The sequence below is a fragment of the Carassius carassius genome, chromosome 7 (assembly GCF_963082965.1).
Source record: "Carassius carassius chromosome 7, fCarCar2.1, whole genome shotgun sequence".
NCBI lineage: Eukaryota > Metazoa > Chordata > Actinopteri > Cypriniformes > Cyprinidae > Carassius > Carassius carassius.
The window spans coordinates 4,973,456-5,261,813 of NC_081761.1; the positions used below are offsets into that span (position 1 = coordinate 4,973,456).

At 36.2% G+C, this 288,358-nt stretch overlaps 3 protein-coding genes and 1 long non-coding RNA gene across 7 annotated transcripts; 3 read left to right on the forward strand and 1 right to left on the reverse strand.

Annotated features, from left to right (window-relative positions):
- Positions 1 to 639: 639 nt before the first annotated feature.
- Positions 640 to 4,139, forward strand: si:ch211-93g23.2 (uncharacterized protein LOC100005086 homolog). The gene is made up of 6 exons (XM_059553159.1): positions 640 to 808; positions 1,935 to 2,095; positions 2,925 to 3,138; positions 3,301 to 3,404; positions 3,499 to 3,636; positions 3,953 to 4,139. Exons 1-6 carry the CDS (start codon positions 698 to 700, stop codon positions 4,047 to 4,049), a joined length of 825 nt encoding a protein of 274 aa, XP_059409142.1. The 5' UTR covers positions 640 to 697; the 3' UTR covers positions 4,050 to 4,139.
- A 418-nt stretch (positions 4,140 to 4,557) lies between these two features.
- ube2f (ubiquitin-conjugating enzyme E2F (putative)) lies at positions 4,558 to 11,603 on the forward strand. The gene is made up of 10 exons (XM_059553569.1): positions 4,558 to 4,984; positions 6,488 to 6,639; positions 8,081 to 8,110; positions 8,588 to 8,653; positions 8,799 to 8,866; positions 9,426 to 9,496; positions 9,619 to 9,676; positions 10,241 to 10,273; positions 10,382 to 10,444; positions 10,656 to 11,603. The coding sequence occupies exons 2-10, from the start codon at positions 6,522 to 6,524 to the stop codon at positions 10,704 to 10,706; spliced, it is 558 nt and encodes a 185-aa protein (XP_059409552.1). The 5' UTR covers positions 4,558 to 4,984; positions 6,488 to 6,521; the 3' UTR covers positions 10,707 to 11,603.
- A 2,587-nt stretch (positions 11,604 to 14,190) lies between these two features.
- On the forward strand, positions 14,191 to 171,829 carry LOC132143395 (receptor tyrosine-protein kinase erbB-4-like). Of its 2 annotated transcripts, none has more exons than XM_059553570.1 (27): positions 14,191 to 14,604; positions 109,429 to 109,580; positions 117,739 to 117,925; positions 130,061 to 130,195; positions 130,698 to 130,763; positions 132,418 to 132,536; positions 132,760 to 132,901; positions 133,068 to 133,181; positions 134,839 to 134,965; positions 135,092 to 135,165; positions 136,794 to 136,884; positions 140,800 to 140,999; positions 143,286 to 143,418; positions 144,503 to 144,596; positions 145,685 to 145,839; positions 146,704 to 146,748; positions 147,069 to 147,201; positions 149,489 to 149,614; positions 149,710 to 149,808; positions 152,465 to 152,650; positions 161,909 to 162,064; positions 162,324 to 162,399; positions 163,228 to 163,374; positions 164,273 to 164,370; positions 164,488 to 164,658; positions 166,823 to 167,120; positions 168,748 to 171,829. In XM_059553570.1, the coding sequence occupies exons 1-27, from the start codon at positions 14,505 to 14,507 to the stop codon at positions 169,605 to 169,607; spliced, it is 4,284 nt and encodes a 1,427-aa protein (XP_059409553.1). In that variant the 5' UTR covers positions 14,191 to 14,504; the 3' UTR covers positions 169,608 to 171,829. The 2 variants fall into 2 exon arrangements, with proteins under 2 accessions (XP_059409553.1, XP_059409554.1); XM_059553571.1 differs by having other exon boundaries at positions 14,192 to 14,604; positions 149,492 to 149,614.
- LOC132142990 (uncharacterized) lies at positions 64,656 to 69,027 on the reverse strand. 3 transcript variants are annotated; one of them, XR_009434147.1, is made up of 4 exons: positions 68,711 to 69,027; positions 67,764 to 67,930; positions 65,283 to 65,667; positions 64,656 to 65,170 (listed from the first exon to the last, which is right to left on the reverse strand). It is a non-coding gene; the product is annotated as an uncharacterized LOC132142990 (long non-coding RNA). The 3 variants fall into 3 exon arrangements; XR_009434145.1 differs by lacking the exon at positions 68,711 to 69,027 and having other exon boundaries at positions 64,659 to 65,170; positions 67,764 to 68,430; XR_009434146.1 differs by lacking the exon at positions 68,711 to 69,027 and having other exon boundaries at positions 64,667 to 65,170; positions 65,283 to 65,515; positions 67,768 to 68,428.
- Positions 171,830 to 288,358: the final 116,529 nt, after the last annotated feature.

The following is a 288,358-nucleotide window of genomic DNA, read 5'->3' on the forward strand; positions in this document are numbered from 1 at the left end:
CACTTGGCAAAGGGAGAGACGTAATTTCATCATTATCTTCAGCTGGCATGCTCCCTTGACAACACAGCACGGTGTCCGTCAGCAGATGTCGCTGTTTTACTGACATAAATGTATTTGTATTGTTGTTAGCGTAATTGTTGCAAATAAATATACATTTTACATCAAAAAACTTTATATATATATATATATATATATATAAAATGTATGCCACACCTGTGAGGTGAATGGATTATCTCGGCAAAGGAGAAGTGCTCAATAACACAGATTTAGACAGATTTGTGAACAATACTTGAGAGAAATAGGCCTTTTGTTTACATAGAAAAAGTCTTAGATCTTTGAGTTCAGCTCATGAAAAATGGGGGCAAAAACAAAAGTGTTGCCTTTATCAATTTTTTCAGTGTATATATACACACACGCACACACTTCAGCATTGGATTGTAAAATAAGACATTGTTTAAAAATGTAATACTACCTTATATTCTTATGAAAATATAAGGTTTAAAAAAATAGTAATCCATCACTATGAAGCCAGCGACAAAAATATATCAATCAATCAATCAATCAATCGTTTTCTAGATTGTCAAGGAAGTAGGCTACAGGGTCAAAAGTCAAACGCATTGAAGGTGTTGTATTAATGAATAACTCATGGAGATCCAGTCAGTCTCAGGTTGGTCTGTTGCGGCTCGAGGAGAGGCAAATGGCTCAGAGGCATTTTGAGGGAAAAGAACATGCTGAATCTTATCAGCGGTACCGTGTGTCTCCACCTCAGGAACTCCTAGATGAAGTGCTGAACTTCCTTCGAAAAAGAGTAGGCTATGTGTTTAAACTTTTGTAAAAATGACTCAGCATTTTGTGCACATGACGGTGTTTTACTTGTCTTTATTGAGGCTAAACTATAGAAAACAATCAAGGAACTGAGAATCAAAGCTGTATCATTGTATGCCTTTTGAAACATTGAACCTTGAGCGACATCCCACCTTTCCCAGAAGGTCCGGGGGTCCTGACATTTTATCCTACCCTACATAATCTATCAAAGAAATCGAGCGTGCGCGAGAGAAGGGATCGATATCCTCTCGTCAAGTGCTGACGTAAGGAATGATGTTTCTGGGTCAATATTATTATTAATCAAAGCAAAAATATACAACAGTTTACAAAAATGAACATAACATGCCAGAGTGTACAAACCATTTCTTTTGTTTTTATTATTTGTATTTATCACTTTCAACGGAATAATACTAGGCTACATATATCAAAATTATTTAAATTGAATATAATATTTGTTTTCCTTCTAATTAAATTTTGCATATCCACACAGAAATTCCTTGTGTATACACAATTACAAAACAAATGGACAATAAAGTCCTTTTTCCACTGAACAAATATCACAGGAAAAATCAATATCCCAATTAAGTTTTTTTATTATTATTATTATTATTATGTTGTCATGCTTTTGTTGTGTATTATTGTGGTTTAAGTGGATAAATATAGGCTTAATATAATGTAATATTTTATTTAGGTAAATAAAACTGATGTATATTTGTACACCTTCATGTCTGAAACCTGCATGATTTTTATTTATTAAAATATTTCTTTAGTTGGGCACAAAATGCCAGATTTTTCAGATCGCATGACTTCAGAAGACAATAGAAAGTCATACAACTAAAACTAAAAGATTGACTACATATTGTACATTTGAATTGCTACAAACTTAAATTATTTCAGTAGAGCTTAACTCTAATGTATTGCATGCGAAAGAGCAACCTGGACATATTTTGAGCTATGTGAAAAGAAAGACAATATGTTTTAGAAACAAAATGAGGGTGAATAAATAATAACAGAATTTTAAGTATCCCTGCAGTCTTCAAATTCTCCTTAAAGTCATCTTTAAAGTCATAAAACACACAAGCGTTACTCTGTATTACCTCTCTGAACAGATCCAGGGCTATCTTGATCTGGCTGTGGATGTGGGCTGTGGATCAGGACAGGGCACTGAACTACTCGCCCCTCACTTTCTCACTGTGGTCGGGATAGATGTCAGTCCAGCTCAACTGGAGATAGCTAGTTCCAAAGAGCATGCAGCAAATGTGTGTTACAGGTATACAATAACCTACAAGAAAATATAAACCTGAAGAACAATTCTTCATTTCATTATCCTTAAAAACTATAACAATAGTATGGCGATAGTATCATATACGAAGGTACTGACAAGATACTTCAAAGAATATCAAGTTACTAGTTGCATATCTAGAGTCGCAATGATACCGTATTTTTATATAAAAAAATATACTTTTTAGTTAGTGAATGTTCTTGATTAAAGCTCACTATAGTGCATTCAGGTCACATTCAACCTGACATGAATGAATGAGTGATGGAATTAATAAATAAATGACTGTAAAGGACAATTAAGATTATTTTTATGGCTATATATATATATATATATATATATATATATATATATATATATATATATATACATATATATATATATATATATATATATATATAACATTTTTTTTGTTTTGCTTAATAGATTTAATATACATATATACATTTTGAAATTATCACATAAACATTACTTTAAAATAAAGTTTCTCAAAATGTTCATGCCATTTTTATTTTTACCTAATTAAAAAAATTTTTTTTACCTAATTGATTTAATATACAGAAGTGTACACAAAAAATAAATTAAGTAAAATTAATTGAGATGGCAATTCTCATGCATTGTTTCTCCACTTTAGTAAGGTTTAATCCTGAACATTTATTAACTAAAAAGTAAATATATACATACAAAATGTACAAAACAATATACATTTACAGTTTTTATGCTATATTTTTATTTGTTCTTATCCAAAAAAATCTCATTTGGTTTCCCAGTACAATTTATGGTCGCACTATTTATAACTCTGTTTATTCCGCTCCGTTAGACAGAGCCCTGCAGAGGAGTTGCCCTTTGAGGATGATGTGGCAGACTTGGTGACATCCATGGCAGCCACTCACTGGTTTGACCATCCGCGCTTCCTGCGGGAGGCAGACAGGATTCTGAGGCCAGGAGGCTGCCTCGCTCTGCTCAGCTACACCATGGATTTTGAACTGGAATATGGAGAAAGCACCTCCAAACTCAATGAAATCTGTCAAGAGGTTAAATAAACTAACAAAATGTTTTATGGGTTGTTGTTCAGGAAACCTGCATTATAAGTTCTTGATATGAGACAACACGTTTGTGACCTGCTGCTTTATTTTAATTTAATGGTATCCTTGCACTTGAGATCTTCAGTGAAAATTTTATTTTTTGATTCACAGTTCTATGCAGCCCTGCACCCTTTTCGGAAAGCTTATATAGGGTCCAGTTCTCTAGAGCTCTACAAGAAGATCTATGACTCTGTGTCATACAATGATAAAGAGTGGTAAGTGTTTTTTATTACATTTGCAATAATCCTGTAAAAAAATAAAATAAAATAATAATAATAATAAAAAAAGTAAATATATATATATTTTCAGGCATGAATGTCTGAGGTGTCGGAAGATTATGCCGCTGTCAGGGTTTATTGGCTTGGTTGAAACCTTCTCTACCTATCAAGGTTTCCTGGAGAAAGATCCTGTTGAGGCCAAGAGACTGTCTCAGACCATCACAGACCGGTAAAACACACAGACTCAGCTCATAAATCAAAAATAATGCTCTGAAAGATCATGCAATAGCCAATGGATTTGCTCCAGTGTAATGCATTAAAATCAAATCAACATACTAAAATAGATTATCAAGAGTGGTGTGATAATCTAAATAATCAAGTCAACACATTATCATTTTTATTTATTTGTTTATTTATTTTTATTAATTTACATATTTCAGTATATATAATATTGATAAAACAGCATACTGTAATTAATAATTTTTGACTGAGTTATATTTCATTATTTTATTTTAATTATTCTAAATATAATTTTTTTTTTTCAGGTTGTTGGAAGAAATGGGAGCCTCATCAACTGACACAGAAGTAACAGTTGTAGTGAAATATTTCTATATATTAGCCTCTAAACCACAGAAATCCTAAAATTATGTTTCAATCCCACAGAGCCCTATCTGTTAAAAAACTGTGTCTCAATATTTATAAAAAAAAAATAAATAAAGCATTTGTGTTTTATTCCTGTTCTGGAAATGTTTAACACTTAACATCAAACTTGCATTATTATATGTGACTCTGGAGCACAAAACCAGTCTTAAGTCGCTGGGGTTTATTTGTAGCAATAGCCAAATATACATTGTATGGGTCAAAATTATAGATTTTTCTTTAATGCCAAAAATCATTAAGTTATTAAGTAAAGATCATGTTCCATTAAGATGTTTTGTAAATTTTATACTGTAAAAATATTAAAACTAAATTTTTGTTTAGTAATATGCATTCCTAAGAACCTTAAAGGTGATTTTTTCTCTCTCTCTCTCTCTCTCTCTCTCTCTATATATATATATATAATATTATTATTATTATTATTATTATTTTTTTTTCATTTTTTTTTTTTTTTCAGATTTTAAAATAGTATCTCGGCCAAATATGGTTCTTTCCCAATAAACCATACATCAATGCTATTTATTCAGCTCTCAGATGAAGTACAAATCTCAATTTTCAAAAATTGACACTTAAGACTGGTTTTGTGGTCCAGGGTCACATATCATGAGTTTAATGTTTCTATGAAAATCTCTTATCTCAAGTAGCTTTGCACAGAAGAGCGGAAGTATTCTTTGTGGCTTTTGATTCTGTACGGACTTCTTATTGAATGAACGAAACAACTTCCGGCTTCTAAACCGCTCAAGCAGCGGAAATCATTAAACTCAGCGGAACTAATCTGCGCAGCATTCTCAATTCTGCTTTTTTAACGACATCTAACGTCTTATATTTAGACGTTATTTGGTGGGAAACTGTGTGAAATTCAGTTTGAGCTTTCTGATTATGGTGTAAACGGAGCAATTCAGTGACCCTGACAGCGGCAGGTAAGTGTACAATCGAGCGCAGCCGATTTATTTGACATTTTTAGAGTAGTTTTATCAATGTAAAGACATTTTAACCCCTGTGTTTCAGTATATAACAAGACATCCATCTCAGTCTCGATATAAACAATACACCGTGTAATGGGAATCAAGGTGTCGTTGCTAATGAACCTGTTATTCTTTTATTTCATAACACCTGTGTCTAATAACGCCCATTATATAGAAATGGTTTAAGAGTTTTAATATTTCTGGACAGGAAGAGCTGTAGCGGTACCAGATTATAGTAACAGATGATAATACTATGGTACTTTGATATATGTAGTTGTATGGACAAATTAACCTATTCCTGTACCATGGCGTTTAACGTTAAATGGGGTTCCAAGGTAACGTTAACTTACTTAAAGAATACCATGGTATTGACACAGTACATGGGTAGAAAACATGGTATTGCTTTTGTACACGTCCACAAAATGTTGTACTTTGTAAGTTAGTTCATATTAGAGGCATGATATTACAGTGAAAAACAAAACATGGTAATACCATGGTGCTTGATTCTTTCACATTAGAAAGGTATTGGTCCTTTGTGGGCAATTTAAAGTTGTGTACAGTTTGGGAATGTAGTCAAATATTTAGAAAGTCTGTTTTTCTCCCAGTATAATTTTGTTGTTGTTTAAGTGATGCAGTTCTATGTAATGGTCAGTATAATGCGAGTTCATACAAAACAACTGTCTTATGCTTCATTTGAACTCCAGTGTGGTTTGCAATTTAAATTATCTATTAAAATAGTCTAAATCAATTATGTTTATTGCTGTTGATGACATTGTTTGCATGATCTTCGCAAACTCACTTACTTATGATAATGCATTACATTAGCTGCTTGCTAACAAAAACAAGTCAACCTGAATAAATTATAATTGATGTACACACTTCGCTCCTGCTATTGTTCATTCATAGCTTGTTAAATTGTATGTTTCAAAAAAAAAAAAAAAAATGTTGCTGTATTCCATTTGACAGAATATTATTATGACAAGTTCATGCCTACTTTATGATACAACAGCAGAGGATTAAAGCTTCAATAATACAATGATTTTTCAGAATTGGAATAAAGTTTCGATAACATGGCATAAAGTAATTATACAAAGCTATTTTAATAAATGTGTTTTGAGATGCTATTATAGTTTTTATGAATAGTTTGAATTAGGTTTTACTTCTGTATTTGTTTTCTGTTATTTTAAAGTTGTACTAGTTTTTGTTTATATGTCTATATAGTTTTTATTCATTTTTTTATTTCAGTTTTACTTATTTTAGTACATCACTTTAAACTAAATGAAAGTTAAAAATGTCTTATTTGGCAACTAGCCGAAATAAAATGTTTAGCCCCCATTTTTAAAATATTTTATTTTATTGAGTTAACATTTACTTTATTTCAAGCAACAAAGAGGTTAAATTTAGTTAAGTACAGTGACCCTAGTGTTCACCATCTTTGTGTGTGTTTGTTTCTCACAGGTGTGTGTGAGAGTGTGTATGTTAGTCTGCTGGTATGCTGACGTTAGCCAGTAAGCTGAAGAGGGAGGAGGGTGTGAGAGCTGGCCGGACCCCTGCAGGCTCCAATGATGCCTCTCATAGAGTGTCCATCAGAGACCGACTGCTCATCAAAGGTACCAATCACTGAACAAAAAAACACTCCTCCTGTCTGCTGCGATCATGACACTGAAGCAGTGGTTCATGACCAGTTATTCGGACTTTTCTGATTGGGTCACGGACGAATTAGGCTTGAATGATTTTATCCACGAAAAACTTTAAAGTGATAGTCTCTATCTATCTATCTATCTATCTATCTATCTATCTATCTATCTATCTATCTGTCTGTCTGTCTGTCTGTCTGTCTGTCTGTCTGTCTGTCTGTCTGTCTGTCTGTGTCTGTCTGTCTGTCTGTCTATCTATCTGTCTATTATTTCATCTGTCTTTCTATGTCTGTCTGTCTGTCTGTCTGTCTGTCTATCTATCTATCTATCTATCTATCTATCTATCTATCTATCTATCTATCTATCTGTCTGTCTGTCTGTCTGTCTGTCTGTCTGTCTGTCTGTCTGTCTGTCTATTATTTCATCTGTCTTTCTATGTCTGTCTGTCTGTCTGATTGTCCGTCTGTCTATCAGTCTATCATTCATTAGTTATATCAGTCGTTCTATCATTCTATTGTAATGTCATCTATCTGTCTGTCTGTCACTCTATCGTTCTATCTATTGTTCTATCATTCTATTATGTTGTCTGTCTGTCATTCTATCTATCATTCTATTGTTATCTATCTTTTTATCTGTCTGTCTGCGTTCTATCATTCTATTGTCATCTGTCTTTGTATGTTTCTATCTATATGTCTGTCTGTCTGTCTGTCTGTCTGTCTGTCTATCAGTCTGTCATTCATTAGTTATATCAGTCATTCTATCATTCTGTTGTAATGTCATCTATCTATCTGTCTGTCTATCGTTCATTCGTTCTATCACTCTATTGTTCTATGTCATCTGTCTCTCTGTCATTCTATCTATCGTTCTGTGTATTGTTCTGTGTGTCTGTCACGGTTCAATACATTGTCACTGGCTCATTAATTACACTGTGCCAATCTCTTTTGAAAGAGTAGGGTGAGTCTGAATGAGTGGAGTTGTGTTGTGCGGTGACTGTCTTCAGGGAGTAAACTGGTGTAAGGTGAAGTGATTCAGGCCAGTTCAGAAGAGCAGTAGACTCTATTTATAACAGACCGAGAGGAGGAGCCTGTATGCTATTACCAGCAGCTTAAAAAGCACTTCCCATCCACAGTCAAACACTCAGGCTATTTTCTGAATCAGTGAGGCCCAAATCAACATTTAGAGATGGTATCATGAGAAAGCAGGTGGCCATATACAGTATAGCTAGACAGAGCTGTGTCTTGTATTTGTGCTCTATAGACCATAATTCCAATAATAAAACATTCAGAGAAGAATAAATAAGTATATCATTCTAAAAAAAAAAAGTGTTCACGTGAAGATTAGTAAAATCTGGTTCTGTAAGTGTCTTTGTTACCCATCAGTACTAAACAACACTCATGCTTTTATCTGTTTACAGATGTTTCAGAACTTGAGGCTAACCTTCCGAGTGAGTACATTCAGGTCATTTTTTATGCTCTTTAAGGATGCACAATATATTAATACTACTTACTATTTATTATTGATTAAAGGACAGTACAAATCTAAATGAGTAAAGACAGTATATATGTATGTATATGTTTTATTTATTGCTGTAATTTGTCTTTAAAAAATCAATAATTTCATACATTTCAACAAGAATTAAAACATATACATTTTCACACTGTACATTAGAGTGTTGTGATTATCTAAAATCACATGAAATTATTGGTTTGAATTTTTTAGTGATTCATTTTTGTGTTCTTTTAACAACATGAAAATAATTATTGGCTTATCAGTACCGCTTTGGTTTTAAAGGTGTATCCCTAACGTTATTTCTTTTTTATACATCTACAAACCTGTCTGGATGTGCCAGCTGTAATACAGATGTTAATTTCTTTTTTTTGTGTGTGTGATTAATGAACTCTTATTCTAAACATTTCTGCAGATACCTGTAAATTAACGTTCCCTGATGAAAACAAACTCTGTCACTTCCAGTTGGCCATTTCACCAGGTAATTTCACATCATATTGTTTTTTCACATTGCTCCTTTTGTAAATAGCCATTTGCTTGTCTTTTTCATTGTAAGTGTCTGTTAAATGTTAATCTGTTTTGCGAATGAAAATATAACCTTACATTTCTGCAAAACACCTCATCAGATGAAGGCTATTACCTTGGTGGAAAGTTTCAGTTTGAGATTGAAGTTCCCGAAGCCTATAATATGGTGGTAAGTGCCTGTGACATATCATGCAGTAATGAGGTAATGCCACACTTATTCACTCGCAGTGCTACGATGACTTTATTAGTCCATTTGTAAGCGGGGCTGTTATATTGATGTTTGCGGGCATTACTGGTGCTCTGCAGTGCCCACGCAAATGTACACATGTATAACAACCCATCTTTGACCTCAGAGCACCTGTAATAGCCCGGTAAAGGCTGTGCAGAGACCCTCAACCCTGGTATCTAAGTTTAGAACAAAATCATGAAATATTACTGAGGCAAAAGGCATTAAGCATAACATTTATACAGTGATTATATAGCTTAAATAAGTGACTAGATGTATTTAAAATGAAGCCTACAATTAATCTTAGAGACTATTTATTTTGTAATTGGATGCTGCTTTTAGTCTTGTTCATTTTTGTTTTACGTGTACAAAAGCAATCTGCAACATATCTTTTTTTGTTCCATTGAAGTGATTAAAATCATACAATTTTAGAATGACATTAACTTTACTTACTTTAAACTGTGAGCTGTAAGACAACTGCTTTCCTTTCTGCTTTCCACAGCCTCCTAGAGTCAAGTGCTTGACTCGAATATGGCATCCAAACATTGCAGAAACTGGGGAGATCTGTCTGAGGTATGTATCTTTATTTGTAGTTTATTCACGTTTTAATGCATCAGAAGCCAGATTGATTTTATTTTGACAGCTGTATTTGTGTTCTTTAAATGATATTATATTAATGTTAAAATCTCTAATAGTCTATTGCGAGAGCATTCAATTGATGGTACTGGATGGGCACCCACTCGTACTCTAAAGGTAATTTGTGTTTTTGTAATGCATCTTGGAAAAATTCATTAGTGTTTTCTAGGCTGAACTGTATTGAAACTGCCTCATATTCTTTCTCTATATAAAATATCCTTTCTTTCTTTCTTTCTTTCTTTCTTTCTTTCTTTTTCTTTCTTTCTTTCTTTCTAACTTTTATATGCCCTTAAATAACTAAAAATTTGTAAAAACAAATATTTCGGTTAACAGCTTTTTAAACCATATTAATGTTTTTCCAGCATTAATATTTTATATTTTCTTTAGAAACTCTCAAATATAGCAAGTATATGTAATTCAATTGGTTATCTATTACAAAAAATAGATATTTTTCTATGCGTGCGTGTTAGGGGCCATTCACACAAAACTCATTTTTGCATTCCACTAACCTGGTTTTTCGTTGTATTTCTATGTAAATGTGCTAGACCATTGTCTTAAAGGCAAATGCTTATGTCTCACATCTTTTGCTGAGTCTTGTGCATAACAATGCATTAAAAAAATGGCGCTCAAGTTAAATGTAATGGCTAATCTGTGTTTTTCCACCAATTTATTTGTCTCTAGGATGTAGTATGGGGACTGAATTCACTCTTCACTGTAAGTACACATGAAAGAATCTTTTATTATAATATATAGGCTATATATATATGTTAAAATTGTCATCCTCCAGGGGGAAGGTCAACATATGTGTTGTTTCTTTCACAGGATCTTCTTAACTTTGATGACCCACTGAATATAGATGCAGCGGAACATCATTTACGGGACAAGGTAGAGCACCAGCACACATCTAAACATGTTTACAAACTTTTATTTTTATTTATTGGTTAAAGAAAAAAACTAAATATAATCATCCTGATATTATGTGTATTGGTTATATATATAATAAATGCTTGATACATCGCTCAGCCTTATGTGCAGAGCCTTTGCACGTATGTGTTTTATCCAAACCCATCAATTTCCTTGATGCTTCCTGTTTCAGGAGGATTTCAGGAACAAAGTTCAGGACTTCATTAAAAACTATGCAAGATGATGTCTCTGTTGAGCCACACACACATGCATGTGACTTTGCAGATGTACATCAATCCAGACTACAACAGAGACAAAATCTCAAACTATTAAAACATTCTTGGGGACAGAAGAAAGTTAAAAAGCATATTGAATGACACTGTAAGTCCCTGATCAAGATTTGGGAGGGGTGGATGGGGGGTGTGGGCCTTACTTTCCATTTTCGATATCTTTTTTTATTTGTTTTTTGAAGCGGACAATCATGCAGCTTCTTCATCAAGTTTGCTATTACCCCAACCCACAAAAAAAGAAGAAAAAAAAAGAAAAGAAAAAGTACAAAGACGGTGATCATGAAAATGAGGACGTATAACCTCTCTGATGTCACCTCCTATGCTAGTGCCTCTGTTTTTTTTTGCCACATATAACTGGACACATGTTGTAAGCCAACTTCTGCGGCCTGCTTCTTCTCAAAACTTGACAACCTACAAACACTGAGATTAATTTGTTCATAAGTGATGTCATAGAAATCCCAAAGTTCCATTGGTTCATTCGCTCTGGGGGAGGAGTCCACCGATGAGGAATCACAAAAATATATAGCACTGATGTCCCACAGAATACATCAGTGTGTTTCCGAGTGGATTCTGTAAAGCCATTTCATGTAACTCGGCACCTCTCTTCATGTAAAATCACTGCACTTATCGGACTACTCAGTATCACGTGTACACGCGCAAATATCAAAATGTCTGTGGGTGCCTCTGAATGAGTCATGAAACCGTTTCAGTTCAAATATATGTTCACGGGTGAATCTCGTGATTGTCCGGGTCACATTTTTATGGAAGCCAGTTTACACAATGAAATAAAAGTAAAACATATAATTGTGACCTTCTATCTAACAATTGACTTGATATGCAAAAAAAGATGAACTCAGAATTGCGAGAAAGTCGGAATTCTGAGCAGGAAAAGTCGGAGTTCTGAATTACTTTGTTGCAATTTGGACTTTTCCTCCCAAATTCTGTTTACATCTCACAACTCTATTTGTTTTTTTTTGGCCATGGAAATAAAGAATAAACAAGGTAATTGAAAGTGAGTTTATATCTCATAATTTGGATTTTTATTCTTTGAATAAACAATTCTAAGAATAAAAGTCTGAATTACGAGGTTAAAGACTTAAGAACATAACTGTAAGAAACTCAGAATTGTGAGGAAAAAAGTTTGAATTGTAAGATAAGTCACAATGTCCTTATTATTATTATTATTATTATTATTATTATTATTATTTTAATCCTGTGGCAGAAAAGAGCGTTACTACTATTTACCCACAAATCACAGGGTAAAAACAAGAAACTCTATTTTGAATGTAATGAAGATGTGCTGATAAAGATTTTGAGCTTATAACTTAAGCATGTTTTCCCCACATTTAAACTATTTATAATTTTTCCTGCCTTGGGGCAGTGATTTTTTTTTGTCAAAAGTTAATTATCATCAAATAATACAAAAAAGCTAAATATTATTTAGTACTTTTAAGTTTGTGTGAAATCTGACCCAAACATGTTCAGGACGAATTTGTGAGATTAATTTTCATCAGTGTATACACGTTCAGCTTTACTGATGTATGCATGTATACAAGAATACCTGTATGCTTGTACTGTGTTTGTGTGAAAGTGTGTGTGTGTGTGTTTGAGCGGGAGAGACAGTGTTTTTAAGTCATGTCTGATTTGGTAGCATGCACTGGGCTACTGAACTGCTCAGCCATAAAGCCTGTTTAATTAGTAAGGATTTACTTTATTTAAATTGATTTCTTTTTCTCCTTAGAGGTGTATATCCATTTGTAAAGTATATTAAAGAAGAATTCTACCACTAAGTAAAGATTTTGAGTAATTTGTGCTTAATTCTACAGTTTGCTTATATATGTATATGTATTTTTAAGAGCTTATCATTGACTTTGTCTTAGTCTAGTAAGCCACCTATCTAGACAGCATTTTTAGGCATTGTAATACGAGAATTTGCATAAAAAAGTGCTGTCTAGGTAGTTGGCCAACTAGAGCTATAAGTGGAAAAGGGTATATAATGTGGAGCTTTGTCCCTGTATGTGTCCATTAACATTGGCTGGATCTGAACTTGGTGAGCTTCCTGCTGAAACACATTTTTGGTATTCATATAATATAAATTTGCCTGTTAACTTGGTAGGCAGCTGACTATGGCTCTGTTTGGAAAGAAATATTCATATACTGTCCTGGTTAATTAGAGCTATTTGGCTGGTTCTCAAAAAGTAATAATCTTCCTATTTAGATGCAATTTTTGGACATAATTTGCCCAAACTGCTGTCTAGGCTTGGAGCTCACTAAAGGCTGGAATACACTGCATGACTTGTCCAGATTTGCAGTTTGGAGATGTTGTGCTAGTTGCCAGAAGTCAGAAACTTGTTGAAAGTTGACCGTACATGATGGGCACAGACTCCCGATATCTTAACTTTGATCTCATCCTATCTGAGAATATCAAACAGGTTTGATATTTCAAGCCGATTGTAGGACACATTGTTATCATTTGTCATGCATCTTTTAGCAACAAGACTCATTTTTGTGTGAGTTTGTGTCTGGAGGGACTGTTTGGAGTAAAGTCAGGTAGTTATCCTCTTAACCATTTACAAAGTCAGCAAGTTTATGATATCTAGTGTTTAAAATCTGTTCAGATTTTAAAAGTTGTATGGATTCCAGTTCCAATTCAATAATAATACTTTTAAATAGTCTACCATGTTAAAACAGTTTTACACAAAATTAGTCTAATAATAATAACAATAATAATAACAATCTCTTATTGTGTCTGGTACAGTAACACTGGATATCTGCACAATCATATTACAGTAGTGTATTCACAGTAGTCCTCGGCTGTATACTTTACATTTTGGTATTCAGTGCATGCAAAAAAAAAAAAAAAATCATACTATTCATAGGAGGTATACAATATAGGGTGATTACAGATATATTGCAATCCAGAATCCACCCTTCTGCGGAGTTGGTATGAATAGTATGCTATTCCAAACGAAGGTTTTGAGCACAGCCATTGTGTTTGTTTTAATTTTTGCACCAGGTGGCGCTATTGTTTAAAAAATGGTGTTGCATATTTTGTCTGGCTTGAATATACTTAGAACATGCTGAAGGAATACTTCCATATGATCAGATATACATTACTCCTCTTCTATTTTCAAACGTAAATATATAGGATAAGCCTCAACCCTTAAAATCCTAATGGTTATGTGGAAATACCATGCCACTAAATTAATACTCTGTTCTTATGCCATGATATTTGCGGGGTTCTTCGTTTAATAGTAGGTTGTCATTGTGCATGTTCAAAAACGTTAACGTGGGTTTCAAGTATAAAAAGCATTTAAGACTTTTCTACATTATAGAAAACGATTGGAATTAAATATACATTCCGTAAAAACTACGACTCATAATGCTATAGTATAAATACCAAATTCCCAAATAATAAGGGATCTGTTTGGGGCGTGTTTTACCTTAGTTAAGTCACTCTTCCATCCAATCAGTGTTTAGATGGGCGGTGTTCAAGCGCTCGGGCTCGGAGACCGTAACTCGGTCCGGGATTCAGTGCAGAGTGATGACCGTGCCAACGCAGTCACATTTAGACAAGGAATAACTCACTTTCAGCTCTGCTATTTAATCATCTGATCCAGTTTTACTTGCAGACATAAACCCAGGCGCAAGTTCAGATCATGCGCTGTATGTGAACAGCTGCGAAAAGACGCACAGGCTGAAAGACATTTTGACAGCTCGCCAACGGGACACTGGAGTGGACATGTGAAGAAATGGATATGCAGCCTCTTCATATGACCAAAATGCGATCTGACATCATCATCGTCCTCTTCCTCACTGCTGTGATTGTTCCCCTGTGCACCTCGCAGTCAGGTGAGCGTCCAACTCCCGTGCGTAAAAGTGCTTATCCGCCCTTTTTATCAGTCTTGCTGGATAGCTTTTTGTTCTGGTATAACATTTAATTTAATGTGTGAAAACATGTCATGCATTCAACATTTTCTAATCCGTGAACTCGCAGTAATCGTGTATTCTCACTCAGGCAGCGCAAATACTTCTGTGCATCCAAAACTCCAAGTGGCCAAATTACATCAGTGCGCAATTCATGATGCAATTCAGTTTTATATGCGTGTTTAATGACAATTAGAAGTCAAGAAGGTGTAAAAAAAAATCTTCAGAGATCTATATTTATGGGAAACTGACATCAGAAATCTACTAGTAATGATAAATCACTGTTTGCACCGCCGTTGCGCGTTTGCGCACGCTGTTGTACGGATATGTCTCAGTCCGTCTCTTTTGAAAATATCTTGTTTCTTCACTGATTGTTGTTTTTCGAAGTGTGAATGAGCAATTAAAGTTATTTCGTTTCTTCTCCACACGATGGTGGCAGTCAACCGAGAAACATCAGGGCAGCTGAAGCGCGGAGCCCTGCGTTTTTACGCATCTTTCTTCACAATGTGTAATGACTGCGGAAGCGCTCTGAACCTTTAAGAATTAACAGATTGTGCATTCATAGAAAATTTCACGCTGTTCTTTTAAGAACACCCCACATTATTATTATTATTATTGATACTACATAAATTGAATACTTTTTTGCTATTCTGGCTATTTAATAAGTTTATTAACGATTTTATTTATTTTGATAATTTATATATTTTCATAAGAAAATTCTAGTTATCTAATTATTTATTAAAAAACCTAATTATTTTTCATGTAAGCTTGAGGTGACTTGTCTGATTTGTTATTCAGACATAGTTTTTTTTTTTTTTTTTTTTTACTTCATAGAGACTTTTAGTTCATTTTTTCTTCATAGAGAATGAATTTAGATTCAGCTCTTTTGGAGTAAATCTACTTTAATGCTAGATTAATAATGGGATAATGAACCAATGCAAATAATGTTAGAGGTTCTATTGGCTGCCTCTGCTCAAGGTTACTGCACCTGCAAAATATCAGAACATTGAGTATTTATAAACTAATTTAAGTGTTTTTCTCAACAATTTGAGCTATGCTGACTGTAGTGCATAATCTTTATATTTGCACAATGCTGTGGTTTGAGCTCATTTCCAAAAGTTAAGCATGCAAATTTGTTCTACATTAATTTTTCATTGTTTCATAGGTCTGGTTTTGTGGAAAATCATATTTTAAAGTGTGTCCTTTAAATGCTTCTCATTTATGCATCAGCTCACACCTCTGTCGAGAACCATATGGCACCAAATTTGACCCAGGCTTCCATCTGACATTTAAGTTTGATAGAAAATTGCTGCTGGTCGACCTGAGAATATGATCAAATTATTAATCATCTTCAACCCAAATTAAGTTTGGTTGGAGAGTTCATGCGAGCTGTGGGAGTGAGAATATTTCCTGTTAATTAATGTAGTCATTGCTCTGATGTCTAGACATGAACTTTATGTAGAACAGAAGAAGTTTCTTTCTTGGTAGAATATCCCAAGATTAAGACTATTATTATTTATAACAGCCCATAATATGGATCACATTCTTTGACCTAATCATTATCTGTACTAATACAGTAATTATTCACCCATCTGGTCTTTTGATCACAGGTATCATGATGTTTGCAGCTCTTAACGTATAATCATCTGTGTTTAAAGACACAGTTTACTCATCCTTACATTGTTCAAAACCTGTGTGGCTTTGTTTCTTTCTTTGGTGGAACACTTAAGAAGATGTTTTGGACTGACGGCCTCAGTCACTTTTGCATCTATAAACTTTATCGGATGGACAGAATGCAGCATTCAATACAAGCTAAGCTAATATATTCAACATGTTACTCAGTTTGTTAAAACAAGCTAAATCTGCTTGCACATTAATGTACTTACAATAAAAGTCTGTGTGGCAAGGTGTTCTGGAGTGTTTAAAGGCAAAAATGTTAACCTCATAATTTTGCATACGTGTTTTTATGATTTTTTAAGTGTATTTGTGTAGTACTTGGAGTTGTAAATCACCCTTTTAGCAGTTAGATTTACTTTTCTAAGATGAACAATTTGTGTGGACTTTTCATGACGTAACTAAGAAGTCACTTTCTGTTGGGTTAGTAAGTGATTTCTATCAGATTAGTTTTGTGTTACTGTACACTGCCATTCAAAAGGTTGTGGTCAGAAATATATATATAATTTTTTTTTTCCTCCAAACTGCATAGTCTCTCATAAGTCTCTTATGCCCATCAAGGCTGCATTTATTTGACCAAAATACAATAAAATGGCTACGTTATTATGAGTTTTTGTTCTGTATGAGTATATTTGAAAAACTTTTGAAAGATGTCTTTACTGTCATTTTTGTTCAGTTTAATGCTTCTTGGCCAGTAGTGTATAATGTCAGTCTTTTGGCTATTCCTTCAAAACAAAGTGTTTTTAATGTTTCTCTGTGCACTGCATTGCCTAAAAGTGCATTACTAAAGATGTGACATTATTTCTTTCCTTATTTTCTTGCATGAAAAACAAGATGATTCACTGTTGTCTGTATCTGCTGTTAGATTATTTGTTTCTTTTTTCATCAGGATTTGACTGTGCTGCCACTTGGCCCTTGACTTATGTGTGCAAAACAGCGAAACGACTTCTTTCTCTATTCAATTGAGCTCAAGCTGAGCTCAGACTCTCCGCCAAAGCAAACGGTTGACTTCTTTTTTTTTTTTTTTTTTTCAGCAACCTCTTATTGTCCCTGGCGCTTAAGAGGGAATGACATCTTCAATTTCCAGATTCTCGGTACGAAGTAAACCAATAAAGCCTGTTGTAATCCACAGACTCCCGCTTTTTTAAGAATGGTAGAAAGGCAAAAAAGCAGAGAGGATTTTCTTTTCAGTGGCTGTAGGGTTTGTTTCTCTTCCACTTGTAATTCCTCTCAGAAAACAAATGCCTTCGGGCTCTTTCTGTAGGACAGAGCTGCCAATACCCCCCTCTTCACTCTACGAGTCTTTCAGGCTCGCTTTCACCCTCCCTCTCCGTTTCTCTTTCAGCATCTTCTCCGCGCGCCTGGCTCTGTGCCCTCACAGTCAGCTGTAATGCTAGTCTTCTCCTCATCCTGTGTGTGATGCAGACCTGCATTTCTCATTGAGCTTTCGCTGCGAGCACACGATTATTGGTTTATACAGGTGTTGAAGCCCAATAAGTGGGATCATCAATGTCTTTCTGAGCATCAGGCATTAGATTTTTAAACAGAGATCAATTGTGTCCCCTAATGCCTCTGCAATAACTTACGTTTTATTATATAATTTTTTTTTCAAAAAGTGTTATACAGTGTTAATGTGCAACTGTGACTATTGTGAAACTTTGCTTTAAATGGATGTTTTTGTGACAATAAAACTGTAACTTTTACGTTTTCAGAGGAATATGTGAGCTCCTGTCGCCATTTTGGTTTGGGGGTGCTTGCCAAATTGTTGCTATAAGGTTGCTAGGGTGCTGTATTGGTTGTAAGCATTTTATAGATGGATGCTAAGGTGTTGTCAGTGGTGTTTCCTCTTCTTCTTCTTTTGCCTAAAGTTATTTACAAATTTTAGGGTTGATACAGTTGTTATTGTTTTTAAAGAAGTCTCTTATGCTCACCAAGGCTGCATTTATTGAACCAAAAATGCAATAGAAAATAGCAATACTGATAAATATTATTTGGTCTCGGTTTGGTCTGTCTTGTAGGTAAGGTTGCTGTTACCCTGACCTTAGCTCTGTGTTTCTTTTAAACCATGAGGCATTACGTCTGGGCTTTATGTTCTCAGTGGAGGGCTGGCGTACATCTCCACTGATCCATCACTCGTTCCAGAAGTAAACATCACACTCTAATTCAAGAGGAGCGTGACTGTAATTTAAAGCGACAGCGTCTTAGCAGAGAACAATAAAGCAAGACAAAAGCAGACGTCGGTAATTTTAATTTGATAAGTTCTGGTTGTGTTCCACAGATAATTATTAGGCTCAAGTCATCAATTAAAAGTTTTCTAAGAGCCTGTCATGCTATGTCTGAATTTATGTGGATTTACGTTAAAATGACTAATAATGATTATCCATTCAGAAGTTTGGGTTGGTAAGATATTTTAAAATGTTCTTAAAAGTCTCTTAAGCTCACCAAGGCTGCATTTATTGATTTAAAAGATGGTTAAAAACAGTAATATTGTTAATTATTATCACGATTATTTCTATGTGAATATATTTTAAAAACGTAATTTATTTCTGTGATGAAAAGCGGGAATTTCTGCATCATTACTCCAGTCTTTGTCACACGATCCTTCAGAAAAGTGTTCTAATATACTGATATAAAGATTTCTTATTGTTATCAATGTTGAAAACAGTTGTGCTGCTTAAGAGTTTTGTTGAAACTGTGACACTCTTTTACAGGATTTATTATTATTTTTAAATAGAAAGTTCAAAAGAACAGCATTTTATTTAAATCACTTTTTTAAATCATTACAAATGTATTTTTCACTTCGGATTAATTTAATACATTCTTGCCGAATAAAAAACTCAGTCAGCCATACCAACCCACATGGTTTTAAACGTACTGTATTATTTTCAGCCTAAAACGAAAGGAAAATTTGGAGTGCAATATAATACTTTTGTTGAATTGCATTGGCATGCTTGTAAATGACGTGCTACATTACAGTATGTATATTAGCAGTTAGCATGTTAAACCCACGTTTGAAAGTCATTGTAATGCTTGACTACATATGCTGTTCTAGTCTCTGTGTAATAGAATCTAACAATAACTGTGGCTCCTGGAATACTTCAAAATGAGGTTAAAAACTACTGTTGTGAGTTGTTTTAGTCGTGCATGAGAAAGCATCGCTAGAGCGACGTTTTCATTGTGAGAATGGCTAGGTTATGCATATTCTCACGCACACAGCTGAAAGAATCAAAGGTTTGTCACAGCTGTGTTGTGGCTTTGCAGGTTGTCTGAGCTCATGGATTCCCCAGGCAAAGATCCTAAATAAAGACATCCTGCTGGCTGACTCAAACTTTTGGCAGAGTCGCAATAGAAAGCCTTTTATTATAGCATCTGCCCATAGGTGCATTCAGTGTGTTGGCTGAAACCCATCATCAAGTCTCAGCTGGGTGACAGTGCTCTCTGCATCTCACTCAGAGACACTGAGAATTGGTCCTCTTCTTCGTTCACTGTCACTCGCAACTTATTTTCAGGGCTGGAAACATGTTGAAGTCTTTTTACTGCTGGAAAAGACTAAATCAGACAGAAAAGACATTTGCTACAGCCGGTTATTGCTGAAATCTTGCATATAGTGCACCAGTAACCACCCACATCTGCTTTGTTTCAGCTAGGAAGTATTTTTCTCCATAAGGATTTAAAAATAGTTTGGTAAAGATTTCTAAGCCTTTAACTTAAATAACCAGGTAGGAACAAGCCATTTATTCTGTAAAGCCTTGCAATTTACATAATTGACAGAAAATTGTTGGTACAATATAAAACAACTGACTAGGATTTATATATATATATATATATTAAAAAAAAAAAAAAAACATTTAATTACACGTGAGCAGCTCATAATCCTGGGTCTTCAGTATCTCGCTTCTCAACACAAATTGCATCTCTGCAAGTCCTATAACTTTCAGTCATTTCAAAAACATGTTTGTAATGAGAATTTTTCATAATATCTGTTGTCATGCGATGTGCCAATATACAGTTAAAGCACAGACATTTAGACATTTAGAAATATTTTTTAATTTTGTTGTTCAGCAAATTATTTATTGTTATTATTATTATTATTATTATTTACAGCACAGTAGTATTGCAATAGTAATATACTGTATGTCTTCATAATTATTATTATTATTAAATAGTCATATTGAACAAGGAACAAGAAGTTTCTGAGTTATTGATTACAATAACATAGAATATCTATTTAAATTAATTGCAAAATTTTCTGATATTTGTAAAAAATAAATATGTAGCTTAAGCAGAAAATACAGGGATTTTGATATATGAAGAGATTTATTATTACATCATTTGCAATTTTTCATGGGTTTGAGAGGTCACTTATGAACAATTTTGCAACATGCTCCTTTTCCATGATAGTGACTTCACTGATTGGTGGATTTGTGGTTCTAGTGAATCTATCATCATCACTGAATCACTTTTTTTTTGTCTGTAAATGTAAAGCTGCTTCGAAACCATTGTATAAAGCACTATGGAAATAAAGTTGAACCATGTAGATTGGAAATTTGATATAACACATTTAAAATCAAAAGACCCTACAGAAGTATATTCCATTGCTTAATTCTGGAGTTCATGGTAGGTCTGCATTGACAGGTGTATACTTCATTGCTAAAAAGCTATTACTCTGTGAAGAAAATAAACAGGATTTTCACTCACTAAAATGTATTGCAGTTGCAGCTCTGCTTGTGTTTTTTATTTATTTTTTGACATCTGATAATTTGCTTATGCTTATTCTTAATTTAAGCCAGATGCATATGCTAAATGGTTACATATAAATATCACATCTACTATGTTGTGTCCAGTTAGCTACAGTAAATACTCATTGCCTTTATTTGATGATCTCCAAATTCTGAAGAAATTCAAGACCGCAATCCCACACTATAGACTCCCTATATGCTTGGGTCAGCAAGCGTAATACTAATATTATATCTAATGGAGTATTCCTTCAGTCCAGATGCCACATATAATTCCTGTCATTCCTCTTCTGAGAAATTGCATGGATAAAACATTCGTGCTGTCGCATGTCGTATTAATAGGCTGCAGAATGGTTTACTCTTATCTCCATGGCTTCCCACCAGCCCAAGATAAAACTGGATAAAACCAGGTTAAAAAAAGGTTCAAATCAAGTCAAAGGCTAATGAGAGGACAAAGAATTTTGATCCGTCCAAAAACTTGTGACTGGCACATCATTTATTTTCACAATCATGCAAGCAATATTGATGTGCAGCTCTTTTCTTCAAAGGTGAATCCTACGCACTGGAAAGTCACTTGCCCTCCAGCTGCACGTGTGTCAAGTTGAAAGGAAGTCAAATAAGGCTGGACTTATTAGTCGTAAGACCTGATCAAAATCCAGCTCCTATTTGAAGTCCTACGTCTATGTTCTCAGATCACAGAATAAAATGGCCTTGGTTTTTAGATACAAGTCCACTACTTAGAAATGAGGCTGTTCATACTGCTCATACTTTAGGGTTTCTTCAAATCTGGCACTGTTTTTTTCTACCGTTTAAAAGTTTGGGGTCAGTAAGATTATTATAATTTTTTTTAATTTATTTACTTTCCAACCAAACTTAATTTGGGTTTTTTCGCTCCTCTTATGCATGCAAAGGAGTCATTTTGTTTGGCTAAAAATACAGTAAAAACAGAAAAATTGTGTTACAATTTAAAATAAATGTTTTCTTTTTGAATATATTTTACAATTTAATTTATTCCCGTGATGTAAAACAGATTTTTTCAGCATCATTACTCCAGTCTTTAGTGTCACATTGCTCACACTTTAGATCAACAAAGCAACCAGTCCACTCTACTCTACCAGAATGACACCAACATTTTGATCAGAGACATATGACTTTTCTTCAGAAAAATGCAAAAATCTAGTTTTGAGTCATTCAAAAATAGGCTTTCTAATCTATTCTTTCTTTCTTTCTTTTTTAGCACTTATTCACTGATGTACACACACACACACACACATCATGTCCTCAGAGACAAGGTGATTAATTGGCTTGACTAGGGCTTGTGAAATTTGCAATGGTGGCGCTGTACTCGAGGGGAACCAACCGTTGCCCTGTCAGCTCAAGCACTCAGACACCCCATTCCTCGTCTCCTGAACCTGACAGCTAAAATTAGTCTTTGAGCTCTCTCTGCCTCCATTTCTCCTTTGTAACCGATCCGCCATTGTTTCACCTCGCCCCGAGGGATAGTTTTTCATCTCTGCATGAGTTATTAAAGTAAGAAGAGAGGGATTTGATTTAATGTGCGTGATTATGAGAGCACTTTGACTGTTTGTTTCCTCTTGAAAAGCTTGTGATTTTTCATTAAAATGCAGCTAAATGTAATGCCTGAAGATCTAAAGACAAGTAATGAATCCTCCAAAAACGGCCATGTTTTGCAAGATAAAATGCTGTTAGTGTTGGGATGTTTGGGATGCTTATCTTACAGAATAGGGCCTAAAACACTTTTGTGTTTCACAAAGGGTCAGGGAAAGAAGGTGCATAACCTCCTAACTAACAACAATGTGAGATTTGTCTCTAGGACAAAGGCTGTCACTGGAGTGGTATCCCTTTGAAAAATGTACACCTTGACCTTTTTTACCCATATTAGTACCTTAAAAGTACACATTAGTACCTAAATGGTGTATTTTAGTACCTCTTGAAAATGTAACTGTCCCAGTGACATTTATATCTTTTTTTCTTTCTGAGAGTGATGAATGGTGTGCAAGTAGTCTTTGTCGAGCACTCAAATTTTGCACTTTTCTGGACTTTTAAAAACACACATCTAGTAATTTGGAAACTGAAAAGATAATTGCATTACATTTAAGTAAAACAATTGCATTACAATTACATTTTAACAACTCGGCTAAACTGTAAGTGCAAATGGCAACTCTAGGTGGCGCTAGATGGTTTAAGAGGCTGAACCCAAATTTGGTCATGTAACTCTGCCAAATTTCTTAACTTATTTTGTAAATGATCCTTCAGAAATCATTCTAATATCATAGTTCTAATCTTTTTATTATTCTTATATTACTTTTTCACAGTTTTTTGGGGGTGCCACAAAAATTCAACAGCAGAAGACTACTTTATAATAATTAACAGATATAGTACAATGGGTGTCAGTGTACTTTTTTTGCTTCTTGGCCCATACATTTATTCCATTGCCCTTTTTTTAACTGGTGCAATGATGCACTTCATAGTGATGCACTTTCATAGATTGCTTAGCTTCATTTAAAAGGCCTGAGATTTAAACCATTAACAGGGGATGCTGGGATATTCACAGTAATGGTTCTGCTCAAGAGCTTCTCCAGGTCATTTATTAGGACAAGCTGGGCAGGATCAAATGAATCATAAGCACTCCCGACACTTTCATGGAGGTGGTCTTTTGCGAGACACTAGAATGAACTGAGCAGCTGAGCTTGACGGAGGAAGGTCATGAAATAGTTTAATGCCCCATCCCACCAGACAACCTCTAACTGCTTAAGGTCATTAATCACATTAATATTCATTGTTTAATTCGACTGTAATTACACAAGACATCCGCATTGTATTTGAACCTAAATCTCATGAAAAACTTCACAGAAATGAAACAAACTAACCACTTTTTCATAACCAGTTATTGTTTTTGCACTGTGACATTATTTTTATGATAATAAAGCACATTTGACTCTTAAGTTCACTATCAGGGATGTGTCTGAAAAGGAAGAAAAAAATATTCTCATTAGTTTATCTTATTAGTTTAATACTGTTGAATACAGTACATTATGGCAATGAGAATTTATGTTTTTAATTGTTATAAAAGCAATGTCACAATCCTTTTTTTAACACAAAATATAATTCATGTGATTTAAAAAAAAGAATAGCTGATATAATTGTCAGCTAAAAAGATAGATAGATAGATAGATAGATAGATAGATAGATAGATAGATAGATACAGTAGATAGATAGATACTGTAGGTAGATAGATAGATAAAAAATAAGTAAATAAATAAATAAACAAACACACAAATAAATAAATGACCTTTGCTCAAGAAAGCATCAATTATTTTACAGCAATTATTTATTTTTTCCCTCTAATCCTTGGTATAAATCTGTGTTTTGGCTTTATTTCTTTTAATACTTGTGTAATATTGTAGCACTGGGGTTAGTCTTATTGCAGTTAACTTTATATAAAAACAATAGTTAGACAAAAGTCAATATTATTTCCCTTTTTAGCCAAATATACATGTATGTGTTTGTGAGTGTGTGTGGATTGAAAGAAAATGGGCAAATCAGGTCTGACACTGCAGCAACTGCAATCCAACAGAGAATTTAATTACATTCTTAATTAAGCTGTAATTCAAAGGCATCCTGTGTGTTTGTGTAAGAAACACAACGCATGTTTGATGTGCCTGCAAACTATTTGTGCCTCCTTATCAGTGCAGGTTTCATATGCACGGCCTGAACCGCCAGCGATAGAGACGCGGGGTACAGCAGGGTGAACGCAGCTGGGCTTTGCAGCTTTCATAAGACAGCATAAAACAGGCCAGTCAACATGAGCAATCTGTCAGATAAGCCCTCATATTGTCAATACTACCTAAAATGAATCAGCGCGCTGCCACCGGCAAGAACCGTCACGCCACATAAGGCCGTCTACTTATTGTTCTTTGCTGTTCTCGGGTAATTCACCTGACTAATTAGCGACATTCTTTTTTCCCCTTCATTTTTGTATTTCCCCTTAAGAAATCCACATTCAGTAATGCACATTAAGAACACAAATTATTTGTACATTAGAGGAAAGACAAATACCTTGAAGAATATTTCTCTAAATTATATTAGCACAGTCTCATGGGGAAACATTGCTGTAGTGACTTTTATCATTGCAACAGCAATATATAGTTCATTTATTTGTTTTCTCTGAAAGAAATGGATGGATTTAAATTGAACAAAAGTGAGATGAAATGTGAAAAAAACGAAACAAAATTATTGGTCCCACTTTATTTTAAGTGTCCCTAATACCCGTGCACTTACTGTACATAGTAACTAGATGTGTACATAGTATGTAACCACAGTGTAAGTACACATTGGTACATAGTATCTACAGCTGTAATGTCTATGTAACTACACACACCGAACGGTATGTGTAAGTGCAAATGTGTTATAGAACATTGGTAACAACACTTTTTGGTAATGAAAGTGTTACATTTTATATTAGATTTATCATGTAATTACATGATGATATATAGCAGTAAGTTAGGCTTTACATATAAATTGTGGTTGGTGTCCAGAATGTTACACTTTATATTGTGGACAGTTCCTGAGGAGTTACCATGTAAGTACACTGGTATTACAGTGCTGCACCAACTCCATCTCCTCCCACTTTACATATCCCTAAACCTGCCCATCTCCACCCCCTGGGTCAAATGGTTCCAATAACTCTTATACATATTGTCAGTGCTTTAAGTGGGCCGGTAAGCACCAGTACTCAGTACCGCCACTTCCAAATATAGCTCTTGAGCGTACTGCCACCTCTCTGTGCGCCCAGAACGTGCTTTTAGCGTACCAGTACACTCATTTGGACATCTGTTTTAATAGAGGTTTTAATCTTTTGCCAGCGCTGCCCCTTTTCAGAGCGCCCTTCACAATGCACGCTTCCTAATTCGTCCCACCGAGAGCAGAGACTACATTACCCATACATCCTTGAGTTTTACAAGTGAAAAGCGCATGCGTCGCTTTTGCCGCTGTCAGTAACAATTCATTGTGGCTGGAGAAGGTGTGTGAAACACGCAGACTCGGCTCGGTAAAACTTCAAATACAGTAAACAACACTTATTATGCTCTCCTGGCTTCAGACTCTGAGTACTAATACAACACGGTCAGAATCAGATGACTCGCTGCCTGACACCCCACCAAACCTGAGTGATATCGCTGCAGGTCAGACGCAAGCTAATGAAGAAATGCAGTAGCTCTTTCAGGTAGGGTGACCAGACCTTCTGAAAAATTCGGGACAGTTCCGAAATCTAAACTGTTGTCCCGAATCCCGAATTTGGCCCTAATTGTCCCAAAAATTATACTAAAGCAAAATCTTGAGTAGTTATTGTAGTTATTGTCTAATAAACATTAAAAACTGTCTGCGGAGGTTGAGTCGTCCTGCAACCAGCCCCCGCCGGCTGCTCATTGGCTGCAGCATCTTTTTTCTAAGTTCTAAAAAAATACCGTAGGCAGCTAGGCATGAATTTAGATATTCATTTATCTAATTATTCTTTATGCACAAAGACAATACGACATTTTTGTCCCCTTTTTGTTTTAAAGCTTGATGAAGAGAGCTTAAGTTGCTGCAGCTGCGAGGAGGACAGTGATGCACGCGTACAGGAGTGATTGACAGTTCGCGGCACTGTGTACAAAAAATAAGTTTAAGCTCATTAGCGTTAGCGTTACAGAAAGGTCTGATTTACACACTGTTACAGCAGTCATTGTTTTTTTTAATTTTTATAATGACAGTTGAGTTCATGATTTTAAATTGTTGTTTCTTGTGGCAGACTAAAGAGTAATGACAGACGGTTGATCTTTGAATAAAAATGTGTTTAGTTAAGGTTTGAAATTCATTATAGGCTACGAAGTCCAGAGGCGTCGTGCCCATTCAAAGTGAGGGGGCACGTGCCCCCTCAGATTTCTGAGCCAAGTGGATTTTAAATGCAGCTTCCAAACGAAAAAAAAAAAAAATTGCAGAATAATATTTTTTATATATTTGATACAATCACAGCGGTGTGATTAGACCGTTCAGTGCACAGCATCAGCTGCTAAATTCAAATCTGCGTTCGCTGGCTGGCGCTGAGCCAGAGGCAGACGCGTTCGTACATTGCTTCATGATAACCAATCATAAACTATTCTGTTGCGCTTATGGATGCAGTGGCCAATGAGAGACGTCCAGAAGAGTCATCACTGAAACGCGGTGTTTTGTTCACTTGCTCGCTGACTGAATTATTTAGCGAATTCTCTCATCAGAAACAACAAAAAGTGCAGATGTGCGTACGAATGTAAGATATTCGTTTCATAATGTAAAGTGCTTCAGTGATTTTAATGGGAGTTTTTGAGAGTGCCTGAACTCTGGCTAGACTGAATGAAAATGTTTTTTGATAATGTAAATGTTCTTTACTCTCTGTAAAATGAAAGTGTTAAAATAAGTATCTTACAATATTGTTATTAAAATTTACATTAAATGCAAATTCAGTCGTATTAAAAATATTTTATGGCATGATATGGCACTTAAGTAAAAAGTCAGGTTTTTATGTGTAGTTAATAGATTACACTACATTTCCATATATTGATCAAATAACAATCTATAAAGGTGCAAAACGCGTTTACCTACACATATTTGAGAAACGAGATATTTCCTGATCTATTAAGCATGTTTGGAATTGTTTTGAATAAAAAGGAAAAAAAAAATAAAAAAAATAAGCCTATATCAGTTATACAGTGCTTTCATAGAATGACTTATACCCCCCCCCCCCCCCAAATGTGCCCCCTCAAAAATCATGAATGCATGACGCCCCTGACGAAGTCTAATATCATAAGCCCCCCATCCCGTCACCCAAGACCGCAGACACCCCCCACCCCCCTAATAGAGTACCGGCACCTCTTTTGGGCCACTTAAAGCACTGCATATTGTTGTTAAATGTAGTTATATAATTTCTGTTATGCGAGTACTTAGTGAAGTGAAAAATAAAAAAAAAGTGTTGTTACCAATATCCTGTTACACATTTGTACTTACACAAACCATCCTGAGGGTTGTTACATGTGTGTAGATACAGAAATATTACAGCTGTAGATACTATGTACCAATGTGTGCTTACACTGTGACTACATACAGTACACATTTAGTCACTATGTAAGTACACAGGTATTAGGGACACTTTATATAAAGTGGGACCAAATTATTTATCACAGAACCCTGAAAAATCTATATATGAGTATATATATATATATATATATATATATATATATATATATATATATATATATATATATATATATATATAGATTAACCATTTTCAACAATGACAATAACAATAATTGTTTCTAGAGCAGCAAATCAGCATATCCGAGTGATTTCTGAAGGATCATGTGACACTGAAAACTGAAATTTCAGCTTTTCCATCACAGAAATAAATACAATTTTCAAACAATTCAAGTTGAAAACTATTTTAAATTGTGCCAATTTACACTTTTTTTTTTAAATTAAATGCATCCTTGGTGAGTGTATCTAATAATGCTCATAAAAAAAAAAACATGGAATTTGTGCCTCTGATCATAAAAAAAAGTAATTTGGTGACAGAAGGATTCTGTATGTTTGCAAAGTGACTGCTGCTTGCAGGTTATAATTTTGTCATGTTTTCTGTATAGGTAATGTTTGCTTTGCTATATTGAATCCCTTAAACACGTACACTTGCAGCATATTTTATATATTTATGCTTGCATTTTGAATGTTCATGCATTTCAGTTCTATCAATCTCGTTCATGCTCAAACATCTTAAACTGAAGCATTGATCTTTACTTTTAATCTGCTGCCCAGCTTGAAACACCAAATTCTTCAAAAGTGCTCTGATTTTTGCACAGCAGGAGACAAACAACATGATAATCAACTGCAGTTCTTTTAAACTCATTTATCCTATCAAAAACACTTAGTATTTCCCATGCTTACTTGTGTTTAAGTTCTGCTCACACAATTTTAACAAAGCTAAAGAGAAAAGGAATATGTTCGGAAGAATGAGGAACACAAAAAGAGAAATATTACCTATATGCCTTATTATTCTCACATCATCAGAATGTGAGCTTAACTGATTTTATATGTTTCATGTGGTAAAACAAGTTAGTGTTAAAATGTAGTGGCAACGATTCTGTAAGAGATTCTTATATCTTTTTTCGTAAAAACAGCTCAGTATGAACTCATAATATAATTTAATTTAATTTAATTTAAAACAGGTTTTGAGTTTTTTACTGTCTGAGTTGGTCTTGATGTCTATGTTGTACAAGATATACTGCATAGCACTGTATATTATGTTGTTCCCCATTCTAAACATATCTAATGTCTCATTCACTAACAACTAGTTCAATTAAACCTCTTTTAATAAATAATTCAGATTTGCAAAGGGCTTATGAATCACTTGACTATAAGGAAATGCATTGGCTATAACTCTAGAGAGATGCTGAAATTATAAACAAACAAACACCAACAACAACAAAAGAACATAATGTGTTTTTTTCAGGGTCTTCCAGGCACACTTATGAGTCATGATTCACATGAGTCTGAATCTTTTAATCTTCATTAAATTAACTGATGCAAACTAATCTGCTAAAGTGAATGAGACTTTACAAAGCTACAGAACAAACATCGAGCATGCTTTGTGCCGTATCATCAGTTCTCTGTGTTTTCTTAATATTTAGACCCTGGAGGTTTTCTCTTACTGTGTATTAGTTCTGTGCTACCTAGTTGGAGGTCTAGCATCGGCTAGTAAGAATTGAGCCCGCAGCAGACTTTACCTCCATTCTGCTTAATTGGATGTTTGTGAGTCCAGAGGAGAGTTATTGATTGTGTACTGACCTGCAGGGAGAAGATTAGAGGCTTTTGTGATTTTCCCTCATTACTAATAAACCAAAGGAGGTTTCTATGCTAACTAGATTGGTTAAAGCAGCCAGCTTTGCCATAAAAATAATAATAATAATAAAAACTTTATATAGCATTAGAAATGTGCTAACTGCATATATGAGTGTATTGATATATAATGATCACTGGCTCATGGGTATTCAGAGCTCATATTCCTGTTTGGTATTGTGTCTTTTGAATAGTACTGAACTCTGGCATCAAATACTGTAAATTCCCAAAATGCATCTTTACATTTCATCAGAACTGCATTAGCAGAAAGCAAAGATATTTATCTAATAATGTGTGCATTTTGTAAAACTAAATATCATGGTAGGCCTATATGCCTGTTTGAGTATTACAGCAGTATCATTACATTTTGATGTATGTACATCACAGAGGAGTTTAGAGAATAGTGCATCATCCGGAAAGCATTGTGCTCTGTTTTTATGTGCTGCTTCCGGCAGTGAACTTATTAACGCCATATTGCAGAGGTGTGCTATCGAGGATTTGCCTCACAATAACTCTTAAAATAAACATGCTAAAGAAATGCACGATGTTTCTATTTCATACAAATTCACTCATGCTAATTTTAGCACAAGCACATACCCAAACTCCACCGCACTATGAGCAGACTCTCTTTTCTAGTGTCTTTTTATTCTCTAGTGTCTCACTAGGACGCTTGTTCTTAGAGCCAGCGTATCAGAGAAGTGCAATGCTGTTAGCGTTAAACAGGCTCCTAATTGGACCTGTGTCGGCTAATTGTGTCCATGACGTACGGTCCCCTGGGCGGCAGGGCTGCTAATTTCAATAGGGGTAAACAAGCACTAGGTCTTTACTGACGGCTATGTTTTAATTAGAGACAGGACCAACAAATGTGCTGACATAGTGCTGCAGAGAGGGACAGGAAATCAACATTGTTAGCATGCTATCTGTTTCTGCCAAGCAGTCACAAGAGTCGTGCTATCCCCCTTTATCATGTCATTTCACAGCCGCGCCGTCTATTGAGCGAAGCAGTGCCGTTTCAATTTCACCCGCGCTGTTTGTCTAGCATCCTCATGGGGCTGTATTGCACTTTAAAAAGGGCAGCTAAACAGAACATGCTCTCTATCATTGTGATACATTGCTAACGGGAGCAGAATGAAGTATAACAGGTGAATACGTTTGGGTGAATCTCACGGAAACACGTACAGGGTGTATTTAATCTCAAATCAAATGAGGGGAAACAAGGAATTGGTTTGCCTAAACAGAATTAAGCCTGTTTTCAGCAGCATCAGTTTTCCTCACTCATGCCTTTTGAAACATAATTCATGACCTGTACGTTTCTTCGTGAGGTTCACTCTACATTTGAATGCAAGATTGATGTTATTGTGGGTTCAAATAATGTAAGGATGACATAGATGTTGATGGTGCAATCTAGCTGGTTTAGCATTAGATCTCATTATTAGCATGTTTTCATAGTGTGGATGTGTAGATTTAATCTCAGGTTTATAATCCAGCACCCACTGTCATTTAATCAGCCCAGGCTTATTGGAGAAACATGCCTGCGGCGACGTGATAATATGTTGGTAATAAGTGAAATGTCTAGTGAGTGGTGCTTAAAGAATATTCAGTTTAATATGAAACTAATGTATGTGAATCTGGTAATGTTTTTATTACTGTGTGCATATCGTGGCTTCTTGGATATGAAATGTCCGGTGAGTGGTCTAAAAGGTTAATACTTGAAAATAACATACTGTCCTGCCTACAATAACCATACCCTAAACCTAACCAATGGTGTTAACAAAAAAAACAAAACAAATGTGATATAAAAACAAAAGCAACCATGCTATTTTAGCTTGCTTCTACCAGTATTTAAGCTATTTTGTGACCTGTGACTCATGTTTCATGGGACTTATAGCGGATGCTGTACTGGGTGAGCTAACAAGCAAGTTTACTACATCAGAAAAGACATATGGAGCCGGTTATGGGATGCAAAATCAATCAAATGTTTTATTTTTCAAATCATGCACTATGGTAATAGTGTTTTGAGGTCTTAAGTCTTTATTAACTAACAATCTGTCCTGCACTTGTAAGTTGTAAGATAAGGAATAAAGGTGGTTGGTGTTTTACTGCCGCTAGTCTTCATTTCATCTGGAAACAGCAGTGAATTATATGTACAATACAGGTAGGTTTTGCAGACATGTAGGTAGAGGCACATTTTCCAATAAGGCTTGGTTGCATTTAATTAAAACTAGGGAGCAGCATTTTTATTATTATTATTATTATTGTGCTATGCCGGTGTTTAGTTCACCAGACACTGAACTGGCCATTAACCACGGTGTCAACCGCTATGAGACTCATAAATCTTTTCAGCATTTCCCAAGGAGGTGCTTTTATCCTGTTTAAGATTAATGGAGTCACAGGGCGCCAGGTGTGCACCAGGAATGCCCTCCCAAAATTGTGATGTGAAGTTTAGGGAGCCAAATGTTGAATGTGGGTACAAATGGTTACTGTAGCACTCAACAAAATAACGGGCGGTCTCATATGTTAAGAGGAATATTGTACAGTTTTTTCCCTTTTTTTTCGGGCTGTATTAAACACCTGAGCTCCAAGAAAGCAACACAATAAAAGCAAGCGCACAAATGTCCTCGCCACAGTGTGTTTGCGGATCTGGCTCAAGATTTATGGGCGTAATAATGGAGGCTCAGTGGGTTCATTGCAACACATCGACACACTCTCTCTGTCATCTGACATACTTTATGTGTCAAAGCCGGAGAGGGAAGAGAAATAAACTGTATGTATGTGTTTACACCTACTGTGTCCTGTCACTTCATCCATCCATCAATATAACATTCTCTCAGTATGTGTTTTGCTTCTGCTACGCCCAGTTAAGGCTGCTTTCGCATTGTCACAACATTTGAGACTCTTTTGAGTAACATCAAACCACCATGAGGCTCTGGTCAAACAGAGCTGATGTTTTTGTTCTGCTTGGCCTCAACTTGCCTTGTTTCTGCTTTTAATATTGTATTCTTTGTGAGTCTCTTCTTGTGAACTTCTTTTGTATCTTTTCAAGTCATTGTTATTTTAAGTCATGAAAAGCTTTAGAGACACTACCATTTTAAAGTTTGGGGTCAGTAAGAATTGTTTTAAAGAAATGTATGCTTTTATTCAGCAAGGACACATAAAAGCTTGTCTTTTTAACTTTCTAGTAATCAAAGAATCCTGAAAAACAACGTTTTCTATATTGATAATTTTAAGAAATGTTCACTGAAAAGCAAAACAGCACATTAGACTGGGTTCTAAAGGATCATGTTACACTGAAGACTGGAGTAACGCCTGCTGAAAATTCAGGGAATAAATTACATTTTGACAAGTATTAATATAGAAAACAGTTATTTTAATTTGTATTAATATTGTACAATATTATTGTTTTAGTATATTTTGGTGAGTGTAAGAGGTTTTAAAAACAAAAAACAAACTAACAAAAAAAATGTAGCAGGTTACTTTGTGGTTGCCAAACCTGCTAAACACCACTCACTTTATTTAAATTAGTAATTATTTTCTTAAAATAAATTACTCATGGTTAAATGTGAATGGTGCATTTTTACAATGATATCAATATGAAAAAAAAACACATCAAAATATTTTTAATTCAACTGAAGTTTGTTGTTATTTATTAATTTTTTTTCTCTCTGCCCCAATTAAACAATTATACTGCAAAAGTTTTATTTTAAATATTCATTTTTTTTTTACAGTTTTTTTTATTTTATTTAAGAAAACATGTTTTAAAAGGATGTGTGTTAAATTTTTATTTTTTTTAGAACTATAAACATAACAAAACTATAAAAACACTATAAACACAAATACTTATTATAGTCATCTAGCTATCATCCAAGACTCCAGCTTTGACATCAGTGATTCTAAAACCTTTGGTTTTTACAGTCACTTTGTAGAAAGTTTGCCTATGTGGAAGTGCAAATGAGATTTGAGAGCTTAATTGAACAGCATTTAAGGGTGAGTAAATGCATCCACAGCTGTTGTTGAACTGTTATCCAGACTTCCAATGACTCTTCTCCAATCGCTGACCCTGCGAAAAGTAGAAAAAGTGGGGCTTGAGTGAATTATGCAGGGTTTTCTCAGCTAATCAGGTCTCTTAGGGAGCCATGAAAGTCTCTTACTTCCTTCAGAATGATGCCAAATTCAATATTGTCAAGAGAAACAACTGTGACTGACAGTACAGAGGATTTTGTCTGCTGTGGTTAAACAACAGCCTAATGTCTCACACATCTCATTTCCTCCAATGTTTTCATTTGCCTTTTAGGACGATTTGCCATCTTTGAAAATTGTGTTTGCTTATTCAGCTCAGACTCATTTATGTAACACAATACACAGCCCAGTTAGGCAAATCAGCCTGCAATAATCCAAGCACTTGTTTTCATTCTCCTTTAATCATGTTGTGTCCGGTGACTCAACAATTTCATAGCACCCTGGAAATTTGTTACGATACAGATGCATCCCCTCCAGCTTCGAAATCTGTCCTACAGCTTTGACACGCCAACATTAAGCTAAAGCTCTTGGGTTAGAAATTATGGATTTGCTGTCAGTTGCAATACGCAAGACTGCTTAATGCAAGGGTTTCAAACTCGAATTAGCTGTGTGACGCTAGCCAGGTGGTGTTCTCCATCAGGGACAGTTGAACAATGTTTTCATAACCATGAATTATAACTAACCTATGTACCGTTACTGGGACAGTTATACGGTTATTGGTGCATGGAAAGGCCTTTTCAGAGTTGATCAACTCACATATACAGTATATATGTATATATTTGGAAATTGGAAACTTGGAGACTTGGAAAAATACAGAATGCTGTTTGATTATGTCATCAAAGACTTTTAACTTTGCAGCATTAGAGGAACAGCATTGTTTGCTCTCATTTCCTTGGAGTGGAGAATTTTGAAAGCTCTGCCTTTTTAATAAAGGCAGATTAATTAAATTAAGTTGAGCTGCAGTCCACCAAGTGAGGTTCGTTCTGTTCACACTGGGAATTTGTTGAATTAGCATCAATACTAGCAGTTTATTGAGGAAACTTGGTAAACATCCAAGTTTCCTTATTAAATTCCACTCCTTTAAAGGGATTCATTTATGCGGTGATCTAGTTAGTAACTATGAGGTTAATTCTTTAATGGATATTTAACAGTACTGTATTAACAACATTGTTTAGCCTTGTTCCAAAACTCTCTGTAGTGCATTCCAGGAATGGTTTCATGAAAGTAATTTTTCCTTAGAATTTGGCCAAAAGAAGGCTTATGCATAATTGAGTTGTTTAGCTTTTGCTACAGCCCTTATGTCAGAAGGGTAAAAGCATGGTTTATACTGTGGTATTTTGTTATAAGAGGCGATTTATGCACAGTTTATTGTAGTCAGCACACCAGTGTGAACTAACGTTATCCACAGAGGTGCATTGAAACTTTATCTTCACTCTCTTAAGCCTGTACATATAGAAAAATGGTACAATACAAACTGCAGTAGCTGTGTTTTCTCATAGGTGCTTAAGTGTAAGATGTTAGTGTGTAGTATTGATCGGTCAGTGACCTTTGAGCCTTTCTTCTGAGTAACAGAATTACCTCCCATGTGCTGTTGGGTCAGGACTCTGGAAATGTCCACCACATGCCCTGTATCACCTTAGAATCAATCCCCAGATCCCCCTCGCCTTACCTACAGAGGTAGAAGAGAGTATAAAAGCTTTAAAATATTACACAGCTTTGAAAATGGTGCACAAAGTTGAGCAGATGTGGGTGGATAAAAGAATTTCATTTTCCAAAATGAGTGTTATTAAAATAGATAAGTGTTGATCTTTCTTTTGGTTCAGACAAGCAGAATACAGAGACACCAGCCCATTTACACCTCAGAGTAAAAAATTTAAATAAGGGCAATTTAAGTTAAACATTAATAAGAAATCATAAGATATAAACTGGCAAATGTAAGAACTTTATTTATTTTTTACTTTGAAGTGGGAAAAGGCTTCCGACTGATGAAAGAGTTGAAGGAAAATTATGTTTTATAAGTGCTGTAATATTATTTGTTTTTCACCTCACAATAAAGTACTGTCAAGACGATAGCAAATATTACATTTATTTATTCTAATTTAAATTTTATTATCATTATTATTATTATTTTCATTTTCTGTGCATCTATGATTGCATTTTCCGTAAAATCTGGCAATTACTTTCAGTTCTTACTATTGAAAATAAATGTTTAAATTGCATAAGGTACAAATGATATGGTAAGCCTGCAATAATGATTTCTATTCAAAGGTGTTGGGTTCAATTTGGCAAGAAATTTCAGGCTTGTGATATTGATCGTTCATTCACATGAATGCCATTTCACATGTAGATGTGTCTTTTTGGCCAATGCATTACATCTTGCTGTTTTGTGTACCATATATATGTATGTACTGTATGTATTCGTTTGTGCTTTTATTTATTTATTTTTTCTTTTCTGAGTGTAGTAAATGCCTTTATTACAAAATCTATGTAAGAAGCAAACACATACATTTTAATAGTGATACTTTTTACATGTATTTTATATTATCGTGCTATTTATTTATTTAACATGTAATTGTGATACATTAATACATTATATTCCCCAAAGTTAAACCATTTTGAAAAAAAAGTCTGTGCATGATAGCACTAACTAACATCACAATATCTCGTTTCAATCTGTCTGCAGCAATTTTGGCTCAAAATGACAGTATCTTTTATTTAACGTCTTTGTGCTTACTCTATGAATGTTTCCTCGTGAGGTCTGAATGAGATATTCCCCCACTGTCAAAATAACTGTGACTAATACCTGTGTCCTTTCGCAAAATGTATCTGATAATTTGATGCGGCTGTTACATATTCAGTGGGCATTTTGAAGCCGTTCACATTTCCTCAGAGTGAATAATATTCATAATCTGATATTAGTCATGCAGCACACTAAGATAGGTTACCCCTGAATAAACAGATGTGCTCCATCATTGAGTAAATACCTTATAGGATAACGAATAAACCTTGAATAAGTTGATAAAGAAATGTTTTGAAGTGAGATTGGCTTGCCTTTGTGTTGTGTTTGCATTTATGAAGTAGGTGCTTTTTGCAGTCTAAAGACTTGTGCACACACACACACACACATACAGTACAAGCATATAATACAGCAATGAACTTCAATAAAGCGCTTTACAGTTTTGTTTGTAAAGATTAGACTTTTACTATCTGAACATCCTCTTTAAATGGCACCAAGTCTCTTTTGACTCCTCCAGAGAGATCGAGTGAGTGCTAAGATTAGCAAAATCTATAATGAGTCATTGGAGATAGTTGCGACATTACGACTAGGCGAACTTTCTGAAGTCTGACATTCCCACTGGGCTTTGCCTTTCACCGTACAAATCAAGAGAGTTTAGAGAAGCTTCGGATCAGGGCTCTCAACTTACCAACTAATACAATGAATTGTAACCATTATTAACAATAAAAGTTCCAAAAGGGGGGTTTTATGCCATAGAAGAACCATTTTTTGTTTCCCCAAAGAACCATTAATTAATTCATTAATCTGACGAATCTTTTTCCACCATAAAGAAACAATTTAAAATGTATCTTGGATGTTAAAGGTTCTTCGTGGGAACTATAGATGCCAATAAAGAACCTTTATTTTCAAGATTGCCATAGTAATACAGTTACTGATGCTTGGTTAGACATTTTTGCACCTGTAGCAGAATGTGAAAATTTATTTGTGGGTGGCATAAACACTTTTGGTGCTGTTATGAATCTGTTCATTAGTATGAGACCCATTGCACTAGATCTTCAGCTCATCTGGACTCAAAAAAAGGAGAGATGCAAGGTGTGATAAATGTTTTGATGTGTAGTAAAGGGGCTTTCACAGATTATTTTATTATTTTGGAAGGACAGGCACAATAAAGTGGCTGGAATCACTGTATAGTGGAGTTAATTTTGTTGATCATAATATTGAAGCAATCTAGTTTTATCACTCAGAAAAGCTGAAATGTTGTTTTGAAATGTTTATGTAGTGGAGATGTTATTCTGGACCTTATCCAGCCTTGAACCATGTTTTTCTTTAATGGATTTGTAACACGGACAAAAGAAAGAAAGAAGCACTTGAGTTGCCTGCATGGTTGTTTGGAGAGTATAAACTTAGAGGTTCTTCAGATCAGAAATGTGTTTTTAAAGCACTGGTACATACAACATTTTCTAAAGAATTAGAGAATAATAATAATAATAATAATAATAATAATAATAAAATAAGAAATCTTGATGACACTTCACATATTAGAAAAAAAAGTTTTTTTTGTTTCTCATTGGTAATAAAAAAGATTACCATTACCATTACCATTACAGTTTTTTTTTTTTTACAGTATATTGTCTACAGAAAAATAAAACCTGACCTGAAAGATTCACTATCATTATTTTCCAAGCTGTGTATCTTTCTCTTCAGTGAACATGACAAGTGAGACAGAGGTCGTGACCGTGACAAACCTTTTGATACTGTGCCTCTGTGTTACATCTGGACCTTCACATACTGCTAAAAATAATAAAGACTTTGTCTCAGGGGTTTAAGAACACACCGATCCATTGGTATGTGTCTGTCTGAACAAGATGCAATACAGCGATGCTATGATTTGATTGACTTTGTAAATAATGATCTATAATCTATACAGTCTATGTTACAAAGCCTAATATAAATCTCAATTTTTAGTAAGGAGACAATGTGAGAGCCATGATTGCTTCCATGCTAATAACACAAAAACACATAAAAATAAAATGACATAAAAGCCATTACTCCAGTGTCCAGTCTTCAGTGTCATGATCCTTCAAAAACCATTCTTATATGATGATTATATGCTTACATAATATTGCTCATTATTATCATTGTTGAAAAAAGTTGTGATGCTTATTTTCAGGATTCTTTGAAAAATAGAAAGTTCAAAAATCATTGTAGAATTGAAATATAAATCTTTGGTAACATTATAAATGTGTTATTCAGTTTTGATCAATTGAATAATCCTTATCCCAAGATATATATATATATATATATATATATGATTAAAATAAATAATAACACTCACACACACACACACATAACCGAATAAAAACATGTTAGATGAGAAGTGAGATGAAAAGTTCAAATTACCTTTTTTATTTTATTCCATAGCGGAAATGGGCTTCCATAGTAATGAGCATAAAACAAAACATACACAGCATAATAGTAATAAATATACTTGTATAAATATAATAGTAATATATATTACATAGTACTTGCCCAGTAAATGATGGATGATAAATGGGGTTTTAAAAGAAAATAGCAAGCAAAATCCTTTTATTATTATTTTTAATAAATGTGTTTCAAAGCTTCTCCCATTATTCTTGGCTAATTAATGAGCAAAGATTTCTCCTTTTCATGCTTGTAGTTTCTAATTTGCCCCTAACTACTCAGCAGAGAGTGTTTGCTGAGGATATTGACTAACTTAACCTCCTGCTGCGTGCTAATGAACCACAAACCAGCACAATGGAAGTAAGTCGATACCGGCAAGTATATGATTTTAAGAAACAAGGCTTGTTTCATGTTATTCATATTTGAGTAATGAAGGTAAATCCTACTGTACGTGCAACATGAGAGTGAGTCTTGTGATGTCTTAAGCGGTTTTGTATGCTTTTATCAAATGGTGTTGCTATGAGCTGAGGTTTTCATGGACGAAAACAGCATTCGCCCGGCTTTCCCATGTACCCCTAGTGCACAAGAGCAACTTATTGTTCCATGACAACCACAACAACACAAACAAGATATTTGATATGCAATTGAGAGAGGATATTTATATCTAGCACAATAGCGCTCAATAAATAGCCTGACCTGAAGATGAGGTATGATTGTCAAAGCAATAAAATGGAGAAGCCAGGAATGTTTGATGTGCTTCACAGCGGGCCATGAATATACATCATTGCCAGATAAATTATCCTCTAACATACCAGTAATACTAGCATCAAATTGCTCTCAACGTGATATTATGGCATGAAATGAGGAAATCACTAGGACTTCTCATTGATGGCGAAAGTGTTTATGTGACTTTGAGGAAGCAAATTTGTTTTTCTAGTTTCGGTATGCAGCAGTTACTTTGCTCATATTCAACCTCTTATTATTGTCTTGGTTATAAATATAAGCAAGTTAATTGAATATTGTTTCAGACTGCCTGTAACTCAGCAAGTGTCTTTTTAAAGTATGAGAGAAGATGTTCTCTAATGCACCGTTTTTGGATATGAAATTAGGAACAACACTTTGTCCCTGTTCTCCAAGTGTCATCTGGCTTGTCAGGCGCTCTCTTGGATGAGGCAAATATATTAGGCATGGTTAAGTATAGTGCATTCACGATGACTTGCCATTTTTATCTCACTGTGATAATACCCTTGGCCAGCCATCATGTGACATGCTTACAACTCCTGGCAACCATGTTTGTGTTTATACACAGCTCTACACACCTTTAAAAAAGGTCACATTAATCTCGATAACCATCTTAGGTTACTAGTGAAATCTTAAACCTTAAGCTCAGAGATTTTTGTGGCCAAAGCATCGGATTAGTTGTGGAAATACTGAAACATTGAAAAAGCTTGGAATTTGGAGACTTTGTCTGTAAGAGAGCTAGGATTTTTCCTTCAAAATACTGGGTTTAAACACTTTAAATTGTTAATGGGCACCATGTGAACATAAAAATAATAATAATAATAATAATTTTATGCAGTCTAAATTGTATTGTGGAATCGCATTCCATCTGAAAGTAATAACTTTCCTGTGATATATTTATATGCATTTTGTGTTTGCTTAGCAACATGCTAACACCATCATTTATCATATCTTGAAAATCTAATATATGAGTGTTTTAATGTAGAAAATTCTTGGGGCCATGTTTGGACAAGTTGTAGCCTAGTCACAACGAAGGCTAATGAAACCTTTAGTGTTAAGTGGGTAAAATGTAACTTAGACTCATTGGAAAATGTGCATACTAACTTCATTGTTGCAAAACTCCAGAAATATACATATACATACAATTCATCACAGTTTCCAGCGGAAATTAATGGTAGTTGCAATAAAACACCAACATCTTTAATTCATTTTCTACGGAGCCCCGCACATGACATGCAGAAAAAAATATTAGGCTAAATCGTGTGCACGATTTACTAATTCGTTCCTTCAATGTACTAAAACGTGCACACGATTACTATTGCGTTCCCTCGATTTACTATTTCGTTCACTGGATTTATAAATTGTGCACATGATTTACTAATTCGTTCCCTTGATTTGCTAAATCGTGCGCACGTGTAATTTTTTGAAAGTGTCAGAAATTCAGCATGATCATCGCAGAGTGTGTTTGCTGCTATGACCCAAGTTTACTGACCAGCTAATAAAAACGCAAAATGGCGCTCAAATATGAAACTGCTTACCTCAACCTCTTATCCCTTCCTCTTTCTCTGCACACATAAAAACTACAACTACTAAAGTGTGATTCATCATGCTCTTTTTGTTTACCACTAGCGCATGCTGATGACGTTTTATTCCATTATAGAAACGTACGTCATAACATATGAGTAAATAGGTGTCATCAACGTACAGTATAGTCTACATGTATGTCATACCCAAGTTTATTATATACATGTTGCACAGTGTGATTTGCAGTGATCTTATAGGATTGCTAAAATCAAGGCTTAAGACCTCAAAACACTTTACCTAAATGCATGATATAAATACGAATGCGTTTTTACATTTGTGTCACATAACCAGCTCCTTATGTATAACTTTTCTTGTACAATAAAATTTCTCTGTAGCTCACCCAGTACAGCAGTACAGTGTGACACAAAGCACTCAGGTGAAAGTCCTGACAATTGATGAAACAGCTCAAATACTTATAAAAGCAAGTTAAAATGGTTGGTTACTTCCGAAACTCACATTTGCTTTTTTAACACAGTTGGGTATGTTTTATATAGTTTGTATGTTATTTTCAAACATGACACTCACCAGATACTTCCTTTCCAAACTGCTGTGATATGTAAACAATGAAATAAAGCTTTGCTTTGATCTTTTTCAAATAAAACTGAACATGCTTTTAGTGCAATTAACTGGCCATTTCACTTTGAAAGTGTTTCAAAATGTACTAGAAGCAGCAGAATATCATTTTGCAGAAATATCTGCACAGAAAGTGGGCAAAAATGGATGTATAATTTTTGGTTAAACATTTCGATATTAGCTTAAACTACTCCTGCAATAGTCCTTATTTCCACCCCCTCTGTGCAAATAGATTAATTATCTCTTAGTTCAAGCTCAGAAAGTGAAGCTGTAATAGGGGTTAAGTGTCCTCACCGCTAGCAGCCATCCAATAATGAAGTCAAATCACTGCAGACATGCAGAACCTGAAAACTGTTGCGACTTGTGCTACACTTGTTGCATGAATAAATTCCCATTCGTTTTGTTTGATAAACTTTTGAAATGCAGATTTGGGTTTTAGAAGGAATAAATGAAACATTTTGTTTAATTATACCTAATCTTTTTAAACAAGCTCTGTTAGCCTTAAGAAATTTGGCAAGCATTGCTAAGATACTGTATGGTAGCTCGTTTTCATGCTTTTTTTTTTCTTGCATTCTGAAATGTGTCAGAACATGACTCATAATGTAATGTAAGTCTTTTAGTGTTGCCACAATGGACTTGAAAGCAGCATTAGCTTTGAATTAGAATTGTAGTTGTCTCTTTCAGGTTAAATAATGTTCAGGGAAAAATAACATTTTGAAGAAAATCATAATTACTGTGTGCAATAACAACATCTTTCATGTCAGAATGTACAATATAGAGGATAACAGTATTAGGACTAGGGCCAAGAATGACATCCATTGCGCTAGTGTTGACAAACTTTGTGGAATTTAATTTGGGAATTAATTAGTTTTTTTTTTTTTTTTTTTTTTACAAATATTTTATCATTCTGATTTATCTGTTTTGTTGTCATTTGTGGGGAGAACAATTATTATGCTTAGAAATGTCTGCATTTTAGCCATGAATAATAACACTTTTTTTGTCTTGTTTAAGGAATTGTTTGGGTAAATAATTCAGTGATTCACTTATAACACTCACTTTTGGGAACCTGCACGAAGAGTCACAAATCACTGAGATAATCAGAATGATTCAGATTAATTAACTCCCGGCCAATATCAAAGTAAACTGAATAGTACAATCATGACATGACGGCAATGCTGATTAATAGGCATTTAATGGATCCATGTACAGTAAGAAATTACAGTTAATTTCACAACAGTCCTAAAGGCTTTTTGTAGTTTCTTTGTGAATATGAATAATATTACCTAGTTCCAAATATTTTACTTTTGAGATAAAAGCTCCGCGCTCTGTGTAACCCTCCTCCGCATCTGTGGATCAGTTTTACATTACCATTCAGACTTGGCCTGGGATCAAAACTGCAGCATCTTGTATTTCATTTCATGCCTCTGAGCTCTTATGCCATGCTGGAGAGCTGAGCAATGTGTGGGAGAGACCGAGGGGCTGCTGGTCACTGATGCTCCATGTGTTCACACGCTAGTGCATTGTGGATGGTGACCAGTAGCGTGCGCCTGCACAATTGGCGTGAAGGCCTGGGCATTGGTATTCTGCTGGGATGGAACTGTAACTAATGGGTTTCTAGACTCAGTAGAACATAAAACTGAACTGAGGTGTAGGAAAATGTCATCGTGGCTTTTTTAGTGCAGGACTATCTGTTTAAAGGTGAAGTGTGCCTTTTTTATTGTGTGCAACAATCCTGCAAAGTGAAATAACATCTAATGTGCTACACATATCATGTGTTTGATTAAAAGATGTGTTGTAAATTCAATTTGATGTTTTTTTTTTATTTTTTAGGTTTGCATTAATTTTGCTCTGTGTTTGAAGTTCATTTGATGCTTTGTTAAACTGCTATGTAAAGAGCATAACATACTATAAATGTTATAACTTACCAACTTTTCATTTTCTTTGTTATTAAAGTGATGCAATTATTATTTAAATGATGCAGATTATTATCATTTTATTTAATTGCATTACATAGCAAATCAATGCAGTAACAATCATGCTTTGTGCTCATGCATCACTTCAGATTATATTATTAGCAGTAGACTGAGTAATACAAGAATGCTGCAAGTTAGTCTTAGTAAGTCTTAATAGCTCGTAAGTGTATGTTTATGACTAAACGTAATTAAGAGTAGTTTTAACTCAGTATGTACAGTATGGTTTATCTCACTACTGTATGGTTTATCTCACTACTCTATTTATCATGGTAAAAATACACATTTTTCAACATGCATTGCATTTTGTCAAAGATTTCAGTTAACGAAAATAAGATAAATCGCATGCAGTGTAAAAACATTTAAGCATTTAATGCATTGAGTTACACATGTGCAATGATTAGAATATGAAGTTAGAGCATTTCAGTAATGCGATATATATGAGAATAGTAATAACTGACAATTCTACTAAGTAAAGTTACTTAGAGATGATTTGCAGTGCAAGAAGTCAAACCATGCAAGACAGAATGCTGTTTATTTCAGAATGCAATTACTTCACAGATATTAAAGGAATCATGAATTGCAATTTTTTTTTATATTTTCTGAGGTGCATGTATAAAATTAGTATGTTAAAATTATGTAGACCTTAGCAATTGCATTAGAGATATGCTGGAAACCACCCAGAACACTTTAGTATTTTGGTGACAAGTTTTGCATGGACAAACCCAACTCAAAATGTGAACATTTAAAAGGCTAGATATTTTTGCGATTTAATTCCCTGCCGATAGTCACACAGAAATTACATCCTTCATCTTTAAGTGAGCAGCCTCTTTTGTTGGGTTTTGTATTATTGTTAAAGGCCAGATGCTGTCTGAGCGATTTGCTCCGTCTGTTTCTGAAACTATGCCTTTTTAGCAATCTTCGGCCATGATGAGATGAGTTTTCTACATCGTGTGCACCATGTCATCTGTCAACCACACAAACTGCTCCACTGCTCTGCATAACCCATCAAGACTCAGTAATTTAGTGCTGTCTGTCATACAGTGGCTATTTCATCCCTCTCTCTTCAGCTGTTTTCGTTCCCCCATCCTCCTGCTTCACCTCCATGCCCTGTACTATACTCACTGGGATTTTCAGATGTACTCTTACACAATCCAGTGGACAGGTTAACTGATGTGCCCTTTAATATGGCCTCTCGGTACCAGGGGAATGAGGCTTTTTCTCTGTCGTTCTGTGAAAGCGGGTGATGAGCTGAGCTGTAAGTCACTGCTCAGCGCTTACTGTCATCAGTGGCGTGACCATCGGTCATGGTGAAATAGAGATGTTTTGATAGGTCTTATGTCGTGTGTTCTTTACACTTTAGATAATTTTCTGATTTAATTGACTTTTCTCAGGTTATGCTGACGTGATATTTAAGGATGGAAGCAGCATTTTGGAGAGCTGTCAAAGTTTTTACTTTAAGAGATATATAGATGGCAAAAATAATAGACTATTTAGATGATTATTTGGCTACATTGTAAGAATGTTTGACAGATTTGACCTCAACAAGAAGGATTTTATTAATATTTTTCCATTAATATTCAAAAATATTTTAAGAAAATATACAGATAAATGAATTCACAAATGATTTGAAACTAATGTTTACAAATGTAACCCCACTGTAAAGAGTTACTGTGATTTTAGTACTATTTATGTACTATTGCTATTAGTATTTACAACACTGTTCCAGAACAGTTCAACCAAAATATTTAGATTTGTTCAGAGCATTTTATGGAGGAAGAGGACTGTTTCCTGATCCTGGGATAGTAGACTACAATGCCAGCTGTTCTGACTCACAGTCTGTAAGTATGTTTGAATTTTTAAAGAATTTGCCACTGATGATTCAAACACTAGTTTTGAGAGTAGTGCTAGTTGTTTTCCGTTTCTCTGATCACACATGCAGACATGGTTTTATGTTTATGCGGCGCAATGCAATGCAACGCAACACGTCATTATAATTAGTAATTATGTCATCATTGCATGCAACAAATGCCTTGTTTGTAATGGGGTTCATTGGTTTTGTCTCGTCACGCTGGGACACGGCATCACAGTATGAAAAATGGCGTAACATTTCAGTCACACGCTTGAGGCATTTGGCCAATCGTCAGCGTACACCTGGCTTTTCAGAACAATGAGCTTTGTAAAAATCGATTCGTTTCAGAAATGGCGGGGCATAGAGGAGAAACAATACTGTACAGTATTTGGAAAATAATGTTTTTTTTTAACATTTTTTAACATTTCATTACACCAAATACACAAAATAATAATTATTTTTTTTAGCAACGTCATATGACCCTTTGAACAAAAAGCATTTATAAAGCATTTATTAATTATAGTTCATGTTGAAAATGAAAAGTTGTATCTATTAATGTTATTTAGTGCACCTGATCTAACATATGGAATAACCATCAGCAGCTGTATTTTTCTTAAAGGAATATTCCACCCCAAAATGAAAATTTCATTCCAAAAAATGTAATTCCAAACCCATAAAAGCTTTGTTCAGTTTAAGATATTTTGGATGAAAACTGGGAGGATTGTGTCTGTCCCATTGACTGACAAATAAAATACTCTGTCAAGGTCCAGAAAAGTATGAAAGACATCATTCAACAATTCGTCTTCTCTGTGTCTCTCTGCATCACAATAGCACCATTTTGGAGAACATCCAACGCTATCTCATGACAAATTCGTACGTATTTTACGAGGTGGCTTATTCGTACGAATTTGTACGACCTCACTCGTACTATTTTATACGATTTGTCTAACGGTTAGGTATAGGGGAGGGGTTAGGTGTAGGTCATTCGTACAAATTCATACGAATTGTGCAACTCGTAAAATACGTACTATTTGGCAAAAATCGTATGAAATTGTACGAGTGTGGTCGTATGAATTCGTACGAATAAGCCATCTTGTAAAATATGTCCGAATTGCCGTGAGATCGGGTTGGAACATCCGCTGAATGCAAGCAGCGTACGCTCTTCTGTACATAATAAAACATAATTTGGGGACAAAAACTCTCTTTTTATCCGTTTGTTTACTGTATTTATTTGTTTGGCCAGTTTTGTTGTGGTTTTAAACATCTTGTAAACATCTTGGATGACATGGGGGTGAGTAAATTATTAGGAAATTTTAATTTGAAAGTGAACTAATCCTGCATTAAATATAGTTAAGAAAAGGAACATTATTGTGAACTGTTACCAAAATAACACTGGTAGGCCATCTTTATTGTTGAGCCCTGATTTTGTAATACAGTGCCATCCACTGCTGATTGATGTTGAAAAGTAATCATTTATTTTTTGGTTGTTGTTATTATTATTCATATACAGGGTTTTGTGCAATTTACAATATATAAATAATCACCATGTTCAGCACTATATTCATAAATATAGCTGCAGTGCATTAGCTGAAAGAAATGAAACATTCAGAGTGTTGTTTCAATGAAACAAAAGGCTTTTAATGACTTGAAAGGAATCTGTTGGGTTTTGTTTGAAAAGTTTGTTTTAATGTGCAATGTCACCACAGAGCTCTAGTTGTAGGCACTTGTATTTTTAAGGTCGATAACACAACCATTGAACATAAAAGAGTTTTGAGACAGCTGTGAGATGGGAAGATGTTCTTTTCCCCCCGAAAATCTCATTGCAAACTGCCTGCAGCATTGACACAGATGCACTTACCAGTTGGTTTTCACCCCATGACAGCTGCCTTCCATCTTACGTTGCCCAGTATGAACCCGTTTCTTGTATTCCAGCACTATGGTCCATTAAAAGTCTTGCTCAGCATGAGTCTGGACAAATTATCAAATGACTGGTTCACTTTTCCATTACCTGCCGATGGCACAGAATATACACAAAGGAGCCCATGCCAGTAGCTTTAGAAAGGTCAGGACAATATAGTCGCATGGTGAGTCCTGAGTCTGTCAGAGGGATAAAGAGATAATGCTGCGGGACTTTCTTGCTCTTTTTCTATGCCACCTTTGACTCTCTCTGTCACATGTGGCTTTATGGGCAGGGAAAGGTAAGTTATGCCGACCAGGACCCAAAATCTCAATTACAGTACAGCAGTAGAGCTGTTCAGCCATGGGTTTTGGAGCAGTGGGTTTCCTCAAGGGTTTCCAGTGAAGCAGTCTTTGAAATACACCTGCTGGAAGTTTAAAAACTTAACAAATTGAGAAACCATTCTAGTGAACTCTAACTTATATGCCACTTAAAGTATGTGAAATCACTTTAAGATTCATGTTTGGGGTATGACTTTGCATAACTTTGGCTGTAAAGAAAAACACAGATTGTTTTCTAAGAATGTTAACCATATGTTTTTTTTTTTTCAACTCATGAAGTTGAAAACTGCTATTGTATATCCCACTGGAATGTTTGTGGATCTTAATTGTAAAGATTCAGGATGACATGTTCTAATCATAATCTTATCCAATGGGCATACTATATGCATATTTTTATTTTTTATTTGATAACATAAGCAATGCTTTATAGGATGAGTAGTTCATTGTGTCATATTTATTAATAAAAACTTTTTTTTAATGGCATTACAAAAAATACTGACCTTTTAGATAAGGTTCTGGGTCATGTGTCCAGAAGTGGCATTTCAGATAGACGTGGTGCTGCTGATGTCTCTGGCCTTTTTACATAATAGTACACACTCTGAAAAGAGTATTTATTGAAAAAAAAGGATGATGGACACAACTAAAAAGAAAGGATAGAGGAAGGAAAGCAGTTTTCAAAGACTTTGTAAATAAAAACTCTGACTGACTCAGTGAAATCCCCCAAATACACTGTGCTCTAGGATTCAGAAGAAGTCTTGCTTTTAATGATGCCTTGAGAGTTGTGTAAGTGTGAAGCAGTTGAAGTGCACCTTTCAGGCTGGTCAAACGGCAACAGCCTCCTCCATTTGTTCAGCGCGAGCGTGTTTGATCCTGTTCTCCCAGACTTCTATTCTGATGGTTCTTTTGATTCAGCTCTTTCAGCGCTCCTTTGAGACATAGCAAAGATTTGAGAGTATCTGTGTCTGATCTCAACCTGTATCATGGGCCAAGCCAACTGATGTCCTCATTGGTTTGAAAAACGGAGCAGCTAAACCCGAGGCTTTACCTTAAAGTGCATCTGGACTGCAAATAGATATGGATATATAGTTTGATATCGAACAGAATCCGAGTCTTTTGTGGTCTGTTGTTCTATCTCTGTACTCCTCTTTTTCTTTTCTCTATTGAATTCCCATCTGTTTCTCTTGCCTTTCTTGGCTTCTTGTACTTTCATCCTCCCTCAGTGCTTACTCTTGTACACAGACTCTTTTCCTAAACTTGTATCCTTGTCGGTACATCATGCCCAGTGGTGTGGGCACCAATCATTATAAGTTTGTCTCATAGACTTCTATTGTAAGTGTATGGGGTTAAAAATATGACCACAATTGGACAGATATTGCATATTTGACAACTTTTTTACAATGCCTTTGAATGCCTCGAGCCAAGAGCAGATCAACGGTTACGTAACTGGAACTTTGCAAAAGGCACAACAACCACCATTAAAACCATTCGGTTGAAGGTCATGTGTGTGACTGTCGACTCCATTGGGGAGAGAGGCTAATCCTCCTTAACGATCAGCTACAAATGCTTGACTGGAGGAAACTGCACAAGGCATTAAGATGGTGAATGTGAGCGCTACTGACACATTGTGTGGGCTTGTAATCTATACGATGAGTGACAGAGAGGGATTGTACTGATTAACAAAAGTCATAGTGATGGTCACCTTCAGTTACAAAGGCCAGATGGAGAAAGAAACAAGTCAGTCATGAGATATCTTATACAAAAAGGTTGTGCGAATTCAGATTTGAACTGTGGATTCCTTTTAAATTCCCAATCAATTCTCAGTTTTGAATTTGATTCAGTTAGCAAGCAGGGGGAACTGAAGTAGCAATCAACATTATAATTGCAATTAAAATAAGTAGAATTTTTTTTTTATGTTTTCACTAGAAAAGTCAAGACTCTGGGTGGATCGATGGATGGATGGATGAATGGATAAATTCCTAGATGGACGGATGGATGCATGTACTGTATGGATAAATTGGTAGATTGATGGATGGATGTATGGAACAGTAAATTGGTGGATGGATGGATGATTGGAACAGTAAATTGGTAGAAGGATGGATAGAATAATAACTTGGTGGATGGATGGAAGAACAAATGATAGACAGACAGAGATAGATAGATAGATAAATAGATACTGTAGATAGATAGATAGATAGATAGATACAGCAGATAGATAGAGCAGATAGATAGATAGATAGATAGATAGATAGATAGAGCAGACAGCTATTGCACACATAATACTTTTTTTTTTATAAATCTATGTAGTCAGTGTCATTAATATTGAATCATATTGCATATTCCCGTCATGTGAAGTTAGTGAACTACAGAGGTTCAACTTTGTAGGCAGGTCTTCAATATGTAAAAGTTGATCTTCTCACTGCTTTGATATTCAACAGCTTTCAAATCAGACCATAAGGAGTCCAAACAGCCGAGTGTAACTGCAGTATAGACGTAGATCTCTTCGCCTGTAGCTTAATGAAGCACAGCGGGGAAACTCAGCATACACAAGCACACATATGGCTTCCAGCCACACACGTACATGCAACCGCAAACAAACTGACCTTTTGAGCCTGAAACAGAAGCACTTGATATGAGAGCAGACCATCAAATATCACACAGCCAACATCTGTACTGGCTGAATGCGCAGTTGTTCCTCTCATGCTGGTGAACCGAGGCTTGACGCTGATGTAGTTTGCAGCTGAGTGTGTTTTTAGAGGACATTGCTCTGGTTATTGTGCGTGTATCACTTGTGAAGATGCTATCTTTAAATTGCTATTGTCTTATGGATCGGATGAGAATGGATGATGGAGGTTTTTACCCACATGGTTAGTCATCTATGCCAGGATGGGGAACCTCCGCAGAACTCGCAAGCCTTTGTTTATCTGCTGATAGGTTTAGGCTGAGCAACAAAAGGAGTCGGTTACCTCTCTTCATTCCTTCAATACATGTGAAAGAACATTGATAGAGATCTTAATGGTCTTCTGACATCACAAGAAAGCATTTTCTTTTGTAGAGCCTTGCCTGTTATTCAGTGTAGAATTTACATACATTTGTTAGCTTCTTTAGTGTTTCTCAACTCCAGTCCTCGGGACCCACTGCTATGCACATTTTGTATATTTCTGAATGTGACACTCTACTCAGTTCATGGATCTCTCTCATACTGAGCTGATGATCTGAATCAGGTGCATTAAAAATAAGGGAGAAATACAAAATATGCAGAGCTGTGGTTCCCGAGGACTGGAATTGAGAACTACTGTATGCCATTACTCAATAAGATTAGTAGTAACTTAGAGCTAGTGATTTAAAATTTTAACCCAGTATTTTGGTGCATAACTCATCCATGCCATATCTATAGACCGGATTTTAGCACGGTTTGAAGAAAAACCCATAAACATGTCTTAGGTAAAAAGCACATGGATCCGATATTCTCAAATCAGTTTCAGACCTTATTCATATATCTGATATGAAACAGACATGTGCATTGGCGTCTTCCATTTAAGCGGATAGATTGGAGATCACAATAAAGATCACTTTATTGTCATCAATGATGCATTTAGAATTTTCACAGTAAAATAATTATGCTGGTTAAAAGATGGTTTATTTGCACATCTTTTATTTAAATTATTAAATAACTCCTGTACAAATTGAAAAATTATATGTTTATACCAAAAATTAATTTAATTTAATTTAATTTAATTTAATTTAATTTAATTTAATTTAATTTAATTTAATTTAATTTAATTTAATTTAATTTAATTTAATTATTTTTTTGATGTTCACAGTGTTCAGCCTCATTCAGGTGAGAGATAAATAATATATAAACAATAACAATACAATAAACAATAACATTTTTAAATATCAATAAATAAATAGTAAAACATATAAAACAATAACTTTTTGTTATATAAATAAAGGATATGAATAATATTAAATTATAAAAAAACATTTTTTGATAATATAATGTAAGAATCTATATATTTTTGTTGATGTTGCTGGAAATTGGATTTTCATTTCAAATATTTTTTAGAAATACCAAATCTAGATAACATTGAGCTAAAATACAATCTTCTTGAGTACTGACACTGTGCTGTTATTAAAGGAAACCTACCATGAACCTAGACGGAGGATATGTTTTTCATTTTCATACTTGTTCAAAATATGGGTTATCTCTGCCGAGATGCTAATATTTCTTTTGTCACTGTCACACGGGTAGTATTTTGTCATGAGCGTGGCTTTCAGTCTTTTTAGTTCAGAAAACAGGCTTTTGTTCAGTCATTTTCATTTTGCACCTCTGCTTATCTGTTTAATAAAACACTGCACCATTTCTTTTTTTGGTGACAAGAGGCTAGCTTGGTGACTTTTGTATGACTGCGTAGTTTCCCCCCCAGTTCTTAAAACAAGGAGGGTTTGAAGAGCCATTGACATTGATTTCTGGCAATAAAGTGTCTCCCATTGTCAAGGCCAAGAAAGTAATCATAAATGGTTCTTTACCATTGAAATTCAGATCCATTCAAAGGACTGACTGTTAGCAGTATTGTGAGCTTCATTGACTGACTCGGATATTATTGACCGATCAATGTTCTGTAATGAACTGTTTTAAACAGCTTAAGTATTGAAGAGGGCCGAACCCTCAGAGTGATGTGCCCTCCGGGGCTTTAGTAGGGCTAAAAAAACGACGGCCATTCCCAGAGATTTATGTACACACTGGGTAGCTGCCAGGTGCTGGCGCTCGGCAGTAAATTTTTTTATAGGTGGGCATTCAACTAAAGCCTCTGGTAATTCAGCCTCAGTTCATCACATCAATGGAAAGCATGTTGAACTGTGATTTAGTCCACTAATTAGAGATGCTAATTGTTTTCGTCCCTCAGGATTTGCTGATGGGTGTCTGTGGAGTTCTCAGAGGATACTGCATTGGCTCCAGGAGAAAGAGATCTCCTTCAAATGTGGGCTGGAGATTTTATGTGCTGCTTTGGATGGAGTACCTTTCTGCAAGTGTCAGAACAGTTTTTTTTGTTGTTTTTTTTAAAAATCAGGTTTGCAATTATGCTTTACTTTGATAAATAAGTTAGAACATTTAAACAATTATTGTACAGAAACTCATTACGGTAAGCTTATTTAGCAAGGGTTATTCAGATCAGAAGTAAAAGTAAAGACATTTAAAATGTTACAGAAGATTTAAAAAAATACTGTTCTTTTGAACTTTTCAATAAACCTTGAAAAAAATATATCAGTTTCCACAAAATAAATTAGCAGCACAACTATTTTCATCATTGATAATAAGATAATAAAATTGATTTTTTTTTGCAGAATAATAATAATAATAATAATAATAATAATTCCTCACATTTATATATCGCTTTTCTACGCACTCAAAGCGGTTTACATGAAAGGCGGTATTGTGACATTGAAGACTGAATGATGCTGAAAATTCAGCTTTATCATCATATCAATTTTTTAAATTTTAAACTATATAAAAATAGGAAAGAGTTGTTTTAAATTGTAAAAAAAATATTTTACAATACTGCCTTGATGAGTACTCAAATGGTAGGGAGTTTATAGGCTATTCTTAAAAAATAAAAACAAAAAAAGGTTCTTTACATCACTGCCTGTACAGTATATGGCTGACCTTTTGGCTTTTATCACAGCAAACAATACTGAATGAAATGGAACCAGCACTCCGAGTTCATGTTGTAATTGAACTCTTTATCGTTTAATAACACTGAGAAAGGCCAGTAAGGGTCCATTTCATGGTTCGGTGCCTTGACTTAGAGTGACATTGAACCCAAGTGATGACAAAGTCCTATTAATCTATAGTCTGTGTAAGGAATATCACAGCATGTCCTAACATTTCCAAAGCCACTGTTTTTCTGTCTACACTGACAATGCAATTCAAGTATTATGATCGTACATACATGTTGCTTCTGCATCTTGCATGAAAGATGATTAGATATTCTTTTAGTTATTTTAGAGAGCTCTAAAACATTTACTAAAGACAAACATGCCATTTTATTCCTAATGCGGTCTTCATGAGTGTATTCCTTTTTTGATTGATTATCATGTCTAGATATTTGCATATTACGTACTTGCACATGATGTTCCCAGAATGCCCATCAGGAATGGCGAGGAAGATCAGAGGAAAGCCAAGGTTGTTTGATGAAAGCTTCATTAGCAATTCTCACTGGTGAATGCCAAACAAAGCTTACAGGAACATATACTGCAAGGTAGACTTTGAAAACTTGAAACTAAATGATAAACCTCTCCAGGCCGTTTAGCTTAGTCCTATATGTCTTAGCTAATTTCCAGTGAAGGCCATTCCTGAAATAGCTTGTGTTCAGCCTTGAATAAATTATTCAATTTCATTTTTCTTAATACATAAAGATTTCAGCTCTGCAAATGATTGAGGGCTGATTTAATAATTCAGAAATATGGGAGAATCATGCCAACTGGACTAGGAATTAAAAGAGACAAAAGAAGGACTGACAGAAGGAAGAAAGAATATGCTGAAAGCTCTCATAACATTTAAAATGTTTGACTGGCAAATGGACAAAATAATTTGTTCTTGTCTTTTCTGTTCATGATAGAATAACTCTGCCAATGCATGTTACAAGTGTGTGTGTGTGTGTGTGTGTTAGGATCTTTAGCTATGGGAGGTAAATATGTAAGAGATGATACATACGACCCATTGAGATCTCAGAAGCTTTATTATAATTAAAGCATTTAAGTCTTAAAAGGAAATGTATGGCACACTCTATAGAATTACCTAGTTAATGGCTAATGAGTCTTCATGGCTCGTTAATTTTATTTTTCCATATAACAATTATCCCCGATGACATAAGATGCATACTGCTTGTTTCTGTGTATGCTCACTGCTCAAAATTCAAGCAAATGGAGAGCAAGCCAACTGTAAATGAGCCTCTGCATAGCCCAGATGATTTTTCACATGGTTTACCGCATCTACCATTTGTATTCCATCTTAAGCACTTTAGATGCAATGCACGGGTAAAACAGATCACACGCACTTTCCCCACTGTCATGGTATCAGAGCTGAGGAGCATTCTGGCCCCCTTCCACACGTTTCCACCAAAAAAAAAAAAATGGTTGTGTGGTGTGAAATTTGTGTTTGCAGCTAACAGGGAATGTTCTGGTTTGGTTATTGTTCTATCTAATGTTATGAACAGTCATTCTTCCTGTTCTAATTTATTTGGAGTTCTCAAAATATTTTCTGAGAACATTAAAATATAACATTTTCATAGCTTATTGGGAATCTTCGCAAAACATTCTCAGAACATATTTTTTGTTGGCCTGGTTTACACCAGCCTATTAACCTGTATTAGTTTTGAATCAGTAAAATTTTGTTCATTATATATTCAATAGCATTGTCAGTTGAATTTCAGTTTTAATCAATTGCATAATATGCTGATCGTTTACTAAATTTTCACTGCATACAGTGAATTGTATATAAAGACTTTAAGACATTGTCAGATTTTTCAGTAGACATGAAAAAGTCATTATAATGTTTGTTTTGTTTTCAATAAAAAAAAGTAATTTCAAGCATTGCTACATATGGGTCAAGGGGCTTGATTATTTCACATGCATTTTTTTTTTTTAATTCTACATGAACGTTAAGTTGCTGAAGAATATGCCCTCAAAACCACAAGACTAAACAAAGTTGTCAATTTTAAAATCTGCTTGTTTTGGTCATTTATGCATAGTGTGTTGTCAGTTTAAATGCAAACCATTCTGCGAGATCCATTACCAGTTTCTTTGGAAAACGATCTGCAAACCACTGTTTTATATCCTTGTTTAGAGGAGTAAAATCCTGAAATGTGATATGATATCAGGGTCACATATAAAGTCTGTTTAGCAGGGAATACGAAGTTAATAACTATCATTAGTCTAGGTAAGCAGCAATAGATCTGGGAGTGTTGTGTGTAACAGCAGTGTGTGCAAACATGGTTTACAGATCCATGAACACCTGTATTTTCTTATAGATTTCTGCGTGGGTTTGTGTTTGAAGTATAATCGCTGCACTTTTCAGATACGGAAACCCTGACTGTGTTAATCACAGCGACTCAGAGCTGACATCAAACATTTTCATCAGTTCACCTGGCGAGCCCCTGCAGACTGAAGCCCATTGTGAGGGCCTGAGGACACACACACACACACACACACACACACACACACACACACACACACACACACACACACATACATCCCAAGGGCACTTTCCCCAGCATGCTCGCGCTAAACTCCCACACTTGCAGTGCCATGTATATACTACTGAGTACACTAAGGTGCCTTACAGCTTACAGTAGACTGCAAGTTCCTTTCAATACAGTCATTCCAGGAAGCAGTATTTTTTTTCAACAACATTTGATGGATTGCACTAAACAATTTTTTTCTTTTACATACACATTTATATTAAATACATTTTCCTTATGATTCTAAACTTATTTTGTTAAAAAAAATAAATCACATAATAGTTACTGTTTGTATTTAGCTATAGTCATAGTGGTTTAATTTAAAATAAATATTAAAATATGTCCTATAATAAAATGCAAATATGGTTGCATATAAACTATGATTATATAATGTATCTGTTATGATTTTAATTCCCCACTGTTTTACTACTTATTTACCTCAAAATAATAGTGAACTGTCACATTACATTCTGAAATAAACAATAACAAATAAAAAAAAAATCTCTGTTGATGAGCTCATCAAGCAAAATTTTGAACAACTAGGTTAAGGAAATAAATAAATACATAAATAAATGTAATTTTATTTTCTCGCAATTCTGATGGGGGAAAAAAATGCATCACATAAACTCCTTTTAATGCCAAGTTTTTCATCTCAGAATTCACAATTCAGATTTCTTTTTTCCCTGTGTGAAATAGGAAAGGTAATTGCCACTTCTAATCTCGACTTAATATTTTGCAAATCAGACTTATATATCGTAATTCACAAGTTTCTTTGTGAAAAAAAGAATTGTGAGAGAAAATATTGCAAAAAAAACCCTTTTTTCATGGTGGAAACAAGGTTTAGCTTGAGAATCAGTGTTTACTGAAAGTAAAGTGATTAATAATAATAATTAAAAAAAAAAAATAATATTATTATTTAAAAAAATAATAACATTTAAAAAATCTTTTGATGAAATTGTTGAATAAAAGTTTTTAAGAAAAAAAAATTGATAAAAGTTTCTCAAACCATGTATTACTGTGTGCTTGACTTTTTTTCTGTTCCTGAATTTAAAATGTAATTTTATTTGTATTGTTTTGCACAAAAAGCAGAGGCTTTTTGTTGACTCTTGATTGGTAATGACAGCCATTATAACAAGTTTAGTGCAATTTAATAAGACATTTTTTCCCCAAGGGAATATTTTAAAAGACAAAAAGTTTCATTATTTTGTTAAGGTGTTTTTATAGTGCACTCGTTTAATAGAGTGACGAGCGCTCCCTACAGCTTCCTTTATGACTCTTAGGAAAAAAAAAAACAAGACACTATCGAGTGCTCTTCTACCATTTTCCATCTGAATGGCGTCACCCCATAATACAGATATCCAGTAGTGAACTCTTAAAACATCCAGCTTGCACTTCGTTCTCAACTGAACATGTCCATTATGCTAATAACAGCCCTTAGCTATGCACACGGAGAATTCGGCTCACATTTCCTTTATTCGTCTTCCCCACAGTTCTGGCTTATCTCAGTTCTCACAATTACGACTAATTCAGCGATAAGGCTCGCCACTGAGATCCACAGTAATTATGCTTGGAGGGCATTTCTCCTGCTCTTCTTAGTAATCGCGCTAGTCCACTCTCCTCTGGGAGGAGGGAAGAGGTTCTCAGATGATGCCCCTAAGGGAGCTGTTTGGAGGACAGAAACGCGTCCTCGCTGGTGAAGCTGAACTGGATGATGAGGTCTCAAGGGTGTTCCTACAGCTAGCAAGGTTAAACCGAGGCGTTAGCTTTGCCAAACTGCAGTCTATTTTTCACCACACAACGCTAATCCTATAAACCTAGCATTATTCTCCGCAGACAGCCTGTAATGCGCTTCTCTGGAGGGGCGTTTGAACCGTTTTCATCTTTGCACAGGTTGTTATTTTGTGCGTGACCATTGTGTAGCAGCGTTAAAGTATCGCAGCCAAGATCAAAATCTAGATCTGTGTTGTTCCGTATGGTTTCGCAAAATTGTCTCTGTTTATTCATTATGAGCTGACATTTTCACTGTTTAAAAAAAAAAAAAAAAAAAAACAATCTCTCAAAGTGCACAAGCTCATCTCCATCTGCTTAGCACCATTATGCATGCACAGACACTATTGTGTTTTAATATGCAAATGTGTCTGGCTTCTTGGTGAGACAACACTCTCTGCTTTTGCTCTCATATCCTCGCTCTTAATGCACACGCACACTGAGCTGAAAATAGCTGAAGGTCATGTTCATTCGGGGCCTAATCTACTCAAATCACATTTTTTATATGAGGCCTTTAATTAACCTGCTAGCACATGTGCTTCATCGAGTTGCAGTTTCATTGTATTTTATTTTACTTTTTGTTACAATGTTCTTTATTTTTACTATTTTTATCTCATTGTGAATCTAAAATTTGCTTCTATAAGATTCCATTATGAATATTAGAATGACAATCGGCAGATAATTATTGCAACATTTAAGATTTTGAATTTATTTTAGCAAATTAAATTTTAGGATTTATTTGATATGTCAGTTTGATTTATTGCACACAACAGTTTTATTTTAGTGTTATTTCTAATATAAATTTGTTGTAATTGTAGTACTTCAACAAACTTATTTAGTTGACAATTTTAAGATTACTACTATTATTTTTTTTAAGTTATTACATTTTTAATTCAATCACCCAAAATTATTTTTAATAGTTAGTTTTAGTTAAAAATAATATCACTGGCGGACAGTTTAATTGGTTATTCTAAATAAGTGTTTATGATAGTCTATTTGTATATAAATAAATACATAAATAAATCATAATAATTGTTATTTTATTAGCTTTTAATATTTCTATCTATTTTTAATTTAAATTTTAGTTTTAGTAATTTTATTACTACAGCTTAAACTTATTTTCAATTGATAAAAAACTAAATAGATAAATAAATAACCACACTGATGGACAGTTAATTGGTTATTTCAAATAAATGTTTTTTTAATTACATAAAATAATTAAAAAAAAATTTAAAACCATATTTCTGTATAGATTTTTTATTTATTTTACAGTTTTAGTAATTTAAGCATGTAAACTTCTAGTATGCCAAATTTGATTAAAAAACAAACAAACAAACAAACAAAACAACAAAAAAAACTTTCCTTTTTGTCTGAAATAACAAATAAATAAATTTTTGAAAAAACTTTTCTCCAACCCCCTAGCTGGAATAGTATGTCAATGTTTACATGATAAAATCAGTTTCCACTGTTCCTTTTTTTGCATTTCAATCTGAAATACACCACAGAATTGGGTCACAGATCTTTCATATTGACTTTAGCATGAATGTGATGCTTCCCACTTAAATTCTTATTGGGAAGTTACAATGCCAAACATTTACATGCCAGAAAATGAGCATGATCTCCGATCATTGGCTAAAAGTGCTTTCTGTGTATGCGGGCCGGCTCATGACTTGAGCTCAGTTGGTTAGGCTCATGAACGCCACATCTATTTCTGTGGGTGCGTCTTGGCAGCTGTGTATCAGTCCCATTTGCATCCATAATTCCCTGGCAGTCTGTCGCATCACTCTTCGCTGTGGTTGTCCCCTTTATGCTTTCGAGCCAGATCCCAGATGTAGCAATTCCTAAGCAGTAATTTGTTTGGGAAAGGGAGTTAATTAGTCTTGGTCTGCAAGTCATGTTGTCCTTGTGTGTCATTTGTTTATTTGTGTGTGTCTGTTTTTGTGAGAGGTTGCAAACAACCATCGGGGGAAAAAAGTAAGTCAAGTCTTACATTATCCAAAAAAACTCCCAAAACAAATGATAGGATTTTTAAGAGCTGCTCCAAGTTGGGCCCCTCGGGATGTTTTTAATGATCATATGTTTAGATTTCAGTTGGAAATTGAAACAGAGGTAAACTCAGCCCTTGGCTAAGTATTAAGCTAAATGCACCTGTGCTAGCAGCTATGTAGGGATTTGGTTTTCATCAGGTATATTTCAAATAAAAGACAAGACAAATTTCATGAGAGCCAATAATGATTTTGTCTGAGCTATGAACAAAATATAACAATTAAAGGTTTCACATTTTCTCATGTTATTTGTATTATCTCATTATTTTAGTCGTTAGAATAAGTAAGTTTTGGTCTAAATTAATTATTTAAGCCCCATATCCTCGCAGGCTGTGAATGACTCTCAACTTGAGAGGACTCTCTTTTCGTTATTTTCCCACTTTAACAGGTTAACAGTTCATATATATATATATATATATATATATATATATATATATATATATATATATATATATATGAACCCGCTAATAAAAATGTAGTGGACTGAGCCATTTCTGTCTGAATTGGACAGGTGATGGCCTTGAGTGTGGCGTGTGATGCAGTATTCAGTTTAAGCACGTATGCAAGCCTTAAGATTCACCCTCGGCTTGTGACAGTTGAAGTGGATCTTGTGAAATGTGCGATTGCATCGCTGATTACTCTTGGGAAACTTAAAGATGAAGGTCAAATATCCAAACTTTTTCAGACTACTGCAGTTTGCACTCGCGCTGCCCATTAGTTCGGCTACATCAGAAACATTTTCTTTGGGGCCATTTCCACGACAAAGGTTTCAGACAAAAACAGGAAACTTTCTATGCATTTTGTGTGTTCATTTACATGACAATGGCATTTTGAGGACTGAAATTGCATAAATTTGGAAATGGGTTTCTAAGTGAAAGTTTTTGAAAATGCCACCGGTATCGTTTCCGTGTAAACACCCAAGTTGAGTCTTTAAAAAAACAGTGATTTTATGCGTGTGCGTAGTGCGTTATTTATTTTTATTTATCTATTTATTTATTTTTTGTAGTATGTAGGTGTGTAGAAATGCGCGGTACGTGTCCATGTTAAGGTACCAACAAGGTGACAGCATAACTACTGGCCTGGCATATGTAATACAGCATTTTTGTCTGTTTTCGCAGATGTGTGTAAACGTGAATCATTTAGAAAATGTTGTCGTTTATACGTGAAGCTTTTAAAAAATGCAAGGGGAAAATATTTCAGTTTTTGACTACACCGTTGTTGTGTAAACTCAGTTATGAGGAGAGTCTGGCTCCGATTTTCAGTGGCACAGGACAGATTCTCAGATCTTTCTTTACTGCACATATAGAGAACTATTTGACTGAAAAACTCAGAAGAGAGTTTTTCTTTCTTTCTTTTAATAAGTAAAGACAGACAGACAGATAGATAGATAGATAGATAGATAGATAGATAGATAGATAAAAAAACATAGTGATATCTGTGGTATAGTTCTGTTTTCTTAAGCCTACATGAGACTGCTTGTGTGACCAGCAATTTAATTTCAGTCAAAACAAAGTTAATCCACTTTTCCATTATTTAGGGTGTCTAGGTTAAGCACCAGCTATCAGAGCGGCCAGATTGCTGCCCTTAGTCACAATATTTATGCTGTGACTGACCGCGGGAGAACTATTCATCTCAAACACGTCTGGCTTCTCCCCTGGAGAGGTGTTTAAAACTGACCTCTGTTTCCCCAGAGTCCGATCTGAATTAATTACAGACTGAAACACTGTAACCTCATCGCTCTCTCACTGGATTAATCGACTAATTATGAAATCATCTGAACTGCATGGAAACGGAAGAGTTCTTACTGGCTGACAATGTTAATGGAAGAGGTTGCTTTAAATTAAAAGCTTATTTGCTGGCATCGGAGACATTGGTTCTCCTCCCTGCTATGAACTGCTCAAGAAATTTATGGAATGTGACAAACTGAAGAAAATTACAGAGAACTGTTGGAGTAAGATGATCCAGGCCAATCCAGGTCAAAACAAAACATCGTAAATAACACAAAAAAATGAAAGCTAAAAAAAAAAAAGTAGCTGAAACACCTAAGGGCTTCATTTATAAACAGCACAGTCAAGTTTAATGCTAAATGTCATTTGATCCTTTGAAATGTGAAACATAATAATTATACAGATCTGAATACAAACCATTTTTCACTTCTAGCCCTCATTAACAATTATATATCACTTATAAATGATTATATACAAAAAAAGTACTTAAGGTTAATATGGTTTAGAATTGGTGACGCTAAAGGGAAAAAAAAAATCATCTGTTCCTAATAATATAAAGCTCCTCATCTTCACATATCTGTTTGAAATACCTGTGGTGATATTACATGTAAATGTCAACAGGACATCAAGTGAGCTTCCTTCAGCTTCTGAAGGGGAGAAGTGCATTAGGCTTCATAATTGCTGGCTTTTTCCTCTTGTGATGTAGATGGTGCTGTTGAACGCATGTGTATTAAATAGCACACATTCTCCTCTACATCATTGTCTTGACTTTTAGACTGGAATACCAGAATGCGAATTGCTGTGGAAATCAGCTCTCAACTACAGCCACACACAATGGCTTTGATCCAAAACCTAGTGAGCTGCCTACATAGACAGCGAGGCGTCACAGGCACACTCCTGACGGTTTGAAACAGCAAGATCCCTTGTTTAGGCCAAATTGCAAGTCGGAATCAAACAGATCCTTGGTGGTTAAGACAATTCCAGCATGCATTGCAGCAAGCTCTGTAAAAAACATACTGTCATGTATCAGTAGAAAATAATTCCATCTCATTAAATTGCTAGTATTTGTGTAGAATATTTGTTTCTGGGTGTAACATTTTTACATTTTGCACAGGCTTGATTCGGCTTGATTCAGCATTTTTTTTTTAAGTTTAACCCATGATGCATCTGAATGCATCAGCAACTAGGCTACCGCCATATAAAAGAGTTTCAAACTACATATATGTAGTCTTATATTTTCATATTTTATTTTCAATCTTTAATTTTCTTTCTGCCTTCTGTCTACCACAAGTTTGTTTCACCACAAACTCTAGTAATTCATTCAGCAAAAAGAGCTCATAGTTTTGCTCTTCAGCTTTGAAAATTATCCCCTGCTGGTAACAGTTGTAACTAAATATAAATACAACATCAAATATTTCATAAGATTGTAGTAAATGCTTTACCAGTGATTTTATTTTATTTTATTTTTTTACTTTACCCTATACTTTTGCAGCTCATTCAACCAGAGAGGGTGAAATTTTTGGAAATTTTATTTGTACCTCATATATTTTATTTTATGTATTTAACTATTTATTTGTAATTTTTTTAAATGTATTAATTTATTTATTTTTTACTTTACCCTATACTTTTGCAGCTCATTCAACCAGAGAGGAGCAGAGAGGGTGAAGATTTGGGAAATTTGATTTGTACCTTACAGAGCCCCGCACATGATGGGAAAAAATAAATAAATTGTGCGCACAATTTACTAATTCGTTCCCTCAATTTACTAAAACGTGGACACAATTACTATTGCGTTCCCTCGATTTGCTTTTGCTTTCGCTCGATTTGCTAAATCGTGCGCACAATTTAGCACGATTTTTAAGGAAAGGTTATGGACTAGAAATTCTTGTGGTGTCATCAGCTAATTAGTGTTGTCAGGGTATCATTCTTTCTGAAGCTGTGGAGAAATTAGTGACATGACATTTATAGCTGGTGATTTTTTTTCTTGAGGTTTGTTTGAAGAAACCTGATTAATCTTGGAGATCATACAGGCAGCATCTTTATGTTTAAATTGTGAAGTATTTTAAACCTCTGTTTATTCCTGACTTAAAAAAAGTACAAATTAGCCTTCATTGAGTAGTTATAATGATATATTTTGTTTAATCATTCAATTTTAGAAATCAAAGTTGAACAAAGTTAGTGATCTCAAAAGGCTTTCCTCTCAAATGATTTTAGTTTTACAGTTTTAGCAATGGATCTGTAACATTACACCATGAACAATTAAAACACAATCTGCTGCAAATCTCAAGAAATCTTCAGAAAGAAGCTTTTAGTGTTTAAGTGCTGGAAGGTATTTTATGTTACGCAGTGCCAGTGTCACTGAGTTGGATATGATTGGAGTGGGTGTTTATATATTTTTATTTCCCCCTGTGTTTGTGCCTGTGGGGAGGCCAGTCAGATAATGAAAAAAATAACTGAGCTCTTTTTGTAAACCACAGGCACAAGTGTATCAGGGCCACCTCGTCTTCAGCCCTACAGCTGATGTCTTAAAAGCTAATGCTCTGGAGACTCTTCCTTTAGTCAGCAGTCTATAATAATGTGACTTCATTTAACATCACTAGAGAAATGTCTCTGTGGCTTCAAATAAGGTATTTCATCTGTAAATCAAACTCTTGTCAGACCAGGCTAAAAAAAACAACACTGTAAAAAAATATATGCCTCTCCAACATAAAAATTTCTAGTGACCCGTTGCACCTAAAATTTTTAGTTGGCGCAATTTAAGTTGCGGAAACCAACTTTTTTGTGTTGTGCTGACTACCCCTGCATGTAGACTGAACTTGAAATAGAATGTTGTGTCAATTAAATATTTTCTGTTGATTAAACATAGCTTGTTGGGCCAACAAGCAGACTCAAATTGAATAAAATGTTGTATTAAATATTTAATGTTGGTCAAAATAGTCTATTTTTCATTATTTCAAATAAATTACACACTATGCTTTGATAAAGAACATTTTATGTATTTATTTAAAAACATATGAACTTGCCTGTTAGGCTCAAGTAAAATATTACACAAGTATTCAACCAGTGCCGAAACAAGCATCATGAGGGCATTTGTGAAGTCTCCCAGATTGTCCATGACAACTTCCTCCTCCAGTACTACAGCCACATTGACCACTGTGGGATATGGTCCTGAGTTGGTAGAACTGTCAGTCACTTCCAGGAATCCCATTTTCATGGCCTGTGTGTGTGGCCCCAGTGCCTCAGTATCCTGTGAAACACAATAAATGACTTTTAGTGTCAGACTGAAAGCATAATGTCTTATGCAATCACTACTGCATCACAAACAGTAATACCATAATAAAGATATTCAAATTAATTACCTTAATAGTCTTTGAAATTGAAGCTGGCTCTCTCAAGTACAGGGGAAGACCACGAAGAACAACAGACCTTCTATAAGTAGTTAGATCTGTGGTATGCCAAAAAGACCATCAATAAGACATTATTAAGTCACTTAATTAACAAAGAGGTTACACATATACTCTACCAACAGTTTAGGATCACCTACTCTTTTCACCATTGGGCATCATTTCAACCAACTTCACGAAATAGTTACCTGAAATACATTAAGATTACAATCTGCGGGGGATAATCAGCTAACAAGTGCAGCAAGTCTACAGAGCCCTTAAAGAGATACTCCACCGAAAAATGAAAGTTCTGTCATCATATACTCACCCTCATGTTGTTTCAAACCTGTATGAATTTCTGCTGAAAGGAAGATATTTAGAAGAATGTCAGTGGGGTATCCCTTTAAGACTGTTGGAATAACATTCCCAGAGTCTACTTAGGTTAGATACGGAGAGTGGTATTCTAACAGTCCTAAAATAGATATCAAACATACTGTGCGCTCGTTGGCTGTTTTTTGTTCAGTCATATTGACCAAAAGCATGTCAGGTGACTTTCATGAGGCTGGTCAAGATTAACCAATGGTGAAATGAGTCAATTTTGCACAGTATGTAGGTGCTGATCAAACGGAGCTATATGATAGGAGAAAAACAGCTTAATACTACACCAAAATATTTCTCTCTAATGCATACATGTTGATCCCAATCAGGGAAGTTGACTGCTTTGCCCATTTTGTTATCCATACCAATTGAAACAATAAAATAGCACCATAATCAAAATCTCACTGAGGTTCCATGTACACTCCATGTAAATAAGATAACTTAAACAATACGTGTGACATCCCACAAGCAAAAAATAATCCATCATCTCCGAATGCCATTTATGGCATACATTATATTATGTATTTGTGGGATTTGTACATTGTAACGATAAAAAAACCTTTGTATTCATCCGGAAGAAGGAGGCGGGAACCGGCGGACAATCAAAAACATTTTAATAACAAAATAAACACAAAACAGCGCACCAGCCCCTCACGGACGACTGGTGCGCATAAAATAAAAACCAAAACACAACTAAAAGCCCAGGCCTGGTCCTCTCTCGTCCTTCACTGTCGTCGCTCCAGTTTTATATCCTTCCATCTCCTCCATGGGCCTCGAGACCGGTGGGACGAACAGGTGTAGTTCATCTCCAATCACTCCCCCGGCCTCGCTCCCATGTCCCTCGGCCCCGCCCCACTCGTCACATACCCCCATCGCCCCTCGCAGGCCGGGGGGTACTCCCGAGACTGCGCTCTACTCCCCCCCCCCCCCCCCCCGGGGGGGGCCGCTCACGGGGACCTGCTGGAACCTGGGGGTAGGACAGGCGAGGCGAGAGAAAAGGAGATGGAAGGAGGAGCGACAGAGACGAGAGAGGGGAGAGAGGGAAAAAAAAAAAAAATTCCGGTTCCCAGACGCACCGCTGCTCGGCCCTCCACCAGCTGGGTGATCTCCTCCGCGGTGCCTGGCGGTGGCACTGGACGGCCCTCGGCGGACGGCACGACACTCCTCCGCCGCCCGGTGGACGGCGACAGCTCCTCCGGTTTTGGGCAGCCGGCAGGAGTCCCCCGTTCCCTGCTCCTCCCCGTTCCGGCGGATGGCAGCAGGCTCCGGCCACCTGGCGAACGGCGCCGACTCCTCCGCTCCCTCACGGACGGCAGCCGTCTCTCCACATCGTGGGCGGCCGGTAGCGAGCTCGCCCGTCCCCGGCAACTCGCTCCAGCCCACCGCCTCGAGCGTCCATGGCGGCACACTCCTCGCCAGCTCGTTGGCACCGCGGATTCACCACAGCGGCGAGGGATCTTCAGCAGCGCGTCCCTCCTTCTCCCGGGCTTCGGCACCACTGTAACGATAAAAAAACCTTTGTATTCATCCGGAAGAAGGAGGCGGGAACCGGCGGACAATCAAAAACATTTTAATAACAAAATAAACACAAAACAGCGCACCAGCCCCTCACGGACGACTGGTGCGCATAAAATAAAAACCAAAACACAACTAAAAGCCCAGGCCTGGTCCTCTCTCGTCCTTCACTGTCGTCGCTCCAGTTTTATATCCTTCCATCTCCTCCGTGGGCCTCGAGACCGGTGGGACGAACAGGTGTAGTTCATCTCCAATCACTCCCCCGGCCTCGCTCCCATGTCCCTCGGCCCCGCCCCACTCGTCACATACATGTATTGTAGATCATCAACATCAAGTATACATTGAACCTTTTTGACAAATTCTGATCATATAATGTAATTCTATTGCTCACATAATGAGCAATGGATAAATGTCACAAGACAAAGTATCAACTCAACATGAAATTAAAATGTTGAGTTTTGCAGTTAAGTTTTAGTTTCTTCTCTTAAACAGGTATCAGTAAATTATGTTACACTGTTTAACACTGTTATATTTTATACAAAGAAATGATTAAAAGAAATGAACATACCTGGGCATCAAGTTGTTCCAGAAGTTCATCCAAGTTGTTCCACCTTCCCTGTCTTGCTTTGGCTCTGTACATCTTTAGCAACCCCTGGGTGTGATTGTCCAGCGATGTCAGGAATGGTTGACTTCAGGTCAATATGGTAGATGCGGAAGAATTCAGCACAAACCTGTGAGTAATGAAAGATTCAGAAGCAAACAATTAAAAGCAAAGCAAATTATTTCCTAGCCTAAATTATCAGTCACTCTGTGATAGCAAAAGCACAAGTAGTCAAGACTAACTGTCTGTTACAGTCAATTATCATATATATCATAAGCCAAAGTGCAAATGGAATTTGAAAATATTGACCATTAAAAATATTAAACGGAAACATGTAACCGTTGGCAAACTGATAACGTTAAACAGCTTACAATTCTGGTAACATTAGCAGCTATTCGTTTTCGTGTTAGCACAACTTTTTATTTATTTCTTTATTTTTATCGGACTGAAATGTTATTTCACTCTTGCAAAAGGAGGCTTTCTGCAAAGTACTAGCTGCTAACTCGAAGGCACATGTGCTTTGAATGCCAGCTAACTGTTAGAACTAACGTTAGCCTAAATTATCAGTCACTCTGTAATAGCAAAAGCGCAAGTTGTCAAGACTAGCTGTCTGTTACAGTCAATTATCATACATATCATAAGCCAAACTGCAAATGGAATTTGAAAATATTGACCATTAAAAATGTTAAATGGGAACATGTCATGCTTAAAGCTTGCTTAGACTTGCTTAGACTTTAAATCACATGCCAGTTGGAAAGGAATGCTAAGCTTTATGAGTTAAACATGTTATTTTCCAGCACTGCTAATCACTGTAGGTACTCACAATAAAGCTATTTCAAACTTTGTTGATAGACAATAGATATATTCTTAACCTAAATTTGCTCATTACCTCGTAGCACAAAGCACTCACCACTGCAATATCGTGACTCGTGGTGGGGGAAATTCCAACCTGCCGCCTGCTAGAATTCCTTTGCGCATGCTCAGACGATTGACGCTGTTACCTCTTGCTCGGCCAACATAATATTTTTGTGCAACGTTAAAAGTTCTCTCAACACAATTATTTATTTTCTCTTGATGAACATTTTGTGGTATAATCATGGAAATCATGCAATCATTGACCAAACATATTTTTCTTTTTTGACACAACCATTATGTTGAGCCAACATGTATTTCCTCATTTGTACAACTTTTTGCATCAGTAATTTTTTACAGTTAAGGTCTTGTGTTGTTTGATACAGTCTTACACACTGAATGTATGGTATACCATCTATCTATCTAGTTTTATAATTAATCAATCAAATTAAACATGTTAAATGGGAACCTTGATTATTATACATTTGAATACTGTCAATGTAAATACTTAATATTGTACATGTCATATTGCTAATATAGTACAGCTATCAGAACGTTTTATTTTCTCCTTTTTCCCACCTTCAATTATTCTGTTTTTATTTTGATGCCTTACTTTGAAATCTTTTATCGTTTATGAATTATTTTTACTTTTTTTTTTTAATATATTACTTTGAGTGTGTGGGAACTATACCTGACATTCTTTGTAAGATAAATTTAATATTTATTACATTTATTCATCACATTTATTTATTTATTTATTCATGTTTTTTTTATTTCATCTTATCTATAATATTTGAAATAATGTCTGGATTTAATTTGACCTTAGATTTGAGCTTAAATGATAGATACAATATTTACCTATAATTCACAGTGCTGCACATGATGGTTTGGTAAGGTTTTATTTATTTATTTATTCTTTTGGATGAAGATGCCAGCTGCACTGAGATTGTGTTTGTTTTTCCATGTCATTCCTCCCCAGGGCTGGACTGGGACAAAAAAATCGGCCCGGGCATTTTTGCCCAGACCGGCCCACTATATGATCATAAACACCACCCATCTTTGCACGCCCTTAATTATATGCATACCAACTCCTATTCATTAAAACCACTAATGCCATGTAATGAGTGAGTATAGGAACGAGTGAGAGTTAACAGATGAAATAAGTCAAAATTTTATATTTATAAATACAGTTGAACTATACTCCACAGCGGTGAATCCTAAAACAAGCTATAAGTGGCTCTGGCATAGCAATACTAGTGTTTCTTACAGGATTTTTGTTAAAACTATGGTGGTGTGTCCTCTGTCCTTCTAGGGGAGTTCGGGGGCATGCCCCCCCCCCCCCCCCCGTGAGAAAATTTTGTGCATTTTAATGTTAAAGTCATTAAACTGGTGCACTTTGAGAGTTCAAAATTAAAAGCTCCAACCCATATTCAGTGTGCAAATTAAACAAAGAAAAATTCAAACCTCTTTTAGTTACAGTGTCTATTTACATTACACCTATACATAATAATAGTTATAATATTAATCCAATGACAGTAATAGCCATATTTTGTAAAACAAATGCACAAAAAAATAAAGGAAACTTTCTTAATTAGTTGTACCAATTTCTATACTTGAAAGAGATAAGCAAATGATCTTTGATTTTGACGCAAACTGCAACAAGCTTTTATTTTGGCGGAAAACATGGTTTACAAACGCCTCTTATTAAATTTCTAGTGAATTGCGGTAATCGTCAACTATGCAGATGTGGAAACAATCTACACTCATGACATGGCCTAAGTGTTTTGAAAGTAGTTATGCTTACCGCAGGCTCTACACTTTCCCATCTCTCTCCTGATCCTCCGACCTCACTATCATCATCTGCCACAGGAGCTGATGAAGGTCAGAAAACATATATTTTGACACAGTTTACAGTGTCTGCTTTAAGGGCCTGGTTCTATTTTTTCACGCTATTTATCTGCACATTCCTTGCATTTCTTCTCCATCTTTTTTCACAGATACACACTGCCACTGCTGCCACTCGCTCACTCGTTTAAAGTTGTGAATGGGCCAGCCCAGTGTCAATCAAGAAAAGAGCCAATGGGCCGCTGATCTACGTGTTTCATGGGCTGGTCTGTCAGAAAAAAAAACTAACACTGACTTTGACCAATGCATTACACCGGCACAAACCCAGCGCCGCCAATTAAGCAAAACAAAACAAAACGAATGGGCCGCCGATGTACAAATTTTATGGGCCGTAAAAAAAAAAAAAAAAAAGTATGAGTATGAGATATCGGCCCAAAAAGCACGTCGGCCCACTGGGCAAATGCCCGGTATGCCCAATAGCCAGTCCAGCCATGTTCCTCCCCATTGAGTTAGTGACTAATTAACACAATTTTAGCTGCAAACTCATTCATTCACAGTTTTACCCCGGGTACGACTGTGCTGTTATTTCCCTACTGCTTTTGGCACCATGTCGTCAGAGCGTGCCCTCACAGATTTTACTCTCTTCAATATGTCCATCTACTGTAGGTTGTGAAAGAGTTGTCGCTGTGAAAGGCCTCTGTCCTCGCACATAACAGATGCATGCATGCATAGGCGCCGATACCGTGGGTGCTCCGGGGCTCGAGCACCCACGGAAAATACCGAGCACCCACGGAAAATGAGCACCCACGTGTGCCAGTGCCAGACTGCCAGTAGGCTACATTTATTTAAAATTAAACATTGCAGTTGGCGCTATGAAGCGTCTGCCACACTGTGATTGGTTATGCATGTTTCATATCCTATCCACCAATCACAGCGTTTCTGAAAATGTCCCATCCCCCACTATACAGTGCCGTGCGAGTATGTAATCATTTACTGCTTTCCGTAATCACTAATCATTAATCAGTCTAAAATGGACAGATTTGTTATAAAAAACTGCACTGAAGATTTCGGTTTATTTTCTACATTTTGCTTTTGTTAGATTAGGTTTAGATTAAGGATTGTTTTCTTATATTTTGTTCTTTCCTTTGGCGCCGCTTTCATTCTTTTCCCATTTTATTGTTTGTTTGTTTACATTTTCACCTTGTACATAGCGCACATTATTATTGTTATTTTACTGGATCTAGTGGCTTTGGCTTTATGTGAATAAACGTCCAGTATTTTTTCTCTTTCAGGGTCCTCCCCAGGGCTGGACTGGGACAAAAAATCGGCCCGGGCATTTTTGCCCAGACCGGCCCACTATATGATCATAAACACCACCCATCTTTGCACGCCCTTAATTATATGCATACCAACTCCTATTCATTAAAACCACTAATGCCATGTAATGAGTGAGTATAGGAACGAGTGAGAGTTAACAGATGAAATAAGTCAAAATTTTATATTTATAAATACAGTTGAACTATACTCCACAGCGGTGAATCCTAAAACAAGCTATAAGCGGCTCTGGCATAGCAATACCAGTGTTTCTTACAGGATTTTTGTTAAAACTATGGTGGTGTGTCCTCTGTCCTTCTAGGGGAGCCCTTGAGCACCCACTGAGAAAAACATAAATCGGCGCCTATGCATGCATGTATCATTAACTGTTGCAGCAGAAACTCTGAGATAAACATAGAGGTTTCACCTCCGTAGTTCTCCGTTATAAAGCATGTCCTCTAAGCGCTTTATGGATTTCACACTGTAGAGTTTTCTCACAGTTTGGGCTCATCCGTCTCCTGTCACTGGGGTTGAGTGCTGCTGAGGGGAAGAAAAGGGTTTTTTCTGCATCATTTGAACTGCATGGCAGCCCCGTAAGCAGCACAAGCTCTCTTTTTATTGCTCTCCTTTTGTGTGTGCATGTATGCGTGGTGAATGATCATTAAAATGAAGTGGATTTGAAAAGTGGGCGGGGTTTAGTGGGCTGTTTTCTCTAATTGGTCAGGTGAAATGGGACTCAGCTGCATGCATTTTTGAGTGTGTGATGTATAAACATGTATAAACACAATACTAATAAAAATGTTAAAAAGCACAACAAAATTAATTTAAAAAACGTCACTAAAATTCAAATATATAATCATTATATTTAATAAAAACTATAATATTATCTCAGTGATAATACTGATTTCTGTAACAGATTTCGCTAAGATTTATTTATTTATTTATCTTTAACATTTCTTTTTAAACTCTACCTAAAAAGTTACCAATTGTTTAAGAATAAACTAATTCATTTTAGAGATTGGTGGAAAAATGTTTTTCATCTCCCAAACTTTAATACTTTAGATTTAAACAACTATTATTTCTCTGTGTGTACAAATGTATCTAATTAATTATTTATTTCTGGAGATTTGAATGCTGCTCAATGAAGCAAACAGAAATTAGTTACCAATAATGGCCACCTAATGGAGCATAAACCAACACATAAAATAAGTTCACGTTTAGCTCTGTAGGAGCGTGTCATGACAGACAGAGACTAATAATGTGCAATGGTCAAGAAGCCATAATTTGACTGACAGTAACATTTTAAAACATCCTTATGGACCAGAGCTAAATCTCAGAGCAGCCATGCGTCTCTTTACCAGAAGAGATGGAAATGATTGACAGCTTCTAGTGTGACACAGTAAGAGCTCATGCACGTGTCACTTCCTTCATAAGCGGGTTCCTCTGAGAGAAACCACCAGCACACACACTCCCTAATTAGCACAAAGCTATTGCTCAGACAGACAGAATGATGTGTGGTCGTTCTTGAGGTCCCTCTTTAAAACCCTATTTTTTTCTCAGGTACTTTGAATCATTTAACTTCTCAAGCATTTAACTCCTTATTGATCCCAGAGGACTAGGGCTCTGCTCCAAACTCTAGTGAGCTGCTGAACTGTTTACTGCCTATATGGGCAATTTTCTAATGCAGCACAACGGAAATGAAACTTCACAACTGACTTAGAATAGCCTTCATGTGAAACAACAGTGTTGATTGGATCACCTTGAAGTGTGTGTGTGTGTTTATTTTATTATTATTATTATTATTATTATTAATTTGCTAAAGAAGTTATTTTTGTCAGACTTTATTTGTGATCTGAAAGTTAGCTTAACAGTGTTTTTTTATTTGTATTAATCTATTTTGTTTTATTTATTTATTTATTTATTTATTTTTTATTCAGGCAGATAGGACATTTTCTTGCTATATCTAAGTACATCATTTGTTGTGTTGCTAAGATTGTGTATGCATTAATAGACATTGAAATCACATTAGCATTCTGGTGGGTTATCAGCTCAATACTCTAATAAACCCAAAATGCCTTGGGGAAATTGGTGTATTTAATTTAGATTTTATTTTAAATATATTCTGTTTAGAATTTTTGGTACTACATATTATATGTAAAACCATTGAAAAATTTGGGGTCAGTAAGATTTTTCGGCTGCAGTTGTTTGATCAAAAATATGATAAAAGAGCATATATTATTATTTGTCGTATATATTATATTAAGTGTTACAAGTAAAAAATAACTGTTTTCTATTTTAATTTGTAAAATATATATTAAATATATGTTTAAACATATATTAGAAACTGTTGTGCAGCTAAACAGTTCAAAAGAACATAATTTATCTGAAATATATTTTTTTTACATTATAAATGTCTTTCCTTGGCATTATCGATCAATTGAATGTGTCCTTGCTGAATAAAAGTATTAATGTTTTTCAAAAATTATAAAACTGTTAATTTGATCTTAATATCTTTGGCTGATACTATTTATTATTATTATTATTATTAAGATCAAGAGTCTGACCTTGTAGAAAGAGATACTAGTCTGTAGACTTTCAGTAGCTGAAGCTCGATGGCACTACTGACACCAAGGTCCTAAGTTCGCTTTCTAGGGACCATACATGGCAAATGCATAATTAAAGGCCATCTTTCAATTTAACTGTATAACTTAATTTATACGGAATATTGTATGAAAATGATAATTTAAAAAAAATACATAAGAATACATATGTTTTACAACACCCACGGGCAGAAATTAAGAAAAAAGTGTACCTATTCTAAGCTATGCTCCAAGAAACCACCTTTTCCCAGAGAACGTGTCATATGACGTAACGACAGGCAAACATGGGCGCTGCTGCCCTGGTTCTCAGTGTGGGTTTAGGTCATGGGTGCCCAACCCTGCTCCTGGCGATCGACTGTCCTGCAAAGTTTAGCTCCAATCCTAATCAAACACACCTGCCTTTAATTTTTAAGTGAGCCTGAAGACCTTAATTAGTTGCTTCAGGTGTGTTTGATTAGGATTGGAGCTGAACTTTGCAAGACAGTCGATCGCCAGGAGTAGTGTTGAGCACCCCGGGTTTACGCAGTCTGGGAGGTGGTAACCGAAAAGAGAGTTTGTCGTTATTGTTATTATAGTAGGTTTTTTTTAACAATGACTGTATTTACATGAACAGCATATTCCCGTCCTAACCGGAACACTAACTGCTTTCATAAACGTACTCCGCAGTACATGCGAGCTAATGTCCGTCGGAAATACTAAGAGGGGGGTAGTATAACAGCCGGCTAAGTTCAGAATTCCAGCTGGCCGGTTATGTTGTTCAGATATACGGCCCAAACGCTTGACATCTACAGAAGCAAAACATGCGGATACCTAGGTCTGAAAGCCGTTACTGATTAAAAATCAGCTAGCAATTTCTAAATTTCACGATAAACTATGTTGTGCAGAAATGCACAGCATTTCCATCCCTATCCAGACTAGCTGACCGTCACAGATGTAAGCTATAGCCTACAGCATTCATTTAAAATCTGGGATCTAAATTAAACACTTTAAGACACATGTTGCTGGCATAGATGGTGACGATCTACATGGATGCTTGAAAAACAACTAAGTCGACAGCAATATTGCTAAATATGATTTATTAAAGATACTGCAATGTGATAAACATGGAGACAACGTTAGCCACAATTAGCTATAGCCTGTGGTCACTCCACCGATTCTCCTCACACCACATCTCTCTCCTCTGTCCATTTACCCTTCCCCTTAACTCTGCCTGACCCCTCTCTCGCCTAGGCGGCTCATAATTATACGGCAATGGCCCATCGTAAGAGTTGACATTTACCCCTACTGCAACCTCTTCACTGTCTGACTCCATTACGAAGAGATGATATTTACCGGCCGTTGCGTCACTTCCGATCAGAGCGTTTTTCACGGCGGAAGTAATTTTACTCACAATTTCTTTTAAAAAACTTTTTTAATGCATATTTATGATTAGTTTCTTCACGCAAATCGAGTTCCTACACTATTTATCCACACGTTCATTCACAGGGATCTTCAACTTGAAAGATGGGCTTTAAAATGCAAAGCAAGTCACTTTGGATAAAAAATACCTGCCAATGAGTAAATCTAATGTTGTTAAATGAAGTAGCATCCCTAGTGCATGCCATAATGACAGCATTGTTGATGAGCAATTTAGCTGTGTGCTATTTTCTAACACACATGTGATTAATCGCGTTGCATCAGTGATTCAGTCACACATTGGGCAGGGATTTCCTAGACTCTGCCCATATTCATAGTGAGAAGACAGCATGGCGCTGGGTAACAGGGTCTGGCAGGGCTGGATACAATTTGGGCATATAGTGCGCCCACAGATGGTTGGACAGCACAAGCCCCACAGAATTGGCATGTATAAGATCTCCATGTTTTGAGGCTTGTCAGAAGACAATAACAACCCAGTCTCCCCTCAATTTAAGTATTGGATCCTCTGCAGGGCTTAATATTAAGCTTTGACAGGTAGAGTGCGATTGTTTATTTGTCTGAAAGCTAAAGTCCGTTTTCCTGAACGATTCAGCATCACTATGTTACAGTTATTAGCACTGTGGGAAAAGGTTTCGAAGACATGATGTCAAGCATACTGTATAGTGATGCATAAATTGAGCACAACTCGGACAACATGACTTTGACTGCCATGTGGGAAATAAGGTTGTTTCCAGCTCAGATTAATGTTCCTCTGTGCTTATTCTTTATTACAGGGAAAGGGTTAGTAATGATTATACTATAGGGCCTTCACCTTTTTCAAGCTAAAGACCCTTTGGTGTATAGAGAGAAGGAGCAGTGAGCCCCTCTTTAAATATGATGTATAATGAAGCACATTTTCATCTTAGCCTAATCCAATGTGTGCTGTATATTACCATATTATTGTATTTTGGATATTTTATTATGACAGTTACAAAGGCATTAAAATAATCATCAATGATGAGTAGAGTCAAATGCTTGTAGATTATATTTTCAAGTTGAGGAAGGAAAAAAATAAGTATATATATATATATATATATATATATATATATATATACTGTATATAATAGGCCTATAGGTAATAGCTTATGATTTATTGATGGTTTGTATTTATTTGTTTATTTACTTATACAGAAAATGTTAATCAAAAATAAATGAACAACCATACGAGTGTTCTTTGACTTTATTGAATTTATTTAGTAAATATTTTTTTTTTTTGTCATGGTGGCAGTGATGATGTGATAAAATGATAAGGATCCTATTCCAGTGGGGATATTCAAGTTTAACTAAGCTTAGCAACATCAGCATCACAGTAGCTTACTGATTTTACAAACAGTGAAATCAAAAAGTAGTTGTGTACTGTCAGCTTTACAGACGAGTGAGCTGAGTAAATAATCGAACACAAGCTAAATGTTCATGTCTGTTATATGTAGCATTCGAGTACTAGTGAGTTTTTGTATATCATCACTGTGGTTTGCATAACTGTTGTGCTCACTGATGCGTCACCATCAGTTGTATTTTGGCTGTGTGGCAAATGATCTGGTAGGTTCTGTCTTGGCTTTGCCGGCCCACACAGGCTGTGTGTAGCTGAGACTCTGTGTGCCAGTCGTGCTCAGAGAAGGGAGAAATGAATGGCAGGTGGACACGTTTACTCCCAGCATGCATGTTGCTGGCAAAGGATTGATACAGTCTCCCTACTGTTGCCCAAGCTGCTCTTGTTCCTCTAAAATGGTTTATCTGAACCTTTGTTTTTTTTACCTTAAATAAATTAATCAAAACATTTACCTGTTTTCTTAAGCTATTTTTTTTTAAGTTGACAGTGCAAAACGTAATCAAACCCACTTAATCACTGTAAAATAACTGTATTGAGTATATTTTAATGAAGACTCATCAGTCTGCATTAAATAATTACATTTATTGACAGCAGTAATTTTTTTCAACTTATGCTCACTGGATAATATATATATATATATATATATATATATATATATATATATATATATATATATATATATATTTGTGTGTGTGATTCCTTGCACAATACATCAGAACACTTTTACCATAGTGCAGTGCATAATTTGTAAACTAATATATTTTTTATGTTTTCATTATATAACCAGCTCCATATATATTGCATTTCCAACAAAGTACACTTGCTCTGTACAGTATGTCACCCGGTGCAGCATTGCACTTCTGATATGATATGAACAGGTACGAGTCCCGTGAGATGAGTCAATTTGTATAATTTTGCATTTTGAATAAAACTCAACACTCTTTCAATGCTGGGCATTTCACTTTGCACAAGAAACAATGTAATATAATTTTGCAGATATTTTACCTTGTACTTTGGGTTGTGATTTTAACACTTGGTGGTTGCAAGAGCATTGCAGAAAGCTACTAATGTTTTTGGTGGTTCCAAAGAGTGATATTCTGGTCCTCATTTTGTACAGTTTGTAGCAGTTTGCTCCTTAATAAATTGAACTTACAGTAACTTATCCAGTCAGATTTTAAAACAACAATTTAAAAATACATTTTACTGAAGGGCTTTGATGGAGGTAAAACATTTTAGCTTGATATTTCTTAAGCTTTTTCTAGAGATATTTTAGTTCTGAGGTCAGTATTTGACTGTTTGGAAGATGTCCGTCAGAAGAGCTGGATCTTATAAGACTGAGACCATCAACCAATTTTCAGAACAAGCAGATGGATATCATTACAAACTCTATCCTCTGAAGTTGTCAGCACTTGATTGTTGTATGATGACTAAAGACATATCTACTTAAGTGTACAGATGGTAAATCTTAATTTCCTGCTGTTGGCGTTGTTGGTGCTGGAAGGTTGATCAGATAAGTTTTTTTTTTTTTTTTTTTCAAGGGCTGTTGGGTGAATCTGTCATCCACCAGGTGACTGAATATTTGCACCTGTTTATCCCTTGGTAAAAATCAAGGGAGGTCTTGGCTAAACTCTGGCTTAGTGAGATTATGAGAAGCTTACACCTTCTTGCTGCGTTCTCTTGCTTGATTGGTCAACAAATCGCTGTGTTTTGGGATGATATGCTGGAATATGCTGATTCCTTGGTGTGCAAGTCTTCATGCACAATCATGGTGTGGGGCAAGCTTCCAACTAGGGGCTTTGCATTCATTTCTGGCTTGAAGCTCACACTGATAATCCTGCACAGAAATGATTAGACTATGTGGTTCTCAGGCAGTGTGCTGTTAAACACAATAAACTGCATTTGTGGGATATTGCTGATATATATATATATATATATATATATATATATATATATATAACGAATGGAATTAGAGTTTTGTGGATTTTTTCATGTCTGTTAACTTTTGGCTTTATGACAGTGTTGTTATTGTAAAATAAAATGACAAAATGCAAATACATGCACAAATCAATAACATATGCAATTCAGTAAGAAAATATTCCAATCCATCATGGCAATGATGGGTCCATAGGTTATTTTCAAACTTTATACAAGGTTTAGTTATTAAAAATATATACAAATTTATGTCAAATACAAATAATAAAAAATACAAATAATAAAAAATAATAAAAAATAATAAGTATACAACTCAGTGTTGTTGTGTATTGCAATAAGATGTAAATGTTAAATGAAATCTTAATGAGAATTAAAAATATTAACTTGGCAAACAACTGAAATAAGCTTAAGTTGAAGCACTAAAATGGAAATAAAAATAAATGAAAGCTATTTCAAAATGAAAAACTATTAAAAAAAAGACAAAATTACTGTAAATACAAAAATAAAACTAATTAAATGTTTTTTAAATACTGTTATATATAAATAATATGAAATAAATTCCACTGCCCCTCTAACAACATCTACCTCTGATTAGTAATATTATGTAGAAAATCATTGCTCAAAATTATGCATAAACTAACCAGTATTTGTTAACAAAGTGACAAATAAATAAATAAATAACTTAAAACCGTTACACTGCACGGACACTATTGGGTGAGACCTGGAGTGAGCTGAACGATGGCATCACTGCTTTATAAATGAATTAAACTCATTTCAGAACTGATGAACAATTCTGCATCAGTGAATCATTACTTTCTCATTTAACAAAGCTGTTTTAAAACAATCTGTATTGTATAAAGTGAAATATAAATAAAGGTGACTTGACACGACTTGATAAAAACAAAGGGACAACCCTTTCAAGCTGCTGACATTTTTTAAACAGGAAATATGTAAACAGACTTGCCAGTATTTCAAGGAGCATTTAATGATGTTAAAAAGCTCTTATTTAATAATGTGAAGTGGTTTATAATTGTCAACTGGCACGGTTGTGCCAGCAAATACAGAAATGTAGAGATCAGTTCAGCACTTCCGAGTTAATGCTTTGCAAATTATGGGCTGATGATGTTGGCCAGCGCAGGCTTGTCATGCTGTGTTGCTGCTGCTACAAGCTATCAGTGTGTATGGTTGTAAGACTCATTATGCTGCTGAGATGCCTTTGGCTGCACTTTATTCTCTCTTCAGAGCTCAGCTCTTCTTCTAATGCTGAGCTTTGACAGAGAAAGGGCTCAAAAGACCTCATGAAATTAAAATAGGGCTTTTGTGGATTTTTCTGTTAGAGGCTGTGTAAATGCAAGTGTATTCCTAATAGCAATGGCTATGACAACTACAGTGGCAAATCTAGTATTATGGCTTTGATGTAAACTAATGGTACGTTAAGTTCCATTTGTATTTGGATATTGGAAACTCTGAGTTTTCAGAAGGAACTTATAACTGGAACACCCCCTCAACTCAGAGTTACGACTCGGAAAGTCAGAGGAACCAAATCATTGACTTCCAAATTCCAAAATGACTGCTCAACGTATCGTATACGTAACGTTATACAGTATATTGTTTATTAGCACTTCTCTTTGTGTGTCAGTGTTGCTCACAATACTATCCAACCTCTATCCCTGGACATATTTCAGTGTTATCAGTGCAAAATCGTTATTTCTGAATGTTCTCTAAACGTTCAAAAAATATGCTTCTAAAACTTTTTTTTTCTTGGTTTTGCAAACATTCAATTTAACACTCCATTTTAACACTAAATGGTGACATTACTTTAGAATATTCACAACACAAAAGAAGATATTGTGATGTTGATAACCAAAGAACTGATGGTAGCCATTGACTTCAATAGTATGGAAAAACAAAACAAAACAAAACAAAACAAAAAACAAAAGAAACAAAAAACAAAAAACAGTGGGCAATTGGTTATCCACATTCTTCAAAATATCATTTTTTTTAGAAAAAAAGACATGCGTACAGGTTTGGAACAATTGAGAGCTTGTAAATTATTTCTTTCATATTTATTTATTTATTTATTTTTATTCTGGGTGAACTATTCATTTAAACTCAAGTCATGTGACAGAGGCATAAGCGGATGGATCGGGGTCAGATGGCTGCATCAGGTACAGATGTGATGATGGTTGCTTTATCTTTCTGACACTACAGATGGCATATGTACTCTGCCTGTACACACTTTTCCTCAACTGTTAATTAGCTGCTTAATTACGAGAGATGTGAAATGCAGAATAAATACAATCAATGTATTCAGTGTTATAATATATTCATTGAGCTAATAAAAAATAAACACAAACAGGAGGCTATTCATGCTAATAGGCTAAATTACCATCTCGAAGTATACCCACACATAAACATCTTTACATACCTAGCAAATGGCACATTTACATGCACATGCAAATTATATTTCCCTCAAGCCTTTCAGTGTAAATTATTTCCATGAAAGCTGTTTCCACCTCATAATACAAATTTGAAATAGGTAATTCTGAATTTATATCGCACAATTGTAACTTTATATCTTATTTTTGTTATTTCATTTATCACTATTGTGATTTTTATATCTCACAATGTGACTTTTCATATTTCACTCAGCTTGAGTTTATAGATTACAGCTTGTGCATGACAGCTCCTCTTGTGGGTTTTGTTTGACATTGTGCATTAGCTTCATCAGAATTCAATGTCATTGTTTTAGTCTCTGCTTTGGCCTGAGAGCCAAAATGCCATTAGTTCACTTAATAATGGAATCAGGAGAGGAAAGTAAAATGGTGTGATATGGGATGACACAATGCATGATATGTGTCCTAATTTAACTCATTAATGCATGGATGCGTCTAGAACCAGAATGGAGAAGGACACGAGAAAATCTTTTGAGAGGTTCTGGCAACAAAACACATGGCTCACCTTCTCAGAGTCATCTGGGCATTTTTGTTTACATCCTACATCCGACTTCATAGGATGAAGGGCTGTGCTCCATGACACTGCCTACACGGGTTCGAATTGGATCTGCATGTATTTGAAAATGCACTTTTTATTATTACAATTTAAAATAACTGAATATATTTTAAAATGTAATTTATTCCTGTAATAAAAAAGCTGACATTTCAGCAGCCATTATTCCAATCTTAAATGGTTTCTGAAAGATCATGTGACACTTAAAATGCCCTAACTGTCACTTTTGATCAATTTAATCAATTTATTTATTTAATTATCTATCTATTTTTTTAAGCAGATCTCAGCGCTGCCTGTTTGTAGTACATTCAGTTTTAGATTTTAAAATCATGATGCAATAATGTACTTTTTCTACAGGCCCAACATCTGACTCTCACTGCCATGTTCATTCTCCATTCATTCATACTGGCTGGTCAGCAGCCTGCTGGGATGAATCCAACATGAATCTGTCTGTTAATCCTAATCTGTGTTGACAGGTTTGTTCAGTCACTTGGCCTGGTGTTGGTGCCAATGGTGCTTTGCCAGCCTCTCAACCGTGGCTGCTATATGTGGCATATGGGACTTCAACTGGCCAAGTTTGTTACTGAACCCAACATGAATCCAAAACAAAAACCAGATTAAAGGTCATAGAGGTCAAAATTACACAGCAATTGCCACTTTCATGGTTTTACATTTACATTTACATTTATTCATTCACAGATGAGGAAAGTGGAAGCAATCAAAAACAACAAACAGAGCAATGATATATAAGTGCTATAACAAGTCTCAGTTAGGTTAACACAGTACACGTAGCATAAACACAAACCTTCAGAAGATATTGTTAAAAATCTAGAGGCTATAACATTCCTTGTACTTTTTCTTATATGTTAGTCCAGTCCAATAATAAGTAGTAATAGTAATATTGTTGTACTGCTCCATGTTTTTTAATTAAGATGTAGGATTATTGTTAGTACTGTATAGTAGTATGAAATATTGTTAAGGTATTGTTAAAATGTAATTGCTGCCACATTTTTTAATAATACTAATAGTATACCTCTACCACAGATAGAGGTAGCTAGAGGATAGAGGATAAGAATAATAATAAACATAATAAAAATGAAAATATAAAAAATATTCATGACCATTGTTAGTAAAATAAAAATTTTCTGCCATTTTTAATACTACTACAATGACAACTACTACTCCCGATAACAATAATAATAATTAGTAACGCTAATTTTGTTGGCCCCTCCATGTTTTTTTTTCTTTTTCTTTCATTAAGATGCAGGATTTTTGTTAGTATACTATTATACAATATATTGAAAAGTTATTATTTAAATATACAGTAATTTCTGCCACTTTTTATATTAACAATACTACTCCTACTCCTCCTCCTCCTCCTACCACTAATAATAAGAATTAGTAACAGTAATATTGTTGTACCTTTTAATTATTATTATTATTTAAGATACACGATTATTGATAGTATACTAGTAATCAATATATTGTTAGGTTATTGTTAAAATATCATTGTTACCACCTTTTGTAATAATAATAATAATAATAATAATAATAATAATAATAATAATAATAATAATTGCATTTTATTTTTTATTAAAAAGCTTTAAAATGGCATTTTTTCTCTTTTCTTTTTCTTTTTGGTCAATAGTAATGCAGTATTGCTTATAAAATTGGGTTATTTTGATGCAGCAAAACAACAAAAACGCCATTTCACATATTTGTTTTCTGAACTTTTTGGACCTCTGCTAATTATTCGCCTTCCCCCTCCACAGAACAAAAAAAATTACTACTTGGGAAATTACTTCTTTCAAATAGTCAATTAGCCATTTTTATCCCAATAAACAGATCATTTAAGGATGCTGTCTTTGAGGACGCTTTCAAGGTAATGTTTCACATTTGCAGACCTCCCAGCTCTTCTTTGATGTTTGCTCCTCCTCGCTGGAAAAAGGGGACGCATCAAACAGTTCCTGAGTATCGGGACCCAGCCTTGATCTTGTTTGTGGAGTATTCTGTCAGAGATTTCTCTACAGAGAAGGGGAGGATTGCTGTGTCAACATCCACTAGCTGCTTCTTAGCCACTCTACAAAACGTGACATTTTAAGCCTCATTTTTCAAACGATAGTCTTTGTAGCAGCTATCGAAACAAGTGTTTCTTCTTTCTTGACAGTCAGACCATTTGAAGATTTAAATCAAACCCAATCTGATGAATTAAATGGGAAACTAAGTCTGTAGGCCAGTGCCACACACTCAATGTGCATTGATTGGAAGAAGCTTTTTCTGCCACTGAGAAATTTTTGGAGGGGTTGAGGGGAATGAGGGGGATTGAATTTTGATTCTTGAGTCTTGATTCTTATTACATTTAAATCAAAGCAACTTGCATTCAAGGTAAACATTTACATTTTTGATCAGTTCTTGCTTTCCCTAAGAATGAAATCTATGACCTTGTCTCTGCTAGCGCCACTGTTTGAGCTACATGATTGTGCGATTGCTCGTATTTCTTGAACTTGCACTATGAACTGTTTTTGTGTTTCACTATAAGGGTAGTACATAATTTATTTTATGTGTTGATTTTCATTCACAGGAGCCAGGAACACAACTGAGCACCGTGACATTGACAGTGCTAAATCAGCAGCTCACACCCAAATACTTGCTCCTAAACTTGCCTTAAACTTTTACACAATTCTTGTTCTGCCTTGCAAGCACTGCTGTTTCCGAATCTGCTTTTTAAATGATCCACTCAAGGCCTGCAAACCTGACAAGTGTACATGTCACAAGGTGACGATCTTTAGGGGCGGAACCAAAATTCGGGAAGTTTGGTTCCGCCCGGAAGTGTTTCCGCCCGGACCGGAAAAACAGAACACCGGAACTTCCGGTAGCGCCGTAAGAAGGAAAATCAGGGAATTCGATGCACCTGTGCCTAGTTAGGGACAGCGGTTGGTGATTGGAGGATACGCTGGACAAGGCAGTACTTAAGGCCAAGTTATTTCACAGTCTAGGAAGCTCTCTTTGGTGTGTGTGAAGCACTGGGTTGTGCCCGTCTTGGTACGCTGCTGGTAGCTGTCTAACTCTCTCTCTCCCTCAGGCTGGAATTGTATGATTGTGAAGACATCGCGAACCTTAAAGGTTGAGAAGTGAACAGATTATACGGCGAACTGAGACGACGTGAAAAAGGGGATTGGAAGTGGCATTGATGTGAGTACTAAGAGCCAGTCGAAAGTGCCTTGTATATTGACCTGGCGTTGTGTAGATCTCTCCAGGAGGAGGAGGGTGGCCCTACCCCTAATATAGTGTGGTGGGAGAGCCGAAGGAATACTTATTGAAGTAGTCGCAACGACGACATCACTAGCTAGGCCGCATATTCCATCGCCAGATCCGAACCAAGCGAAGTGAAGGAAGACGGGTGTCCTTTCCGTACACTGAGTGTGGTGGGTGAGTCTTCGTGCTGTGAAAACCTATAATTTTGACGTGGTGTTGTATATTGCTGTGGGCTGCTGTGTATTGCTGTGTGTCCTGTCAGATAAACCCCCGCCTTCACGCACTTCGGCGTGGGAGGACAAGGAGATTGCTGGCCCTAGCCTAGTTCAGTACAGTATATGTTGTGAGCGTGCTTCAGATCTCCGGAGATAGCACGGTACGCTGTGTCCAGCCCAGAGGTGAAAGCCATCCAAAGCAGAGTAACTGTGTTTTGTGTCCAAGTTGATACCTGTGGAGAGGAAAGGAAAGAGAGTGAGTAACACAAGGAGAAACAGAGGAAACCTGTACTTACTGTACGCTGTGTTCAGCCCAGAGGTGAGAGCCATTCAAAGCAAACTAACGGTGCTATTGTGCCCAAGTTGATATCTGTGGAGAGAAAAGGAGAGAGAGGTGAATAACACGAGGAGGAATAGAGCGAACCCTGTACTTACAGTACGCTGTGTCCAGCCCAGAGGTGAGAGCCATTCAAAGCAAACTAACTGTGCTATTGTGCCCAAGTTGATACCTGTGGAGAGAAGAGGAGAGAGAGAGTGAATAACACGAGGAGGAATAGAGCGAACCCTGTACTCACAGTACGCTGTGTCCAGCCCAGAGGTGAGAGCCATTCAAAGCAAACTAACTGTGCTATTGTGCCCAAGTTGATACCTGTGGAGAGAAAAGGAGAGAGAGAGTGAATAACACGAGGAGGAATAGAGCGAACCCTGTACTTACAGTACGCTGTGTCCAGCCCAGAGGTGAGAGCCATTCAAAGCAAACTAACTGTGCTATTGTGCCCAAGTTGATACCTGTGGAGAGAAAAGGAGAGAGAGAGTGAATAACACGAGGAGGAATAGAGCGAACCCTGTACTTACAGTACGCTGTGTCCAGCCCAGAGGTGAGAGCCATTCAAAGCAAACTAACTGTGCTATTGTGCCCAAGTTGATACCTGTGGAGAGAAAAGGGGAGAGAGAGTGAATAACACGAGGAGGAATAGAGCGAACCCTGTACTTACAGTACGCTGTGTCCAGCCCAGAGGTGAGAGCCATTCGAAGCAAACTAACTGTGCTATTGTGCCCAAGTTGATACCTGTGGAGAGAAAAGGAGAGAGAGTGGGTAACACGAGGAGAGACTGAGGAAACCTGTACTTACGCCGCTGCCTGTGGAGAAAGAGAAAGCGAGTGAGCACCCAAGGAACGAACTGTGTGAACCAGTACTTACTGTGAGCTGTAATCAGCGAGGAGGTGAGAGCAAAACCAAGCTGAACTAACTGTGCCTGTGTGTCCCAGCCGCTGCCTGTGGAGAAAGAGAAAGCGAGTGAGCACCCAAGGAACGAACTGTGTGAACCAGTACTTACTGTGAGCTGTAATCAGCGAAGAGGTGAGAGCAAAACCAAGCTGAACTAACTGTGCCTGTGTGTCCCAGCCGTTGCCTGTGGAGAAAGAGAAAGAGCGTGAGCACCCAAGGAACGAACTGGGTGAATCAGTACTTACTGTGAGCTGTAATCAGCGAAGAGCCGTTGCCTGTGGAGGAAGAGAAAGAGAGTGGGCACCTCGAGAACGAACTGTGTGAACCAGTACTTACCGTGAGCTGTATTCAGCGAAGAGGAGGAAGAAGGAGGGCGCTACGGATACCTAAGACTCAGGCCGGGGCCCGAGCCCCACGCCCCGGATCCCCGTGGCCCCCTTGCTCCCTGACCTCTTCCCGGCCATAGCCCATCTGGAGGGCCGAGTCAGAGTTTAGTTTTAATTGCCCTTTCCCTATTCCCTAAGCTATTTTTAAATATTTAAATAAAGATTGTTTTATCACTTACTTGTTCTCGTGTTGTTTGGCCATTGGGTCGGGTTTGGGGACCTCCTCGAGGTGGAAGTTGAGAAGGGGTGTGGCTTAGTTAAAGCATAGCCAGCCCCTGGGTGTGACAGATTTGGCGTAGTCGGCAGGGTTTCCACCTCGAGTTGAGTAACCAAGGTCGTCCAATGACCGACAACGCGGGGCTTTCAGCCCAACCCCGTGCCATGCCCGTTTTTATGGGGAGCCCCTGGATTCAAAAATATGGGGGGACAGAATCCGAGGTACGATTGTCTGAATGGAAGGCTCAACTAGAGTACTTGGCCGACCTACAGGGCCTTAGTGCAGCCCAGCGGCTTCAATTTGTGTTAAACTCCCTGGATGGAGAAGCGCGGCGAGAGGTGCATGCCGCCCCCGAAGCCGTTAGAGCCAACGCCCAAACCGTGTTCCAGTTCCTCACTGAACAGTATGGTGACCACACCCCCGTAGCTGTCCTTCGCTCCCAGTTCTTCAATTGTAAGCAGGGCCCCCGCCAACCGATTAGAGCTTTCGCCCTGAGGTTGCGAGAGCAATTCGCCCGACTACAGACCCGTCGGGACCACGGGTTGGGAGATGGAGAGACTCTATTGCGGGACCAGTTTCTTCTGGGGTTGAAGGAGGGTCCGGTGAGACAGAGCCTACGTATCCAGTTTCGAAGGGACCCGGGTCTTACGTTCGAAGATCTGAAGAAAGAGGCACTGGCCCTGGAAGGTGATGAGACTGAGGTGAGTGGTTCCCCAGTGTGTGCGGTTGTCAGTGAAGTAGCACCAGCACAACCCGGAGACATTGAAGCAGGAGCTGCTACAGGCCCCTATCTTGGCATACGCAGATTTCACAAAACCATTCCTTTTGTATACAGATGCCAGCAATCTCGGGCTGGGAGCGGTGTTGGCTCAACGGCAGGACGGAGTTGAGAGGGTCATCGCGTACGCCAGCCGGAGCCTCCACCCAGCCGAGAGGAACGATGCGAACTATAGTTCTTTCAAATTGGAGCTGCTGGCGTTGAAGTGGGCCCTAAGTGAGAAATTTAAAGACTACCTCTGGGGTGCCAAGGTGACGATCATTACAGACAATAACCCATTAGTACACTTACAGACGGCGAAGCTGGGAGCCGTGGAGCAGCGGTGGGTGGCCCAACTGGCCAACTTTGACTATCAACTACAGTACCGACCAGGGCGTGAACACATGAACGCGGACGTCCTCTCAAGGCTACCCGAAGCGGAAAGCCCCGGAGGGGCCAGCCCGGAGGAGGGCTATATGGTAGGAGCAGTAGAGGCACCAGGCAGCAGACAAGAGGCCGTGCCTGAGAACTGGGGATGGGATCCCCGTCGGTGGAGGGAGAGACAGGCCAGGGATCAAGATGTGCGGCTGGTAAGAGAATGGCTGGAACAGGGCCGACGGCTGACGCCAGCGGAGAGGTTAGCCCAGACGGATACTGGGAGGAGGCTGCTGGGGCAATGGGACAGGCTGGAGCTGAGAGATGGCGTTTTGTGCAGAAGGGTCAGTGACCCGAAGTTGGGCGAAGAAGTACGCCAGATCGTGGTACCCGCAGATGAGGTAACGGCTTTAGTTTCGGCGTACCACAACCAGTTGGGGCATCAGGGACAGGAGAGGACCGTGTCCCTGCTTAGGAGATTCTTCTTTTGGCCCGGGCTAGAGGCATCGGTGCACGCCCTAATTCAAGCTTGCCCGAGATGCATATTGTTTAAGTCCAGACGGGAGGTCCGAGCGCCAATGGTACCCATCCATGCGAAGGCCCCCCTTCATATCATGGCTATGGACTTCTTGACACTGGGCCGACCACGAGATCGCTACCAGAACATCTTGGTAATAACGGATTTGTTCACAAAGTACGCTTGGGCTATCCCCACCCTCGACCAGACTGCAACCACCACCGCTACAGTTTTATGGCGGGCCGTCTTCCAGACGTTCGGATGCCCGGAGTTTCTGCACTCCGATCAAGGAGCCAACTTTGAGTCCAGGGTAATTAGAGAACTATGCCAGTTGTACGGTTGCACGAAAACTCACACCACTTCGTATCATCCTCAGGGGAACGGCGGCTGTGAGAGATTCAATCAGACCCTATTGGGGCTGCTGGGGACCTTGGACCAACAACGGCAGGACGATTGGGTGAGTGCCTTGCCAAACCTCCTACAGGCCTATAACAACAGTATACATAGTACTACGGGTTACGCTCCCACTTACCTGATGTTTGGCAGACACATACGAATGCCTACTGACCTGGTCCTAGGAGTGATAGCCGACCAAGAGGAAGCAAGTGTAACGGAGTGGGTGGGGCGCCATCACCAGCGCTTGCATTTCGCCTACGAGCAGGTGTCGAAAAGGATACAGACGGCAGGAGAGAAAAGTAAGCGGTTGTATGATCGGACTGCTAGAGAAGCCCCTCTACTGCCAGGAGAGAGGGTGTTGGTGAGAGATAATCGGCGGCAGGGGAAGGGGAAACTGAGTGACCGTTGGGAGGCCACCCCTTATGTAGTCTGCCGGCAGCAGAGGCCGGGGCAGCCGGTCTATACCATCCGGCCAGAAGGGAAGTCAGGCCCCGACCGTGTGGTGCACCGGAACATGATTCGCCCATGCCCTAACTACCCTGAAGCCGTGGAAGAAGTCCCCACGGAACCTGTACCAGCGGCCCCCTGGATTGAAGGTTGGGCTGTGGTACCAGGGAGACCCGTGGTGGCACCACCCCCGATCGCCCCGAGAGAACCAGAAGCAGCCCCTGAACAAGCTGAGCCCGATTCACCAGTGAGACGATCCCAGCGAGAGAACCGAGGCCGACCCCCTGCCCGCTATGGGGAGTGGACAGCCCGAGGACGTTCTAGGGACTAGAACGGATTGGCGGGGGAGGATGTCACAAGGTGACGATCTTTAGGGGCGGAACCAAAATTCGGGAAGTTTGGTTCCGCCCGGAAGTGTTTCCGCCCGGACCGGAAAAACAGAACACCGGAACTTCCGGTAGCGCCGTAAGAAGGAAAATCAGGGAATTCGATGCACCTGTGCCTAGTTAGGGACAGCGGTTGGTGATTGGAGGATACGCTGGACAAGGCAGTACTTAAGGCCAAGTTATTTCACAGTCTAGGAAGCTCTCTTTGGTGTGTGTGAAGCACTGGGTTGTGCCCGTCTTGGTACGCTGCTGGTAGCTGTCTAACTCTCTCTCTCCCTCAGGCTGGAATTGTATGATTGTGAAGACATCGCGAACCTTAAAGGTTGAGAAGTGAACAGATTATACGGCGAACTGAGACGACGTGAAAAAGGGGATTGGAAGTGGCATTGATGTGAGTACTAAGAGCCAGTCGAAAGTGCCTTGTATATTGACCTGGCGTTGTGTAGATCTCTCCAGGAGGAGGAGGGTGGCCCTACCCCTAATATAGTGTGGTGGGAGAGCCGAAGGAATACTTATTGAAGTAGTCGCAACGACGACATCACTAGCTAGGCCGCATATTCCATCGCCAGATCCGAACCAAGCGAAGTGAAGGAAGACGGGTGTCCTTTCCGTACACTGAGTGTGGTGGGTGAGTCTTCGTGCTGTGAAAACCTATAATTTTGACGTGGTGTTGTATATTGCTGTGGGCTGCTGTGTATTGCTGTGTGTCCTGTCAGATAAACCCCCGCCTTCACGCACTTCGGCGTGGGAGGACAAGGAGATTGCTGGCCCTAGCCTAGTTCAGTACAGTATATGTTGTGAGCGTGCTTCAGATCTCCGGAGATAGCACGGTACGCTGTGTCCAGCCCAGAGGTGAAAGCCATCCAAAGCAGAGTAACTGTGTTTTGTGTCCAAGTTGATACCTGTGGAGAGGAAAGGAAAGAGAGTGAGTAACACAAGGAGAAACAGAGGAAACCTGTACTTACTGTACGCTGTGTTCAGCCCAGAGGTGAGAGCCATTCAAAGCAAACTAACGGTGCTATTGTGCCCAAGTTGATATCTGTGGAGAGAAAAGGAGAGAGAGGTGAATAACACGAGGAGGAATAGAGCGAACCCTGTACTTACAGTACGCTGTGTCCAGCCCAGAGGTGAGAGCCATTCAAAGCAAACTAACTGTGCTATTGTGCCCAAGTTGATACCTGTGGAGAGAAGAGGAGAGAGAGAGTGAATAACACGAGGAGGAATAGAGCGAACCCTGTACTCACAGTACGCTGTGTCCAGCCCAGAGGTGAGAGCCATTCAAAGCAAACTAACTGTGCTATTGTGCCCAAGTTGATACCTGTGGAGAGAAAAGGAGAGAGAGAGTGAATAACACGAGGAGGAATAGAGCGAACCCTGTACTTACAGTACGCTGTGTCCAGCCCAGAGGTGAGAGCCATTCAAAGCAAACTAACTGTGCTATTGTGCCCAAGTTGATACCTGTGGAGAGAAAAGGAGAGAGAGAGTGAATAACACGAGGAGGAATAGAGCGAACCCTGTACTTACAGTACGCTGTGTCCAGCCCAGAGGTGAGAGCCATTCAAAGCAAACTAACTGTGCTATTGTGCCCAAGTTGATACCTGTGGAGAGAAAAGGGGAGAGAGAGTGAATAACACGAGGAGGAATAGAGCGAACCCTGTACTTACAGTACGCTGTGTCCAGCCCAGAGGTGAGAGCCATTCGAAGCAAACTAACTGTGCTATTGTGCCCAAGTTGATACCTGTGGAGAGAAAAGGAGAGAGAGTGGGTAACACGAGGAGAGACTGAGGAAACCTGTACTTACGCCGCTGCCTGTGGAGAAAGCGAGTGAGCACCCAAGGAACGAACTGTGTGAACCAGTACTTACTGTGAGCTGTAATCAGCGAGGAGGTGAGAGCAAAACCAAGCTGAACTAACTGTGCCTGTGTGTCCCAGCCGCTGCCTGTGGAGAAAGAGAAAGCGAGTGAGCACCCAAGGAACGAACTGTGTGAACCAGTACTTACTGTGAGCTGTAATCAGCGAAGAGGTGAGAGCAAAACCAAGCTGAACTAACTGTGCCTGTGTGTCCCAGCCGTTGCCTGTGGAGAAAGAGAAAGAGCGTGAGCACCCAAGGAACGAACTGGGTGAATCAGTACTTACTGTGAGCTGTAATCAGCGAAGAGCCGTTGCCTGTGGAGGAAGAGAAAGAGAGTGGGCACCTCGAGAACGAACTGTGTGAACCAGTACTTACCGTGAGCTGTATTCAGCGAAGAGGAGGAAGAAGGAGGGCGCTACGGATACCTAAGACTCAGGCCGGGGCCCGAGCCCCACGCCCCGGATCCCCGTGGCCCCCTTGCTCCCTGACCTCTTCCCGGCCATAGCCCATCTGGAGGGCCGAGTCAGAGTTTAGTTTTAATTGCCCTTTCCCTATTCCCTAAGCTATTTTTAAATATTTAAATAAAGATTGTTTTATCACTTACTTGTTCTCGTGTTGTTTGGCCATTGGGTCGGGTTTGGGGACCTCCTCGAGGTGGAAGTTGAGAAGGGGTGTGGCTTAGTTAAAGCATAGCCAGCCCCTGGGTGTGACATACATTTCACTCACGAGCATTGAATGGTGACAGAAACAACATACTTGTCTTGACATAGTTATTCTCTCAGCCCCAACCCTGTTAAATGATTCACTTTGCTGAATCATTATTATTAACAATATTTGGATGTGTTGATCATCGGCCGAGGTTCAGTAGTCTTTCGCTCTCGTTGCTCTGAACGAGCCAAACAACAACAACTTCAATAACAACAATGACAACAACAACAACAACTTTATTTCTGTTTTCGAAGATTTCTTTTTTCCACCAAGCCCACACACACTTGGTAGGTAGTCCCCGAGGGAGTGTTGTAGTGCTCTGGCAGAAGATATGTATCCAAGGTCAGAGGCAGAGCCATGTTCTCTGGGGAGTTATTACTGCAGTCTGTCTGCTGTGGGGGCAAGATGAATGGAGCTGTGCTCAGTGTACTCAGCCTCACCTTCATCACCAATACATCAAGGCCTTCTCTATCAGCACTCATCTGTGTCTGTCAACACATATCTCCTTATGGCTCCCTTTTGTTTATACAGCCTTTTTAGGAAATGCTCATGGGATAGTGGCAAGTTTTCCATACTATTTCTACACTACTTCTTCTCAGGTGAAAATATAGTTGTAATTGATGCTCCAGGCACTGTGTGGCTTGCGAGATGAGTTCCTGGCTGGAAGAACCTTGCTTGACTAGAACTTGTAGTTGACAAAACATTCCTACAGTTTGGTGGATTGTATATCAATATCAATAAGATATTGACATACATATTGACATACATATATTAAAATATATTTTATATTTTAAGGTGTCATTTATGTTAAAGGTTATGTGATAAATACTTTGACTAATGCATAGCCTACTTTGTTCTTGAAGTTGCTTTCCCTCTAAGGAAATGATGACACTTCTAACAAAGTCATGTGATTTAGGTCATACACCAAAGATTTTAAATGGCAAGTAGCACCAATGTAACAGGGTGGACTGGAGTTTGATAGACTAATTTAATGATTATACACATTTTACAATGGTATTACAAAAATATGTATAACAACTGATGGTTTTTTACATCTACGTACAAATAGATGTAATTCATACATTTGCTAATTTAAAAATATATATGTAACATTTTTCAACGTGAAGTTGAGAAAACATGATTAGGGACATGGGAATTTGTCTTTGAAGTGCTTCAAGTGCTTTATTATTATGAATTTGTGATAATGGGGTACATCCATGCATGGAAAACTATGTGGCATAAAATTTATGCAAAATATGCAGTATTGTTTCATGGGGACATACAATCCACCAAACTGTAGGAATGACCCAGGCGTGCTTAAGTGTTTCTTCATTCTGTTGGCCCTTCATTACTGTGAACAGGAGGATTATGGCTATAGAAGACAAGAAGAGTGATGAGCTGCCATGCAGACTTTGGGTGGCAAAGACTGGTCACTACACTTCTCTTATCTCATATAAATGATTACCCTTCTATTTTCATCAATGCTGCCATTTATCTGAGAGATGAGAGATGTTTTTAGAGAGAATGCATTTCTAGGGAAGCACAGAATGATACGCAAATTTAGAATGACAAAGTATAAAACACAACAGGATTAAACCCTGCGGTTTAAAGGGTCGCTTACACATGCAAAGTGGGTCAGATAACCGGATGTTGTGCTTTACTCAATTTATCATGTTATCTTAATATGTGCACCTGAGAAAACAAACCAGAAATGAGCAATCAAAAATGTCTGCTTTGTGTTTTGCTGCTGGAAGTAGAGTAACATAAATTAACTGGCATATTCTGTATAATAGTTTCAGAATGGAAATGTGCCTGATGTAGCATCTTGGAAAGTTCCATAAAGGGAACGTTTAAGGCCTGTTTAAATTGAAGTATTTAAAGATTTCATCTTTGTAACATCCTCAGGCATCCATTTTCCAGACATGCAAGTACAGCTTCTTTTTTATATTTAAATAGGGGCAGACTGAAATCCCCATTTGTTTAGCAAATAACTAAATAAATATGACAGCAACTGGAATGCAGATTTTGCCCAAATAGAGCAAAATTAGATGCCTTTTGTCCATCAGAATTGAACTGGCACAGGAATAACTCATCTGAGCTCACATTTTCACTTGCTCTCATTTTGCTATCCTTCACTTGATTTAAAACGTTACATTTTAAGCTGCATGAAAAGTAAGACAGGTTTAACATTTATTTCATATTTTGAGTTTTAATTTTAAGTTTAAGATTTCAGTTTAAATGCTAGTATTTTTATGTGTTAGTTTTAGCATTTTTTTAATGCTTTATTGTAATATATACATGCTAGTTCAAAAATGGGCCTGTTTAATACTGCAGTCTTTGAGATTTCAACTTTGTAACACCTCCAGGCAGCCATTTTTTAGACATTCAAGTACAGATCCTATCTATTTAAGTTGCCACTGACTAAATTCCCCAAGCATATTCATTTTGGCAAACCACTAATTAAACATGACAGCAATTGCATCACAAATTTAGCTCCTTTAGCTCAAAATTTGGCTAAACAGAAATATATATTTCTTGGCAAATGTGATCAGACAAATATTAGATTGTGAAAGGAAAATAAAATGCATGCATAAAGCAAAACAAAGCTCATCTTCCCTCAAAATTGAAGTGGCACAAGAATAACTCATCTGCGCTCACACTTCAGGCATCACCTCCATTCCCCACCCAATGTAATGCATGATGGCTCTCAGAATATCCATTATGTGATATCCATCCAGTTTCCTAAAACCTCAAGCATAGAGAGGCAGAGAAAGTTTGATCAGAACTGAATGGTAATGTGTTTTGTGACATGATGTGTAATTGATTCTGACTGTGGAAAGTTTTCGATGGGATGTTGGCTTTTCTGTATGACTCTATGAGATTCAATGCGTGATGCCTGTTTACTCAATGTGTTTGTGAGGAGATCTAGGATTCTAATCATATGAAGCCATCGTACCTTGACATATGCTATTATGAAATAGGATTACACATGTGCAATAAAATTACTCACATATGGCATGAAGGGCAATACACAAACACATAACCAAAAAAAAATTCCTATGACAGTTTAATGCATGCAAACATCTGTCAGTGCCACATCTGGAACAGGTGGTGTTACCAAAGACATTTTTTTTTTTTACTCTGATAAACAACCTGGGTGTACTTTTTTGTGTTGTTACTGTAGATAACATATGCAGGATCTCTCCAGACATCTTTTCTAGCCAGACCTTCTCAAACCCAAACTACAAAGTCTTTTAGACGTCTTTTATTCATGACCTTTAAAGCCTCCATGAAATCGGAATGAGAATTTTGTGCGGCTTTTAGTCCATGTCTGTGAGCTTTAAGGACATTTATGCTGGTACACATTTCACAAAACCAACCTTTAGCAGTTTTGCAGTTTTAAAAATATATATTTTTAATCTAGGGCAAATATACAGTACACTTTACTGGAAATTAAAATATCTATCTATCTATCTATCTATCTATCTATCTATCTATCTATCTATCTATCTATCTATCTATCTATCTATCTATCTATCTATCTATCTATCTATCTATCTATCTATCTATCTATCTATCTATCTATCGTTCTGTTAGATTTATTATTCTCTCTGTCTGCAAGTCCTAAGCGTTCAAACTCTAAGGTTTTTAAATCTTTCAAATATTTCAAGCAAGGCTTTATGGAGTCAACATCCAAAGTTTGTCTTCTTAAATATGAAAAATAATAAGTCCGCAAAGGAAATGAATTTATTTCAAACCATTTGATGAGGTCTTTATGTTTTGGTGTGCTGAAATATGCTGTAAGGAGAAGGAGACCATCTGTGTTGCCCAAATGCTTTTATACACGAGTTCCATTTAAATAATTCTGTTTTTCTAACCTAATGTAAGCTGTGATAAGTGTGATCTAGACAGGTGCCACATAATTTTCCTTACTATTGCAATTGTTGTGCTCAGAACTAGGCTACATGTGAGCACATACTAACAGGTGTCATAAACCCTAGATTCAGTTGCATGGCCACACAAAATGTGTGGACAGCTGTCAACCCTTTAATCAGCACAAACCAACTCTGCTACCATCACTTCACCACACATAAACAAGCACACACTCACCCAGAGACACCCGCTTTCCCCCAAGTCCCCTACAGAGCATCTGACAGCTCTGCCTTGAGCTTGTAATCCATCTCTGGGAGCCACAACACCCAGTGCAATTATTCTTTCTTGCTGACTTTACCTGAAAAACATAATTGAAAGAAGCTGTTTTTATTCGTACCACTTAAGGTAAATCTTTAAAGAAGAAAAATGGAGACCCAAACAAGCCAGTTTCTTGATGTTATAATGACACAAGAAATTAATAGACTGTCAAGGGAACTTCAGTGGGTAACCGGGCAACTTTGTTGCTTACTCTTTACAAACTCACTAGAATAAACTTCTGTGATGAAAAAATAATGGGCCAATTAACTTGGCTGCAAAAAGACGGGATTGTGTGTTTTGGTAACCATACATTTGTGGGTGATATACTTTATGAATGCCCCCAATGTGACCTCAAGGCACTTAACCTAAAAGATTGTTACAGTGTGCATGTACACCTTAAGAAGTCATTTACTAATGATAACACTATAATAATATGGATCCATATAATTAAAGTTAAGGCTTGAAAACTAGTTCTACTTTAGTTTTGCTCCAGATTTTATTTTATTTTATTTTATTTTATTTCGAATCAAATTTAATTGAACTGAACTAAACTGAATTGAACTGAATTTGGAGTTATACACCAAACAAAATTATAAATGCAACACTTTTGTTTTTGCCCCCATTTTTCATGAGCTGAACTCAAAGATTTTACACTTTTTCTACAAAAAAGGCCTATTTCTCTCAGTTATTGTTCACAAATCTGTCTAAATCTGTCTTAGTGAGCACTTCTCCTTTGCCGAGATAATCCATCCACCGCACAGGTGTGGCATATCAAGATGCTGATTAGACAGCATGATTATTGCACAGGTGTGCCTTAGGCTGACCACAATAAAAGGCCTCTCTAAAATGTGCAGTTTTATCACACAGCACAATGCCACAGATGTTGCAAGTTTTGAGGGAGCGTGCAATTGGCATGCTGACTGCATGAATGTCGTCCAGAGCTTTTGCCCGTGAATTGAATACTCTTTTTTCTACCATAAGATGTCTCCAAAGGCGGTTCAGAGAATTTGGCAGTATATCCAACCGGCCTCACAACCACAGACCATGTGTAACCACACCAGCCCAGGAACTCCACATCCAGCATCTTCACCTCCAAGATCGTCTGAGACCAGTCACCCGGACAGCTGCTGCAACAATCGGGTTGCCTAAATAACCAAATAATTTCTGCACAAACTGTCAGAAACCATCTCAGGGAAGCTCATCTGCATGCTCGTCTTCCTCACCGGTGTCTCGACCTGACTGCAGTTTGTCATCGTAACCGACTTAAGTGGGCAAATGCTCACATTCGATGACATCTGGCACTGTGGAGAGGTGTTCTCTTCATGGATGAATCCCAGTTTTCACTGTACAGGGCAGATGGCAGACAGCGTGTATGGCGTTGTCTGTGTGAGTGGTTTGCTGATGTCAACGTTGTGGATCGAGTGGCCCATGGTGGCAGTGGGGTTATGGTATGGGCAGGCATATGTTATGGACAACGAACACAGGTGCATTTTATTGATGGCATTTTGAATGCACAGAGATACCGTGACAAGATCCTAAGGGCCATTGTTGTGCTATTCATCCACGACCATCACCTCATGTTGCAGCATGATAATGCACAGCCCCATGTTGCAAGGATCTGTACACAATTCCTGGAAGCTGAAAACATCCCAGTTCTTGCATGGCCAGCATACTCACCGGACATGTCACCCATTGAGCATGTTTGGGATGCCCTGGATTGGCGTATATGACAGCATGTTCCAGTTCCTGCCAATATCCAGAAACTTTGCACAGCCATTGAAGAGGAGTGGAGCAACATTACACAGGCTACAATCAACAACCTGATCAACTCTATGCAAAGGAGATGTGTTGCACTGTGTGAGGCAAATGGTGGTCACACCAAATACTGACTGGTTTTCGGACCTGCCACCTCGGACCCCCCACTACAGTAAAACTGCACATTTTAGAGAGGCCTTTTAGTGTGGCCAGCCTAAGGCACACCTGTGCAATAATCATGCTGTCTAATCAGCATCTTGATATGCCACACCTCTGAGGTGGATGGATTATCTCGGCAAAGGAGAAGTGCTCACTGACACATATTTAGAAAGATTTGTGAACAATATATGATAGAAATAGGCCTTTTGTGTACATAGAAAAAGTCTTAGATCTTTGAGTTCAGCTCATGAAATATGGGTGCAAAACAAAAGTGTTGCCTTTATAATTTTGTTCAGTGTATATAAGTTGCGCATTCCATTAGCTCCATGTTGTCCTTTCAAAGTCCCTAGCTTGAGAAATCCTCTGCTGAACCTTTCAGTTAGGTCTATTTCTTTTCATTTTCATCAGTTTATCTTTTTTCCTTCATTCTTGTCCTTATATCTGTGGCAACCTTTCTTTGTGCTGCCTTTTTTCGTCCACAGAGGTTTGAAGCCCTTTAAAGGGTCAGTCAGATTTGGAGGGGCAGCCATTAAACAGTTTCCCTCTCTCTTTTTTCTGTGTGACAGTACTAGTGTGTGATGTTGTCCCAGGATGCCTCCATTGTGCCTTATTGACAAAGTTTCTGTCAGTCATTGGTAAGCCTAGATGAACAGAGGAACCGAAGAGTGAGTACCAGAAACAGTAATGAAGACACGCTCTGCAGTCACATTCTTAATCCTGTGTGTAAACAACTGACGGGGTATTTGATGATTGTGATATTTCACTATATTGTAGAAACTTTTTTTCTGAGGTAACCTAAAAATGGGTCATAGGGTATCTAAATGATCTGGTTCAATGCAAGTCTAAGTCATTAATGTTGCTAGATTTATTATTGCTCGTACTTGGAATAAGGGGCAAATTTTATTTTATTTTATTTTATTAAAAAAACCTGACTTCATGAGGTTACAGAAATGTGCCATTTTTAAGAGTCAGAAAAGAGAGAGAGACGCACAACAACTCTTGAACATTTACTGCGTAACTTCTCATTGTGTAACAGTAAATTTTATGACATTAATCCAAAGCATTTTTGCAAATGTCAAAGTAATTTGTGGGGTGTAAAGATGGAGCATTATGCCTGAGACAAGCGAGGACGTGGTATATATGTATAGAAGAAAGCAGCTTTAAATTGCTGGCACACTCAGACGTATCAAATGGTTCCAACCCAAGTGATTGTTTAGGATTAATGGTGCAGTGTTCAGTGTATGCTTTCTATGGAAACTCAAGTAGTTGGAGACAGGCCCTTGTGTGCGGCTGTTAGTACATTAGACAGGAACACCAGAGCAGGGTGATGAATGGCCCAGCGCTGGCTCCAAATCTGTTCTGACAGCGACTCACATCGACTGTGTTAGTCATCTAGGATGCATGTGTATGTGTGTATGAATCAGAGATATTAAGACTGTGAATACCAAAGGTTTCAAGCACACCTGCCTCCAGCTTTTGGTTAATGACTGGCCATGTGTGGCACAGAGTGGTACATTTCAAACTTTGCCACACAGAAAATAGATAGATAAAGAGACAGTGCACCCAAAATAAAAATTATGTCATCATTTACTCACAAAAAACAAACAAACAAGTAATTGCGTCTTTTTATCTCACAACTAAAATCAGAATTGTGAGATATAAAGTCAGAAATATGAGATGTTAGGGAGAAAAAAGGGAGAGAACTGTTTGATATGATCTCATGTTTTCAAGAAAAATTATATATATATATATATATATATATATATTTTTTTTTTGTACTATAGTTGAAACTCACTTCCATACCCTTGTGTCAAGATATGATACTTTCTTTTTCATTGGACACAAAGGACAAAATTGTTCCAAGTCTTTTAAAGTTTTTATTTTTAATTATTTTATTTGAGGAGAAGCCCGAAATTTTCACTTCACAAAAAACATCAATCTCTTTGGCAAGTTCAGAGAAGTAGCAATATCTGATGTGTGAATAAATTGTTCTTTTGAGTCCAAAATGCAGACGAATCATTGATCCAGTTCACAACACCTGTCTGAATGATTAATTTGTAAATCTAACAAATCCAACTCATGATTCTCAGTTGTTAACCTCTCATTCGAAGTGATGATTCAGAAAACTTGGAATAAAGAGCATAATTCATATGACCAGCTTTATGTACCTTTCTTAAGCTTAAATTAGAATTTTACTTTTTGTGTTCCTCGTAGAAATTTGGAACAACATTAGATTGAATAAACTGATTGTAATAATTAAATGTTTTGTTGAACAGCTCCATTAACTTTATGTTAATAGCAAAATGCTATTAACATATTCCCTCTTAAGAAGGGCATGAACACGCTCGCTCAGTGACTCATCTGTCACACTCTTCTTCAGGTTGCTGGGTAAAGAATCCCACCCACTATTACAGCTGTCTGCTCTGCATGTCACACACAGGGCTGAATACAGCTGACAGAGAGACAAACAATTCATGCTGATATTCAGTTCGAATGTCAACAGAGTTAGTATCACTATCATATCGGTGACTCCTACATTTACATCTAAACCCCAGTAGTTGGCAACAAGTGACTCTCTGTATGAAAGAACGAGTGATTGAATCATTCAACTCATTTGTTCAAAAACACTGATTTGTCAAAGAGCAAAACAAGTGCCTGTTTTATAAATGAATCATTTACTCATCCTATTCCTTAACAAACACTGATTAATTTATGCTCAAAACAAATGACTACCTTAAGTGTCTTTATGAGTTAGTGAATGTGTGACTGAATAATTCATTCATTCAACCTGATTCAATCAGGAAAAAAAAAAAAGTGATTTGCTGAGTACAGAACCACTTACTAGCATACCACTCTTACTGTTTTTTTTAATATCTGTCTATGGAAGAGTATGCTATTCAGTGTTGGGCAGTAGCGTCGCTACAAGCAGCGAAGCTACTAGTTTAACTACATTCCTCAGTAGCGTGGTCGTAGCTTCGCTGCTTTCTGAATCGAATAGCTTTTCTATAGCAATCACAAACTAAGCACTTTTTAGCTATATTTTTTCTATCTGTTGGTAGAAAAGAAGCGTTTTCCCTTGTTAAGAAAATCACATTTCAGACATTTCAGGGGAAAATAGCACATGCCCTCGTGCTAAATTAAGAATTTGTGAATTTAAAAACCCCATTAAAGTTTGATTTAAATCACTGATATGATTATATTATTTAATTATAATTTAAATGTAATCAAGATTATATTTTCACATAATGTTCTTTAGGATGATTTAATGTAGAAAACAGTAAATCAGAAAATAAATCAATTTAGCTGGGTTTCCAAAGACATTTACATTGCATTTTGTTCTGCAAAGGCCTATATTAAGCATGCCCATGCAAACAGATGTGTACACATACTTGTGTGTACATTATTACGTGAATTACATGTATTTTGATTGTTTTTGTTGCCAAATTGATAAGGAACACAATACACAATTGAACTAAACAATTACACCTGCCTATCTGTTTGACTGACAGTTTTGAGCACTGAGAAAGCATTGACTTGTAATAAAAAGTGTTCAACATAAAAAAAGAATTTTAAAAGTAGCTTCGATGTAGCAAGCTACTGTTGATGTAGCTAAGCTTGCTACATTTCCCAGTGGGTAGCTTCAGTGTAGTGAAGCTTCATTTACTGTAGAGTAACTGGTAGCTTAGCTCACTACATTTTCCAAGTAGCTTGCCCAACACTGATGCTATTATGCTGCTCCAAATCCAACAATTGGCTTCATGAGTGAATCACTGAATCATTCATCTAGTCGATTTGTTCAAAACACCAATTCACTTTGAGACTCGCAATGATTTATGTTCTGCCATGTCTTTGTTTGAAACTATCTTCATTGGTGGATCAAAAATAGATAAAGTAACTACCAATATTGTGTCTGAAATGTGAGTTATTCATATTGTATACATATTGTTTACTGAACTATTGTGTAAAAACAATATAGCTTAAATTCAGCACAGAAGTTATATTACTTTTACATGCTTTTGCAGTTGGGCAAATTCAGTCACTAAGAATTGTTGTTGTATGGAAAATATCTGTGTGATTCGTTGAGAGAATAAATAATGACAGTATTTTCATTTCATTCTATTTCTAAAAATGTGCAGGTTTTGACTTTGTTTTCCCATTGTTTCCATACTTGCTGTAGGTAATGACTGAAAAAAGTAGTTTGACCATAACATGCAGGCATTGTGCATAATCAGCCGATCGCAGCATCTGGGAAGGTGTGATCTACTGAGAAAATCAAAGCAATGCAAATGCATGTTCTTACAATGTATGATGATTGTAGAGAGCATCTCAATAAGAAAACACAGCCAAAACCTGGACATTTAATTAAATCCCGGCCAGGACATATCTGGGAAAAACAGGACGTATGGTCACGCTATCTAACTCTCATCTGTGATTCATATTGCAGTATGTTAAGCAATCTGTAGTTACTTGCCCTGTGCTAAAACAGCAGGGTGTGAAGAGTGTTGACGATTAACACTTGGCGTTTAATGAGTTCGCTGATGTGTAAGTTATGTGTCAAAGAGTTAAGTATAAACCGATGTACACAACATGTAGTGCATAATGGATTCTGAACCACTGACATATTGATGATTATTCAGCTGTTTAACAGAATGACTGACAACACTCATTACTAATTTTGTTGCTAAATGCCATCATCTAATATTTTCAACCATCATCTTTGAAAATTAAATATAATGGGTATAAGAATTCCATAGACTAACATTAAAGGAGGGTCCAAAGTCATAAGTGTCACTTGACAGAGACAGACAAATAGATATGTGGACTCTATTGACTTGGCCTAGTAAAGAATGACTTAGCAACAGCCTAGAACACTTGTTTTGTAGCATGTTTTATGATGTTGTTGTATGCAAAAAAAAAAAAAAGTGATGTAATTTCTGGCCTCCATAGCAATTACATAACCTTTCTCCCGCCCATATATCATAGATAGGTTGGTTGGCGATTGCAAGCAGATCCGGAGAAAAAACAACAGTAGTGTTCCTGTGGCATGCTGTGCGTGAAGAAGAACAGTGTGACCAGTGTGTTGTTGCATGTGCCATTAACGTTATGGTGCATCATTATGTTGTACAGCTCACATCTTGCACACAATCATATGCATATTCCGGAGGAACATATTTGCATTAATTAAAAAAACTGCATAATTACACTAATGAAAGCAAGGTATATTACACTTCTAAACCGATATTTTTGTGTCACACCATTGCTTTAAATGTGATTACATTTTTTATTGCAAAACTCAGTGCAACAATTTCCTATTTAACATTAGGTTTTGCAATAGCCTGAATCCACTATCAAATATTAGATTATCAGAGAACAGAATCCAAAAACATTAGATAAAATTAGATATATTGTGAGATAAAAGATATATTGGTAAAATACAACATTACACAAAAGCGCCAGAGCCAAAGGAAGTAACTCAGTCAGCATGCTGACACAAAATCTGCTCATGTCCAGATGGTTTTGTCCACAGAAACCAGACCGCTTGGTTAAAATGGAGTGATTTTAATGTACATTACTGCAGGAAATGTGCCAGCTATGATGTAACCTTGACCCCTGAATGGAACTGCTACAGGTCTGGCTCTGGAAAATGAGCTCATATGTGAACAACAGGAATTTAACTCATTATATATGTACATTTAATATTCTAAATAAGGTTTTAACCTCTGTTACTAAATAATTCACACTATTGGATCATGCATTATCTACTCAATAAAGGAGATTTAGAGATTGAAGACCTGGCTTGCATTCTTAAATATGGCATGTGGCAGAGTTCAATTTGTCCTATAGGATAATTTAAAGGAACAATTCTCCCTATATCCTTCTCACTAATGGATCCTCTCCAGTGAATGGGTGCCATCAGAATGAGAGTCCAAACAGCTGTTAAAAACATCACGACAATCCACATGACTTAAGTCCATTAATTAACATCTTGTGAACCGAAAAGATGCTTGTTTGTTTGTAAGAAACAAATCCATCTTTGAGACATTGTCAACTCCGAATTGTTAGAAATTAGAGAAATTCATTGTTGATTTTTGCCCATTATCCCGATTTTGTCTTGTGATCATGCCTATTTATGTTTGGACATCAAAACATTACAATTTCAAAAACATGTCATGATTTTTCTTGCATTTCTGGATTTTTATAATGATCTGAATTTTAATGGTAAAGTTTTGTTGTACATGTAAACACACATAAAAGCCCACTGAAACCAATAATTGGCAGCATCTAAAAGTTTTAAGACATCATTTATTACGACTATCCAACTATTAATAATCTAATAAATTAATATACTGTAGCTAAATCAGCCTGACTACATTAGTCTAGACCAGTGGTTCCCGATCCTGTTCCTGGAGAACCCTCAACACTGCACGTTTTTGGTGTCTCCCTTATCTGACACACACATTTGAGGTCTTGGAGTCTTCACTAATGAGCTGATGAGTTGAATCAGGTGTGTTTGAATAGGGAGACATCTCAAATGTGCAGTGTTGGGGGTTCTCTAGGAACCACTGTTAACCACTGGTGTAGACCAACGAGTGAGAGTTTTTATTTAATGTAAATCAGCCTTTATTACTTTTGATTAAATTAATACATTTTTCTTTTAATCAGATCAGTAGAAATCACACCTTCCATTGAATATTTCAGAGTACTTGTCCCTTGGATGTGATTTAAATTAGTATTAACCAACAAATTTTAATTAAACTTTGTAGTGTGCTAGTAATCATTATATTTATAAAGGGCATTATGAAAAGGACTTGCTTGGTAATGTCCCAATTCAAAAAAAATATTAAAATGATAATCACATGCAAATAGTAGAAATAAAATAGCCATAACAAAACACTTAATGACTAGTATATAGACTTTATGAATGTTAAGCATTTTTGAAAAACAATTTATTGAACCATATTTCTGCACCAGAATGTATCTTATAAACTTGTACTTGAAGTATTGTTCTAAAAACTCATGGCTGCAATTGTATCTACAATACTCAGATATGAGAGCCGGGGATGTGTCTTCTTTCAGTGCTTCACAGGCTGATTCATGTTATTGCACTTGACAGAGTTCATTTCCAAGAGGAAACCATCAAACTTCCTGCTCATCGCTAGGGATATTACGGTCAATTTTGATATGAACCGCCTAACTGCAATGGGAACACATTACATTCGGAAGCCTGGAATGCAGATGCATGATTATATCTATTACAAACATCAATTTCCATCACATTATTCAACCGAATGTTCCGTGTCATGTGCACAGCACTGCCATACCTCCCTGCGCTTCTTTGTAGATTTGTTGCTTCATATACTTCTTCCCAGAAGCAAAATGCTATTGGTAAATCCCAAGTTTGACAGAACGGGAACATAATTCCACCCCCCAACATGATTTCTATGCTTCAGTGACCTACTACAATAGCCGACCACCTGAGATATGTCTTTAACTATATTACATTCAGCAACTGTGACTCTTAATATGGATTACTGCATGAATCTGATTTATAGTCACCTGATTATATTCTGGCCAACCGCATCATGTAATGTCCAGTTCATGTCAGATTTCTGCTATTTACACCTTTCTTTTTGCAGTTTAAGCAAATTACTATTGATTCAGAATGTGAGAACTGAGGCTAATTTTAATCTCATTAAAAAGGCTGCACATATTCTACAGCACGTCTTCAGAATGTTCTCATGTATCTCAGCCTCTTATAATTAAATAATTGTTCATATTGTGAATTTACCCCATTCAAGACTGCAATATCCTTTTGCCAGAATGTCATGTACTGTAAATAAATGTTGTTCTTAAAAGACTTGAAATAATAACAAATTTACTGATTTAGGTATTGATTGATTTATTTGTTTACAATAGGGTAACAAACGCTAATTTACAATAAAACATGATAAGAACCTGGATGAAAACATGAAAGCTGTCCAAACTTGGGGACCTGAAAAGTGTGGATATCTCAATCAAATGTAATGAACAGATTTGTTGCACATCAGCACCCCAGGAGCTTGGGTTTACAGAGTCAAAAATGATGAGTGTGTGAAATAGCGGGATGAGTGTTAATGTGGTCTGTTACTCCATTGATCCTGCCTGGATCCCATATCCTGAAGTTCTGATGTGGGCTTTTTAAGTCTCTAAAGCTAAGGGCTCAGTTTCTGTCGACAAACACCATTGAAGTATGGAAAGGAATCCCTTAGCATCAGAAACGATCATGGATTATTGGGTCATTGTGGTCACGGTGCAAAAGGACACATTCTCATTTTTAATTCTTCGATTTTGAGCACATCAGTCACCGTTATATTGAACATTTCATTTGAAACCCTTTTGCTTCTAAACCATAGTAAAGCAAAAGCTCAGAGCACTAAAAGTTAAAGGACAGATAAGATTTTTGAGGCGAATTCTGTAGCATGCTTCATAACGTAGCCATTCTCACAAATTGCCAAATGTGTGTAAAAATTTTGTAAATAAATAACACTAGTTATCACACCAGTTATCTGGTGAATTTGCAGCATAATTACAATTGTAACATTTTTATATTTGATTTATTATTATTATTATTATTATTATTATTATCCTGAATTTATTGTGATTTTACTGTATGTGTTATGGCATCCTTTTGTCATTTTTTTTTTTCAATATTTCTATTTAGCTTTCATTCATAATTCAGTTTTAGTAATTTTAGTACTATTGAGTTATTCCAGAGGGTTAAAGACATGCAAACCATTGACTCACACTTCTTACTTTTATATCTCATGATGTAACTATGTATCTCACACGCACAACTTTATATCTCAAAATCATCATTATTTCTTGTAAATTTGACTTTCTGTCTCTCAACTGAAACGTCATATCTTCCAGTAGTGCATATTTATAGTGAATAGTTTCATAATTGCAATTTTAGATATTATTGTAACTGTATATAAAAAAGAGTAATGTTTATTTTACTCTAATTTGCTCTTATTTACTTTTTTCTTTTCTTTTTTTTTCCTCTTTTTTTTTACTCTGAAGCAAAAACATGCTTCCATATATAACAGCTTTTATCTTCTCTCTGTGTTCACCATGGCACCGCCATGTCCTCTGGGACTACCTAACTGTGACAGTGAATGAATTTAGTGGGGAAGATTGTAATTTGTCCACAGCAATAATATGGAGTGGTCCGCTCTGCAGGTGGCGGGCCGTAATATAGCTTGCTGTAATGTAGAGAAACAGTCACCCTCCGGGGTTCAATAACTGCTTATTACTCCTGCCTCCACTTCAGAAGCATCACCATCACCATCAGCCCAGTGGCCTCCCACATTATAACTCTACTGTACTATCGACTGGAGTTTCTGTTATTCGCTAAGCCTGTTGAGCAAAATACCCTGTTTGTGGTCATGGTTCCACAGGTCCATGATCTAAAAGATGATGTCAGGGAATTGTCCTCGCTAGCTCTCATTTGTCTTCATATAGAGGTAAGAGCCGAGCTTGTCAGCTTTCAGCAACAGGTTAAAATGACATCTTGATGAAACCAGCTTCAGAACTTCTTTATGTGTGTTACAGTATATATATATATATATATATATATATATATATATATATATATATATATATATATATATATATATATATTGCTCTGAAATGTATATATTTTTTACCATCAAATTCATGTCCCAGTCACATATTCTTGATTAAAAAAACATTACCTATATTATCAGAAAAAGAAACAGTGAGAAATAAATAAATAAATAATATTATTTATTTTTACACTGTTACTAATATTCTATTTATTAAATCCAAGTATGAATCTCATCAATTTAGTGTTTAAACAATTGACATATATTTCAAAATAATAACTCAAGGCTGTAACAATTTATACAATAGATTTTATTTGTGAAATTATATTATTTGTAATAGTTAACGTTTAACTACTTTTGAATTTGTTGGGTCATCTTTCATATTGTAAATATAGATTGGTAAATACTGGTCACAGACACAGATGTTAATTTTAAATTTATCCAAGCTGATTACGCACTAAAACTCCCACAGATCATGTTTTCAGTCCATTCCAAGTCTTATTTTTACAGGATTTATTGCATGAACCAATCACTGCTGAACATAACCAGTCATATCCAATCATATTGCGATGACCTTTCTCATTCATTCTCAGTTACCCCCCACCAAACCCTCAGCACGCTTTATGGGTTCTGTTAAAACTGAATTGGCTTAGAAGCAAAGCAGATGCCAACTCCCGATGTGACAGTGTTTCTTTAGAAAAACAAGTGATTTATACTTTTTAATGTCATATTTTGTAATATTTATATAGTCTTGTGGATTTATTTTCACTTAATGAACCTCTGGTTCAAAACTGCCTAATCACAGTCTGATCTATTTATTTGTCTCTTTTTCTCCTCTATAGTGTGTCCTGGCACTGATAACAAGCTCAGCACGCTGTCAGATTTGGACCAGCAGTACAAAACTCTTCGCAAGTTCTATGAAAACTGTGAGGTGGTCATGGGTAATCTGGAGATCACCAGTATTGAAAGAAACCGCAATCTGTCTTTTCTTAAGGTGAGTACACAGACAGACAGACAGACATAGATAGATAGATAGATAGATAGATAGATAGATCGATAGATAGATAGATAGATAGATAGATAGATAGATAGATAGATAGATAGATAGATAGATAGATAGATAGTGTTATGAATTCAGCTTTGTGCCTTTTATTAAAATAACAGAAATAAGCAAACTATTATTATGCATGACTAACAGAATACTATGTAAATATATAAAAAGCAGAAGACTGTTTGCTCCCAATATTAACACTCCAGTGGCATGACATTAGAGAGCAAGTCATCATGTTTTTCTGGATTTCAAAGGCAGTTGGAGCTTTTAGCAGTCTTTTGTACGGGTGCTGCAATTACTGGTAACACTGATGGTTAAATAGCTCTTTTACATTTGCATTAATGGATGTTACTCTGGTTCCACGCTTGGTATAACTGCAGAAATAGAGCAAAAAGGCTTTATGAGGCTGCCTTGTTTAAAACCAGGTGTATTACTTATCTACAGAGAAATCACATGGGACCTGAGTCTTAATAAATTAATGGTTAGGGCTATAAGCTAATAGTGGACTGAGGAAATCTAAATAAATCTATTTTGTGATAACAAGGAGCTGATTGTTTTTGTTGTAGAATACGATAGGGGATATATTCACATGTTATAGAAACGAAAATGATGGTGTATAAAATTGATCTTAAGATGAAAAAATAGACGAAAAATAATTAACTTGATAGAGCTCAAACTCAAAACAAGCGACAGCAACAAACAGGACAAGTGTCTTTGTCATCAGACTTTGATTTGTAAAGGTGGTCTAGGTTATGGTTCACATATTTACAGAAGTAAACTGACATTTTCATATAGTAATTTATATGCGTCTCCTCTACATTTTATTGAGACACTTCCCTCTTTTTTGCCACACATTGCGCACAAAAACAATTGAACAAACGAATCTGTGTTTGAAAGGTCTCTTGTTGTAGCCCTGATGTTTTCCAATCAATCTACCAGCATCCAGGATCCAGGTGTGGTGACAGGTGGTGTCACTTTGCTGTCAGGTTTTATCCTGGTCAAGGCCTGAGCGTTCCAGCAGAAGCTAATGATGTTACAGAGTTTGACTGACTCTTCATTAAGGTCTGATCAATCAGGCTGCTGGCTCCCTCCATGCCAGCTTTGTGGGAATACCAGAGTGGCTAAATGTCTGAGCTGCCAACTCGTGTTAACATCAGGAACTGCCACAGACAATCACCTCTTTGCATATATATATATATATATATATATATATATATACATACATATATACATGCAGTACATGTGGAGAGACAGATCTATGCAGTGGTAGAACATCTCTCAGCTCATGTTTTCTCCTTCCCTGTTAAAATCCTTCTCACATTTCAATATGAGTTAAAAAAACACACTCTCTATGGGTCTCTCTACCCTTTATCTCTGACCAGCAGAGACCCATTGGCAAGAAAGCACAGGTTTTGGAGTGACCTGATTATGGTTGAATAGCAAAGGTGTAGAAGCACCTCTCTCTGGTTGTAAGGCTACAATACAATTTCTGATTGATTGATTTGAATGTTGTTCCAGGATCAGAAAACACGTTCACCCATACGATACATACATGTATGTATTAATAAAAACTGGAACGTTTCTGTGTAAAATAGTTTTAGATTTGTTGCATAAACCACTTATTTCTAATAAATCAGTTTTATGTAACACAATAAATAATTCATGTAAAATTGTATTTATGCATTTCTATATTATTTATGTATTCCAGGTACTACACATTTGTTGCATATGCTTTTTGAATGGAAATCCGAGTCTGTGACCTTCAATGCAATTCATTTTGGGTGACAAGGCATGTAGAGGAGAACATTACAGATACTCACAGTGACAGCATAACCAGCAACTAACTGACTCAACATAGAGAGAAAGTGACACAGACAGACAGAGTATTGGGCATTTTCCACCATGTAAACAGACATTGTACGCAAATGAACCTATCTGTTACAGAGCTCTCTCTATTTCTAACTATTTTCTTTTCAGCAAGAGTTCAGAAGTCAAGAAAGCTTGTAAAAAAATCTCCATTATATGAAAAATTGTCATAGTTTTGACCTAGAAAAAATAATATTCAAGGCTTTAGCCACAACAGTCCAGAAATGATGATACTGTTAAAAGTGGATTTATACCTTACTGTTTTATGCATGCAAAAATTGTAGTGATGATGTGTTTTGCTACAAATCCCATACAGTTATGCTTGTATTAATATTATTTTTACAGTTTTGTTTCCGTATGCTTCCTCCTAGGGAATGAGTTTAGTAAGTCTAGCTATGCGATTACTAAAACGCTCTCCCTCTATACCCATTTCCCTCTTAAGCTCCATGAAATCCATTTGCTTTCCTTTTTAATTAGGTTGTAATCAGAAACTGGGCCTGTCATTAATCAAAGCCACCCAAATGAGAGGGGATTGTCCAGCTCACTAGCCTCATTACAGGTTTGTGTGTGGGGGGTTTCTCTACTAATATTTCAAGGCTGAAGCCTTTTGCAAACCCAGAAACCAGTAAGTCAGTCCTATTGGAGTCCTTCTGCAGGTTAAATCCTTAGGCCAGTAGGTGGTAGCAAGGGAGTCACTTTATGAACTACTGTAGTTATTCAATCTTTTGCTGTTTCAGATTTACCCAATACGTCTGTGTATTTAGAATATCTATCAAAGTTGTATGTCCATTTCCTCCTCATAGCTGTTATTTCATCCACTAAATGTGTGCTGCTGTATGGGCATGTCCTTTTCCAAGCGGTAAATGAACCAGGATGTAATTTTACTAGATATGATGCTACTTGACTTCTGAACCTCTCATTTACAGATGTAGAATTTCACTACCTCCTCGCTATCACTAAACCCTCTAAAATCACTTCAGCCTGACATAATGTGCCCAGTGAGAAAGAGGAAGGGTTCAAGAGGGCTTATGGGAGAAAATGGTAATTGTGTCTGTGGGCTAATAGCACTGTCTCATTATCCCACTGCACTTTCACTGTAACATTGTTGAAGGAGAGAGTTTGAGCGCAGCCGCAAGCTCACTAACATTAGTGTAATTATATCTTCTTCTTTTTTTCATTGGAAATTAACACATTTTTAGATTAAGTGTCTCTTCACCTTCTCAAAATTACTATCACAAGCTCATAGCATATTAGTGTTTACTAATTACACATTTAAATTTATGCTTGAAATGCCATGAAATAAAGGCCATATTCATGGCTCTGTGGACATACAATATGTTCAACTTATTTTCTTGCTGTAACTTTTTTAGTGAGGAGTCTGAGGACTGCATCAGATATCAGTTTAGATATCAGATCAATAAAATTATCAGATGACTTTAAACCGACAATGTATGACATGCACACAGAGATTATTGGAGTTTGATTTACTAGAAAATACTTTATTTATGAATACATTTTTTTTAATGAGTTTTTAGTTTTAGTTAAGAAAAAACAACAATCATACAAAATGTGTCCGTTCAGTTTATACATGGCTATCTAAGTCTCATTACATTCAGCAGTGTTATGAAATGATCTCTGAGGTTAAATGAATTCCTCACAGCAATTATAGACACCTGGAAATTATTACAGCTACACGAAAAGCACTGACAATAAAAATGACCATAATTGAATGCACAGCATTCACATGAATGATGATTGAACTGTGTATCTTAATCTGTCATATTAGACAATATTGACCCTGGCATAGACGAAGCTGAAGTGTAATTAATTCTAAATCAATTACACAGAATCTTTTTCTGAAAGCTTCTTGCCTGCAGATTGAATTTAGTCAGTGCAGTAAAGCCATTTCTTGGTTTACAAAAAAAGTTCTTCTATGAATCACATTCAGTGTAATGCATTTAAGATTCATAGCAATTTTCCAAAATGTAGTTATGGTTTATCATTCACAATATGCCAGCTCTCTTCTCCAGTGGTTGAGTGATTGCTGTTGTTTGTAGTCATGGTCATGATTGCTATTTAAATGACGGTAATGATCGTCTTGAGATGCCGAGCGCTAAAGGAAGTCCCATTATTTGAGTTATGGAAGACCAAACTTTGCTTACAACATGCATTGTTATTAAAATGAGTCTTCAATGTTGCTTAATTTAGCCCTTCAATTTGATTTCCTTTATGGATTTTTAATATTTGCCAGTGAGAGCTAGTTTCAGGCAAATATGTGCAGTGTCATGTAGCTTGCCACATGGAGTGGAACAAACAGATTGCATTTAACAATAGTGTTGACATTTATATTGTGTTTGAATATAGAACAGACATTGCCTGCTCATAAAGACGCCTTCGCCACATTCTGTCATGTAAAAATGGATGATTGTGACCCTGAAACTCTTCCCACTTCTCACTGCGGGGTTCTGTCAACTACCCTCCTCATTCGCCGTCTCATATCTCTCACGCAGAATGATCTCCTGGCACTTTCTCGCTTGTAACTGGAGTTGTTTTGTTTGTTCTGAATATTCTCGTTACTTCATTGTCATCTTGCTCAAAAAAAAAAAAAAAAAAAAAAAAAAACTTTTCTCAATAAAGATGTCAGCAAACTTTCATCATGCATTCACCAAAGACAGTCAAGTATTTGTAACAAGACAATGACATGTAGGGTATAAAGTCATTAGAACTCCAAATATTTATTATTTGCTGAAGATGTTTTACTGGCAATTTCTGAAAAAGGTTTTTTTTTTTTTTTTGTATTTTGGAAGACTTACATTTTGGTTCTCTTACATCAATCTTGTCCTTGATATTATTGAATAATAATTGAAATAATTGTGGACAAAGTAGAAGTATAAAGTGAATGTGAATAGCAGATATTTCTTTTGAAATTTCAGAGTTTTGCAAAATATCTTGACAAATCTGTTCACCGTTTCAGATATCGTTAAGAAATATCCAGAAATTGAATGCAAGATTACTGGGGAAGCTAGAGACTTATTTGACATTATTTATTAAATCTCATTGCTATCTAGGAGAAAAAAAAAGTGATTAAAGAGCTTAAAAAGCTATTACAATAAGACTTTTTAACTAGTTTATTATAGTACTTTTTATATAATATAAAGTTATCTGAAATAAAGATAAACTCTAAAAAGATGAAAAAACAACAAAAACGGACTAAAGGATTTATATACTAAGATTACTAAAATGAACACGAAAGCAGAAAAATATAAAAATAAAATATTAACAAAAACTATAATAGTACCTTACTGATACTAAAATAAACAATTGCATCCAATTAATATACATGTATATACTTATTTATATATTAAACATTATAACTTTCAATATAATAGTTTAAAAATACATAGTTTTGAGCCCACTCCTAGACATAATAATGCTGACCACAGTATTATTGCTCCTTTACGGCTAATAAGTTTGTGATGCATGATATTGGACAGCCTTGTGTGATATCAGTATTCATGTGGTCAAATAGTGTGTGTGTGTGTGTGTGTGTGTCCTTTATAGATCACTGCATTTACATTTACTGTGCTTTGCATGCGTTCCTGTGACTTTTCTCCTGTGGAGTGCATAGACAGAATAGAGTCATTATAGTGTGAGAAGGAACAGTTAGAATAGTGAATACTTTCCCAGATCTCAGAGCATTTCTAGATCTCTAAACATATAGCTGAAACATTTATAATGACTGAGATGCTGCTATAGAAACATGACCCTTAATCTGGACAGAATTGGTATGTTGTACAGTATTGTTTTATTTAACGGTAGCACCAAACCTCTTATATCAATATTAGTATTTTTTTCTTTTGATTAGTGTTTTTTTGTTTTTGTTTTGGTGCCTTTGTTGTTGTGGATCCCCTTATGAAAATCTACCACAGTTCATATCGCAAATTTTAATCTCACTGTTGAACTTTCATAAGAGTTTTTGTTATCCTTGAAAACAAGACTATGCAAACTAAACCCAACAAAAGTAATTTACCGTATTAACAATACTCACAGCTGCTGTGTTTATGCTTAACATTTAGCTAAAGAGGTGTTAGCATGCAGTTCACTGTGATCTGACATTATTCAGAGTTATGCAAAGCTCCTGTTTAAAAGAGCAAAACCTTCACAGGCATATTAAACAGCTTAAACCTCATTTAGCAATAAATTGTTTATTGTTTACTGCTTGCTAAATTAGCTTGACTCAGTTATGAATTGTGTCACTGAACTGTAATTGCAATTGTATTAGCCTGTGTTTTTAAGAAAGTCTGTTAATAAAAATCAAAAAATAAGATTTTTTTTTCCTTTTCTTTTTTTTTTCTTGGCAGCTAAATCACTGGTCCAGTGAATTTTTAATACCAAAGGGGCAAAAAAACTAATTAGTGTCAAAGTAAACAGTGTTATTTGAGAAGGTTGTGAAAAGCAAAGTAATCCTTTAATTAAATAAGGTGAATTAGAACCAAATTAAAAATTCTGCCCATGTCCTGAAGGCCTGTGTAAGGTTTTGGAGGAGAGTTTTGGTTTGTTGCTAGGTAACAGAAACTGCTGATGACAATAACATAGGTTGCAGATTTAGTAGTGATACTCGCTAATGCCAGAATCACCATTGACAATATGTATAATTAGGGTTAGTTATTTGGACAAGAATAAGTTTATAAGTTACCAAACCACAATAATGTGTCATGAGATCTTACAATTTAAAATACCATATAAAAATCTACTCAGCTCCACAGACTCTTAAGTGTCATTCACAAAAAAAAAAAAAGGACACGGAAGAAGAAAATTTACTATTAATGTACCTATTATCAGGCCGTCCAAGATGTGGATGAGTTTATTTCTTCATTTGAACAGAATTGGAGAAATGTACCATAACATCACTTGCTCACCAGTGGATCTTCTGCAGTAAATGGGTGCCGTCAGAATGAGCGTCCAAATATCTGTTAAACCCTTACAATAATCCAAATGTAATCCACACCACTCCAGTCCATCAATTAATGACTAAAGTAAAAATCTGTGTGTTTGTAAGAAACACGTGTATCATTAAGACATTTTAACTGCAAACCATTGTTTAAAGCTAACATACAAGTCCTTAGTGAAAAAGTTCTCATCTTAAACAGGAGACAAATATGCACCATTTATAAGCGAAACCAGTCCAAAACAGTTTTTAGATAAATAAGTTGGTGGATTTTGATGTAAGAGGAAAGGGAGTGTTATTATAGATTATGGGTGCACATTGGCCAGAACATGCGGTTTAATGTTAAAATGTCTCAATTAATTTCTTTCTTACAAACATCATAACAAACAGCTTTTCGCTTTTCAAGACATTTCCTGATGGGCTGGGGTGGTGTGGATTACTTGTGGATTGTTGCAATGTTTTTAATGTTTGGACTCTCATTCTGACGGCACCCATTCACTGCAGGAGATCCATTGGTATGCAAGTGATCTACTGTAATTCTAAATTTCTTCAAATCTTTTCCGATGAAGAAACAAACTCAGTCTGAATCTTGGATGTCCCGAGTGTTAGTAACATTCAGGATTTTATTTTATTTTCTGGTGAACTATTCCTTTCATTTAATCAATATGTGATTGGTTGTGTAAGTGTTTTGCATATGTGATTTATCTGAGTAAAACCCTCAGTAGAATCCTCAAAAACATATATTCAAAACATATTAAAATTCATATCACAATTCTTACACCCAGCTATGGCCATTGAAGTTCTGTCTGAAATTTGACATCATAATGATCTTTAGCAGTGTGTCTCTGCACTTCCAGTGATCCTGACTGGCAGTTGACAGCTGTCGGCGTCTGCTTGGTCAGCTCTTCAGATGGATTTCCATGACTATAGTTTCAGAGAGTGTGTGTGTGTCCGATCAGTACAGCTATATCAAATTCACTTCTTCAGCATGAAATAGACCTGTCCTCTGTGCCTGCTAATGATATGCAGTATGAAACAGTGATTGGATGTCAACATGATTGATGTGGGTGTGGAGAGGGAGGGTCCAGTGCTCTCTTGGGCCATTATCTCTTCAAATTATATCAAGGCTGACTGATGAATCGACTAATAGACTTGATGAAGAAGTTTTGGTAAAGCCTTGACTAAAGGACAAACTACATCCTTGAACTACCTAAAGCAAGTGGCTCATGGGAATCACCTGAGACTGTAGAATGCATTTGTTTAGTGAATTTCTTTTTATCTCTGCAGTCCATCCGTGAGGTGACGGGTTACGTGTTGGTGGCTCTGAATCAGTTCGACTATCTTCCTCTGGAGAACCTGCGGATCATCCGAGGCACTAAACTGTATGAAGGACGATACGCCCTGTCCATCTTTCTCAACTACAGACGAGATGGCTCCTTCGGCCTCAGACAACTCGGCCTCAAGAACCTGACAGGTATATTCTGTTATTTATTACTGTTCTAACCTATTTCTCTAGATTCTAATCTGACAATATTAACCTAAAATAACTATCCAAAAAGTTTAAAACATGTGGCACAATTTCTTTGCTCAAATAAATCTAGAATGCTGCAGAATGTCAAAGAAGGAAGAAGTTTTTAAAATTTTTAATTTCCTCTTAAAATGCTAAGATGTTTTCTATATAACATGTTTTAATACTACCGCACTTGGTGTCCGTAAGATTATTGTGACGAGTGGGGTGGGCCCGAGGGATGTGGGAACACGAGCGAGGCCGGTGGAGTGATTGGGAAATCAGCGACACCTGCGACCCACCACCGGTCTCGAGTCCCACATAGGAGATGGAAGGATATATTCACGACAGTGAAGGACGAGAGAGGACCAGGCCTGGGCTTTATTTTAGGTTTTGATTTTATTTTGTGCGCATCAGTCGTCCGTGAGGGGCTGGTGCGCTGTTTTGTGTTTATTTTGTTATTAAAGTCTTTCATATGATTGTCCGCCGGTTCCCGCCTCCTTCTTCCCGATGATTAGGAAGTTTTAATGCATTACAATTATATATATATATATATATATATATATATATATATATATATATATATATATATATATATATATATATATATTCCTGAAAATACACTATTCTTACTTTTATTCAGCAGGGATGCATTTAATTGATCAGAAGTAACTGCAAAAACATTTATAGTCCTACAATTAATTTATATTTAAAAATAAATATTTGTAACTTTCTATTCAACAAAGAATCCTAAAAAAATGTAGCACAGTTTCCACAAACAAATATTAAGAAGCACAACTGTTTTCAAAACTGGTACAGTTGAACAGTAGTGTGTATGCAATTACTGGATAGAAAAAAAATTAAGATCTGTTAATTAATTTTCCATATTGTGATTTGGCCAGTGTTGGTGCAGAATGTTTGTCTAGTCAGTATACTAAAGTTTATGTTTGTACTCTTTTAATGTCTGACTGAGGTCTGTGTATGTTGTGCTCTTCGTCTTAATGAGCATACCAGGGACTTGTGTATTCGAACACATGTCTGATAAGATTGGCTCTAATAATGTCTTTCATGCTGTGCAGAGCGCAGCTATGATAATCATGTACATCACAAGATGTCTCTCATACAAATTAGCCACTCTTCATTATGTGATTGCATTTGTATCTTATCAGTGTATTGTATCTCAGTTGAGCATGTTTTACAGATGAGGTTTTTATTTATTTATTTTTTAAAGCTTTTCTTGGTTGCCACGTAGGGCGACTTTCTTTTACATTCTATACCATGCAATATAGAAACTCATCTTAGAACTATATTTCCAGATCCCTGTTGGGAAGCAAAACAATATGGAGGGAAACAGAAACAGATCAAGGAGCCAAACAACCAACAGACAAATAGAAGAAGCTGGTGGCACCTCACAGCAAAACAGCCAGAGGCGTGATAATGCTTGTCTGACTTCTGATGACTCATGGACGGGCAATAGAAGCCCAGAGGAGTCCGACAGGTGGTACAGGGTCACATTAGGTGAGGGAAAGAATATTAAGACAACCACTGACATGTCCAGTAGGCATCTTGCATAATCATGTAGTTTTAATCTCAAATATGGCTTTAGAACTTTAATGGTTTATTAAATAATATATTGGTGTAGAGATAAATAGAGCACTGACAGTCCGGGTCAGCCACTGCCTTCTTGTCTTTTTTCCTTAGTGTCTTCAAATATAACTCTTTGGTTTTATTGCTGCTCTCTTGATTGTGATGAGGTGTCAGATGGCGTTTTTGAATGACTGGGGTGTGAGGTTACTTGTCTTTGAGTACTTCAGGATTCAAGAATCCACACAATTAACTGCCACAAATCATTTTGTCAGGCTTAAAGGAGCATTGCGTAGGTTCTGAAATTTCTAACCGTTACTGACATCAGTGGCTGTTAGAGGAACTGCAGCCAGTCTCATGCTCGTTCTCAGTGCGCACGCTCTTTTTTTTTTTACTTACGAGGAGTGTCCGTGGGTGTCTGAATTGTGCTGGAGGCTGGTCGCTTCTTTCCATCCGCAGAGTCAATTTGAAAACACTATTGACGCTGCTTACTATAATGGCTGGCGTGCCGTACGGTTGTAAGCCCAAGTAGACGAGAACGCGCATGACGTCACAGTTTGTGAATTTTCGCACCAATTCGGGCCCGACTCCTCCACACACAATTGAGCCTACAGGCTGATAGAGGCAACCGTGGTTGACAGTTGAGGTGTCATTCTTTTTTTTTACATCATGGTTGGCTCATACATGTACAAATGAAAACTCTATCTTAAAGATTTTTTTTTTTAAGTAAAAACCTCCACATAGCTCCTTTAAAGGGATAGTCCACCCAAAAATGAAAATTCTGTCAATGTTGTGTAATGTAATGTGACAATTTTCTTTTTGGGGTGAATTAACACTTTTAATGAGCAATACAAGTATAAGACATGATATCCAGTATGAACTGGATACTGGCATACATGCATTGGTGGATTTTCGGGTTTTTGCATCCTTTATGGTTTAGAATATTAGAAAAAAATAAAAAAGTGTTTACAGTAATGCACTCACAATGGATGTCTAAGAAGCAAAGCATTGCTCTATGATATACATCAAGTGCACATTGATTCAAAAGAATGATTGTCTTTAAATCATGTTAACATATGAATAATATTACCTTTTTATGGTGCAAATGCAAAGTTATATTTAATCAAATCCTGTCACGCCCATGAAAAGGACAACAAACCTGATAACCTTTGTATGGTATGCTAAAAAATGCATTTAGATTATATATGAATATACAGTATATATTATGTCTTACTGCAGACTTTAAGTGCATCACTTTAATCACTATTTTTGCTTATTTTTCATTTACATTTTTTATTTACAATCTGAAGGGCAAGTCTATATTATTTAATTCCAATGATGCTGTCAATAGTGGAGCATTCATTTAAATTAGTTAGTGACTGTTTACAACCACAGTTAGAAATGTGCACTAGAATCTGAATAACTTTTATTCTGAGCCTAAAAGCTTGAAAACACAATGTTCCAGTACAGTGTTGCAGAAAGATGCACACTGTTTATGATACTACAACAGAGCCCTTTCATAAAAGACAGTGCTGTATATCATAAGCAAGAAAATGCAGCAAAGGTTGGCAGGGTTGAGAGATGGGAAGAGCAGCACATTTGAGGTAACGGTCGTCTTTTTTGAATTCCTCGCTAAAGTCTTTGAATAATTTTTTAGGATTACATTTTTCTATTCCTGCAGTATTGCTGGCAAAGTCTGATTCTTGAGGCAATGATAGCCATGTTTCTGCAATTTTCAAAATGAGTTTTAAGAGATGAAAGTTGTTCTTCAGCCCCTTGAGATATTCAGCACATTGATGATGAATGACTCCTTTGATTACAGCCATGTGCTCCTCTCTCATGGCTCCTGTACACGGCTCTGCAGCATGATCAATAGCTTTCATAAGCAACTTATGATACAATGATGGCTGCAACCTTATTTTCGGTGGTCCTTCGATCAAATGTTCTTCATTTTTTTACTATGTCCTCCTTGATGACCTCTATAACCATCAGCTACGTTAAGTGCGGTTTCATCAACCTTTTCGAATCTCAGATGATAGGATTTCATGCAGTGTGTTGTCAGGAAATAGTTCAATAACTGAGTGGGCAGATCCCTGTATGTAAATATTTCTTCATCTTTCACCACATGTGGCCAAAGCTTATTGAATAAGAAAAATTCAAGGATCATGTGCAATACTTTCAAGAACTTGTTCAAAAATCAAGGCTTACATTATATGTTGCTCATAGACAGTAGATTCTTTAATTACACACCAGGAACAAGCCAAGAAGTCTCATTGTGCACCATGCAAAGCAATTAGACCATTATGCATACAAATTAAAAAGCATTATTTAAATGATTCGTTCATCTTGAATTAAAAATAACATTTCTGTATACAGTATATCTGATTTATCTGCTTATGTTTTTGTCTTATTTAGCTGCATTAGATGCCACTATTACTATAAAGTACTGTCAGTGCAGCAGAGATTACAACATCGTTTCAGTATATATAATGCATGCTTTTCCAATAAAAACATTGTCATATGAAAACCTGCAATAGTCATTTTAATGTAAAAACTATGCATTATCTTTCTTATGAAAATCCCCCCAAATTAATTTTCACTGAACTGTTCCTTTTTGAACAGCCATTTTTTTCCCCTTTAAGAAACAAAATCTTGAATTCTCTCCTAATAAAAATCTGTATTTACTTTACTAAAATCGTTAAATTGAAATCAAAACTTGGTTGTTTTCTGAAGGGTTGAGAGTTGATTTTGGTTGTGTTTAACATTTATCAAAACTGTTTATACCTTCTCTAAATGTTATTCTGATAAAATACAGTATGGTTTGGAAACCAGTCTGAAATGTAGATTATAAAAATTTAAATGCAAACGTTCCACTTGATTGCATTTTTTTTTAATTATTATTATTTATTTGATTTTTTTTTATACAGTATGTTGAATCCTATTGATTTATTCTCTAAAGCTTTGCCATTAAGTCTAAGCCATGTTTGCTGACTTCACAATTCCACCTTGTCTAATTATTCATTATGTTAGACAAATCTCCATGCAACTTAACACTTTGTGCCCTCATATGTATGCTTGTGCACATCCCCGGCGGTGTATTAATGCAATAGCCTTGATGTGAAGCATGCTCGCCGCCCACCCCCACAGAGGCTCTTGGGCTAGCATGTCCAGTCCTCTGCTCTCCTCCACACAGCCTTGGCTGCTCAGTTAGTAAACAATTTCTTGCTTCTGAGCTTCTGTCCATGAACCCAAGGCTAGGCCTTCATTGTGTTGACTTTTCTGATCCAGCTGGGCTCCTGTATTGTTCAGCTTCTTTGCAGACTCTCTAGATAACAATCTTGTAGACGAGTTTCAATGATTTTGTGAACAGATTTTTTTTTAGATCTACCTTTGTTTACAAGGTCACTTATACAGTGTCGTTAACTGTAACGTTATGTTGTGCAAAGTGGGTTGTGATTTCATGTGTCATTTCATGCTGACTTCCAAAAGAGAAACAGCTTGATTAAAGTTTCAATGAAACATACGGTAAGTAGTGACAGGTCTGTTACTGTATATAAAAAGAAAGAAAAATATGTTGGGCACTTGGTTCCATGCATTGGTTGTCAGTTGGATTTTGAGATGTTGGTGCTGCACTCAAAAATGGAGGCAGGTAAATGTGAGATTCAAGAGATGGGAACTAAATGACCGGAAGATCTGATTATGGCATTTTGATTATTTATTTATGGAACATATGAATAGTTAGCAATGAGATCTATAACATGCACTGGGAAAATAGGATACATTTTTATGTCATGCTGTCTTTAACAATGAATCTTGTTATCTTACTAATTAGAGAAGTTGGGTAGAGTTTGAGTCAGTGACTGTTTAAAGTAAATACATCAAAAAAGAAAAAGAAAATGCATTATACATGCCATATATGACTTTCTTATGTGGAATATAATGTGGAATATTTTTTTTGATTCTAAACAGTGAAAGCTAATGTGGTTCAGTGTTTTCACCTCCAATTGATTTCCATTTTATGCTGCATAAATAAATAAATAGTTGATACATTGATAATTGATAGTCTGTTGTCTCTGCTGATTTGACAAAACTGTTTTTTTTTTATGTATGATCTATAACATGCATTTCGATTGATTTTATGACATTTTCTTTAAGTCTTAACAGTGGAAGCAAATGAGGTTAATTGTTTTTCCGCAGTGGATTGCAATTGTATGCAAAACAGACAAACAGACAATAACAAACAAACAAACAAATAAATAGGATTAATATTAATATAACTGTCTAACTAATTGGGTAGAATTATAACAGTCATTAGGTGTGTTTACATTGACACCTTTTGCTTCCATTGTAATAAATTCATTCTGATTGACGAATCCAACCGTAGTGTTCACATGAACGCTGAATAAAGTGATCAGGTTGATATGCGCGTTTATATGTCACAAGCTTCTGATCGAATTTACTCTTTTGACATGTGCACACTGCATAAATATATACAGTTTTCTGCTGTTGTTGCATACTGTTTTAAAAAGCACACATTATATTTATCTATTTTGGGTCCTCATTAGGCTAAAAAAAGGTTGTAAAAGTGCCCCTTACCGGCACCTTTAGTTTCAGAACTATTCGTCTGTTCATGAGAGTCTTCAACAAGGACTAGTGGACATTTTCCTGCTCCACTTCACAGACCCTGAGTCAAAGGGGAGTTTTATAATGACAGGACACTTATTTATGACACTTTATTTGCCAGGAAGAACAGCTCGTTCCACACGTCATACGTCATTACGCTGTTTCTATGTCACTGCGTACGCGCAGTTCTTTCCTGTTTCAGTTTTCAGTCCGATCAAGTGTTAACATGTCCTCTCACTCGGATTACAAAAGGAATAAACCACCCTTTATAATTGGATTGATATTTTAGTCAGATCTGGCCAATTCAATCTGATTGACGTGTTTACATGTTACTTTTTTATTCTGATTGTGCGTCTAGTCCTGTTATGATCGGATTAGTAGGGTCCATGTAAATGCAGCTATTGATCTAGGTAGGTAAATGAATCAAAACAGAAGGAGAAAGGAAAATGCATTAGTGTGGCATTTAACATTTCTGTTCTATTTTTAATCAAACACTGTACAATAAACAGCCACCATTTTGGTCTTTAGCTGCTGTCTTAGCATAGCTATACTTTGCTTAGCCGAAATAAGATGCGAACATCCAGTATATTAGCTTTCTAAAGCTGCTACCTCTCTACCTTAAAGAATGATAGTTATAAGTGCTTTGATTTTATTTCCAAAGCTATTGTAATAGTATTACTTCTTGAATATGAAATTATGTCAGCAAATTCTGTTTTTCCAACCATCAGTCAAGAACAAAGTGGGGAGAGAAAGAGCGCTTTGTGGGTAATAATTGGTTTGCCTCTGAATCTCTCAAAAAACAAAGCCCGTTCATTGCAGCTGAATGTGATTAAAACAGCTCTCTGAGGACTTCCTGCGGTGGGGATATAAAGAGAGATCTCCTGACTCAATTCTGTTGGCAAATTGTGTTCTGGGTGTTCCTTCTCTCAGCGGCCCTTCCTTGTTTTTTAATGCCCTATGCAAAGCTCCACCATTAAGTATTTAACTCATCGTCCCTGTGAAGTGCAGTCAGAGCATTTCATGTCAAACGTAATTGCAGATAGTTCATAAAGTAGTCTGAGGTCTGTTAATTTTAGGCATTTTTGGCATCAGCAATTTGTCTTTGCCAGGGGAAGAGGTAATTGCAATAGACTGACGTTATTTTGGGTCGTTTGGGTGCTTGAGATTTGTTAAGGTGACCTTTGTTCTGTTCTGTTGTAAATAATCCCCTCAACTTTCTTAAAATTAATAGAATGAGCAAGTCTTATGTGGCCACCCACTGCCCGTTAAAAGACTTTCTAATGTGTACTGCACACAAAAAATGGCAGAGCTAGTTGAAGATTGGCATTTCCAATCTGATAGGCTTCAGGGAGTAGGGATGCGCCAGTCTTTCTGGAAACTAGGAGTTGTATTTGTAAAATACCAGGTTGACAATGATTTGCTGGATTTACTGGATTCATATCTTTCCAAGATACACCAGTGAGAAGTAAAAGTGATGGCCATGATCAGTCTGTGTATAATCTATACATACACTGTAACTTTTGGGCAGACATAAATTGCAATTAAATTTCAGTTTTTAAATTTATATATATATATATATATATATATATATATATTATTCCTTTAAAGCCTTCTATGAACTAAGATTATATGCAATAATGATGCAACCTAGTGTGGTTGGAGGAAAATATCTGCATACTGCAGTGCTTCCTAATGTACCGTAATCTACTGTGACAACAACTAATTGCGTATTCCATGAGGTTGCCAGATTGTTTCACCAAAGGGGTTTGTGTGTTAGTGGTTTGACATTGAGAAATGTCTTATTGGATACTGTGAGACTGAATGCCTGCATTGTAAGTGTAAATCAGTTTGCTTTAAACTCTTCAGGGTCTCCGTAATCGAGATGGCATTCATTGTATCAAACTGTATGTAGCGTAATGGATAAAGCAAGCCACCTCATGTCCCGCATTCATTATCAGCATAATGCCATTCACTGGAGAGCAGCAGTGTCAATATCCTAGTTGATCTTTGTCTTCTCTTTGTGAAGGTACCCAGTTTCAAAGGTACCTGCTCGTGAGATCAAATCCACCTTTCACTAAACATAAAAAGAATAGGTGAGAAATGTGAGGTGCACTAGCGAGCTCGGTGTTGCAAAATGGTCTGTGAGGTTTCAGTCGTATCATGGCTCTACCAACCCTCCCAGCCTGGCCTCCTGAGACCCTGCTGCTGGCTGTGATTTCTGGGATGCTCTGCTATCTCCACCAGCCAAACTCTCCTCCCTGTGTGGCTGAATAATGAGAGGCATCGTGAATGTGGACGGGTGGAGGGCGGAGGCGACGGAGGGCCGTGGATCATGATGCTAGTCTGAAGAGGATATTAGTGGAAGTGGCACTAAGCGACGGCAAGATGGAACTGGAAATTTCATTAGCATTTATTTGATATAAATAGTGTGACTCGGCACATATCTCATTTTAATAGAGCCGTGTTTTCTTCAGCAACCATTTCTGACTCTATAGATGTTAGGGAAATGTAATAAGCAGTTGCAAAATGACTTGATGATATTGGCAAGTCAGTCGAGCACTTTAAAGCAGTGCTTCTTAATGTTTTTGTCTCAAAGTCCCCCAGTTGTTCAAAACATTATTCAAAGGCTCTCCAATATAGGCTATTTCTGGTGTGTCTTTTGTAATTATGACAAAGATTATTGTTTTCAGTCTCTTTTTAAAATGTAAATTGGAGGTATAGCTATATTAAATTAATTAACCACAATTCAATGATTTCAGAAGTTTTAAGAACTGTTATTGATGGGGAAAATGCACCATATACAATAAAATAAGAAATAGGATTTGTTTTAGTATTTTTAATAAATTATTTAATTATATAATATTCATTTATGTATTTGTATTGTATTATAATACATTTATGTTTTTATTTTTTTATTTTTAATTTAGAGTTATAGTTTTTTTTATATTAATAATAATTATATTATTAGTAATTTAATTATATGTAGTCATCTCGAGATTTTTTTTCTGAGGCCCCAACTGCTGTTATACCGAAGACTGGAATAATCATGTTGAAAATTCAGTTTTGCAACACAGGAATAAATGACATTTTAAATATTTTAAAAGAGAAAATTTATTTGCACCAAATTGTAGTGATGTTTCACAATATTAATTTTTTAAGCAAAGTCGGTTTGGTGAGAATACAATACTTTTTTCTTTTTCTTTTTTTCTTCTCAAAAGACAAAACCCAAACTTTTGAACTGTAATGTATTTCATAGTACTATAATATTATGATCTGATACCATTACTGGACCATGGTATTCCAGCCGTACTTGTTTGCAAAGGATAAACAGTATAATTACAGTATATGCCATTTATCATCTGTTTTGTCCAAAAAAATAAAAATAAAAATAAATAATAATAATGTGTGTGCTACTCCAACATGCTGCTCACCTTATTGAATTACCACCATTTGCAAAACTTGGATTTACAGTAGATGCATTTTCCATAATGAGCTCCACATGTTGTTGTATCTTTTGATTTATGGCCTATGATTTATTTGACCATTCGCTCCAAGTTTTCACGCCAGCAAAAACAAAAATCTGGAAGATACTGAGCTGCCAGTTGAAAAGACAGCAAAAACAAAGCAAAGCAATCTTTTAGAAAGTTTTAACAGCTGTTATTTATTTCTTTTGCCTTGCATATTATTTCAGTTATCAGGACAATGCATCACATTTGTCACACTGATTCACTGTGAAGCAATAACATTTAAGATGGCTGAAATTTAATCAGGAGGCTTCAACACAATTATGGATATCCATGAGGAGGCCCTCCTCCACACAGTATACACTCTCAGATAAGCTCACATTTTTCATGCAAAACAATCTTTCCGCTGCTGTCAAAGAAACTAATGGAAAACACTGGCGTTTCTTTTAGAGTTTTATGTAGTGACAAATTTTTGCTCTTTTAGCCAAAGAAGGATATTTTCTGAGGGTAAACTGGATTTATTGTTTATATTCTGTATAATCTGTCAAACAATGCTTAGGTTTTCACACTCTGTGCATACATTATGAACAAAAAGTGGGATCAGTAAATCAAATTTAGATAAAAATATATTTTTTAGCGAAGCTCTTAATTTTTTTAAGTGTATTTATTTATTTACTTACTATTAAAAGGTTAATTCACTTTGAAATGAAAATTCTGTCATCATTTACTCATTTACATTACCTACATTTACCCTCAAATTGTTTCAAAATGTCAATGATATGTCAAAAAGACGTACACTATAATGTGACGATGTTATGTCAATAAATGTATTTCTATCCTTTGACACTTGATCAGTCCTTTTAATTTACAGTAGCTCTCATTGTCAAAAAGGAGATTTGTCTATGTACTTTAACAGAGATCTTTATTAGTTGAGTGCTGCTTCATTTTGTACTCAAAGATGTTTGTCTGGTTTCAAGTACGCCAGTATGACTGCTAAGTGCATTTCTTGAAGCTTAACACGCAAGGTCTCTGTGCTAAATAAGATAACTGAATTTAAAATATGAATAAGTAGTTTGAGGTTTGTGATTTAGTTTTTTTTTAACTAACAGACCATATAATGCGCAAAAAAAGTCAAAAAATGTAGAATGAAAAAACAAAACAAAAGGAGCCTGTGCCAAAAAGAGACTTAGAACATTGCTAGTGTGTGTTGGCTTGGATGAGCACCAAGTCTGATTTCCTTCCAGACTCATTCATTGTGTTTGGAAAGCACAGTACAATACGATCAGCCAAGCATGCACGGTGTCTGATACACCTTTTCACACTCTCAGAAGGGAGCCAGGCAGATATGGACCACAGACTGATCTTGATAAAGACTGAAAGAGTTTATGGTCATTTACAGATAGGGGACGTCAAAATGAGTTGCCAAAAACAGATTTTTATTCTTAATCATTGTAATTACACACTGAGAATGAGACGGATAAATTGAACTGTCTGGCCACTTATCTCTGCTCATCAAACCCGCACATGCTCACCACAACCAGCGTGATGCTTTCCACTCATCTGAATGCTTCATGGAACCGTGAGAGACACTTTTCAGAATAACAGAAACTTTGGAGATTAGAAATGTATGCTGCTTATGGAGAAAAGCTGGAATCACTGAATGATACACAAAGACAGTATCAGTATGGATGGCTTCCATTGTAATAGCCTTGCCAGCATATGACTGGAGTACACATATGGTTGTGTTTATGCCAGTGTTATTTTAGTATTATTTTATACAGTTACTGTATTTCCTAATATCTTGAGCTGTCTTTTATTTTTATATTTGTATGTTTCATTTTATTTTTAATTTAAGTTTTTTATTAAATTGTGGGTTAAAATGTCATTATGATAAAATAAATATCATGTTTATGTTATTTTAGAATTATTTACTGCATATAATGTTATAGTATTTGTTAATATTTTAAGTTAGCTTTTATGTTTTATTTTTGTATTTTAGTAATTTGTAATGGGCTATATAAATATATGTAATATATAATCATATATATTTTTTTAATATATACATGCATGTGTGCATATTTATATGTACTGTACATAATAAATATATACAGCAGTACAAACACCTATATAAAATGATTATTAATAGTTTTAGTTTTAGCCAACAAATTAAGAAGTTTTTATAGCTGGACCTAATAATTTCTCATCTACTGCTACTGTCAGACTGGACACTTAAGTGACATTTTATATATTTATAAAAGTTATTGTTCATAAATAATATCAAAACCAGTGTCTTTTATTTTTGGGGGAAAAATAGCACTAGTACATGCACAATACTTACATTTCCAAATATAATTTGGAGCCACTGTATTTGAGTGTTGATCCTTCAGCTAATATTCTTATTTTAACAAGCTAATATGATGTTTTGAACCAGAAATCCTGAATGGAGGTGTGTATGTGGATCAGAACAAGTTATTGTGTCACGCTGACACCATCCACTGGAACGACATCATCAAGAACCCACGTTCTGAACTTCTGGTGGTTCCTTCCAACAACAGTGGCAACTTATGTGAGTACTTCATTAAGCAGATTTGACCGATTTTTAATTACCCTGTTTGTATTCATTTATTTGTAAATTATGTGGAATACTGTTCTTCGCATCAGAACAGATTTGCTAAATCTCATGGCCTTTTTGCAAAATCATTAAAAAAACTTTTTTGGAACTAATAGTTAATGTTCCATTAATTTATCCTTTGAATGCTAAGCCAGGTTCTTCAAACTCAATTCAAAAGCCATTACATCTACAATAGGGAACTACTCTGTGCAGAACAAGAAAAGAAAAGAAAGGAACTCCCTGTCAGTAGAACATTTCTAAGGCTGAGTGAATACATTTTTTCTACCAGTAGAATACGAGATGTGGTATAAATGTTACAGACAAATACAAATCCACATCTAGTGTCTGAACTAAATCTAAGTGATCTTTTGTTGATACATTTGAATGGATCATTTCAGTTCTGTTAATATATTGAGTACACAATGTCATGCTTGATTATTCTGGCTTCTTTCTGCAGGCAGACGATGTCACAGATCTTGTAATGGACGCTGCTGGGGTCACCAGGAAGACCAGTGCCAAAGCTGTGAGTTTTAAAGGGATAGTTCACCCAAAAAGTCAAATTCTGTTATCATTCACTCACCTTCATGTCGCTTCAAACCTGTATTAGTTGCTTTCTTATGTTGAACGTAAAAGAAGATATCTTGAAGCTTGCTGGTAATCAAACAGTTTGTGGTTGCCATTGACTTCAGTAGTAGTTACTGCCAACCACCAACTGTTTGATTACCAGCAATTTTAAAATATCTTATTTTATGTGCAACATAAGAAAGCAACTCATACATGTTTGGAACGACATGAGGGTGATCAAATGATGACAAATTTATTTATTCATTTATTTATTTTTAAATTTTTAATTCATCTTTCTTCATATACAATATACCTTAACTTTATTATTGTCTATTCCAGTTTTAAGCTCTGTAATAGCCTTCTTTTAAACTTCATCTTATGTTTTCTTAAAATGTACAAATCAAATTTAGCTGGAAATAAAATTAAAAGTATCATAATAATAGATATGAATGCATTGTAAATATACACTGGGTTTGTGCATGTCAAACAGACTCAAAAATAAATCACCTTTTTTTGTTGAACTAGAAAAAAACAACCGAGAAGTATCAAATAATAAGATTTTGAACATTAGAAGCACTTTTGAATGCTAATTGTATAATATGCTTATTTGATAGTTGTTCCAGACATATTTTCGTATTCAACATTTATTATTTTTTCTTTCTTTTTCTTTGTTTTTCAATGTGCTTTTGAAGTTAGTGATTTTCATTTCTGACATCATTTCTAATAAAAGGCAAAAAGTAGGCTGTCTGGTATTGTCAGTTTGAGCCTCTGGGTCGGTAGCAGTGATAATTAACTGGTAGGAGGGTTATCAGAGTATCTCTACTGTCTGTAACCTGCTGGTGATACGGCCCATAGTGTGGGTGTTAATTAGAGCAAAATAAAAGAGTGAAAGAAAGAAGGACAGAGAGAGACAGTGATCATAATCTCTTCTTGAGCTCTGGGCGTCAGATCGATGCACTTTAACTCCATGAGACATTTTAGACCGCTGGAGACGGCATGAAGTATTTCAAGTCATGGAGTCTACTGTCTGATGAGACAGAGTGACAAACTTGTTATTTGACAGTGTCTGTTTTGGTTTTGCACACTGCTTCACTTAACTAATTTAGCTGTCGAAAGAGTACATTTGTATTCAGGCTGTAAAGCCGTATATCAACCAAACCTCTAAGTCAAGCATGACATTATCTTCTAGAAACTGTTAATTGCAGATATTTGGCTATTTTGAGATTATCATCATCGGCCAAAATCATATCCACTTTGCCAAATTGTGTCAGTTCCAACATCTACAAAGATTTATTTATTTATTTATAGCAATGGATAATGCACATTAGTTTATGTAATTATTTAAATATAAATTTTCCAGTATTTTCAGGAATGTATTTGTCAAATATATTTAATTTTTATTTTGTGTGTGCGTGCATGTGTTTGAGTTTTGAATTAAAATGAATCAGTTTTGTATGTTGAATCAGGAATTGCCATTATTTGAGGAAAAATAAAGAATTCATAGCACATACAGTATGTATTGCCACTTGGAATAGAAAAAATATTATTTATTTTTTTATAAACTTTTTTCCCCCTCTCTCTTTCTGTCTCCATCTATATTCATAATCATACAGTGACAAAGACGGTGTGTGCAGAGCAGTGTGATGGACGCTGTTTTGGTCCGTATGTCAGTAACTGCTGTCACCGTGAATGTGCAGGAGGATGTTTTGGACCTAAAGACACAGATTGCTTTGTATGTCAACATCTTGTTTCATTTTTAACTCATTCTGCATGATTTTAAAATGTACTAGAGGCATTGACTAATGCCTGCTTACTTTATTTTTTAAGTAGTTTTATGGTGATGCTGTACTGTAATGTGTGTTGAAAACACTGAAATCTCTGCAGAAGAGTTTCTCTATCATAGTCATGTTTTGTTGATTGACCACATACTTACATGCCTGTTTTTTTGTTCTCAGGCTTGTACCAACTTTAATGACAGCGGGGCCTGTGTGACACAATGTCCTCAGCCATTCGTCTACAATCCAACAACCTTCCAGCTCGAGCACAATCCCAACGCCAAATACACCTATGGAGCTTTCTGTGTCAAGAAATGCCCACGTAAGTAAGGTTTCTTGGAAAACGAGATTACTAATTTAACAAACAATCACTTTCTCATTGTCACTACTCTTAAAAAAAAATAAAAGGAAATGTTCTTTCCTCACCTCAGACAATCATTGCACAGCTGTCTCATTAATACTCAAATATTCTGCTGTCTGGATCTCAGATAACTTTGTGGTAGATCACAGCTCTTGTGTCAGAGCCTGTCCGAGCAACAAGATGGAGGTGGAGGAAAATCACATCAAGATGTGCATCCCATGCACTGACATCTGTCCTAAAGGTCAGTGATTTTCACAAAGGTTGTTTAGTTATTTTATTTACTTTAGTGTGACGATGATATATAGATCCAGAAAGTCCCTTTAAGTTCATATGTCAGCCATGCAGGTTTTTGTAAAATGGTACATTTTCCTGTTCTAGTGCAAATAATACTACATAATGTGCACTATCATTCAGGATTTTTAATGTGGTTGAAAGAGGTATCACCAAGGCTGCATTTATTTGATAAAAAAAAAAAAATATAATAAATAAATAAATAAAATAAAATAAAAAACATCAAAAGTGCAATATTGTCAATTATTATTTCATTTAAAAAAATACAGTATATGTATATGTTTGTATATGTATATGTTTGTGAAAACTGTGATACAGTAAAAAAAAAAAATCAGGATTATTTGATGAATAAAAAGTTCAGCGGTTATTTGAAATAGAAAACTTTTGTAACATTATAATTGTCTTTACTGTTACTTCTGATCAACTCAATGCATCCTTGCTGAATATAAAATGATTGATTGATTGATTTTTTCAAAGGATATGTACTGCATAAAAAGAAATGAAATGTGTATTTTTCAAGCTGATCCAGCTAATGCATATATCATATTTGAGAGTAAACAAAGATGATCAAAAAAGCAGTTGACTATTTAAATAAAAGGCAGGACTTTTATTCCTTCATCCACCAAATTAAGCATTATGCTTTCCTCCATTAATTTTCCTTTCATTAGTTCCATCTGCCCTTCTTGGTCTGTCTCTGAAATGAAAAGACCAGCATATTTTGTGTTTTGGATGCTGGTCATTAGCATGGTATGCTGGTGTTCTGGTGTCTCGAACAGACTTCATGTTAACCAACAAAAGACTACCTTGATCATCCAGAAATACCATTTTAGTCTATTCATAAACCAGCCAAACCAACACTAACCAGCCATGAAAAATTCTTGTTAGTTTCAGATGGTCTAAGAAGCAGAGGAATCGTATACCTGCAATGCACGTGAAATTGTGTAGTATGTAAAGAGTAAACACATTATTGGTCTCCTCTGTCATGATTGCAACAAAAGTTTGTTGTTTTTCAATATAGATTAATGAGGGGTGACCACAAAATAAGCAGAAGTGATAATGGGCCAAGGCACCAAACTGGGTCATATTAGTTATTTTCAATATACCTCGCATTTGATCATAATTAGGCTCACAATGAGGGGGAAATTGACTCGCTTGATGTCTGAATAACTCTTTTTCTTCATTGAAATATGATCAAGCTGTTTCAACATGTCTTTGAGAATCTGTTAAAGGGTACATCGGATGAAATTGTTAAATTTTTTAGCTTTTTTTTTTAGCTTTTTTTTTTTTTTTGTCTGCCAGCTGAGAAAAGCTGAAAAAAAGAAACAAAAGAAAGAAAAATCCTTCCAGCCAGTTTGTTTTGGGTTGTTTGAGTCTGAAATTGCAGTTTCAATTTGCAGCTGGTTTCTACTTTAGTTAATTTCCAAGGCAACAATTTATTTTTAATATTTATCTGTGATTTTATTTCAATTAATGAAAATTTGTATTAGTTTTTAGTTTTAGTCAACATTAACAACACCTGAGAATAAGCTTTTAGAATTATAAAACAAAGGATTGACAAAAAAAAGTTTTGTTGTATAAATGATAAATTTGTTGTTTGTGGTGTTCAGTGTGTGATGGTATAGGTACTGGCAGTCTTCAAACGGCTCAAACTGTAGATTCCAGCAACATTGAGAAGTTTGTCAATTGTACCAAAATCAATGGGAACCTCATCTTCCTCATCACAGGCATTAAAGGGTGAGTCCAATCTATATATCTGTTTGTAGCCTATATATACTCAGCTTTGGCTAGCATATATATCCTATACATGGTCTAACTTTTATAACTGTTTTTCTGGCTTGTTTTGTGTTTTATTTATAACAGGGACATGTTTCATGGCATAAAAGCTCTGGACCCTGATCGGCTAAATGTATTCCGCACAGTCAGAGAGATCACAGGTGAGCGACAGTCAGCATCCGTTACAAGACAGCCCATTAAACCTGTGTAGCCTTGCATAAAACCATCAACTTTCTTTATTTCTTCATACATTAAAGGGATAGTACACACAAAAATTTAAATTTGATGTTTATCTGCTTACCCCAAGGGCATCCAAGATGTAGGTGACTTTGTTTCTTCAGCAGAACACAAACAAAGATTTTTTTATTCAAACTGTTGCAGTATGTCAGTCTTATAATGGTGGTGAATGGGAATCACAGCTAAAACATACAATAAAACTAAAATAATTAAATATATACACAAACAAAAACAAATTAAACCCTGCAGCTCATGACGATACCTTTATGTGTAAAGAGACAAAACGATCGGCCTGTGCAAGAAACTTAACAGTATTTATATAGTTTTTTGAAATTTTTATCTTTGATTCACGTAGTGTCTGAACTATTAGAACTCTCCTAAGCGCGTCCTCCTGAGTGCATTCTCAGCAGCAGGCACATGAAATGTCTTCTTCTTCTTCTAGCTTTATGGCGGATTGCAGACTTATACAGTAAGTGCATTACCACCACCTATCTCTCAAATGGACAATCGACACTCCTAATTGAGATTATTCATAGAGTGTACATGTAAATGGTCAGTTTGAGCGATAGGTGGCAGTAATGCACTTATAAGTCTGTGATCCGCCATAAAGCATGAAGTAGAAGACGCCTCATGTGAGTGCTGCTGAGAATGCTCTCAGGTGAGTTCTAACAGTTCAGACATTGCGTGAATCAGAGGTAAAAAAACTATATAAATACTGTTCAGTTTCATGCACAGACCGATCCTATTTTGTCTTTACAAATCAATGTAAAGTCACAAGCCACAGGGTTTAATTTGGATTTGTTTAAGTATGTTTTTTTTAATTATTATTATTATTGTAGTTTTAATCCATAATTCCCATTCACATCCATTATAAGACTAACAGTCTGCAACGGTCTGTGTTAAAAATCTCCATTTGTGTTCTAGTGAAGAAACAAAGTCACCTACATCTTGGATGCCCTGGGGGTAAGCAGATAAACATAAAATTTTAATTTTGGGGTGAACTATCCCTTTAAATGTTATCCTTTGAGTTGGGATTCTCTGACACAAATCCTTATCTTTATCCAGTACACAATATTTATTTGTTTATAAATCCTCTAAGGAATGAAATATGACTCATGCTAAAAGCATTTTGTCACTTTCAACTTATTCTTATGATTGTGCCAAATAGCTAATGGAGCGAAGCAGCAAAGCAACATTTCTAAATGAAACTCAGAAACTGTTCTCTTGTGCGCCATTGGTGTACCCTCAGTTTAGACAAATTTCACCCAATACAAGACAACAAACTGCTAATTAAAACAATGTGCATCTGAAGAAATGATACTCTGTGGTAATGGAACTCGTTCTTTTAATTAATGCAATCATTTCCCTTAATATACTTCCATTTCAATGTAATGGGGTCGTTTTATACTGTCTGACTGGCTGTAAATAATATTGCACTCACTGGACCTGTGGCAATATCCTGAGCCGATGTCTGCTGTCATAGTAACAAACTTGTTTATTTGTTTCATTCTCAGGGTATTATGGGTATTTTTTATTTGTTCCTTTTTCATAGGTTTCTTGAACATTCAGTCTTGGCCAGAAAACATGACAGATCTTGGCGTTTTCTCGAACCTTGCCACCATTGGAGGACGCTCTCTTTATAGGTAAATTATCACAAAATTGTAGCTGAAGGTCATCATATCATCATCATCATCATCACCAGATTCACAACAGTTGTGTACATTCAATCATTTGTTCATCCATTTGGTTTTAATGTTGATAAAATTAACATGATGCTTATGATTGCACACAACTGATAGCTATTGAAAACAGTCAATTAAAATATCGCCCCACTTTATATTAAGTGGCCTTTACTACTATGTACTTACATTTAAATTAATAATTTAATTAGTGTTGTCAAAAGACACGGTACTTCGGTACCAAGTCGCTACTAAAAAAATGAAAATGTGACGGTACCAGGTTTCTTTAAGTACCAGTGGTAACGAGGACCTGGTCAACCCGGTTCTTGACGCATACAGCGCTATGATTTATGCGAAGCAGAAAACCCGGACGGAATCTCAAAATCCAGTCATGAAAATTAAACTTTTCATGGATTTTAATATGGACAGTCAAGGAATTTGTCAAAATTAGCATAAATTAATCAAATCAAATCTCCATATGGACCAGTATCTGTAAATGTTAAGCCACAAAAGTTGGTTGAAATATGAATCCTGCATGTTCTGCGCGTCTCTGTGTGAATTAAAGAAATGGTCTGTTTACTACATAGACTGAAACGCGTGACGCTAGCAGTAATTTCATCATCTGCCGTTTATGAGGACATAAATTCATAAACAACATCACCAGAACTGATCTGAGTCACTTCACAAGCATTTTACCGTTTCATTTGAGTAAAACCAGTATCAGTTTAAAGGTATTAACGGCAACCCGTCAAATAAGTAAATTTTTAAATAAAGGCATATTACTATTATTTAGTAGAATGTACAGTATGTGATACTGCTACTACTGTTGAAAAAATTAATACAATTTTTAAAGAAATAAATCACATAATATGTCTTCCATTTTTTAATTTTAATAACAAATCCCCTTTATTTACCAAAAAATAAAATGTGTTTACGTTTAATTAATTAAAAGACAAATTAAATGTGGGTGAAACTTGTTTACAGTTTTTCTTAATTATATTACTTGTAGAAAAACTTTAAACATAATAGTAAATAAGTATAAAGAATGGCATTGTTTTTTTTTGTGATAAAACGTTTTTTTTTTTTTTTTTAGCATATTTATGTGTTTTGCTTTGGTACCGAAATTGGTACCGAGAACCGTGGATTTTCATTGGTATTGGTACCGAATACTGAAATTTTGGTACCGTGACAACACTACATTTAATACAATGCACTTATTGTGTACATACATGTTTTACATTGCACATTTACATTGGAATTTTTCTCTAATTCCATTTATAATTACACTGTTGACCCACCCTTAAACCTACCCATACCGACAAACCTGTCCCTAACCTTACCTGAATCCCACTTCAATAGCAGAAAAAGTGTTTTGCTATAAATTATGTACATAATAAGTCCACAAATATATATATATATATATATATATATATATATATGTGTGTGTGTGTGTGTATTTTCTTTCTTTCTTTCTTTCTTTCTTTCTTTCTTTCTTTCTTTCTTTCTTTCTTTCTTTCTTTCTTTCTTTCTTTCTTTCTTTCTGTTGGTACATAGTAGTTAAGACCACTTAATATAATTCAATATAATAATATAATATAATTTCTCTTTCACTGTGATTGTTTATAAAAAGTATTAATGTTATTATTTTAATAATTTCAGTTAATTAATTTTGATATTATTAGTATTGCTATAATTGCTGATGTTATTATATATGTATGATGTTTTGTAATTAAATTTGATATATCATCATCACCGTTTTAATGAATTACATTTTAAAGGATTATTAATTAAATGATGTGCTATTACTAATACTAATACTATTATTTTAATAATTTTAATTAAATTTGTTAATATTAACAACAGCAACGGTAACAAAAATGGCAACAACAACAAAAACAATAATAATAATAAAAGTGTTTGATATGTTTAATTAAATGTTCGAAAATTCATTCAGAACATTGTCTCACAGATTTGTGACTGAACTTAGTGATGGTGGATTGATGAATCCCATGAGTAAAGCCTGTTTTCCAAAATGTCCAAAATTCACTGCTGGACTAGTTTAGTGAAATCCAATAGTTCTTTGTACTTTCAGAGGATTGGCAAACGTATGTTGTTGTCCCAAGTGTACTTTCCCTGTCTCATGCTTATACTCTTTTGCTCATACTTTAAATGATTTAAATATTCTTTCAGTAATATATTCAGAAATGTCCTCATTAACTACTACTAAGAATTCCCTTGTTTCATATTAGATTCAAGTGAAAATGTTCACCCCCTTTGGATGTGACACTTAAAATAGTTCCTGTAGCGCTGTTGTCATTTATCAGAGAAATCCTCAGTAACACTTTCTATGAAACGCGTATTTATAATACATTATTAGGGTATTCTTAAGGCATTAAAATGAATGCATAATGCATTATAAAAAAAAAAAAAATCTTATAATATGTTATTTCAACTCATGAATAATCAACAACAACAATTATAATACATCATAATACTTATGTATTTGTGGTTATAAGTTTAAGAGTATGATTATTTATAACACACAATGAACACCATATTAAATCTACTTAATAAACTTAATTTTATTTTGATGGTCCCCTTAATCAATCGACTATAAACAACTTTGCAACTACATGCCATTTAACTCTCATTAGAGTATAAGTATGCTCAAGAATGATAGAATCTAGCATGGTAGAATTAGCTGAAGTATAGCAGAGACAGTTTATAAGAGACATGCCACTTCCTCAATCCTCAATAGAACTATATAAGGAAAACCCATAACGGCAAAGATAGCAGTTGTGTGTACATGTCCCGCCTCACCCGCTGGAAAGCCAATCATCTGCTTTTAACAGTCAAGCCGGGAAACATTTAAGCCAATCGTCTGGTTCCACTGACGTATGCGCACAGTTGAGGAACCCTTACGCATACGTAGTAAAGGTATAACCTGTGGGGAAAAAGGCGTTTTAAACCTTATTTTGGGGCAAAGTCATCAAAAATTTTCAGCGATTTTTATCATATTTCACTGCTGTTTCTATACATGCTGTTTTTATGTCCCGGTGACCAGTGAAAGTGCAGTTCTGACTCTCTGCCCATTCATTTAGATAGGAGCTGGTCTTGTTATTCTGAAAAAGCTGCCCGGAGGCGTTGCCAAGTTGGTGGCCGAGTGGCACGACTTGCCTGAAAGGACTTTGAGTATAGTCAGTTTATCTGTTGGTTGACCATCAAAATAAAGTGTTAGCATATATGTACAGTAGCAGACATACTAATACTCCAATGAACACTAGTTGACATGTAGTTGCAGAGTTACTTATCAACAGCTGTCTAAAGGGTACCATCAAAATAATCAAACTAATATTACAGTAAAATTGTTCAAAGCAAATGTGTCATATTACACATGACAACTGATCTGATATCAGATCTTATGGTTGTTTGAGATATTTTTTGTTTGTTTGTTTGTTGTTAATATTATTATTATTATTACTACTAATTCCACTAAAAAGTGGTCTTTGACTGCTTTAAGGAAAGTAGCATCAGAAATATTGCAAGATATGAGACTTATAATACATTATAACTATGAGAAGTATAATCCATTGTAAAAGTTGATGCAATGTGTTCATTGTGTTATAAATCATCATACTCTTAAAAGCTATAACCACAAATAAGTATATATATAGTAATATATTAAAACTGTTCTTATGAATATTCTTGAGATGATACAACATATTATAATTTTTTTTATAATGCATTATGCATTCATTAATTAATGTCTCAAGAATACCCTTATAATGTATTATAAATACGGGCTTCATACAATTATATCATGCATTAATGTGCAGAAAAGTGAAGCTGAATTAGCTGTCTGGGTCTCTGTTTTCTCAGTGGTATTTCTCTGCTGATCCTGAAGCAGCGCTGGATCTCTTCGCTCAAGTTCCAGTCTCTGAAAGAGATCAGCGCTGGTAACGTCTACATGACCAACAACAGCCAGCTCTGCTTCTACAACACGGTGAACTGGACCAGTCTGTTCCGCACCAGCACCCAGAGAGCTCTGATCAAGAACAACAGGGACCCCAGAGAGTGTAGTGAGTGTCGTTCAATCTCAGCTCTCATCTACACTTCCATCTGTTCAGTAACTGTGATTTCCTCTAAATAAGATGTCATGTTTGATGCAAGAATAAAACTTGGCAGCCTATAGAGATACATTTGCTTGAAAAGCTTCCATATCAGACGTGTGAGTTTTTAAATAGACTTTAATTAGACTGAAAATTGAGGATCAGATTCTGTAATTTAGTTACTACTAGAAGTACAACAAATGAAATTGCATGTTATGATGTCTTAGTAAATCTGATACTGATACAAGGGAACAAAGAATCATAAACAGTTCTGCTCAAGCCACAAGGAAATACAATATTACATTATTTTGTTATTCATTATTGCCATATTGTTTTATCCCCCCCCCCCCATGTGTTTTGCTCCAAAAACTGCAGTTCATTTTAAAACAGGTGATTTTGCTATTGCAACTTATTATGTCATAGTATATTTATTCGAGTTAAGCTAATAACATCATATATAATTTAATATAGAATTTTTAAAAAATGTATTACAACTTATTTGATATATTTAATATTGTTTTCCGGTGAATATTGACTGTATGAGTTATCATACAGTAGACACATTATTTAGATAGGACTTATATGGACCACATACAGTGTAGTAAATATAATTGATATACACTATACTGTTTTGTATCAGTATTTATATTTTTATTTTTTGAAGGAATTAATACTTTTATTCCTCAAGGAAGCATTACATTGATCAAAAATGACAGTAAAGACATTTATAACGTTACAAAACATTTCTATTTCAAATGCTGTTCTTTGGAAATTTATTATTAAACAAAATAAAAACAAATAAGCAGTACATGATCATGTGACACTGGAGTAATGATGCTGAAAATTCAGCTTTTTCCATCACAAGAATATATTGTATTTTAAAATACATTAAATGGAAAACAGTTATTTTAAATTGTAATACTTTTCAAAATATTATTGTATTTTTCCTCAAGTAAATGCAGCATTGATAAGCGTAAAAAAACTGAAAAAAAAACTATATTTTCCCTGCTGTAGTACAAAAAAAGTTTTTTGTTTTTGTTTTTTTTTCTTCTCATCATATACAGACTCATGAAGTTTTAATATTGGGACAAATGTCTATGCCACAAATTAAGTCTATCCTCAAAGTAAAACTGGAATTAGGCCACTGAAGTAAGATGTAACTTGTGAAAGTTAAACTTGTGGGGCTAATGAAGATGTTAACAGACGGCGAGCCATTTCCAGTGCACACCACCATGCTGGATGTAATTAGTGTGATAATCAGTCTGTAACGTGAGGGATCAATGGCTCTGTTAGCCGACTCATTCATTAGCCTCTTTTCCACTTCATCGATCAAAGCAGACTGATCTACACAACTGACCAACAGCCCAGACAGATGTCCACAGTGTGTTTATCCATAAAGAACAATGCTTTTGCAAACTCTATTGAGGAGCAAGGATCTATGTCTTATATGTCTGGGGAATTTGAAATGTAGACTGTATAGAAGGTACAGTGACACTGTCACACAAGTACTAACAGAATGATAAAATTATGGCTGAACATTGATACAATATTTGATTATTTAAAGATTACTGACAAGGCATTTAAACAATCCCCGTTCAGTTATTCAAAGTATAGCACATTTATTTATGCACAAATTAAACGATTTGCCATTAAGCTTGAATTCAAATATAGTTATTAAATTAATTAAATATAATTATACTTTTGAACAATAACTTTTGAACAATAACTTTTGAACATGATTGATTGATTGATTGATTGATTGACTGATTTATTGATTGACTGATTGATTGATTTATTGATTGATTGATTGATTGATTGACCGATTGATTGATTGATTGATTGATTGATTGTTTGATTGTTTGATTGATTGATTGATTGATTGATCGATTGATCGATTGACTGATGTGGTCCCTGATCTCTAAATATCAGCTTAAAACATGAACATTTCATTCAACTTTAATTCACTTCAATAGATACACTATTTACTTCTTACAAAAACATTACCTGTCAATAATTAATGGTTTTAATTAGTAGTAATAGAAATAAAGTAATAGCTATTGTAATTTACAGCTAAAATAGTACCCTTTTAAAGCATCTCAAGGAACATGACAAGCTTTCTGAAGGGAATTTGTGTAATAAATATTTCATGAATATCAACAATTCACAGCCATATTTATGGGTTGGAGTTCCAAATGAATGAACTAATTGCAGTGTTTTCTTTGTTTCTGTTCATGTGCATCTGTGTATTTTTTCCAGCTAAAGAGCAGATGGTTTGTGATCCGTTGTGTTCGGAGGAAGGATGCTGGGGTCCTGGTCCAGACCAGTGTCTCTCGTGCAAATACTTCAGCCGAGGAAAGACATGTGTCAAGTCCTGTAACTTATATTATGGGTGAGTACTGTATGTGTGCAAACAAATCATTTGTGGTGTCACTGTGCTCATGTAAAGAACTTGTTTTTTCTTCAAAGTTCTTATTTTTAATAAATAAATCAATCAAATCTTAAACTACTTTTACTTGCTGATGCCTCAATATGAATGTGTTTTTCAAATGCAGATTTGTTCAGATGGGCCACTGGCTCCAAAGATATATCTGCAGTATGATCAGACTTTCAAGATCAAGGGATCAAAATGCTTTTAATGCTATTTATAACTCAAAGGAATAGACAGACTCCCTTGCTTTTCTGGCAGGCCGAAATAAAAATTTAAATAAAATGGAGACATGGATACAGGCTTTGAAAGGAACGGCCAAAATGTCCAATGCTAGGCTTTTGTTTGCAAATGTGTTTGTGTCATTTAAGATTGAGTTAAGAATTTAAGAACTACTTGGGTGATGAAAATATAGATTGTATCCATGGCACATTTTAATTATTCATAACCTCTAATGTCAGATAATAAAATCAAAAAAATAAATAAGAGAAAGATAAATAAATACAATACAATTTTTTTTTTAATTTTGAATTTTTTTTAATTCAGGATTACAAATATCAAAACATCAGATGAAAACATTATATATACTGTACAGTTATGTAACTTTTTTTATTTTATTTTGGAATGTTTTTTTTTTTTTTTTTTTGAGTCATCATACCTTTGGCACTCATTCACTGGAGTTTAGATTTCATTACATCTTAAATATTGCTTCCAGGACTTCATCAATAAGCTTTCTTTCTTTGCTCATTGGAAACTCTTTTTGAATACTCTCAATGAATCTATCGACAGCAGAAACAGCTGAGAGTAGTACTGACAGCTCCTTAAGCTGTTTCCATTTGTATTGCTTTTCTTGAATGTCTGTTTAGTTAGTTGACCTAGATTTGGATTTAATCACAGCAGCCCCTGGTCACTGAGTATAAAGCCCTTCAATGTTATGCAAACTGTGTATATTTGTCAAACAGTACATTTCGCTATATACATGCTTTTGTAGAATGTACCACAGTATACAATAATTGGCTTATAACACATTGCTCTCTATCTGTTCTAGGGATGTTCGAGAGTACACCAATGGCTCAGTTTGTGTTGAGTGTGACAGCCAGTGTGAAAAAGCTGGAGAGAAAAGTTTGACGTGCCATGGTCCGGTACGAGCCTAAAAGCCATCTGAGACTATATTAGTTACTGGATTTTGTTTTTGCTTTAATTAAAACTTCACAACCTTGACATCAAACAACAGAAAAAGCGCCATCATCTCATCATAGCTCCAGTCTGCATATAGCATGAAACAGAGTGGTATTAATAAGAAACAAATTAAACTATCCACTTACAGTCTCAAATTTAAATCCTGTCTGTAGCCTCATTCAGAATGTATTGTCAAACCGTATTAGATGATGCAAGGCTTGGCTAACCATGCTGTATCACGCAGTTGAATATTATTGATGCAAAGAGGTTGTTTATTAGTGGTGCTTGCATTTAATATGTATGTTATACTTACATTGGGATAAATCCCTTTAAACAAATAATTAAACCATGGTGTATAACATGTTCCAATTGTTCTGCATCTCTGATATTAATATCTAAATTATAAGAATGTTTACTTTATTTATTTATTTATTTTAGTGCTTTTACTTGCTTTTCCAAATGAGCTTTAGATTTTTGTTTGTTGGACAATAAAACAGGTGAAATTACATAGATTTACACTGCTGTTCAAGGTTTTGTTTTTTCTTTTTTTTTTTTTGCTAAATTTTGAGATACGTTTATTTATTCTGCAAGGATGCATAAACAACTTTTACATGATACAAAATAGTTTTATTTGAATACTTAGTCAAAAAAAAAAAAAAAAACTATAAATAAATATATATAATTTCCACAAAAAATATTATGCAGAACCACTGTTTTCAATATAATACGATAATAATATGGTAATAATACCTTTTTTTTCTTTGTATCCGGCATATTAGAATAATTAATGAAAGATCATGTTATATATACATGGGGGGTGGGGGGGGGTTGTTCAGGGTTGGGTCTGAGTATCTAAAGACCAGAAAATCATTTATAACTTCAAAATATATTATGTTTTTGTGGTTGAATGTGTCAGGTGTTAGGAAAATGATATTACACGACTGTGTTTATTTCATTAAATGTTTCCTTTCCCCGTTTAAAACAATGCTTCGGTCTATTGAGACACTTTTCATTTCTTAATCTTAAATCTTTCTCTCTTCTCCCATTACAGGGTCCAGATCACTGTGTGAAGTGCTTGCATCTCAAAGACGGTCCCAACTGTGTGGAGAAATGCCCTGATGGTCTGCAGGGAGCAAACAGCTTCATCTTCAAATATGCTGAGACCAACAACGAGTGCCATCCCTGCCACCCCAACTGCACCCAGGGGTATGACTGTTTGCTTGTGTTTGCACTTACATCTATTTGTAAGCTTCTTTCCTTCCTTCAACTACATCAAGCACAATATGCCTAGAGCTCTAACCTAATTGACCATGTGGATAAAGCCGTTGTGGTTACCGCATATAGTTAGACGCATGGGCCTGGGGGATTTGAGAGCAGAAAAACTAGTTCCTGAATACCTAGATCAATGGTTCTTGAATAGTTTGCTGCAGGACCTAGATTTAGCGCTGGACTTGTGTGACGATCCATCAGTGATAAGATTGTTTATTGGACAACAACGTCTTTAACATTGAACACTGAAATGCATAGGAGTTACATGAATGGCCTAAACCCAGGAATATGCACAATTATTAACATGTATTGAGTGTTTAATTTGTAATAGTCACATTAAGCATTTCATGCCTTTATTGGCTGATAATTCTCTGCTTAAAACTTTTATTTAATTATATATTTTTACCTGGATGAGCGAATCTTACAAAAACAAAAACAAAAACAGGTCACATGTCTGATCAGAGGAAAATATAAGAAATTATATTTTCCATGAAGAAAATGAAGGGAAATTTTTTTTAACATCTTTTATTTTTTTATTTTTTTTACATTTTCAAGATAGTTAAGCACATTTTTATCTTATATTAACATAACTGTAATGTATCATATATTAGTATGATGATAATTGTTTTTTATAGTTTTTTTTTTTCAGGCAACTGATTTTGTTCTTTTTTTACAGGACAGTATAAGAAATGGAAACCATGGTGAATAATAATTTAATAATACTGGTAAAATCTACCAGTCTGTTGCAATGCAACTCAAGTTTATTAATTATTCATTGTTATATATTTTTCTGTGTTGTAGTTGTACTGGACCCAGAGTACAAGACTGCATTGGCATGTTGGACAGGTAAGATATTTCACAAGTGCAGCTTTGACAAAGGACAAATTACAGTAAAATAGCAAATAAAATATTTTATGCACAGAAATAATATTTGGGAAAATAAAATAAAATAAAATAAAATAAAATAAAATAAAATAAAATAAAATAAAATAAAATAAAATAAAATAAAATAAAATAAAATAAAATAAAATAAAATAAAATAAAATTAAATTAAATTAAATTAAATTAAATTAAATTAAATTAAATTAAATTAAAATCATAGGGAGGGTTTTTGCTTTACTGGTTTATGGAAAAATCAACTTGTTTATTATCCTATGATCTTTCAGGACTCCTCTGATTGCAGCTGGGTTAATTGGGGGTCTCTTTGTGATGGTGATCATAGCTCTGGGTGTGGCCGTTTACATCCGTCGAAAGAGCATTAAGAAAAAGAGAGCTTTACGTCGTTTCCTAGAGACTGAGGTGAGAGTGGCCTGTTCTCATAAAAGTTTGATTAAATCAGTAAGCACTGACTACAACAGAAACATTCCATACATTGTGCATTATTTCTTGTGTCTCTTCTGTCTGTCACTTTGCATCAAAATCCTTCCCTGTCCACAGCTTTTTCATTCATTTAGTTTTGTTTCTTGGTGAGCTGCATGCTTAAAAATTCCACAACACACAGCCCATAAAGTATTCAGCGGAGGGCCTTCCTTAAACGTGTGGCAGGTTTGCTGGGTTAATGCATAGCCCTGTTGCCCTGGATGACTGTGCAGCCTATTAAAAAACATGGCCTGTCTATGCTGGTTTGGATAATTTGCAGGTGGAGCATCAGTGTTATAGACAGCTGTCAGCCTGAGAAGATGCCCTCTATCCAAAAGCTGACAGAGACACTCACGCACTAGAATCCTGAAATCCGTTTTAGCAAACCTGAGGCCTCTGTTCAAGTAGAAAGTGGTGTGTTTTTGTGAGGTCGAGGCGAGGTCTAGAACACCCAGTGTGTATATATATATAAAGAATATGCACATTTCTGTTTTAAACTCTTTTGAATTCCCCTCCCTGCATTTCCAGTATATGTGCATTACTCTCCCTGCATTCCAGAGTATGTGCATTACTCTTTTCTTGCATAAACAGAGGGAATGTTGAACCTGAAACATTCATTTATTCATCACGTTTCTCTTTCAGCACCACATATCTGGACAGCTCCCTCTAATGCTCAGTCTGAATGCTGGGTTTCAGCACCACATAGTGAAAGTGAAGTGAAAGTGACATTCAGCCAAGTATGGTAACCCATACTCAGAATTCGTGCTCTGCTTTTAACCCATCCAAAGTGCACATAGACAGCAGTGAACACACACACACACACCGTGAACACACACCCGGAGCAGTTGGCAGCCATTTATGCTGCGGCGCCCGGGGAGCAGTTGGGGGTTCAGTGCCTTGCTCAAGGGCACTTAAGTCGTGGTATTGAGGGTGGAGAGAGCACTGTACATGCTCAGAGTTGTACAGTTCCCACCTACAATTCCTGCCGGCCCGAGACTCAAACTCACAACCCTTCAATTGCAAGTGCCGACTCTCTAACCACTAGGCCACGACTTCCCACATAGATGGACAGTTCTACATTGTGTGTTCAGTCTGTACTTTCATAAATCAAAGTGGCATCCCTCCAGTCTGTGCTGTGATTGGTTGCACAAAGTAACAGTTAACCCCATGAATAATGGATAACCAAATTTACACATTTATAGATTGTTAAAATGTCACTATAAAAATGTATTTTCCATTATCTAAGATTGAAAGTGCTGAGTGGACTGTTTGTATAGGGTGTGCTGGGAGTTTCCTCTTTCTTTTCACATAAATAAGAACAGTGCATCCAGGGACTAAATATAATTATTTTAGCTGCTATTTAGCTGTCAAGGGTTTAATTTCTCAATTCAGAAAAACAGTAACTAAGTTGTCATTTAGCGAATACTTGTTTATGTGGTGGACAAAAGGCAAAATTCCCCTGGTGAAACCTGGTGTTAAAGGAATAGTTCACACCAAAATAATAATTCATTTAACTCCTTAATTGTTCCAAATCCATACAACTTTCTTTGTTTGTGGAGCAGAGTGTTCACACTGCTAATATATATATATATATATATATATATATATATATATATATATATATATATATATATATATATATATATATATATATATATATATATATATATATATATATATATATATATATATATATATATATATATATATATTCAATGATGGTATAACTTCTGGATGAAACTTTTAGGGCTTTGGAGTCTTTTGGTTTCAGTAATATCCTACACCACTATATTAATAATATTTAGATTTTACATTTCTAGTGCTCATATAAGCTGAAAAACACTGGCTTTTTCTTATTCAGGTCTGAAGTCTGTTTATTATGAAGTCATGCTATTAAACATGTCTGACACACACACACACACACACACACACACACACACACAGACACACAGCTCCAGCCCTAATGAAACTACAAACGCCACTTTATATTTAGCAATTATGTCTCTGTACATACTTTTCAACCTCACCTCTTCTCTACCCCTCTCATCTTCACTCTGTAAATATCTAGTAACGTCTTTCTTTTCCCTCCTGTGGTGTAATGACTGCTGCATAAACAAGCTTAATACCAACAAAAAATATGGTTAAGAGTAATAAAAAAAGAGCTTGTTTTGGAGAGCTCTTGTTTTTGTGCGTTCAGTAGTTGTGACTGAAGACTTGGTTGTTTAAGCAGTTGGTGGAGCCGTTGACACCCAGTGGTACAGCACCAAACCAAGCTCTGCTGCGAATACTGAAGGAAACTGAGCTCAAGAGAGTCAAGATTCTGGGAAATGGAGCCTTTGGCATGGTCTATAAGGTAGCACTTCTACGTTTAATGTGTGTACCTGTTAGCATTTGTTGTGTTATATGATTTGAAGGGTTGTTGACTGATTCTGATGTCTTATTTATAAGGGAATCTGGGTTCCAGAAGGAGAAACTGTGAAGATTCCTGTCGCTATAAAGATACTCAATGAAAGTACAGGACCTAAAGCCAATGTGGAGTTTATGGATGTGAGTTAATTACTTTGATTCTTATAATACCACTATAAAGTGTTGTTTGAATGTCAGTTCAGCTATAAAGGTAGACATAAAGTCAAACACAATCCCATTTACTTTCTTTCCTGGTCTTAATATCACATAATATTGTGCACATTATTCTAATAAAAAGTTTATCCTAGTTAAATAAGAAATCTAGCTTCCTTATATTACCATTTAAAACAATATTTTTTAGCAAGAAATTAATTATTTTATTCAGCAAGGAGGCATTAAATTAATATTAAATATTACAAAGGATTCCACAAAATTTTATAATAAATGTTTCTTTTGCACCATATCAGCATATTAAAATGATTTCTGAAGGATCATGTGATTTTAAAGACTGAAAAATCAGCTTTGATCACTGTAATAAATTATATCCAAAATATATATTAAAATAGAAACTAGTTATTTTAAAATGTAATATGTCACAATATTTTGTATCTGGTTTATTGGATTATTGATTTAATAAATGCAGCTTTTGTGAGCATTTTTTTTTAAATAAAACACACACGCACACACACACACACACACACACACACACACACACACACACACACACACACACACACACACACACACACACACACACACACACACACACACACACACACACACACACACACGTATATTCAGAGAGAGAGAGAGAGAGACGTTTTGAACAATGAAACCTTTAAAAGTATTAGTAATAATAAATAAATGCTAATAAATATGGAAGTGTCAATTAATATTATCATTATAAATGTTATGGCAATAGTATTTTAATTAAGTAATTACAGCCCAATAACACACATAAAATGAGCTCAATTTATTGTCAAGGTAAATGTAGTAAAGAAATGCTATAACAGGAAGCCATGATCTGTGGACAGAAGAGTCCAATAACTGCAAGAAATCACATACTACAGTATATCACGTCTCCTTTTTTTCTTGTCACTCTTTTTTTCAGTCTCTTTCTTGCTCTCCCGAGATTCAGGGAGAGGTCAGGCTACTTTAAAAAGCCATCAAAACGCAGCCTCATGTGCTGCGGCTGACTGTGATTGCCAGGGAATTTCTTTGTGTGTGTGCGCGTTTTTGTGTATTCTGTTATCTGTGCACATACATAAGCAGGCAAGATGATTCAGACCTACTCATGAAAGATCTGTATTCATCCTTGTCTTCGTTGTAACACATACATATTTATATACTATATGTGCTTTTTTGAAGGACCTTTTTCCTTTTGAAACATATAGCTAATTAAGTGAGACAGGCCAGCAGTGGCTGGCGAGGTCAGGCTCACTAATGGAGGTTATCTTCACTGTAGGAGGCAAGAGTACAATAGTATTTGCAGAGAGACTTGTTATGCTTTGTGTATGATTTATGCTTATAGAGCTGTTATGTGCTTCAAATAAAGCTAAAAATGTAAAGGGGTCATATTATTTATTTATTTTTTTGGCATTGTTTTGTGTAATGATAATGATAAGTTTTAGCCGCCACGAGTTGTTCTTGACCTTCTCTCCAACCCTTTGAATTAAATGAGCTGTTTATTTGCTATTTGTACATGAAGACTTCTGTTTAAACAGCACTATGAAATGAAGATTTGTTGTCAGCTCCAGTCAAGTTTGAACAATTCTGTCCTTAATAAATAACAACCTTTTCGCAAAGCTGCATTACATAGACATGTTCACAAGACAAATAATACATTCAAGTATGTCTGTGTTTACATTAGTGTGGTGCAGTGAGCAAATTCAACATCATAAGGAGAATTAAATGGAAAAAGAAACTATGCACCAATTTTTTTTTTTTTTTTTTTTTATAATGGCAACAGACAGATTTAAAAGTGATGAAGGGGGCAAAATTTCAGTATCCTGTACTTTGATAATCACTGTCTCAATGAATTTTTTTATATGCATTTTGCATTTTGCTAATTATATTATAGATTTTATATTATATTTTGTATAATTTGTATAATCTTCTGGCTTTCAATTCAACTAACTTCTGGCTTCAACTAATTTATTTTATTAATTATTTTAAATATTTCATAATGTAATCATAAAGAGTGCTGTAAAAATAAAGAGTACAGATTAAAGTACCTAAACTAATAATACATTTAAACAATATAAATTGCAGTCAGGTGTTTTTTGTATTTTTTAATATATAATTTTTTAATAATTTTTTTAATAAATAGCTTCAGAAAATACAAATAATGAAGAACAAAGAAAGTCATTAGTAATACAATTTCAGAAAGCAGCAATAATTAAGTTTTGATGTATCACTCTGTTCTGTCTTGGAATCTGTCTTGGGATCTCGGGGATTGTAAACAGAAGTGACAAAACATACATTTCACATTATACAAGCATTTCAATATATATATATATATATATTTTTACGCAAAGTTGGATACTTTGAAGATGTGTCTTAAAATTAATGTTTTAAAAGTTAAAACATTTCATTAGAACAGCACATTAAAATGCACACACATACGTGAGATGCTGCAAAAGATGTGAACAAAAACGATGTCTGTATAGCATGTTTGTGAAGTACTATTCTAACGTTCTTTATGAGACATTTCGGTTGTTGATGGGAAAACATCTCCAGAGAAATATTTTTATAGTGTGACTTCAACACCCTATTTTTTTCTGTTTTTGTCTTCTAGGAGGCACTGATCATGGCCAGCATGGATCATCCTCATCTAGTGCGTCTTTTGGGGGTCTGCTTGAGTCCCACTATTCAGCTGGTAACTCAGCTGATGCCCCACGGCTGCCTGCTGGACTACGTACATGAACACCAGGAGAACATCGGCTCCCAGCTGCTGCTCAACTGGTGTGTGCAGATCGCAAAGGTAAGAAGCATTTCACATGTTTGTGCAACCAGTCAGACAGTATCCCTGTAAATACTGCAGAATTTTGACTTTTGACTTCATTCTGATTCTTGATTCTGAAACCGTTATTCAATTTTTCTCTGTGTCAGATTTAAAGTAGTTGTCAGGTTTAAAGTACTTTTTACCTTTATGGACAAATATTGCAGTTCAAACATCAGTGACAGCTTTAAATTTGCGTCGCTTCTTTGCCTCAACTCCATGCATTAAAAATAATTTTATGCACACCTACACTACCTCAACACTACCTTTGCAATTAAACTCAAAAAACTTAATTAAATGACATTTGAATAAGATCTCCTGTGGCAAAGATCTTTTGAGAGTAGTTTTCCCATCTTCCAGTAATCGGACGAGCATATACTTTGGCCATGTTCAGGGCAATGCTGTCATTTCAGATCGCTCAAACAAACAGAGTGTTGTTTTAATAGCACCACAGTATTTTCAAAGTAATATCAGTCTTTCAACGTTTGGTATGTACTGCACATCAAGCAGAAGTAGGATAAAGTATTTTAGTACACACACACACACACACACACACACACATTTGTGCTTGTATTTTCCTTTATTCACTAAGATCATGTTAATTAAAAAAAAAAATGTTTCTAGTGTACAAATTCTTTTGTTGGTCTGCTGCGTAATATTATATTAAAGGTGCTGGGTAAATGAAGGCAACATGTATTTTAAAGGCATTCATCAGTCTTCATTTCAGCTTTTAATTGAAAAAAACTGACCATCTGTGACTTTTCAACTGAGTTGTTGAACACTTTATAGCTGTGTATTTTTTTTTTTTTTTTACAAATACTGAAGCAACACTGCCTTATAATTAAGGTCATGAAATTATAAAAATATTTCAATATATGGACATAATGGACTGCGATATTTGGTTCTTAATATAGCACTGAAGCACAGAACTTTCTGCAACATTAGTCCTTATATAATTTTTTTGTTTAATTTACTTTTTAAATAATTGCTGGAGAAGTCATGTAAAAGTCAATGGAGATTCTCTGAGTTGTATTTCACAGCTTTCCTGTTTAAGTTACCTCTGTTCCACTGCCGTAGAGCTGGTCATTTAATCTGTCTGTTGTAAATGGATTGGCTGAGTTCAAGAGATGTGTGCTGGTTTGTTGTAACTCAGGGCTTTGGGCTTTACCTTAATGGCACCTATTAATCAGGTTGTAGGTTGAGCAAACTGCTCGACAACCTTGCCTATTCCTGCCTTGGAATTCTGCTGGTGACTCAGACACGCTGCTAGAGGTTTTCCCGGTCACGCTGTGAAAAGTTTAAATGCTGTTGCCGGCCAAATTCTCATTGAGCTGCCAAACTGCTCCAGCACACAGTGAAATAATGACCTCGGCATGAGGATGAGATTACACTCATTATGAGATGATGTATTTAAAGCAGGTTACGTGCTTCAGTTTTTAACTGAAATGTTAACAAGTGTGAATCCACATCACATTGGTAGGTTCAATCTTCCAAGCAATAGCAAGTGCAACAAACTAGCTCTTCTTGATCATAAGACATTTCAGTTGACCAATCAGAAGTGGCGTTAACCCCCTGTGCACTACAGTTATGACAATGGGCAGACATCCAACACACAAGCACCTTTTCCATCAGCAGCTCAGTACTGCGCCTACAGTTGTTCTTTTATCTTACAAGAGGCAGTTTAAATGATGCAAATGTTATAATTGATATTTTCCACCCTCAGTATTACAGAGCTATTCATAATTTTCCAAAAACATCATTTTTCTTATGCACAATAAGGCATTTTCTGTAATTTTGTTTCTTTTTGTCTGCCATCATGAGTGCTTTCTTTGAAAAGTGTTTCACCAGTTAGGAACCCCATAGAAATTTCCCATTGTGCCAAAGGGATCTTCTTCCAAGATTCACTCTTTTGCATACTCTGTGTGTTCTCCTGAGATGCAGGATTGGTAAACCGGAGTATATTGTGAATACCTCAGTGTAATTTCCCTGCACAGTTGGCTTTCTCTTGCTTCAGGCGTATCTCCTTTGGCCTCATTAAAGAGCTTCAGGTCCCAGAGACCTCTTATTCATTCCATCTTTCATTCATCTAATGCCTTTCTGTGGAGAATCCAAATGAGAAGCTTATCTTGGTTTCTATGACACATTTGCATACAGGTAAACCTACTGTTGTTGATTTTTTATATTGCAGAGCAGTACCTACTTATGGCTTTCCAGACTGACTCCTATATAAAAACTCTGCTAGATGGGCTATCGACATATATTTTCCATATTTAATCACAAAAGGGACTTTTTCTGTTTTTTCCACATAATAAGATGATTAACGATATTAACTGTGTTCCGGTATGTTTAGGTTTCAAATGGTTTTACATATGTTTGCTTCACATTTCTGCATGAATCTATGTTTAATTTCGAAGTATCATTTTAACAGTCACTATGAGATATTTTTGAGCTTTAGACTTATAAATAATTTAGTAATGTTGATTTTTGTACAAAAAAGTTAGAAAACTGTCAACATTTTCTTTCTTTCTTTCTTTCTTTCTTTCTTTCTTAATATACTTACTAGCACATTTATTTATTGTAATTTCCTCGTTGCAATGTTGAAACAGTGACATGGATTTAAACTTAACAAAAGGTATCTGTACACTTTATATATACAGTAAATACCTACTAATACCAATGATATTATGTTGGTTAGAGGGACACAGGAGCAAATACACCAGTGGATTCTGCTCAGCTGAAGTATCATACAGGTAATGTGGTTTCTAACAGATTAGAGGAACTGCTAAACGAAATTTTTCATGAGCCTCTTAGAAGGACTCCACACATGAGTGTGTAAATATCCGTTTGTCTGTTACAATGTAGGATTTCATCTGTAGAGTTTGGGGTTGTGTAAGCTGTTGACACCACTAGTGACACTGGGCTTAATTTGTAGATAATTGCAGTTTGTAATTGGAACGAAAAGCCAAGGCCATGTCAGCCAGAGTGTCACTGAAATTGTAGCCATTACCAGAAACGAAACATGGAAATTAATGGCATTCTGGTTTAATTTGCACCTTCATCTTTTCAGGGCATTTAATCTTAGCCTCTCCTTCTCTTGGGACTCAAAGAAATGTGAGAGAGGTTCTAGAACCTTTCCTTACAGCCCACAATTACTCTCTCTAACATTTCTCAAAACCAAACGGTAATCATTTCTAACCTCCTTTTGTGTACCTTTTGGTAATGAACTCAGAGAATGCAACTATTTTCTTTTATTTTTTTACTCTCCATGGTTTTAGATTGAGTTAACTGTAATAACCATGAGCCAAAGCCGAACTCTGAAGTTTTGGTATTGTAATATTAATAACCACATTTTCTCTTTCCTTTTTTATTTGTTTCTACCTTCTCAAAAAATCAGGGTTACTCCGTGATATTTACTCTTCTAAATATCAAAAAGATTTATTGTTTTATTACCTGAGTGGTGACATTTCAGAAGATGCCATGAGAGGGGGCAGTGGGACGCTTTGGGAATAGAGGAGCTCACCTCTGCTCTTCAGATCTGGACATTCTCTTTTTTTTTGTTCAAAATCTGCCCAGACATAATCCTGAAAACCTTGTTTAAATGGATACTGACTTACGTGATTCTCTTTTTCTATGCTCTGTCCCATTCTTTTCACTTATTCATTTTTGTGTTTTACATTGGAGAACTACATTAATGTTGTCAGTCTTTTCCTGTTTTTTTTTTCTTTATTTCATCGTAAGCTGCATCATTGCCAGTGAGTCTATTTCTCTCAAAACCTATTGTACTGTTAGATAAGTGCCCTATTTTGCATCTGAAACAGTGTGTTCCTGTACAGTATAGGTGTCATTTGAGACCCATCCAGATGATGGACAGTCTCACTGCTGTGCTCTTGTCAGTCCACAGGTTTAGGGTAAAGACAAAACTCACAATGTCTCTGGAAAACAGTGTTATGCTTCAGGAGACTTTTATATTTGTATTACCAGTGCACAGTATGTAGTATGTTTCAGTATGTAGAGTTTATTAGTGCAGTTCCTGTATTATTCATGCATGTTTAGGGGATACAATTGCTCTAAGTGCAGTCCTTTTGGTTTTGATATATACAAACATGTTTATTTGTGAGTGATAGCAAATGGATAACTCGAACAAAACAAGCACTCAGTCATGCACACAGAATGATTTCAGCGATTTCAAATTTGTTTATTTCTTGTAGTTGACCACTGCATGTACCATATGGTTACGTATAACTTGTGTTTCTTAAACATGCTTTTGTTTATTGTGTATTTTATATTGTCAATAGTGTAGCAATGTACTGTATAGTATGGAGCACAGCTCACACAGAAGACACATTCAAACCAAGCCACTGCTTCCTGTTGGCCAGTGTGATGAATCTGCAGGACCATATGGTTAATGTGGTTAATGTGACTGCAGCTTTAAAAGCATGTCATCTGTATTTTTTGCATATTTGGTAAGTTTTGGTCCGATGTAGTTTGATGCCAAAAATACTTTGTCTCATATAGCTGATATAGCTTACATGAGTGCATTACCATTACATTTCCTTTGTGAGAATTGTAAATAGATTGGCATCGATTTATATGATCAGAAAGATTAGGAGTTGTTTATTAGTTTAAAGCATGTAGCATTAGCACAGAAATAAGCTAGCCTTTTGAAGGGATATTTCACCCCAAAATGAAGATTTCACCCCATGATTTACTCACTCTCAAGCCATCCTAGGTGTATAATGTTCTTCTTTCAGGCAAATACTATCAAAATTATATATATATATATATATATATATATATATATATATATATATTGACAGTGAAAGATGGTTGAAATTTTGAAGCCCTAAAAAAGAGCATCCATCATCCATCATAAAAAGTACTCCACATGGCTTCTGAAATGAATCAATGTGTTTGTTTAAGAAAAATATCCATATTGAAAATGTTATAAACTCTAGTCTCTAGCTTCCGCTTACTGTCATACGCTCATTCACGAGAGAGAGGTGTTTCAGCAGTTAATGTAGGATTTAGGTGTAGCATAAGCCCTGGTGAGAAGTAATGAAGTTAGAAGGGCAGAGGAGAGAAAAACAAACACCGGTTACGAATTAGAAGTACAAATTTCTATAAAGAAAAAAAAAACTTTGTTCTAATAAAACTAGCATATTCTCACCGGAGCCTATGCTATGCTATATTTCCTCTGTCATCTGCTTGGGTACCAGTCTCTCATGAATGCTTGTACATCACACTTACACAAACGTATTGCTTCACTTCAGAAGGCCTTTATTACCCGAGTCGTGTGGAGTACTTATTAAGGTGGATGGGTGCACTTTTTTTGGGTTTCAAAATCTGAATCCCCATTCACTGCCATTATAAAGCTTAGAAGAGGCAGGAATATATATATATATATATATATATATATATATATATATATATATATATATATATATATATATATATATATATATATATATATATATATATATATATATATATATATATATATATATATATATATATATATATATTATATTTTATATATATAACTCTGATTGTATTTATCTGAAAAAAGAAAGATGTAAGATCGCTTGAGGATGGGTAAATCTTGGGGTAATTTGAATTATCCCTTTAAGAGTAAAAATGAATGATAAAATAAATGTTAAAATAAATGTATATATATATAAAATAAATAATAATTTAATAATGACTGATTCACTTTGAATTTGCAAGAGTTCTAAGTCTGTAAATATCTAAGTTCATAAAATAAACATCTAATTATTTGGAGCAATATTGGAGCAATTTTTTTCTTCCCATTTTGGAGTTTCATTATTTTCCCTAAATAGAGAGATGCTGCCTTCAAGGCATTTCAGAATGATTGCATTTTTGAGATGAGCACACACAAATACAACAGAATCTACTGTAAATGTATTTTTGAATGAAGTCTTTTTGAATCTGAGGATTTTCATTAAAAAATGGTGGATGGCAATTCCTTTTGATCAATTAATTTTGTATACTGTATTTCTTCTGTGTGTTCTTGTAGAATAGTAATATAGTTGACAGTCCATATTACCCATCTTTTTTGGGTCAATATCATAGGTTTCTATGTGTCCTTGCGGTATGTTTTATGCCAGTCCTCTCTGTCACTTTCCGTTCCCATTGTGATGCTGAGTATGGCTTCTCTCTCGTTCCAGCCCACTTCCTCTTTCCACCCTTGTCAGCATTATTGTCTGCAGAATTAAGCATGCTTTCACCATAGTGCCTGTGTTTTTTTTTTCACTCTCTAATTAGTTTCAAATAATCAAGTGAGTCTAATTTTGTTATTTGTCTATTCAGAGGTGAGAATATGTTGTAATAGGGCACTGAGGGACCCTCTTCCCTTCCGTTCCACAGAAACTTTAACCTTTATTAATGCACACATAAAAGCTGGTGCATAAAAGAGTGAGATGAGGAGTCGCTCTATGAATGCCCCCGAATGCACCTCATGCCAGCACTAAGTCTCGCTCCCTGGATTGGCATGCAGATGGCTTGTTATGCTAAATGCAGGCGGCGTTTTGATTAGGTTACTCGTACTTTCATCTGGGTGCTCTCAAACAGTGGACACAAAGGACTGCTCTTTGCTGCCTGTTTTATCCATGCGGTCTCTTTCTCTCTGTTTTCAAGTGAAGTTAAAGCTCTGAATATACAAAAAAGCTTGAGCCTCCTAAAAGCAATGGATGCTCCTAAAAATGCATTACAACATCCAAGGAAGCATATTATAAATGGAGAAATTTCTTCATTAGCATTTCCATGCGCATAACCATCTAAACCTTGAAACCTTGGCAACAACCACAGTAGTAATTAATATAATATAAAATAATAATATAACACAGTAAATGACTTATTGCCCCTGTATTCTTATCTGATTGTGTTTACTTATCAACCTTCACTCCTGTCCATTCAAAATTACTTTATTTACAGTATTAATACATGTTTCTGATCTCTTATGCAAAATTAGAGAAATGTTTCATTACCTCTGCAGTTAATGGGTGCCGTCAGAATGAGGGTCCAAATAGCTGATAAAAACATCACAACAATCCCCAAAATCACTCCAGTCCATCAGTTACCGCCTTGTAAAGTGACAACCTACAGCATGTGTTTGTAAGAAACAAATCCTTCATCAAGACGTTTAGCCAACATAACTGTATAGCCATCATTATGTATTAACAGATGTCAGTAATAAATTACAAATGTTTCAGACCAATCAGCCAAAACAGTACAAGTAACAGCAATTTTATTACATGTATTTATTTGGCTACTTCAGGAGAGCCAGCATGGAGCTACGCCAATGCAATTACAGTGCAGTGAAATGAAAGTGTATTTAAAACAGATTACTTCTGGGACTTGACAGTCAACCAATGGAAATGCTGAATACTACAATCCTCAGCATACCTGAGCCAAGTAGTATTCATTCTGTCCTGTATCTGTTTAAAAGAATTAGAAATCCATGGAGCGTGTAAGACATTAAACACTTGATCCTTTAGTACTAAAGCAATGGTCATGGCGAAAGGGAAGAGCGGAACAAGCCTGAGGGAATTAATTTCAGTTTAATGGTTAATAAAAAATAAACGGATGGTTTGTAAGTCTATGGAAAGATGCTGCTCATCTAGAATAGTGCTGTGTAATTTGTCATATGAGAGATGCTGGGCTTGCACTGCTGTTGACACAGTTATGATTTGGAGTGGGTAAGTTTTATTGCTGTTAAGTGACTGGAGAATGTGCATATTATACATGCTAAATTAGAGAATAAACTGTAAGAAATGGGGATAGGGACATCTGAAGCCAAGTTCTCCATTTACAGTAAATATTGTTCTATCTGTAAAAGAGTGACAAAAAGAACCATATTCATAATAAATGAATCAATAAATCTAGATATCTTTCATTATTAAACTTAGCTTAATCTACTAATTAAACCTACTTCTTTATTTTCATTTTTTTTCTGTTGCATAGTTGTAAAATATATTAAAACAGAAAACAGCTGTTTTAAACTGTAATGATATTTCACAATATTTGCGTTTCAGAGGGTAGTGTACACTTAACGCATATTTCTTTGTAAACAAGTTTGAAAATGTATCAAGATATGTAAAAATATATCCTGATATTTAATGTTGACCTGTTAGGTTGTATACAGATAGTAATAAAACGTTTCTAATACAGTACAGTACACTTTTTATTAATACAGTAATTGAAAAGCGTCAGTTGGAAAAACTTTTGCACTGTTTCATACTGTGGCCTTGGTGTGTGTGTGTGTGTGTGTGTGTGTGTGTGTGGCTGGTGATCGATCGGTCCATGATTCACTCTCTCAGTGTCAGGTGTCTGCTCCTTGGTTCAATTCTCACATTTGTCTGTAATGTTGAAAAGTTTCAGGGCAAAATGCATTGTAGTACAATGTGCTTACTTTTGTCTGCCTTCTTTTCTGTTGCTGCTGTCTAAATAATTGTGAGCAGCACTTAGGCAAAAAAAAAGAGATAGACATATTGTCTATGAAACGGTGGGCAATGTGGCAAATGGAACAGTCTATTACAGAGAACTGTTTCTCACTTTTCAGACATTTACTGTTTTGAACACAGCCTGATGGTCACTGATATCTTCAATTTAATTTTGTGTTCATAATAAAAACATTGGAAATATTCAGACCAGTTCTACCATCATGATTCTCATCTTTTTTTTTTTCTCAATACAAATGGACACTTGAAACGTTTTTGTTGTCCCTTGGGGTGTATTATTGAACTTTTCTTGGTGAAATATTACTGAGTGAAATGAAAGCAATTTTATATCACTGTGCCTTTCAATATTTTTCACAGTAAATATGAGCAGCAAAAGAAACACAACTTGCAAGGGACAATTGCTGTCTTCAGAATTTCAAACATGTCAATTTGTTTGCTACACAATGTTATACGTTTTAATGCTTCTATTTCTGGTAAAAAAAAAAAAAAAAAAAATCTGTTGTTTTAAGTGCAATATTTCTGAAACATCACTGTCACAATTTGGGTATAGACAAGTAAGGATGTTTGTAAAGATCTGAAAAATATTGTTTTACCAGAAAAAAAAAAATTGTTTTTACTTCAAATGCAGCTAATTTAGTTTTCAGTTTTTGTGAGATGAATATTCTTAACAGACTTCTGCTCTTCTGAATGTACTGATTCATAGTTGTTTTTGTGATAATCATAGTTTTTTTGGTTAGAAGTCCTTAGATCTCCTCTTTGGCAGGGTATGATGTATCTGGAGGAGAGGCGGCTGGTGCACAGGGACCTCGCAGCACGTAATGTCCTGGTGAAATCTCCAAACCACATCAAGATCACTGATTTTGGACTTGCTCGACTGCTGGATGCTGATGAAAAGGAGTATAATTCAGATGGAGGGAAGGTAAGAGTTTAAAACCCGAGACACACTGATTTGAAATCATTGAACTTTACATTTTTATTATTTAATTTGATTTAATGTGATTTTGTAATTCATATGGTGGATTGGATACCAAACCATTAATCAATGTTAATCTATGAGAATGGTAGTTACTTGATTGTAATTCTAATTTCTACTTATACTGCAGTGCATTTTTTTTCTAATGCATGATTGCATTATTATATAGCTGATCACATCCTAATGAGAATTCTCTCTTATGCAGATGCCTATCAAGTGGATGGCCCTGGAGTGCATTCATTACAGAAAGTTCACACATCAGAGTGATATATGGAGTTACGGTGAGTAAAACACTTTTAGAGTGTCCTATTTTATTATTATTATTATTATTATTATTTAGTTTTGTTTGTTTGTTTGTTTGAAAGAGCTCAATACTTTTATTCAGCAAAGATGCAGTAATTGATTAAAAGTGACAACAAAGACGTGTAATCTTTCTGTTTACAGAAATAAATGTACCGCGGTTTCCACAAAAAATATTAAGTAGCTCTACTTAACTGTTTCTTGAGCAGCAAATCAGCATATTAAAATGATTTCTGACTGATCATGTGACACTTAAGACTGGAGGAATGATGCTGAAAATTCTACTTTGAATCACAGGAATAAACTTACGTTTTTAAAGTTAATTAAAATAAAATAAAAAGCTTTGGTGAGCATAAAATACTTTTTTTCAATACCGACCCCAAACTTTAACACTCTGTTGGTATCTGGGTAATCTGAATATGACATAATATTGTCCATAGAATATAAATAAATTTCAAATTATGCATTATTTTACAGATTTCAGGTTTTAAAATTGCAGATTTGCTGTACATTGTGTAATATTTTATATAATGCAATATTTTAAATTAAATTAATTGTTATATATTATTATATTTATTTTTCTATATTTTTATTTTAATAAAACTATTTTGATAGTATAGTATTGACAATTGATAGATAAAACGTTATAAAAGCACATTAAAATAAGATACAATTACAAAATATAAATACTATTTTTTATATATAATAATAGAAAAATAAAATGCATTTGGTGCATGTGGCATAGCTTAATTTTATTTATTTTTTTATATATAGAACATGATGTGTTGACTTTATATATTGTCATTCAGGGGTGACTATCTGGGAGCTGATGACGTTTGGAGGAAAGCCCTACGATGGGATTCCCACACGTGATATTCCAGACATCTTGGAGAAGGGCGAGCGTTTGCCCCAGCCGCCCATCTGCACCATAGACGTCTACATGGTGATGGTCAAATGTGAGTGTCACGCAGAACCCTGAATGTGATCAGCAGCTCAAATGCTTCAGAATGACACTAGCACGCTAGCACACAAATGTCTTATATTCAAATAGTACACTTGTCTGGTGTACCATTTGATTGATACTGAAAGGCAATTGAATTCTAACCTATGACAATAACTTTATTGCCCACAAAACAGAATTACCATGATTTTTCCATGCTATAGTTTTTCTGCTAACACAGTGATATTTTATTTAGCTCAAGATACATGCAGTCATGTGGTTTTTAGCCCAGTCGCTCACCATGTTTTGCCAGCCAGTCTTGGGGACTGTGGAAATAAGCAGCTGGGTGAGCGCTGGGGTTTCTCAGCTGGTTCAATCAAATAAACCAGAGAGATGAAATGAGACGCAGATTGAACCCATTAATTCTAATTACATTTTGACTGTAAGCTGTTGTTTGTGATTCTGCTCCCTGTGACATCTGTAACCCCACGGACAATGAAATGCAAAATATTGATGGAGATGAAACGTGGTGTGATTGCGTGAGTAATTGCTGCTCATTTGGATAATGTGTTGGAGTGTGAAAACTGACAGGAAATTAATTGGGAGGAAATAAGGAGCAGGCTGCTGCAAGGTGAGGGCATGTTACTTCCTGTCAGACGCATATTAGAACTTTCAGTAATTTGGTGAAAATTCTAACTCTGATATGAAAAATCTATCTATCTATCTATCTATCTATCTATCTATCTATCTATCTATCTATCTATCTATCTATCTATCTATCTATCTATCTATCTATCTATCTATCTATCTATCTAAAAAAATGAATTTGTGCAACTGCATTACACTATCCATAAAAACTGTGTATATGACAAATGCAGTTACTACTTGGCATTTCTTACTGTCTTCACCTCCAGGCTGGATGATTGATGCTGATAGTCGGCCTCGGTTTAAAGAACTCGCTGCAGAGTTCAGCCGCATGGCACGAGACCCTCAGAGATACCTCGTCATACAGGTGAGAATACGACTATTTTTGTATTACATGTCACCTTGAAAATCAATACTTTTGTCCTACACCACCCATTTAACTCAAGGTGATCGCAGAGTATGATGGTGTCATTTTTGCTCTCAGGGGGACGATCGCATGAAGCTGCCCAGCCCCAATCACAGTAAGTTCTTCCAGAGTCTTCTAGATGAGGAGGAGCTGGATGACTTGATGGATGCTGAGGAGTACTTGGTTCCTCAGACCTTCAATATCGCTACTTCTTCTCACACATCAAGACCACCAATGGATACCAGTAAGGTAAGAATAGCTTTTTGCTTCCTTTACAGTTCTCTTGATGAAGTGATCAAATGTATACCTTAAATGAAGTGCAATTCATTTAAAATAAATAAAATATTTTACGGTGTGGCTTTTTTTTTTTTTTTCTTTAATCATTTTATTGTACACTACATGTCCGAACTTTGTAATAGTTATGATTTTCTTTTTTTTTTTTGAAAAAAGTATCTTATGTTCACCAAGGCTGCATTTATTTAATCAAAAATACAAATATAAATTGTAATATTGTGAAATAACTTTTTACAATTGAAAACACATCTTCTGTTTGAATATATTTTAGAATGTAATTTAGTTCTGTGATGCAATGCTGATTTTTCAGCATCATTACTCCAGTCTTCAGTGTCACATGATCCTTAAGAAATCAGTACAAAATATGTAAGCAATAAGGTACGAGAGGCCATGCTTTATAGTGAATAAGTCATGACTGAAGGGCATTGTTAAGCACAACATGAAGCAAAAAAAAAAAAAAAAAAAAAAAAAATATATATATATATATATATATATATATATATATATATATATATATATATATATTTGCTTCATGTTGTGCTTAACAATGCCCTTCAGCCATGACTTATTCACTATAAGTAAGTAAATTCATTAAATGCAGTCCTGCTACAAAAAAAAAATAAAAAAAAATAAAAAAATAGTTCCTGACAACAATAATAAATGGCAAGAAACTATTCCGGTGTAACATGCCTTATCTTATACAGTTCAAATAAAGACATAGAATAGGTACAGTTCTCAACTGCTGTGTGATTTTTTAATTTTTTTTATGCCATATATGATATTTTTGCACACATTCATCTGCTTATCTCTCAGCATGATAACATTTCTGTTTTCTGTCATTTAGTTTAAAACAAACCAATTTGTGGCACAGTGTGAGTTTGCAAACATCATTATGGTGTAAATTAATGGACATACAGTACCATACTTGTAACAGAAAAAAAGCTTTATCTTGCTGAAATACTTTATACATAGAATAGTTTTGACGCTGTATTGATTGCTGCTAAGGATGTGATACATAGAACCCTTGGGGGAAGTGGTCATAGTTGTGTTTTAATATAATTGAACCACAGCTGTTGACCAATCAAAATGAAGGACTGGAACTACAGTAGATACAAAGACTGTGAGTCTACGGTTAGGATTATCTGTTTAACAGCAGTTTAATAAGGAATTAACTAGTTTGTCCAATTAAAGACAGCTGGGGAAGAAGAGGGGGTAGTAGTATTTGGAAAACCTGTTTTGAAGCAAAAATATCTATACTTAACTATCCAGAAGCATTCCCATTCATGTCAATGGAAGTTGTTTAGTCAGTTATCTTTGCTTATGGGAACACAATTGGGCAGGCAGAAAAGGACAATTTGCCGAAAATGTACTCAGCCTCAGGCCATACAAGAGAAAGAAGAGTTTGTTTCTTCATTGAAACTGGGTTAGAGAAATTTAGCATCACATCATTTGCTCACCAATGAATACTCTACAGTGAATGGGTGCCGTCAGAATGAGAGCTCAAACAGCTGATAAAAACATCACAATAATCAACTTATTTATTAAGAAGTTTATTGGTGAAAACATTACAAAACACTTTTATACAAATATGTTGGTGGAGAGGACAACAAGGGATTGACGTTTATTCACTTGAGGAAGTGTTAGTTTGCATTATGTACTCATATTTTGGCCAGAAGCAACAGTAAAAAAAAAATCTGTTCATGATGAAGAAACTCATCTACATCTTGGATGACCTGAGAGCGAGTAAACTTTCAGAAGATTTAGGCTAAATTATTCCTATAAGAAAAATGTATAATGTAAAAAGTATATATATATATAAATATATATATATATATATATATATATATATATATATATATATAATTTTGTTATCCTGGATCATCATCACATGCATTTGGACAGCATTAGAGAGACAAAAACACATCTTTCCACATGCACTCTTAGTTTTAGTACAAAATTTTATTTTCTAGCAGTGACACCCCCTACAATTTTCAACCACCCTTTTATTTGTGATTGAGCACTATCATTATAAAAGTAAAGATTTAGACATCTAAATGATTGCTAAATCATTGAGGAAGGTGGATGATCCATCTAAACTTTATTTTTGTTCCCCATATAGCCGCAGCTGAAGTGTCGTGAAAGAGTTTTTAGTCCAGAAGACGGGATTGGAGCTTGTTCTCATGATTCTTCTGGTACAGCGAGTGGCATCTTCATTCCCTTAAGCACACAAGGTGCAGGTCTCGATGCGCTTGAGGAACAACACTGTAACGGGAGCTTGAAAAAACAGCCCATGTCTGCTGGAGATGACTGTGATGGCCAGCGCTACAGCGCAGACCCAACTGTCTTTTTCGGAGAAAGGAATCCGAAGGCCACTGGTGAAGATGGTTACATGAGTCCTATGAACAAATCAGCCTCAGGTAAAATAAAAAAGAGAGCAATTCGAAATATCCAGTGTCCTTTTTGAGGAGTTGCATTCAAAATATGTTAGCAAAAATATGTGTGGGAATGTGCATGTCGCTTTTGGGTATTACTGGGAATTAGTTTGGTGTAAATCAGCTCTGAAAGTCTTTTATTACACATTCTCTGGTCGATAATATTGCGGCCATTCCATTTAAACCTCAGATAGTTTAAAACAAAAGGGTGTCTGGAGTAAAACATTAATCCAGTGTGGTGGGTTGAGTAGGATGATAAATCAATAGATTCTGAGTTCCTCCATTACAAATTTTGGCAGCAGTTAATGGTCTCATCCTTCACCTCAAGAGGCCTCAAACTAAGGAGTGCCAATGAATTGTGGGTGGTTAACTACAACAGTTAGGCTACTCACAGTTTTTATGCTAGTATCAGTAGTTAAACTACAGCCAGTAGCTAACTGTAGCTATTTAAGGATACTTAAATTTGAAGGCCATTCAAAAGTTTGGGGTCAATAAAATGTTTTATGCTCACCAATGCTGCATTTAATAAAAATCAGTCAAAACAGTAATATTGTAAAAATAATATATATATATTAAAAGCTACTTTATTTTAAAAACTGAAAAAGATAGATAAGTAAGTAGTGTTGCTACTTTTGGTGACCATATTTACATCATAAACAATAAATGTTCATGTTCTTTTTTAAGCCTTTACTCTGATGATGTCCACATGCTCCACAGCTGAATGAATATTTCTGTACACATGTAATCAGCATATTTGAAATAAACTAACACTGATGTTCTCTTCTGGAAATACTAGAGACATTGCTTATTTATTATGCGAACAGTAATTTAATCAGCTCATTAATTCTCATTCATTTCCTGAACAATAGCACACAAGAATGCAATGAATTGTAAAATGTAGGTCATGAAATTTGTTCAAATGTATCGTGTTCCTTTTAATGTTTGTAAAATATCTGTCTCCTTTTCTCTTCAAAAAAAAAAAAACAGTGTTTCGTCAATAGTTCTGTCTGCATCAGTCACTCAGAATTATATTTCTTTGTATTTTCACCAATTCACGAGTGCTCGATTTATGAGGTGATTTATGCATAATATTGTTTACAAGATCCAAAATTCTGATTAATACAATCATATATCTGTTTAGATTTATGAAAGCTGGAAATTGGTCTTAATCTAGTTCATTTGTTTACATGACTTTTTGATTAAGGTAAAAATTAATCTTACCTACTATCTGACTTATACCAGTGTTGCTAACTCTATTGCTAAGTCATTTTAAAAATGTAATAAAATAAAATAAAATAGATATATTGTAAAAGCTAACATCAGAAATGCTGCCTTGGCATATATCTGAAGTAAATAGGTTGCTAAAATGAGTAAAACTTAAAATGAAAAAAAAAAGATTAATACAAATTGTGTATATATATATATATATATAAATAATGATAATAATAATAAAAAGCATTTAAAACAATTGCTAGAAATTAAAATGTAAATGAAACTGAATATAGACAGACCGACAAGATTGATTGATTGATTGATTAGTGGCAATGTTTCTTCTGTATATAAAGTATGGAGCTTTTGTCATTATGTTTTAATTTACTTTTGTTGTCTACAGCCCATTTAAGTCCTGTCGAGGAGAATCCTTTTGTAAACCAGCGGAAAAATGGAAATATTACTGCACTGGACAACCCTGGTTACCACAGCACCCCTGATAGGAAACCCAAAGGTGAGGATGAGTACATCAATGAACCCCTTTACCTCAACACATACAACAACACTAGTGGGACGAACCAGGAGATTATGAGGAAAAATGGAGCTTCCATCCCGCCACAGATGACGACAGCAGCCAACACCGCAAGTAGCCACGTTATCCTCTCAACACAAACTGGGAAAGCCCACCACCATGGCCAGGGAACACATGTTCATTTCGCTGTTCCACCTGTTCAGCCCCCCCAGACAAGATTGATGAGCCAAAATGACCAGCATTCCCAGTTGCCACACAGTGCAGATTCTAATTCCTCCAGCATGTCTGGCAATCCCTCGTTATTAACCCAAATCTCCTTCGTCAGCCAACAGATCCAACCTGGTCTGACGAATCATTCGGGCCCTTCAACTCATCCGGCTCAAGTGGCGAAATCTGCAGTCACTAGTAAAAGTATATCCGGCCTTCCCGGCCACCTTGTCTATCCAGGTAATATGCTTCAAACAGGTCATTCTGGGACCGTAGTGGTTGACAGGAAGTCAAAGAAGAATTTTGATAATCCTGACTACTGGCAGCATAGTCTACCGCCCAAGGTGACCCAACCAAACCCTCAAGATCCAACTCAAGTGTGCAAAAGCAAACATCTCTACAGGCACAGCATCCGAAGTCGCATCACAGTGGCTGACAACCCTGAGTATCTTTCCGAGTTTAACAGGAGACCGGTAACGGTTCTTCCACCTCCACCTTACCGGCACAGGAATACGGTAGTGTAAAGCCCGTGGTTCTAGAGAGCCAGATTCTTTTACCAGCACCATATGCTAAATTGGAATTACTGAGGAACAGGAAAGCTCCCAGCTTCAGGAATTACTGAAGGAGACTTGTCAGACTTTAAAGGGAAAACCGATTAACCGAAGTGCCTCTAAACTATTCCAAAAGCTATTCCATCTTTTCTATTCCAACAAATCGAATTTAATCAGATCTACTGTACATCCTTTAAAGGGGAAGTGTAAACCAAAAATGGACATTCTGTCATCATTTATTCTCCCTTATGTCACTCCAAACCTAAAATACTTTCAAACACAAATAAAGATACTGTATTTTTTTAATGAAGTCTGAGTGATTTATGTCCCTCCACTGAAAGACCATTGTACTAAAAAACTAACAAACAAACAAACAAAGTCAAATTTATTCAGTTTTTTTTAAACCATATATTTGTGGTTTGTTAAAACCTTACATTTTGATTCAATATTAATGAAAAATTTGACCAAAGATCAAAAATTTACATTCGTATCAAGTAAAAGGTCTTTACATAAATGACAGTTATTTACCTTTTTTTTCCACTTTCTTTTAGTGTTCAACAAAACTTTCAAAACGTTCATAAAGATATCGTAAAATAAATGCATATGAATTGCTTGTTCTCTTGTGTCAAGCAAGTACGGTTGAGCATACATTTACCATATTTGATAGCTGAGCTCTATGTATGTACATTGATCAGTGTTTATGAATAAAAGCCTAAATTAAATCATAACATTAAGCAATCGTGTCTCTGCAGAAGATTTAGATTAAACCTCTATATATTAATTTCTTTTGCAATATCTTTAAGTTTTGGTGATGGGACAGAAATATCTCAGATATCTTTTAAAATATCAAAATAACAATATATTTTGTTTTTCAAATATAAAGTCTTATGTGCTTTCATGGGTTAAATGATGAAAGAATATTCATTTTTGTGCAAACAAACCCTTTAAATCTCACCTCTGACTGATTCTCCTACAGTTAGGTGCAATGTAACATTGTGGACACTGGGTAAGGAATTTAAAGAAAAACAAGAAATCACACATTCTCATGTTTTTTTTTTTACTATTCTTTTTTTTAAAGGAAATGGACTTTACTATTGTTTCTTTGTGGTTTAGATCAGCTGTCTTTTTGACCACTTTCCTTCCATCTTGTATTGTTGCTGTTGATGCCGTAAGCTATATTCTCTTCCATTTTCTTGACTGAAGGACACAGATGCATTGCGAATCTAGGATCGCCCTCAAGAAAACCGGTGTACCGTAACTCTTATGTGAATGAGACAATGATGTGGATTGTAAATTGGTGCATCTTCTTGTACTTTAGTGGATTTATTAATGGACTACACTGCTATTTTGCTATTTTCAGTCATTCCGTTCTTCTTCGTGTTAAAGATCTTACCAATTTCCCCCAGTTTTGTACTCGTATATAGGAATTATTAACAAATCTGATATACAGGCAGAGAAAGAGCACATGGGCAGCCATACAGCTTCTTGAGCTAATGGGAAATAAGTGCCTTTCTCAATGGCACAAAAGCATCGGTGGACGTGACAATGGAGTGATTTGACCTGGAATCTTTAACTGCTGTAAATATATGTGAAACCAATTTGAATATTTACTACTACTGAGCCACCCATGTGCAAATAGACTCACTCAGAGCCAGGAACCATGTATTGAAAATATGTTGTTGTATTTAATTCATCTAGTAATGAATTTAACGGCAAGATCCATATATTCTGGAAGGCAATATTACAGGTGATGGAGGGCACAATACATACTCAAACTACTGATCTCCAATGGAGAATTTTACAATGTACTGTGACAGAAAATAGTTTTGTCGGAAATGTATCCTGCTCTCAGTGAGAGTGTGACTGTATTGTGGCCAGGGAGAAACTGTTCATATGTTTTATAAACTGTAATGGGCTTTTGTCATTAATTATGTCAGAGTGTCATAGCAGATAAGAAGTTGTGACTGTGCAAATTTAGTCCTAAACATACCATGCTGAAATTATGAGACTTTGATTTGCTTTCGACTGAACAGCCATGGGAGATGTAGCAAGATTTTTTTGGCTTTTCTGTTTATAATCTATTCTTTGCCTTGTACTGTTGTTTGTTTTGGGGCTATTCCAAAAGATGCATCTCATCCCTGTTGTAATTCTGTTTGATGGAATGACACAATAAAGGTCTTGTTTGAGATTTTGAACTTGTTCTTAAATTCCTACAGTCTGAGATGTGAGGGTCTTTTGTTGTTGCATGGTACGAGCACCAGCTTGTTCACAACACTTTTCAGTTGAAATCCATCATGTCTGAACTTGCCCTTACAAACACGTACCATGGTGCTATCGAATCAGATTTGCCAGCAAGTTAGATTAATATTTTTGCTGCTTCAGCTACTTTTTATCTATCTATTTATTTATTTTAATTACTATTCTTTGAACTGACAATTAGTGAGCTATTGGAATGGAAAATAATATTTAATTAAAGGAAAAGTTCATTCAAAAAGAATACCCAAGGATGTAGATGAGTTTTTTTTTTCTTCATCAGAACAGATTTTAAGACAATTAGTAATGCATTACTTGCTCACCGATGGATCATCTGCAGTGAATGGGTGCCGTCAGAATGATAATCCAAACAGCTGATAAAATCACAGTAATTCACACCACTCCAGTCCATCAATTGACATCTTGCAAAGTGAGAAGCTGTGTGTTTGTAAGAAACAAACGTGTCCATCAAAAGTGATGTGAGCTGTTTTGACAGCACCCATTCACAGCAGAGGATCAATTGGCGAGAAAGTGATGTAATGCTACATTTATCTTTTCCAATAAAGCCTGGATCAGACTACAAAATTTGTACCTGATTTTGAGCACGATCTGCTTGATGTAGAGGATTCATAAACAACAATGGTGTGTCATAGTGGAAGACAACCAGTGCCAGGAATTGTCAGGTAGCAATGTGTAGTCTGAAATGTTTCTTGTTCAAGACAAGATTTAGGAATCAAAATCGCATAATCTGTAACCGACAAAAAAAATCATGTATTTTGAACTCATGTACATCTTGGATGACCTAAGGGTGATTAAGCTTTCAACAAATCTTCATTTTGGGTGCATTATTATTATTATTATTATTATTATTATTATTATTATTATTATTATTATTATTATTATTATTATAATTATTATTATTATTATCATTATTATTTGAAACACCCCAAACCGCCAATAAGTGTTTATTTTCATTTTATTATTATTTTTTTTTATCACAGGACCATGCTAATAAAAATCCTTTTCCATGAAGGCAGCATTATAAATAACAGATTATGTCTCAGTTTTCCTCAGTCTGGCTTATATTTTTAAAAACATTATGGTCTGTCTCCCAGACTGCAGTAGCGTCTCTCTCTTTTGTTCATAAGACAAAGAACTAGTGTGAAGGAGGTAGAGTATTTTAGCTCACTGATCTCTGCATGGAGGCTTTACTCCAGTTAGGCAGAGGCAGTAAATGAATCAAACTGTCAGCACATGGAGGTTTACCTCAACCCATGTTGTTCCTAAATGCCTTTGGATGTTTCTCTTTGTCCTCTCTATTCCAGCATCACAACACTGCACTATACTATATAGTTTCAACCAAAATGTTATTGCTACAGTGATTTCCCGTGAAGACAAATGCCGCTGTTATTATTGCTCATAAGCAAGGTTCAAGGTCTAAGCGCTCCATAACTTGTCCTGTGCTCCACTCATGTATGTTTATTTGACAGGATCAGTTAGTGAGACATTCCTGTCTCGCTCGGTACATTGGGTATGATGATCTTCATGCGCAGTGCCAGCATTGTCCTTTTGAATGTCTCCTTTTGTGTTGGTGACCTGTAATAAATGAGTGTGTGTTTAAAGTGGCAGCTGTTTGAAGTGATTAGGGAGAGAGGGAATTCTAGAGGAATGAGCAACACCAAAACTATGGAGCTTTTCCAAAACCTAGTGCATGGCCTATCTAGGATGTTTAGGCGTCGCTTGCATGCTCCTAATGCATCAAAATAATGGCAACTTATAAAATAATCTATTTTTGACCAAATTTTGAAGAAGAAGTGCGTGGTAATGAGACTAAAGCAAGTCCAAAACGCACTGTTATTTTTTTTTTATTATTGTACTATAATATTATAGTGTTTATTAATATTTAGATTTATTTTTCCATATTTTATTATTATTTTATTTACTTTTGTATTTTAAATTTTAATGTAGTTTTAAGTATATCAGTTTTCATTTTTATTTTTATTTGAGTAATTTTGTCATGTGCTTTTGTCATTTTAAATATTTCTGTTTAACTTTCTTTTATTTCAGCACAATTATACTATTTATTCATTTTTTTTCATTATTTATTTTTTATATTTTTCTATTTAATTTACTTTATGTTTAGTTTGAATATTGTAATTTTAAGTTTAGTTTTAATATTTCAGTTTTCATATTTAGTTTGGTTTTAAGAATTTTATCGTGCTTTTGTCATTTTAAATATTTCTGTTTAGCTTTCTTTTATTTCAGCATACTTATAATTATACTATTTATTTTTTTTAATTATTTATTTTACATACTTTCATTTTATTTACTTTGTTTTTAATTTTGACATTTTAAGTTTAGTTTTAATATTTCCATTTTCATTTTTATTTTTGTTTTAGTAATTTCACCATGGTCTTTTGTCATTTTTATTTCTTTATTTTTTTATTTATTTTTAGCATTCCTGTTTATTCAAGAAAACCTACCTGCAACGCATCTTGGAGACGTCACCACAGTTCTTCTGTATTTAGTCGACAGCAAAAGATAGAAATAACTGACTTAAAACCATTTTTTTTTTAGCTGGAGAAAATACTAGTGTTCTAATAAATTTGGCCACCACTGTAAATATACCAAAATCAAGTATTTTATGTGGAAAGCATTGTCATGTAGTTTTCTTATTTGAATATTTGAATGGTAAATGTGTTAAATCCCCATACCCTTACTGGGCTTTGGAGCAGAGCTTGTGTTTGTGTGTAAAAACGTGCGCTTCGTGTATGTGACAGTAAGAGCAAAGCAGTCACTTTTCAGCAGAAATATAGCTGCTGTTTCCCCGAGTTTAAAGGCACATAAAGCTCTGTGTGAGGAGGTGGGGGTGATGATGTGTGACCTTGGATTACTGGCTCTTCAAAAGGAGGTTCTGAGAAACCATCATGACTGTGCTTTATGCCCTCAGTAGGGAGTTTGATGTGCTATTCACTCACAATAGTAAGAAATTGGATTAGAGGGGAGAGCAGACGGGAATGTGTTTTAGTGAAGGAGGAGTTCAAGCAACTGAGACATTGCGTGCCGTTCAGAATAAAAGCTCGGCGTAAGCCCAAAAATAGACATTTTGTTAACTTTATTTCTCTACAAAATCCATTCACACTAAAAGTGGGGTTTCAGTGCACATACAACTCAGAGCCCCAGTGTGAACAATGTTGAGCTGGATCTGTTGGATCTGTTTTAGGGCCTGTTTACACCGTATCAAGATGCGCTAGATATATACAATGCTAAATAGAAGTGTAAATGGGATCTTTTTTTAATGCACATCTGAAGATGGTTGGAATTGCATAAGACTGCACTGCATGCATACAGCAAATGCTTATGCAGTTAAATGTACTTAAACAGCACCAAAGGACTGTCTGTTCACCAGTCAATCAAGCACTGTGATAAAACAAGTTTTTAAATCATTAAGTCCAGCTTTAAATAATCATCTAATTAAAAAAGATGATTCTAAGTTCATAGTTCGTACATATAGACATAGGTGACGCAAATTATTATTATTATTAAAATGAAAATTAGTTTCGTATTTCAGATTTAAGAAACTTCAAACAAACAAACAACATAATATTAATTTTATTGATTGATTGATTGATTTGGATAATTATTTAATATTATTTAAGTTTTCATATTTAAAATAACAATTATTGAAGTGGACCAAATTTATGAAACATCAAATAAATAAACTACAAATTAAACTTTCCACTAAATATCTTATTTTGTGTTTCACAGAAAAAAAATAAAAAAAAAGAGGAAAGTTAGTTAGAAGAAGGCATGAGTAAATGTTGACAGAATATTTGTTTTTGGTGAACTGTGGTCCATTATTACTAATTGCTAATTATAGAATGCTGGCTGAAAGGTCCATGCAAAATGTATGACTTCGCCATATGAAATTACACTACCTAAATATTATAAGAGAAGTAAACCTGTAGTGACATTGTCGGCTGGTGCTTTGGAGAACATGTCTGTGTCCTCACACTCAAATGCAAACACATTTCTGTTCCCATGTGTCTTCCTTTAGCACCACCCATTGTGATGAAACACTTTCCTCCTGGCAAGGTGAATCTGTGCTGAACTGTATTATTAATGAGAGACGGTGAGAGACTCTCACAGTGGAGTCCAGGAAATGTTTGAAGCGAGCTGTTTTCTTGTGTGGAAGTGTGTGTGTGTGTGTGTGTGTGATAGTCAGTTGTGTGGTCAGTGCTGCTTCTCCCTGGTGAGCCACAGCCACAACAACATTTCCAAACCCAGTCAGACCAATTAATCAGATTCATTCTCTATGGATCTGTGTGTGCATGTGTGTGTGTGTGGAAAGAACAAGATACTACCACACATCTCTTCCACTGAGACTCTTACCAGCAGATATCAAGACACATTCAAGGTCAACAATAACAGAACCACCACTTCTGTTCAAACAAATCGGGGTCCAAAAGTGAACTCATGTATGAATAATAATAATGACAACAACAGTAATGATGATGATGATGATAATTATTATTAAATTAGTTGAGTCTTGGCTCAGAGAGCCTTAAAGAAAATCAAGCAGCCTTTATATCACCACATGTTGTTTGGGAGGGAAAATTCTCTCAAGAAAAATCATCCTCGCTCTTCCACAAACAAACTCCAGCGTATTTAGTTGTCAGACACAACTGGAACTTCAAATGACACTGGCTTCTATGGTCAGATGAAGAAAAAAAAACTTTTTTACTGCAAACCCACCAGATGGGTTTAGTACAAACAGGGATAAGAAGTACCCCATTCCCATGGTTAAAAATGTTGCTGGATCTTTAATGTTGTGGGCCTGTTTTTCTGTCGGAGGTCCTGGACATCTTTTTCAGATGCATAACATCATGGATTCAATCAAATATTGGACCACCTTGAACTTAAAAGGCTGAAGAGCTAGATACCAACGAGTGATCCGTGCGTTGGTATCCTTCATGCGGTGGAGCCACTGCAGCGGAGCGTGGTCCGAACAGAGGGTGAACTCCCGTCCCAGGAGATAATAGCGGAGGGTGAGGACAGCCCATCTGATGGCAAGGCACTCTTTCTCTATGGTGCTGTACTTAGCCTCTCTCTTCGAGAGCTTCCGGCTAATGTACAGCACCGGCCGTTCCTCCCCCTCTATCTCCTGGGACAGGACTGCCCCCAGCCCCCTGTCCGACGCGTCTGTCTGCAACAGAAAAGGGAGAGAAAAATCAGGAGAGTGTAACAACGGCCCGCCACACAGAACAGCCTTGACCTGGGTAAAGGCCTGCTGACACGGCTCCGTCCACTGGACCGTATCTGGCACCTCCTTTTTAGTAAGGTCAGTCAAAGGGCTGGTGAGGTCCGAATAATTAGGAATAAACCGTCTATAATATCCTGCCAGCCCCAAGAACTGCCTTACCTCCTTTTTGGTCTTGGGACGTGGGCAGGTCGCAATAGCGGCTGTCTTATCAATTTGGGGACGCACCTGTCCATGACCCAAGTGGAAGCCCAGATACCTTACCTCCACACGCCCAATCGCACACTTCTTTGGGTTGGCCGTGAGCCCCGCTCCCCTCAGCGACCTCAGGACAGCCCTCAGATGCTGCATATGCCGCTGCCAATCATTACTAAATATAAAGATATCATCCAGGTAGGCAGCCACATATGCAGCATGAGGCCGCAGAATCTTATCCATGAGGCGCTGAAAGGTAGCAGGTGCCCCGAACAAGCCAAACGGAAGGGTAACAAATTGGTGTAATCCAAACGACGTTGTGAAAGCTGTCTTTTCTCTGGATAATGGAGACAAGGGGATCTGCCAATAGCCTTTTGTTAAGTCCAATGTCGAATAAAAATGAGCCGTGCCTAGCCGTTCAAGCAACTCGTCAACCCGCGGCATTGGATACGCGTCGAATTTCGACACAGCATTCACCTTGCGATAATCCACACAGAACCGGACTGAGCCGTCAGTTTTCAGACCTAAAACTATCGGGCTCGCCCAGTTACTGTTGGATTCTTCTATTACCCCCATGTTAAGCATAGCGCCTAATTCAGCCTGAACTACTTTTTTCTTGTGCTCAGGTAAGCGATACGGCCGGCTGGCGAAAACTACCACACCCGGCTCGGTCTCGATATGGTGCTGAATCAGGTTAGTACGACCCGGTAGGGGCGAGAAGACGTCGGCAAACTCTGCCTGTAATTTCGTTAAATCAGTGAGTTGGGACGGCGAGAGGTGATCTCCACCTGGAGCCTGGGTGAGGGATTGTGGTTTGATATTCGCCTCTGGTCCGAGATCATCCTCCCCCCCTATCACCGTTGCCAACATCACTGATTCTGCCTCATTCCATTTTTTAAGGAGGTTGAGGTGGTAGATCTGACGGGACCTGTTCCTATCGGACCGTATTACTTCATAATTGAGATCTCCGACTTGTCGTGCGACCTCAAACGGTCCCTGCCACCTAGCCATTAATTTAGAGCTCGACGTTGGGAGTAATACAAGTACTTTCTCTCCCGGTGCAAATTTGAGTAACCTAGTTCCCCTGTTATACAGCTGGCTCTGGCGGTCCTGGGCTTGTAACAAATTCTCCATTGATAGCCGCCTCAATGTGTGGAGTTTTGTTCTCAAGTCCAGCACATACTGAATTTCGTTTTTGCCCTGAGATGGACCCTCCTCCCAAGTTTCTCTCAGTACGTTGAGCACCCCCCGGGGCTGGCGTCCATAGAGAAGCTCGAAGGGGGAAAACCCAGTGGAGGCTTGTGGGACCTCTCGCACAGCGAATAACAAGGGCTCTAGCCACCTATCCCAATTTTTGGCGTCTTCCTGAACGAATAATCAACTTCGTGTTGCATAATCAACTATGACTAATGCAAAGCGATGTCCTCGTGCCGATCGCTCTAATGGCCCGATGTGGTCCATACCAATTCTCTCGAAGGGGACCTGCATTAAGGGAAGAGGGTGCAAAGGCGCTTTTGGGGTGGCCGGTGGGTTCACCAACTGATATTCCGGACAAGACGCGCACCACCTGCGCACGTTGTCATGAATGCCCGGCCAAAAGAAACGGGTCATGAGGCGATTTAATGTTGCTGCCTGTTAGGGTTAGAATGAGCCACATGGAAAAGCATTTCCCTGCGGCTCTTCGGAATTAACCATTGGGTTGTATTCACTTTTGTCTGAGCGTCTTGGGTCACTCGATACAACCGGTCTTTTAAAATGGCAAAATACGGATAGGTAAGCGGGAGGGTAGGTTGGAGAGGCTGGCCATCGATGGAGCGGACCTGTTGAAATGCATGCTTTAATGTCTCATCCTGAGACTGCTCCAGAGGAAAGTCATCACGCTCTGAGAGAATCAGTCTCCCGATTTCGTTAGGTTCCCCTGAAGCAGACCCCAGCGGTCCTGGCTCAGTTTCTCCCACCTGTACCCGTGCGGTCTCCTTCCGTGCCTTGCTTCCCCAAGAGGCATCTGCACATAACGACCCCAATAAAACCGTAAACGCAGGCCAATTCGTTCCCAAAATTATCGGATGCCGGAGGTGGGGACTAACCGCCACCTCTACACTATGCTTTTGTCCCCGGAATTGAATAATAATTGGGATGACCGGATACTCCACCACATGACCCGTGTACGCACCGCACCTTAACCACGCGGCTTGTATCCAATGCCCCCGGATGAATCAGGCTTTGATGGATTGAGGTTTGGTTGCATCCTGAATCCACCAAGGCCGGATATGTACCCCCCTTGATACTCACTGGTATTTGGTACTCGCCAGCCTGACCCGGGGTTACCTGTGTGACGTCCGGGACCCGGATCACCGTCCCGGAGCTGTTGGGCCATCGCGAAGGGCCGACCAGCTTCGCCCAAGTCCAGGGACCGGAAACGCTGGCGATGTTGCTCGGGCGACCGGCCGACCCGCTGGATGACGGCCCTCTTTAGGTCGTCGAAGACCGGGAGGTTCGCCACCGGAAGTTGTTGGGCGGCCACCTGGGCCTCTCTGGAGAGCAGGGGAATGAGGCGGACCGGCCACTGCTCCCGGGGCCCCCGGATCGTCCTGTGGCCCCATCTTGTGCAGCGGTAGATGCATGGGCGCTGTGGGCGGCCCGGTGGCCTCGGCACGAACCTCCCGATCGATCCAGCTCCTGAACCTCTCGCGGTCCTCCTGCTGGGCCTGGACAATGGCCTGGAAACGCCTCTCCTGATCAGTCCTCAGGTCCAGCAGGGCCTGGTGTTGTTCGCGGTGAAGGACCGCGAGGGAGGCGATGATATCCGCAAGGCCGGACTTTGCATGGCGGCGGCGACTGTCCTTCTTCCTCCCGGGTTTCGGCACCAGTGTAGCAAAGTTTGTGGGATGAAAGGAAGAGGACAAAGGGGTCGGCTGGACTGCTGACAGGTTTATTACTAACAAAAATAACTAAAAAGTTACAAACACCCAAACGGTGACTTTTATTCTGACACGGTCGTCTAATACTTTCGGTTTACTCCTTCCGGTTTCCGTTTCCAGCTTGGGTCAGCAGTCCATCTCTCTCTCGCTTGCTTCCGTCTCTCCTGGCGTTTTATACTCTCTCCACGCCAATTACTGGAACAAGAAACAGGTGATGATAATTTTTGCCCAAACCACTCACTTACCGCTCGTCTCCTGATTCTCTCTCCCGCTGCAGACTTCGCTAAACCACGCCCCCCCTGCCACAAATATCAACAGATAAAAAATGTAAACCTGACTGGCTCTGTTAGAAATCTTCTAATGGGCCGTGGTTGGATATTCCATCAGGACAATAATCCAAATAAAACGTCAGAATCAACACAAAATGGGTGATAGCACAAAGTTGAGCCTTTGGGCTTCATTTTCTGAAGACCAAAGGAATGGTCTCTGATCTCTTATCAGTTACTCTCCAAACTCTTCAGGCATTATAGAAGAAAATAACTCATAACTGTGGCCAACATGAATGAGAGAAAGCATTAATTTCACAATGAGATTTCAGTTGTTTTACTTCAATGATGGGTTAGAATTCAAGAGTGCCAATATTAGTGGAGGGCACTGTATATATTAAATAATAATAAAATTATTAACTAATTAATAATAATGGTAACACTTCTGAATAAGGAACACTTGTTCACTATTAACTACGACTTTTCCCTCGTTAGTTATTAAGTTTATGCATTACTATGTGCTTAATTAAAACTAATAAACTGATAATATGCATGTTAATAAGCAACTAGTTAAGAGACCCTAAAATAATGTGTTAACATAATTATCATTATCATCAATTATATGTTTTTATATTTTATCTATTTAGTTTTTGTTGGTAGTGGTAAGAATTAATATATGTTATATATTGTTTTAATGGACTATATTTCTAAAAGAAAACTATCTCTCTCTCTCTCTCTCTCTCTCTCTCTCTGTGTGTGTGTGTGTGTGTGTGTGTGATTATCAATTAATAATAATAATAATAATTTAAGCATCAATAATACATTGAATATTTAAATACTAGCAGCTAGGCTAGTTTCTTAATGGTTCTTAGAGTTGTACAGATCAACATCTACAGGTGCAAAAACAGATTTGAAGATGGAAAATGAAAGGTGTATGTCTTCCACGTCAACACTATGGTGATGGGCGAATAGTCTGTAATTCTTTAAGAATGAATTGATAGCTAACCTATAAACATGTTATAAGCCAATTTGACATTATTGCTTCAAATCTGTCATCCTTTATGACATCTTAATGATGGGGATATATATGCAATCAGTGCTAACGTCCTGAGGAACAAGGACTGGCGAAGGGCTAGAGATGAATACAGTGACTTCTGCATGGCTCTTGTCACTAATTAATTCTGGCGATGAGAGGAACTGGCATGAATAGACACCATCAGGTGCTCAGCATAGAAACCCTGAGCTTCACACACCGGCTCATTTTATTAAAAGTTAATGCCTCTGGTGACCTGAAGTGACACGACAAATCATCGCCATCTGCAGAGAAATGGAATCTTGGTTGGAAATAGAATGTTTACTAGCATTCAACTGCTGTTTTAAGAAATCATTTCTTTACAATAATAACTGCGTCTAAAATGGAACATTTTACTCTGAGATTAAAAAAACTATTTCTTTAACATTTAACTGAATTTTTTTTGTATTTATTATTAATAGCAAACATACACAACTGTCCAAATGTCTGAGGTAAGTATTTTTTTAAAGATATAAAATAAAAACAATAGTTTTGCTCAGCAAGACAATTGTCACACTATGCTGCCAGAAGGAACACAGAGCAGAGTATAATCAGAACAGTCTTTATTAATCCAACACAGGCGTAAATCCAACATGGAAAACAGGAGGAAGACACACATACATTACTAGTAGATCCAACAAAACTGAACAGAAAGGACATGGGCTTATAAAGGCAGGATAACAAGGAACAGACAGGTGCAGGGAGTCAATTATAATCAAACTATACAAGGACAGGAAACAGACCAAATAAGGAAAAACAGGAACTGACACACATGATAACAGCTCTAATCCTGACAGCAATACATTCATTGCAATTCAGTCAAAACATTTACAATTACTTACAGAATATCTCAAATAAATTTAGTTATTTTGAACTTTTTTACTTATCAAACCTGAAAAACTTGTATCACAATTTCTAAAAAAAAAAAGAAGAGAGAAAAAAAAAGTTAAGTGTTTAATTTCAACATTTACAATAATCATAAATGTTTCTTGAGCACCAAAACAGCATTTTATTATGATTTCTGAAGAATCAGGTGACACTGAAAATATAACATGATGTCAAATGCAGAAGGAAAAAAAAGGTGTAACATACTGGTTAATCTTAAAATTCAAATATCACAACAGATTTAATGTATGTATGTTCATTTTCATTGTTTTCTTTTCTTGCACATACATTGCTCCTTCTTTCTGTTCTTCCAGTACATCCATTCTCACAGCTTTTGAATTTCAGCTTAATTAAGAACATAACGAAACTCTCTGATGTGCTGCAGCCGCCGCTGTGACAGCTCTGATGTGCCCATGTTCTGCGGATATAAAACCCCAGTCAATGAACACAAATCCAGTTGAACAGTGAATATTAAAGTGATTAATGGTTTTTAAAGGCAGGCTGGTGTCTTACATCCTGGTTTATGACACATGTGGTGTCTGATTTGTCTCCTGTGACCTCAGTCTGAAGTGAAGTCTGGCTGCTGACCCTCCAGTACTTGATGTGATGTTCAGTGCATCTGTTGCCGCCATTCCAGTTAATTGAATGCTAATTAACTGAATTTGCTAAGGCAAAATGTTGCTTATAGGGTTAGGGATTTTTAACAAATACAGTAGCCAGAGCCATAGATATATACACAGAAGCCTCATTAGCAGCTTTTTCAATGGGCTGCTATATAAAAGTCATCAAGCATAATGGAATTGTCAAAGCAGGTCCAGGAACCCTCAAAAACCAGTTGACTCTACATCTGCAAATTTGGTTATACACATGCTTGGATAATTATATCTGTAACAGACTTTGGGAGACGATTTTGATGAACTAATAAAACTAGATGAAGGCGTTAGCTAACACAACATTAAAAAGTTATCATTCTTAAAATAATTTACAAATCTAGTTTCATACCTACGTTATGAAACTGCATTCTGTTTGAGAGAAATCTTGAGGTCCTTGGCCAAAAATACATTTTGTGAAATCTGTTGGGGTGTAGAAGATCCAGTTGATTGTATTTTATTTACGACTGCTTGAATGTAAATATTCTCAACTTTTGAAAAGTTTGTGGTAAATGCATGGAAATTTATAAAGATTTTTAGTAATTAAAGACATTCAATTTATCAAAAGAGATCTAAAATTTTCCAATAGATTCCTGAGCTGCAGAACAGCATATTAAAATGATTAGAATGATTCCAGAAGGATCATGGAGACTGGAATATGATGAAAATTCAACATTGCATCACAGGAATAAATTACATTAATGCAATGTATTCAAATTGAAAACAGCTATTTAAAATGTTAATACTATTTCACAATATTACTGTATTAACTGTATTTTTTATCAAATAAATGCAGCATAAGACCCTTCTTTTAAAAACATTAAAAATATTTCCATTCCAAACTTTTAAACCTTTTTTTAAACATGCTGGCTGAGCGAGCAGAGATCTTACAAAATCAAAATGTATCCATTGTTTTTCATTTATTAGAGCTTATTTACATTTTAATAGGTTTATTGAACTATAGCTGATTTAATTCTAACTAATATGTGTTGGTTTTGAAAGTTTATAAATTCAGAATGAAAACCGAACAAAAGAAAGAAAGGTAGATTATACTGCATCGTTCTAAACTGCCTTGAAATTTCATAGGGTTGGCTTTCAAACACCATGAGACCGATGGGCTTTTCACTTTGACGGGACATCTGAAGTACTTTTAAAAAGCAGGGATGGAACAGGCTGATCGGAATGCAAAGCAGCAACTTTTGTTTGGGACGACTTGATTGCTCGCTGTGCCAGTGTAACTTGATAGCTTTAGAATTATATTTTCCAAAATGTACTTGTGTTGGATAATTATGCTTCTGACAGGAAGTCCCATGGAGGGCTGGGGCAGCTAATTTCAATAAGGGTACACGATTGCTGGCACCTCTTTGACGGCCGTGTTTTAATTAGAGGCAAATCCAACACATGCACTGATATTACTTTGGAGAAGGACGAGAAAATGAAAGCCTGCCTGAGGTTATTTATGACTACCAGTTGGCACAAACACACGCACACAAACCGGTCTGTCTAGATATTGGTTTTGATGCATTATTTGTGCGTATACAGTGTCAGTCTCAGTGTCTAGCTTGGATTAAGAACTCCATAGCAGATGTGTTTTTGCTTAATTGATATAATGATGTCTAGATTAGCAGATTATCTGCAGTAGTTGGCATGTAAAATGAGATAAAGGAACAAATTCACTGATAAATATCTTGTATGGATGTTAACTCATATGATTCTTTATTCTTTCTTAAGAAGATGATTTGCTCCTACATTAGCCATTTTTAAAAGTTTAAAAATCCACTTCCTCTCTATAGCCTTTGCGAGTGTAGAAGGTTGAGTTTTGTTGCTTTTATGGTTTTATGTTGTTGTTTTATGATGTGATTTTTCCCTTACCAAAATGTTTTATTAATGTCTCTATAGCACTTTGGTGCAACTCCTTGTTGTTTGAATAAAACTTTAGAAATAAATGAAATGAAATGACAAAAAGAGATGTTTAGCAGATTGTTTATACTGCCCCTTTTTCTATAATAAAAATAAATAAACTGAAAGTAGTTTACATGACTTGTGTGTTATATTCTTCTATAAATCTTCTAGAATCATATGGTAGCTTTGTGTTATGAATGGACTTATGGATTTATGTTAAAATAATTGTAATTGTATTTCTGATAAGTCTGTTTCTTTTTCTATAAACTATTTGTGTTTGAATTATTAAAACTAAGTTACTAGGCATACAAGAAAGTATGATTTTATATATATATATATATTTTTTTTTTTTTTTGTCAATTGCTAAACTGAATATTGTATTTTGAAACAGGTTACTTCATTTTTAATTAATTTACACACACACACACACACACACACACACACACACACACACACACACACACACACACATATAGTGTATTGGATTTAATCATACATTTACTGTACATCCTTCCGTGGTCATTGTTCATTGTTCAGTCAGTGTGCCCTGTATATTTTCCTGTCTGCTGTCTCTAAAGATGAAGATAGATCTCTCCATCTCTTTTTTTATTATAAAGACAGGTTAATTCTCAGTGTCATTGACTAACGCCCTCTTTCAGATATTAGGTGAGAGAAAAGAGCAGGGTAAGGAAGGATGAGTGCTTCTCATCTTCTGCTAGCCAGCTCCTGAATTAATCATTAAATAGCGTATGTTTTTACATATTTAGATATGCTTTGCTCTCTTCTTTTCCTATCACTCTGCTCTTTTTGCCTCCTGTTTACTCAAGCATGACAACTATAAAGGGCCATGCACCCAGCCTCTTTAGCACTTATTATGTCAGATAATGCCTGTTTGGGGCTTCATATTCCATTCCACTTTGAATATCAACATTTCAAACTGCACTACAATAGTGTCTGATTTAACTTGGAGGTCTGTGACCTGTTCATGGTGTAAAGGTTATTCTTGGTAGAGTCAAATCACAATTCAAATAATACAATACAGTAAAAAAATTTTTTTTTATAAGAACAGCGTTTAACAATGTACTGTATGTAACAGCCTTTACTGTTACATTTGATCATTTTAATGTGTCCTTATACTAAATTAAAATATTCATTTCTTTTCATGAATAAATCCATCAATCAATCTTACTGACCCCAAACCTTTGAACCACATTGTGCATACTTGAGACATATGATATGATATTTGTTGTGATGATTGTTTTATACTGTCTTGTGCTTCATCTGTTCGCGGTCCTATTCTTTCTGTCCTCCTTCAACATCTGATGAAAAGTTTCTTTCACACAGATCCCTCCTGCATTATGAAGCATCCCTCAGACCATCTCTCTCACTCTCTTTCCTCTCTTTCCTCTCTCACCTCTCTTATGTTTAACACACTAGTGACTGTATGAGATAAGATCTGCCAACTACTGACCATCCTCAGATAATCTATATGTCTGCAACCATATACAGTATAATGAAAAGCAATCTTCCTTCCAACTAAATGCATTTAAAATCTGTCTTCAAATCTTGTTATTGTATTTTTTTTAATAATGGTTTTGAGTTGGTTTCATCTTTGGAGTTACTGAAATACATTATTTTATTAATGAGGATGCATTTATTTATTTATTTTTTCGTCTGAAAGTCATATACACCTGGGATGACTTGCAGGTAAGTAAATCATGGGGTAATTTTCATTTTGGGGTTTAAGAAGCATTACATTATTATGTTACATTTTGCATTATTTCTAGGTCACTAATCAAAAAGCAAATTTGTGACATTGACCAAATTTAATTAGAAAATTTGTATGAATAAATCACATTTATTACATTGGCTTATTCTATTAACCAATTTATGAAAAATATGTAATCCAGCAGCAAATCATGGGAGAGTGAAAAAGATGAAGTGCTTTATAATGAACAGAGGAGGTGCTTCTATTCTTTAGTGTCTTTGAAGTTCATTTTCTGCATCATTCCATGTTTATGAGGATGATTATGACACTACGGAGGAGGTTTAATTTAATTCACGTTAACTAGGCCTGCTGTGCTGCACAGTTAGTGCTGTGCTGAATTAGCATCCACATTAGCGCCGTGAGAACACTTAGCAGGGCGTTCATGGCCAGAATAGATGTTTCTCAGGAGAGGTCCTTTCAGATTAAAGACAGGCATTTAGCAGTTTCTCACATTTATTCTGTGCACCATATATCACACTATATATATATCACAGTAGGTTTCAGTGGTTGGTTTGCAAACTCGATTGCTGTGGCCTGTAGGTCTCTCCGTGTTTAATGAAGGAAATGTAACAAAAACTATATTTACTTATAAAGACACTTCTAATGTCTTTATAAGTAATGTCTGTTTAGTGATTTATGGCTCATCTGCCACAATAATTTAGGCTAACGTTTTTGAATTATCTTCATTTGTGGGAATTTCTCAGATAATATTGTTATATGCAATTATTCAGTTAATTAATCGGCATGTCATGTATTTAATTTGATCACATTTTTTAAATAGATTGACAGCCCTGCTTATTATGCATCATTTCTCATTCTCTTTTGCAAATTTTCCATGACTGTTAACTCCTCTGTCCAGGAAATGAAAACAATTTTTAATTGATACAGTAAGACAAAGCAGGAGGACATTGCTGTGAATTATGAGAATTTAACAGCATTTATTTTGTGTGTGAGGAAATTCCATCCCAAAATGCACAGAAGTATTGTACATGTTGAATAAAATTTAGAATAATAATAAAAAAAAAGAAAAAAAAAAGAAGAAAGGAGTCTTTTAAACCTATTGGCATACAGTATGTAAAAGCAATTACTGTCAGTTTCGATAAACAATTTAACACATTCTTTAAAAAAACAGAATCCAAATGTCATGTTAGAATTCAGTGTAACATTTGGAAACTTATTTAAAAAAAAATATATATATATATATTTTAAATTTCGAAATTTTGGTATTCCTTACAGGCTAATAATAAAAGCACAAACCGTTTTTATGCTTCCTGTAAGTGAACATTTATATAATGTTAGTTCAGATTGTGTTGTCTTTAACCTTAGGGTGAGGTCATGCCCCACAGCCAGTCTATGTTGACATCTGCCTAATTAGCTTCTAGCAGATGAATTTGAGCCTGAATGCTAGTTAAAATGGATAAAAAAACAGAAAATGAGGTAAGATTTTCCCCCTTTTAAAACCAACCAGTGACTCATTTTTGAGTCACGACGCATAATTTTTATGAATCACTGGGTGAGAATACAGTACATAATCCTCTTCACATCAGGGAAAAATAATATATTTTTTTCTTCTTCTTACAACTGATAATTGTCATTGATTTAACACTTCATATTGTCAGTAAGTGGGAAATCTTTGCTCACACTTCAAATAGTTTGTGAATATGGTTAATTAATAATATGTGAATATGGAGTTTGTTTGTGTTTGTGTTTGTGTGTGTGAAGAGGTCACAGTCGCCGTGATTCTCCAGCCTGCGGATTGTCCACTGGTTATTTGCTAAAAGAAGCTGATGAAATGAAGGGAAATGTCTGAGTTTGCTGCAGTGCATGATGCATTTAGGAAGTAACATCCTGTTATTCCTTAAAAAAATGTACTGCACACATTTTCTGTATTTTACTGTAGTTTCACATTATAGTGTACTGTTACTCATGCATGGTATGAAATCCAAATTAAGGAACTATGAAGGGCAAAGCTATCCTTTTACATAAAGAAATCTCCACAGGAAAAATATTAATAAAAAATAAGACCCCCTTTTTTTTTTTTTTTAATGGGATTAACTGTAGAATAGGTCACCTCAAAATTTTAATTTTCTCATCATTTCACTCAACCTCAAGCTGTTCCAAACCTATATTTTATTTCTTCTGCTGAACACAAAAGTAAAGTAAGTATATATATATATATATATATATATATATATATATATATATATATATATACAACCCGAATTCCGGAAAAGTTGGGACGTTTTATAAATTTTAATAAAATGAAAACTAAAAGACTTTCAAATCACATGAGCCAATATTTTATTCACAATAGAACATTGATAACATAGCAAATGTTTAAACTTAAAAAGTTTACAATTTTATGCACAAAATGAGCTCATTTCAATTTTGATTTCTGCTACAGGTCTCAAAATAGTTGGGACGGGGCATGTTTACCATGGTGTAGCATCTCCTTTTCTTTTCAAAACAGTTTGAAGACGTCTGGGCATTGAGGCTATGAGTTGCTGGAGTTTTGCTGTTGGAATTTGGTCCCATTCTTGCCTTATATAGATTTCCAGCTGCTGAAGAGTTCGTGGTCGTCTTTGACGTATTTTTCGTTTAATGATGCGCCAAATGTTCTCTATAGGTGAAAGATCTGGAATGCAGGCAGGCCAGGTTAGCACCCAGACTCTTCTACGACGAAGCCATGCTGTTGTTATAGCTGCAGTATGTGGTTTTGCATTGTCCTGCTGAAATAAACAAGGCCTTCCCTGAAATAGACGTTGTTTGGAGGGAAGCATATGTTGCTCTAAAACCTTTATATACCTTTCAGCATTCACAGAGCCTTCCAAAACATGCAAGCTGCCCATACCGTATGCACTTATGCACCCCCATACCATCAGAGATGCTGGCTTTTGAACTGAATGCTGATAACATGCTGGAAGGTCTCCCTCCTCTTTAGCCCGGAGGACACGGCGTCTGTGATTTCCAACAAGAATGTCAAATTTGGACTCGTCTGACCATAAAACACTATTCCACTTTGAAATAGTCCATTTTAAATGAGCCTTGGCCCACAGGACACGACGGCGCTTCTGGACCATGTTCACATATGGCTTCCTTTTTGCATGATAGAGCTTTAGTTGGCATCTGCTGATGGCACGGCGGATTGTGTTTACCGACAGTGGTTTCTGAAAGTATTCCTGGGCCCATTTAGTAATGTCATTGAAACAATCATGCCGATGAGTGATGCAGTGTCGTCTGAGAGCCCGAAGACCACGGGCATCCAATAAAGGTCTCCGGCCTTGTCCCTTACGCACAGAGATTTCTCCAGTTTCTCTGAATCTTTTGATGATGTTATGCACTGTAGATGATGAGATTTGCAAAGCCTTTGCAATTTGACGTTGAGGAACATTGTTTTTAAAGTTTTCCACAATTTTTTTACGCAGTCTTTCACAGATTGGAGAGCCTCTGCCCATCTTTACTTCTGAGAGACTCTGCTTCTCTAAGACAAAGCTTTTATAGCTAATCATGTTACAGACCTGATATCAATTAACTTAATTAATCACTAGATGTTCTCCCAGCTGAATCTTTTCAAAACTGCTTGCTTTTTTAGCCATTTGTTGCCCCCGTGCCAACTTTTTTGAGACCTGTAGCAGGCATTACATTTTAAATGAGCTAATTAAGTGGATAAAAGTGTAAAATTTCTCAGTTTAAATATTTGCTACGTTATCTATGTTCTATTGTGAATAAAATATTGGCTCATGTGATTTGAAATTCCTTTAGTTTTCATTTTATTAAAATTTAAAAAACGTCCCAACTTTTCCGGAATTCGGGTTGTATATATACTTACTTTACTTTATGTATATATATATATATATATATATATATATATATATATATATATATATATATATATATATAAGATATTAAGATTTTATACAAGTAGGTTGGTAACCGAAAAGTTGATGGTAGCCATTAACTTCAATATTTTTTTTTTTTTTCCTCCATACTATGACCAGCTATTACTATGACTATTACCAGCATTCTTTAAAATAGCTTCTTTTGTGTTAAAAAAATAAAATAAAATAAAATAAAATAAAATAAGAAATGATGAGAAAATGTTACTTTTTGGGTGATCTATCTCTTTAAGTTTCCTATTTCTCAGATATGTCTTCTCAGAAATGGGAATTAATAAACCCTAAAAAACATATCATTTTCTCACATTGTTTTAAGAATTGCCAAGCTACCAAAGTCTGTAATCAAATGTCAGCGATCTCATGTACTCAAACTCAAACATTTATCGTTATTTTTTTTATTTTTATTTTATTTTTATTTATTTTCAGCATCAAATTATCTTAATTATTTGTATTCATTATATATATATATATATATATATATATATATATATATAATATCTATAATATATATAATGTATATAATATAATATATTATATTATGTTTTTTAGTTTTTTTTTTGCTTAAGAGATTACTCTAACTTTTGAAACAAAATATGAAAAATAAACCTCTGGCCAATAAAATCTTCCTCTACTTCATCATAATTGGGATGCATGTGAAAACATGATATTGTTAGTGTTTGATGAATGTCAGAGAGATTTTTTGACCTGTCAGTGTTTACAATACACCAGGATTTGATATCCAACATTTAGCACAAAAACATTTCTTTCTATGACTGTCTCTATCTCCCTCTGTAGATTGTGTCCCTGTTGTTTTCACCTCACTGTCAGACTCTGGAATAACAAATGAGAGTGGAATTGTGTCTTTCTAGCACCTCCTGATAGTCTCACATTTCCTCAGAAGTGTTTTCTTCTTCCAATAGACTGGGTTTGCAAACCTAGTAAGCTGCCTTTCTAGACTGCATTTCTGCTCAGACATGTTTGAAGGTTTCAACTGAACACTTATGTTTTTATAAAATGCTGACTAAGTAGGTAGAAAACCTATTGCTCAGGGGTTGCTCTTTCAGCTTACAGTAGGTGTCTTTTCCATTATGTTTCATTTAATTATAAATTCTGTTTCTATATAAATTCTGTTCTGTTGTATATAAATAATATACACAATAAAATGTCCTACACAATAAAATGTCCTATTGTGTCATAAAAACATGTTCAGATATTTGTGTTCATACAGTAGTAGACTATTAAGATATTTAAAATAATTTATTCTTATAAAATTATGTGAAATGTGAGTTTATATTGAAATCTGACTTTTTTAATTGCAAACTTTGGTACAGTAGTTGTACTTTTTGTAAATATTGTAATCAGAATTTTTTCACTGTTTTTAAAAATCTGTCTACATAAGGTTAACTCTAGTTTGTTGCAACTAGCTGAAATAAAATACGTTTTTATTTTATTATTCTTTACTTCAAGAAACATTTTTTTATATAGTTTTATTTTTAACTTAGTTATAATAATCCAACACAGCACTGAAATTTGTTATTTCATTTTATATAAATTTTTCATTTTAGTAATACCAATTATTTTACTCTGTGACAGATTTGGGCCATAATAGTTTGATTAGATTCATTACATTTGACATCAGTAACAAAGATTATCTTTTTCTATTAACCCTCAATTTCCAATTGGGAAAAATTTGGGCCAAAAATAATAATAATTGGTTGAAATCTTTTTTTTTTTTTTTTTTTTTTTCAAATATTTCCCAAATGGAAATTGAGGGTTAAAAGAAAAAGAAAATACACTTTCATCATCTTTGTTATTGATGTCAAATGTCATGATTCACAGCTGAGACTTTCATGCCCAAATTTGTCCATGCAGAACAAATTAAGGTCTGCTATAAAATAGATTATTGAGGGTTGATGTAGATAAGCTTTTTGCTAACTACAGTATGCATAATCACATGCTTAGTTTAGTTTTATTTGAATTTGTATTGTTTTATCCCTCAAAAAAGATCTGCAACACAACTGAATATGTCTTGTTTTCTAGGGTCTTAGTTATATTCACTGTATGCAATTAGCATTAGCATTTGAGTTTAATCTCCTTGACTAATTAAGCCTGAGCATGTTGTTTTACATGTGTCTTAAACGTGTAAGCCATGTAAGGCCATTCAGAGATAGTATTTGTTTTATTGTTGTAGTTCTGAAATGTTCTTCAAAGCTTCTCTGAATAACACATTCAGGGATAATTACCGTAATCAGACTTTTCTGATACATGAGAAGCTTTTGAGTAAAGTACTACTACATTATCATTGTTTCAGAGTTTCAACTCTTATCTAATTATAAAGCATGGTGGTGCCAGGGGGTGGTGCTGGCCAAATGGATGTCATCATGAACTTGGGAATAATGCCTTGCACTTAACCCCAGATTGTTCCTGGAGGACATTTTCTGCAATTAAACTTTGGATAGCAGTGCTACATGGCCAATAAGCAAAAAGAAATTAAAGCAGCAGTTGATACTTAAATGGTAATCAGGCATCAATTGAATTCTAGTGGAGTCCATTTGGAGCATGTGTGGGGGTGCTTGAAAATTTTATTGCCGGATCAGTCATTCAGTACATGTTGTAGTAGCTAGTTTCACATGGGGAGCATGGAGAGGATGGGAGGAATGTTATATCTCAGCACTGTTTGAAATTTTGAATCAAAAGTCCAATTGAATGAATGCTTGTTCCCTTTCAGTCGGTCACGTTCGAATGGGATCTCGCCCGAGAGCCCAATCACCTTCGAGTGGTACAAAACGAGCCAATGGTACACAAAGTACCTTGGTCTGCGGGATTTGCATCGCGAGCTCCGCCCCGCATAGCGGGTATATAAGGAGCAATGCGAGCAACTCGCATTCAAGCTTTCGCTTCGGAGCCGAGCACATTGTGTGCTTCTTTCACCGGAGTGCTACAAGCAAGAGTCACTGGTGATCCAGCGGTTCGTTTGGGTTTCTTGCGACAGCTCCCGCCTTCCCCTGAGCGCTTCAACACCTCTGAAAGAGCAAATTTCTTTCACAAAAGAGACACGGGCTGATTTGCGTCTTTTTAAAGATGTCATTTAAAGAGCTGTGGGCCAGGCCGCTTCTGCCCTGCATGCCATGGCCTCACTTCAGGTCTATCAGGCCAAGCTGCTCTGGGAGCTGCATGAGGGTAATGCTGACCCAGGGGTTTTGCAAGAGGCACGCACTGCTACCGACCTCGCTCTCCGGGAGACGAAGGTCACTGCGCGCTCCTTGGGTCAGGTGATGTCCATTTTGGTGGTCCAGGAGTGCCACCTATGGCTGAACCTGGCAGACATGAGGGAGTCTGATCGGGCTCAGCTCCTCAACTCCCCGGTCTCCCAGGATGGCCTCTTTGGTGACGCGGTAGAGAGCTTTGCCCAGCAGTTCATTGCCGCCCAGAAGCAGTCTGAGGCCATCAGACACATCCTGCCCCGGCAGCCCACTGCTGCCTCCACCCCGCCGCTGGCACAGCCGCCTCAGCCTGCTCGTCGCAGAGGGCACCCCCCTGCGGCCTCCTCCACTCCAGCTCGGCCAAAGCAGCAGCCTTCACCCCGGCCGCAGCGAGGAGATGGCCGCAGAAGGGCGGCGCAACCCTCTACCTCCTCCGGCCATGAACGACATGCTTCCTCGACGCTCTCGTTCTCCTCTCCCCTTGCCAGTTTCCATGCAATGCCGACTCAAGAACGCTTCGCCTTCTCATGCCCCCTTTGCTACTTGGAGTCAGATGAGTTCCCGCACTCCGCCCCCGCTAAGGGACGCTATGCCTCCCATGCCGGGGCTGTCTGCTCCACCACGCTGCCCCACTGTGGGTATGCCTGTAGTCCCCTTGACCCCGCTGGTTTGGTTCCTGGGAGCCTGGCTAGAGCTCCCCAGGCCTTCCCGCTGGCTCATCCGGACGCTCAGGCTTGGCTACGCGATTCAGTTCGCCCGGCGTCCCCCCAGGTTTCGGGGTGTCCATGCGACGATGGTGGGCAAAGATGCGCGATAGAGCCGGTCCCTCCAGCCGACATGAAGTCCGGCTTTTACTTCGTAGTACCCAAGAAGACCGGTGGGTTACGGCCAATCCTGGACTTGCGTGCCTTGAACCGAGCTCTGCACAGACTCCTGTTCAAGATGCTAATGCCCAAGCACATTTTCGAATGCATTCGTCCGATGGATTGGATTGCAGCGATCGACCTGAAGGACGCGTACTTTCATGTCTCCATTCTTCCTCGACACAGACCGTTTCTTCAGTTTGCTTTTGAGGGGCAGGCATATCAGTACAAGGTTCTCCCATTCGGGTTGGCCCTGTCTCCCCACATCTTTACGAAGGTCGCGGAGGGAGCCCTGGCTCCTCTCAGGGAACAAGGTGTCCGTATCCTCAACTACCTCGACGACTGGTTGTTCCTAGCTCACTCTCGAGAGCGGTTGTGCGAGCACAGGGATCTGGTGCTCAGACACCTTGCCCGACTGGGTCTTCAGGTCAACTGGGAAAGAGCAAGCTCTCCCCGGTGCAGAGGATCTCTTTTCTCGGTATGGAAATAGACTCGGTCGCCATGTTCACACAGCTTACGAATGAACGCGCGCAGAAACTTAAAAAATACAAAAACTCTGCACCTACGTGGACAGAACTCAGTGCATCTGGACCTCAGACCAGCTCTTTGTCTGTTACGGAGGCCAGAAGAAGGGAAATGCTGTCTCCAAGCAGAGGTTATCCCACTGGATAGTGGATGCTATTGTCCTGGTTTATCAGGCTCAAGACCTGCCATGCCCCCTAGGGGTGAGAGCTCACTCAACTTGGAGTGTAGCTTCCTCCTGGGCGCTGACGCATGGCGCCTCGCTAACAGACATCTGTAGAGCTGCGGGCTGGGCGACACCTAACACATTCGCGAGATTTTATAATCTCCGTGTAGAGCCCGTGTCCTCCCGGGTACTCGCCCCTTCGGGCCAGTAAGGACCTACTCGGTGTCAATCCGCTTGCTGTGCCATTCCACTCCGCGGACTGGATGCATGTGCTATTCACCTCAGGTGAGTTCCTCAGTCAGAACCCTGGGTTCCTCCAGCACTGTTAATGTCCAACACTTGTGTACATGCTCCTTGGTCAGCCCTGTGTGGGACTAGGTGCCTCCATGTGGTGTGATTCCCCTTTCTGGGCAATCCCACGTGTGTATGTCCACAGTAAGTCTCTCCGCAGCATGTTTCTTTCCCTTGGCAAGCCCCTTGCCAGCTCTGTCGTTGAAACTTCCACCCTGCGGGCTGGGTACCTCAGAGTTCTTATGTATCACCACCTGGGTGGATACTTGCCTTCTGTAAGTTCTCCCACGGGCAGGCAGCCTGCTAGCATACGTCCAGCTGGAATATGCTACCCAGTGTATTCTGTGTAAGTTATGAGCCCTCACTCGTGCTGGCCTCGCGACAGGGTGCTATCACTCACGCGGGTCGCTGGAAGACAGCCATGTGGCGTTTTGTAAGGGACCCCATTTGTAACGTCGAACGTGTCCGACTGAAAGGGAACGTCTTGGTTACGTATGTAACCCTCGTTCCCTGAAGGAGGGAACGGAGACGTTACGTCCCCTTGCCACATAGCTGTTCCGCTACGGCCGGGTCACTGGCTCGGCTCCTCAGCGAAGACTTGAACGCGAGTTGCTCGCATTGCTCCTTATATACTCGCTCTGCGGGGCAGAGCTCGCGATGCAAATCCCGCAGACCAAGGTACTTTGTGTACCATTGGCTCGTTTTGTACCACTCTAAGGTGATTGTCTCCGTTCCCTCCTTCAGGGAATGAGGGTTACATTCATAACCAAGACGTTTTCTGAAATAGTTGTTTTTCAAGAAATACTTGACCTAAAAATTTTAACTTGCTGAAAGTATACTCACCCTCAGACCGATGTAGATATAAAAGAGTTTGCTATTACATTAGAACATATTTGGAAAAATGTATCGTTACATTATTTGTTCACTTTTGGATCCTCTTCAGTGAATGGGTGCCATCAGAAAGAGAGTCCAAATGGTTGAAAAAACTACATCTTGACCTGAAGGTGAGTAACTTATGAGTATGAATGTGCTGTCTTTGCCTCAGAAGCATTGGCTTTCTGAATGCCTAAAATAATGAATTTTTATTACAGTCAATCTTGATGAAACGGGTTCTCCTTGTAGTTTATGCATAACTTCCCCACATCCATCCTGTGCAAAGACTATCATCAGGATGCATAATTTCTGTCAGCAAAAAAATGCCTTTACCCTTTTCCCCTCTGTTGCTCTGTTTATTATTTTCTTCTCATTCTCTCAGTGCTCCCTTAGCCCTCATATATAGTCTGACACCAATCCAGTGGACAGGTTAACTGACTAGCCCTTTTATAGCTGTTGCAGTGCCTGGGGAAATCGCCTTTACACCACCACTGTGAAAGAGCTAATGCACCTAGCACTGCTCACCGAGGCACCACATTAGTCTACCTGAGCAATAGAACTCTTTATATAAAAGGATACAGTGTTGCTTTCATTTTCTATCAAATAAATGAATAAATAAATAAATAAAAACTTGTATTCACCAGGGCAGTCAGTATATATAAAGTCAGAACATAATTAAAAAGTTTGGGATCAGTAAGATTTTTTATGTTTTTATTTTTTATTTTTATGGAGTCTCTTGTGCTCATCAAGGCTGTATTTATTTGATCAAGCAAATAATTTCTATTAAATAATTAATATTGTGTGATATTATTTTAATTTCTAATATTGTATTCCTGTTTTAATAAACTGTAAAATACAATGTTTCCAACACTGATAATAAATAGGCATATTATAATCATTTCAAAGGATCATGTGGCACTGAAGACTGGAGTAATGATGCTGAAAATTCAGCTTTGCATCACAAAAATACATTATATTTTAAAGTACATTAAAATAGAAACTGATATTTTAAACTGCAATAATATTTGATAACACAACAGTGTTTTTTCCTGTATTTTTGATCAAATAAATACAACCTTAATGAGCACAAAAACTTTGGTAAAAAAATATTAAAATCTTACTCATCCCAAACTTTTGAACAATAGTATATGTATATCAACATAAACTATGTTGTTCAGATATTTGGGCTCAGTAAATTGTTTTTAAATAAAGTAATTATTTGACTAAGTAAGGACGTACTTGATTATTTAGTTTTATTCAGAAATTGTTCTGTTTAAACTGACTTCCGTTCTTTTGAAGATTTGTTTTGAATCCTGCAGAAAATAAATAAATAAATGAATCAGTTTCCACCATTCAACACTGATAATAATAAGAAATGTTTAATGAAAAAATGTATAAATAAATAAATATAAGAAACGTGATTAATGGCTGTTGAAAATTCAGTTTTACCATCACATGTATACTGTAGCATGGTTGTTATATTAATTTGATGAACTTCTAAGATTCATTTATTATATTTCATGCTGCAGAAATTGTGATAAATGTCTTGTGTTTAGACAATTTATTTGGATTTGAGTTATCAATAATTTATAAGACATCATGGAAGTTTTTCTTCATCATGTTCTAATAAATGAAAGTGTGGCTGCAGGATTGGTGTGTCTGTATATCGAATGGTTTTGTGAAGTTCAGATTATTTTTACTCATTTGTAGAACACAGACAGTACATGTCTTTGTTTTTAGCACACAACTTCTGTAAAAGAGCCAATTACCTCTTCAAATATTTCCCCCCTTAACATATGTAATTGATCTCAAAGGTGAGGATATTAACTTTGGCAGCTCTAATTTTCACACTAAACATTTTTAATTAACCAGAGATTCAGTCTGTGGTGAGTTAGAGAGCTTTAATGATGGCACACATTTCTCTGGCAGTGGCATAGGTGCACACAAAAGAGCCCATGCCAGGGCTTGGGTGTCCCCATTGGTTGCCATGGTAACATAAAGATGGGGAGAATAGAGCGTCACAATGAACGCTGAGTCTGCTAAAGAGATAATGGAATAATGATGAACGGGTCTGGCTGCTTATATTTGACTCTCTCTCTCTTTCATTCCACCTGGGCCATTATTTTCTCTTTCTAATTGTACTAGAACAGCTACAAAATTCAGATCTTACAGTAAAGCTAGTCAGTGATAATTAATTAGAAGAGAAAAAAAATATTTCATCAAATGCCAACCACATGCTTACATCATTAAACTGAGTGTTGTAAATCAATGGTGCTGTACAACTCAGTGTTCATCATAAAATTAATAAAATACTTTTAATCTTATTAAATCAAATTATTTATTTATTTATTTAATTATTTTGGAAGGACCAAATTGACAGGACCTTGATTATCATTCACTTGCATTGAGTAGAAAGAAGGAGCATGAACATTGTGTCTTTGTGCCATGATCATCTCCTTTTGTGTGTGTAATGGAGGAGACTAAACATGGGTTCAGAACAGCTTGAGGGTGAGTAAATAATGGCAAAATTTAACATTTTGGTTGGAATTTTAACTAATCAAGAATGTTCCCACTAACCTTTTGCCATATCCTATTGTCAAAGTAACAAATGCTAAAAGCTTTTTTTCTCAGTTTTGTCCTAATAAACCAGAATTGTGTCAAGTATCAACACAATCGATCAATCTTTTGATTTCTGTTTATATAGCCCCACCTACTGTTACATTTCATTGGTTAAAAATCCTGCTTTATATCAAAGATTAAATACATGCTAATGTATCACACTGAGTTACAGCAGTTCAGTGCGGACAGACATCTAATCACTGGAAACTGTATTTAGTTTAGGAAACATATTTAGCCAGAGCCTTAACTATATGCAGTTTGCAAACTCATCATATAATAACATTTGCTTACAGTATAAGACATATTTAAAAGATGGCAGATTGTAAAAAAAAAAGTGCTTCTGAGAAAAAGTAAAGTGTATTTTTGTTTATTTATTTATTTATTTATTTATTTTTTTAAGTTTGCAAGCCTGAAAGGTCAGGGGCCAGATTTACTAACAGCTAAAAGCAAACCAACTTTCATACACAAACTTTATAGGAGGAGAGTATTTAAATGAATCGCGCAATTTGATTTACTAATGTTTGCGATCGTTAAATTATTGGTATTTGTGCCATTATTTAATGCTGTAAAAAAGTAGTCCTGCCCAAACTTAATGCAAGATTGAGCCAGGATTCTCAGATCATATTATATTTGTTTAAAAAAAAAAGCCTTGCCAATATGTTGATACTTTTTGGTACTATGTGTTTACTAATATTAAGTAATCAATAAGATACAAGGGGCCACGACATGCACAATACAAATTTCAAAGGCAAAAATATATGTATTAAAGGATTAGTTCACCAAAATATGAAAATTCGTCCATGCTTTACTCAACCTTGAAGCATCCTGGGTTTATATGGCTTTCTTCTTTCAGACGATTCCAGTCGGAGTTACATAAAGAATTCTCCTTGCTCTTCCAAGACTTTCAATGGGACTAAGCGGGTGTTTGTTGTCAACAGTTCAGATGACATGAAGTAAAGTGTCTGTAATAAAACATCCCTCACATGGTTTCGGGGATGAATAAAGGCCCCCAGTAGTGAATCCATGCGTTTTTGTAAGATAAATATCCAGATTTCAAACATAATAAACACTTAGTTTTCTCACATCTGCTGACTGTGGCACGCAGAAGACGTGCAGGTGGAAGACATATGTGTCTTGTGTGCCTCTGGGAAATGTAGGAACAAAGGAAACAAAGTTCCCTTACTTTAGCAAAGGACAACCAGTCTCCTCTTGCTTATATTGAAATCTTTCAACGTTTTTCTTTACAAATCCTTGTTTTGTGCTTCTAATTCTTGACCGGCGTACTGTTTTGTTCTCTCTTTGTGCTCGTCACTAACCACGCAGCGCTGACGTACTACATCATCCGCCTGCATGCCTTCTGTGTCCCACTGTTAGCTGAAGTGAGAAAAAAAGTGTTTATTATGTAGGATGCTTCAAGGGTGAGTAGAAGATGGACAAATTTTCATTTTTGGTTGAACTAACCCTTAATATGTAATTTCTCAATTAAAATAATTAAATGCCACCCTTCCGCTAACAGAGACTAGGAACTGTTCTTTTTAATTGTGTCATTTACTTTTATTTAACACAGTTTGTAAAGTATTGTCTATGCGAGTTTCAAGGATATTGCTGGGATGGTTCCACTTTGTTTTATTTTAGTTTTTTTTAGTTTTTTTTCTCTGAATTATGCTTCTGAAGTATTATTAAATTATTAGCTTACATCTCGATGAAACTGTAATAACAAAATATGAAACAACAGGTTCCCTTGATTTAATTTCGTTTCCTCAAAAAATAATGCAAAAGTGTGTAAATTTAACAAGCTTTCATGCTGAATAAACTGAAGTATGCATTAGACATAGTTGATAATCCTTAACAGTCTAATTTACAAGACTACATCTGAAGAAGATAGCAGAATTAAAGCTATTTATTTGTGATGCATTGTTAGGAATGAAAACACACACACACACACGCACGCACACACACACACACACACACACACACACACACACAATTGCATAATAAATGAAAAGAAAATATAATACAGAAAGACTGGAAAGGTAGTTAGATATTTTTTAAAGAATAGAATTAGAATAGTGAGTTTTAAAGTTAGAGGGTCAAATAAAGATGGAAGAGATGGGTTTTAAGCCGATTCTTGAAGATTGCTAAGGACTCAGCTGCTCGGATTGAGTTGGGGAGGTCATTCCACCAGGAGGGAACATTTAATTTAAAAGTCCGTAAAAGTGACTTTGTGCTTCTTTGGGATGATACAATCAAGTGACGTTCACTTGCAGAATGCAAGCTTCTAGAGGGCATATAAGTCTGAAGTAAAAAATTTAGGTAAACGGGTGCAGAGCCAGTGGTAGTTTTGTAGGAAATTTTATACGAGCAGCTACTGGAAGCCAGTGCAAATTGATTAACAGAGGTGTGACGTGTATTCTTTTTGGCTCATTAAAAACTAATCTTGCTGACGCATTCTGAATTAATTGTAAAGGTTTGATAGAACTGGCTGGAAGACCTGCAAAGAGAGCATTGCAATAGTCCAGCTTGGACAGAACAAGAGCTTGAACAAGGAGCTGATCATCAATCATAACTCCAAGGCTTCTAGCTGTTTTTGAAGGACTTATGGTTGATGTGCCTAACTTGATGGTGAAATTGTGATGAAACGATGGGTTTGCTGGAATCACAAGCAGTTCTGTCTTGGTAAGGTTGAGTTGAAGTTGATGGTCCATCATCCAGCAAGAAATGTCTGTTAGACAAGCTGAGATGCGAATAGCTACCGTCGGATCATCAGGATGGAATGAGAGGTAGAGTTGAGTGTCATCAGCATAGCAGTGGTATGAAAAGCCATGTTTCTGAATGACAGAACCTAATGATGCCATGTAGACAGAGAAGAGAAGTGGTCCAAGAACTGATCCCTGAGGCACCCCAGTAGTTAGATGTTGTGACTTGGATACCTTACCTTTCCAAGATACTTTGAAGGACCTACAGTATCTGATAGGTTAGACTCAAACCATTGAAGTGTGGTTCCTGAGATGCCCTTTGCCAGTAGGGTTGACAGGAGGATCTGGTGGTTAACCGTGTCAAAAGCAGTGGACAGATCAAGCAGGATAAGTACTGAAGATTTGGATTCCACTCTTGCCAGTCTTAGAGCTTCAACAACTGAGAGCAAGGCAGTCTCAGTTGAATGTCATATATACATACACACACACACACACACACACACACACACACACACACACACACACACACATATATATATATATATATATATATATATATATACCTTTTATATATAGATAGATATATATGCATGCAGATTCAGACCTTAAACCCGTGAAGCCCAACTCTGTTGATAGGATATCCACGAAAACCACAAAAGGAGAGAGAAAAAAAAATAGATGGAGTGATAAAGAGGAAGAGGTTGACCTGTAAAAAAGGGGAAAAAAGAGCCTCAATTCTCAGAAATTCCCTCGATGAGCTTAGGCTTTTTGAAAGCATCACTTTCTGCTGACACTTACTTCAAAAGGTTGGTGGGATGTGTCGCTGTGTTTGTAGGAACGGGGCAAGACTGAGTGTGTGTTATAAAGTAGGTGAATTGCACCTTCCGGGCTGGTCAAATAGTGGAAGCCTCTTCTATTTCAGTAAGACCCGTGTTTGATTGTGCTTTCCCAGAACTCTTCCCTGCAGGATCTTTTGATTCTGTCTTTTCAAGATTCCTCAGAGACTCGTGCAGATCTTTGTGTGATCAGGCATTCTGATATGCTCATCTATTCCAAGTCCAAACTTACAGCAGCTTCAGCTTAAGTTCACTCGTATGAAGTGGATCACCATTTTTTTTTAAACACTTAAATTTCAGTTTTACTTTTGTCTTTTTTTTATTTATTCATTCATTCGTTCTTCAGAAAAAGGATTATTCAAGCCCTATTCTAAAGTAATTAATTCTAATTAAGCTTACTTATAAAATATATTTTTTGCAACATTACATGTGTGTCTATAAGTCTATAAAATAAAATGTTTAAAATGTTACCAGACTGAGCACTCGAGAGTAAGCAACTAATCACTGAGTTTGCCAAATTTTCTTAAACTGGATTCCTATCTTTGAAAAATACTGTTTTGTCTGATGTTCTTGGTAGAAAAAACAACAAACTAATGTCACAAACTGAAGTTTAATTTGCTTTATTTTGATCATTTTCTTTTTTGATTCATTTTATTATTATTATTATTATTTATTTATTTATTTATTTCATTTAGTTTTTTGTAGAAACATTTGCAGAGACTGTGGTGCCAATGATATTTTCATTGCTATTTCAGATTTACCCTAAATTGCATTTGAAAACAACACAAACTGTTGTTGCTAATTTTACATGCCATTGTAGACCAGAATAAGCAGAATTTATGTGGATTAGAATTTATGGCTAGTGAACAGTTATGATGTCAAACTGCACTGGAATCCAATGTGCATCTTAAATCAATCACTTAGGATGCTGTATTTCAGTTAGGAAGCTGCTTAGTAGACAGACAATGAAACATCTTATACATCATCTAGTGTACATCATCTATACATCTCTCTCTCTCTCTCTCTCTCTCTCTCTCTCTCTCTCTCTCTCTACAGTCACGATCCCCCTGAGTAAGCATTTACTCCATCAGCAGAGGGTTTCACTTGAAGATCCACATTCAGTGTAGCTAAATAGGGCAAAATGTCAGGATTTACAACACCTTGAATTAGGCACCTAAAAGGTAAAGCAAACCTTATAGTTCCCACCTCTTGAATGATGCCATATTATTGGCTATCAAACTGCTTTGTGAGGTCCTAAAAGTCCCTCTTTTGAAACAAAATACATTCTTATCCCTTTCCTTATCCTTTGCTGATGGCAGATGAGCCATGTGCTCTATGGCTACAAAACAGCAATGGCTGCTGTTTTCAGTTTGGTTTTGATTATTATGTGAAATCTTTATCTTAATTTTTGGAGTTATTAAAATCAAAGTTGGTGGATCATTAGAAATTAAGCTCCAGCCACAGCATTTGTGGCATTGTTACTATAGAAAATAACTTAACTTGAATTGAACCAATATTTTCTTTCATATCTAGACTTAAGACATCTGCAGCTTGAGAGCAATTAGTCGATCTTTTTTACTCTTAAATAAATAGCAAAACAGCCTTTTGTTCACCCCTACTCTGTCCTATAACATATAGAGGCTTCCTAGACATCAGTAGAACCCATCCAGCATATTTTGTGCCAAAGCAGCATTGAGAGTTTTGAAAGCTAATAGATACTAATCTTCCAAAATTAAATGCTTTTCACAGAAATAATAATATATTTACCTGATCTTAACGGATTTCTCATCTTTTATTGCCTCATCAGTGCTGTAAAACCTCATTGATCATTATTACCTAATCAGATTGCATAAATCCTATTAGAGAGGTCTGGTTTAGAATATGACTGTGGCCCACATATTGTGAAGATATATTTATCCGATGAGTAGCTTCAGTGTTGTTAGCCCTTTGCTGTAAACTCTTTTATGATCGGTTGTGCAACTACAGCTCCTCAAAACTCAGATGGGCATCTCTTGGTGATTTAAAGTGGTTAGAGGTGGCCGTACTTTATCATTACACAATACTTTTGGTCATTTGTACCATTCTCATATATGCTTTATGATTGTCTGGGGCAAATGTACAGCCAGGTTTCTAATGGTGAGGGAGGGTTATCGCTTGCGTTTGCAATTTTGAAGAACATTCTTGTTTCATTTAGTTTCTAGCTGTGATGGATTTCTTTGCAAGTGGACCACAGAGATTTGTGTTTAGTGCTCGGCAAAGCATTAAGAAGAGTCATGCATTAATTTGGTCTTTTCTCCCATCAAGCCCACTAGCTGATGCTTCCTATCGTGTTTATGAAATGCAAAGGTAATGCAAGGTTTAGCAGAACTGGTCCCCATCCTATTGTGGGTGCACCTTCTTTGTGGTAGGGGCAATAGCCGATGGCAATCACAGTGAAAGGCAACATTTCATGCTCTGGTGGCCTGAGTGGGACAAATGAGGGTGACATTGAACCCCACCGGTTTCAAAGCCTCATTAAGCTGAAATGTGTGTTCTGAATCCTAGACCCTGCATTCCCTCATCCAATAGCCTATACAATATTCCATTATAATTCCAATCTGATGTACAGCAATCTTTTTTTCACCTTTAACATTGGCAATCAGTCACAGTGCCCCTTCTTAACTGCCATTTTATGCTTTGATTGCAAAGTGAATTACAATACCAAATCATTAGAGTGTCCAGACCATGTACTGTAGTAGATTGTGAACAACGGGTTTTTCAGCAAAGTTCTGGTCATATTTGGTCAAAGTGATACAGGGTAGGCTTAATAAACTGGGAAACTTAGGGAAATTTGATAAATTTGCTTTTCAGCTTTAATGGTGCATTGAAGTCCTCGACAGCCTCCGGTCAATGTTTTTATGAGGAAAGTCAGAAATGCAGGTTTGAATGACATGATGCTGAGAAAAAGATCACAGTAAAATCCCTTTTATGGCAATTCAAAGGATGGCTGTTGGTGTTCATACAATATAAGCCTTTTGAAATATTTACTGTGTTCCACTCTTCAAATTCTGTGATAGTTGTGCTGCTAATGGAACACTCTGAAAACATATTATTGACAAATATTTAGTAATTATCAATTATCAAACTGGCCGCTAGACGTTTGTTCTCAGTTGCTTTGCTCTGGTCTGCTGAATGAAAATGAATAAAAATGAAAGTGTGAGGCTGTGTTCTGACGCCCCTGGCACAGTGATTCCATTTGTTTCTATTCTCTCCAAATGCTGTCAGCATTTCACTGTTAATGTGAATGGAGTGAAAGACTCTTAATGATGATGCTGTTTTCTGTTTTGCAGCATGTAATTCATAGTGTGCATTGGAGTTATTAGCATCTAGATGTATGAATTAACAAAAGAGCACTTCATTCAGACATTATCATTACTGTCATTACAAATGATTACATGAGGAATTCACTTTAATAAAGTCTTTAGTTTCAGCTGTGTCTAAATGTTTAGCTTTATAATTTAAATATTAAAATATATTAAATTATATAAATGATATTGCATTAAATGTTTAAAGAGATTTGGCGGGGTGGGGGTAAATTAATTAAATATTAAAGTGTAGAGAGATGCAATGCAGTTACGCTAAAGTAAATTTTGCAAATGTTATTTATTTTAAACCTCTTTAAATGTGCCTTATTCAAACAATTTTCAGAATTGTACAACCTTTATTTATTTTTTACATTTTTTTAAATAAAGTGTTTCTTCTATTATGGTGCTCAATGTAATGTTTAGGGGGCATTTCTCCATCAGCGTGAATCTGCACTCCACTGTTACGGGTTCCTGAGGGAGACGTTTGGAGGACAATGATTGGTCATGCTTTCAAAACCAACAGGGAACGAGGTCTCTTGGCTACTCTTTTACTGATAAACTGCCTACGGGTCTTTGTGGAGGGGACTGAGACATAAGAAAAGGATGTGAGACAGGGGATCTGCATCTGTATGCTAGTATAGTGGTTCCCAACCTTTTTCAGCTCGCAGCCCACACAACCACACACGTATGTTTGCGCGGCCCACTTCAAAATTAACTGACCCCGCTATTGTTGGGTTAATAACTAAGTACTCAGAAGCTAGATTGTTAACTGTATTTATTGAATGAACTAGGGCTGTGCGATATGGACAAAAAAAATAAAAAACATCGGCGATTTCTTTGATCAATTTTGCTACTGTGACACACACCGATATGCTTTTACAGTCATAAATGCATTCAGGATTAATTTGAAACATATTTCCAAAAGAAAACCAATTAGAGCTTTATCAAAAAATTGTAACGTCTCTAGAACAGACATGAGTCAAAATTATCACTATAGTAAAGATGTAACAAAATATATAGACTTATGGCAAAAAAAAAAAATCCTGTGTCCAGGGACTTTTTTTTTCTTTTTTGCCATGCATTGTTCATAGAGCTCATTAATTGTAGCAGTGCCTCAGGTGTTTGCAGTGTGTATACAGTATGTGTATGCGGTCAGCAGCGAGAGCGCATAAATATAACGCGAAAGCACATTAAAATAATGCACGAGCGCGAATCTCTCTGTTCGCACGCAGATTTCCTTTGCGCTGTCACAAAACCAGACGTACTTGCTCAGATACAAGCTGCTCTGCACGGAGAGAGTGTGCGCACTTAAAACGTGTCTCCTTGTGTCCTGTGCACTCACAACTCTCTCTATGCTCATGTGTTAGATATTAATTATTTTCGCACGTTTTTATTTCTAGTCTTTTAACACGTGCAGTGTGAACGCTCTGATCCGTGAACATGGGCTCAGAAAAAAGGCGCATCACAGACAGTGTGTGAACCTGGAGTTACAGGCATATGCACAGTCTGTTCTGTTCTCGCGCTAGGCGCAATGCATTCTGATTGGATCGGATAGCATACTGCGGGAGGTCAGGGCCGCGGAAAATTGTGCTATAAAGCGATTTAGAAATCGCGCACGATGAAATCGTGATTTTATGATGATTTCTATTAATCGCACAGCCCTAGAATGGACTGGAAATGAACAGAAAATAACTCTGGCTGGCACCGCTCAGCAAAACGAGAAAACCAGATCCAGGCAGAGCTCGGCAGCGGGTAGACAGTCAGCGGAGCAAGCAGTCAGGAGGAAACACAACAGCCATTTATGCATGTTTTGAATTTGTTTTTCTGTAGCATATGCAGCAAAAATATCTAAGATAAATTGGTGGTTTATTCTTAAACCAATCAGCGAGTTCGAATAGTGGAAGCATAGTAACAGTTTAATATTTTTTTTTTGTTATTTAATTATATATACGAAATGATGTTATGTTATGACTTAGACATTTTGACATATATTAACAATATTATTTCTTTTAATAGTAATTAAAACACTGTACAATGTGCCCACCTGCAATACCACCGCGACCCACTAGGGGGCCGCGGACCACAGGTTGAAAACCACTGTGCTAGTATATAATGTAACTAAAACAGACATTATAGGAATTAATCAGACGCTAAAGTAAGGTCTTTTTGAACCAGTGAGATTGCTTTTGGGATCTTAATGGAGACCCAATATCAAGGACCGACTGAAGTGATGAACTGTAAGAGCTCTGTTCACAAACAGATAGGCTGAGTAATATTTTTCTGAGTAAAAGTCTTAAAACATAAAGATATAGAAAGATATAGGTCTGAACTGAAACTCTCATGCACATTGTACAGTGTTTATGAATGTCCTTACCTTTTGTTTCATCCGTGTCCTCTTTTTCACTGGAGTCATTCTGACATTATGCAGGTAACAATGACAAATGCCACGTGCTCACCTCTCTGTGTCAGGTCTTCAGACATGGCCATTAAATGAGGGCAGAAACAGGCCTGTGGAGAGAGTTCACATTCTCCCACTGAGAGCAAAGTGCATTCACACGGTGATGATTTGTTAGTCACAACAGGACAGAAAGCAGCCTGTTAAGCTCAGACAGCAGGGCCTCTGTTTGGATCTGGAAAATCTGGAAATTAACTGAATTGAGCTGAATAATGACACCTTGTGTTCTGTAGAGCTGCTTTATATCTGATCTTAATTTGTTTCGCAATTGATAAACTTGCAACACTGACATTTAGTAAATTAAAATAAACTTTGGACATACTGTTATAAATCATAGTTTATACATACTGTTATAAAATTGACACATCATAGTATGGTTACCATCCATACTGTTTAATCAACAGCAGGCATCAGTGATGCTTTAAATTATTCAGGACCTTGTAAAAGTCTCCACTGGCCACTCTCTAAGGTTTGTACTCACAAGCTCATTGACTAAACTACAGTATTTAGTTACAGTGATTGTTTGGACCGCGAGCCAGTGCTGGATTTCTGCCCGCCTTCTCCAAAGGAGAGCTACTTCAGACTGATTTCTGCTATTCGCACACTTGATAGTCTAATGACAGTCATTATAACCAGAGCTAGGACAAATAGAAAAGAAATATATTCACTTCAACATGCTGTTTGCACTAAGGAAATAAAGGTGACCAAATGTAATTGGATTAGACACGACTGTTTTTAAACCATAGATATAATATCTGATGAAATTTAACTGTTGGCATTCCCATTCATCTCAATAGCATTTTTTTTGCACACATTTAATATTCATTCTGCATTAAATATTAAAGAATACATCAATTGCAAGTGTAAATGTAGCTTATTTGTACATGCATGTATTAGAAATGGAAAATTTCAAACCTAATTTAAATCATTTTTTCTGTCATTTGACTTTTTTTTTTTTTGACAGAAGGCTGTGCTCAATGGGAGAAATTAATGTTGCTTTAAGAAATAGTAGTCTGATAAAGAAGAACAAGTGGTGCTAAGGAGGAAATTAAAATAACATTTCAGGAAACACTTAAATGGATTACTCTTCAGGGTCTGACTCAACATGGCTGGAATGGCGGATAAGCTTGGTGCAGATGTGACTTAACATGCAGACAAAGTCCAAGGATTATTTGAATAATATGCACAGGTTTGAGGTATATTTTTCAGTAGAGCATCCAGCTCAATGTCAAAGCAGTCCCTCTTGTTTTATCGCTATGGTTACGCTGACCAGTGGCCAATCAATTAGTTTAACACAACAAAAAACATTTGCAATCAGCCAGAGCCAGATTCAGTGAGTACTGGCTGTTGAACTGAGAGATGGAAGAATTCAGAGGAAGAGAGAGCTTGGGGACTGCAGTCGTCTTCTCTGCCTGCTTGTCTTTTTTCGTCTCTTTCATTCTCTCTGTTCTGCGTGTTTTCTTTCCCCCAGGCCACCTCCTCTTCCTCCCTTCTACTGATGTCTTTAAAGTCAATTCATGACAGGTTCACTCTTGGTTCATTTAGCAAGTCCTTGCTATCACAGATTCTGTTTAACTGAACTGACTTGTTCAGTAAATGCACTTGATGTACTATATACAGTATATATATCTATATCTATCTATATATATGAATGCTGTCAAATGATTAATCATAATTAATCACATCCTGCATAATATGTTTGTAGTATACTGTGTATATTTATTATTTATATGTAAATACACACACATGCACTTATTCATGCATCTCAGTTTAATGCATTAAAATTCAATTACATGAAATAAATGAGGTTTTAATCACAGGTTTGCATTATACAACTTTAAATTAGCATTCTCACCATCTAGATTTGCCGGTATTTGCATTAAGCATGCTATCCACGCTTACAGCACGTGAGTCCGTGTGCCTTTAGCAATGGAACCTACACCTCCCAGGCACCAAGGGGCTTTAGTTTGATTGACAGCTGCTAGAGCTACACAGCCAGAGATGGGATCTCGACACTGCTGCGCTTGTTCTTGGGTAAATGGGCAATACAGCAGGAGTTTCTTTCATTAGGCGACTCCTATGAGAGAGACCCACACACAAGCCCTCATTAATTAGTGCAAGCCCATCACTAGCATCAGCCACTGAATGACAACTAGCTCTGGTTAGCCCAAAGAACCAAAGTCCCTCCTGAACTTCGAATCTTTTTTATCATAAACACATTAAATTAGTTATTTGCTTTTTCATGCAGAAAATCTTCTTCTTTTTCTTTTTCTTTTTTTTTTTTGCCTTAGTCTACATGTTTTGTAATACCAAGTATTACATTTTGGTGTGTAAGCCAGCCTGCTGTACATGAATCGTGGTTTCTTGGGGAGAGGTGTCCTATTAAAGAAACGTATATATTTTACATCATGGACAATAAAATAACAAAGAGATGCCACAATGTGTATTTGAGATTATCTATCTAATAATCTATTCAATAATCTATTCAACAAGAATTATAATTATTGATCAAGTAGATTATAATTATTTTTTTTCTTTTGTATTCGCAGGAATAAATTACATTTATACTAATTACATATTACATACATTTATACAAATTACATATTAGTTCCGAATATGACTTTTTTACTCTATTTTATCAAATAAATGCAAAAGACTTTCAAAAACATAAAAACAAATTCTGAAAAAAAATCTTCTGTTCAGACAACAACAGAAGATTTTAATAAAACATATTTTAAATATGAAATCGTTGAAGCAAAACAAATGCATAAACAGAAAACTGGATAATAATTCTTCTTGAAGCAAGCTAAAGCACATTGGTTCTTTTTTTTGTTGTTGTTGGATGTTATTCCAGTGATGCCAACAGGGATGACTTCATTGCCATGTTCTCGTAGAGAAGGCAACGTGCTTCTGTGGCAGACCCAGGCATGATTTGGGTGCTCAGCATGTCCACAGATGGCTGGGAAGAGAGCGGAGAGGGTGACCATGTGTATGGCCTATGGAGTTGGCACAAAGCGGGACTTACGTATTTCCATTGATGTCCATGTAAGACTACATATGGGCAACTAGTGGTTCTCGTGGACTTTTTGTTCCTCTGTGTTGTTTACATTCAACACTCCGTACCCCCAAGAGATATTCAAGACCGAGGCTGTCACACTCACAGCGTTCTCCTCATTAGTGCTCAGGCTGTATAACGATGTGGCTTGATAAGCACTGACTCTTGCCTTTGGTGGTCCTGTTGTTGAGATTCGGTTTTGTCTGTGTTGCAATAGAGGGACAAAAATGAATGGCAGGTGGACATGTTTATTCCCAGCATGCCTGTTGATGGCACACGGCTGAATCAGTCTCCCTACTGCTGTCCAAGCTGCTCGACTTTCTCAGACATGGTGAAAGAGTGACAGAGGAAAGTTTTTTCTACCCTTAACAAGACGCTGAGGTCATATTCAGTCAAATAATAGAGTGCAACAGCAGGGCTCTGGAGGTTCATTTCTCATTCATTTTCTCCACAGAACAAAATATTTTTAGTTAATGTACAAACCTTTCAAGACCTACTATGAGGGTTTTTTACAAGGTTTTTGTATTGATTTATGCTGCTGTAAATGCAACCATAGTGTGTAATCAGCTGTGTTATTTTTCTATTACTGACATACGTATAATAGTTTTTGTTAATATAACTAATTAGATTTTGTTTTCACACTGCAATAATGATTTTGCCCCCCTTACTTACTTTCTAATTTTTGTCTTGTCCTCCAGTACAAATATCTAAACATTCTTAAATCAACATACATTTTTTAAAGTATGCTGATTAATTATGTATATGTATATATATATATATACATTTATTTATTTATTTATTTTAATATATATTTTTATTTTACTTTTTTTTATTTTTTGGTTCCGGAAAACAAGAAAAAAAATAATAAATAAGGATTTATTTATTTATTTATTTGCATTGCAATTTCATTTAAGTTTTAGTAATTTTCCTGTGTGCTTTTGTCATTTATATTAGTTTTAGTTATTTTAGTACTTCAGCTAAAATATGTAAGCGCTCCGAAATAAAAATGAGTTTAAGGTTAATGTTATTTCAGCTATTGTCTATTGTATTGCAAGTAAATAACTTTGTCAATAAAATAATGTCAAACTCATCCCATTTAGAAATAATTAAAAAAAATAAATAAATAAAGAGAGAGAGAGAGAGCAGAGAAGTCCTATTCCTGAGATTTGGGCTCATAATTGTCTTATAAAAACTTAGAGCTCTTGGTGGTCTTGTGGTTTGTCAGGGGTCACTTAGGGCAAATGATAATGTAGAACATGGCATTTCATTATGCAAGTTGGCTTTGTCTAACTGTCACTGGACTCATAGTTCACTCAAACAGATGGCCTGCACTAACACTGCTGCTCTGTGAAACCGTTAGTCCTGCTGTTCAGACAAAAATTAATAACCGTACACTGCAACATTACTACCCTAGTATGCAGATGGGTAATATTTAGCTTGACTAGTTAAGTCAGCTAAAGGAGTCATGTAAGATGATTATTGAGATGGTAATTGTATTGTATTGTATGCAGGGACATTAAACCTGGAAGTGAACTGTTGAGATCATGTGACATTTGAGCCACTTCAGAGGTCATACACTACTGTTTAAAGGGATCATCGGATGCCCATTTTCAACAAGTTGATAGGATTCTTTAGGGTCTTGATGAAAAGTCTATAAAATACTTTGGTTTAAATTCTCAATCATAGTGTAAAACAACACCCTTTTTACCCTGTCAAAAACAGCTCTTTTCAGAGCAAGCTATTTTCTTGCATGCCAATAGGCCTATGTTAGTGCTGGCTCTCTATATAATCAAATAGATCACACATTAAACCATCAGCTTCACAATAGGAATGGCTTGCGCAAATCTCATCACACTTCTCGAGTGCGCTGGTGAATGCGTACAGAGTATAGGGTGATTTACGTACCCCTCATGATAAATCCCAAAGTAACCCCCCCCCCCCCAACAAACTAGGCCCCAGTGCTTAAGAAACATTTTTCTTCTTCTTCCAGGATTTTCCAGAATAAAAAGAAAGTTCAAAGGAACTGTCTGAAACCGTGATACACACTAAACGTAAGCTTACACTGTGCTAGGTTCGAAAGGAGCTGAGTGATATAAACTGTACCCATAAAAGGAAATATCAGACCAGGTAAGTAGTAACCAGTAACTTTTACTCACATTAAGTTGCAAATAACAGTTGAAACACAATTGCATAACATGTATATGTGAAAAAAATGGGCCCTTTAAAATAAATGAGTCTCTGATTTTGTCCTTTTGTAGTTGTTAAAGTCTGTTTTGTGATCACTTTCTGTATTAAACAATCCTGTCAATAGTTCGGTGTCAAAAGTGTGTGTCACCAGTTCTGTGACAGTTCCTCCTTTTAAAAGGAAGTTTGCACTTGGATGAAAGTGGGTACCAGCTCAGGCGACTGATACTTTCCTACCACCAGGGGAAACATTCAATGAGTTGGTCTGCGTCTCTTCACGATCACACTGGGAGGCTCGCCATTGATAGAGAAGGATCTTCCAAGTAGTTTTCACTCTGTTCATAAGACCTGACCTGTTTATTTCAAACAATTTAAAATAATGTTCTATATATGTTGTAAAACAGTCATACTACAGCATAACAACCATGTAACATTAAGAATCCCATGCTGCATAATACTAAATGATCACATGTTCAGGGCTATTTATCACACTTTAGATCAACTTCAAATCTCAACTCAATTTCTAGAATATGACATATACAACCTTATACTTAATTAATAACAGCTGATAATAAATCAACAAAAATGGCATACTCTTATATCCCTGGATTAGAGAAAAACTGTAAACAATACAGGCTCTACATAAGTTAAGTTGCAACACATAGCTGTAGTTGCAATATTAATACTCTAATTTGAGTACCCTTTTCAAAACAAAATGTTTTTTCTACTCAAAGCAGAATTTAAAAATTAAAGTTTAACATTTCCACTCACAACATTAAAATAAAATCATCATAGAAACCATATAGTATTTTTTATAACATTCACTTCAATAGAAATGTTGTGTAATTCACTCAGCTATTTCTTAAAACAAAACAAATGAACATAAAAACAGCTGTGTTCAGGTAACTTAAATATCAGCTTACTATTTCAGTACTCTTTGTAAACTTTGTATCACAGTTAGCAAGCAATATTAACATCATGCAGTTCACTAGCTTACTGAGACAAGTACAGGTGGAAAACGGAGTTTTCCAAACTCTCGGTTGCTCCTCCTTATTCTGTCTTCTGTGTTGGTTCTTTAGCTTGCTAATACACTCACTTTTATCACTCGGTTAACTTTATATCTGTGAATTTCCTCTCGTTTCCCATCGCCATCCATCGTGTTCGTCTTCTCTCTTTCTCTCACATACTCGCGCGCATGGTTGAATCACGCAATTTTCCTCGTGTCCTGTCAATCATGTTCCGCTAGGGGAGGAACTATCGCTCCTGATTGGCTGATTTCTTCTTAAGGGATATTACACTATTTTGGCTGTTTTTTTTTTCTTAAAGGGATATTAAGCTATTTTGGCAGATTTTTTTTCTAAAGAGATATTGCACTATTTTAATACAATTTTAAAGTAATTTTAACCCTGTATCGCCACTGGGTTACACACTCCCCTCACATGAGTCCCTTCATGTACTCTTTTTCCAATGATTACTTTCAAACGTTTCAACTAAAGCTTGATTAAATCCCTCTAGAATGGTCTGGGCAAAAGAAATCAAGGGACTGCCAAGTTCAGGGTAAGTAAATTTCCTAGGTGCTCTTCTGGAACGTTCTGACCTACTAGGAGGTTCACTGGTTATCTCATTGCTGTCATTGTCTATTTCAACAGTAGAACTTGGGTCACTGGTTATATCTGTTTGGGGGCTATTCTTTTGAGACTGACATTGCGAATCCTCTCTTCCCATTGCAAGTTGCTCATGTAGGTACTCCTCTAGATGTTGTACTGATAGTTCCTTTTCCATTTGGGATGTGTTGATCTCATTTACTCTCTCTGTTTCCATATCTCCATCCATTTTTTCAGTTCTTTCCTCAGGTTCAACTGCAACAGGTAAGTTTTCCTCGGGTTGCACTGCAACAGGTAAGTTTTCCTCAGGCTCCAAATACATGGAACTTCTCTCCACAGAATTAGGACCGTTTCCAGCAGAGGACACGTCAGGTAAGGTTCCAGGTAAGCTTTGTTGTTCCATGCCAGGTAGGGTTTCAGAATCAACAGGTAAGTATTCAGCTCCAGCCCGTGTGCTTCTCCTGCAAGCTGCCTCACCATTTTCCTAAGGCATATCCATGACTTTAACCCTCTGGAGTCTAAGGGTATTTTTGGGGCCTGGAGAAGTTTTGTCATGCCCTGACATTTGTGCTTTTTTCAGTTTCTTATAAACATCTAAATGGGTAAAGTCTAATCTCACTGTAATCAGCATAGTGTTGTCTCTACTTCAGAAACTTTGATGGGGTAAAATTGAGGATCCATATCATCATCAACCTTTTGGCTCGACAACTTCTTCCTCTTCTTCAGAAAGGAAACCACAAGGTAGGAGCAGATCACGATGTAATGTGCGAGTTGGCCCATCCTGACCTTCAGGACACACCACATAGACGGGTAAGTCTCCTGCTCTCTTTTTCCCAATATAGACTTTTGACTCCCACCAGTCAGCCAGTTTGTGCTTTTGGCGAAGTCGAAGATTTGTCTCCTGCCTCAAGTGTGGATTCTCTTACTCGCACATCAAACCTCTTTTTGTTCTTATCAGCCACTTTTTCCGCATTTTTAGTTGCAAGCTGATAGCTTTCCCTCAATTGAGACTTGAGTTTTCACATACTGGGAATGTGAAGTAGATGAACTGTCTTTGACTGGTAACCCAAATGCGATGTCTATGGGTAATCTGGGCTGCCGCCCAAACATCAATTCATACGGTGAAAACCCTGTGGCATCGTTTCTCGTGCAATTGTATGCATGAGTGAGTGGTTTGACATGCTCACGCCACTTTGTCTTCTCCTTTTCCTGCAAGGTTCCCAGCATGCTCAGTAATGTGCGATTAAATCACTCCACTGGATTTCCTCTGGGATGATATGGACTTGTCCTCACTTTACGGATGCCGGCCAAAACACAGAGCTCTTTGATGGTTAGCGACTCAAAATTGTGCCCCTGATCACTATGGAGACGTTCTGGGAACCCATAGTGACTGAGGAACTGCTCCCATAGAAATTTGGCGACTGTGCTGGCCTTTTGATCTCTAGTTGGAATGGCTACTGCATACCGTGTAAAGTGGTTGGTGATGACCAGGATATCTTTGGTGTTATGACTATCCGGTTCCAAAGACAAAAAGTCCATACAAACCAGTTCTATTGGCCTGCAGGTATGGATATTGACCAGAGGTGCAGCTTTCTCTGGCTGACTTTTCCTCTTGACACATCTCTCACAGTTCTTGATCTTTGTCTCAATATCAGAAGCCATTTTTGGCCAATAGAACCTTGACCTAACCAGCTCAAGAATACGTTCAATACCCATATGTCCCATCTGGTTATGGAGACTGGTAAGTACTGATGACCTTAACACATGTGGCAGAACAAGTTGGAAAACTGGTCTATTGTCACACTGTCGTCTCCTGTACAATAGGTCATCCTTCAATTCAAGACGACTCCTCTCCCTGAGCATCAGCTGAAACTCTGGTGACTCAGTCTTGCAACTGGTAGGTACAGGTTCTTGGGACTGAAAACATTCTATGATGTTTATGATAACTGGGTCTGCTCTTTGTAGTTTTGCTAGCTCATCTGTGCTGTACTTTGGAACTGTAAGAAGACTTGGGAATCCTTCCTCCTCAAACTCAGTAGGGACGGCCTTTGGATGTATAGCTAGAGACTCTACTAAGCAAGGATTAGTGAAGTCTTCCTCACCACAAACAAGAATATGGCACTGATAGGCCGCCCTGACTGTTTCTTTGCAGCAGAAATCATTGCTCTCAGGATTCAGATGGTGAGAAGTGAACTCATGTATCCTCTGACTTTCGCCCTGAGACTGGTTGTCATTTATTAAATCAGCATGAGGCCTCCTTGACAACCCGTCAGCATCCTGGTTCTGCTTGCCTGCCCGATATGTGATGTCAAACGTAAAAGTGGACAGTGAAGCTAGCCAACGATAGCTAGTGCCATCTAGTTTAGCAGTGGTAAGTATATACCTCAGCGGGTTATTGTCAGTGACAACTTGGAAGTAGTTACCATACAAGTAGTTGTGGAATTTTTCAGTGATGGCCCACTTTAAGGCTGAAAATTCCAACTTATGCGCAGGTATCTTGCCTCACTGCGTGATAATCCTCTACTGGCGTAGGCAATGACATGGCTCTGTCCATCCTGTTCCTGATACATTGCCGCTCCAAGTCCAGTCGTACTGGCATCTGTGTGAAGGGTATATGGTAATTTAGGATTTGCAAATCCTAACACAGGGGACGATGTGAGCTTGTCTATGATGTTCTTGAAAGCCTGCTGACAAGCAGAGGTCCATCTTTCCGCAAAAGGCTCCTTGGGGTGAAAGTATTTGCCAGGTGGTTGGGTTGGCTTGCCTCTCCTTTGAGTTTGGTGGATAACCAGCAGTCAGGTTGGTCAAAGGCTTCACAATCTTGGCATAATCTTGTAAAAATCTCCGATAGTAACCAGAGAAACCCAGGAAGGATTTTTATTTTTCAGGGTCTGAGGTCTCGGCCAGGTCTTGAGTGCTTTAACCTTTTCTGGATCCGTCTCAAATCCGTTCCTTGATACAATGTGCCCTAAGTAACGTACTGATGTTTGGAAGAAACAGCACTTTTCTGGTGATAGCTTAAGGCCACTATCTCTTAGTCGGTTCAAGACACTGATCAGTCATTTTTCATGTTCTTCCAAAGACTTTGAGAAAACAATCAAGTCATCAAGGAAAACGAGCACTTCCCTCAGATGCATATCACCCATGCACTTCTCCATCAACCGCTGGAATGTGGAGGGTGCATTCGTTATCCCTTGTGGCATGCGGTTCCATTTCCAAAACCCTAGAGGGCAGACAAAGGCAGTTTTTTGTTTGTTGCTTTCCTCCATTTTGATCTGGTAGTATTCAGATTTTAGATCCATTACAGAAAACCATTGAGACCCACTGAGTGCAGAAAACGACTCCTCTAAATTAGGTAGAGCATATGAGCATAGAGCATAGAGTAAACCATACCCTGATGGTTTGGAGGTTTAGCTTTAGGGGGTTTAAAGGGGGACTCAGATTCCCTGATAACTCCAGCATCAAGAAGGGTTTTGAGATGGCGGCGCACTGCTTCAAAATCTTGTGGATGTATTGGGCGAGGTCGCTGTTTGAATGGCGTTTCATCTTTCAGACGAATGTGATGTTTGACTTTTGTTGTGTGACCGAAGTCAAGGTCATGATGAGGTCTTCTCGATTATTCTTGTCTTCCACTCCTCAGAAAGTGGTGAATCGCCAAAGTCAAGCTCCAGTTTTTATTCTTGTCGACTAGAGGTGGCTGCTTCTCGCTGATTATCAGAAGGATATGATTCTTCAACTGGGTTAATAGGTTTTTCAAAAGGATGAGTATCTTGCAAAATGTCTTGAACTACTGCTAGCTCAGCAATGATACAGTTAGTTGGTAGTGTTATATCATGTTCCGTTTCGTTTCTCAGTATTGCAGGTACCTTGTAAGGATGTTGAGTTGGCATGGTGATAAGACAACAGTCTGTGAAGATTCCACCAGTGTTAGGGAAACAGGTCAATCTAGCTCAAAGGGAATCATTTAAGATTTTAAAGGGAATTTGAACAGAATCACTGTTTCACGGCTGATCACTGAGACGCCCTGCGATTCACTGAACGAGCCGTTAAACATCAAATCTGCGCAGGATATTAATATCCAAACTATAGTGAAAACACTATCAATTAGCACAGTAACAAGATCGCCAGTTTAAGACATTAACTTGTAAGCACAAAACACAAGATACTTCTCTTTTCAATATGAATAAGGTTTGATTAGATAAATCTAAGACATATAAACTAATCTAACACATAAATGCACGCACGCACACATTCACAAAAGTTGCAGGAAGATCGAAAGTTAGGGAAAAATGAGTTTAAGAGAATGGAAATGAGGAATCCCAAGTTTACAGCAATACGTTAAATTGCATAGAAATGAACAACCATCAATCACTTAATTAACCCTCGAATTGAGTTCCTCAATGAGGTTAAAATTATATTAGATACACCAGTCCAGTACAAATTTCTGAAGGTACATTGCCTGAGTTAAGGTGTCCCTTTGTTGTCGCTGGTTGGCTGGAAGTTCAGTAGTCATTGAAGTGACGTCTTGAGAAGCCGTGGTGGGGCGTTGGCTGAAGATGCAGAGAGTTGTGTGTAGCTGGCTGAAGTTGAACTCGACGTTACAAAACTTAACTCAGAACACGAAACTCTCATACGGAAAAGAAAAGAAGTAAAGTTTGGCGAGACTAGGTGGTGTTCCTTCTCATCGTGGCTAAGTAGCAGCAGGCGTGCAGGCTGAAGCACGCTGGAACCACGCTCAAAGAAAAATGATGACAAACAGCATGGCTAAAAGCTAAAGCTAAGAAGCAAAGCTAAAAGCTGGCATGACTGATAGCAATAGCAAGGCTAGAACTCAAAGCAGACATGACTAATAGCAGAAGCATAGCTAGAGACTAAAAGCAGACATGACTAATAGCAGAAGCATAGCTAGAGACTAAAAGTTAGATTTTATGGTGTCCTGAGTATTTAAACTGGCCTGTTGGCCACACCTCAAATGTTGTCATGACCAATCAGATATTGTCTCGGCACGGGGGTATCATAAATCATATGTTTATCTTACCAAGCATGGGGTCCGAATTTTCCCGCTCTTGCAGGGTCTAATTTTGGACATGATTCCTATAACAAGAATATGATACATTTGACAAATAATTGATTGTCAGGACTATTTCAAGCAAGCAGATTCGATTACATAGATACTAGACATGAATATGTATCCTTAAGCTATCCCATAGTTATTAAAATACATACACTATAATTGATTGTAACATGATAGTCAAATGTGTGGGTTACATACAAATGAATATGGAGTTAAGCGATGGACTGATATTCATTTAGAAGTCATTTTGGAGTTCATTTTGGTCCATATATATATGTACAAAAGACAGTTTATTTGTCATTCTCTTGACAAAGATGTCTGTGGAGACCAGAGGTTCAAAGCCCCTCCCCCCTTAGGAATTTCAGTCTGGTTCTGCTTGGTGGGGGAAGTCAAGGGATCTAGTGTATAACTCTTATGGGTTTACATATGATGTCCGACGTTGCTTATCAATTACGAACAACAAATTTGACAAATCTCTTCTCCGAATTGAAATTGTCAATAATTGTTCTAGTGGTGTTAATGTTGAAAGCTGTTCTGTGAAAGTGTTGGTTGGTTGGTTTTCTTGCTTGGGACTTGTGGCATAGAATGTTTCATGACTTGCTGTTGCCTTACTGAGGAATTCAGTTCGTGTTTCAGCCACAGCCCTGATCGACTCTTTAATTTGTCTGGTTCGAGTCATTTCTGCCACACCAGGTAAGGATGACATCGATGGAGGCTCCAACAACACCCATGACTCATTGGTAACGGTTCTTGCACCAGCAACTCCTTGTAGTATGACCTTCTCACCAGCAGGGATTGTGGCAGGTGTACTGCCTCTGAGTTTTACTAGTCCAAGTCTACCACCGAATCGTTGCTGGTGTCGTAGCTGCAGGGTTCTGAGTACTTGGGCATAACCAGAAAATGTGGTAGATCTGAGAGGGTTGTCATCACAGTACTCCTCATAGAGAGGGTCCAGAGTGTTCGTCCCAATGAGTACTGGTATACTGCTGTTTGAGCGAGTGTCTGGTACTATCAAAGCTAGAGTTTCTACTTCTGGTTCTGAAGTGATAAACTCTTTAGGAAACTTCAGACTTATCGCCACATATCCAGCGTAAGGGACAGGTTCGCCATTAGCTCCTTCAACCTCTAATATGTCACTCACAGGTTTGATTATGTACTCTAACTCTCTATCATCCAACAAGTCCTTTTGGGACACACCTGGCTTGTTTTACTTTCTGTTCTTTCAATATTGCTTTGGTCTTAAGCTTTTCTTGAGGACTTTTCTGTTTTTCGGTTCCTGATCGTCCTTCCACTGGAACCGCTTCTAGTTTAAAGTGGAGGGGTTGCTTGACGCAGTCTTCTCATCCCAAGCCTGTTGCTTTTCTTTTAGCTCTTTTCTTTTAGCTCTTTTCTTTTAGCGTCAACCAGCACAGGATTAGCAGGGTTACTGCAGCTGCTAATTATGTGACCATCTTCCCTTCATTTAAAACAGTACCAAGGCCGTGGTCTCCTAGTGGTCACAAACTGAGCTGAGGACTGCTTCTGAGACACAAAGCTGGCTCTCTTTTGGCTTAGCCCTCTGAGCATTAGGCACTTTATTTCTCACTGCTTTCTCTCCCTTGGAAACTGTGAAAGCAGCAATCTGAGCTTGGAGGTCAGCTATCTGTTTTTGAATCTGTTTCATGGTCGAAGGTATACTGTTATCTTGGATTTTCATGTCATAATCAGGGATTCCATCGACACACACAGCTTGTGCATTAGCCTGGGCTTTTGTTTTTGTGAATCCGAGGTGCTGCTTCATTCGACTTGCCTTGGCTGCTCAATTGTCCCAACACCCTCTACAGAACTGTTTGAGAAGCTGTCTGTCTGCATCACTGGCACTTACAGCCCTCCTTTTCACAACGGCACTCAAGGATGACTGCAGTCTATGAAGGTAGGTAGATGGTTCCTCACCTGAATTCTGGTGAGTGTTAAGAAATTTTGCAAATAACTCATCACCATCCTCTACAGTTGCATATGCAGAGTCAAGCAAACTCAGGTAATATTGTGGAGTAGCATGACGATCTAAAGGCTTCACTACATTAGCAGCAGGGGGTAAAAGGCTATCAACAATTCTTCTCACCAACTGTGAATGAGAAACAGTGGGATCAGTCAAGTAGAAGTCAACACTGGTTCGCCAGGTTTCATAATCCACCTCATAGTTCGGGCAAGGGACTTTTCCTGAGTAAATCCTCAATTTGGCCGGTGAGTGCAATTGAGATGAAATTTCTGCACTTTTCACAATGTGTTCCACCACTACCCGCTGAACTTCAGGTGTGCTGAGGTGATCAGGAGATAAGTTAAAGTTAGGCATGGGATCCTTCATAACAGATGGAGTGAAAGTAGCTGTTGGTTCAATGTAAGACTGTCTTTCACCAACAGTTTGATTTAAATCACCAGTGTAGTGAGGGTTAAGTGGAGTTTCAGTGGAGTTATGATGTTGTCCCAGTTGAGCTGGTGTGGGTCTGGGCTGAGCTCGAGTCGTAGGTAAGATGGGCTCTATCATTTCACTCACTGGCGGAGTTGGCTCATGAACTGTCTCTACTTCTTCCACTGGGGCCTGTGCTCCAATAGTTTCTGTAATCCTTGTCAACTCCCCTCGCAACATGTCCTCACATGACACACCACTTAATCTGGCTATGTTTCTAAGTTCAGACAGAAAAGTGTTAGTGACTTCAGTGTCTAGTTTGCTGCTGTGAACACTAGCTAGTTTTTTTTACGTGGTGTATGACATTGGAGTCCTCAGAACTGGGTCTATCTAGCGGCAGTATAGTTTCAAGTGACTGCAGTGTTGCACCTGATTTAAACTCAATGATGGCTTGTTTGTGATATTCAGACTCAGGATTCTCAATCTTAAAGATCCTACTGATTGACCCCCATTGCTTTAAGTAATCGAAAATCTCCTCATCTACAGGGGTATAGGATAACCCACTTACTATGGCTGAATTTGGTACTTTGATATTTTCGTTCTCAACAATCTCCATTTTACAGGTGTAACACTCAACCCTGAAATTTTAAAACTTTTAACTAAAAAAAAAAAATGCAATTCAAAGTGTTATCTGCAGGTGGCACTCTAACTGGCTTTCCTGTATGGCAACAGTCTACTCACAAAGCTCCTGGCTGGCTCGCCAAGTTTATGTAACCGTGATACACACCCCTCCTTGAACTGCCACCTTAACGTGGTGGAGGGGTTTGAGTACCCGAATGACCCTAGGAGCTATGTTGTCCGGGGCTATATGCCCCTGGTAGGGTCTCCCAAGGCAAACAGGTCCTAGGCGACGGGTCAGACTAAGGGCAGTTCAGAAACCCCTTATGAAGAGATTGCATCAAAGGACCGTGATGTCGCCCGGTATGGCGCAGCTGGGGCCCCACCCTGGAGCCAGGCCTGGGGTTGGGGCTCGTATGCGAGCGCCTGGTGGCCGGGCCTCCCCCCACGGGGTCCGGCCGGGCTCAGCCCAAAGGAGCAACGTGGGGCCGCCTTCCCGTGGGCTCACCACCTACAGGAGGGACCGTAAGGGGCTGGTGCTTAGAGAATCAGGCGGCAGTCGAAGGCGGGGGCCTCGACAGCCCGATCCCTGGACACGGAAACTAGCTCTAGGGACGTGGAACGTCACCTCACTGGTGGGGAAGGAGCCCGAGATTGTGCGTGAGGTTGAGAGGTTCCGACTAGCGATAGTCGGGCTCACCTCTACGCACAGCTTGGGGTCTGGAACCACACTCCTCGAGAGAGGATGGACTCTTCACCACTCTGGAGTTGCCCATGGTGAGAGGTGGCGGGCTGGTGTGGGTTTGCTTATAGCCCCCCAGCTCAGCTGCCATGTGTTGGAGTTTACCCCGGTGAACGAGAGGGTCGCTTCCCTGCGCCTTCGGGTCGGGGATAGGTCTCTCACTGTCGTTTGTGCCTACTGGCCGAACGGCAGTGCAGAGTACCCGGCCTTCTTGGAGTCTCTGGGAGGGGTGCTGGAAAGTGCTCTGACTGGGGACTCCGTCGTTTTACTGGGGGACTTCAACGCCCACGTGGGCAACGACAGTGACACCTGGAGGGGCGTGATTGGGAGGAACGGCCCCCCTGATCTGAACCCGAGCGGTGTTCAGTTATTGGACTTCTGTGCTAGTTACAGCTTGTCCATAACGAACACCATGTTCAAGCATAAGGGTGTCCATCAGTACACGTGGCACCAGGACACCCTAGGCCGTAGGTCGATGATCAACTTTGTGGTCGTTTCATCCGACCTCCGGCCGTATGTCTTGGACACTCGGGTAAAGAGAGGGGCGGAGCTGTCAACTGATCACCACCTGGTGGTGAGTTGGATCCAATGGCGGGGGAGGAAGCTGGACAGACTCGGCAGACCCAAACGTACTGTGAGGGTCTGCTGGGAACGTTTGGCCGAGTCTCTTGTCAGAGATATCTTCAACTCCCACCTCCGGCAGAGCTTCGACCAGATCCCGAGGGAGGCTGGAGATATTGAGTCCGAGTGGACCATGTTCTCCACCTCCATTGTCGAAGCGGCCGCTGGAAGAAGATGGATGGATGGATGGATGGATACACACTAAACGTAAGCTTACACTGTGCTAGGTTCGAAAGGAGCTAAGTGATATAAACTGTACCCATTAAAGGAAATATCAGACCAGGTAAGTAGTAACCAGTAACTTTTACTCACATTAAGTTGCAAATAACAGTTGAAACACAATTGCATAACATGTATATGAAAAAATAAATAAATAAAAAAATGGGCCCTTTAAAATAAATGAGTCTCTGATTTTGTCCTTTTGTAGTCGTTAAAGTCTGTTTTGTGATCACTTTCTGTATTAATCAATCCTGTCAATAGTAACATCATGCAGTTCACTAGCTTACCGAGACAAATACAGGTGGAAAACGGAGTTTTCCAAACTCTCGGTTGCTCCTCCTTATTCTGTCTTCAGTGTTGGTTCTTTAGCTTGCTAATACACTCACTTTTATCACTCTGTTAACTTTATATCTGTAAATTTCCTCTCGTTTCCCGTCGCCATCAATCGTGTACGTCTTCTCTCTTTCTCTCACATACTCGCGCGCATGGTTGAATCACGCAATTTTTCCTTGTGTCCTGTCAAACATGTTCAGCTAGGGGAGGAACTATCACTCCTGATTGGCTGATTTCTTCTTAAGGGATATTACACTATTTTGGCTGTTTGTTTGTTTTTTCTTAAAGGGATATTAAGCTATTTTGGCAGATTTTTTTCTAAAGAGATATTACACTATTTTAATACAATTTTAAAGTAATTTTAACCCTGTATTGCCACTGGGTTACAGAAATCTTTTGTTACAGTCTCTTTACAGTCTCTTTTGATCAATTTAATGCACCTCTGCTGGATTAAAATAAAATAAAATAAAATAAAATAAAATAAAATAAAATAAAATAAAATAAAATAAAATAAAATAAAATAAAATAAAAAAGTTGCACAACATTTCAAGAAATAAGTTTAATCAGTATTTTGAGCAGTTTGGAAATCAGGTTTGGGTCAGATTGAATTTAATTAAATACATTACATGCATTGCACTGTACATTTATTTTTGCTAAATGGTAACTGATAAATGGGTAACACTGTAAAATGACTGGTTCTCGCTTTAAGTTTGACAGAATCTTCTGTTAAGATATAAGATATGAGCAAAAGCGTAGGGTAATTAAATGCCATTCAAATGAGTAACTGCTAAGCTTGTCATACTCATACTGTCATATAATCTTTTGAGTGATTTTAATATATAAGAAAGATTTCTGCTAAATCAGTTATTTAGATCATTTAGACATTTAAGAGATATTTGCAGGGCATGACCAGTGCATAAAATGAGAGCATGAGTGAATAGATCAGGCTGCTGTCAGGTGAATTAGCTCTTCTTAGCTCTCTATTCTGTCCACAAACATCCACATTTTTAATATAGACTGCAACAAGAAGACAATGAATAAATTAAATGGGTTTATTTTGATCCACATACCCACTGAAATTATATATTTTGGCACCCATGCAGAAGCGTAAAAAAGGGTAATGGAATCCACTTCAAGGTTCACTGAACATTATACACTCATAAGGCATATCATTTATTGCTATTTACTGAGCATAACTAAGCCACTGATTTCAATTGACAAACATATGTTTAAGGGAGTCAAAGAGAAGGAGCTCAGTTTATCCACGCTGGATGTACATACAGTATACCTCAGAGATCTGGGAGCACATGTGGTTATTTACATATGGAAATGACTGAACTTATTTATTTACAGTACATATGGAACTGATAATTATTCAGTGCTCAAGTATACATACTGCTTATGCTACCAGTGTACAGTCAACCCCCGCGAGCTCCATGGCAGAATTTTAGCATATATTGCATATAGTTCTGCAGTTGATGAGTCTCAGTGTTACTATGTGACATGCTGAACATGTACAGTAGTTCTGAGGGAGGCACATCCAGGACTAATAATAATAATAATAAACAAAAACCAGGAAACCAGGATTAGACTCAAAGATTAGTTTTGTTTAGATTAGTTTGGTTTTCTTTGCTTTTTTGAAGGTTCATATAATTAGGAGCAGCATATGTTGCTGCTGAAATGTGCTTTATTGTATTTTTGTAGTTGTCATGATTAGCCAAGATTTTGAACTTTAGAATGAGTTCCTGTTCAGGTCATGAGTGAATTTATTTTAAATGGGCCAAACCACACAGGAAATTGAGTTGAGATTTTAAGTAAGTAAATTTCAAGCCAGCTCTCAAAATTTGACAAACTTTTTTTATGTTAAAATGTAAACTTATTTATTTATTTTTGTATAAATGAATTTAAATATCTGTTAACTTAAATGCATGCTTACAATTAAGTTTTAACTTATATTCTAGTTCCACTTTGCAGCCTAAATTAAATTTATTATAAATTCAGGAAAACATTTTTTCAGTTATGAATGGTACACAACCATGTACTGTATACAGTATATACACAGGGAGAACAGAAAGACGCGATTGTTACTAAGCAGAAAAAAAGTTATTTAGTTATAAGTGTTATGTTAGAGCAGTAATCCTAATGATAAGCCAAATTTAGAAGATACACTTGAGATACTTTATTTAAACCTTAAAAAAATGTTCTAGTGTGTCTGCTTTTTAACTTTCAATACAAACATCTCTGCTTTTACTTTTGTAGCTATTTTGCCAAGTCAGATCCCGACGCGATGACATTCACTGTACGCGCAAATCCAAAGCGTCGCCTCTCGTGGTCTTTTAAACTCGTAATAAAGCAGTGAATGATCTGTACGACAGAAATGATGCTCGACAGAACAAGTTTATATTTAGAAAACATTGCAATCTCTCCAAAATAGATTACAACAATTCACACACCATTAAGAGCTGTACTTCTTTGCGTGCCTATTTATCTGTTTGAGCAGCTAGAAGTCGGACCACCTTTGAAACTGCAACATCAATTGGGTTAATTGCAGATGAGTGACAATTGAACTATATCCAGTGAACAATGAGGCTAGTATTTCTGCCCGTCTTTACTGGTGGACTGGCGTATGGGGGATGTCACAGTTATGAAGGCCCCTCCTCAAAGCCCGAGGCTCTAGGCAATCGCCTGCTCTGCCTAGACCTACGCAGACATAAAGTTAGGATTTTCTTCCTTCCACATGATATTCATGCCATTATTTCCATATTAGCATAATCATAGAGCTAAATTTGTACTGCCTGAACTCTGGCAGCAGTATTGTTGTATTCAGTTTAAAAAGTATACTATACCAGATCAGTTCTGCATGTGTCTACATTTCTATATTTATAGCATTGAAAGGCTGCATTATATTCCTCTGGCTTTCTTTTTCATTTCAAGCTCATGTCATCAAAACCTTTAGGGCTATGTTTGCTGTTTTGCAAGCACTAGTATTTGCTAGAGAAAGTGAGAATTTCAACTGTAATATATACCGATACAGATTTGAAAATCACAGAGACAGGAGTCACCAGAAGATAGCAGAGATTTAAATGACAGATGTATAAATCATATAGACACACACGTGTGGTAGGGACATCCACAGAGGTGTTGACATGATGAATGTCATGTTTGCAGATAAACAGACAGATGGTGAGAGACATGGGGGAATATTAAAAGTGTGTGACTGTGCTGTCATGTCCGACTTGTCCAACTTCTCAAGGGCGTTTTGATTAAGGACTGTTTTACAATCAATTCTAAATGACGTGCCTTATATAATAGCGCTATCTTTCTATGGATATCCTTGTTGCATAGGGAATTTAAGATCAATGTAATTACACTTTTGGTTCACTGACATGCTTTGACTGCTTCAGGAAATCAGACGTTACTGTAGTTTGCTAAATAAGAAATGTCGCCTTGATCTTTTATTTATTAGCCTTAATATTGCAGTCAACCTTGCCAGAGTGTGGTAGTGCGAATCCAGAATACAACTGTTTGTTAATCCACATCTGTGTTGACAGGTGTGCTCAGATACGCTTCCCTGACCTCGCTGATGCTTTCTTGGTGCCAGATTGCCACCCTTGGCAGACAGACGTCGTGCGAGGGAGCACGGGGCCTGATCCGCACCAGGTTTGTTGGCGAAACCCACATGGTTTAATCTAAAAAAATATCCAGTCTTAAGCTCAGAGCATCTGACCACAAAATTCACCCACCACCAACAGAACAATAGCACTAATTGCGCTTGTTAGGTGGGCGTGGTGTTAAAAAAAGTTTCCGCTGGCATGTCTATCAGTGTTCTGTCTCATTTAATTGAGCATTACAAGCTTATAATTATCTTACAAAGTGATAAAAGGCAGGCTGTACACTTTTTCTCCATCTTTGTAGCCGTGAATTTAACCGCTGAAGAGAAATTACTGGCAATAATTAGCACTTAAGTGATTGATTAATGCATCTGGGCATATAATCAGTTATCGAAGAGGAATTATGGAAGAGTTAACTTGGATTTGAAGGTAATATATTAGAAAATTGAGGAGATATTATTTTTATTGTATTCATAAAAGGTGGCAGTGTGAAATACTATGTTGTTCGTAAATGAAGAAACATATTAACACGACCTCGGAGAACATTTCACATTTAATTCAATTTGGCAAAAAATCTGATATTTTAGATTGATATATAGATTCAAATGTTTTTGCACCATGACTTTTGGGTTTGTACAGAGGAAGCTGAATTCAAGTTTTGCGAGGCAGAAAAAGGTCCTACTGATCCCTGGGTCCCTTTAGTCCCTGAAAATCAGGACTCTGGCTTGATGTTGTTTATTGAGTATTCTGTCAGGGATTCTGGAGAAAAAAGAAGAAAATAGCTTCTGCATCATCACTGCTTGCTCCTCTTAGACTCTCTAAAGAACTTTTCCCACTGGTAACTTTTCAAACGGGTTGTAATGGGCTTTGAACCAGCCATCAAAAACTAGGGAGTCTTTTTTGTTAGCCTGAATATTTTATGTGGACCAAGTCTTTGTCCTCCTGAAACTAGGGCTTGTTCTCTCAGACACAATACCCACACTAGGACAAAGTCAATGATGACCAAATGTGTCTGTTGTACACTAATAACTCTTTTCCACCAAAATGGTGCTGGTTCTCATGCTGCAGTCGGTACTCAGCTTATGAAAAATTCATATCAATCAGTTTGTTTATACAAGCAAAACGTGGAAGTGCTGGTTTGGATGAGTTTGAATAGGAGGGGTTCAACTTGTCACTGAAGTACACTCTTAAGGGTGTTTCTGCAGTGAACCATTTTGGGATCCATAAACCATGTTGAACAAAACAAAACAAATTCAATATCACTACTCATCATAAATACTTCAGCCTGGCCGCTACGGGAGACGTTCAAACTAATAGCATGTAATTTACATCTCTATGATGATTGGTTGATATACCAGAAGGGAGGCTAGCTTCCTCTATGATGTTCCTTTTCTCAACACTCCTCAGCGCTGAAAGTGAAATAATATATAGAAATATAATAGAAATATATACATTCTGAGACATGAACTGAAATGAATTGTGAATTTTATTAACATTAAATCGTCCTCATTTTCACCCTTAAAACTTTGTGGAAGCTGTGCCTCCCCTGCCTCCCCCGACGAGCATGAAGTGATTAATGACATTTTTGTTTTGGGGTGGAGCCTCCCTTTAAGCTTAATGCCACCAATTATTTGCTTAAAAAAACACTGATTTGTTCATGCAGTATATCTGAGAGAGAATTTATTTTATTTTATTTTATTTTATTTATTTATTTATTTTTTTTTATTTTTTTTTTTTTTGCCACAATGTGTTATTAGCCTTTTCTTTATTGTTACAAAATGTTATAAAAGTGTATAACCATGTAATAGGGAACAGCGTAGAATTCAATTCAGAGTAGAATTTTACCCTTTTTTTTGCATTATGCTTTTGAGAGTAGTCATTTTAACTGCAGGGAAAGTGTATTTTGAGATTGGACATGAGCCTTTGAAATAACAGGTACTGTATAGGAAACAGATTTGGAAAGCTGTTCCACAGAGGGTCAAATGTAGGGCAAAAGCCACAGAATTATTATTATTTTTTTCTTAACAGCTTGAGTCAGTCTTACACTTGGCAGAAAGATTTTTTTTCAGTCTCTGAAGCAGCCCTGATATTCTTCAACACAAGACAGATGGCATTGGAACCATCCCTTTTGCTTTTTCTTTGCCACTGAATGACAAACAATTTTAAAAGCTTCCTGGAAGCCACAAAAGAAGAAGGAAAAAAAACTATATCTGAGCAAAGCAGCATATTAAAATGTTACCTCAGGGTTGAAAAAAAATGTGCATCTATGGTTAATTGCCAAACTCAAATTACAAAACCCAAGTCAGTATATCATTTGCACTGAGCTAATTATATGATAGTATAAATGGTAGTATATAATGATAGTATAAGTGAGTGCAAATACTGTATGGATTTTGTTTTATGCCAGAAATATTTTAAATGAATCATTCTTTTTGATTGAGTTCACTAAAAAAGATTGAAATGTTCACAATCAACACTGACAACGCAGGTCTATTTTTTTTACCTGCAATTCTGGACACTTATGGGGTTTTATCAAGGAATTAAAAAAAAATAAAATATTAATTTTACTTTACTGAATTTTTAGGATCATTATCACATGATCCTTTAGAAATTATTCTAATATGATGATTCATTATCAAAGTTGGAAACAGTTCTGCTGCTTAATATTTTTTCAGAACATGTGATAGGATTTTTTAGGATACTTTGATGAATAAAAAGTAAAAAAAAAAAGAAGCTATGTTTTTAAAATATAAATATTTTGTAATAACAATATACACTACTGGGCCCGGTTCCCCAAAACGTTCTTATCGCTAAGTAGTTCTTAACCTATTCCTTAACCTCTCTCTTAACCTTATGGAACGGTTCCCGACACGTTCGTACGCTAAGTATATCTTCTGTAAGTCACACTTTCGTAAGGTTGGTCTGGACCATTCGTAGCTCTCTCTTAGCGTTATTTGAGCTCATGACGCTACTGTACAGCAGTCTTTAGAAACCAGCGCAGCGAAGTACAAGTCAAACCATGGTACGTTGACAATTTTGTGGCTCAACAATGATTTTCTGTTATTTTTTAAGACTCATAATAAATTATGTTCGCAATGGATACAGGCCTATTTATGAAGTTGACTTTATGTGGTTACAGAATAAGGTGGTAATTAGCCTAGTCTTTTTCGTAATGTAATTAAAGCGAATTGACAATCAATTTTTTGATAATTAAATTTGGCAAACAATATGGCTCTAAATGGCTAAGATCTATAAATGGGTAATCATGGTGGTGTCCAGTAAGCGACCAACTATAGCAGCGATCCAATGTGTCCTTGTATTGAATCAAAGACGGAGCCGGACGCGGAGCCGTTTAGCCCATGTCAATTTTTTTTATTCGGCAAAACTTAAGCCCTTTCGACATTTTGCCTGACGTGGCTATATTAAAAAAAATTCGCCTCCCAAGACAGCTCATTATGGAGCTGCTGGACCTTCTCAGACCTGCACTTGCCAGGCTAAAGCAGCGGAATTTTGCTTTAAGTCCTGAAGCCCAGCGCTACTTTTTTTTTTTTCTTTTTCTTTTTTGCTACAGAGAGATTCATCGAGGTCGTGGGAGAGGGCTACGGCCTAATCAAGACCTCGGTGTGGAGGTGCGTCCACACTATCTCCAACACCCTTCTGCGCCGTGCCGGGGATTGCATCCTGGTGGATGGCACACTCATCCCTATCGCCAATCCGTCAGTGATTGATCAGGCGTAGGCTACTCATCGCGAAAGGGAGATGCGGCCATAAACGTGCAGGTTATAGTGGACCATAGGGGTGTGATATCTGACCTGGTAGTCAGCAAAACTTCAAGTTCCTCTGACGAGAGGCTTTGTGCCCTTTTTTTACGTTGCTTTCCCAGCATAATCTGTATCTAACTCTCTCTCTCTCTCTCTCTCTCTCTCTCTCTCTCTATGTTCATTGTAGATAGGTTGCTTTTTATTAAAAACATAAACCAATTGCAATCAATACCGCATTAAACAGAAGTAACTGCAGCTGCTTGCCAATCAATTCTGATTGTAAAGTACCTTACCATTAATATAAAAGTGTATTATATAATTTTTATAAGTCGTTAAACCCATGTCAAGAAGCGGCACAAGGGGCACAACGGGATAAGGAGGGTGGATGATTAGCGAGGGATACCCCGTTCGTCTAACCGTCACAACATATCGTGTGAACATATTACTGACCATTTGATAATTTAAGTTATAGTCTATATTTTACTGATAACTTAAACTACGTTAAAATAAATGTTACTGTAATAATTTGAGTAATGTTTCATTTGCATAGAACGTGTTGTCTTTCTTAACGCTGTATTGCACCTTCGTGTGAAGTGGAAAATCGATTCCTGAGCAATCGATGCCAACTCATTCAGCACCCTGACTTTGGACAGCGCTCTTGTAACGTCGGACGTAAGAGGCAGCGTGCCAAGAAGCTTCCTAAGGGACACTTCGGGGAACACACTTGGAAACATCAACAACTTTGGTAAGATATATCTTTCGATGTCTTCTTAGCGCGCTAAGAGTGAACATTATCGGGGAACCGGGCCCAGGTCAGTAATTTTTCTTTCTTTTTTTATAAAATCAATACTTTTATTCAGCAAGGATGTGTTAAATTGATAAAAAGTGATAGTAAAGAAAATATATTATTAGAATATATATTATTAGAATTTTTTATATTTTTATTTTGAATAAATGCAGTTCTTTTTAACCTTTCATTAATCAAAAATATTAGACAGCAGAACTGTTTCCAACACTCATAATAAATCAAAATATTAGAATGATTTCTAAATGAGCATGTGATAGACTGGATGTTACATGTGACACTGAAGGCTGGAGTAATGATGCTGAAAATTCAGCTTTGCATCACAGGAATAAATATTCTTTTTAAGTATACTTAAATAGAAAACTATTATTTTAATTTGTAATAATATTTCACAATATTACTGTTTTTTCTGTATTTTTGATCAAATAAATGCAGGCTTGATGAGCAGAAGAAACTTCTTTCAAAAACATTAAAGTTTCCAAACTTTTGGTCTGTACTGTATATATAGGCTATAATAGAGTACCGGCACCTCTTTTGGGCCACTTGAAGCACTGCCCTCCACGACACCACTGCGTGTACGGGACTCGGCACACTTGCCTGGAAAATTATATTATATTATATATATATATAATTATTTTCATAATTGAATCAGTTTACATATTAATAAATTATTCATTATAAAATACACTGTATGGAAGTGAATGATTAATTCAGTTAAATCAGTTTCTTAGCTTTATTTTGAAACTTTGATTTGTTCATTTAGTATATCTGAGAGAGAACATATAATTTCTATTCTTTCATTTTTTTGCCGTAGACAGTGTGACCTTAGCCTTTATTCTGTTACAAAATGTAATAATTCTTGTAAAGATACAACTGAAGACTCCAATGTTGAACTGTGGAAGGTCAAAATGAGCACTACAGGCACTTGAAAAGCTGCAACCAATAAAGACGACTGAATGGTCAGGTAGAGGGTTGATTTTAGATGTGTTGTAAATTCTGGGCTTTAGTATTGAGGAATCTGTCAGTGTCAGTCACATAAATTGACCCTCACTTTCCTGAACATATGCTGTAGGAAAGAGGAATCGCTCCATTAAATTAACAAATGTGAATGGACCAGTAAATCCTGATGGGAATGGATGATAAATCGGACAGAAAGGGTACGTCCACCCACAGGTAAGAATTCGGAGATACTTTTTAAAAAGTAAAGTACTAAACCAATCCAAAACCTTAATCAACCAACACATCAGCTCTAAGGAAGCACAAACCACGTTCTAGTCTAGCCAGTGGGTTTGTTTATTATTTTTGTTGAGTAGGTTTACAAGTTCAATTTTAATTTTGTAACCCTAACTGAAATCTGGAATGGAAAATATTTTTAGGAAAAAAGTTATAACATCAAATTAATGTAAGATTCTTCCCTTTGTCTGTATATTTACAAATCTGTCCTAGGTCTTGAATCAAGTAAATGTTGATAATAATAATGTAATTTAAAATGTGGGAAATAATATGAACTGTCATTCCCCTCTTTTTGAAAATAGACATTAAAATCTGAACTTTTAAATGGTTATAATTGGAATGCTTTAAAATAGTACCAAAGGTTGGTCTATTTTTAAAGAAGACAGTCAGCAGATTATTGCTAAAGTGAAAGCATAAAACAAAGTTAAATGGTATAGACGTTTAAGTTTACTGCAAACATATATATATATATATATATATATATATATATATATATATTAGGGGTGTAACGATACGCGTATTCGTATTGAACCGTTCGGTACGAGGCTTTTGGTTCGGTACGCGGTACGCATTATGGACCGAACGGTTCGTTGGACTAATTAATTATATTTGGAAAATAAAAAAAATTGTGAAATATAATGATATGCGTTCAACAAGGTAGCCCAATAACCCAAACGCCTTAGCGGGCAACGCCCCTGACACCCCCGAAGAAGAAAAAAACACCAACTTATATGTTTATGTTAGGCTACTCAGTCAGGCGCTCGCTCACTCAGTACGCGCTGAAGGCTCGTTGCAAAATGGCCAATGCGTTTAACAGACCAGAAATAGAAGATCCTCCAATAACCAACAGGTCTGGTGTTTGGGTGCACTTTGGATTCCCTGTAAGCTATAATGGTGATGGCAAGAGAGTGGTGGATAAAAAAACAACGATATGTCGCGTCTAGGGTACACCAGGAAAAAAAAAAAAAAACACCAGCGGGAATACTTGAAACATGTCAACTCATTTATGCCGACATCACCTTAGTGTGTCAGTATCTGGGAAAAGACGGAAAAAAGGAGAAAACATACACACAACTAACTATCCCCGCAGCATTTAGACAGACATTTCCAACGGATTCAAACAGGGCAAAAGACATCACCACAGCGATTGGTAGGCTACATTTATGTTATAGCCGCGGATATGAGACCTTACTATTTACCATTGATTCTATCATCACCATTATAGCTTACAGGGAATCCAAAGTGCATCCAAACACCAGACCTGTTGGTTATTGGAGGATCTTCTATTTCTGGTCTGTTAAACGCATTAGCCATTTTGCAACGAGCCTTCAGCGCATACTGAGTGAGCGAGCGCCTTACTCTGTAGTGGAAAACGTAGGTTTTAAGAACATGCTTAATGTAATTGAGCCCCGTTACAATATTCCTTCACGAGCCCATTTCAGACAGACCGTAATTCCTGCTTTGTTCCAAAAAACATTAGCCCTATAGAGAACCAATTGAGTAAAAACACACTCAATATAGAGAGTTATAGAGTTCCATATAAAAAGTTACATCTTTGTATTTGTTCATAACTAATATAACATTTTCATTTTTTTTTTTTAATAAGGAGCTGGTTTTGTTTTATACAGTAGTATGCTGCTAAGAAAACACCATAGAAGATGGGTAAAGAAAAGCTCCATCATTGTTCAATGTAAAAAAAAAAAAACATACTTTGTTAGTTTTAATAAATAAAACATTTTTAAAAAATCAAGGAAATTTATCTGCCAATTTTTTCTTTTTGCTGTATCTAAAACATACCGAACCGTACCGAACCGAACCGTGACACCAGTGTATTGTATCGAACCGAAACGTGAATTTTGTGAACCGTTACACCCCTAATATATATAAATATATATATATAAAATATGTAACAAACATTTTGTAATCTAAAATGGCTATAAAATCAAAGTCACATGTCTAACTAAAGTATGTTTCAAATTTGAAGTTGATATCACAAAAATTGAGGTTCCTGTAATATTTTGCTTAGGCACTATGCCACAAATAGCCTCCAGGTGACACCCAAACTCCATTATATATATAAATTTATTTAACGATAAGATATTCAAGTAAATTTTGAGATATGACACTTGACACCACCCAGGAGGAGCCAGCTTAAAGTATTTAATGTAGAGAAAGTTCATTCAAGTATGCATTTTTCAGACATTTCTTTATCCAATGTATCTGGAAACATCTCTGTCATAGCTCTATATAAATGATGCATGAGTTTCACATATTAATTATATTTCAACCGGCTATTAATGCATCATTTTCAACTAAATCGCCTCGAATCAAACTCTGGGCCTTTGACCAGGACTACGGTTTGCTTCTACGTTTGCATTCAGCGTTGGGTCTATTTGTGAATGTGTAAAGACGACTGCAGTCAGCACCAATGAAGCTCTCTTTCCATGGTTAATGAGAGGCAAGCTTTTCTGTGCACAAGCAGCTCACTGAAAAAAAGATGACGTTGGGGAGAAGGGCAAATTTAAATGTGCAGCACATAGAATATTAACTACTAGGAGCGCCTGTGAACAAACAGCGACTTATTTAAACATAAAGTCAGGATAAGCTCACAGTATCTATATCTTATTCAACAGCAAACAAGAATTTTCATGAATCCCTGGTGGTAAGATTACAGTTTACACAAAGCTTTAATATGAGTTTGTGATGGCCCATAAATAGCTTTGCAATAAGGTAGATATTCTACCAGTAATGTATTTATTTATTTTTGTCAAACATAATTTCTGATTCATATTTAAGAAACTGCTTTGTTTCTCATTATATATATATATATATATATATATATATATATATATATATATATTATTGTTGTTATTATTATTATTATAATTATTATATTTTTTGTCATCATATTAAAAAGATGCAAAATGACTAAAAGCATGAAAAAGTACACTCACTGCAATTTGGAATCTGGTTTTATATTATATTATATTATATTATATTATATTATATTATATTATATTATATTATATTATATTATATTATATTATATTGATTAAAAATAATTTAGATAATTTAAGATAATTTCTTTTTGTAACTATTTGCTGTGCTTTTTAGATTTAAAGTTTAGTTATTTTGTTGACAGTAGTGTTGTGGCACAGTTAGCTTTTATTAACTGACCTCACTGCAGTGCATTCTGGGATTGCCTATATGGAATACATGTGAAAAAATACAAAATAAATATGTAACACTTAAAAAAATTTGTTAGACTGTTGATCTGATGACTTCACATGCACATTAATTCAACAAATCCTGTTCAGTCGTCATATTGTAAATAAATATAATTATAATTTTATATATATATATATATATATATATATTTTTTTTTTTGTATAAAACCCATTATGGAAGTTAGGAATGTAATTTTAAAAGAAATAGCTGTTTTTCTCTTGCATTTTGGGATGCAGTCATTCACCTCTCCTTACCTTCTGCCTTTTAAATAAATTACTAATGCTGTTTTATACTCCCCTGCATCTTTCTTTTTTTATCAGCTGCCATCTTCTAGGTCTACACACTTGACAGCCTGCCCCTGAAATTCAATGTCCTCACTCAAATATCTTCTCTGAGACAGGTAAGCAGTAACACATAGAGTCATCCGTCACCTGTGTACGGCTGTAGGAAAGCGTGAATCCCACCCACTGCCACTGCTGATTCTGGCGTCTGTATCGCTCACTGAATGTAGGACAGCTCATATTAGCTCACTCAGCACAGAAACAAATGATGATAAAAAGACAACGTCTCTCTTAAGTTTCTTTCAGCCATTTTAACAACTGTCCTCATTCAACTTGCACTGGTTCATCATTCTAAATGAGATTTTGTAGTTCTTCAGGCATTGGCCATTTTTCACTGGATATAGTTGAGTCCTATTCTAAGAGATAAATCAGATTTAGCCTATATGTCTCTGTGTATGTCTATTCTTTCTCAAGGGTTTTGCACTCTAACATAAAAAAAAACATGATGGCAGAAAGGAAAAATTGTTGATCAATTGATGTTACTGAAATTAAAGGTTTTATATATACTGTATATATATATACTTACACTGTATATACCCCACTTGATGTATATTGTAAAACATATATTTTATTTTAATATTAAAAGATTAACGCTAAATATGTTCCTTTTTTTATACTTTAAGAGCCTGTTTTTGTCATATCATCATAATGGAAACTGAATGACATGATAATATCTGACTCCAAAATTATACTTGCATAGTTATTGACCCTGGATTTTGAATTCATGATGATTTTATTACATTGCTACAAATGATAGATTAAAAAGTCTTTTATAATTGTTTGCAGTTGATCAGGATAAATTATAATCTTGTAGCTTTTACATATAAAATAACTAAAATTACATTAAACTAGACTACATATTATATACTTTAGCTTGTCATATTCAACAGCGTTTCTCTCATGAGGACATCTTTCTTTCTTTCTTTCTTTCTTTCTTTCTTTCTTTCTTTCTTTCTTTCTATTAAAATAATCCGTTCTTGATTCTTTCAATTCAGTGCTCAGCAATACAAATATTAACTGAAATCCTATGCAAATATGAAATAAAACATCTAAAAAAAAAGTCTGATATCAACAGTATTGTGAGCTTGTTTGAGGTTATGTGTGCCAAATAATATATATATACAGTAATATATTTCATTCATATACCAGGATTTATAAAAAAAGGTACATGCTGTTTGTTCTGCTGTATATACATATTACATGGCTTTTCAAAATGTGTAATATTGAGATGTACTGCAAAATGTATGCTTTTCCAAGGTTTATCACTGTTAAAGTTTAAAAAATAAAACATTTTGTCTTGATGATAGCTTTAGTTTGCTGCTATTTCTTTCTTATGTCATCCCAAAGCTGTAGTAAGGAAGAAAGTATTAAGAAAGTAGTAATAAGTTTCAACAATATTACTATCACAGAGGAGAGTCCTGCAATAAATGCAGTCCTCTGTGTGGCTTCAGCTCCCACAAGATGTTTATGAGAAATCATATTTTTTAAAGAAATGTTTGCTAATAAGAAAGTCTAAACCAGTTATTGTTCTAGTTTGTTAGCAGCTGTGTTGTTGGTTGGGTGCTCTGAAAACTGAGATGCAGTGAAAATTATAATGTGTAATTTCTTTTGATAATCAATTAATGATCTGTCTTGTCAGTATTTAAAAGCAGGGGTATATATTCATCTAATTGGAAGAAAGAAAAAAATAATGGTAAAAAATGGTGAAAGATTACAGTTTTTCTGAATAGCTAAAACACATTTCTTGAAACCATCACTAATGTTATCAAAACCTTTAACAAAAATCCAGATACTCAAACTTAATTCACAAAACCTCTGACTCTTCCATCAAAATCAAACAATAACTGCACTAGTGTTTTGGCAATTCAGAAACACTGTAATACTAACAAATATTTTGCAACAAAAAGATGCAAAATGTCACACAGTGCCTCTTGACAGCTCATGTAAATCAAAAGGTACACTCATGTAAATCAATTAGACAATTTGTGATTCACTACAATGAATCACAGATCCACTGATTAATTTGATGTCCTGCACAGAAGCTCTTTGCATGAACCATCCAAATGCTAAAACTGACTATTTCAATCTTCCTGGCTTTTGCACAGTAGATGCACTCATTGGGTCAAATTGATTAATTAAGTATTTATCTTCAGAATATATATATATATATATCCATGTTGAGAGGTCGGTGCATGTAGAGGGTGAAGGACAATTTAGCCAGGATTTCCTTTCATGGCGTTCAGAAGCCACTGAACTGTTCAAGGCTTTTGACTCAAAATAATTGTTTAAGTAATATTTTAATATTTTAATAAATAATTAAATATATAAATATGAAACTTGTGTATTACATACATTCAATGCACACAGACGCAAGTAGTTTTAGTCTTTGGTTCTTTTAATTGTGATGACTTTGGCTCAAATTCAACAAAAACCCACCAATTCAGTCTCAGCAAATTAGAATATGGTGACATGCCAATCAGCTAATCAACTCAAAACACCTGCAAAGGTTTCCTGAGCCTTCAATATGGTCTCTCAGTTTGGTTCACTAGGCTACACAATAATGGGAAAGACTGCTGATCTGACAGTTGTCCAGAAGACAATCATTGACACCCTTCACAAGGAAGGTATGCCACAAACATCCATTGCCAAAGAAGCTGGCTGTTCACAGAGTGCTGTATCCAAGCATGTTAACAGAAAGTTGAGTGGAAGAAAAAGATGCACAACCTGCTGAACCGCAGCCTTATGAGGACAGTCAAGCAAACTCGATTCAAGAATTCGAGTGAACTTTACAAGGAATGGACTGAGGCTGGGGTCAGGTCATACAGACCTGTCAAGGAATTTGGCTACAGTTGTCGTATTCCTCTTGTTAAGCCACTCCTGAACCACTGACAACATCAAAGGCATCTTACCTGGGCTAAGGAGAAGAAGAACTGGACTGTTGCTCAGTCGTCCAAATACCTCTTTTCAGATGAGAGCAAGTTTTGTATTTCATTTGGAAACCAAGGTCCAATAGTCTGGAGGAAGGGTGGAGAAGCACATAGCCCAAGTTGCTTGAAGTCCAGTCTTAAGTTTACACAGTCTGTGATGATTTGGGTGCAGTGTCATTTGCTGGTGTTGGTCTACTATGTTTTTTGAAAACCAAAGTCAATGCACACATTTACCAAGAAATTTTGGAGCACTTCATGCTTCCTTCTGCTGACCAGCTTTTTGAAGATGCTGATTTCATTTTCCAGCAGGATTTGGCACCTGCCCACTTTGCCAAAAGCACAAAAAGCTGGTTAAATGGCCATGGTGTTGGTGTGCTTGACTGGCCAGCAAACTCACCAGACCTGAACCCCATAGAGAATCTATGAGGTATTGTCAAGAGGAAAATGAGAAACAAGAGACCAAAAAAAAAAAATGCAGAAGAGCAGAAGGCCACTGTCAAAGAAACCCAGGCTTCCATACCACCTCAGCAGTGCCACAAACTGACCACCTCCATGCAATGCCGAGTTGAGGCAGTAATTAAAGCAAAAGGAGCCCCTACCAAGTATTAAATAGATGACAGTAAATGAACATACTTTTCATAAGGCCTACAATTCACTAAAAATATTTTTTTTTTGGTCTTATGAAGTATTCTAATTTGTTGGTAAAACAACCAAAGACTTAAACTGCTTCAGCCTGTGTGCATTGAATTTATTTATTACACAAGTTTCACAATTTGAGTTCAACTACTGAAACAAATTAACTTTTCCACGGCATTCTAATTTATTGAGATGAAATGTGTGTGTGTGTGTATACATACATATATATATATATCTGTGGAAAATTCTCTTATTTTTATTAATTTAAAATATAGTTAATAAGCAGTTGATTACTTGTTCTTGATTACCATATTGCTATGTTTTATGCATTTAAATGTGTCTGGTGATCTTGAAGTTAGAACATGGGCAGAATCAGGTTACATGAGTTTGAGTCATTTTCCTATAAAATGATGCCAGTGTAATAATATTTGAAGCACAAATTCATGGGGTTACACCACTAAGTTTGGGTCAGTAGATCAGATCCTTAACCCTGCGAGGAACAGAAAAACCAGTAAGCAGGGTAATTCCTCAGCAGGATATCAAACACATCTAAATTTGTGCCTGTAGAAAAAGGTCGGCTTTGTCTTTCTGAATATGTGCCTTATTGTGTTTTATTGCTAGTGGTTTGTAATATGTTGTTGGCCACTCTGAGGGCAATAGGCTGTGCTCTGTTTTGTAGAATATGGAGTTCCCTTCAGGGTTTCATATAGTTCCCTTCAGGGTTTCAATAACATCTTATTACCACTGCTTTCCCTTCAGCACCATCAGCTCATACATTATAACTATACAGCAAATAAACAGACTAGGCTATAGATCAACTGTTGAGCCAAACAAATGGAGCCTCCTTGAAAATCCTCTCAGTCCAATTTTAAAGCCCCACAGACACAATTTGATCATGGATTTTTTTGTGGAAACAAATTCAGCATTTATCTTCATAATTATGAACTTTTTACTGTGTCTCTGTTCACTTGTTGCATCTAAAATCATACAAGAAACAGAGCAGTTGTTTACAGACACCACACTATTATGATCACATAGTTGAGGACATATTTGCAGTGTTTAGCATGCAGAATTTTCAGGTTGAGTATTTTGTGATCACATTACTTTTGACAAATGCAAATGAAGTAATGCAAATTATTATTGTATTTACTCTACACTCATCAGCCACTTTATTAGGTACACCTGTTCAATTGCTTGGTAACACAAATTGCTAATCAGCCAATCAAATGGCAGCAACTCAATGGATTTAGGCATGTAGATGTGGTGCAGACGATTTGCTAAAGTTTAAACAGAGCATCAGAATGGGGAATAAAGGGAATTTAAGTGACTTTGAACGTGGAATGGTTGTTGGTGCCAGATGGGCTGAGTATTTAAAAAACTGCTGATCTACTGGGATTTTCATGCACAACCATCTCTAGGGTTTAAAGAGAATGGTCTGAAAAAGATAAATTATCCATTGATCGGCAGTTATTTGGACAAAAATGCCTTCTTTATGTCAGAGGTCAGAAGAGAATGGGCAGACTGGTTAGCGGTGATAGAAAGGGAACAGTGACTCAAATAGCCACTCTTTACAACCAATGCCACAACCTACCTGAGTATTGTTGATGACCATGTCCATCCCTTTGTGACTACAGTGTATCCATCTTCTTCTACTTCCAGCAGGATAATGCACCATGTCACAAGCTCAAATCATCTCAGAGTGGTTTCTTGATAATGACAATGAGTTCACTTTACTCAGATTGCCACCACAGTCACTAGAACTCAATACAATAGACTACCTTTGGGATGTGGTGGAATGGGAGATTAACATCACGGATGTGTAGCCAACAAATCTGCAGCAACTGTGTGATGCTTTCATGTCAATATGGAACTAAATCTCTGAGGAATGTTTTCAACACCTCGTTGAATCTATGCCACGAAGAATTAAGGCAGTTCTGAAGGCAAAAGGGGGTCCAACCTGGTACTAGCAATGTGTACCTAATAAAGGGAATGTATAATTTACATGAACAAAACCTGTATACTCCCTTTATTGGAAACCTGTCTTAAAATTGCACTATTGGTAGAATAGAATGGTCTCATGGACACTTTAACCTTCACCACACTGTCACTAGAACTGACCGTCTCTGGGATTGATTTCAGTAACTTTTTTGCTAAAGATCTCTACTACTCTCTACTTACTTGCTCTCTCTGTCATTCTGTCTGATCTAACAGTGCATTAGTATTAATGTGCAGTACTAATCTCGTGTGCTGCCGTCCCTTAGGATGTTACACTGAAGTGAACCTGTCTGACTGAACACACTGATCTTTACACTCCCTGATGCCAGTTTGCTGTAATGGGGCCATCACAGATCAAAGAGCAAGTGTGTTTCTGCATTTCTGATTCACCAACTGTCTACATTGAAAAAGCTGAGGAATATCTCAATTCAAAACTGAGTAATATTCTACATTTTATATGTTAGTTATTGAAAATTATGCAGCAGTCAGTTACACTCCTCTAATCTGGGTTGAGTTTCCCAAAAGCTTCGTAAGCCTAAGAAGTTCGTAAAAACGATCGTGCGACTGATCTTAATATTACGGTCTCTTCTCTTACGAGAGTTCTCTCGTACTGCGTCTTAACTAAGACGCTACGGGAAAAGTCTCTTTTCACGAAAAATTCTGAAGCAAAAAATTATCCTTAATTTTGAATTTTTGTAAAGCGCATTTGCAGCAGTACACAGCCATAGGCGAGACGGCTCGCTCGCTCATTGGCTGCTCTGCAGCAAGTGCAGAGCCTATCGAGCGCAGGCTGATGCAATATCAGACCAATAAGGGCGCTTCGCGCCCATCACGCCACTTCCCGCCAAAACGGGTGTGGCCCAACCCTATAAAAGGAGCTCGAAAAGGCTGACTCACCTGATTTTTCATCTCTTCAGCGAAGCTCACGCATCGCTGGATCACGAAGTAAGCAAGCGCCGTCTGATAGGCATCTCAGCGGGACGAGCCATTCTGAAGCTGCTGGCCTTCGCTGCCTTCCACTGCCGTTCCTGCTGCGCTCTCCGGCGCCTATAACCTTTTATATATCCTTGTGTGTGTTCGCCCTGCGACGCACACTCGTAAAAGAGCTGCGTCTTTTTAAAGATGCCCTCGTACGGCTCGTGCAGAGCCCCGCTCAGCGAAGGAGACCGTCACGTCATCTGTGTCTCCTGCCTGGGGGGGGGGGGCATTCACCCCTTAGTTGTGAGGTGACAGAGGTTCTCTCCTTCCTACAGGAGCTGTTGGATAAGGGCAGAGCCCCCTCCATGCTCAAAGTTTACGTGGCGGCTATCGCAGCGTTTTCTGAGACTTCCTTAGAGGAGCTAGGAGGCTGAATCCTCCCAGACCTCCCTCAGTCCCTGTATGGGACCTCTCGACGGTTTTGGAGGCCATGAAAGGTTCCCCTTTCGAGCCTATCTGAACGATTAGCCTCAAACATCTGTCATTTAAGACAGTGTTCCTGTTGGCTCTCGCTTCAGTGAAGCGTGTGGGTGACCTGCACGCGCTCTCGGTGAGCCCGACGTGCTTGGAGTTTGGGCCTAATGACTCAAGAGTCATACTCAAACCTAGGCACGGTTATGTGCCGAAATCCCTCAACACACCGTTTCGGGCTCAGGTTATTTCCCTGTCTGCCCTGTCGGTGTCAGAAGAGGATGGAGACTCAAGTCTTCTTTGACCCATTAGGGTTTTAAGAACTTAACGTGTCTCGCTCTGCTGTCTTCAGACAGACTGAGCAGCTGTTTGTCTCGTTTAGTGGACGTTCCAAGGGAATGGCTGTTTCGAAACAGAGCCTATCCAGATGGATAGTTGAAGCTATAGCGCTAGCTTACACTTCCAGGGGCCTTCAGTGCCCACTGGGTGTCAGAGCACACTCCACAAGAGGTGTCGCCTCATCGTGGGCGTGGTCTAGTGGGATTTCCTTACAGGATATATGTATGGCGGCAGGATGGGCCTAGCCGTCTACATTTATCAGGTTCTATAACCTAGAGGTTCCCGCTCTGCAAGCAAAGCTGTTGTCGGTATAGTTGAATCAGTGTCCTGATTGGAACTCTGAGATCGCAAGCGCGATGCGCTGCCGACTGTTATATGGGCAGTATTGCGTAAGACCCTCATTCCCACATTGGTCAGGCCTTGCCTTGATTATGTGATGTCATATTGCCGCGTCTACGGACGCTGCTAGATATGGGACGGAGGGTTTCCCCCTCCTGTTCTAGGACTCTCTGTGAGTTCCTCTGGTGATTGTGCACTGTAAATCCTGGGCGTCGCTTCCAGGTTTATTGGTGTGTGATCTCTGCACGCATGGCGTTTTACATTGGGTTCCCGTAGCATCTTAGCTAAGACGCAGTACGAGAGAACTCTCGTAAGAGAACGTACTCGGTTACTAAATGTAACCTCGGTTCTCTCTAGAAGAGGGAACGAGTACTGCGTTCTCTGCCGTGCGTACGATTCACTCTGGTTCGCTTCGGCGATGAAATAAATCAGGTGAGTCAACCTTTTCGAGCTCCCTTTATAGGGCTAGGCCACACCCGTTTCGGCGGGAAGTGGCATGGATGTTGCATCAGCCTGCGCTCGATAGGCTTATGCAGTTGCCGCAGAGCAGCCAATGAGCGAGCGAGCCGTCTCGCCTATGGCTGTGTGCTGCTGCAAATGCGCTTTACAATAATTCAAAATTAAGGATAATTTTTTGCTTCAGTGTATCGTGAAAAGAGACTTTTCCGTAGTGTCTTAGCTAAGACGCAGTACTCGTTCCCTCTTCTAGAGAGAACCGAGGTTACATTTAGTAACAGAGTACGTTTTATGATGTGTATGAATGACTAGATGATGTGGAGGTTGTACAAGTAGTTTTGAGAATTTCATTTCTGATTTGAGAAATGCACCAAAGTGACTGAGAAAAAACTGTAAAGTACAGCTACATGCGATTGCTTTACGTGCATTGTTGGGAAACACATGTGAAACAATAACGAACGATCGTAAAATTACTCGTAGAAAACGTTCTTAAGCTCTAAGATCAATCTTTATCGGGAAACCCGGCCCTGTATAGTATATTTTATATACTTTTTAAACTACTTTACATATAAATGTATTACAGTTTTTTTCAATTGCTTGAAACAGTCTTAACATTCTCTAAACTGTGAGTGCAAATGTCACAACTGTTTGCAGGAACTTCACAACTTTATAGCATGTCTGCAAAATGTAGTTAATCACCCAAAACATTTAATTCATGCTTCAAAACCTAGTTACTGTTTCAATAATTTGGCCAAGGCCACCAAAATCTAAAGTATTTTTGTCATTTTGTGACCCACACTGGTCAAAATGTTTAGTTGTTTTTTCACCACAACAGTCAACCATGAAAATTAAGGTTTTAAACAAAAACCTCATTTGTTGAGAAAAGTCAATAGTATGTAGAAAAAAAAAAGTCTATGAACATTTGTATTTTTACAGTGTTTATTTTTGTACTTCATGTGTTTATACACAATACAAGTGTATTTACTGTACATGTAAAGCAACTGACAAGAGTAACAAGATTTCACTTTACATTTCATATTTGTGTATTAGGCCTACCACAAATACACAAACAACAAATAACATTCATGGGGAAAAACAAACAAACAAATTATTCTTGGTGGACATTTTGTCGCTCACGTTGGTCAGGCCAAAGATTTTCATCAACATCACATCTGATATGATGCAACGCCTTGACTCTTTCACTGTTCCTCTCAAATGGCACCTTATAGAGCTGTTTCATAGTCATCTGATGTCTTTTTAAAACTCTGTCTATGGTGGAAATGCTGACAGAATTTATATTTGCAAAGACATTATTGTCATTTATGATTGCACTTTGGATCTCTCTTAGCCTGATGGAATTGTTGGCTATGACCATGTTGCAAATTTCTTGTAGTTGGTTAAATACTGCTGCTCTGCCACCAGCGCGAGGTTGTCATGCAATTCTATAGAATAAACAAATAGACTTGCATTTATCTTTACAATATTGTTGTTTATACTGTAAAAATACTTTACATACTGTAAAAAAAAAAACATATTTACCTGTTTTCCCTACGAAAGGTTTGCACAATTGATGACACTGTGGACCTGTTTACATTAGGCTGTACTCTTCGACCAGCCTCTTCCATTGTAAAACCATGATATATGACATGATCCACAAGTGTGGCTCTGATTTCATCAGAGACTCTGACTCTTCTATTTCCACCTCTTCCTCGATTTGTAATTAAATCTTTTTGTAATTAGATTGCGAATGCAATTAGAGGTCATGTGCCAATTTAGCAGACATTACAAATAATGTCAATGTCAGATATATTTTAGAATATACATTCATGTATACTAATTATGATAATTGAATAGATCGTTTTGAATGTGATGGCTTACACAATAAAACATGTCTGAGAAGTTCTAAAGTGTTTGACAGTGTAAGTGAGAATCGAGTCATCAGTTTTGATCAACAAGCCATATGCAATTATTTGTTGTCCAAACTGCAGACAGTTGTATGTACTCTTTGCACACATGTGCCAAAGCATTTTCAATTTGATCAAATCAATAAGAAATTACAATCTGATGTGAAAAAGAAGCAAATTGTTCAGATATCTGAACTTAATGTTTTGGGAAATAAAAAAAAATCATTTGAGAACTGTGCCAAAGCAATTGAGAAAAACTGTAAAGCAACCATTAAAAAGTGTTATCTATTTAATCATTTAGCTGGAATGTTCATAACATAACAAAAATAATAAAGTGTATTTATTACTTTTTTTATTATTATTATTATTATTTTACCTTTAATAATTTAAAATCACTAACATCTATCAATCTATCTATTTATCTATCTATCGGATCAATAGATAGATAGATAGATAGATAGATAGATAGATAGATAGATAGATAGATACACACATAAAGTGTTAAAAAAGGCCCCATCATCAGTTGAAGAGATGGTAATGTGAAGATTCTGACCAGGAGAGTTTCAGAAACTGCTGCTGTCAACCGCTGAAAGGCCTCTCATCGGAGAGTTCGATTTTTTGCCCAGATCTAAGTAATGGAATATTAGCTGCTTCAGTATCCTGACAAGCCTGCTCATTTGGGCTTGCCTGACTCCCATATCAAAGGCACATCTCATGGAATTGATTTTTGATGACCAAAGAAATGCAGGTTAAAAGAGTGAAGCTTAAACACTCTGTGAGCACAGAATGTTCATCCCTGGGATTTATCTGCATTAAAATATCGAGTTTATGTTAGTGTTCAGTTCTTGAACATGACCTCAGTCATCTCCGCTCCTTAGCTGCCTTACCCTGAAGAGTGCAACCAGACTATTGGTGGACCAACCTTTTGCATGCCCCAAGAGCACTATAAGACAATGTACTGTTTATAGAGATCATTTGTGCCAATCTACCATCTACTTAAGCTAACAATGCCTTTGGGAAATGCATCAGGTGTCACAGTTTGGCTGCTTATAACCCTGTTAACCCCTGCTGGTGGATGTTGTCAGAACTACAACATTTGACTGTAAAAAGCATTCAAAAGTGCTGAAAAATAATTTTATGTTGGTGTTTTTTTTTTTTTTTTTTTTTTTTGCGAGCAACATGTAAATGACCCATCTTATAACAGTATAATTTAGTACAGTGTTATATATATATATATATATATATATATATATATATATATATATATATATATATATATATATATATATATATATATATATATATATATATATATATATATATATATATATAATTACCTCTGGACATTTTTATGTACTGAATATAGATAAGATGGTCTGTGGGTGGTGTGTTGTCTGAGGCTACATGAAATGGAAAAAATTCAAAACATAAGCCTGAGATAGAATGAAATATGTATTCTGATAATAAAAAAAAAATGCAGTTTATATTGTATGGATGTAAAATATTAAATGAAATAATACTAATACTAATACTAATTCAAGTCCTCTTCTAAAATTGTTGCTTGAAATTAAGCAGGTCATTGATCAAAACTGCTCAGATTCAGAAGAAATTCAGCTTTAAACAGCTTGTTCAAATTTGACAGTAAACAAAGTTAAAATAAATAAATAAATATATAAATAAATAAATGCTGTTCTTTTAAATTTTATATTCATCAGATAATACTGAAAAAAAGCAGTTTCACAAAAAAAACAAAAAAAAAGCATCACAATTGTTTTCAAAATTAGAAGAATTTTTTCTTAAGACGCATATCAGGATATTACAATGATTTCTGAAAGAACACATTTAAAATATATTAAAATAGAAAAGAGTTATTTAAAATATTACTTTTATTTCATGGTATTACTGTATGGTTTTTATTTTATTTCTGAGAAATGCAGCCTTGGTGAACATAATAGACTTCTTTAAGACATGTAATTAATAATGTCCTCAAATTAAGTGCTATATACATAAGTTTCAATAAACCAATGTATCCATCATCCAACACATTCATACTCCTCAAAGCACTACCAGGATCACTGATGAACTGTGAAGTCAGAACTTCTTCTAGGTGTGACTCATCACACTGTGCTGGTTCAGTTGTATCAATACTTTGACGTAATGCAGATCATTGTTGATTAGAATATTGCTCTGTGTTTTTAGTTATTCATAGCTATGTTTAAACATTTCTGCAAAATATAAAGACTGAAACCTAGACAAGTGACTGAAAAGATTTAGAAACAAAGATCCTCAGGAATATTTTAGAACAATCAAATAATTGATCTCTTATCAGAAGTGGAGCTCATGAAATTACATTTTTCTGATAGACGACATAGTCCAAAATGAGTACCATTACACCCCTGAAAACACAAGAAGTCTGAAAATATCTTTGACAGAAAATGAATCTTTGTTGAAAATATATTTGGATGAAGTGACCTAGAGATGGAATCGTTAATGGCCTCATTTAAACTATGACTGTCTATTTCCAGAGAAACATAAGGCTTATTTTAAGCCTGATATAGATGCAGTTATAAAAAGTAGGAACTAGAACAATGTTGTTCGCTCTTTTTAATGCTTTAATGTCAAAGTAACTGAAAGATTTTACAAATTAATTTTGGTTGGTCAGAATTGGTACAAAACTCTTAAGCTGAGACTTGAGAATGTCAAACTCTCATCATCGTTCTCATCTTTCAGGTAACATAAATTCAGTATTCTATTATTCACTAACTAAGTGACTTCATTAGAATATACATGGGCAAATAATGCCAAATTAATAATTCATGAAATTAGACATCAAGTGCAAAATGGACCTGTTGACATTATGAGCAGTGATTGGCACTTCACAGCTGTTTTGAAAATTCTCCAGGCGCTCATTCAAACCGTTGACATAAAACTCCATTAAAAGATTCAAGAGCACACTCATAAAACAAGGTTTTATGCTTCATTAGTTATGTAAACATTCAGTTTAGGAGTTGTGTAGGTTGTGATTACATGCTAGAGGCAGATTATATATTTTCATACATTATTGGTGAACTTTCTATTAAGAACTGTTTTAATCCAAATGGCATTTTTAATGCTTGAGATGCTGAAAACCAACATACAGTATACCCACAGCTCTGAGACATTCTAAAAGACTCAAAGCAAATTCGATTTTTCCAAGTACTTTAACTTTTTGAGTGAGTCTCACGATAAAAAAGATGCAGTGGTTTTTCTTCTGAGTTGGTACTCCCAATTACAAGCCCCTTTGCTGTGTCCTTGAGTAAAACACTCGACCAAGGGATGCTACAGAGGCACAGTTGTTGTAATGAGGCTCCTGCAAGTCACTTTGAATGAAATGGTATCAGATTCGAATTTGTTTCTTAGGTCTCTTAGGATTTAATTCTCTGCTATATTTTCCAAAATCCTCTGGGAGTGTGACATAATGACTAAAGCTCGAACCTGGTTCGAACCCCATTAGGAGCAAACCAAGAGGCACCACCATTGAGCCCTCGAGTGAGGCACTTAACTCCATCTTGCTCCAGGGGATAGTCCTTATAAATTGTGTACTGAAAGTCACTTTGGATGAAAGCATCTGCTAAATGAATGCTAACAACACCTTTGCTGGAGAACACAAAGATTTGTTCATTCACATGAAGCAGCCAAAGATAAATCAGCAAAAGGACAAACCTGCTGAAGTAAAAACATATCCAAACAAATGAATAAATAAATAAATAAATAAATAAAATGAGTATTTATACAAAACAATTCATTATGTATAAATATTCATAAAAAATAATGGTTTACAAAATAATAAGTAATAATTGTACAGTACCATTCCACCTTACTATTAAATAAAAGTATTACATTCGGAAGCACAGATGTTGTTTTTAAATGATTAATCTTAAATTAGAATAAATATAAAAATGAAAACATTATCAATCTGCTTTGTTATTCAGTAATTTAACAGTAGCATGCTTATATGTATACACTTATATTCTTACACATACAGTATAAGCTACTCACACATTAACATTTGTTAGTATTGCACAATTACTGTTATGCATATTTTTTATACTCATATATATATTATCAACTGACAATTGAATTATTTTGGCAGAATAGACATTATGCAGAAAACTAATGTGAAATTACAGCAGTGTGACCGAAAGTCTTAAAAATCAAAGAAGCTCATAATTATATTACAACTTTTTATTATTATTATTATTATTATTATTATTATTATTATTATTATTTTAAAACAGCATACTCATATTTACATATTTTATTGATGAGCTGGAAAATCTAAATATTGACATCTTTTTAAATATTGCAGAACTTGCCTATATAACAAAAAAAGCAAATAGGCCCAAAGCCTCAATATTACATGATTGATATCCCAACATTTCTCTTAAATTATCCAGCCGAACCATCTATAATTGGAATTTAAGTTGCACAGATGGGCTAGTCTTTGAAGAAAACATGGTTCCTAGTAACATTAGCAATGTTGCAATGGCTTCATTCAGGAACCAGCTGCTTTTTTCAACGCTGAAAAAATAATGTCTGATTTGGCCCAGCAGCGACAAAAGCACATCTGTTCTTATCTAGCACCAGTAATTTATTCTCTATCCACTTATTGTACCAGTTTTAGGGGAAAATCTGAAATTGGCCATTTTACCTTGCTTACAAAAAGACCACAATACAAACCATTATGTCTTTGTAAAAAAAAATGGATGATTTCAAATCTAATTAATGAGTGCTCACCAATATTGTTTTTAATGTAAAATTAATAATACATGGAATAAAGAATGAAAACAGATGCGTTTAATGATTTTTCCTAGTGCAAAATGCATCAATGATTATAATGAGAGCAATACAGTATCATCATCTTGCAGCTTTCATTTGCAGTCCATACGCAGCGTACGTTTACGTAACGACGTGACAGCTATTATGTATACCTCCGTCAGCTCCTCATATAAATGTACTGATTTGACCCGATCAGTGATCAACAAAGTAATGCCGCAGTGCTTTCCTCCACCAAACTGTCCTTACAGACGACTAATTAACACAGACATTGAGACAGGAAGTGGATGACAGTGTGATTGATGAGGGCAGCGGCTCTCTCTGCCCATTATCCTCTCAAAAGAAATGAAAGCTGACTGATTAGTCATGCATCTTTCCAGTGTCTTTCAGTCTCTGCTGATCACAGAGAAATGTTTTGATGGTGTAAATATAGGGCAAATTCATTTTAAAAGATCTTAACTACATTTAAAAAAAAAAAGATTCTGCTGTTCTTTAGCATGCAATTTATGTTTTTTTTTTCTTTTTCTTTTTTTATTTTTTTTATTTTTTATTGTGTGCATGTGCAAAGTGGATGTTAAAGGAATAGTTCATCAAAAGGCTATCCCCCGATTGAAGTTAAACGCATCTTAATCATGAATGGATTTGTTTATTATAAGCATGCAGTTTGTGTATTACTTGTAGTCCATGTGGATTATTGTGATGTCTTTATCAGCTGTTTGGACTCTCATTCTGACGGCACCCATTCACTGCAGAGGATCCATTGGTGAGCAAGTGATGTGATGCTAAATTTCTCCAAATTTGTTCTGATGAAGAAATAAACTACATCTACATCTAATCTACATCTTTTAGAGTTACTCTAAAATAAATAAAAAAATAAAAAACAAATGAGGTCTTGCAGAATAAAATATTATGCACTTTTTAAATAATAATAAACAGCCAATATCCCAGTAATACTCATGCTAATAACCAACTATAATAGTAAGAATTTTATACTAACGTGTTACCAATATTCTTATTAACCCACCAAAGTATTAAAAGTATTTAAAGGGTACATAAAAAGCACAGATTTTAATGTTAGACATAAAATTTTATTGTTAAATTCAATGTTGTAATGTATATAAATGTTTTACATTCTATACTCAGTTTCACGTTCAATTACATAAGAAGTAACTAATTAAATTACAGAAAAAAAGAGTAATCCCTTACTTTACTTTTTCAAGGGAAAAGTGTTTAAATGACAGTAATTAATTACTTAGTAACTAGTTATACCCAACACTGATCTTGGATTACCATGAAAGGGAAATTTTAATTTTGGGGTGAAATATTTCTTTGCACATTGGACCAACATTAAATATTCAGATTTGTTGCATTATTTGAACAAAAGGAGCCAAGTTTGATATTTGCTGATTTGAAATATGTTCTTGAAATGCCTTTGTCTGTGTTTAGCGTGTCATACCAGAACATCCTGTCCAAGCCTTAAAAAGAAACTTCTCTGTCTCTGTTGCTACGTGCTATGGCCTTCATGTTGTGTTTTTACTTAATACTGAGAAAGATGAGAGAAGCTGCATTAAATCCCTTGAGAGAAATGCTGCAGACAGAAGACTCATGAGTGGTTTCAGGTTTCCAGGTGACATTAATTTATTCACACCCACACATGAGCTTTTTTCACTTTAGTGTATTTGAACATCACATACAAGCTGTCATTGCATTGTACACATTTTAAAATGGTGCCATCACACAGCAGAATTTTATCCTCATGTTTTCTTGGTAAAACTTTATAATAACATTCTGTCTGTCAGCATAAACTAATGAGTAAGAACTAAGTAGCAGTAAACAACACTTTAAGTTTGGATTCAGTAGGGTTTTTCTTTTAAATGTCTGCTCAGCAAGGCTGCATTTATTTGATTAAAAATGCAGTAAAACAGTATTATTGTGTATAGTATTACAACCTAATATAACTATTTTCTATTTTAATATATTTTAAAATATAATTTATGTGTGTGATGTAAAGCAACATTTTCAGCAGCTATTATTCTTTTCAATTCATATGATTCAATTCATTTACATAATGGGAAAAATGTGTTTCAAAATGCATGTTTACAAAATGATGTCGCCAACTAATGGCATGGCATGAATAATACATTGTGTTTAACCATTTTTTTGTGGTAAGCAAAAACGTGAAGGAAAAATGTTTTTAGTACATTGTTATCACGTAACTGTATATGGAGTCACATGATTGTTTAGTTGTATGTCCTTTGAGATACATCTATCTTTCCAGCTCATTGTTAAACAATCTTGTCCAAACTCATTACAGTGCTTGTATCACTACCACATGGAGTTATAGAACTGCTACTTATGAAACCTATGGTTAATAATAGGCTTAATATTTCATTCTTTGTATAAATAGTTAAGCCAACATTTACTCAATATTCGTTCTGGCCTTCAAACTAGGTTTACATTAAGCACCATCCACAGACCAAAGGGATTCTAAATTACGTTAATGACCCGCGCTCATTGACATGGGTTTCTTTTTCCATTGTGGTGAACTGTGAAGATTTACTCGCTTCAAGAGTGAATGCAACCCACACACCAAGCTTCATTCTTTTCCATCATGTTTCCATTCAACACAAAAAGAAGACTGTAATTTTCCCTTTAGAAGTGATCATCTTTGGTATGTTGGAGAATCAATGGATCCTCAGTTGAGAGTCATTAACCCCTCCAACCCCTGCTGCTTGGACTAATTGTTCACAAAGTCAAGATTTCACTTTGACACCTTTCACCTTGTAATCAAACTCACACATTCACCAGTTTCATCATTCTTTCCTTCAGGGTTTGTAAATATGTGCATTTAAAAAAAAATAACCTTGTGACTGTTTGAAAATAAATAAATGTGCAGTGACATATGAAAGAATAAAGAAAGTAGGCGTTGACTCATATAATTAACCACTAAGTACTTTACTGCTGTCTGGGAAAACATTGTCCATGTAGGCCTTAAGTTTGTACAGTGAACTTTTTTCTGCCTGGAGGTTTTCATTGTTGTTGGTGATTAAAGCGCTGGTTTGATGGACGTGGGTAAGTTGGAGGATTATCTGTATTAGTGACTGAATGCCTTTGGGAGGTCCATGACCTCTAACACAATCTTGATTAGTCTCAGGAGCGCATGCTTTTCTTCACAAAATGCCATAGTTTAGAAAAGAAAGGTCTTTCCATTGGTAGAATTTGGATGTCAGACCTCCACAGGGCTTATTGCTGCGTTGTTGTGTATGTTCTTGTCTATGGGTTGCTTCCAATTCAGCACAGTTGGAAAAACACTATCTATAAAAAATAATATGAAAAGCATATGTCCCACAAAAATATCTGAACATTTACATTTCTTGGCTGTGATCCCTAAAATGTCACATAAAGGTCACTTTCTGTGGTTCTGTTACTTTTTTAAATGTTCAAATTCACACACACACACACACACACACACACACACACGCACACACACACACACACACACACACACACACACACACACATATATAACATTCTTGCAAGTTTTAGGAACATTTAATTTTACCTTTTTGCAAACATTATGAAGAATTTTTTTTCCAAAAAAAATAAACATTAACTAAATGATACAGTGAAATCTCCATAAATGAATCTCCTATTTATTTATTTTTTTCTTCAATGCTATGTTGATTGGTTTCTACAAATATCCATTTGACATTTAAAATAAATACATTAAACAGTTTAACATTGATTTAAGACTTTAAAGTGGGTTAGCATACATGTGAACACCTTAATAAAGGTTAAGTTAGGCCTACTTAACCTTTTAGTCATTACATATTTAAAAAAAACTTCCATTTGTATATTTTTGGTGACTTTACTGCCTACATTGTGGAAAATAGTAATACAAAATAAGTAGACATATACAAACTTTTGAGTCATAGTATACTTGACTTGGATCTGAACTGTCCTTGGTTTTCATAGTGTAATGGAAATAATGCATCCTACTGTTAAACTGGTTACCTAGATGCACTTTATTTATTTACTTCAGAAAAATTGCTGCAAATTACATTTAACAAAGAAATCAATCAATTTACATTGGTACATGGTTCTGTCAGATATTTTCGAAAGCTACAATAACCAGAAATGTTTTCAAACCTAATGGAGATTGCATCAAAAGCCAAGTGCATGTTCAGTTTCAGCTGCAATTATTTATTTATTTGACCCTCTTTACATTTTAATATTGTTCTAATTTCCCAATGGCAAACTTTCAAATACTAGAGCAGGACCTCTGAGCTTTGTAGTCCAAAAAACTAATTTGTCCTGGAATTCAGAGAGCGCAGCTGATATGACATTTGACATATGGAGCAGCAGTTTATAGTGCTGAGCTTGTTCTTTCCAGAACATGGTGGACATCGAGCAAGGCTATGACAACTGACACATTAGGTTGTTATGCAGAAAGATTGTCAGATCTCATTTCATTTGTGACTTTTCCTTGTTGTTTTGGGAGGCTGAGAATTTCGACCTTCATTCCACAAGCTTGACACACAACTCTCCAGAGAATGCCATTACTCTATCAGTGTAAAATATACACATCTCTCACCGCCAGACTGAACACGTACTCTGTACTGCACACCAATGGGCACAGAGAAAAAAATCACTTACCGAGAAATTTAACAAGTTTCCGAAAGTAAAACAAAATACTCTACTTAAAATTAACAAAAAATACAATTTAGATAAGAAACAGGATTGCCAAATTAAATATTTCCTATTTATGCATGTATACCTGTGTGTTTAAGCATGTATATATATATATATATATATATATATATATATATATATAGTCACGGGAGGAGCACAAGACAGACACAGTGGGCGTGGCGTCAGGCCTCGGAGAGGCTTTTATTAACAGAAATCAAATGAAACAAGGGATAAAAGGTGGCCAAAGGGGAAGAGTGTCCAAAGCAACAGGGAATCTGGTGTCCTCGTCTTGCTGCGGGGTTCGTGTGGGTCGGGCAGTGTTCGTGGAGGAAGGGTCCAGGTAAGGGGCGGAGTCCGGCGGCCGCACGCGCTCCCCTCCTCGGTCCGGGGCGCGAGGGGCGGCGGCTTCCTCTAGCTGCCGCATCTCTCTCGTTGGCCGCGGCGCTGGTAGGGGATGGACGGCCCGGCATCCTGGCCCGTCGGCCGTGCAAACAGGTGCGGTTCCAATCCGGATCGCGGGTCTGGCAGCTCACATCTCCAGTGGCGCGGGAGTCCCTCACCGCACCCTTCCTGGACCCACGAGGACACCAGTGTGCATGCACGGGGAAGTGACAATTAGGGAGGAGGCAGCTGACTCGTCACAATATATATATATATATATATATATATATATATATATATATATATATATATATATATATATATATATATATATATATATATATAACCAATACATATTTTAAATAATATTAATTATATAATAATAATTAATTAATTAATTAATTAATGAAAATAAAATAAAAGCTGTATTAAGACACTCAGTAGGGAATGTTTTGACTAAATGCAGTTTGATGAATGAATAAACATTTACGAATAAGAGTTTATATTATTATTAAATTATAGTTTTATAAAAGTATTTTTGATCACTTTTTATTTAACTTCTGTTACATAGTCAACACTGCAATTTTGAAAAGGTAATGATTATTTACTTCCCACCACTGCTGTAAATAAAGGTGCAAATTATGTCACTTCCTTTGTGATCAAATTCAATGAATTATATGCTCAGAGTATATTACTAAGCATATATATATATATATATATATACATCTATTCAATGAATTTGTATGATACCCATCCATTGAGTCAACAGACATTGCAGTATTTGTTTTCCCTTTGTAGACGACATTCATTAGTCTGATAAAGACAAACATAATACACAGAAACGAACTATGTGTCATTGTTAAAAGCTTTTTGTCACTGCAAACACTGGCTCGTGATTGTGGCAAATAGCTAATGGGGTGAAGCAGCATTTTCATAATGAAAACCCAAAGCAATAAGGAAGAGAAATGGCTGTGTTCATGAGGCCTCTGTCTGCAACTTCCATTTAAAGCCACATTTGACACACACCCCAAACACAATGTATTGCTCATTAAGAGACTTGCAACTGGAGCAACCCTACTTGTTGATATTGAAACACATTCATTGAACTGACTTTGTTTTGTCCCTTTATGCCCATTTCTCTAAGGACTCTTTTTTAGCATAGGAAAGTTATAAATGAACTTCATATGAACTCCAACTCCAGTAGCTCTAATATCAAGCTCTCATGAGCTGCAATGTATCTTGTTGTTTGATGCATGTAATTATGTGTTTGTGTATTTATTTATTCACACTACAGCAGCTATTTTGCCCCATAAATAATGATTTATTTATATTGTTATTGTCAATATCACTAATCCTTTACAGTAAGCACTCATTTAAGCATATTTATTTAAAATGACACATTTACTATTTTGGGGGTAAATGTTGCCAATATTTCTCATGGAGAACCCTGGGTTCAAATGTTTATCAGTCCAGTAGTCTCACACAACCAAATGTTTGACTATCAGCATAATGTCTGATTCACTTTACGATCAAGAATGACCCAATTAGACAGGAAGAGTTCTTCTGAGACCAGTGTCAGAAATGTCTGAGATTCACCGGATTTATATATATATATATATATATATATATATACACATTTTTTTTTTTTGGGGGGGGGGGGGGGGGGTATACCTCTGTAATATATAATGACATTGCACTTATTTGCATTTCTTGTCTCCTCTAAATCGGGGATTTTCAAGCTGGGGTTCATAGTTCACCCCAAGTTGGCTATAAAAACACACAGGAAGTGCTTTGAAAATACCAGGAAAGTAAAAAATAAATAAATAAAAATAAATTAAATTAAATTAAATGATGCTTTGAGCCAAAGTATATTGTTAATTAAAGATGCTACTTGTATTATTAAAACGTTTTTTTGTTTTTTTGATAGACCACAAATAATGGTATATATATATATATATATATATATATATATATATATATATATATATATATATATATATATATATATATACCATTATTTGTGGTCTATAAAAAAAACCAAAAAAACGTTTTAATTATATATATATATATATATATATATATATATATATGTGTGTGTGTGTGTGTGTGGATGTAAACTGTGTCATTACTTTCCTCCAATGTAATTTCATAAACAGATTAACATCAAGCTTTTCCCTCTCAAAATTAAGAAACTATATTTTGTTTATCTCTCTGCTAAAATTATTCTAATAAATTCTTAATGACTTTCAGTTGGTTACATGAGCACTTCTCCTTTATAGCCAGGGAATGATAAGTTTATCTAATTATTAGTACAGTATGTGGTTTAAGATGTTCAGTGGTTTGGACTTTTAGGCAATATTCACTCCAAGATTAAACTTTTGTTTGTATTTACATTATTCTGTGAAACACTCAATTAAATTTAATTCAGAATATCCAAACTTGAGTGTTTCCATGCAAATGAGTGCCAGTTAACACAGCCAAGCCAAAGGGATGAAACAAAGCAAGAAAAGTATAAACTATACCTGTCCACTTTCTCTGTTTTGCCAGTTTAGTCTCCTACTTACATTACTATTTCCAGATGCTAAAGATGATTTTGTATTCGTTTGTAAAAAAAAAATCTACATTAGGAAAAATGTCTTGAGCCGGCTCATTTATTAGCGTCTTTTCCACACTGCTGATCACAGTAGACTGACAGAGTGAGCACTGGGCATCAGGATGCCATAACTGAAGAAGCCATTTGAATGAGTGGTGGTATTGTTGTATTTTCCACAACAGTAAGTATAAAAATTTATAAAATTTACCTGGCATAATTTAAGAAAGAACCTTACTAGACAACCTAATAGCCAAATAAATACTGTATGTCGTAGCAAACAAAGCAATGGTAAACCAGATAAGCAAGTTCACCATAAAGATAATGGATACTGTAAGAAGCCTTTTTTCCAGCAATTATCAACAAATAAGTTAACAAAATAAAGTAGCACAAAATACACATAAAATGAATGAATGAATATGGATATTCAAAATGAAAAGTTTGGGTTAATAATATATTTTTTTCTTTCTGTCTTTTAAGGATGCATTAAATTAATCAGACTGACAGTAAAAAAAAAAAAACTTACATTGTCACAAAATAAAGAGGGAACATAAGTAAGTAAATTAATAAATAAATAATAAAAAAGATCACAATTTCCACAACATATTAGGCAGCACAACTGTTTTCAACATATGTATCCCAGAACATTTTGCATTTGTACAAATCACTATAAATACTAATGATATCATGTTGGATATCTATGACTTACAGTTATTTTCTTTGTTGACTGCAATTTGTATATGTTACCTTCAGAGCAACACACAAGTCAAAATTCTGGTGCAAGTTGCAAATAAACGCTTGTGATTCTGATTAAAAAAAGGGGATGTAAAATCAACTGAGCAGCAAATTAACAAACTCAAATCCAGATAATTCTTTCCCTGCTCCTCCTAAATGAACCAATATGTGAATCAGATCAGTGAGTAGAAACCGCTTGCCTCTGGCTACACTTGACTAAACCAGGAAGAAACATTAGGAAGAAAAAAAAAAGAAAGAAAAAGAAGAAATGCTGTAAGGCATGCTCTCAAACTTGGCTATTTTATGATGCATTATGCTGTATGTGACGTATGGGAATAAAATATACTAATAAAAAGCTGCTGTAGCCAAATATTGTTCTGTAATGGTTCAAAAATGCACACAAATAAAGTTGAGTGAAGAAACTTAAAAAAAAGACTACTTCTTAATCACAGCTTCTGAATGATGCTACATGAGTCTGATATTTAATCTCATCTCATCAGGTGTTTCCGGGCAGAATATTACTTCAGTCATCATAGCATGTTTGAAAATAAACATTAATCTAAACTTGAATGTTAAGTTTCATGCTTAATGCCCAGCATGATATTGATTTGGGGAACTGAGGAACCTAAAAAGTGCAAAGCATTCTAAAATCACTCAGATAAACAACCATTAATTTTTAAACGCTTCGTTTTAATCAAAAAGTAATGTTGCCTTAACATACCCATGGCTTGATCTTTTTTTTATAATCATGATATTATTTTGTATCAAACTGATCTTTGCACACCAACTATGTGCTTCGTAAGTTCTTCTCAAGGTATCTCCTGAGAGCATTATAATGTGGTCATCTCAACACAACTTATAGACTGAGTTGAGCAGAACTAGTAGGTTTCGTAATGTACTATTAAATTCATAAATTAAGTTCTTAAGATCGTTTTGGTTCCTCAAGTCTCATTGATCATGAATTTGTTATTAGCAAAACTCCAACCAGAGATTTTCATTCAGTACTCCCTTTTGGAAATGTCTCTGACTTTACTCTCAGATGTCTTAGTAATACCGGTTTGGTCTGGCACATAGGTTTTATTTGTTCAATGTATATATGTTCATAAGAAAGTGGGCAAAAGTGTTGTTTTATTGTGTGTTTTCTATCTGTACACGGATCAGATTCTGAGTCTTCTGGTGCCACCAGAATCAAAGCTCTTATGGCGCTCTAACACAGGAGACCCCATCACTTCATCTTCTGGGTGACTGACATTGCCGCTGGTTACTGTCATGTGACCACTGATCCCTTTGCTATATACTCTGTGATTGTCATCAGAGCAACATCTACAACACAATGAATTCTTCTTTCTCAAACGTCTAGATGTGCAATGTCAAGTCATAGGTAACACTGTTAGAGGGAAGAAGCTTTTAAGCTTTAAGTGTGTCAAATATTCTCCATCAGCAATCTGACTTTAAAGTTAGATTGAAGCTACATCTAAAGAATTTGTGACAACATGTTGATTATGACATCATAATTTCCAAATGTCTTTCATGTCTTTGTATGTATGTATGTATGTATATACACACAAATCAAATGTACAGACTTTACTGTGTGTGTGTGTGTGTGGGGGGGGGGGGGGGGGGGTCTGGCTCAGTGTAGGTTGAAAAAAAGGTTATAAAGAGGTAGCTATAGATGCAAATTCAAAAGATAAAAATTCAATCAAATAAACACTTAAATATGCAACAATTCTGGATGTTTTCTTTCCAATAGTCTGAAACAAGACTTTCAAGTTGTTATGGAAGCAAAATAGCCCAACATCTCAAAAACTGACCAGTGCATGAAAAAGCAATATTTTTTTGCTCATATTGTTTTGCCTTAAAGTGAATAAAATATGTAGAATATTTCAGAATAGGCACATTTTCCCCTGTTGCTATACTTTGGCCCATTTAAGCAGAACATTTATCATGTCCTGCTGTATCTGTCTGAGCTGTGTATCTCTAATTATTAAATTGCGGCCTAAAGATTGTCATTTAGTTCAAAGCTGTGCTCTCATGCAGGCTTTCTGAATTTCCTTAATACTGAACCACCCATTAAACAATGACTTGTCCAGGCTGGTTTGGATAATTTGCGTGTGGGACATTAGTGTTATAGACAGCTGTCAACCTGGAAGGATGGCCTGTGCCCAAAAACTGACACAGAACAGCACACACTTGAATCCTGACATCCATTTCAACAAACCTAAGACCTTTGTTTTGAAATAGTCTTGTTGACTATTGACTATTGAAAAAGTTTGTGTATGTGTGTAACAAAAAGAGCATAGCCAGTTAATATATCATATCCATTCTGAAGCTGTTATACTGTAAAATTTATATTTGAAGTATGATTGGTTTTAATTTAGTTTACGGGTCAGAAAAGTTGAATACAATTAATAATAAAACAATTCATGAAGGAGATCATAGTGTTTATTTTCTCAGATTTTTTTCTTTCTTTCTTTACATGTATGGAAGCACATGGGTAGTGATATTCAATTTGCAATGTAATATGCAAAATGACAATGCAATATGTAAAATGGCAATGCATTTCTGTGTTTACATTTTCATTTTCCAATACATTTGTGCAACGTTTGGTGCAAAATGAAAATTAAATTACATAATTTTCATTTGCCATTTCAAACACCAGTTTTAATATGTAAAATAAAAACTAATTTTAACGCTTTATAAGTTGCAAAATTAAAATGAAAATGTATTACAGAAATTATTAGATATGTATAACATGTTCAAGCAAAAACTGTGGCAAAATTATCATTTAAATGCTATTTTTCTTAAATGCATTAACACTCACAGTCAAGACACTTACGATTGCATTTTCATTCAGTGTCCCGCAATGAATGTAGCAAAATTCACTGTCCACATTGAAAATGCATTCCGAGCCGATCACGGGTCCGCCCCCTCGCGCCATGTCAATCACTGCGTGAACACGGCGGGGCTTGTAGAAGGTCAGAGACTCAAATCTCAAGAAGAGGATTCAAGTGAGAGAACATGGACAAGACAGTTGGTCCGTGTACGTTTTGATAATTTCGGTTTATGGCTTCAATATTTCATTCGCACTTGTGGGCGGCGCTGAAACGCTGCTTTCATCTGATTGGTCGAATCGCTCCACCTTCAACTCGGTCTTTCCATTCTTTCAGTCAGAATAAGAGTCAGTGCGAGTGAAGCACTGTAATGTCTGAAACTACACTCACTGTTAATTAGCATAATATTTGAATCAGATGTAGCTAGGCACATAATTCGTGCTGCTGGGACCTGCAAATTATTTCTAGGTTGTAGTATTGTATAAATATTGTCCCACTGATAAATACAGTGCAAATAGTTCTGTCTCTTTGGAAAAAAAGTGAAGTGGAAATAAAAATCAATAATAGACTGAACAGTTCCATGTCTATAACATTTACCACTCTCATCTTTTAAGTCATAAGGCACTAGGTATGTGTATGTGACATTAATAAATAATTGTAAAAATTAATATAGTTACATTTCTAAAAAAAAAATATTAAAATTAGCTCTATGCTGCTCAGTGCTCCTGTAGCCTACCCCAGAGCGCCCTCTCGCGGCTGTAGACGGTAATGTTTTCTCTTGGTTCTGAATAAATGCGACTTATATATGTTTTTTTCCTCATCATGACGTGTTTTTGGACTGATGCAACTTATACCGAAAAATACGGGTAACATTATTATTATTATTTATTATGAGAGTAACTGACACAGACTAGAACTTTAATGTTTCACCAAATTCAGCTCAGATCTTCAGACTCGTCTGACTCGTGTTGCTGTATAACTGGCCAGACTTACCTTCCCAAAAAATCCTATTTAATTTTATTTCATAAATTTAACTATATTTATTTCCACTTCACTGTTATCCAAGGAGACAGAACTATTTGCACTGTTTTTATCAGCGGGACAATATTTATACAATACTATAACCTAGAAATAATTTAACGGGGTCTCTTGCAAGTCGCAGCAGCACGAATTATGTGCCCAGCTACATCTGATTCAAATATTATGCTAATTAACAGTGAGCGGTAATTTCAGACATTACAGTGCTTCACTCGCACTGACTCTTATTCTGCCTGAAAGAATGGAAAGACCGAGTTGAAGGTGGAGCGATTCGACCAATCAGATGAAAGGAGCATTTCAGCGCCGCCCACAAGTGCGAATGTAATATTGAAGCCATAAACCGAAATGATCAAAACGTACACGGACCAACTGTCTTGTCCATGTTCTCTCACTTGAATCCTCTTCTTGAGATTTGAGTCTCTGACCTTCTGCAAGCCCCGCCTTGTTCACGCAGTGATTTACATGGCGAGAGGGGGCGGACACGTGATCGGCTCGGAATGCATTTTCAATGTGGACATTGAATTTTGCTACATTCATTGCGGGACATTGAATGAAAATGCAATCGTAAGTGTTTTGACTGTGAGTGTTAATGCATTTAAGAAAAATAGCATTTAAATGATAATTTTGCCACAGTTTTTGCTTGAACATGTTATACATATCTAATCATTTCTGTAATACATTTTCATTTTAATTTTTCAACTTATAAAGCGTTAAAATTAGTATTCATTTTACATATTAAAACTGGTGTATGAAATGCCAAATGAAAATTATGTAATTTAATTTTCATTTTCATTTTGCACCAAACGTTGCACAAATGTATTGGAAAATGTAAATGTAAATACAGAAATGCATTGCCATTTTACATATTGCATTGTCATTTTGCATATTACATTGCAAATTGAATATCGCTACCCATGTGCTTCCATATACATGAAGCTACAAACTAGTAATGGCTTTTTTTTCAGTCCAGCACTGTAAGATTCTGAGTATTATGATTTAAATGTATTGAGCATAATATTCATAAACTGTGAATGCTGCTGTCTGGCTGTGATGGTGAATTGTTCCAAAGCTAGTTACAAAAATTATTTGAGTTCTAGGGTGTAATTTTGGCTATTTTCAAGATAATTATGCTGTGAGAAAATTGATGTCCAGCCAGCATGTTAATGTTAATTATATACATCACTGAGCAAAGACACAAATGAAAACCCACAGAGAATAAAGAGAGGGAGAGCATTATCACACTGGCTAAATCTCTCATTTGGTGTACATACAGCACTCAACACAGAACATAAATGTTTTCTAAATTAAATAATATAGCGATAAAAATGATGTGTCTTACCCTCATGTTGTTCCAAACCCTAAGACCTGTGTTCATCTTGGGAACACAAATTAAGATATTTTTAATCAAATCTGAAAGCTCTCTGACCCTCCATAAACAGCAATGATATTACCATGATCAACGCATGTAATGTAGCAAGGACATCGGAAAAAAAAACCCATGTGACATCAAGGGTTTGACCATAATTTTACGAAGCTATGAGAATACGTCTTGTGTACAAAAAAAAAAAAAAAAAGCATATGTCTACTGAACGTTACAAATGCTGATTGTATTCAGCGAAAGCGCATGCATGCTGAGTATTGTTTTCTTTGCACACAAAATATATTCTCGTAGCTTCGTAAAATTACAGTTGAACCCCTGATGACACATGGATAATTTTACCCATGTCCTTGCTATGTTTCTGTGCGCTGATCGTGACTGAATTTTCATTTTTGTATAAATTAACCCATCAATTTTAACAATGGACCCTGTGAAATGCATTGCTGAATAATTTTTTAAAAAGTGCTTTTAAAAAGAAGCTAAACAGTTAACAAACTCAACTTGTCTGAAAGGGTTTTAAAATGCTGCCTTTTAGCATAGCAAGCAAAGCAGACTTCCAGCATAATAAAACATTGCATCTTTATTTAAAATTACTTATGAAAAATAATAATTATCTAACTGACAATCTAACTGGTAGTAGGGACACTAGTTGACCATTTTTACTTCTATCTAATTTTCACATAAGACTGCAAAGAACCATATTGGATTTGTGGGAAGGCAAAAAAACATTCACAAAGTTAGTTAATACAAAAATGCATGGCATGGCTCTTTATGATTTCACTGTAATGTGATTTCACCCCCTCGGAGGGGCCTCATTTAGACCAAAATCTCGAACAATTGATCTTGTTGAATATACACACGTGTATTTTGTGTTTTCACATTTCGACTATAGGCGTTGTTTTGTAAAAGCCATTTTGCACCGCAGGTAGAAATGTGCTAATATTAATAAGCCATGAAGACAAAGGCACAGAAAAGGATATTGCTTTAAAGCCATTATGTGCTAAGCTTTTTCTTTTATTCTTTTTTCCCCTCACACTACACACAAATGTGTTTAATGAAAAAAAAAAAAAAAAAAAAAACACCTGGCAGTCACAGTCATCTTTCATCTGCTTTTAAATCTGCTGGTGCACAGATGCAACACATAATGCAATATGCAAAATTTGAGGGAGAAAAAGGGAACATATTAGGAAAAGCACTAATTTGAGAATAGACTGAAAGAATCAAAATCCGCCCCTCTTCCCTATCTTGCCTCCATGTAGCCCAGTATGGAGTCCAGCCAACGCAATTACAGTAGAATAAGGGAAGACCTGATGTGGGCGCTACTGAGAGTGTACTTAAAATAGATTACTTTGGGAGCCTGGGCAGTCGATCAATAGGGGTGTTGATTACAATAAGCCCCCAGACACTCAGACCACACATTATTTATCCTCTGTGTCTGCTTAAAAAGAATTAGAAATCTATGGTGCATACAGCCCATTAATGCATTTTATCCTTTTGTGAAAATAGGGAGCAACATAAAACGGGAAATCCTGTCTGAGCTTTTGAGCAAATTAATGTTCTTTTGATGGGCATTAAAAGATTACATGCAATGAAATAATTAGTTAAAGTACATGAACATGAATGAAATGTGGAACAATTTAGCATGTGGAAGTTCAGGAATTAATATATTGTCAATAAATCTTAATAACAGGTCAATATTAGGAATACTGAGACTGCTTAGGAACACGAGTCGGTCAAAAGCTTGGAGCAAGATGGAACAAAACTAGGGCTGCACAATATTCAAATTCTGGCAGACACAGATAATCCATTTATTATTATTATTTATTTTTTTATTATGGCCGATAACTAATAAATGGTTAGTAAAATTACATTTAAAGTCCAGAAAAATTTAAGATAAAATAAAATAAAATAAAATAAAATAAAATAAAATAAAATAAAATAAAATAAAATAAAATAAAATAAAATAAATGCTAAGAGTAAATGTAGGAATCACAAAAGGTGCATCGTGAGAAATGGATTTTCATTTTGGGATTTGATAATAATTACTTTTAACAGTGTCATTGGATTATTAGTGTTTTAAACAAACATTAGGTCATTAAAAAACTAAATGATCATGCACAATTTAATATCTTATATTTAAAAGTAGGTACAAAAAATTGGCAGATGACCAAAATTGTAGAGATATATTGTATTGTGCATCCTGATCGAAGTTTTTTAAGAGTGCAGCATTGTGCAGGTTCACAGAGCACACAAGAATTTTTTACTGAGACAAGAACTGCTTCCCGACCAAAAAAAAAAAAACCCTGGTCAAAAACCTGGTTAGAACTGGCAAGGACCTGTTGGGCTGCAGTTCAAACTAAAGCTTGGAAAAGCTTGAATGTGTTTTTTATCAACAGCATTTTCCTCTCAGTGAACAATCTCACACCAAAAGAGAAAGTCAAACAGGAATAATTGTAAATTAAATGAGCAGAAGAGTTAATATCCCAGCTGTACGTTTTATTATATGAACTGACATTTATCTAAAGCTTTCATAGTTAAGGCTGACCAATTTTGGACCCAAATGTCAAAATATCTTCCAGATCTAGGGAATAAGATAGACCTCCCATTATTTCTCTGCTTCCTTATAATCTCTTTTCCACACATCATATGAAATGTCAGCACTCTGGCAGCAAAACATTTCCTCTTGCAGGAACTATAAAATGAAATACCAATAATTATATATCTGGTGAGAAATTGTGAAAAATTAGGAGAAAGGAAAGGGAAAAAGTAGCATCGAGCTTTTCCTCTTCACCAGTGGATTCAATAGTAACCCAAAAACTCAAAGAGCAACAAAAATGTATGTTTCAGACTTGAAAAAAAATAGCAGTTGAAACAAGTGTTTCAAATTAAACCAACCAGAGGGGATTTTTTAATATGAATCAACAGAGATCCAAGAGCAAAGGTGTCATAGCACAACTACAAAATTTCAGTATTAATGTTAAGTGTTAGTTCATCCAAAAATGAAAATTATGTCATCAATTACCTCCATTCATCTTTGTAACACAAATTAAGATATTTTTGATGAAATCTGAGAGCTTTCTGACCCTCCATAGACAGCAATGCAACTATCACGTTCAAGGCCCAGTAAGGTAGTAAGGACATCGTTAAAATAGTACATGTGACTTCAATGGTTCATCCATAATTTTATGCTACATGAATACTTCTTGTGTGCAAAGAAAGCAAAAATAACAACTTTATTCAATTATTTCTTCTCTTCTGGGCCATTATTTTTTATTATTATTATTTTTTTTTTACCACAAAAAGTGTTCTTGTAGTGTTGGAACATTACAGTTGAACCTCTGATGTCACATGGACTACTACTACCTTTCTGTGCCTTGAACATGTAGTTGTGTTGCTGTCTATGGAGGGGTCAGCTCTCGGATTTCATCAAATATTCCATCTTAATTTGTGTTCTGAAGATAAACAAATGTCTTACAGGTTTGGAACGACATGAGGTATATTGATGACAAAATTTTCATTTCTGGGTGAATTAACCCTTTCTAAACGTTCACAATTAAAAAAAACTGTAGAACATGATTCAGATGATACAGTTGAACTTTCTGTAGCAATGTTAGACATCATCTGTAAAAATAGCTTTAGACGATTTATAGTATCCAGTGAAACTAATTAAATAAATGACTGAAACAAAAGTCACAGATTTCCTTAAATTCTTATATTTTCAGTCATCCAAAAATAAACCTCACATCAAATCATTCATGACTCCCAAGGTCTGTGAAGCTCTGAGAAAATCAGATTGTTTTACTGCTCCTTCTTACTGTAATTAGACTGTGAGCATCAGTTTGTGTAAATCAGATTGGGTTTTGCTAAGTACAAAAAAAAAATCCCAAATTCCTGCATTTATACATCAAATAGTGCAGTGACATTTTCACGCATGATCAGGTGGTTCTGGGGTGGAATAAAGATCACGTTGGTCTGCAGATAACTTTGTTGTAAATATCTGTTGGGATCAATTGTTGTGGCAGAATTACATTTCACTTTGTCTCTGAAGCCTCTTCTAACAGGTTCCTTTGATCAACAGAATTATATTACATTCTAAATTTTTCCTATTCCTGTACCTAAGCATTGAACACATTAAAAAGCATTGAACTTGCTTATCCAATTTGAGCTAGGACTAAACCTTCACAGGTCTTAATTTCTCCATTTAATAACACCCCAGGAAATTCTTGCTGTATCTGCACCACATAGTTAATTTGGGTAATATGGATTTTGGTATGGAGTGCTATAGCTGCCAAGTATTCTTGACTGGATCATGGCTCACGGAGTTTGGTTAACTTGAATGACTCGTGCTTGAGATAAAGTGGCACAATTCAGTTTGTGTTGTGTTACTTGGTCTCCTAATTCTCACTAATAGCTCCTCTAGCTACTGAATCAGAGCCAATAACAGCAGGTGATTGGAACCCCAAGCCGTCCAATTATTCTGTTGCCCAAGTTTCTATAAAAGTCTCCAAAGTTCAATGAGTCTAAACCACTTAAATAGATATAAGTAATACAATGTAGAAACTTGTTTTAGGGAACTAAACTTTCCGAATAAATGTGTCGTTTTTTCCCCCCTTCAGTCTTATAGCATCCACTGTGCTTTGATCAAATGTTGAGTCTAGTTTAAATTAAAAAATATCCATGTCTTTGATTGATGCACTATTGTCCATCTCCACCGTGTCTATATATATACTATTATGTAATGAGATCCTCTAGCTCAGCTGGCAGAAGGAGAAAACACCTTTAATTGTGGTCATGGGTTCAATTCTCAGAGAGCACATGGCAATAAATACACATTGAGTGAGAATGAGAAACATCTGCAAAGTCATTGAAACCTACATTTCATCTACTCTGTCGACATAAATGATAATAAAAATTTAAGTGGCCCCAAATCTCATCATGAGAGCTCTGCAAACGAACAGATGGGTCAAGTGCTGTATTGTGTTGCATTGTTGACAAATGTATCTCAGTCATAGAATGAATGACAGCCGATTTAGATCAGCCACATTAATTCTAATTACATGTACACTCCGGGCTGTTTGAGATTCAGCCCTTTGAAATATTAGCATCCCATAAAGAGTGAAATATCAGTTGAGATTAAATGCTCTTTGATTGCCTGTGCAATTATGAGTCATTTAGATGATGCACTGTAGTGTGAACAAAGGGTGAAAATTAGTTGTGTGGAAATGAGACGCAAAGCAAAGTGAGGCCTGATGCCTGTCAGGAACATCAGGACATTTCCACTATGCTGTCACAAGGACAGTGATGCATGGTAAACTGTCTCGAGAGCTGGAGACCAACACGTTTTATCATTCTTTTCTCTGTTACTGTACATTATAATTCATGTTGTGTACGTTTAGCATAAGGTAATTAACAGACGCCAAAGTTATTCACTACATTACATTCTTTCACATTCATTTATTTATCTTTTTTTTTATTCAAAGTGACATACAAGTTAATAAAAAATATTTATCTTAAAGGTAGCAACACTTACATCAGTGTCTAATTACATCATATTTTCAGTAATACACCAGAAAAGGAGATCTTCTGAAATTGTGTAAGTACAATGTTTTGATGCACCAAACATAATTTTAGTGTTTTTGAGTTGTTTTTAGTTTCTAAGTCCAAATTTGTTCACATTTTTCAATTGTATCTCCTTCTAGAATTGTTAAAAATTGCATCTGTTATACTTGCCGCATTCCTTTAAAAAGTCCAAGAATTCAAACTGGCTTAAAGATGCAAACTCTTCAAACTTTAATATCTCTCTTTTTACTTAATTAGTAAATAAATATATATAATATATATAAATAAATAAGCTTAAAGGTAAAAGAATTCACCCTTGCTAGTTTAATGAACCAAATGGACATCACTCTTCACACATATCACCTTTACTTTTTCCCCTTACCTTTACCCCTCCTCTTCCCTTGAGGCTGAATGAATGATTCTGACAGTAAGTCCAGATTTATTGAACATGCTTCAGGATTTGAGGAATGACAACAGAGTGCTTGAGACCTATGGAAATCCCTAAAATATATAACCCGTTTTATCTAGAATGGATGGAATGAATTCCATCTGTTATAAATCCATGGGAAAATGTTTATTAAAAATGAGATTCACCACAATCAAGCCTTTTCATTTGTATAGGCAGAAGATTATCTACGACGTGGCACAGATATTCCTCAGAAATTCATGACAAGGCATTGATATTCCTTTCTTTTCCCTATGGTGTTCCATATTATATTATCTTTCATCGCAGGCATTCATCACATCTACAAGCGGTTATCGCATCAATAATCTTGCTTCATGACAACGATATTTCTTATGAACTACTTCAGATGCAAATACAACTCCTGGAGACAGAATAAATGTAAAAGGCTGAATGGTGTTGGAGGCATCGTACCTCAGTTTGACCCAAGTGGGCTCATCCATTCACGTCCTATGAGGGAGCAATTCTGTAAAGTGTGCCTCAGTGTCACATTCACATTCAAATATTGCTTCTGAAAAGTACCATCAAGATCATAAAATGGATAATATCATACATTGCTCATGCTTGATTGACTTCCCATGACAATTTCTGATGATTGTATTGTCACATTACAGTAATTGTCACGTTTACAGAAAGGTCCCTAATTATATTTTTGAACAGAATTACTTTTATTCTTATTTGTGGATTCACTTCTGAACAATCGACGGTTGCTGTTGACTGTTTATCTTGACGGCAAACATCCACCTTTTATTATTTGATCACAGAAGCAATGTCAAAAGCAGACTCCTCTGTAACTCGTGTGAAGAGAAATGAAAAATGACTCCTGAACACTGTATACAGTTTTGCCCTTGGCCCTAGTTTCATTACAGCTGCCTCAGATCGCAAATAGCAGGTTCTCCACCAAGAAAAGGTTGCCGTTAGTTTAAAGACAAAGAGTCAGAATGGCTATTTACTCTGTTCTGAGTGACACTAGGCCTGCTCATGGTTGTGCATCTTTTATTTATCTCCTGCTCATACAACATGCTCGGTTCCAGGATGCTGTGGCTTCACGCTGAAGGGGAGGATGTGAGGTGAATTACAATGGGACCCCCCCTTATGGTTTTTAAATGGGCTAGTACACCCCCCCCCAAATAATAATAATAATAATAAAAAAAAAAAAAACTTTACATGCATATAATCAAAGAGTGATTTTCTAAAATGGATTGTTCAGACTCTGAAATGAAAGTTGATTTAAAATAGCACCATTCACACCAACTGAATTCTATATTATTGCACCAAACCATCAATCCTAAAATATAACTACATATGCTAAAGAACTGTTTGACAACCAGTGACAACACTCAAGCCTGTTCATGATAACTTACACACTGACTTAACTGGTTAACAAAATCATACAAAGGAGCAGATATATTTGAGCAAAACACAGAGTCCACACACACAAGCTTATAGATTCTTCAATGTTGAGAGGTTCAGTCTAGAATCATGAAACTCTTTTCCTCCTGGCAAGGTGAAGTTATGCTGATAGTGTGCTGCTGGATCATTTACCAAAGGAGAGAGACTGTGAGAGAGAGACAGAAAGAAAGAAGAAAAACAGGTTATTAGGCTTTTCGTGATAGAGCTAGTCTAGGAGCATGCTGAAGTCTAATGTTCAGCTACACCTGTCTGTATGTGTGATCTGTGTGACTAATTTGACAGGACACTTCCTGAGCACCCCAGGATGCTGTGGGTTCCATCACAACATTCACTAGCTGCAGACAGGCCCATCTAATCACAAAAAAAATATGTTTCTGAAAACCACAACCAGGCTCTCAATCATGTACTCATATTCTCTGAAAAATAACTTGTATTACCGTGTCATGTTCTCTATCTTTTTTGACCAACAGCTCTTTTTTCCCATTTCTAGTAATGTTATCTTCAGATGAATGAGCTGCTGTACCAATGAATGAACATTTTTGACACCGTTTGCATTGAGTTTCATCATAAAAAAAAGACAGATTTTAGTTTCATCGTTTGAAAATACAGGCAACATTTTAGGGGATCATACTGTAGGCGACATGGATGTTTCAAAAGGTAGGCAAAAATCTGCATGATAGTATATATAATCAAAAAATATTTATCTTCCTTTTTATGCTTTTATGTTGTTGAGAATTGAACACGTTTTTGAATTTTGCATTTGCAATTTGCATACCATTTTCAAAATGTTGCAAAAGATGCAAACTACGAGCACAATGGTCACTTACATCCGTACACTGCCTGTATAGAAAAAACAATAGTATATATGCTTCACAAAGAAAACAATACCGTAAAGCATTTAAAAAAAAAAAATCCAAGTTGGTGGACGAAGGTACCAACATGAAATCACAGATGTAAATTATAATAGACAATTGCAATATAATGTATCAATGCCCCCCCCCCCCAAAAAAAGCTAGTTAAATTATTAAAAGTTTACAATTTACAACCAAGTAATCCATTTGCAATTGGATTGACAACTCAATCAGACTGAAAAGAGTTCATGTAAACACCTTAATCGATCCGATTGAGCAGATTGAAGGGGGTGGTTTATTCCTCTTCTAATATGATTGAGAGTGCATGTAAACTCCATCGGATTGAACCCCGAAACTGAAAGGACTGCGCATGTGCAATCATGCAGAATGAGCGTAATGACGTATGACGTGTGGAACGAGTGGCTCTTCCTGTTGAATAAAGTGTTGTATAAAAGCATGTCCTATCATTATAAAACTCTCCTTTCACTTGGTAGCTGTGATGTGGAGCAGGAAAACCTTTTTTGGATACTCATCCACAGGCAACCCGTTTTGAGCGCAGTGAGGGGCTTTAATTTTTTTTTTCATGATAAATATATGCAACATTAATTCTGCTGTTAAAAACACATAAATAAACCATGTAGGAGAGTGGTTATTATGTGCAAACAGTGAATCTATTCTGATTTGAAGTTTGTGAAATATACATGTGCACATAAACTCGATCACTTCATTTCGTGTTCATGTAAACACTACAGTCAGATTCAACAATTCAAATTAATTCAGTCCAATTAAACCAAAAATTGTGCATGTAAATGTAGCCTATGTAGTGCACCCCAAATCAGGCACTTATCCCTGTAGTCAATAGATAGCAAGGCAACTCACTATGTTTTTAAACGGAGCCATTGTGGTAATCATACATCACTGCATTAATATTCTGCTGTCTGATCTCATCCCTCTCCATTAAAGAAAAATCAGTAATATATCATTATCAATAAAGCATTGTATCTAAGGGTTTCATTTTCACTTCTCTTGATAAACCTTCTCAACTATATCGTGCTGATTGTGACATTTGCAGATTGTGACATCACTGTACTGATTTATCACAGCAACTCTTGTGGCAAGAAAGCAGTAGCCAGGTACAGGAATGGTTGGTTTCACCTGTCAGGGTGTCTAGCGACAGCTACAGCAGAACATGTTGTGTGGGGGTGTATAGTCATGACGGCGGCTCATGTCTCTGGGAGACTTCAGTGGCTTGGACATGTCTAGGCGCTATCATTCTGTTCCCATGCACAGACTCTTGTCACTAATGCCTTTCATATCTGGTGCATCCTTCTTTGTTTGGGTTCTATGGGCTTGTCAGTTTCTGAACAGTGTTTTAAAGAAAGCCGTTGTTCAATTATTGGTGAGAAGTACATCAGTTCTGAATAAACAGAGGACGACAGAAAATCCTGTAAAACCACTGATGGAAAATCCAGTTAAACTGGTATATGATTTTGAATGTAGTTGGTTTCTGGGGTCTAAATTGGTCATTAGTTGGTAGACTTTCTTGAACACCCACAAACCAGCTAATGGCATCAACTGGAGCTGAAGCTTGAGGGTTTGAACAATTAAAATCATCCAGCAAATATATATATATATATATTTCTTAAAGTAACACAACCACAACCACATCAGATTATATAGCATGGTTTCATGTGTACACATTTCTAGCCTCAGATGCATAATTTTTATGTGATAAGTTGATTTTTGTTTTTTAGGTTAAAAACAGCCCTAGCAACTTTCACATGCTATAATTTAACATTGAATTTAATGTGACAAAACTAAAGTTGCGTGTACATACTCTACGTGTGCAATAACAGAACATATAAAGGATCTTTAAAAACAAGATATCACTTAAAGCTTCCTAAATGGATGAATTAGCCCTCAATCTCAAGGCAAAATGAACTGATTGTTGTGTTATGAACCGTGGTGGCCTCCTCTCATTTGCATTACAGCACATGTTGGCAGCTCATTATAATGTGTTGTGACAGTGCTCTGCCCGACTGGCCCTGAGCGGCCAATCCGCACAATGGGATGTTGAACCGGTAGCAAATTCACACCATGTTGTCGTCCCCTACGAACATTTGTACACAATTAGGTTCTTCCGGCTGAGTCGTCAGGTTTTCATTGACTCATCTGATTATTTTTACCCAAAACTAAAGTAACAGCTATTTGGTAGCACCTTGTTCACAAGGTCCTTAAAGGGTATCATCTCTGAATCTTAAATGTCCTGGCCAGTGATGGCTGGTGCTCGCTGTGCTGTCCATTACAGTGGCTGGCAGCAGACCTCCCTCTTTGTTAAATGGAGGTGTCCAGCTGGATGTGATGTCCCATTCATCAGCCCCAGCCAAGCCAGGATTGATAAATGACCTGAGGCTTTCTGACTCACACACACATGTGAACAGCCCAGAGTAAGAGTCCTCTAGTGCTAGTTTCAGACGTCCCAAATTAAAAACCCTTAAAAATATTTTAGAACAAATATGAGGATTATTGGACAAACAAACCTCAAGAAAAATTGACAATCGACAAATGTAAAAATGTGAGGTTTTAACGTCACAACAAAGCAAATAACTAACTTTAATGACAGAACAACAAAGTTTAAAATAAAAGTTCAGACAACTTGACTAGTTATGACAACTATTTTGGGGAATTCTGTTCGTTCTAGAGTTTTCCATTTATGTATGTATGTATGTATGTATGTATGCATATATGTATGTATTTATTTATTTAAAGCTCACAATAAGTTTTCCATATGTGAACCTGGACCACAAAACCAGTCTTAAGTCACTGGCAACTATTTGTAGCAATAGCCAAAAAAAAAAAAAAAAAAAAACCTAGAATGGGTAAAATTTATATATTTTTCTTTTATGCCAAAAATCATTAGGATATTAAATAAAGAACAAATTCCATGAAGATATTTTGTAAATTTCCTACCGTAAATATACGCATTGATAAGAGCTCATTTGGACAACTTTTTGATTTTTGATTTCTCCGATTCCAAATTTTTAAATAGTTGTATCTCGGCAAAACATTATCATATCCAAACCATGCATCAATGGAAAGCTTATTTATTCAGCTTTCAGGTGATGTATAAATCTTAATTTAGAAAATTTGACACTTAAGACTGGTTTTGTGGTCCAGGGTCACATCTGTACTATTCTGTAATTCTTAAGTTATACTGTCTAATAATTTTAATAAATCTTCACTACAGCTTTTATATACTGATTTACATGTGGCATCAAACATTGCAGGTCAAATCTTGAGGAACTATTTTTGTTATATTGAATGTGAATTTTGAGATTTGAGAGAAGAACATTTATAAGTGAATGATTGATAAATACATAGTAAAGCATTTTGTCGTATAGTATTTTAACATCACCCATAATTTTTTTTAAATAAAATAAAATGATTGCCACTTTAGTCAACAACATAAATGTGATAAATGATGATAATCTTCTATTTTTTTAGGTGAACACTCTGCTTAAATTGAATTTCCTGACTGCAAAAAATATATTATATATATATATATAAAATAAAAAAGATATAAATAATAATAATAATAATAATTATTATTATTATTATTATTATTATTATAAATAAATACATAGCTGTTATTGCATTTCACAGAAAGGGATTTGCTATGAACAAAATGCTTTTGATGGCAGGTTAGTATAAAAATCAGTCATCCTCAAAAATCAAGATTTACCTAAGATAGCTTCATTTTTTTTTTCTTTCATGCAGTTTGCACTAGGGCTTGATTTGACACATTTGAACTTTGCCTTAAATACCATCATCTTCCACTGCCACTGACCTTGGTTTGTGTGATATTTGAACTGGATGTAGTAAAGGGTAAGGTAAGTTTACAATACCCACAAACTTCACAGATATCTTTCTATTGCAAATACCAGTACATCTGAGATGATCCATGAACTGTCACCATTGTTTCTTTGTCCAAGGTCTTATAAACAGCTACTGTACAATGAAGATGCACCAAACAAAACAGTCAGGGGTTCTGGTTAGCGTCAACGGCTAGACCCTGTTGGTAGATTATGCAGACATAAACCCAATATCTGCTCATTGAAAATGTGCTTCTACCCTCATTTTTGCTCTAAAAGTCCAAAAGCATACATTCAAACAATTCACTACCATTTTCAACTGAAATTGCCACTAGTGGTGGTAGAAAATAAATAAACAAATAAACATTTTGATTCCATCTTTGCTCAAATTATGATTACAGGGCCAGATTATCAATTAAGGGAGACTTAACAGATTTCCTTGTGCAATTTTTACCTCAAAACCTGTTTACCAAAGTTCCTGATTTGTAAACTAACATAATTTTTGCATCGAATAACCAGCATGTGTATATATGGCTTTTCTGACACCCAGTACAGCTATTCCCTTTGCTATGTAAAGCTTTCAGGTCATGAGTTTTTTTAAACATGAGTTACAATAAAAGATCTTAAAGACTTGTATAAGCAAGAAATAGCATGGCTGGTTTATTTAAAAATTTTTCTTGTGTTTGCTTTTGATAACATTTATAAAAAAGACCTTAAACACTAGCTTGCTCTATTCTTTTTCTATTCTGTCTGCTTTCTTTTTGTTTATTATATTATTTAAAAGCCCTTGCTACGTGTACTGTGTTTAAGCTAACTGAAACTTGTTATAGCACTTATATTTCATTGCTCTTTTTGTTGTTTTTGATTGCTTCCATTGTCCTCATTTACAAGTCGATTTGGATAAAAGCATCTGCTAAATTACTAAATGTAATCTAATGTAAATGAAAGTGTCGAAAGATGTGCAAGAAACTATGCCATATCATTGTGCAGAAATGATGCCATAGCCAGTTGCAGAAACTATCTAGTTAGCTATGAAAGCAGAGATTCTTGGTACATTTACTTCTCAAACACAATCAGAGGTGATAGAAGAGTCTTTCAGAATGTTATTCACGTCAACATATTCTCTAGTCGAAGCTTTTGCAAATAATTTTGTGGGAGGGGGAGTATCTGTTAGCATTGCCATGAGCTCCAAGCAATTAGCATTAGCTCTTGCTCCTAATTGGACCTGTGTCAGCTAATTATACCTCTGACGCAGGGTCTCCTGGGAGGCAGGCTTGCTAATTTCAATAAGGCTCAACAAGTACTAGCTTCCCTCTGATGGTCGTATTTTAATTAGAAGCAAGTCCTACACCGAGTGCCTGGGAGAGGGACAGAAAATCAAAGACTTGTATGAAGCAATCTGTGACTGCCAACTGGCCACACATATGCAAGCATCGCCCCATCTTTTTTCAGACATTTCAACTATTGTGCATGATGTTCAGTTTGTTGTTGAGCGTACGCTCTTCTTCGTTCAAATCATAACATAAATACACGTTAAAAAAACATATGCTTGTTTTGCAGTTGACACAAAATGGCGTACACAGTTTGCGTTCAGCGTTCAGCATATATTTTCTCCAAAATGGTGCTACGTTGATATGGAGAGACACAGAGACGAATTGTTGAATGAAGTTGTTATTTTTGTTTTCTTCGTGTACAAAAAATTTTCTCATCGCTTCATAACATTATGGTTAAGCCAATGTTGGCAGATGGACTATTCTGACAATGTCTTTCTGGACATTGACAGTGTAATTCACTTGACAGTCTTTGGTACAGTCACAAGCCTCCTGGTTTTCATCCAAAATATCTTAAATTGTGTTCCAAAGATGAACAAAGTTTTTATGGCTTGGAACGACATGATTGTGAGTGATTGATGACACAATATTCATTTTGGGGTGGATTAACCCTTTACAGCAGTGCATCAAAGTGTCATATGAGATTTACTGTTATAATAATAACGCAGGCTACAGAGTCTCACTGACGTTTTGTATATTTGAACATACGTCTGTCAAAAAGAGTCCTATCTGTTAAGGTTGATAGTCTAGTCTTTTACCACACCAGGTACAAAAATTTTCATTTTTTTCTGCCGTGTGTGTTTGGGAGAGAGAGAGAGATGGGGGGTTCCATTTCCTCAGGGAAGCATCTTTTCCTTCTGCCGCTTCAATTCTTTGTACATCAAGAGGAATGAACCTGATAACAATGAGAAACCTGTTCGTACCTCTTTATTCTCTTCTCAACACCTCCTGCTACCGTTTTCTATCTTTGCTGTAGTGTTTGTCCACATCTCTCCTTTCCCATCACCTTTCATCCTGAGTTTATCTGCTCGTTTTTACCAGCATGACTCAGTCCAAAAACAATGTTTCTTTTTCAACAGGCCCCTTCAAACGTCTACACCTATGAATGTGATGTTTTACAGAGGTACTGTGTGGTACTCAGCAATGATTTTCCTCACTCTTACTCAAGGAAACTTTCTATAGTTTAGAACAGAGCAGAAGTCTGAGAGAAAAGCAGACAACACTCACTGTTGCCCCCTTCTGCCCTAAGAAATGCTGAAACAAATACAACAGATCAATACAGATCAAATTATGATTTTGCACTGCATATGACTATTAACTCACTATAACTCATATGTTGTTATTAAAGAATAAAATACATTTCTTCTTTATGAAGCAGAGAAGAAAGAAAGTCAGATGGTTTTGGAACAACATACATGAGGGTAAGTAATAAGCCTGTCTTGCATATATATATATATATATATATATATATATATATATATATATATATATATATAATCTACACTCCATAATGATAAAGAAAAAAAAAACAGATTTTATAACAGTAAATGTATAAAAAAGGAAAAAAAAAATGAAATAGGCGCACTGCATAATTATTCATACCCCTAAATCAGTACTTAGCTGAAACACCTTTATAACCTTTTTTTTTTTTTTTTTTTTTTTTTTTTTTATGATGCAACAAGCGTCAGCATTTGCCAATTATCTGCCATTCTTCTCCTCACCTTTTCACCTCTCAAGCTCTGTCAGATTGGATGAGGGCTGGCAGATTTTTTATTTTTTTTCTGGAAATATTTGATTGGGTTCAAGCTCAATCTCTGGCTGGGCCACTCAAGGACATTTACAGAGTCGTCTATAAGCCACTCTTGTTGTGTGCTTAAGGTCATTGTCCTGTTAGAAGGTGAACACTCTGTGCAGTCTGAGGTTCTGAATGCTCTGGACTGAGTTTTCATGAAGGCTATCTCAATATTTTGATGCACTGAGATTTTCTTCCACTCTGACAAGTCCGTCAGTACCTGCTGCTGAAAAACACCCCCATTTGAACTGAGGTTCATCAGACCAGACAAACTTATTTCTCACAACAAAGGGTCCTTTAGGTGTCCTTTAGTGTATAGTCTTGCTGCATTGCCATGAAGCCCAGATCATGGAGTGTTGCAGTGATGTTTGTCCATCTGTAGGTTTCTCCTTTCTTCATATTTGTTTATGGAGCTCAAATAGAGTAACCATCAGGATCTTGGTCACCACTCTAACCAAATTCCTTCTCAATCACTTGCTCAGTTTGGCCAGGAAGCAAGCTTTTTTGACATCAGGGCTTGGTTTTTGCTCTGTTATGCATTATCAGCTTGAGACATGTATGCCTTTCCAAATCATACCCATTCAATTGAATTTGCCACAGATTAACTTCACTCAAAGTGTAGTAACATCTACAAGCAATATGAATGCTCCCTAGCTAAATTTCCACTGTCCCCGATAAGGGTATGAATACTTATGAAATGGAATCATTTAATTTTTTTTTTTTTTTTATTGGCAAAGATGTTGAAAACCTGTTTTTTTGCTTCACCATTATGGTGTATGGAGTGTAGAATGATGTGGGAAAAAAGAACAGTTTAATATAAGGCAGCAACAAAATGTGAAAAGAATGTAGTTTTGCACTTACTGTGTATATGTGCACTGTGTGTATACCATTAGTGGAGGGTGATATGACCAAAATCGTATTACTTTGTACATGAAAAAATTAGTTTATATATATATATATATATAAACTATATATATCACAATATAGGTATTGTTGTTAAGACCGGTGAATTAAATTACAAACATCAGAACATGTACTACATAAATATACCAATGAAATAAATAGTGTTTCTCACATCCTCACATTCATTACTGAGCCCTTAAGGGGATAGAATGATGGGAAAATAATAATAATAAAATAAGAAATGCTTTTACATTCATATGCCAATCTTTTGATTGCATTTAAAAATATATTATGTTACCCAAAGAAACTCTGCATTCTCTCACAAAACATTTGCATTCTCTTACAAAACATTTGTGTTGCGTTTACAGTATGTGAATACTTTTCATTTTGACATTGTTTAGAATTTTTGTTCTCTTTTGTGGCTTGAGCTGTCAAATGCACATAAATTGTAAATATGTAAATATATTTACAAAACAAAAGACTACTTAGAGTTATCGATGATAAAGAAACATGCATGAATGAGAAATAAAGTGCAGAATCTCTGCTTGTGTTATAAAGTGTCTTGTTTTGAAGCCTGCTCTCTGCAGAGGTAAAATTTGTTGGATATAAATTCAATATACACAACAGAGCAACATCTGTATCCATACCCATATCAGAGTTCATTTCCAGCCCAGTTCCAACCCTGTTCAATCACATGCAATCATCAATTGCTTTTGAGCTGGTTATGGTATGTTTGATCAGGGTTGGAGCTGAATTTTGCAGAAAGATAGATCTCTAGAAATAGGAATTGGGCACCACTGCTTCATATAAATGCATAGATATACATCTGCCCAGTCATAGTTACCATGGTAGATTTTTGGGTATGAAAGGATTTAAAGAAACCCTCCCCTCATCTGTGTCCTGCCTAACAATTCTGGACAGAGTAACTTTCCTTTTTAAGACAGCCCTCTGTGACTGTGTTAGTGACATCTTTGACTCAAAAGATGGGGAGACACAATGAGAGAAGTGTTGGTGCAGTACGGGTGAATTTCTCTTCACCTCACTAGAAACAGAATGTCAAACCACGGGTCTCTTCAGCAAGGGAGGGCACTAGAGATCTTTTAAGGAAGTGTCTGCAATAGATGCCTCTCCAGTGCTCTGTCAGTGTGACTGTGGAGGAAAAATTGAAAGGGTAGCGCATCATCACGCCCCATTAAATCTTCATTCTCTCTGTGAGACAGGAATAACTCAACAGGGCATGTAAAAATCCTTCAGGTTATATTCCATTATTGTGCTATGAAGTCACTGCATCTTCTATATGTTTAGTATCTTCAAGCTTATTTCCTTTTTTTTTTTTTGTTCTTTTTTTTTTTTTTTTAATTGTAATAACTTGCAAGATCAGTTTTGTCTGTATACTGAAATAAAAATCAAAGTTAAACTTTTAGTTAAAAAACTCCAAATGTAAAACATAATCCAATAATCTATGGAATCAACATTTTCAAGCTTCAAAAAGGCAAAAATTGTATATGGATGCAATAAAAAATGAGGAAATCTTATAAGCAAAGAACTATTAAGATTGTCTTTTGCATAGTGATATTTCCTGTGAGATTTAGAGATGCTATAAATAGAAGAGGTTGGGATACCTGCAAGCTTTATACTGTTCTGATGCTTGTATTACTGTATAGTTAAAAAGGCAGTAACTTTAGACCTTGAGCTCCATTCACAATGAAGCCAAAATGGCTGTAAGTCCCCTTTTTCACTTATAAAGCCCTTAGGTCCACATATGGTTCAGGTTGGAAGCACCTACTGCATTAAAACCATACAGAAAGCTTGCCAGCGAATCACCTTTGACTCCAGAAAAATGCTCTGCTGTTCAGAAAAACAACTGCTGAATATAACAACCAGTGAGACCGGTCAAAGGAACCCCTGCTATCAGAGCAGGCAAATCAAAGCAGACATGTTGTGTCAACAGGAGCTCTTTAACTGTGTATGTAGAGATTCAGGTGTACACAACAACTTTGTATTGATATCCGGCTCTTATTTTATAAAAACAGTCGCAAATATACAGTAATTCTTTATATACACACCAGTTTTCTTCTTCTGCTTCTTCTTCTTTTGTGATGTTATACAGAATGCAGAGCTAAATAACTTTTTTATTTGACATTCATCACAGATCCTTCATATTATCTTAAAACTTTAGTGCAAAAATAGGCAAGAAAAATGTTTCTTATATATCACACATGCTTGAGGGCTTTTTCATTCAGTCCTAACAATCCTGTTTACAACAACGTGTTTTTAATTTTATGCTTAGACGTTCACTCCATGTTGGAGTTTATTGTTTAGTGATGTGTTGAATAGGTTTTTTGTTTAGCAGTGGATGTGCTGCAAGACTTCATTGTTCAGCAGCGTGAGGCTAATTAATCACTCGGCTTTATCAGAATAACGAATTTACACTTTTCAGCAACGCTGCGAGAAAACAAAGCGGACGGGGTCATTTCAGACAGCTTCCTGTTACAGCGCTTGTCTAAGACCTTAAATGAATCCTTCAGAATTTAAATGACTACAGGTTATTAGGAATACAATGGGTTTTCAAAATTAGCTCACTATAAAGAAGACTCATATGCATGTCAGATGTGACTTGCTTATGTTACAATAATATAAACATTTTATTTTATGATTAATTTTAACTGCACAGCACCTGTTGATTCCTTCTGATATAGATATTATACACTTTAGCATCTATTTCAATTACAAGGAACATTTGATGGAAACAGTGGTAGAAAAGGGTCTTGATTGAAATAGGAATACTGTGTGTTTTAGGGTAATTTAATACTTGAAAGACATAATTAATTTTAATTTGGCAACAAAAAATGTCTTTACACTTGAACACAACTTAGATAAACGTTGAGCAATAAATGCAAATGTTTGCATCACAATATTATCAAAATACTTAAAAACAATTCAATTGCAGAAAATAATTCCCTAATCTTTACATCCATAATCCTATCCATTACCCAATTCCTAAACTTAACAACTAACAACTACTGTTACAGGCAGAGAAACTAAATGAAAATCACACTGCTTCACAATCCCAAAGACACAACACAACTGCATCACTATCAAACCACCAAAAACACTTGTCCTCATCAGAACTGTGCTTTTTGGGTCAGTGATCCTTGGAATTTGCTCATGGATCATGTCTGAAAATGCATTAGTGTGCAAACATTTCTACATCCCAGCTGCACTAAATAATTTTGTCTTCCTGATGTGTGAGAATCAGCCTTGACTGTGGAAAATGGAAAACTTTATATTCTGCCTGAGAATTATTCATGTCTGCAGAGATACAGAGAGCAAACAACTACATTTGTCTCCTCTTTCTCTAAATAACACTTTGTTTAACAGGAAAGGGTGACTGGATTTCCCCCTGCAGAGCATCCTGCTTTACTGTATGAAATACATGACACATGTGCTTTTTAGTACAGACAGACAACTTAGTTTAGCACCAACGTGTTAAAGCATGGCTGAGGGGAAAGGCATTTAAAAGGGCAAATGCATTTTGAGAAATTTCTATGAATTGCAATGTTGTCTAAGTTATAAATATTTACTTGAGTTAATTGTTTTATATATATAACATGGTAAGTCAATTATTCACAAGTTACTTTACAACAACCAGTATCAAAATATATAATTTGGTCCTATAATAAGTACATATACTAAATATTAAGAAAATGATATGGAATATAAATTAATTTATTTCATACCATGGTAGAAATGGCACTGTTACTTTACTGTTTTTTTAAGGATAAAGTTCTAAATGTTATGGACTAATCTAAATCTGTTTTTGGATGTGAGAGGGATACTTCCACATTGCTGGTGGCTATACTCAGATGCACAGGACAGTAGTCTGGCAGCAATGGTCCATGGCTGTCTGAGCCAGCAGCAGAATTTCATGCTCCAGTGCCTTATAGGTGAGACAAATGAGGGTGACATTGAACTGAATTGTCCGCAAAATCTCTCTCATTCGAAAGGTAAGGTGCGAGTTTCGGTTTGTAGAGGCCAAATCTGTGAGAATCAATTCTTCTCAGCCTCACTACAGATATGACATCGCTCATCTTTGTTCTCTCTGTTTGTTGTTTGTTTATTATTCTAACATCTCTTTTAGAAATTAATTTATACCAACCGTAGAGAACATTTGAGCAAAGTTGTCTTTGCTTAATGTAAGCATTGTAATCTGTGTGGGGACATCTTTTGCACTAACATGAAGTTCCCAATGATGTAAATTCCTATTGAAATGACTGTAGTTGGCCGGGGAAAATTTGAACATTGAATATAATACAGCTTTCAAAACCAATGTTTCTTCCATAATGTGATGCATTTTGTATTGATATTAAACAAAAACAAAACAAGGTGGAGCTTGATTTCTTTCATCAGGAATTGATTGGATCATGAATTGATTGTAAAGTGGGTCTTAGCAGAATGAAGCCAGACTTGAAACTGAGTTTGCATTTGTGAAGGCTTATTCCCCTTTTAAAACACCCAACACCCATTTATGATGAGTCTTTTTGTCCACAATGTGGAGGCTTAAGGTCAAGTTCACCCTCGAGCTTAAGCATATCCCAATGGCCACACTTCTTTTTAAAAATCGTTATTTGCCATTATTGACATAACCTTGGACTCAGAGATGAAGAGGAGGTGTATGCTGAAAAAACAAGACTGCTGAAGTGCTGAGCAGATGGAGACGAGCATAAGCTAAGTGACAGAATCAGTGTTTCGAAAACAGACAGATGGAATATCAAGTCCTAGTGAATAAATACAGAGACTGCTGTCATATTTATAGAATATTAGATGTGTGAATATTCAGTATGTGTAGATGTGGGTTTCATTGCAGCTTTGAAAAATATTATTTTACAAAAGGCCTCAAGTAATCAAGATTCATAAGTGATTACATCCAGGGGCGTCGGACTGCTGGGGGTAAAACCAGTACTGATTACCAGTGCCCCAAAGGAAGAGAGGGCCCTTGAAAAGTCTTGAAAAGCCTTGAAAGGGGGGGGGGGGCATTAGGACTGCCTATACATGCGGGATCTTGTGCAGCGCCCCTGATTACATCACACCAGTATTATGTTAACAAGTATAATATGTGGGTCTTGTGGCTATACTTTTTTTAAAGGGTGTATTTTGAGATGAACATGTGGCATTTTACAAACTGATGTATGAGTGAAATTGATTTTGTGCTTCTTATAGATTTTAGTTTAAGTTGTAATAAACCAAGAACTGTATGGACCCATTTTTTCTTTTTAAATAATTATCCCTGGTCTAATTATGCATGATTCATCAATGCAGTTTACAGATGTAGGAATATTTTCTA

What these genes read in the sequence shown, in the direction of transcription:
- si:ch211-93g23.2 (XM_059553159.1), top strand. Translation starts at nt 698, where the DNA reads ATGGCTCAGAGGCATTTTGAGGGAAAAGAACATGCTGAATCTTATCAG. An exon ending in TCAATGAAATCTGTCAAGAG is followed by an intron (nt 3,139 to 3,300) that starts GTTAAATAAACT and finishes TTTGATTCACAG; the next exon opens with TTCTATGCAGCCCTGCACCC. An exon ending in TCTCAGACCATCACAGACCG is followed by an intron (nt 3,637 to 3,952) that starts GTAAAACACACA and finishes TTTTTTTTTCAG; the next exon opens with GTTGTTGGAAGAAATGGGAG.
- ube2f (XM_059553569.1), top strand. Translation starts at nt 6,522, where the DNA reads ATGCTGACGTTAGCCAGTAAGCTGAAGAGGGAGGAGGGTGTGAGAGCT. An exon ending in ACTTGAGGCTAACCTTCCGA is followed by an intron (nt 8,111 to 8,587) that starts GTGAGTACATTC and finishes ACATTTCTGCAG; the next exon opens with ATACCTGTAAATTAACGTTC. An exon ending in CCAGTTGGCCATTTCACCAG is followed by an intron (nt 8,654 to 8,798) that starts GTAATTTCACAT and finishes ACACCTCATCAG; the next exon opens with ATGAAGGCTATTACCTTGGT.
- LOC132143395 (XM_059553570.1), top strand. Translation starts at nt 14,505, where the DNA reads ATGGATATGCAGCCTCTTCATATGACCAAAATGCGATCTGACATCATC. An exon ending in GGAAGACCAGTGCCAAAGCT is followed by an intron (nt 130,764 to 132,417) that starts GTGAGTTTTAAA and finishes ATAATCATACAG; the next exon opens with TGACAAAGACGGTGTGTGCA. An exon ending in GGTGTGTGCAGATCGCAAAG is followed by an intron (nt 152,651 to 161,908) that starts GTAAGAAGCATT and finishes CCTCTTTGGCAG; the next exon opens with GGTATGATGTATCTGGAGGA.